We start from the raw sequence: 288,358 nt of genomic DNA, 5'->3' as shown, positions 1-288,358 counted from the left end.
GCTGAATATTTGTGTTTAAACAAATATTGACTACTTTAAATTCGGGCACGGTTAAAATTATAGACCCTTCATGAACTCAAAATCATATTATGACCCTCGGCACGAGGGCCTTGGGTCCTAGCATGGTTGTGAGATCATTGTGGTCCTATAATTATAACCATGCCCCTGATAGCAGTCAGTATTCATTGTTATGAAACTTGCCTATTTAGTAATAATCAGAGTATAATGACAAGATGGCCTGGAGAATTACCAGATTATGTGTAAAAAATGCATAGAGAGAAAAATAGGGAGCACTATTAATTATCTAACTATTCAATATCTTACAATAACAACTGATAGATAAGCTTGCATTATATTTCACTATACCCGTTTTTGTCAGTATCATCTATAAATTCTATAAATAGTTTGACATTCAATGATAATTTCTTGACAGTGTCCATAATTTTTACAGCTGTGTTAATATTTATACTTCAAAAATAGTATAGAAATGATAGTAATGATGCACCATGTTGTGACAGAGTACAAAACGCTTCTTGACCTATATAATATTGGTGATTGTATACTTGTCTTCAATTTTAATTGGTCTGTTTGAATTTGAAAAACAAGTTTCTTAAATTACCCTTAAACCTTTTCTTGCATGTATGATCATATGCAATCTAAAACTCACCAAATATGATTGCAAAAGGATTAAATAATGTGATGTTCCATAACAGATCATATTTTCATAGAAATCTGGATCAAATATGTGATACGGAACTGAATTAGCCTGTATTATTTCATCTTTTCTGCACTGTTTGGTTTGCAATCCAGTCCTGCAAAAGTACAGCTTAATAAACATACATTTCCCAGTCACTATTTTAAATAAAATTGCCAACTTTCCAAAGAATGCCAAACTTAAGGTAACACAACAAATTGTCTTTTTGCCAGCTATTTATAATTACCTTTCACATTATCTAAGCCATAAGTTATCTGTGTTATGTCTGTAGCAACATGCTCAAGATACTCCAGGCTTTTTACGGTTTGACAGCCAGACAAAATGATGTTTTGTTTTACTATTGTACCATATTCACTGTAGGCTTACACACCATGTGAAATGCATTTTTTTAAACGTCAGATACAATAATTACAATATTGTCCATTTCACTTGATGTTGTATCTCTAAATTCTACATTTATATCCCAAAAGTGTCATGTTTTAGATCTCTTTCGTAACTGTTGCAATGGAACAATTCTGAAGTCTCCTGGTCACAAATATAACTAAAATCTGAAATATTTACAATGTTTTCTCACACTTAATATTTGGCTATTCCAGTTGAAATCCATACGCCCCATGGTAGACATAATCTAAATCTTCCAAACAGGTAGTGTGAATTTCAAATGGGGTATCTGAATGGGTGACTCCATTTGAAATCTGCATGTACTTTCTGTATGGGAGATTAAGATCGTATCTTCTAAAGCAGGTGTATGGATTTCAACTGGAATAGCCCATTTACATTATAGAAACACACTCCCACACACACACACCCTTAAGAAAATAATAATTTAGTCAGTTTTAAAAATACAAAATATGTGCAAAATATGTAATAATTTAGTATAAATACAAAGACTAATAATAATAACACACAGTTAAGTATGAAATTATGAACACAACACAACATACACTCCCAATGATATAATGTAAGGTTTTTGATGTACATTACGGAGTTATCTTCCCTTTTGTTTTCTTTCACAATTTATACATAAATGTATAGACAAATTCATCTGCAAGGTGCTACAAAACATATAATGATATGCTTAATACACTAAAATTCCTTTGTTTTTAACAATTTCATGAATAGCACACTCTCAACACCAAGATGTGGACTCTAACCAGTCAACCCACCAAGCCCGTCTCCTGAAACGGAAATACTTATTTCTGCACACCATCTTTCATGGACTTTCGATAATCAGTATCACTGGTATGTTTTTAAGTGATCCTCAAATGCTACCTCACCTGGGTATGTTTTAAACTAGCTTTATACTGAATATCACTGCTTGTCACACACTTTTCAAATGATTGCATTGCATTTTTTTACAAGTGGGCTTTTATCTATTTACATATTTTAAATAAGATTTGTTAGCAAAAATTTGGAAAATCAGGTTTTGCTTACAACAGTACAAAATCAAAAACTTTTTGTCAATATTAATTTTACACAATTAATTTTTTAATAAAAATAAATCAAAACCACATTGATTTTATAATGTCACAGACCATTGGAGGTTGTAATTTAACCATTCTATTTACACTTTTTGATTAAAATTATAATCAACCACCTGATATATTTTTTTATTGAAATTATTTATTAAAACCAGTTTACTCAAAAGATTAAACCAGTTTTATTGGAAAGTAGGTGAACTGTGCATGTGGTGCACAAGCAGCATAATCTTGGTTAAATTGACAACATTTTTTACAAGTAAGCTTAAAGGGAAGTTTACTATGGACAGTAATAATGGTTAGACACCACTTGCTTTTACAGCAATGTGTCCAATGTGAATGTTGAAAGTCTTTTTCATCATGTCTATTGCAGAATGAATACCATACTAGAGAGGTAGCCATAGCGTTCTGTTGAATCCAGTATGCTCTTCGTCATCAAAGTCAGACTCTGTCTGGAGACGGCATATGTTACATAGTCAGAAGATCTCATCTGACATCTTGAAGCTTCTCCTGGAGTGCTGACGCCATTGATCCATCAAGTCATGTGGACAGTAAGCAGCAGTCACATGGTTTTTGGTCCTCACAGTTGAATCATGAGTTCCTAGGTGTTGCACATATTTTGAATGGACTTGGATTGAGACTGATGCCATAGTGCTTCTCAATGCTGGGTTGTGGGTTTTCAGGAGCAGGTGTTAATTTGAAGGTGTAAAGAAGACTGGAGAAGAACAGAAACAGTTCCATTTTGGCAAGATTCTCACCAGGACATGCTCTCCGACCTGTTGGCACAACAAAAGAAAGTAGATATATTGTAAGTAATGATCTTTTTAGAAAGAATTTGATCACAAAAGTAAGTTATTACAAAACATCGCATATCTTTCACTCTACAATATCTCACACGTCAAAACAGAATGATTGAACCTGCTGTAATCTTCATTATTTTCCTAATTTCTGTCTTCCTTAAGGGATCTAGGATGAGCGTTTATGGCGTTTCGACAGTATTTTTTGTGGGACATGATAGCACCTCAGACGTATCGAATTGCATTCTGAATACAAAGCATGTCTTTCTGATATCAAATAATTTTCCTTTTTTGAAATTCACGATATAATACAAATTATTAAAATTTGATATATAACAGTCCTCAAAATAAATCTAATGATATATTCTTAAAGTGTATGTAGCTGGGAGGAAAAAGTCCGACGATCAATTGAAAATGTTGACCTTTTATATTGATGATATGGATTTTTTACCCAAAAAGACCAATTTTTTTTGGTGTTTTGGGGAAAAAAATCCATATCTTCAATACGAAAGGTCAAAATTTTCAATTGATGGTCTGCTTTTCATCCCACCTACATACACTTTAAGTATAAATCATCAGATTTATAAAGTTTACTTCAAGTACTGTTAAATATCAAAAATATCAATTTTAATGATTTGCCATAAAATGTGTATTACATTGCGAATTTCAAAAATCAAAATTATTTGATATCAGAAGGACATTCTTCGTATTCAGAATGCAATTCGATATGTCTGATGTGCTCTAATGTCCCATAAATACTGTCCATACGCTCATACCCCTTCCTTAATGTACTAATTAAAGTTATATTTCATCCTAAAACGTTTGCTGTAAACTTTTTGCAGTTTAAATAATTTGCATTTGATGACAAACAGTGTTGACTTTAATTAAGTAATTGTAAGCGCATAATTGGTGAATATCTCAGTATGTCTTTTCAGTAAGATTTACATAAATGGTAAAATTATGCTTTATTTCATGTAGCTTAATATGAGTTATCATTGGTGACCAAGATATTAAACAATTGGGCCAGCTTATTTTAACAATTAAAACCTACCTGCAGAGAATGTCATTAGTGCTGGAGGGTGAATAGTCTTTCCATTGTCATTAAGAAATCTTTCTGGTCTGAAAACATCTGGCTCTTTCCACTGTGTAGGGTCTACATGTACAGAATACAAATTCACATAAATAGGTGTGTCTTTGGGAATTTCATAACCATCAAGTTCTGTGTCTTTTGTGGTCTTGTGTGGGAAAGTAAGGGCTGTAATGTTTGCCATTCGCTGGATTTCCATCAGTGTGGCTTCCGTGTAAGGAAGTCTGGGCTTGTCCGTAATACTGGGTAAAGAGTCTTTGCCAACCACTGAGACCAGCTCTTGGTAGACTTTCTCTTGGATTTCTGGGTATACAATCATGTATAGAAGTCCCCATCTGATGGTTGAACTCATTGTCTCTGTACCAGCAAAGATCATGTCATTAAGGATATGATACAAGTATCTTTCTGTGAATGCTGATGTTTCACCATCCCCTTGTGACTTTCTTCTTTCAATTTCACACAGGTATGCATCAATGAAGTCTCTCTGAACGGCGGGATCGCAGGTTTCTTTATGCTGATCAATCATACTGTTGAGGAACTTCTTCATGATCTTGTCAATCTGGAACACCTCACGAATTTCCGGAATGGGCATTTTCATGAGAATGGGAAAGATATTGACAGCGGCTGCATTGGTACCAATCTCTGAGAATCTGTAGATCATGTCCACAAGAAGTTGGAATTGAGGATCTTTGTAGTCAAAACGACGACCGAAGTTGATGCTGCAGACAATATTAGATACACCGATCTCGATGATGTGATCAGGCTTGAAGGGCTCGGGACCTTTCTCATGGAATGCAGCCAAGAAGTGATCAATCTCCTCCATGATCTTTCCTTCAAAGCTCTGCTTCCCCAGACCAAAGTTGCGGAGGGTAGTGAGGGTGAAACGTCTTTGTTCACGCCAAACAGGGCCATAATCTGCAGTCACAATACCTGTAGCAAATGATAGTAAAAATTAAATATCATTAGTTAATTATTTCATGACATTAAAATTAAATATAATTGTTTTATTTGAATAAAAATATGATGAAGAGATGATGAAAAATGTGTATTTATTTTTGAAGTAATTTAACCCAGGTTTATTTGTTTCATATCTTTACCAAATTCATAACAGGAATGACTTGCAGAAAACTATCAAGACAAGGTATGTATTTTTCATCACAATGCCTCATTGTCTTTATCTAACAATGGACTGCACTATATTTATGTTAAAATGGATACATACTTTTGATACACAGTGTTATTGTTTTTCCATAGCCTGAGTTACTAAAATCTACTTTGTTAGCAAAACTGTACAAAGCAATAGTTTGTTTTATGAGTTACACCTGAGAAAATTCATTCTGAATCTGTCTAATGGTATGATTTTGAATTTAAATCACATGTAATTGGAAGCCCATAAGCCAAGTCAGCCCAATCAGAGCAAAGAACACCCATGAACAAAACAACTGTTGCAGTGTTGTCAAGCACAGCTTCCGTGCAGTAACTATTCATTAGAATTAACAACAGCAGACTTCAAAGGCTATCTATGGATGGCACTTCTTTTAATCCAGATTGATCCAGGCCTAAATTGGACTATTTTAAACCAATTTCAGCACACAATATAACATGTATGCACAGCACAAACACATTTTGTATGTTGCATTCTTATTGGTTGTTAATCTGGATGCAACATTAGTAGTAAGGGTGTATTGTGAAAATTGGAGATCATAACATAATACATGAATCCAGATCGATGTGGATCTTTGAAGTGTGATATAGATTTTATGCCCGAGCTCATCAGACTTTCCGAAGTGTGCTCAAGTTCAAAGAGATTATGTTCTTGGCTAATAAAGTTTATTATTATGTTACATGTAATGGCTACTAACGATATATCACAAGGTTTTCCTCTTTTATAATTCTTTTGAAGGCATTATCTTTGAGCAACTATTACACTCATCAAAACAAGAATTTCTTTCGAAAAAGACATGACACACTTATTAGATTTCTGTACTGTCAGTCATGCATGTGTGCTTATTGCTTACAGGTTCAGAATTAGTTTTAAGATGTAGAGATATTTGTCATTTGTCAAGAAACAAACCATGACCAAGATATGTCCAAATCCATTTACAAAACCATAGTGCAACCTTTATAAGCACATTTGAGTTGTAAATCATCATAGAAAATATAGGTCACCTTAAAATGGATTGATGAATAACCTAATTTTTATCAGGTGCAAAGTTACTGGGTTTCATAATGCATTTCAAAATGAATGTAATTTTCAAGCATTGAATTGATGCATCATTTATACAGTATGTCTACTATTTGTTGATACATCTTGTTAACAATCATACTTGACATTTGATGATATTTACCACTGTACTGAAACAGTAGATGCATTATGTTACATAATGATTTGCTGCTTGTACTTATGCTATGCTATGTAGGTGTATGTTACTCTTAAGGTCAATTCCATTGGCATAGGAAGGATGTAATCACAGAACCATGATGCTTTAAACAATGAAATACAATGGCAGGTAAACTTTATAACAACAGATAGGTAGAAAACAATAAGATTTTTTCCTCAACAATAAAACCCGTGTGTGGTATTTCATATTTGACAATAAAATAACATTATTTGACATTTGTGCATCGACCTTGACTGATCGTAAGCCGTTTGGTGTAACGTTGATAGCATTTGTCATGTGGCAAGTGTCCCAGCAGGATTTTACGCCAGTCAGTTTGGATTTAAACATCTTCCCACAATGCATTTCAAAAATACTGTACAATATACAAGAAGTATTAGTTGAGAAGCTGCTGTATCACCAGTGTCTATATTGCAATCATGACCCATTCAGTCATTTATAGATATTTAAAGCATTTGCTGGGCTCATGGGCTGTGCAGTAAGTCACATTCATGGGAAGCATTACCCCTTTCTTCCAATGGGGAATATATCAGCAAATTAAATGAAATTTTCAATTGAAATCAGGTTGTAAAACTCTGCATTCAGGAAAAAGTCCAGAATTTTAACATCATAATAGTAAAATACAATAATTGGATTCTTGCAGAATAACTGTTTGCATTGATATCAGGTAATATATAATTTTCAATTAAAAACCGTTTTGAATTTTTTAAGCATAAAATTCTACCAAGCTTTTGTGGGCAAGCACCTAACAATTTGACCTTTGACCAAATACATGCACTACTGCATCAAAGCATCAAAGATATCACAAAATGTTGGCTATTAAGCTAAAGTTTACAAAGTGCACTGTGACTTTTAGTATGGGCACCACATTGTATTGTGGGTAAACATTGATTCCACCTCCAATTTGGATTGGTCCGCCGCGTTATCAATTGCTCTTCTCAATTTCGATGGCACTAAAGAGAGTATGTTCACAGCTCCTTTTGACCTACTGTCAGTGCTTGTTAAATCGTGATGAAATGCGAATGACATGACAAGTGTCGGCCTAAAACAGGTGCATATATATGTAGCTTTTTAGTGAACTTTGGTGAGGGTATGAGAATATCCACCCTTGGCAACACGCTCCAATTATCCAGATTGAAGGTAGTACGTGGCGGCGGGACTTTAATACTTTTTCCTCAAAATACATAAATATTTTTTTGCCCATTTTAAAGGAAATAGAACGCATCAATACCAATACCTTACTTTTGTGCAGCAAGTTGTGTAGACTTAATACTCTGAACTTAGCAAAAATTGGTTTGCAAACTTAAAGTGGCGAAATTGTAGAGGTGGCTGAGGTATGAAGTTGCATCAACATTTGGGGGGAACATTTATATATCCGGTACTTTGTTAAAGCACCTTTCGGTTCAATTTCCTTTGAGGATTCGTCACTTGATATCGTTGGCACCTGATTTTTCTCTTTCTCAGTATCTAAATGTTTGACTTCATGAGGTAATATTTAACTTCTTGAAACCTTTTGAAAGGTAATTGCAGCAATACTTAAGCAATTACTACAATAGAACTCGTGATAAAGATTGGTTTATGCGCATTTGAATGGTTTCAAGTTTTGTCCAAATCTACTTGAATGTTACATTGGGAGTACCGTGATATATAGCGAAAAAAGAAACCATTATTCTCTATTTTTTTGACAAATCAATCTACTCAAAACAATGGTTGAGTGAAGGACTTTAGTCAAACATTAAATCTGTAACACAACTTCTGTTATTTATTTAGTGGCTGCAATGCTTTTCAATAAAGCTTGATTATAAAAGTTAGCATTGTTGAGCAATTCGTCTATTGTGTTCAATAAACACTTTTCATTTTATCGTAAGTTACATCATTTTTGAGGCCTATTTAATATAGGAAATAAAAAAGTTCATCGACCGATGATTTTGTTATCGCTATACGTTTCGATCTTTGGATGTCTGTAGTGAAACGTTTTCAAATACTAGAAGTAGATTGTGCCGTACGATTATGATTATGATTTTTATACAAAATATATATGCTAATGTGTCAGAATTTAAACTGCAATATGTTTGACAATTCCTAAGATGACTTGTGAATATCTTGGGTATGCAAGACTCGACTCGTACTGAATATAAACTGCACAACTTTTGGTTGCTTTTGCAAGCTTTGTTGTATCATTGAACATTGCTATACTGAAGACCATTTTGGTTCATGCAGTGATAAAATATAACACTGCTACAGGTTGCAAATAATTGCAAGAAACATTCCAGCATTGTTTATTATTTATCTACACATATTTCATTATGAGCTATTACAGTATATATTTTATGAGCTTAAATGGCTTGTCAGTCGTTAAGGTACTGAGTGCCATATAGACTTTGTACATGTACTATAAAAGGATAGCTATAATTGATGTAATTGTAAGCTAATAGATATTGTGATGTGCAAGCTTGAAAAGAAAACGTCTGACCAGAGCAAAATATTTGATCCAATGAAATTAGCCACATATCTGTTAATTTTTTGATCACTTTCAAAATTGCTAGTACTTATTTTATTAGGGGTGAAGTTTCGTTTTTTGTGAACCCCAATCAAAGAATCTTGAGATATAGATAAATTTTCCTGTTTCTGAAAAAAAAAATTCAATAAAAACCAACTAAGTGTATATCACTTTTTGCCTTCATTTAAATTTTCAAAATCATATGTGCCATCCAACCCACTAGTCAATCTGCCTTCACTGATCACGCTATACTGACATAATGTGAACAGAAGTGAAACACGACGCTGAAGAAAGCCAACGTGAAACCCAATAGCTATGAATGCAAACACAAAGAATCACTTAGTCCCCTATCGCAAAACCATGAACTTGAATCCGTAGGTATTTACTTGAATCGCGCGTCCAATTTGTTCGCATTCAGCGACCTTCAATCGAACACTGACCTTAATCCTGACCAGAATTTGTCGCGCGGACCAGACGACGACGAAGCATCGATTTTTAACGCTTTTCGACTATGAATTTCCGAATTTTATTCCTCAAACAAAATTAATATAAGTGTTTAACTACTGTTTAACAATTAAATTTTTTGAAGTCGCCTTAATTACTAGATCAATAATTAGAAATATAATGATGATGGAATCTGAAAAATATTGTACTTTTAATTCATCTCCAGACATGCTTTAAATGAAAGATGTAAAAAGTTAAATCGTCGCAAGATGTAAATTGAGCAAGGTGCGTTAATTGCCAGGTTGTATATCGCGGATGAAGCCGCGGCGCCGTTGTCAAATTAATTCATTTCCACTATCATGAGTGTACTACTACAACTGCTTTAGTTATAACCAGGTTTCGTTTTATGTTGTTATAAATGACGCGGTCAAGATCACGCTTTATATTCAATAAGAGAAGTTGAACTTGAAACTTTATTGGATATTAAGTGAATTAAATAGATGACGTTGGTATGTAAAATTTCCTGTCTGGTTTGAGACGATTGAAATATTGCAATTGAAACACGGAAAGGTTGAAATGGTATAGACACTGCACATGCTTTACCGCACATTTGCACTGGAGGGTTTGAAAAATAAAGTTTAAAACTCAAAAGCATGTATGTTTCGTTCTATGAACATCAGTCATCAGCAGTAGATAGCAAATGACGTTGCTATAGCAAACGGCGTGGAATGCTTACTTAATTGGCCGTATCGTTGCGTGAAAATGCAGTGGGCTTATCCTCTTTTGCCGCCTAATGTACAAATCATGCACTATATAAAGTGAGCGCGGAAAAGTGATTAAAATCTATTAAACTATCCCTGTATATAAGAGCAGAATTAAATGTAAAATCATGACTACAAACAAAGTTACTGGTATTAACTTTTAGCATTGACGTATGCTTGTATGAACGCACCCGGTACTTTTTTTTCCGGTTGTGATAAATGTTCGCCACATGTACTTTTTATATCAAGAAAAAGTTCAGAAAAAATGTGATAAGTATCGGCCATATTCAACCAGTCATTGGTCATAATAATTACATGTTCAACAAAGAAGTAGGATTGTGTTCTCTTACAAGCTCGCGGTGCTGAAACTGGCTTGCCCCTAGAGCTTAAACAATGCCATTTAGTGCATACCAAACCTTCTGTAAATGTCGAATGCTCAAAGACAAGCTTTAGAACCACAAAATGCATTTGGTATATATAAGGATTAATTATAGCCTAAGAATATAACATTTTACCGATATCGAAATGCCTTTTATTGTGTTATATTTTCAATTGGGCTGCCTTAAGCGCTCAAAGCGCCCAAGTTCATAGAGCCAAAGTCAGTTGAGGCATTCGGTAAAAGCCTGCAGCCATACAATACTTTAAAACGTGCCTTTTTTTCTTTACGAAGTGATAACAGGGTTCCTAGAGGCATATAAACTACCCAGTGTTTCCGCAAAATAATGATATTGATATTATGTGTGCTAAATTTTCCGTTATCAAAATCTATTCTCTATCGTTTAAAACTTCGTAAAGAAAGAGGTTAAAAGGGTTACCCTTTACCTAGGTGAGCTGTACCGTGGATTAAGTGCGTTTATTAAGCTGTAATGATTTCGTGGATTAAACAACCGGTTTATGGTTTAATATAGCGGGGTACCCCGTTTTACTATAGTAAGGAGTAAGTACTCGAGACCTATATTTTTAGGAAAGGTTGAAGGACATGGCACTTTGTGTTCGAGTCATGGTCAAGTTGCATGGGAACTAATTGATTTAAGTCGCAATTTGGCTTTTCATGAAGTCAAGTAATTTCAAAAGTTAAGACACTGCTAGAAAAACGGCTATACGATGTGGACGTCGGGATAGAATTGGCTAAATTATAAAACGATTAAAAGCACATAGTACATTAGTACCAGGCCAGACGTGAGTTATTATAATATATTCCTCTGCAGCGCAAGTGCCGGTACAGTGCAGTATTACGAAAGAAACACTAGTAAGTATAGTTGATAAAGGGCCAAACTACTTCTTGGTGTTTGTTTTATATCGCGTATTGGATTGGGGCAGAGCTGGGATTGGGGAAGACCTTCCATGTTGACTCATAATGATGATGTCATCTGCGTAATGGGTGATGTCACATTTCTGGACCAAACCAAACCATAATATTAATAAGTTAAAATAAAAATACAATGTGGGGATTGGGAACATGGAAGGAAGCTCTGGAAATTCTGCAAGACTTGTACATGCATGTGCGACATGCTATTCTATGGCCAAATCATATTGATTGAATATGTAAAAAGTTAAATACAGGCTATATTCAAACATGTCAAATGTAGCCTATATAGTACAACAATGTTAAATTTAAAATGCTCTGAAACAATATAATTGTCTTGAATAAACAAAATCATGCGAATATTAATTACATGTGTATGTTACCGACATGATAAACTTACATATGAATGATAGTGTTTTTCAAGACCTCCTTTTCGATGTATACAAATTACTTCCGACGATTAATAAGCATTATGGTAGGGTTGTTTAGAATAAAGGAACTTATTGTAGAAATTTAATTATTGAAGCTAGTATAACTTGTGGCTTAAATTTAAGCAGAATGAAACCATTTGTTTTACTCAAGTTACAAAGTCTCAACGTTTTACATTATGTATTGTTTACTATACAATGATTTACAATTGGGTATTAACTTACAGCCTTTTTTGCAAAGTTGAGAAAAGACAAAAAACTCATCTGAAATCTAATGTGGATTAAGTCACTGAGGCAAATGAAGTTAAATTTAATCAGACCTGACCGAATCGAATTGTTTCTTTTTTGTTTAATCAATGGTCAAATTGTAGCCGTTGGCTGCAAAAAATATGCAAAATACTGCAAGTAATACTGTGTGATATTTTGAAATACCTTTTGTGTTTTAGTCAATAAGTTATACCAGTCTCAAGGCTGGCTGGGTGGTCGGAATCTACATCGATTTCAAAAAAATTCAAATCGATTTGGGAAATGTTTTTCATGATGCATCGTATCGGTGGTGGGTTGTTTTTTGTTTTGTCGTCCTTAATTTTACTGTATTTAATTATATCTCATGAGAAGAAAAAAGTCAATTTATTACAAGAGGTGCAAAAAAAACAAAAAAAACTGAACAATTCTGTTTGCAGCAAGCAACTTGCTATCATTGATTATAGTAACACGTGTTATAGTATCAGTGTGTACAAGTCAAATTATGTTTATATTTATCATCTTCTCTGCTTTATCTAGTCTATTCCAAAGTTCAAATTCATTGTTATCATATAGTGAGTTTATATAAATAATATACCATAATAATTATATAATATGATACGCTGTTGCATCAGAATTGTTGTTTGTGTGATCATTTAAATGTTCCAAACTTGTTTGTTTTGCTGTATGAGATCATATAGGCCATGTTTGAAGGTCTGACGAGATAAAGGTGATCACTAACAACAACAAAGTCATGTGCAATTATTAAGCAATTTCATTCTTTAAATGTGTGAACTATAGTGGCAATACTCTTTATGTACTGTATGTATATTTTGATAAATGTAAATGAAGAAATATTTACATATTGGGTATTCAGCACGTTTTCATTCTTTAAATGTGTGAACTATAGTGGCACTATACTCCTAAAGTTAACTATACATTTTGATAAGTGTAAATAAAGAAATATTTACATATTGGGTATTCAACACGTTTTCTGGTGTGAAATTCCAATTTACTCATACATATTTTATGCACATCTGACTTTTGACTTGTATACAAACATTTATAATATATTGTCAACAGTAAAGGAACTGTTCTTTTAATCGTCATCTTAATATGTATGTCAATTTATTGTTGCTTAAAATGCAAGTGGTTCGAAAGCAATATTGAATTGTTTTAAAAACATCTTCGAGGCAGGTCTTTCGAGGGTTTCTTTCCTTTTTGATGTTGATTTATAGTCTGTGCCATACTTGATTCATATTGGCAGAAATTATGTTACACTTACACTAAAGTTACGCAGGTTACACAATTAGCAACTTGCCGAAAATTTTCTCAGATTGCATGATAGGACTTGTCTTAAAAATCGATCAAAATAACGACTTTAGTAACATCAAAATATCAATTATCAATTACTACAGGAAGCCATCAAATCTGAAAGAAAAATATCACCTATAGCGCCAAACGTTCTTGACAGTCGGATTGTAGTTGCATTTACCATCATTGACAGAAGTGAAGAAGTTATGGATTATCATTGTTCCTGAACGGAAATACAGTTTAATGCAACATATCGATTATCGTTAGGTCTTGTCACACCACTTCTACCGTCCTTCATCAAATTGGTAATTTTAGCAAGTTACGTGATGGCTAGCTCTGGAGCGATTTGATGTAAAACAGTTTAAGTGTTTTAGTCACATCATTTTTTTCACATTTGCTTTGAACCAAAATGACATGCACGACTTCGTTATCATTATTTTGGAACAAACTTTTGTAATCGAAAGAAAACTCGGATGCCTTTGGATGATTTTTCTCTGACGTCAATCTGGGTTACGATAAAGCCAGCCATGTGCATGCAAAACTTTTAGGCCGTCTGCTTATAATAAATCTTTTGAAAAATTCCTTTTGAGACCTAACAAACTATTGCCAGCAGAAGTTCAACCTGGTGTACTTTCTCGCCTAGATCTACATCAAGACCAAAACGGAAAACCTCCCAGCAATCGCCTTCAAGATAAGCTCCCAGACGCCTTCAAGTCACGCTTCACAGATTTAAACGTCGACGCGGTGCAATGAAATGGTGGAAAATTAAATAACCTTACAGCTAAAACAACTCTTAATACCTTTAATATCTACAATTTGTATGATTCAATTGAGTGCAAATATTTTATTGTGGTGAAACGGTTTGTTGATACAGGCCAGGCAGAGTGTATGCAAGAGGAGGGAACGGGCAGCAGACTGAAACAGTTCTAGTAATTTTGCGGGGAATAAGAACTCCAAACCGAGTTCAAAAGAATCTTGACGTTGATTTCCGATCAGAGAAAGCGTTTATTACGTTTATCAAACCAGAGATCATGAATTGGTTTGTTAAGACGTGTGTATATCGGATCGTGTCCATGTCCATATTTCTGCTTCATTTAATTTTTCGCTCTGTCACTATACCATAAACTAAATACTTCATGGCAACTTGTTCCTGTATGATTTGGGGTATTGATAGGCAATAAGTCAGACCAGAACTTTGTTTTCCCGTAGTGAAAAGACATGTTAATAAACTGTTTATTGATTTTGACACGTTTTTAATTGCTCTTGTCAATTAACACCCATTAAATATCAATTAGTGGTGAAAGCATATGCTACACATGATATACAGTCGCCAAACTATGAATGGAGTACACAAGACATATATTTATATACTCTATCGCCGTATTTAACATGTATATACCAAATTCTTCCATATTTCGAAAATGTAACAAAGTACTGCTGGAGAAAATATGTAAGAATTGGGCTCTTGCTTGTCGAATACGGTAATTAATAGACGTAATATGTCTAATACACTCAATTAACAGTTTAGTGAATACTTTCTTTCTTTCTTTATAACGTTAATGAGACAAAGTCTTACCTTGGCCCTCTGTGAGTTCTTGAGTCAGCACAAGATGCGGTCTTCCTGCAAATGCTTCAGCCTTCTTCACCAAAGCTTCTCGTACTGTTTTGAATCCGTTCAACACCACCACTCTTTGCCCACCAAGATTGATGCTGAATACATTGCCATAGGTTTTGGCCATCTCCATAAGAGTTAAATGAGGTTGCTTCCCTAAACTGAAGATGCTACCTACCACGGTAAACCCCATGGACCAGGAGGTAAATTCTTGGGTCGGTTTCGGTACCATTGCACTACCAGTGCTACCACTAAGAACGAGATGAAAAACATCAGACTAGTTTGAATAATCAAGAGCATCTTGACAGTTTGAATGTAGACGCCGCAGAAGAAATTGAATTGTCAGAAAGCTGAAGAAAAGTTTTGCAGTTGCAGATCAGTTCGACTGAAAATTCACAATATTGATAGATAAAAAGTCCCAACGATGTAGAAGCTATAATAGACTAGAGTAAGAATCCGTAACGTTATTTTAGATAAAACATGCTGTAGTAGTATAGTAAAGACAAATTGAAGTTTGCTTTCGGCTTTGCTTTAAGCGCACACGTGTATGGTTGGATTTACAACTGAAGCTATCAACAACAGACTTGGCGTATTTATAAAGAAATCTTATCACTGAATTCAGCAGAGGCAGTGATTCGACTTCTTGAAGCTCCGCCCCGTTAGAATTGGATGGCGCAGTTTATGAATGTGGATAGTACAATGTACATGCTGTGGGCGGTCTTTTTAACATTCGATTCAGGTGAGACGATTGTCAGGGTACATGTAAGGCCGAGTAATGATGTAGAACATTTTGGCACTGAAGAAGACACTACAGCTGCCTGTTTGGAATATAATAATGTTATCTAACCAATGAAAAGAATGTTTCTACAAAAATTTAAGTAAAAAAAGTTTTCCTGCAAAAAAAACTCTCTAAAAAAAAAAAGTGTTCCTGCAACAGGCTTTGTATAGGTATAAATTTAGTCGGCTGCTTCATCATGTTCATTAATAACAGCAATGTTTGGTTCTGCGCATCTCCGGGTGCATTCACGTGGAAAAGACGTTTTCAATTCGACATTTCTGATTGAATTTGATTTTATATCTATAATTCGACACGGTTACAAGATGTTTGCAAATAACGACGACCTGGTTATACATCGAATATTCTACGTATACTTGGAGTCTATTTCTGTCTTTTTTATTATTATTATTATTCTTTACCCAAAATGCTGATATAGTATTATTAAATACCGACTATGGGAAGGGTTTCTGTCCATTTTAAACTGAAATAACAAGGTAAAATGAAAGAAACCCTACTGGCTATTTTAACTGTTTAACATGGAGTTCTGTGGATGACAATTATAAGTTTATGTCCAAATTGCTCTGTTGACCTACAGACACAACAAATTTGGCTGATTCCATTTAGGTATAAGTTGGGACATGTGTAAACATTACAGGTATCAGTGCCAAAAATCAGGTTTGGAAAATAAATCATTATAAGATCATACATTATGGCTTTAACCGTGTTAACGTTGGTTTGTTTTGTACATGAGGGTTGCCCATGAGTTGATGCATACGATATATCGATCTAAGCAAAGGTGGTATCAGTTGTAAGCATTATTGTATTAACCACCGTCGGCCCGCAAATTAAGTTTGCCCTATCAGCGAATCTGGAGTTCCTTTCTGATGCCACTTAGAACGCAACCTTAAAAACGGTTCTTTGCTACCCTGTATATAGAACCGTCAAGAGAAATGAGTTCTTGAAAATTTGAAAGAATCCCAAAATCTAAAACTTTTAAAAATATTTGACTGTTTTGTTTTGTTTTGTTTTGTTTGAACTGCATTTTAATATTGGACTAATTAAAAAGTGGAATGAATAAAATTATAATTTTTCAATTACAGAAAATAATTATGCTTTAAACAAATAAATTGTAGTTTAGTTTAAAAGTTTTTGATATTCCCGAAGAAACCGGAAGATGCATCTCAGAAGGCGTGGCCAAAGCGACTACACCACGCGCCCCAGTCGTTCAAACCCCGCCTTCAAATTTATTTCTAGAAAATCTATTTATGAATGAGAGAAGATATTTTTGGCGGTATTTCCACTACTTTTAGCTTTGCTGATCTCCTCTCTTAAACGTAAATAATGATCCTTACTGCTAATAGAAAGCCAAGCTCAAGTTGCCCGAAATCCATTTATTTTGGTTAGAGATAAATAAATGGTTCGCCAGGATCGTCAGCTGTTCGGTTATTGTCAATACATAGTGGTGTGTGTTGAACTTGGGGTGTGCCGGATGACAGATGAGATGGTGCCCATCATGTACTTTTTGCTTGGGGTACATGTGCAAAGTTGGTCCTCATGGAAGTTCAAGTTGAAGTTCAATAATAAGCACTCATCCGTCTGATCTGCCGAAAAACTTGGAATTTAAATGAATAATATAAAATATACAGGCCTATGTACTTTACATAGACTGATAGTTATCATTATTAAATTAATTGTATATAGATATGTTAAATTTTAATTCTTTCGTTCATTTTTTATTTCTTTAGCTTTTTATTTATGCTATTTATTTACTCATGCAAGAATAGCATAAACTCGTAATTCATAAGGAACCCAATATCCTTTCCTCGGTTTAAAAATGACTGATATTGACCATCAGGCATAATTGTTGGCCGTTGCGAAGATATTGTGTCTAATTGCATGTTGTTTTTTCTCTTTCTATAAAATAAGATAGAAAGGCCATGTATTTTGTAATTATGGTGTTAAAATAAAATTTGTTGGCAGTAGCACCGTGGCTGTCAGAAGATTTAAAAAAAGATATTGTGGATAATGGTATGGATCTTTTTAACGGTATTGACATTTTCTTGATATTTCTGTGCCATGCAGTATTGATGTTTCGGACAAATCTCCACGCATTCGAATTACAAAAATTGTGTAACTAATTTTAACACAGTTTAATACATGATATTCAAATATTTAATATGACTAATTACTCTGTACAACAGGTGCTCTGTACCTTCCCATAGCCCCCAGCCTACCACAAAATTTTCTTAATACCGGTAATGATCATTATTTCAGATTAAAACACCTCAAAGCGCAAAGCGCGTGTCAGTGAGACTCGAACCGGTTTACCTGTATTTTGAATCATTTGTAGGTATTTCAAAATGTTTATTAAACTTCAAAGAAAAACAAAAGTGGTTTGCCTACGGAGCTCTTTTCATTTCAGATGAAAATGGCATTTTGACATTTTAAAATAAAGTCTCAACCAATGTTGATTGTCTACAATGGGCATCTTAAGGTAACAAAGCCTGTAGCAAAATTGGTAGCGCTATTCAAATTTCCACGCGCCTATTCAGAAAAGAAATATTTTTCTCTTTTGTCAGCTGCTCCCGCGGTATGAATGAAGGGAAGGAAAAGTGCAAGTATTAATACCATTATAATTATAATGCGAGTAACCGTGCATGTTTTAAAACGTTTAATTTCAAACTTCACAAGTCATTTGAAATAATTTTCACCAGGTTCGCCATCGCAATAATAAAGGAGACAAGAAGAAAAAGTGGTCCTGGGAATCGAACCCGGGACCTCCGGTTTATTTTATGACCTGAGCTGTGCCTTCCCATCAAGACCCAAGTGTGTCTCCACACAGAGCGACCCTTTAACCATGCACTTGGCCACATGTATAAGTGCATGGTCACTTAATCTTCTCTCCCGTAAAAATCATTTTCGAAATCATGGTCGAAAGTCATTTTCAGAATCTATAAAGTCATTTTCAAATCCAAACTTAATCATGTTTTATGTAAAGACGGTTTTGTAAAGTAAAATTCATGAACAATGTCGCAAAGATAGTTGGAAATTGGAATCATCACACAGTGGGACGCTGTGTGTAAAGATCTTTAGCACATTGGTGTTTTGATCATGCAACATTTAGGCGATTGCATGTCGGATTCATTTATTCTCCCAAAGTTTCAACATGTAACCATAAAGTTTGTGAAAACCATAAACATGATAAAGGAGCATTTATTCTTAATTGTATAAATTGTGCGCAATAAAGATAAAAGATAATAAAGTGTATATGTGTCTGAACAATGTAGCCATGGTAACTGAAAATAGGCTGAACAAACTTTGCTCAAACAAAATCAAGGTGTGATAGAAGCAACTTGGCTAGAAGCAATCACTAAATATATATGAACCAAACATAACATCATCCTCTATTTGCATACTAGTCAATATTCAAGAACCCACATTCTCATTTGATCTCAAGTTGACGAGCATGAGTTTTTTGCACCTAAGCCGTTAAAAGGTCATTCTATTGATGTGAAAGAATATTGAGCTTAAAGAACTGTGTCGTGATGGAGGAGATCCGAGTAAATCGTGTTAAGAAAACCCGGTAGAGGTTAGGGATCCGGGTTAGCTATAGCTCTATACCTTAATACTCTCCAATACCCCTAGTGATGAAGGATGGGCCAAAACGTCATCCAGGCACCCAAACGTCATAATTTCCGGGTACCTTGCAAGTTTTTCCCAACCACTGTTCACAGTTCCAACGAATATTGGCAGAGAATGGATTATGTTGGTATCTGAGAAAATTAAAAAAGTGAGTTTTCAGTTACTTTTATTTACGTATTAAAATCATCTTTATTTAGAATGTTGCGGATGCTATTTTGGGACGGGAGATTTAACTTTAAGCTTTTCTTTATACTTTTTCCGGCGATGTTTATCGCGAAAATTGATCAAACGGGATCATAGTTTAGTTGGTAAAACCCTGTTTATTAGTCATATTAAAAACACATTTGTATATTTAGGTGAAGGTATGTGGGACAGGTTCATATTGAGTAATTTGAACACATTCTAACGTATTATATTCTGTTGAAAAATTAAATAAGTTTGCTCCAAATTGTATAAGAGGAGTGGACACCGTGTACCATGGTTTTTTTTATTTATTATTATTTTTATTTATTTATTTATTTGCATTTTTTTTCTGTTGCTCCTTTCAGGTTATGAGTAGTATAATGAACACGGTTTCAAATATGAATTATAAATATGGTCACAGTCCATTTAATTTGCACAATAATGGGCGACTATATAATGTTGGATTTTGGACGGGTAACTTTCCCATTTGTTTTGGGGGGTGCATGGTTGTTGTTTTTATGGGGTTTTTTTTTTTTTTGCATTAACTGATAAAATATACAGTATGTTCCTATGCGTTTTAGAGCCGCTTTCATTTTGAGATTTTTATTCAAAATATGGGTTATTTTGGGATATTTCACTCACAATTTTGCATATTTTTGAAAAAAATGCTTGGAAGCATGGATCGTCTTTGAGACGTTACATTTTAATGATTTACGTGTCGGATGTAACAATTTGACTTCATATTTTCATTGGTTAATGTCATTGCGTTAAAGACACGATTACGCATATATAAGGCCATATTCCTTTTTGGATGTAATCATTACCATTTACGCTTAATTCGTGTCATTTACAAAGTACGAGCAAAAAGACACAGAGGCACATCAAATGTTTCATGGAATTATACAGATATATATAGCATTTCTGATGTACAGATAGTATAAGGTTGAGGGGGCATGGGAGCAGAAGGGAAGGTTCCTTTTCTGAAACCACCTGTCACCATGGTCAAGCTGGAGATGGTTTACAGTATCATATACATGATTGTGTCATTCGCAGATGTTGTAATTTAAAGACTTTCAGATCACTTACCAATGCTTACATAATTTTTGGATGTTATCCAGTGGCTTAGCCAGTGGAACCAAGGAGGGCAACTTCCCTCTGTGAGAAGCCTCCCTCAACCGCCGTTGGATGCTGGCCGCCAAGATATTTAAGACTTTTTTTGCCCTTTTTGTAAAACTGCCTCCCCCCTCCTCACCCTTTGTCCCATCCCCTCTGAAAAAGTCCTGGCTGCCAACCTCTTGCATGCTATGGCATTATCATATACTTGGTTTAAAAGAAAAACATTTGTAACAAGGAGACTCCTTCAGAACTTTTTTTTAAATCAAGGGAATATCTAACCAAATCAACAGGATATACGGTATGTCAATTTTGAGATATGGCCAAAAGTGAAGTTAAACTTCTCTGTATTTTAACAATTGTGCTTAGTGACATTTTAGGAGCTATGATAAGATTTGACAGAGTTTTCACTCAATTGGCGTCTGCCTAAATGGACAGGAATGTTCAATAAATGTGAAAAATTGAAATCATGTATAAATTTAAATAATATGCATATTGCTTGACCAAATCACTGAGAAAGTAAAGAGTGAAAAAATATAGGCCTATATATATGACCTATGCATTCCTGCATTTTTCAGTAACTTTGGGTATCAGTGACAGACAATCAGATATGGAACTACAAGTAATATCTATAGGTTTTAGGTCATATGCCTTAATAGGGGGCAAATTCGAAACTGGGATTTGTGACATATATTCCGTTTACAAAAGTGTTTTAACTGTAGAACCAAAACTTTTGTATAAAGCTTTACTGGTTTCTTTTTAAACCTCATTTTAAAGAAAAGTTGGCAGCACAATTCAACACGTTCACGTGCTAGCGGCCAATAACTTTTTTCGAGGAGCGTGCGTACGATTTGTCAATCGCGTGCCGCTTGCCCGTGCCTATCTATGCAGTTTCCGGTTTGTTGAAAAAAGAAATCACCGGAAGGTGAAACATATCTACTGCAGACGACAAGAGTAGATCTGCCTACTCGATTGCTTGTATTGAGTGGGCGGGTGGGAAAAATAACCCACCGGGCGGGTAGGCCTACAGACAAACTGTAGGTATCTTGTTGACACATAGTATTTTACGAATTCGTCAGTGATAATGTTTTGAATTAAAAACGGTGATTCATCAGTGAGTGGACCAAAATGAACTTGCTAAACGTTGTGATTTTGACCGGCACGGACATTTCGGACAGTGGGTACAGGTCATTTCCAAGAAATCGTTAGGAATGTTTATGGAGCTTTGGAAGTTTATTTTGGTATTACTCATTTCATGTGTTTGCATAACAATAATGACTATTAATTACGTGTGCAGGCGTCAAATAATTCATCAATTAATAACTTAAAGTTAATGAACATAATTTGCATGTGGGTCATTTTATTGTCATTGAGCAAATTATGATTTGACATACAAGTTAGACGTATAAATGCATTATATAATCAGATTGCAGTTAACTTTTTTGATATTGTTACCTTTTTAAAATCAAACGTATATTTTCAGGTGATATATAAATTTTAAAGGACAAATAAGGATTATGCCTTGAATGTTAGACCTTGAGGAATATACTCAATATAATTATGTAGAAAGTATTTGTGTGTATGTATAGGCTGTTATGCGTGTGTTGCGTTTAGGGTATAAATGTGTTATGACACATTCAAAATGGAAAATATAAAGAAAAATAATTATTTGCTTGCAAACATATTTGCAAAATATTTTGTCAACTCTGAAATAACATGTTAGAATGTTTTGCATTACCTTTTTTTAAACAATTTTTTTAAATGTTGTTAAAACGTTTTATACCCTTTATAACTTCTGTAAAACATTTTGTGTTTGTTGGGTACTTTTATATTTAAGCATTATTCACAGGCATTGCGATAAGTGGTAAAACTACACTGTTTATTGTTGAAGGCTTTCTGGCCCATTCCATGTCAACTCCAGGGATGTGCACCGCAGCACCTCTTCAATTTTTTTCTTTTTTTCTGTGTGGTGGTAGATATTGATGAGAAAGTAAAATCCTGAAAATTTGAGCTTCATACTCCATTTCGTTTTCCCGTGGCATCAATTTGAAATTTAGGGGTCAGCGTAAAAATGTGTCGCAACGCGAAAGACGACGTTTGGAGGTCCATAAATGTATAAAGGGAACCCTTTAAAACTTTGAAAAGTATGTATCCTGTGGTACTTTTTGGTGTAGAATTCAAATCTGCTATCAGAAAACTTGTAACTCTTTTACTTTAAAAGATATAGGGCCCTCAAAATGCAACTTCGTCCAACCAGGACCAACTTTGGGGGGGTCAGAACTCCAAAAGTAAAAATAATTTTAGCGTCAATTTTTTTGCCAGTCAGAGCCCTTTGGTAGGACATTACTCTTATCAATATTGAGCATATTAGAATACATTTAGCTGAGATATTACCCATGGAAAACCACTTTTTTTACATTTTTACACCCCTGAAAACCAATGTCAGACAATTTGCCCCACCATCAACTTCAGGTATGTTGAAGATATGTGACGTGTCATGTCAAAAGGAGACACTTTTGGGCAGGATCGTAAATGGAGAAATAGCCAAAAATCTGCCCGGTGGTGATATTTTCAAAATTTGGGTTTGTTGCGAATTTGTGATGTTATTAATGTTAAAAGTATTGTCTGATAGTTTCAGACCAGAATATAACTGGCATCTTGTATTTTTTGAGACACTTTTCAAGGTAATTCCTACTCTCAACATTGTCAATAATATTTTTAAAGGCCGATATCTCAATTTCCAATTTTATAATACCATAACTTACGAACTCAATATCGTCACTTAGGAATGTCCGATTTCATTGGGGAAAACGGTGTTGTGGAGCAAAATATCTCTATATTTAAGATATGTAAAAACCTCAAAATTGATAACCTGCCCAAAAGTGTCTCCTTTTGACATGACACGTCACATATGTTCTTGGACAACATTTCTGAGAGATATTGGCTTGGGGTCTTGATGGCTTCAACACATCAGTTAGGTTTGCCTACTCCATATAGAGTTGTACACATTTTTGATTTTGCATGTATAATGATTTAATGTACAACTCTATGGAGAAGGCAAACCTAACTAATGTGTTGAAGCCATCAAGACCCCAAGCCAATATCTCTCAGAAATGTTGTCCAAGAACATATCTTCAACATACCTGAAATTGATGGTGGGGAAAATTGTCTGACATTGGTTTTCAGGGGGGTCAAAATGTACAAAAAGTGGTTTTGCATGGGTAATATCTCAGCTAAATGTATTCTAATATGCTCAATATTGGATAAGACTAGAGTAATGTCCTACCAAAGGGCTCTGACTGGCAAAAATATGGACAATAAAATTATTTTTACTTTTGGAGTTCTGACCCCCCCAAGTTGGTCCTGGTTGGACGAAGTTGCATTTTGAGGGCCCTATATCTTTTAAAGTAAAGGGGTTACAAGTTTCCTGATACCAGATTTGATTTCTACACCAAAAAGTTCCCCAGGATACATACTTTTCAAAGTTTTAAAGGGTTCCCTTTATACATTTATGGACCTCCAAACATCGTCTTTCGCGTTGCGACACATTTTTACGCTGACCCCTAAATTTCAAATTGATGCCACGGGAAAACGAAATGGAGTATGAAGCTCAATTTTTCAGGATTTTACTTTCTCATCAATATCTACCACCACACAGAAAAAGAAAAAATTGAAGAGGTGCTGCGGTGCACATCCCTGGAGTTGACATGGAATGGGCCTTCTATGTATTGCTGGCGTGGGGTGTGATCAGAGTCTATGGTGTGATCGAGAGCCCTAGTGTGTGGGGAGCGGATGGGGGCAACGGGGCATGCATGGGGTGCTATACTTCGTTTTGGCAGTCCGCATGCAATTGTTAGGGTTATGTGCTTTTGCTCTTTAGTTTTATATTATAATCTGGAAAGTCAGGCAAATATGCAAATGAGAAGAAGAAATTTGGCAAAAATGTTTCCAGCAGTGATGCGATGATTGTCAAGAAAGGCTGGCTGACTTTAGGGAAGGAGCTATGATGAAGAAATGAGAGAAATGGAAGTGGAGATATAGATAGCTATAATGTGTGAGGGAGAAAGCGGCGTTTGGTAGAAAAAATCGGAATGGGAAAGAGAAAAAAACACCGATAATTGATGTTGACGAGTATCATCGCGATTCACGAGTATGTCTTCAAAACATCCCAGAGACATTATTTTTACAACTTGGAATTTGAACTGTTTACCAGTTTTAGCATGTTTGTACATAGTCTTCTTCTTCAACGAGCATGCAAAGATGAAAGTGACAAGTATATATATTGGATCAGACAAGAGAATACCAGTCCGGAGGGTCCATATCATGCATGATGTTTAAAAACTTCGCTAAAATTTTTGCACGCGTTTTTACGACCGGAACTTGGACTCCATTTGAGCTCGTGTTTTCTGGTCTGGTTGTTGCTGTATAAATATAGTAAGATCTCGGAACGGGTTTTCATGTTAGCAAGCACGTATATGCTGTCAAAAACGAGACTACGAAGTAAACTTCCTTCGGGCGTATAGTACACCATCGAGATAGACATTATTGTACCATTAGGATCGCGATGTTTCGCGCCATAACATATTTATCTTGAACTTTTTTTTTTTTTAAGGGGGTACTACACCCCTGGTCAATTTTGTGCCTATTTTTGCATTTTTCTCAAAATTATAGCACATTGGTGACAAGTAAGATATGTATATTATAGGGCAAGGACTACAACTACTGTACTGAAAATTCAGCAACTCAAAGCAAGTAGTTATTGATTTATTGATTAAATATTGGTTTTCCCTCATTTTTGAATGTAACTCCACAACTGTTGTCTGTGCTGAAATAAAATTTCCAGTGCAGTAGTTGTAGTCCTTGCCCTATAATATACATATCTTACTTGTCCCCAATGCGCTATAATTTTGAGAAAAAATGCAAAATAGGCAAACACAATTTGGCAGGGTGTAGTACCCCTCAAAGCCTATGCACTCTTTCATATTTTTGTGCACACCATTTTAAATATTGTTTCCCCTTTCTATAATTCTTATAAACGTTGACATTTGTTGTAAAACTTACATGTACAACAAAGCACTCCAGTCTTTTATTTGACACGTATGTAAACGTGTTTATTAAGGAGTATATATAATTGTAAGATATAAATGCATATTTCTGGAGGTCAATTTCTGGAAAGCAGTGTCCCCTTTTTCTGCCATCATCCCCATTGCAGTGCCCATCTCCATTGACATGTGCAAGTAGGACCAGAACGGACTGAAAAAGTATATATGAGGATCTCCTGAATATTGACAGAATAGGCTATACAATTAGCAAAGAGTTGTACCCGATTTGTTGTAAAACATTGAAAACACCGTAAGGTTACTATTAAAAACCAAGACAGATGGGCGGGTATGAGTCGAAAGTAACAGGTAAATCATTGTCTGCTTTGCTACCTACGATGAGAAAAGAAAAGATTGACGGAAGATGAAGTAGGCGTCATAAAGATTCAATCAAAATTGAGTTTCGCATGTCACTACAAAACCGACGCAAACCGCGCAATTTACCGGTGATTAAGACATGACAATAGGCAGGAATTTGGGTTAAACACGGGGACTATCACGAATAAAACACAGTACTGTGCGAGCTACGGGTGCTCATTAATAAACCATTTTTATAATTGAACCCGCAAATCCAATCAAATCATAATCTTTTGGTGAAAAAGCACGCCTCAGTGTCAATGGCGCTGGTTCTATAACCTTGGTATATAACAATACCTAAATTATTTGATACAGAGAAATCACGATTTAGAGTAAATTTAGGTTTATTTGAAGCCACTGCCCTCTTTGACCTAACTTTGTGACATAGTTTATTGCCAAAACAATATAAAGCACGGCCCTTATTTACGCTTTCGCTTTGCCCGTCGTCCAATGATAACGGTCCGATGGCTGTCTTGCTGTCTGTCTATCTATACATGTTTGACTGTCTGTTTCTCCGTGTGTCTGTCTTTTTCTTTTTGTGCATAATAATTATGTGTAAAGTGTAATTATTACACTTTCTTTATGAGCACCGGTTTTAATTAGCAGCCCTTAACGCTTGCTATCTACTGATGATAGCTCAACGAATAATTTGGTTATTTGAGTATAGTGGGTTTTTTTTCTTTCTAGTTTATGCGTTATCATTATTACAAGATTTCCTATCTAATTGTGAATGTATTGGGATTTTAATATGTTATTTTAATAATTTGAATTCAACGTATTAATGTTTCATGTGCATGCTATCTACTGAAGATAGCTCTATACGACTATGGCTATTGTTTAAGACAGTCAATGAGCAGATGAGATCGTACAACTCAAAGTGATTGTAATGATTTGTTTCGTGTTAAGATATAACAAATTCAAATACCTTGATGTCCTTTATTTGATTCAATCGCATTCAATTATATTGTGTTATGAATTTATTGAATGAATAATATTAATTCAATTGTCATTAAAATTCATTGACTACTTTACACGCCTGTAGAAACTTGCCATGAGGTAGAACTTTGTATGTCCTGCCGGGTCTTGTTTCTGCCTCAACACCACCATCAATAACGCCTAAGGCAACATACATACAGAAACCCAGCCCGTGTGATACGAAAAGAAAGAAATAGTAATCGTTTCTTTTCTTCAAACCGTTTTAGAGTTGCCGCTACGAAACGATATAAAGAGGTGATCAAACAGTGGTCATGAATTGGTTAAATTGCCCTGTAAAGCACCTTTAAGAACCCCGGGGGTACAAATATATGAGGAAAGGGTATTAAGAAAACAAAGTCAAGGCGTTTGTGTTTAGTGTTAATGATTTGCAAATTGAATTGTACACATTACTAACTTTTCCACTGAAGTACATGTTACAAACTTTTTACTGGTCTTTTTCTTTTCTTTTCTTTTCTCTTTTTGAATGATTTATTAAGTATAATGGGTACACATATAGACAAAACTTGGAACACCAATGTTTTTGCTTGCTAATAGTGTCTCTAACCACCTTCCTGAACAACATCAAAAAAGGAAGTAGTGGAAAATGTTAATTTGCATAAAACAAAAATGGCCGCTAATGCAGGGCTCAATTAGGCGAATATGGATTTTTTTAAAAACATCTGGTTGTATTCTTCTCATTATTAGGATTCAGAAAAAGTATAGTTTGACTTATCTCCGATGTACAGTTCTTGAGTTATAGGCATATAGGTCAAATTTTGGTCTCCACTATTGTCCACATGGGTAAAAAAAATCCAAATACTCCGATTTTGATCAAAGTGGTCTCAAATTGTTCTGCTCAGAAAAACATTTTAACCAAAAATTAGTTTGCGACATCTCAGGTGTTTCGTTACCTGGGTAACAGGACAAAAAATGCCCATTGAATCATGTTGACTTTGACATACTTTGTGATGTTACCCAGGTAACAAATCACATGAGATATGGCAAACTATTCTTTGTTTTAAATGTTGTCGGAATAATTTTAAAACGTTAAACGAAACAAGTTCTGGTTAGAAGGAATCCTTCTTTGTTTTCTAGGGTCTATGAGGGGACTCTCAGCAAACACAAAACGTTAAACAGAAAACATTTAAATGTTGGGTTATTTATATATAGGCCTAGTATAAAACGTTTTAATAGTAGTAATATTCAAAAAGCTACAAAGCATTGTAACAATCTTATTTACGTGTTGACAACGTAATTTTGCAAAGGTGTTTGCCTAAAATATTTTACAAAAACATTTTTACAACGTTTGTTGTTCTTCTTTTTAGAGCTTTTTCATATAAACGTTTTAATAACGCTTTCATGACCTTTAAATAACCCGACATTTGAATGTTATTAAAACGTTAAGAACATTTTTATTGTGTTTGCTACGTCGGAACTTATGATGAAAATGAGAGAGATGGAGACTTTTATATTATGTCATATAGTATATTTCGCTTGAAAAAAAGATTTGAATAGTGTAAACTCTCCATGGACTTACCTCAGTAAATTGTAGCCCCGACGACGCGACTCCGCTCACGGGAATTGTAACAGAAACTTAATATTACAACTAAATATCGCAACGCGAGAAGTTTAAGTGTTTAACATCGGGAAACTAAAAGAAAATACGAGAAAGCATGGACACAAGTCTGTATTGAAATTGAAAATAAAGGCGAATTATGTTCATGTTATTATAACGGTGAATTTATCAAGTCAAGACCGGGTTATTTCAACACGGGTTGTTTAAATGGACATTTATAGGGAAATCTATATTAGTTTATGTTTCCCGTGTACAAGATTAAGTTTCTATTAAAGAAATTGTCAAAAAACTGGACGTATCGATGGCCTTTGAAAACGAAAGCGCCGATGTAAATAGAGCAGAACCAATGTCCAAATCGTATGAATGGCTATGGGGCTATTTGAAGCAAAAGTGTAACTTCGGGCTCATAAGAATAGAGTATCCTAACAAAACCAGTGAAAATGTGCTTTAAAGATGCCCTCATCAACAGGTGAAGTTCCTCCCGTCTTGATTGTGATCCGTCTTAAAGCAATATTATAACATTATCATACAAAATAGATTAGCATTTCTTTGACATAAAATGTTAGTTTTTACTGTCAGATATATCCCCTTTTATTTTTGAGCCGAACAACTACGTCAAAGCAAAGAAAATTGAATTTACTACCAGCGCGTATGTCGCCAATACGTACCACTCCTTCGGTCATGTTATGGTACGACCCTTTGTTGTGTAGATCACCGTCCCGCACTGTGTGTTATGAACATCGTGTATGCGTTCGACTAATAATTCCATCGTAATAATAAGACGCCGGTTCCGGCGCTTTATTCAAAATATCTGATTTTGACAAAACTACAGCACCTAGAGTCTTGATTTTTGCAGGGTAATAATAAAGTACAATATAATTGTGTAAAAAATGAATTTAAAAAAATCAGTGAGGGCGTCCTCAACAGCAAATGTTATAATATGGCTTTAATGCGAAAGATAAGGTTAGTATTTCGAAGAGCTGCATTGCCAAAAAGCCATTTATAGTATAAATTAGCCCATGTAGGCCTATATACAACTTTATTCACTGTTATTATTGTGAAATGATAGATCACTTTTACAGATGGTCTATAAGTTTTTAGTTACTACAAATAATTATTATCTTGCGCAGATGTGAAAATTTAGAGCATGAGAAGAAGAGACAGAGACAAATCAACCAAAGCCAGACAGACAAAGACAGAAGACCAAAATGATGCCATATATACTGTTTTGCTATATAGCACAGTTTGTGAAAAAAGACCAATCCCGAATGGGGAAAACCATTGAACTTGCGGACATAACCCCGAATGTTCTATTATCTGACATTTCCGCTGTCGAAATATCTCCGATCTTCTTAATTAAACATGCACCCCTCGTCGTAACTTCTCACCCCTTCCACAATATGCATGGCATTCACCCAAGAATTAAACTTCAATACACACCACAACACGATGTTTAGATGTTTCAAGTTACGGTGCATGGTGGTTAGAACTTCGTAGCGGCAATCGATCCAGGAAGGGGGAAGGCCTGCTATGTACTTTTGACATAATACTGTTCTAAACATGAACGTTTATGAAAACGGTCAAAGCAACCACTAAGTGGGGTTTTGGTCACCTTTTGTGATATATTTAGAAAAAGAAAAGGCAACCCCAACTTTACTAGCTACAATCCCGGTCATAATTGTTCGAACACTTTAACATGGGTACCTCAAATATGCACCCCATCCCCCCTGATCAATGTTGTTGTTTGTTTTTTTGATCATGAACCCATAGAAACATCCAACATTGATTGGTGGGGCAGGGGGAGGGTTGTAGTAGTAGGAAATGGTTTAGACTTCACGTCAAAGAAAGCGAAATTTTAATATGTCAAGTATATCAGAAATACGGTCTCAAACAGTCCTACTTTGACACAAGTGTTCGAACGACTTATGTCCGGGATTGTATTGGCGATGTCCAAAAAAATCATCTAAAATTGGTTTTTGGCTCATATCTTTAAAACGGAAGCAGCTATTACAACCAAATTTGGCACGTTTTATCACAACAATATGTTCTCAGTTTTATAAAATGGGCAGTATTAAATATTGTAAATTAAGGGAACGGTCAAAGAAAATGTATACCGGACCATAAAAACCATGCAAATTCACATTCTAAGAAAATCTATGTGTAAATGCGCAAGGAGATGTTTTCAAATTCATATCCTTGTAGGTCCTGGTGATCATAAGGATGAATACTAGTAAACATGGTAAATGCATAGTCCACGATTTAGGGATAAATCACAGGAAAATATGAATCATCTTCATGAAACAGCACAACAAACGGAGTATAGGAGAATCTGCCTGAGATACTAAGAAGACACAATAAACTGCGCATAATAGTGACATTTTGCATTTTAGTTGAAAAAATAAAAAGAGTTTGACAACAGTTGCTCTGCAAAGTTATTTGAATGAAAATTTTCCTGAAATATTATTATAACAATTAATAAATAGGAAGAAAAAAATACTTGGATTGATTCGAACCCGCCCCCTTAACTGCATATCAAGAGCGCTCTAACCGATTGAGCTATTGAAGGCCAGTGGTTTTGGTTTGGTTTTGTTCATTGAGAAGTGTCATATTAATCATGTTATTTAAATTGACAAATTGCGCTAAAAAATTAATTTCTGAAATGATCATATCGGTAATCCATATTGTTGTGAAAATATTGTGTCGATTTGTACACCATAAACACATAAATTAACGATATACCACCATATTCATAGAATATTAGAAATCACTATGATCAAATCTTTAACAGTAGTGGATTATCGATGGTATACATTGATTTGCGTGTGGTATACCGTTGGCTTATCGTCATGTGCGCATCCTAAAATGCAAAGTCCATACAGTATATTTAAATTTCACGATTAGACGTAGTTTTGGAACGAGACTGAATGAAGGACTTGCTACATATACCGCTGAGTGCACCAAATCCGCGTAACTTCGGAGTAAGCTACTAGTTTAGTAAGTTGGCGAGTATCTCGCATTTTGAGACTTCCAAATCGGCGTAACTTACTAGACTAGTAGCTACTAGTAAGTTCTATTGTTAATATACTCGGCAACTTACTCTTCATCTTTTGCGGAGTAAGTTGGCGAGTATCTCAGATTTTCGTGACTTCCAAATGTGCGTAAGTTACTAGACTAGTAAAGTTACGCCGCAGCTTTTGTTATTTACTCGGCAACGTACTCTTCATCGTTGGAGGAGTAAGTTGGCGAGTAAGCAAATCGATTCAGAGATAGAGGAGAAAATCATTGATATTGATGAGATTTTGAAAGTAAATAATAAGATATTTCGCATTAGAGCGTATTCTGCGTGTGGAGCGTCTCGTATGCGGCAGCGCAAACCTTTCGTGTAGGCCTACGGACGGAACATTTATTCTGGAAGGCAGAACAAGACAAGGGGGTGATCATCGTTAATTAGTATAAACGCTAATCAATCAATCAATCAATCAATCAATCATTCAATCATTATTCAGTCCCTGTGACGTGTCACATATAGGCCTAGTGATTAGCGAATGCATGTTGGATTCCATTTGTATCTTCAGTAGATAGCCCAATGTAGGCCTACCACAATAGAGTCAAAGTCCCATTTATTTTATGGCTTACACATTTATGACAAGGAACCGTTCACAAACACTTGTTAAGGGGGCCTGATGCAAAAAAGTTCATTGCGAAAATTTTTCGGGGCCCCCATTTGAGATCTCACAAATTTCAGGCCCCTACCCCTTTTGACATGAAAATTATGGGTCAACCCCATAGAAAAGCATATAAACTCAATTTTCCTGGTTTATTTTTTTCAGGGACCTCCTTTAGGAGGGTCGAAATATTTAAGGACCCCTTTTTGCATCAGCCCCCTAACAAGTGTTTGTGAACGGTCCCCAATTATATTCTATTTACTACACTGAGTAATAATTCGAATTCGAATCTATATAAATATTTTAATATCCGGGGAAACATGTTTTCAAAACTCAGGACATCTTCTATCTCAAATATAGGCCTACATATAAATGATCTTATTTCAGGATCTCCCCAAGCTTCAAGAATTAGGAATAATTGCAAGTTTTGTGCTTCACACGGCTGGATGCAATCACAGAAATAAATTCTTTCCTCATGTAAATCTCTTATTTTAACCTGATAACGGCAGATCCATATGCTATATCCCAATCCGACTGGCCCTGGATGGGATTTATTTCAAAATATAGGCCCTATATTTCCTGACCCTTGAGGAATTATATGCTCCTCTATCCTCTTGTTTATTTCATTCCCGGTTCGCCTGGTTGCAGGGCTGGAAAATACTATCACAAAACGATATATACCCTCCCCCATCCTACCCCTGGGGCACACCATCTGGTTAATGTTTGAATAGAGTACATGTATGCCCACGGTTGTCAGTTATTTTTACCAAATATCATTTCAAAAAAACTTGTGCTTTTTGTGATGTTTTAGAAAAATACAAACCTTTATCATGTTTTTACTAAAATTGGGGAGCCATTATTATACAAGAAGCCCCAAAATGAGACCTATATTTTGCGGCTTATTATCTGTGACAGACGGTCATTTGAACTGAGCACCAAGGTGTTCTTTGCGGGGAGTTGGTTTGCTAACCCCCCCCCCCCCCAAAGAAAATTCCAACCCCCTAAAACCAACCTCACAAAGAAAATGTCAACACCCTAAAACCAACCCTAAATATTTCACCCCCTAACCCCCAGTGTAAAATTGAAAATGGCCCTGTAAACACACAATTTTACCCTTATGTGGGCAAAAAAAAAATTTGGCATAGAAAACAAAAAATATCACCTTAATTTGGGGCTAAAATGGTGTAGGCCTACATATTAGCAATTAGGCCTATCACAATAACACGTAGCCACCATTTTTGTGTCTTTTTCTCCTCCTACATAGACTCTGATACGCGACTGAACATGTAAACTACTTTGACCCCGAAAGGATTTTTTACAAAACTACACTGCTGAGTCCCCACCCCGGCGTGTTACCCCTTCTGTCATGGTGTGACAAAATAGATCATCATAATCATAAACCTATAGGCCTACTACTACATACGCTAAACACACTGATATGGTATTTTGTTTGTACCGGGGTATTTAGTGACATAACATTGCCTATTGTTGAATTGAATAACAATTGACCGCGTGGTTAAAAACGTGATATTAAAGGTGCTGATTGGGATTTATTGCTCCATTAACGAAGATACTAAAGAAGTAGTTACTCGCCAGATACGCTTCAGCGCAAGTCCCAAAAATACTAGTTTAGTAAGATACGCGGCAGTTGCGGAGTAGTTACTAAAGAAGTAAGCTACTAAACTAGTAAGTTACGCGGATTTGGTGCACTCAGCGGTAAGTGATTATGAAGGAATTCTTTATGATGCGTTAACTCGCATACGGATTTGTTGTATGTTTGAATGATAGATAAATAAATAATTAAATAAATAAATAAATAATTACGTATGCCCAGACCTACGTATGATAATTATGTATGTATGTCTTTATGATGATGATGATGATGATGATGATGATGATGATGATGATGATGATGATGTGATTTTTGGTCTGAATGACAACTTAAACATTGTCATTTTCGTCCCCTCTCATTTACACATTAAATTGCTTTGACACTGTTGAATAAAATAATCAAAAGTAAATGGATTTTTACATTTTTTTTCATTTTTAATGATGAGTCATCAACTAACTTTGTCTGAATAAGATGTATTAATATTTTGGATTTTGACATTTACATCAAATTTACATCAAATTTCTTGAAAATGCACGTTGATTGTTTTGTTTTTCACTTTAATAGTTGAATTGAGGATACATTCCCAAAACACATTGCTCGGGGTGTCGCCTCCGTGTGTGAATCTCTGGCTTTCTGTTTATATGGGTCGAAATGATTGTACTCTACTGATCACGAACCAAAAACGTACAGGTTGTGCAGTGGTTTGCTATCTACTGAAGATAAACCCTGCTATCTACTGAAGATAAATCTTGCCTCTGCGGTTATTCACTTCCAGTGGCTCAATCAGTGATCAATTTAGCACAAAGTTTGGCATTTAATATCGAATATTTTATTAAATTGTACACAATTTAAATATATTTGCAATGAAAATGATTTCTTTTTAACACTTAATATCAAAATGTGGTCTTTTCTCATAAAAAAGTACCTAATTTACATTGAAAAAACCTATAATATTCAATATTTATATTGGCCGATCCCTAAAATATAAAGATCCCCCATAGAAAATATTATTGTGTATATAAAGTTCTTACTTTCAGGAATAATATCTGAAAAAATCATTAAATTCTACTAAATCATTTTAAATTGGCAGGCAAAACACTCTTGAAAATAGGACAGTTTTCACATAGGTTTACATGGTGTGCGACACATTTTCATTGACCGTTCCCTTAATTTAATCAATATCATGCTCTTCAATTCAGAAAACATGACACATAACATTGTGATAATGTGTGCCAAATTTGGTTGTAATACCTACTTTGGTTTTAAAGATATGAGCCAAAAACCAAATTTAGATGTTATATTTTTGACATCGCAAATACAATCCCGGTCATAATTGTTCGAACACTTTAACATGGGTACCTCAAATATGCACCCCATCCCCTGATCAATGTTGTTGTTTGTTTTTTGATCATGAACCCTAGAAACATCCAACATTGATTGGTGGGGCAGGGGGGGGTTGTAGTAGTAGGAAATGGTTTAGACTTCACGTCAAAGAAAGCGAAATTTTAATATGTCAAGTATATCAGAAATACGGTCTCAAACAGTCCTACTTTGACACAAGTGTTCGAACGACTTATGTCCGGGATTGTATTGGCGATGTCCAAAAAAATCATCTAAAATTGGTTTTTGGCTCATATCTTTAAAACGGAAGCAGCTATTACAACCAAATTTGGCACGTTTTATCACAACAATATGTTCTCAGTTTTATAAAATGGGCAGTATTAAATATTGTAAATTAAGGGAACGGTCAAAGAAAATGTATACCGGACCATAAAAACCATGCAAATTCACATTCTAAGAAAATCTATGTGTAAATGCGCAAGGAGATGTTTTCAAATTCATATCCTTGTAGGTCCTGGTGATCATAAGGATGAATACTAGTAAACATGGTAAATGCATAGTCCACGATTTAGGGATAAATCACAGGAAAATATGAATCATCTTCATGAAACAGCACAACAAACGGAGTATAGGAGAATCTGCCTGAGATACTAAGAAGACACAATAAACTGCGCATAATAGTGACATTTTGCATTTTAGTTGAAAAAATAAAAAGAGTTTGACAACAGTTGCTCTGCAAAGTTATTTGAATGAAAATTTTCCTGAAATATTTATAACAATTAATAAATAGGAAGAAAAAATACTTGGATTGATTCGAACCCGCCCCTTAACTGCATATCAAGAGCGCTCTAACCGATTGAGCTATTGAAGGCCAGTGGTTTTGGTTTCGTTTTGTTCATTGAGAAGTGTCATATTAATCATGTTATTTAAATTGACAAATTGCGCTAAAAAATTAATTTCTGAAATGATCATATCGGTAATCCATATTGTTGTGAAAATATTGTGTCGATTTGTACACCATAAACACATAAATTAACGATATACCACCATATTCATAGAATATTAGAAATCACTATGATCAAATCTTTAACAGTAGTGGATTATCGATGGTATACATTGATTTGCGTGTGGTATACCGTTGGCTTATCGTCATGTGCGCATCCTAAAATGCAAAGTCCATACAGTATATTTAAATTTCACGATTAGACGTAGTTTTGGAACGAGACTGAATGAAGGACTTGCTACATATACCGCTGAGTGCACCAAATCCGCGTAACTTCGGAGTAAGCTACTAGTTTAGTAAGTTGGCGAGTATCTCGCATTTTGAGACTTCCAAATCGGCGTAACTTACTAGACTAGTAGCTACTAGTAAGTTCTATTGTTAATATACTCGGCAACTTACTCTTCATCTTTTGCGGAGTAAGTTGGCGAGTATCTCAGATTTTCGTGACTTCCAAATGTGCGTAAGTTACTAGACTAGTAAAGTTACGCCGCAGCTTTTGTTATTTACTCGGCAACGTACTCTTCATCGTTGGAGGAGTAAGTTGGCGAGTAAGCAAATCGATTCAGAGATAGAGGAGAAAATCATTGATATTGATGAGATTTTGAAAGTAAATAATAAGATATTTCGCATTAGAGCGTATTCTGCGTGTGGAGCGTCTCGTATGCGGCAGCGCAAACCTTTCGTGTAGGCCTACGGACGGAACATTTATTCTGGAAGGCAGAACAAGACAAGGGGGTGATCATCGTTAATTAGTATAAACGCTAATCAATCAATCAATCAATCAATCAATCATTCAATCATTATTCAGTCCCTGTGACGTGTCACATATAGGCCTAGTGATTAGCGAATGCATGTTGGATTCCATTTGTATCTTCAGTAGATAGCCCAATGTAGGCCTACCACAATAGAGTCAAAGTCCCATTTATTTTATGGCTTACATTTATGACAAGGAACCGTTCACAAACACTTGTTAAGGGGGCCTGATGCAAAAAAGTTCATTGCGAAAATTTTTCAGGGGCCCCATTTGAGATCTCACAAATTTCAGGCCCCTACCCCTTTTTGACATGAAAATTATGGGTCAACCCCATAGAAAAGCATATAAACTCAATTTTCCCTGGTTTATTTTTTCAGGGACCTCCTTTAGGAGGGTCGAAATATTTAAGGACCCCCTTTTTGCATCAGCCCCCCCTAACAAGTGTTTGTGAACGGTCCCCAATTATATTCTATTTACTACACTGAGTAATAATTCGAATTCGAATCTATATAAATATTTTAATATCCGGGGAAACATGTTTTCAAAACTCAGGACATCTTCTATCTCAAATATAGGCCTACATATAAATGATCTTATTTCAGGATCTCTCCCAAGCTTCAAGAATTAGGAATAATTGCAAGTTTTGTGCTTCACACGGCTGGATGCAATCACAGAAATAAATTCTTTCCTCATGTAAATCTCTTATTTTAACCTGATAACGGCAGATCCATATGCTATATCCCAATCCGACTGGCCCTGGATGGGATTTATTTCAAGTATAGGCCCTATATTTCCTGACCCTTGAGGAATTATATGCTCCTCTATCCTCTTGTTTATTTCATTCCCGGTTCGCCTGGTTGCAGGGCTGGAAAATACTATCACAAAACGATATATACCCTCCCCCATCCTACCCCTGGGGCACACCATCTGGTTAATGTTTGAATAGAGTACATGTATGCCCACGGTTGTCAGTTATTTTTACCAAATATCATTTCAAAAAAACTTGTGCTTTTTGTGATGTTTTAGAAAAATACAAACCTTTATCATGTTTTTACTAAAATTGGGGAGCCATTATTATACAAGAAGCCCCAAAATGAGACCTATATTTTGCGGCTTATTATCTATGACATACGGTCATTTGAACTGAGCACCAAGGTGTTCTTTGCGGGGAGTTGGTTTGCTAACCCCCCCAAAGAAAATTCCAACCCCCTAAAACCAACCTCACAAAGAAAATGTCAACACCCTAAAACCAACCCCTAAATATTTCACCCCTGACCCCCCAGTGTAAAATTGAAAATGGCCCTGTAAACACACAATTTTACCCTTATGTGGGCAAAAAAAAAATTTGGCATAGAAAACAAAAAATATCACCTTAATTTGGGGCTAAAATGGTGTAGGCCTACATATTAGCAATTAGGCCTATCACAATAACACGTAGCCACCATTTTTGTGTCTTTTTCCCCTCCTACATAGACTCTGATACGCGACTGAACATGTAAACTACTTTGACCCCGAAAGGATTTTTACAAAACTACACTGCTGAGTCCCCACCCCGGCGTGTTACCCCTTCTGTCATGGTGTGACAAAATAGATCATCATAATCATAAACCTATAGGCCTACTACTACATACGCTAAACACACTGATATGGTATTTTGTTTGTACCGGGGTATTTAGTGACATAACATTGCCTATTGTTGAATTGAATAACAATTGACCGCGTGGTTAAAAACGTGATATTAAAGGTGCTGATTGGGATTTATTGCTCCATTAACGAAGATACTAAAGAAGTAGTTACTCGCCAGATACGCTTCAGCGCAAGTCCCAAAAATACTAGTTTAGTAAGATACGCGGCAGTTGCGGAGTAGTTACTAAAGAAGTAAGCTACTAAACTAGTAAGTTACGCGGATTTGGTGCACTCAGCGGTAAGTGATTATGAAGGAATTCTTTATGATGCGTTAACTCGCATACGGATTTGTTGTATGTTTGAATGATAGATAAATAAATAATTAAATAAATAAATAAATAATTACGTATGCCCAGACCTACGTATGATAATTATGTATGTATGTCTTTATGATGATGATGATGATGATGATGATGATGATGATGATGATGATGATGATGATGTGATTTTTGGTCTGAATGACAACTTAAACATTGTCATTTTCGTCCCCTCTCATTTACACATTAAATTGCTTTGACACTGTTGAATAAAATAATCAAAAGTAAATGGATTTTTTACATTTTTTTTTCATTTTTAATGATGAGTCATCAACTAACTTTGTCTGAATAAGATGTATTAATATTTTGGATTTTGACATTTACATCAAATTTACATCAAATTTCTTGAAAATGCACGTTGATTGTTTTGTTTTTCACTTTAATAGTTGAATTGAGGATACATTCCCAAAACACATTGCTCGGGGTGTCGCCTCCGTGTGTGAATCTCTGGCTTTCTGTTTATATGGGTCGAAATGATTGTACTCTACTGATCACGAACCAAAAACGTACAGGTTGTGCAGTGGTTTGCTATCTACTGAAGATAAACCCTGCTATCTACTGAAGATAAATCTTGCCTCTGCGGTTATTCACTTCCAGTGGCTCAATCAGTGATCAATTTAGCACAAAGTTTGGCATTTAATATCGAATATTTTATTAAATTGTACACAATTTAAATATATTTGCAATGAAAATGATTTCTTTTTAACACTTAATATCAAAATGTGGTCTTTTCTCATAAAAAAGTACCTAATTTACATTGAAAAAACCTATAATATTCAATATTTATATTGGCCGATCCTAAAATATAAAGATCCCCATAGAAAATATTATTGTGTATATAAAGTTCTTACTTTCAGGAATAATATCTGAAAAAATCATTAAATTCTACTAAATCATTTTAAATTGGCAGGCAAAACACTCTTGAAAATAGGACAGTTTTCACATAGGTTTACATGGTGTGCGACACATTTTCATTGACCGTTCCCTTATTTAATCAATATCATGCTCTTCAATTCAGAAAACATGACACATAACATTGTGATAATGTGTGCCAAATTTGGTTGTAATACCTACTTTGGTTTTAACGATATGAGCCAAAAACCAAATTTAGATGTTATATTTTGACATCGCAAATACAATCCCGGTCATAATTGTTCGAACACTTTAACATGGGTACCTCAAATATGCACCCCATCCCCCCTGATCAATGTTGTTGTTTGTTTTTTGATCATGAACCCTAGAAACATCCAACATTGATTGGTGGGGCAGGGGGAGGGTTGTAGTAGTAGGAAATGGTTTAGACTTCACGTCAAAGAAAGCGAAATTTTAATATGTCAAGTATATCAGAAATACGGTCTCAAACAGTCCTACTTTGACACAAGTGTTCGAACGACTTATGTCCGGGATTGTATTGGCGATGTCCAAAAAATATCATCTAAAATTGGTTTTTGGCTCATATCTTTAAAACGGAAGCAGCTATTACAACCAAATTTGGCACGTTTTATCACAACAATATGTTCTCAGTTTTATAAAATGGGCAGTATTAAATATTGTAAATTAAGGGAACGGTCAAAGAAAATGTATACCGGACCATAAAAACCATGCAAATTCACATTCTAAGAAAATCTATGTGTAAATGCGCAAGGAGATGTTTTCAAATTCATATCCTTGTAGGTCCTGGTGATCATAAGGATGAATACTAGTAAACATGGTAAATGCATAGTCCACGATTTAGGGATAAATCACAGGAAAATATGAATCATCTTCATGAAACAGCACAACAAACGGAGTATAGGAGAATCTGCCTGAGATACTAAGAAGACACAATAAACTGCGCATAATAGTGACATTTTGCATTTTAGTTGAAAAAATAAAAAGGGTTTGACAACAGTTGCTCTGCAAAGTTATTTGAATGAAAATTTTCCTGAAATATTTATAACAATTAATAAATAGGAAGAAAAAAAAATACTTGGATTGATTCGAACCCGCCCCTTAACTGCATATCAAGAGCGCTCTAACCGATTGAGCTATTGAAGGCCAGTGGTTTTGGTTTGGTTTTGTTCATTGAGAAGTGTCATATTAATCATGTTATTTAAATTGACAAATTGCGCTAAAAAAATTAATTTCTGAAATGATCATATCGGTAATCCATATTGTTGTGAAAATATTGTGTCGATTTGTACACCATAAACACATAAATTAACGATATACCACCATATTCATAGAATATTAGAAATCACTATGATCAAATCTTTAACAGTAGTGGATTATCGATGGTATACATTGATTTGCGTGTGGTATACCGTTGGCTTATCGTCATGTGCGCATCCTAAAATGCAAAGTCCATACAGTATATTTAAATTTCACGATTAGACGTAGTTTTGGAACGAGACTGAATGAAGGACTTGCTACATATACCGCTGAGTGCACCAAATCCGCGTAACTTCGGAGTAAGCTACTAGTTTAGTAAGTTGGCGAGTATCTCGCATTTTGAGACTTCCAAATCGGCGTAACTTACTAGACTAGTAGCTACTAGTAAGTTCTATTGTTAATATACTCGGCAACTTACTCTTCATCTTTTGCGGAGTAAGTTGGCGAGTATCTCAGATTTTCGTGACTTCCAAATGTGCGTAAGTTACTAGACTAGTAAAGTTACGCCGCAGCTTTTGTTATTTACTCGGCAACGTACTCTTCATCGTTGGAGGAGTAAGTTGGCGAGTAAGCAAATCGATTCAGAGATAGAGGAGAAAATCATTGATATTGATGAGATTTTGAAAGTAAATAATAAGATATTTCGCATTAGAGCGTATTCTGCGTGTGGAGCGTCTCGTATGCGGCAGCGCAAACCTTTCGTGTAGGCCTACGGACGGAACATTTATTCTGGAAGGCAGAACAAGACAAGGGGTGATCATCGTTAATTAGTATAAACGCTAATCAATCAATCAATCAATCAATCAATCATTCAATCATTATTCAGTCCCTGTGACGTGTCACATATAGGCCTAGTGATTAGCGAATGCATGTTGGATTCCATTTGTATCTTCAGTAGATAGCCCAATGTAGGCCTACCACAATAGAGTCAAAGTCCCATTTATTTTATGGCTTACACATTTATGACAAGGAACCGTTCACAAACACTTGTTAAGGGGGCCTGATGCAAAAAAGTTCATTGCGAAAATTTTTCGGGGCCCCCATTTGAGATCTCACAAATTTCAGGCCCCTACCCCTTTTTGACATGAAAATTATGGGTCAACCCCATAGAAAAGCATATAAACTCAATTTTCCCTGGTTTATTTTTTCAGGGACCTCCTTTAGGAGGGTCGAAATATTTAAGGACCCCCTTTTTGCAACAGCCACCCCTAACAAGTGTTTGTGAACGGTCCCCAATTATATTCTATTTACTACACTGAGTAATAATTCGAATTCGAATCTATATAAATATTTTAATATCCGGGGAAACATGTTTTCAAAACTCAGGACATCTTCTATCTCAAATATAGGCCTACATATAAATGATCTTATTTCAGGATCTCCCCAAGCTTCAAGAATTAGGAATAATTGCAAGTTTTGTGCTTCACACGGCTGGATGCAATCACAGAAATAAATTCTTTCCTCATGTAAATCTCTTATTTTAACCTGATAACGGCAGATCCATATGCTATATCCCAATCCGACTGGCCCTGGATGGGATTTATTTCAAGTATAGGCCCTATATTTCCTGACCCTTGAGGAATTATATGCTCCTCTATCCTCTTGTTTATTTCATTCCCGGTTCGCCTGGTTGCAGGGCTGGAAAATACTATCACAAAACGATATATACCTCCCCATCCTACCCCTGGGGCACACCATCTGGTTAATGTTTGAATAGAGTACATGTATGCCCACGGTTGTCAGTTATTTTTACCAAATATCATTTCAAAAAAACTTGTGCTTTTTGTGATGTTTTAGAAAAATACAAACCTTTATCATGTTTTTACTAAAATTGGGGAGCCATTATTATACAAGAAGCCCCAAAATGAGACCTATATTTTGCGGCTTATTATCTATGACATACGGTCATTTGAACTGAGCACCAAGGTGTTCTTTGCGGGGAGTTGGTTTGCTAACCCCCCCCCCCCCCAAAGAAAATTCCAACCCCCTAAAACCAACCTCACAAAGAAAATGTCAACACCCTAAAACCAACCCCTAAATATTTCACCCCTGACCCCCAGTGTAAAATTGAAAATGGCCCTGTAAACACACAATTTTACCCTTATGTGGGCAAAAAAAATTTGGCATAGAAAACAAAAAATATCACCTTAATTTGGGGCTAAAATGGTGTAGGCCTACATATTAGCAATTAGGCCTATCACAATAACACGTAGCCACCATTTTTGTGTCTTTTTCCCCTCCTACATAGACTCTGATACGCGACTGAACATGTAAACTACTTTGACCCCGAAAGGATTTTTACAAAACTACACTGCTGAGTCCCCACCCCCGGCGTGTTACCCCTTCTGTCATGGTGTGACAAAATAGATCATCATAATCATAAACCTATAGGCCTACTACTACATACGCTAAACACACTGATATGGTATTTTGTTTGTACCGGGGTATTTAGTGACATAACATTGCCTATTGTTGAATTGAATAACAATTGACCGCGTGGTTAAAAACGTGATATTAAAGGTGCTGATTGGGATTTATTGCTCCATTAACGAAGATACTAAAGAAGTAGTTACTCGCCAGATACGCTTCAGCGCAAGTCCCAAAAATACTAGTTTAGTAAGATACGCGGCAGTTGCGGAGTAGTTACTAAAGAAGTAAGCTACTAAACTAGTAAGTTACGCGGATTTGGTGCACTCAGCGGTAAGTGATTATGAAGGAATTCTTTATGATGCGTTAACTCGCATACGGATTTGTTGTATGTTTGAATGATAGATAAATAAATAATTAAATAAATAAATAAATAATTACGTATGCCCAGACCTACGTATGATAATTATGTATGTATGTCTTTATGATGATGATGATGATGATGATGATGATGATGATGATGATGATGATGATGATGTGATTTTTGGTCTGAATGACAACTTAAACATTGTCATTTTCGTCCCCTCTCATTTACACATTAAATTGCTTTGACACTGTTGAATAAAATAATCAAAAGTAAATGGATTTTTTACATTTTTTTTTCATTTTTAATGATGAGTCATCAACTAACTTTGTCTGAATAAGATGTATTAATATTTTGGATTTTGACATTTACATCAAATTTACATCAAATTTCTTGAAAATGCACGTTGATTGTTTTGTTTTTCACTTTAATAGTTGAATTGAGGATACATTCCCAAAACACATTGCTCGGGGTGTCGCCTCCGTGTGTGAATCTCTGGCTTTCTGTTTATATGGGTCGAAATGATTGTACTCTACTGATCACGAACCAAAACGTACAGGTTGTGCAGTGGTTTGCTATCTACTGAAGATAAACCCTGCTATCTACTGAAGATAAATCTTGCCTCTGCGGTTATTCACTTCCAGTGGCTCAATCAGTGATCAATTTAGCACAAAGTTTGGCATTTAATATCGAATATTTTATTAAATTGTACACAATTTAAATATATTTGCAATGAAAATGATTTCTTTTTAACACTTAATATCAAAATGTGGTCTTTTCTCATAAAAAAGTACCTAATTTACATTGAAAAAACCTATAATATTCAATATTTATATTGGCCGATCCCTAAAATATAAAGATCCCCAATAGAAAATATTATTGTGTATATAAAGTTCTTACTTTCAGGAATAATATCTGAAAAAATCATTAAATTCTACTAAATCATTTTAAATTGGCAGGCAAAACACTCTTGAAAATAGGACAGTTTTCACATAGGTTTACATGGTGTGCGACACATTTTCATTGACCGTTCCCTTAATTTAATCAATATCATGCTCTTCAATTCAGAAAACATGACACATAACATTGTGATAATGTGTGCCAAATTTGGTTGTAATACCTACTTTGGTTTTAAAGATATGAGCCAAAAACCAAATTTAGATGTTATATTTTTGACATCGCAAATACAATCCCGGTCATAATTGTTCGAACACTTTAACATGGGTACCTCAAATATGCACCCCATCCCCCCCTGATCAATGTTGTTGTTTGTTTTTTGATCATGAACCCTAGAAACATCCAACATTGATTGGTGGGGCAGGGGGAGGGTTGTAGTAGTAGGAAATGGTTTAGACTTCACGTCAAAGAAAGCGAAATTTTAATATGTCAAGTATATCAGAAATACGGTCTCAAACAGTCCTACTTTGACACAAGTGTTCGAACGACTTATGTCCGGGATTGTATTGGCGATGTCCAAAAAATCATCTAAAATTGGTTTTTGGCTCATATCTTTAAAACGGAAGCAGCTATTACAACCAAATTTGGCACGTTTTATCACAACAATATGTTCTCAGTTTTATAAAATGGGCAGTATTAAATATTGTAAATTAAGGGAACGGTCAAAGAAAATGTATACCGGACCATAAAAACCATGCAAATTCACATTCTAAGAAAATCTATGTGTAAATGCGCAAGGAGATGTTTTCAAATTCATATCCTTGTAGGTCCTGGTGATCATAAGGATGAATACTAGTAAACATGGTAAATGCATAGTCCACGATTTAGGGATAAATCACAGGAAAATATGAATCATCTTCATGAAACAGCACAACAAACGGAGTATAGGAGAATCTGCCTGAGATACTAAGAAGACACAATAAACTGCGCATAATAGTGACATTTTGCATTTTAGTTGAAAAAATAAAAAGAGTTTGACAACAGTTGCTCTGCAAAGTTATTTGAATGAAAATTTTCCTGAAATATTTATAACAATTAATAAATAGGAAGAAAAAAAAATACTTGGATTGATTCGAACCCGCACCCTTAACTGCATATCAAGAGCGCTCTAACCGATTGAGCTATTGAAGGCCAGTGGTTTTGGTTTGGTTTTGTTCATTGAGAAGTGTCATATTAATCATGTTATTTAAATTGACAAATTGCGCTAAAAAATTAATTTCTGAAATGATCATATCGGTAATCCATATTGTTGTGAAAATATTGTGTCGATTTGTACACCATAAACACATAAATTAACGATATACCACCATATTCATAGAATATTAGAAATCACTATGATCAAATCTTTAACAGTAGTGGATTATCGATGGTATACATTGATTTGCGTGTGGTATACCGTTGGCTTATCGTCATGTGCGCATCCTAAAATGCAAAGTCCATACAGTATATTTAAATTTCACGATTAGACGTAGTTTTGGAACGAGACTGAATGAAGGACTTGCTACATATACCGCTGAGTGCACCAAATCCGCGTAACTTCGGAGTAAGCTACTAGTTTAGTAAGTTGGCGAGTATCTCGCATTTTGAGACTTCCAAATCGGCGTAACTTACTAGACTAGTAGCTACTAGTAAGTTCTATTGTTAATATACTCGGCAACTTACTCTTCATCTTTTGCGGAGTAAGTTGGCGAGTATCTCAGATTTTCGTGACTTCCAAATGTGCGTAAGTTACTAGACTAGTAAAGTTACGCCGCAGCTTTTGTTATTTACTCGGCAACGTACTCTTCATCGTTGGAGGAGTAAGTTGGCGAGTAAGCAAATCGATTCAGAGATAGAGGAGAAAATCATTGATATTGATGAGATTTTGAAAGTAAATAATAAGATATTTCGCATTAGAGCGTATTCTGCGTGTGGAGCGTCTCGTATGCGGCAGCGCAAACCTTTCGTGTAGGCCTACGGACGGAACATTTATTCTGGAAGGCAGAACAAGACAAGGGGTGATCATCGTTAATTAGTATAAACGCTAATCAATCAATCAATCAATCAATCAATCATTCAATCATTATTCAGTCCCTGTGACGTGTCACATATAGGCCTAGTGATTAGCGAATGCATGTTGGATTCCATTTGTATCTTCAGTAGATAGCCCAATGTAGGCCTACCACAATAGAGTCAAAGTCCCATTTATTTTATGGCTTACACATTTATGACAAGGAACCGTTCACAAACACTTGTTAAGGAGGCCTGATGCAAAAAAGTTCATTGCGAAAATTTTTCGGGGCCCCATTTGAGATCTCACAAATTTCAGGCCCCTACCCTTTTTGACATGAAAATTATGGGTCAACCCCATAGAAAAGCATATAAACTCAATTTTCCTGGTTTATTTTTTCAGGGACCTCCTTTAGGAGGGTCGAAATATTTAAGGACCCCTTTTGCATCAGCCCCCTAACAAGTGTTTGTGAACGGTCCCCAATTATATTCTATTTACTACACTGAGTAATAATTCGAATTCGAATCTATATAAATATTTTAATATCCGGGGAAACATGTTTTCAAAACTCAGGACATCTTCTATCTCAAATATAGGCCTACATATAAATGATCTTATTTCAGGATCTCCCCAAGCTTCAAGAATTAGGAATAATTGCAAGTTTTGTGCTTCACACGGCTGGATGCAATCACAGAAATAAATTCTTTCCTCATGTAAATCTCTTATTTTAACCTGATAACGGCAGATCCATATGCTATATCCCAATCCGACTGGCCCTGGATGGGATTTATTTCAAGTATAGGCCCTATATTTCCTGACCCTTGAGGAATTATATGCTCCTCTATCCTCTTGTTTATTTCATTCCCGGTTCGCCTGGTTGCAGGGCTGGAAAATACTATCACAAAACGATATATACCCTCCCCCATCCTACCCCTGGGGCACACCATCTGGTTAATGTTTGAATAGAGTACATGTATGCCCACGGTTGTCAGTTATTTTTACCAAATATCATTTCAAAAAACTTGTGCTTTTTGTGATGTTTTAGAAAAATACAAACCTTTATCATGTTTTTACTAAAATTGGGGAGCCATTATTATACAAGAAGCCCCAAAATGAGACCTATATTTTGCGGCTTATTATCTATGACATACGGTCATTTGAACTGAGCACCAAGGTGTTCTTTGCGGGGAGTTGGTTTGCTAACCCCCCCAAAGAAAATTCCAACCCCCTAAAACCAACCTCACAAAGAAAATGTCAACACCCTAAAACCAACCCCCTAAATATTTCACCCCCTGACCCCCCAGTGTAAAATTGAAAATGGCCCTGTAAACACACAATTTTACCCTTATGTGGGCAAAAAAAAAATTTGGCATAGAAAACAAAAAATATCACCTTAATTTGGGGCTAAAATGGTGTAGGCCTACATATTAGCAATTAGGCCTATCACAATAACACGTAGCCACCATTTTTGTGTCTTTTTCCCCTCCTACATAGACTCTGATACGCGACTGAACATGTAAACTACTTTGACCCCGAAAGGATTTTTACAAAAACTACACTGCTGAGTCCCCACCCCCGGCGTGTTACCCCTTCTGTCATGGTGTGACAAAATAGATCATCATAATCATAAACCTATAGGCCTACTACTACATACGCTAAACACACTGATATGGTATTTTGTTTGTACCGGGGTATTTAGTGACATAACATTGCCTATTGTTGAATTGAATAACAATTGACCGCGTGGTTAAAAACGTGATATTAAAGGTGCTGATTGGGATTTATTGCTCCATTAACGAAGATACTAAAGAAGTAGTTACTCGCCAGATACGCTTCAGCGCAAGTCCCAAAAATACTAGTTTAGTAAGATACGCGGCAGTTGCGGAGTAGTTACTAAAGAAGTAAGCTACTAAACTAGTAAGTTACGCGGATTTGGTGCACTCAGCGGTAAGTGATTATGAAGGAATTCTTTATGATGCGTTAACTCGCATACGGATTTGTTGTATGTTTGAATGATAGATAAATAAATAATTAAATAAATAAATAAATAATTACGTATGCCCAGACCTACGTATGATAATTATGTATGTATGTCTTTATGATGATGATGATGATGATGATGATGATGATGATGATGATGATGATGATGATGTGATTTTTGGTCTGAATGACAACTTAAACATTGTCATTTTCGTCCCCTCTCATTTACACATTAAATTGCTTTGACACTGTTGAATAAAATAATCAAAAGTAAATGGATTTTTTACATTTTTTTCATTTTTAATGATGAGTCATCAACTAACTTTGTCTGAATAAGATGTATTAATATTTTGGATTTTGACATTTACATCAAATTTACATCAAATTTCTTGAAAATGCACGTTGATTGTTTTGTTTTTCACTTTAATAGTTGAATTGAGGATACATTCCCAAAACACATTGCTCGGGGTGTCGCCTCCGTGTGTGAATCTCTGGCTTTCTGTTTATATGGGTCGAAATGATTGTACTCTACTGATCACGAACCAAAAACGTACAGGTTGTGCAGTGGTTTGCTATCTACTGAAGATAAACCCTGCTATCTACTGAAGATAAATCTTGCCTCTGCGGTTATTCACTTCCAGTGGCTCAATCAGTGATCAATTTAGCACAAAGTTTGGCATTTAATATCGAATATTTTATTAAATTGTACACAATTTAAATATATTTGCAATGAAAATGATTTCTTTTTAACACTTAATATCAAAATGTGGTCTTTTCTCATAAAAAAGTACCTAATTTACATTGAAAAAACCTATAATATTCAATATTTATATTGGCCGATCCCTAAAATATAAAGATCCCCCCTAGAAAATATTATTGTGTATATAAAGTTCTTACTTTCAGGAATAATATCTGAAAAAATCATTAAATTCTACTAAATCATTTTAAATTGGCAGGCAAAACACTCTTGAAAATAGGACAGTTTTCACATAGGTTTACATGGTGTGCGACACATTTTCATTGACCGTTCCCTTAATTTAATCAATATCATGCTCTTCAATTCAGAAAACATGACACATAACATTGTGATAATGTGTGCCAAATTTGGTTGTAATACCTACTTTGGTTTTAAAGATATGAGCCAAAAACCAAATTTAGATGTTATATTTTTGACATCGCAAATACAATCCCGGTCATAATTGTTCGAACACTTTAACATGGGTACCTCAAATATGCACCCCATCCCCCCTGATCAATGTTGTTGTTTGTTTTTTTGATCATGAACCCCTAGAAACATCCAACATTGATTGGTGGGGCAGGGGAGGTTGTAGTAGTAGGAAATGGTTTAGACTTCACGTCAAAGAAAGCGAAATTTTAATATGTCAAGTATATCAGAAATACGGTCTCAAACAGTCCTACTTTGACACAAGTGTTCGAACGACTTATGTCCGGGATTGTAGGAAAGACCATTGAACTTCCGGGCATAAACCCCTATACTATTATACGTGATCTCATTCTGACATTTTGAGGTGGCGAAATATTGCCGATTCTTTTTTAAACACGCAGTATTCCAACACCAAAATATTAAGCAGAATCTCTCTCCTTCCCTATTCCTCCACCTTCACCATGTTCACATATGCAGAGGTCTGTAATTTATTCCGGACTTCAATAGTGGCGGACCGGACACAAAGATCTGCTGTGAAAAAGCGAAATGCGACGCGGTGAACTTTCGGCACGCACAATTCTTGTATGACCGGCCATCCGCGTCATAGTAAACAATTATTTGCTACGCAGAAATTTCGCCGGGGCAAAATAATTTTTTTTAAATTTTATTAGGCTCCCTTTACAATTATTGATTTCGCTATTCTTGTCAAGTAAGATAAAGAATTTCGGTGCGCCGAAGTTCAAAATATTGCCGTGGCATATAGACTTTGAGCCAGCACTGATGCTGATTGGGCAATAGTATGCTGTGGCGAAATGTTGTTACGAAATTAATTTCACAACTGTGAAGATCTCCATCAACTTTACTATTGTGGAGAGAGTGACAATTTAAAGTGTACCTGAGCCACGGGCCAAGGGTGGGGTGCAAAATTTCCAAATCGTCCCGCTCATCCGCTACTAAAATGAAGTTATCGGGACAATTGAGCGCGAAGATGCAATTCAACGTTTGGTCAATTTTGTCCCGGTATTTTGGAATCTTACCTAACATACTTAAAGGGGCAACTTGCCTATCCCTCGGTAAGCTTCGGTAGGTACGTCTCTGAACGCACTCACAAGCCCAAAGGTAAGTGCTCAAATGCATGACCGCCCAAATGCACGACCATGTCATTTTGTTTATCAAAATAAGATGTTGTGTCGAAATAGATATGCCCTATTTGATGGAGTAAATGACACGTGACGTGTTATGAACCAAAACTCATAAGATCAACAGGAAAAGATTAAGTGCTGGAATAGAATTAAATAATTAAAGAAAAAGAAGCAAAATAGGATATTGTTGTGGTGTATATATAGTGCATCGACATTTCGTACACCATCATGACCATCGGAAACGTTGAAACTGACTAAAAGTTCATATTCTACCTGCCCTTGTTTCCGGGTCGTCTATCTCAAAATAAAATCGTACCTATATTTAAGCTCATAATATGCTGATTTAGGCGAAGATTTGATGGTTTCTGTGGAAACATTCAGTAACTTACTGGTCGGAATTACAAGGAATCTTACCTAAAGGGTGATATTTCTTTTTGGACGGTAGCATGGCTTATTGGCGCCAAAATGTTGTCCCAAGCCTGGGGGTCTTGATTAGATGATAGTAGTGGGGATGGTCAATTTCTAGATAAAACCATCAAAAACTCTTGTCACACCACGTAGTAATGACATTTAAGATTATAAAGACTACGCCCTAAGAAACTTATCTCGGTTGCAATTGTTCGGCTAATAGTTAAGAGCTGTTAAGGTTTGTGTGCTGACAGAAAGTCTGCAAAGAATTTGCAGCATTCCAGCTAACTTTTCACAAAATTTGCTCTGTTTTAAATTTGTTCTTTATAGGGTTTGTATATAGCACAACATTCTGAGTTCAGGTGAGAAGTGGTTAAAGACGTAACCCTCATGTCGAACCATAACAGTTCAAAACATACACGGGTGGGAGAGCAAACTCGTAAGTAAAACCCCCGTTGTCGTTGATGTTGGCTTGCTGCCATACTATCAAAAGCCTGGGGGTTACGGGAGGGGGCAGTCATGAATGGCGACCGTATGACAACCACACTGAACTGCAAATAGAGTTGTTGGTTTACGCGAAACAACGTAAAGGAAGTCTTCACCGCATAGATGCCCTAAGGAAGAGAAAAGACCCAGTTTTTTGTCGTGTATGCTTGCCATGCGAGGCTGTCAGACAACAGTGCAATTTAAGGTTAAACTCCAATAAGTCATATACGTGTCATCTTAACCGAGTTCATGATACCTTGAAATGTTTAGGATTTGTACTACATTTGATTTCATTGAGAAATTCCATGCTTCTAAAATAAAGGGAAGAGACTTTTATGAAGGCTTTCATTAATTGTTTTCTGCAACTCTCAACAAAGTGTCTGTTTTTGCTTTGTGTTCTTTTGTTTGACGTTTTGAACCAAGATGCTAAAAGAATATTGACTCTGATGAAAATTGCGAAATAGTCGGATTTGATTTTTTTTACAAAATATTGTCACGCGAATACGTTGAGGTATTTCGTGATTTTAGCATACTCCTTTATATGGTTCGATATACCGTAAAAACTCGATAGTTAGCATAATGTGCTTACTATCCAGCGTTTTTGAAAACATGAAATGGTACCAAAGTCCGGCGCATTACCAACTGAGCTAATAGGGTTGAGACACAAATTTGTAGGTTTACTTGTTCGTGTATAACTATGTGTATCGATGATTTGCTCAAAAACCTTTACACTTTTGTGGATGGGCACTTGTTTGTACTAGTATGTTTTAAAAGCGCTCGATAGTAAACACATATGCTATTATCGAGTTTCTACGTTATATTTATAAAAACAACTTAATCCCACCAGCATTTCAGTTGATTCGGATATGGAATTTGCGAGTTACGCATATTTTGCATGTTACCCGGAAAATACAAATTGGGCGATCTTTGTCAAACGCCCGATCTGCAAGAAAGTTAATGGATACGAACATTATAGTCTTAGGTTTCTTGTGGTATAAAATGTCAATTTTTTTGAGCAAGGCTGTGGATCATGAAATGGCCCTTTTATTGCATAAACTTATCTTAAAATTGAGAAAACACAAACAAAAGTGGTTAAATAAAAAAGAATGGTCTCTTTATTCCATTAATCGGGTCAGTATTGAATGTTTTGCCGTTGCTTCGTTTTATGTGCTTTTTGCCGTTGAGATTATTACACATGCCTACATAATCATAGCTTCAATTTTGCGAGGTGTCAGAAAGCCGCAGATAGAGAAGAACGAGGATATTCGAAAATAAACCTTGATATTGAAGCAGAATATCGCACGGATAACCGAACATCGCATCCAATAACCGAAAATTGCATCCGATAGCCGACAATCGCAACGGAGAACCGAAAACGCAACGTCTGTCGCAACGGAAAACGCACGAAAAAAAAACCCGTCGCGACTAAACATTCCTTCATCAGGCCCACAATATGGGCCTTTAAGTTTGGGTAATATTATGAATAATAACAATGGATGGAACAGTAGGCAGACTTGCCAAAAATATATCAATTTGGTTGAAATATTGTGCAATAATATCGTATTAGTGGATGATATGCAAAATACGCCCAACTCCACATCGGAATGTCGTTTTTGTCGTGCTCCTCGTCAACAATAGGACGTTATAATAATTTTTATGTTATTTGGTTACTCCAAACTTGAATAGTGGACTCAAATGAAGCAGAAAAGATGGCAAAAAAACGTTTCCTCTTTAAATCACTTTAAAGAGGTTTATTCGTTTGAAATGTTCTGTCCGTTCCTTTTCAACACTCTCGACAATCATGATAAAAGACTGATTGAAATTCAAATTCACACCGCACTTTGTTTTTGAACTTTGGCTCAAAATGTGGCCAGAAGGGATGCTACAGTGATAATAACTAAATCAGGAAGGCTTTTAATAATCATTTTATTGCATAAAAAAATTAGCCATAGATTTATTAGTGCAATTACATACGACCATTCAGTGCGATTTACAGAAAGTCACTAACCACTTTGGTCCAAGACATACACAACGGCGTTTTGCGCCATCCTGAACAGAGTACAGACTTATTTGTTACAACTTCTTTTCGTTAAACAGTGACTTTTTCTTTCTCATCGTCTCGAATAAGAATGAATGAATCATTCAAAGTCATGATGTTGTGAGTAATGCAAGAAGCTGAAAGACATTCTCTGTGCCATCCAGTAAAGAGGGCGCTCAACCAAATTATTGGTGCTTACCCCATCGGTTTTTCTAGTCCCTTCCCGTTTGAGCGTAGATCACTTGTATTCTACTTATTATCCCGCGTGTACAATAATGTGGTGTTAATGGATTTCCATTATTATAAAATTTATATTCATTTAAGGGATCTAGAATGAGCGTTTATGGCGTTTCGACAGTATTTTTTGTGGGACATGAGAGCACCTCAGACGTATCGAATTGCATTCTGAATACGAAGCATGTCTTTCTGATATATAACAGTCCTCGAAATAAATTTTATAAATCTTATGATATATTCTTAAAGTGTATGTAGCTGGGAGGAAAAGCCGACGATCAATTGAAAATTTTGACCTTTTATATTGAAGATATGGATTTTTTTTCCAAAAGACTTATTTTTGTTGTTGGTGTTTTGGGGAAAAAATCCATATCTTCAATACGAAAGGTCAAAATTTTCAATTGATCGTCGTCTTTTCATCCCACCTACATACACTTTTTAAGTATAAATCATCAGATTTATAAAGTTTACTTCAAGTACTGTTAAATATCAAAAATATCAATTTTTAATGATTTGCCATAAAATGTGTATTACATTGCGAATTTAAAAAAATCAAAATTATTTGATATCAGAAGGACATTCTTCGTATTCAGAATGCAATTCGATATGTCTGATGTGCTCTAATGTCCCACAATAAATACGTCCAAACGTTCATACCCCTTCCCTTATGGGATCGGATAGCAAATTTTGCACAGTATTTTTTGTGGTACATGAGAGCAAATCAGACACGTCAAATTGCATTCTGAATTTGAGGAATGTCCTGATATGAAATAATTTTGATTTATTTTTTTTTAATTCGCAATATATTAAAAATTGTATGCCAAATTATTAAAATTGATTATTATTGATTGTTTATATTTTACTTATTTATACATACACATTTCCACCAAAAGACGTACAAATATTTGGTCTTTGTGGGAAAAAATGTATATCTTCAATACGAAAGGACAACATTTTCAAAATGATGGACGGCTTTTTCTCCCAGCTACATGCACTTTCAGTACATAACCGTTAGACTTATACAGTTCAATTCGAGGACTGCTAAATATAAAAAATATCAATTTTGAACAATTTGCTATCAAATTTGTATCGTGAATTTCAAAATTGTCAAAATTATCATTTAATATCAGAAGGACATTCCTCTTATTCAGTATGCAAATTTGATGTGTCTGATTTGCTCTCAGGTCCCACAAAAATACGGTGCAGTCGTTGATATCCGATCCCTTAACATACTATAACGAGTGTGTTTTGGGTTTTTATCATTCACGATCAGCCCTTCATTCACAAATCGAGATTATCCAGGACAACATAATACGTTGACAAAAATGTTTTTCTAAAAACAAACATATGCAGAACTTCTTTAAAATATAGTCTTTGCTAAGTTTGTCATGATAAAAAAATGTACGGTAACGCGGTCCCATCCCCTCGAGCATTGTTGAACCTGTCATTTTGCTCATATCTAGTATGTTGATTGCGTGACGGTTTAAAGCGACATCAAAAGCGAAGCAAAATATGGCTATTGAAACTTGGTAACTCATTTTGTACCATCTTTGTATTTCTATATACGCAGAGATAAAGCTATATAGGGCCGGAGTGAGAGAAAGAGAGCATACAATTCCCTTTAATGTTTCATGTTAATGCAAATTTCCCTCTTGACGCAAAGCGAGTCAATCAATTTTATCGTCTTTTTTTATCAGCATATCTATAAGTATTTACAGCTGAATTTGGGGAGAAATGAAATACACACCTAAGAACTGGAAAACGTACATTAGAAGCAAAATTGCAAATCACTTTAAACATACATCCAAGAACTGGAAAACGTACGTTACAAACAAAATTGCAAATAATTTTAAATGCACAACGAAGAACTGAAAAAACGCTAACTGAAAAAACGTTAAACGCAAAATTGCAAATCATTTTAAACACACATCCAAGAACTGGAAAACGTACATTAGAAACAAAATTGCAAATCATTTTAAACATACGTCCAAGAACTGGAAAACGTACGTTACGCGCACAATTGCACATCATTTTAAACATACATCCAAGAACTGGAAAACGTACGTTACAAGCAAAATTGCAAATCATTTTAACATACATCCAAAAACTGTAAAACGTACGTTACACGCAAAATTGCAACTCATTTTAAACATACATCCAAGAACTGGAAAACGTACGTTGCAAGCAAAATTGCAAATCATTTTAAACATACATCCAAGAACTGGAAAACGTACGTTACAAGCAAAATTGCAAATCATTTTAAGCATACATCCAAGAACTGGAAAATGTACATTACAAGCAAAATTGCAAATCATTTTAAACATACATCCAAGAACTGGAAAACATACGTTACAAGCAAAATTGCAAATCATTTTAAACACACATCCAAGAACTGGAAAACGTACGTTACAAGCAAAATTGCAGATCATTTTAAGCATACATCCAAGAACTGGAAAATGTACATTACAAGCAAAATTGCAAATCATTTTAAACATACATCCAAGAACTGGAAAACGTACGTTACAAGCAAAATTATTGCAAATCATTTTAAACACACATCCAAGAACTGGAAAACGTACGCTGCAAGCAAATTTGCAAATCACTTTAAACATACATCCAAGAACTGGAAAACGTACGTTACAAGCAAACTTGCAAATCATTTTAAACATACATCCAAGAACTGGAAAACGTACGTTACAAGCAAAATTGCAAATCACTTTAAACATACATCCAAGAACTGGGAAACGTACGTTACAAGCAAAATTGCAAATCATTTTAAGCATACATCCAAGAACTGGAAAATGTACGTTACTAGCAAAATTGCAAATCACTTTAAACATACATCCAAGAACTGGAAAATGTACATTACAAGCAAAATTGCAAATCATTTTAAACATACATCCAAGAACTGGGAAACGTATAACGTTACAAGCAAATTTGCAAATCACTTTCAACATACATCCAAGAACTGGAAAATGTACGTTACAAGCAAAATTGCAAATCATTTTAAGCATACATCCAAGAACTGGAAAATGTACATTACAAGCAAAATTGCAAATCACTTTAAACATACATCCAAGAACTGGGAAACATACCTTACAAGCAAAATTGCAAGTCATTTTGAATACACATCCAAGAACTGGAAAACGTACGTTACAAGCAAAATTGCAAATCATTTTAAACACACATCCAAGAACTGGAAAACGTACGTTACAAGCAAATTTGCAAATCACTTTAAACATACATCCAAGAACTGGGAAACATACGTTACAAGCAAAATTGCAAATCATTTTAAACATACATCCAAGAACTGGGAAACGTACGTTACAAGCAAATCACTTTAAACATACATCCAAGAACTGGAAAATGTACGTTACAAGCAAAATTGCAAATCATTTTAAGCATACATCCAAGAACTGGAAAACGTACGTTACAAGCAAAATTGCAAATCATTTTAAACATACATCCAAGAACTGGAAAATGTACATTACAAGCAAAATTGCAAATCACTTTAAACATACATCCAAGAACTGGGAAACATACCTTACAAGCAAAATTGCAAATCATTTTAAATACACATCCAAGAACTGGAAAACGTACGTTACAAGCAAAATTGCAAATCATTTTAAACACACATCCAAGAACTGGAAAACGTACGTTACAAGCAATTTGCAAATCACTTTAAACATACATCCAAGAACTGGAAAACGTACGTTACAAGCAAAATTGCGAATCATTTTAAACATACATCCAAGAACTGGAAAACGTACGTTACAAGCAAAATTGCAAATCACTTTAAACATACATCCAAGAACTGGAAAACGTACGTTACAAGCAAAATTGCAAATCATTTTAAACATACATCCAAGAACTGGAAAACGTACGTTACAAGCAAAATTGCAAATCATTTTAAACATACATCCAAGAACTGGGAAACGTACCTTACAAGCAAAATTGCAAATCATTTTAAACATGCATCCAAGAACTGGAAAACGTACCTTACAAGCAAAATTGCAAATAATTTTAAACACACATCCAAGAACTGGAAAATGTACGTTACACGCAAAATTGCAAATCATTTTAAACATACATCCAAAAACTGGAAAACGTACGTTACACGCAAAATTGAAAATCATTTTAAACATACATCCACGAACTGGAAAACGTACCTTACAAGCAAAATTGCAAATCACTTTAAACATGCATCCAAGAACTGGGAAACATACCTTACAAGCAAAATTGCAAATCATTTTAAATGCACATCCAAGAACTGGAAAAGGTACGTTACAAGTAAAGTTACAAATCATTTTAAACATACATCTAAGAATTCGAAAAAGTTGCTTTAGAAGCAAAATTGAAAATCATTTTAAACACACATCCAAGAACTGGAAAATGTACGTTATAAGCAAAATTGCAAATCACTTTAAACATACATCCAAGAACTGGAAAACGTACGTTAAAAGCAAAATTGCAAATCATTTTAAACATACATCCAAGAACTGGAAAACGTACGTTACAAGCAAAATTGCAAATCATTTTAAACACACATCCAAAAACTGGGAAACTTACGTTACTAGCAAAATTGCAAATCATTTTAAACACACATCCAAGAACTGGGAACCTTACATTACTAGCAAAATTGCCAATCTTTTTAAATACACACCCAAGAACTGGAAAACGTACGTTGCAAGCAAAATTGCAAATCATTTTAAAAACATATCCAAGACCTGGAAAACTTACGCTACTAGCAAAATTGCACATAATTTTAAATATTCATCCAAGAACTGGGAAACTTACATTACAACCACAGTTGTACATTACACACACAATTACACGAACTGATAAAACGTACATATTGAGAACGTTCTGCGGAACTTACAGTATCAAAGCTGTGCATATGCTTTTACACACGTCTCTAAGAACTGGAAAACTTACTATTACTAGCACATTATAGTAAATATACTTGAAACACACATGTAAGAACTGCAAAACTGAAGTTACGAGCAAAATTACGCATAATGTTAAATACACATCCACGAGCTGGAAAAAGTACAAACATTGTGCAAATACTATTACCCGCGCCTCCATGAACTGGAAAACGTACGTTACTAGCTTCACACGCGCCTCAAGAACTGGAAAACGTACGTTACTAGCAAAATAAATTGAACATTTTAAACAGACATCCAACAACTGAAAATCTACTAACAAAATTGTAAATATTGTTATCAACACGCCACCGAGAGCTGGAAAACATACGTTACCAGCAAAATTGTATATACTTTTAACCATGCCCGAAGAACTGGAAAACAACAACAAGTCAATTGAAAACATACATCCAAGAACTGGGAAACATATGTTACTAGCAAAATTGCAAATCATTTTAAACATACATCCAAGAACTAGAAAACGTACGTTACAAGCAAAATTACAAATCATTTTAAACATACATCCAAGAACTGGGAAACTTACGTTACTAGCAAAATTGCAAATAATTGTAATCGTACATCCAAGAACTGGAAAACGTACGTTACTAGCAACATTGCAAATCATTTTAAATACACACCCAAGAACTGGAAAACGTGCATTAGAAGCAAAATTGCAAATCATTTTAAACAAACATCCAAGAACGGGGAAACGTACGTTACAAGCAAAATTGCAAATCATTTTAAACATACATCCAAGAACTGGAAAACGTACCTTACAAGCAAAATTGCAGCTCATTTTAAACATACATCCAAGAACAAGCAAAATTGCAAATCATTTTAAACACACATCCAAGAACGGGGAAACGTACGTTACAAGCAAAATTGCAAATCATTTTAACATACATCCAAGAACTGGATAACGTACGTTACAAGCAAAATTACAACTCATTTTAAACATACATCCAAGAACTGGAAAACTTACGTTACAAGCAAAATGACAAATCATTTTAAACATACATCCAAGAACTGGGAAAACGTACGTTACAAGCAAAATTGCAAATAATTTTAAACACACATCCAAGAACTGGAAAACGTACGTTACAAGCAAAATTGCAAATCATTTTAAACACACATCCAAGAACTGGAAAATGTACGTTACAAGCAAAATTGCAAATCATTTTAAGCATACATCCAAAAACGTACATTACAAGCAAAATTGTAAATCATTTTAAACATACATCCAAGAACTGGAAAATGTATGTTACAAGCAAAATTGCAAATCATTTTAAGCATACATCCAAAAACGTACATTCAAGCAAAATTGTAAATCATTTTAAACATACACCCAAGAACTGGAAAACGTGCATTAGAAACAAAATTGCAAATCATTTTAAACATACATCCAAGAACTGGAAAACGTACATTAGAAACAAAATTGCAAATCATTTTAAACATACATCAAAGAACTGGATAACGTACATTACAAACAAAATTGCAAATCATTTTAAACATACACCGAAGAACTGGGAAACGTACATTACAAACAAAATTGCAAATCACTTTAAACATACATCCAAGAACTGGAAAACGTACGTTACAAGCAAAACTGCAAATCATTTTAAACATACATCCAAGAACTGGAAAATGTACATTACAAGCAAAATTGCAAGTCATTTTAAACATACATCCAAGAACTGGAAAATGTACATTACAAGCAAAATTGCAAGTCATTTTAAACATACATCCAAGAACTGGGAAACGTACGTTACAAGCAAAATTGCCAATCGTTATAAATACACATCCAAGAACTGGAAAACCTACCGTACAAGCAAAATTGCAAATCACTTTAAACATACATCCAAGAACTGGGAAACGTACGTTACAAGCAAAATTGCAAATCATTTTAAACACACATCCAAGAATTGGAAAACGTACATTCTGCAAAACGTGTGCTTTTATCAAAGTTGTACATACCAAATTTGTTAATAATGTGCTTACACTTTTAAACACAGAAAGTTCTGCGGAACTCACATACTTAGTATTATGCTTATTGCAAGTCATTTTAAACGTACATCCAAGAACTGGAAAACGTACATTACAAACAAAATTGCAAATCATTTTAAACACACATCCAAAAACAAGCAAAATTGCAAATCATTTTAAACATACATCTAAGAACTGGAAAACGTACATTACAAACAAAATTGCAAGTCATTTTAAACATACATCCAAGAACTGGAAAACGTACATTACAAACAAAATTGCAAATCATTTTAAACATACATCCAAGAACTGGAAAACGTACATTAGAAACAAAATTGCAAATCACTTTAAACATACATCCAAGAACTGGAAAACGTACGTTACAAGCAAAATTGCAAATCATTTTAAACATACATCCAAGAACTGGAAAATGTACATTACAAGCAAAATTGCAAGTCATTTTAAACATACATCCAAGAACTGGGAAACGTACGTTACAAGCAAAATTGCCAATCGTTATAAATACACATCCAAGAACTGGAAAACCTACCTTACAAGCAAAATTGCAAATCACTTTAAACATACATCCAAGAACTGGGAAACGTACGTTACAAGCAAAATTGCAAATCATTTTAAACACACATCCAAGAATTGGAAAACGTACATTCTGCAAAACGTGTGCTTTTATCAAAGTTGTACATACCAAATTTGTTAATTGTGCTTACACTTTTAAACACACCCCGTTCTGCGGAACTCACATACTTAGTATTATGCTTTTACACACGTCTCTAAGAACATGAAGAACATATACTCGTACTATTACACGCGCCTCCACGAACTGGAAAACTTACTGAAAACAAATTGCACATCATTTTAAAGAGGCATCCAAGAACTGAAAAACTTACGCTACTAACAAAATTGTAAATATTCTTATCAACACGCCACCAAGAGCTGGAAAACATACGATACCAGCAAAATTTATACTTTTAGACATGCCTGAAGAACTGGAAAACTTAGATTAATAGGCCAAAGTTGTACCTGAATCGGGAAACCTACCGGCGTTGTTGTACCTAAATCGGAGAAACCCTATCTAGTGTTGTGGAAGAAGCAATTGAATTGTGTGATTGTTTGTCATTTCTGCAATTAAAACCAATTTCATGTTCTTTCTTGACCACTGCTTCATCACATGCATTATTTAGGCCTATGTCGCCTTTGCTTGCCTTCCTCTCACTCACTCCTCGTCCCTCTCTCTCTCTTTCTGTCTCTCTCCTTCCCTTCTCTCTCTGTTCCTCTACCTCTCTCCCTCTCTCTCTCCCCCTCTCTCTTGTTCTCAATTCCCACGTGTGAGATGTTTCCAAACGATGCCAGTCAGCCAAGCTCGCACTCAAGCTACGACGGACTAGCGTACTTGAGTAATAGATTCAGTCAGTCTACGAGGCTCGACATTCCCCTGGGGCTCCATGTATGGATTTATTAAATCTCACACACGCCGCAACATAACCACATACTTGACTTATGTGAATATATACTACTTGCGGAATACCACATGGAATCGTGAGGGAAACACAAACGATTGAAAAGTAGAAATTGGTAGTATTTGAGGTGATGCAGATCGGCTCATTTTAACTTTTACAAAAATACTGCAGAAACTGCTTTTCCACTAGTTTTCTGGCATAAATATTAAAAACGCCAATTTTCGTTCGTCATTATCATCATCATCATCGCCGTCGTCTTGGTTGTCAGTGTCAACATCCTTACCGTCATCATCCTCACCGTCATCGTCATTGACATCTTTGTCATTATCACCATTGTCATCGCTATCACCGTCGTCATCATTGGCATCCTCGTCATCATCATCATTGTCATCGTCATCACCGTCGTCATTATCTTCATCCTCATCGTCTTCTTCAAGGGTGTAAATAAAAGAGCTTGAACCAGGGGCCACTTTGGCAAAAAAGTGGCCCCTGGTTCACCACGATTTGGAGTGAACAGGGGCACTCGGATGAACCAGGGGCCACTTACCAAGGGTGAAAATAAGGAGTGGTCAGCGGCTACTTTTACATAAAAATGGCATCTGTTTCAACACATTGAACTAGGAACCAGGGGCCATTTCCAAACACCAAGAGGTCCAATAAAAATAATAGAAGTAAAGATATGCTGGATGAGTTGAGTAAGCACTAGTTGCTTTGAATTTGATATTTTTTGGTTCACTATCCAGGGGACTAGTTGCGGGGCAGAGTTTCTGGGGGCCAAATGGCTGCCGTCTCCCACTTATTTTCATTCCTGATCATCATCATCACCATCCTAAGTCAGATCAAATAAAGCCCTCAGTTTTCGGAATAACAGCTTAAACTGTGCAGTTTTCTCAATGCAAGGTGAGCCGGGAAATGGAAAACCTGCATTATGACCGCAAATCGTCAGATCCTCGCGGGTTAAGAAGCAACCGCAGTGACTTCTCTTTTGTGTCCTAGTGATAGAACATTGTTTGATTCTATAATTTATCAGCATCAAATATCAGAACATAGCCAGGACCTGTACCTAGTATTTGTGATACAGCAGGTAGCTGTATTGCGGCATCGTGACAGAACTTAAATTTCGATCAATCTTAAAAGTCCTTTTTATGAGTAAAGCAACCGTGACATGAATTTGGGAAACAAATTAGAAAACAAAAAGGTAGAAAATGGTCCATCACATCATTTTGTGTTATATTACTGTTCTTATTAAGTTGCTCGTGCAAGCAACAAGGATCAATATTATCATAAAAGACTTTTTTGTTTTTGTAAGAGAAAGTTCTGGAAAAGCGCTTTTAAGTATAAGTAAGTCCAAACAATATTTCCGACAAGTTTATTGATTTAACATTAGTCCTCAAAACACACGCAATCCATGTCTTGAGATCGTCTGTGATTCATGATGTATTCTATAATAGTCAGTTTTATCAATCGAATAGTAAGTCTGACTGTTTTGGTGCATATGTCTATCCAGGCGACAAAGCGGCGAACAAATCCCTGGATTTACTTGTACAACCCGCTTCTTCTTGCAGCCTAACGTGATTTTCATCATAAGTCACGCGGAAGCTCGAGTCAAATATCGAAATATAAATGTGCTATTATAACACGCACGTAGAAAGTAATAAACCGAGTTGAAATCTAAGAAACTATAGGACCTATTTAAGTCTTTGTTGTGGCTACGAGCTTCCCGCTCTGTCTCGTCGCTTTTCCTCTTTTATCGACGCACTGTCTCTTTTTTCACTGTATTGCTCTTACAAGTCGTGAAGATTCACGACTACAGGTCTACGTAGTGTACCAAATTGGTGTTTTGATTTGGCCAACAAACAACAGGAACATATATCGTCTATATTGGCTCATTGGATGGCCTTACATGATTCTTTTTTTACTTGTCGCGGTTATCTGGCGCGACGTCAGATAGTTGTATTGATATTGAACACTTAAGAGAAGGACATGGGACTTACATGTTGCCCAATAGCAATAAATGGACTAGAGCAAGGGAATCAGACCAGACATTGAGTAGTCCATTTAAACGTCTCCAGGTGATCACTCACTATTTTCACTCCCTCTTTTTTTTAAGGCTAATAACATTTTGCATGTCTTTTTCTCACTTAGGTAAGTTTGCGGTTTACAATATGTCTAAAGTTACTTTGTGGCTTCAACTATGTACATCAACTATGAACTTCATAGTTAAGGCGATGATGCAATTTCTGAAAGCTCTCAACTTTAATAGGATGAACAGATTATTAGTAAGTTTATTCTGAGAGCTGGTATACAATTAAATAGCACTCTGTTTCAGTCAGGACATCGGTATATCTATCCTGTTTGATGAATTATATATAATGCATGGTTTGATGAGACAGGTGCTCTGTTCAAATCTTGGTAAATCTAAATTTGTATTGATTTTAGGATAATTAGTTCCATTGCATTCATGTCCACAAACTCCCTTGTCAGTAAAGGGTTGTAGAATATTCGTTCAACAAGTATTCGTTATTCAATATATTTTCATTTATTTTAATTGTAACGATTATTTGTTGACGAAAAATCAATTGCATTTGACTTCGAATATCGGGTGGACATTAATACATCACAAAATTTACTTCAAAAACATTCGTTGGAAGAAAGTAGCTTGAAAAGCCTATAACGAATATTTTATTTTTTTAGTTAAACATTCGGCCAAAGCCAGGCAAAGCCCAATAGTGCTCAGAGAATATACTAAATTAAATGGATGCCAACCGAATATGACGCGGGACGGGACAGGGATATGGAAAGAGAGAGAGAGGTCCAAGGAAGAGGAAACCCGGAGAAAGACCTGCTGGGACGAGAAAGGATAATGTGACAACGAGGGGAATTGAACCCGGGTCGCAGTGGTGAGAAGCGAGTGAGAACTGAGAAGACCACTACACTAACCCGACGTCGAATAAAAAATATTGACGGCCTTTGCAATTAAAGGTATGATGCAACTTATGTGGTCCTGTGTCACAACCTGGGGTACCTTTGTGTTACATATAGTAAAAAAATGAAATGTTTAAAACATTTTACCTACACGTCTCATTTGAAGTGGTTCATCCTCCTGTGCATTTTGACACCTTTTTTTTTAATGGAAATCGGTTAAAAAATGAGAGAGTGCGGGCAAAAACAATCACAAAGTATAGGTGGGATTTAACCCCACCTCTTTTTCCACATTTACAATCATTCGGAGCAAGTATTAGTCTTTTAAATCATTAAATGACCTCCTGTATTTATTTACTTGGTTTAGATGTCTGGGAGTTCATTTAGACATTTTTTTTCTAGATTCAAATTTTTAATGGGGGTTTTAGATCAAATTTACGATACGAATCCCTCCGCCTAATCCTCCTCCTCCTAATCCTCAACCACCCTTGGCACATTTCATGCCAAACGTCATAAGAAAATAATTACAAATTATTTTAAAACAGGTTAAAAACATGAGTAATATAGAATAAATTAGCCTCAATTTAAGACCTAATTGAATCATCTAAGTGAAGGAATACTCAAGCGACACTGTTTTGAAGTCCAAGCTGCACATCAAAATGTATAACAAAACCACCTTTTTGGGTACCCCAGTATATGACACAGGATCATATATATATGTACCATGCTAGAAGATAAAAATGAATTGAAACAGATTTTTAATAGCGAATATTTGTTGCACTGAATACTATAATAATATTAATAAATCAGGCGTAATCGAACCGTTAAATGCAAAAAGTTTTACATATGACCATGTGTGGTTAAGGATGTGTTTTCAATTCCAGTCCTGACACCACAACTTATTTTCAACTTGGCACAGCATTTTTGGGTTAACTCAGTGGGTTAGCGTGGGTCATCACATTGGGTGGGGGGGGGGCATCGACCATGATGAGGGGGGGGGGCACCGGGTCTGATTGGGGTGGGGCACAGGCCGTTTTTGGCAATTTTCCTATGGGTTTTTTTTTTTTAAATTTTAGATCGATTGGTGGGGGGGCACGTGTCCCTATGACGCTACGCCACTGGGGCCGCCCGTTAACTTGGATGTTTTGATGACAGAGAAGATCTTAGGGACGCACTATTTGATTCTCGGGGGAGGGGCATTGGAGTTTGGGTCAGGTGGATTTCTTTAAAAAAAATAATGTATTGGTCTACCTTTATACAGAATTGGGTGGGGATGAATTTGTTATTTTTCGTCTCACGAGTGGGCGAAGTGTTTTTGTTTTTTTTAACTACCTCCCATATCAAATGGTGCACCCTTTAGGACACAAAAATCACCGATGAACTTGGCAGAAACGCACACTTTACATTGCACAAACCATGAACTCTAGTGTTGAACCACTAAGTACGATAATTTGAGTAAATAAATGAAACGAAATACGATAGTGTAGATATAAGTGTGTGACTACAAATACATATTGTTTGTTTTATGGCTACGTTTCCTGTAAAGGTTTGCCAACAAAAGTGGTGTGTTTGACTTGAAATCATATTAAACACGATAAAAATAATGAAAGATATAGGAAAGAAAGTAGGTTTGTTGATATGGGCGGGATTTTCCCATCCGGCGGAAATTAGATACTACCATACCCTCAAATAATTATATACATTCCAAAGTAACGAGCCCCATGGATGAACTTCGCTAAATATTCTAAAGTTCAAGGTCGTTGGTATTATTTGGCCTACTTTAGAGAGGATTCTTGCCTTTGCTGCTGTTGCGTTTTCCATACGATGGTGGTACAACAACAGCTGAAATGTGTGGGGTGGACAGTCGGCCTGAATTGTCAAAAAGTGGCTGAAAAGAACAAAAAATTGATCATTTTGTCGAAGGTGGAGAGTACTGGGGACACGTCCCCTCCCCCGCATTGACGTCCTGCAACAACAACGTCAACAACAACATATGTAAATTGAACCTCCCCCCCCAAAAGGGAATCTTTCATCTTGTATACCTACTTTTGTGTAGTCATGCCTTCAAATTCGGGGCTAGCCAGAGAAATGTTTTGACCACCGTTTCGCCGATTTTGCTCCAACTGCTTTCAATCCCGAAAAACCTTCCTTCTTTAACAAAAATATCTTTTAAGATATTAAGGTTTTTTATTTAAAAAACGGAGCCGATTTTGTTATCATTATTTTTCGTTCTTCTTCCGATGTTTTTGGTTCGTTTTGTTTTTTGTCTAGCCTCTTTGAACAAACATAACCCTGTTGGATTTAAAAATGACACAGTTTTAACATGAAATTTAGTGCACAGTTTGATTTACAACAATCATACTGTGGCTCCAATGAGCCAATTGGAGGGCCGCGCCGTTGATCAGATTGTTCTTCAATTCACTCGCTCGCCATCAAACCATAATACGAATTGTACAATCACAATTTTCGTGATTGCTGATTAAAGGGATATTTCGACATCCTTGGGAGTGGTCTTTCTTTTCCTTGCTCTTTTCCCCACTCGTGTGTCTTCCTTTTCTCTCATGCTTAAGCTTTCATGGCTTGGCTTAACCATTTTGATTGATGAGCCTGGTCCCATCAGGACCCTAGTGTGTGTACGCCCGGACCGACCGGTCAAACAAACAGAGGAGAATAATCTTAATTATTTATACCCGGGCATATTAAAATATTAATTATAAATATTGCAGATTTATTTGTTAATTGCTCGACGGATCTCAGTTTCCACATAGGCATGCACACATATTAAAATGAAAGATAAACCTATATAGCTAGTATGTGGTTCTTGAAATACATCTTTTCAAAGATCATATGAACATGATGAAGCTATGAGCAATCACGGGCATGCTTATGATAGTACGAAAGAATCGCTGCCGCATTCCGTTTATATTGTCTGTGACCATGTCTGCAATAAAGAGGGGCGCATGGCAAAAACATGAATATCGTCTGCAATCAGCAGACGACAAAAAAGTGCAGTCACCATTTCCGTCTTTTCCTTCTCCTCTTCACGTTACCGTTGTATAATAGCCCTGTAGTAAAAATATTGTCATTGAATACTAACGGCGGGCGACGATATTGCTCTGCTTGCTCCGAGACGATTAGCGGGCGCCTTGGTCGAAAGTGAAACACCACAGCGCCTCTACGGCAATAATGAGACCACGAAAACCATTTCATAAAACCGCACTGTCAATTGTATGGCTTGTATGACTTCTGTATTGAATCTGTTGAAGAAAGGAGAAGTGTCAGTATCTTGATGTTCTTCTGATATCATGGTAAATTTCAAACTTCTCTGTTACTTTATTGTGGTTTGGTAACTAAGGTCAACTAATAATTGGAACATATTTATTCCAATTACAGATATATTAACAAGTGAATCGAAAACACGGTTGATTTCATGTGGTGTAAAATTGAATTAAACCAGTGTATGACATGGTTGTTCACTAAAAACACCTGTAATTTCCACGAAATGTAATTGTAATGCTACCTTTTGATTGATAAAATGAGAGCGAGAGAGAGAGAGAGGTCCCGATTTTTGACCATGTCCCCACTATTACGGTGGACATTTTATTTTGTTCTATACGCCTTTTTGACAATTTTATTGTCGTATTGGTTAGAGTTACTTTCATTTTGATGAAAATAACAATTCGTTCCGCAGATAGCAAAAAACGGGCAATAGTAATTCGGATATTTTACTTGATAGGTGCTATATCTACTTTATTTAAAAGAAGCATTATCTGCTGAAGATAGCAGTGCAGTTAAGTCATTGTATTTTCGTGTTATCCACTGAAGATAGCACTTTGGTCATTATATTGTTGAATTTTATCTACTAAAGATAGCAGTTCAGTCATTATATTTTAGAAGAGTTTACTACTGACGACAGCAGTTTAGCCATTGTATTTTAGAAATGTTATCTACTGAAGATAGCATTTTGGTCATTACATTTTAGAAGTGCTGTCTACCGAAGATAGCAGTTTAGTCATTGTATTTTAGAAATGTTATCTACTGAAGATAGCATATTGGTCATTACATTTTAGAAGTGCTGTCTACCGAAGATAGCAGTTTAGTCATTGTATTTTAGAAGTGTTATCTACTATAGATAGCAGTTTGTTCATTGTATTTTAGAAGAGTTTTCTACTGACGATAGTAGTTTAGCCATTGTATATATTTTAGAAATGTTATCTACTGAAGATAGCATTTTGGTCATTGCGTTTTAGAAGTGTTTTCTACTGAAGAAAGCAGTTTGGTTATCGCATTTAAGAAGTGCTGTCTACTGAAGATAGCAGTTTGCGTTTTAGAAGTGTTTTCTACTGAAGTAATGTAATGTAATGTACTCAAGAAAGCAGTTTGGTTATAATGTAATGTACTGAAGAAAGCAGCTTGGTTATCGCATTTTAGAAGTGCTGTCTACGGAAGATAGCAGTTTAGTCATTGTATTTTAGAAATGTTATCTACCGAAGATAGCATTTTGGTCATTGTATTTTAAAAGTGTCATCTACTGAAGATAGCAGTTTGGTCATTGTATTTTAGAAGAGTTTTCTACTGACGATAGTAGTTTAGCCATTGTATTTTAGAAATGTTATCTACTGAAGATAGCAATTGGTCATTGCGTTTTAGGAGTGCTGTCTACTGAAGAAAGCAGTTTGGTTATTGCATTTTAGAAGTGTTATCTACTGAAGATAGCAGTTTAGTAATTGTATTTTAGAAATGTCATCTACTGAAGATAGCATTTTGGTCATTGCATTTTAGAAGTGCTGTCTACCGAAGATAGCAGTTTCTTCATTGTATTTTAGAAGAGTTTTCAACTGACGATAGTAGTTTAGCCATTGTATTTTAGAGGTGTTATCTACTGTAGATAGCAGTTCAGTCATTGTATTTTAGAAATGTCATCTACTGAAGATAGCATTTTGGTCATTGCATTTTAGAAGTGCTGTCTACCGAAGATAGCAGTTTAGTCCTTGTATTTTAGAAGTGTTTTCAACTGACGGTAGTAGTTTAGCCATTGTATTTTAGAAGTGTTATCTACTCAGTGGCGTAGATTTCTTTTTGACATGGGTGGGGATGGAGTTGGAAAAAAGTTCTTGAAGTATAATCAATCTAGCACCTTTTTGCGACAGAATAAGTTTATGGTACAAATGCGCGCGAAGCGTGCGAAAAATTGTGCTATTTTGAAACTAAACTGATGAAATATGGGGTAAAAGTTGAATAAATGCGCGCGAAGCGCGAGAAAAGTTGCACTTTTGGGGCTAAAATGGGCAAATATGAGGTGAATTTGGTCAGAAACCCATTATCAGGCGTCAACATGGGGGGGGGTGATTGTATGGATAGCAGTTCGGTCATTGTATTTTAGCAGTGTTTTCTACTGAAGATAGCATTTTGGTCATTGCATTTTAGAAGTGCTGTCTACCGAAGATAGCAGTTTATTCATTGTATTTTAGAAATGTTATCTACCGAAGATAGCATTTTGGTCATTGCATTTTAGAAGTGCTGTCTACCGAAGATAGCAGTTTAGTCATTGTATTTTAGAAATGTTATCTACCGAAGATAGCATTTTGGTCATTGCATTTTAGAAGTGCTGTCTACCGAAGATAGCAGTTTAGTCATTGTATTTTAAAAGTGTCATCTACTGTAGATAGCAGTTTGGTCATTGTATTTAAGAAGAGTTTTCTACTGACAATAGTAGTTTAGCTATTGTATTTTAGAAATGTTATCTACTGAAGATAGCAGTTTAGCCATTGTATTAGTTATCTACTGAAGATAGCATTTTGGTCATTGCATTTTAGAAGTGCTATCTACCGAAGGTAGCAGTTTAGTCATTGTATTTTAGAAGAGTTTTCTGCTGACGATAGTAGTTCAGCCGTTGTATTTTAGAAATGTTATTTACTGAAGAAAGCATTTTGGTCATTGCGTTTTATGAGTGTTTTCTACTGAAGATAGCAGTTTGGTTATTGCATTTTAGAAGTTTCATGATGCAGTCATGTCTACAGTAGAATTCATCTCGACCTTTGCAGGACTTAACCCCATTAAAAGCTATTAAACCAAGATAACACTCATTGAAACAGCTCAACTGATTAAATCGGATCTTCTCTGGTTGTGCACAAGTGACTGTTTTCATGTGCGATATCGCAATAAAGCTGGTATTCATAGCTTCAGTTGGGTAACCGATTATAAAGGAAACGAAAGGAAACAATGTTATGTGTGGCTTTGTTCACGAAATCAGACAATGTCGTGCTTTTTGTAAACCAGCATTCTTGAAAATGAGCAACATAATGATTTTTGACTTAACACGGTTTAGAAATAATTTCTTCATATTTTTGGTGTTATCTGTCGTTTACATGTCCTTCCTAAAACACAAAAGTACGACCCTCTCCAAACACCTAAATTAGCTAAAAATTTAGGACATGTTACAAAACTTTATTTTCTAGAACCTATTTAGAATAATTTAAATGTAGCTTTTACCGGTTTTTTTGTGGCATCCTTCAGAAGTGAGCGGTCCGATACCAATATTTTCGGTCAAATCTCCATTCAAATAACACGGGGAGTTGGCTAGCTATGCCTTGCCCTCACTCATATTTTACAAAAGTACGACCATTTCTGAACATCTAACCTAGCTGTAATTTTAGGTCATGTTAGAGAAATATATTTGCTAGAAGTTTTGGAGAATAAATAAAATATTGGCTGGTTATTTTCACACAGTGATGTTAACTAGGCAAGTGTCCATTCTCCCAACATACATCATTTGTAGGGGTCACGCGTCAATGGTGAGAGCACTGTGTATTGTGTATAGGAAAACGGACAGTAACTGCAGTATGTTATTTAATGAAGATAGCAGCCCAGCAAACACAAAACCGTTTTAAAAACGTTTTAAATAAGTTATATGTGGGGGGTTGGGGGGGTGAGAGCGGTGTAATAACATGAGAGGGTCGGGTTATATAAAGGTCATGGAAACGTTTTAAAACGTTTTGTATGAAAACACACTACAACAATATTTTTAAAATGTTTTCAAAATGTTATTGTAAACCATTTTTGCAAACATTTTTGCCAAATATTTTGTCAACACTTAAATAACATCATGTTAAAATATTTGCACCCAGCAAACACAGACACGTTCTTAAAATATTTTTTCAAAACGTTTTAATTACATTTAAATGTCGGGTTATATAAAGGTCATGGAAACGTTTTAAAACGTTTTGTATGAAAACACACTACAACAATATTTTTAAAATGTTATTGTAAACCATTTTTGCAAACATTTTTGCCAAATATTTTGTCAACACTTAAATAACATCATGTTAAAATATTTGCACCCAGCAAACACAGACACGTTCTTAAAATGTTTTTTCAAAACGTTTTAATTACATTTAAATGTCGGGTTATATAAGTGTCATGAAAACGTTTTAAAACGTTTTCTATGAAAACACACTGGAAAAATATTTTTAAAATGTGTTCAAAATGTTTTTGTAAACTATTTTTGCAAACATTTTTGGCCAAATATTTTGTCAACACTTTTATTTAAAAATAACATTATGTTAAAATATTTGCACCCAACAAACACATAAATATTCTTAAAATGTTTTTTACAAAACGTTTTAATAACATTTAAATGTCGGGTTATATAAAGGTCATGAAAACGTTTTTTAAAACGTTATTGCAAATATTTTGGGTAAACATTTTTCGCCAAATATTTTTTCAACCACAAAATAACATTCTGCACAGAATGTTTTGTATCAAGTTTTCAAAAATGTTTTTGGAATGTTATTAAAACGTTTTTATACCCTTTATATAACCCGACATTTAAACGTTTTCTGTAAAACGTTTTGTGTGTGCTGGGCAGTAGATTATCAGAAAATGTGTTTTAATGTTATGAAAACGTTTTATACCCTTGATATACCCTTTATATAACCAGGCATTTAAACGTTTTCTGACAACCTTTTTATAACCTTCTGAATGGTGTCGAGAACGTTTTGTGTTTGCTGGGAGTTCAGTCATTGTATTTTAGAAGAGTTTTATACTGACGATAGCAGTTTAGCCATTGTATTTTAGAAATTTTATCTACTGAAGATAGCAGTTTAGTCATTGTATTTTAGAAGTGTTATGTACTGAAGATAGCATTATGTTTTGGTCACTGCATTTTAGAAGCGTAATCTACTGAAGATAACAGTTTGGGCATTGCATTGTAGAAGTGTTATCTGGTGAAGATACCGTAAAACCTCGTCTACAAGCATATAAAGTGTTTTTGATGAAAGCTTAATTAATACGAAACAAGCGTATACATATTCCAATACAATAGATTGGTCTTACAATAAATACTTGTTTGTATATGCTTGGATCCGTAATTTATTTAACTCCATAATGGCGCCTGGAATAATTTAGCTTTTATCAGAGGCACTCTATATGCTTGTAGACGAGGTTTTACGGTAGCAGTTTAGTCATTGTATTTTAGAAATGTTATCTACTGAAGTTAGCATTTTGGTCATTTCTTTTTAGAAGCGTTATCTACTGAAGATGATAATTTGGTCACTGCATTTTAGAAATGTTAGAAGATAGCAGGTTGGTTATTACATTTTATCTGCTGTAGATAGCATTTTGGTCATTGCATTTTAGAAGTGTTGTCTACTGAAGATATAAATTAGTCATTGTATTTTAGAAATGTCATCTACTGAAGATAGCAGTTTGGTCAATGCATTTTAGAAGTGTTTTCAACTGCATTTTGGTCATTGCGTTTTAGAAGTGTTGTCTACTGAAGATGGCAGTTTAGTCATCTACTGAAGATAGTAGTTCAGTCATTGTATTTTAGAAATGTTATCTACTGACGATAGCATTTGGGTCATTGCATTTGCGAAGTCGTCTCCTGCAGATAGCAGTTTAGTCATTGCATTTTAAAATTAGATCTACTGACGACAGTAGTTTAGCCATTGTAGTTTCGAAACGTTATCTACTGAAGACAGCACTTTGGTCATTGTACTTTAGAAGTTTATCTACTGAATATAGCAATTCAGTCATTGTATTTTAAAAGAGTTTACCACTGACGATAGCAGTTTAGCCATTGTATTTTAGAATAGCAGTTTGGTCATTGCATTTTAGAAGAGTTTTCAACTGACGATAGTAGTTTAGCTATTGTAGATATAGCAGTTCATTCATTGTATTTTAGAAGAGTTTACCACTGACGATAGCAGTTTAGCCATTGTATTTTAGAAATGTTATCTACTGAAGATAGCAGTTTAGTCATTGCATTTTACAAATGTTATCTACTGAAGATAGCAGTTTGGTCATTGCATTTTAGAAGTGTTATCTACTGAATGTATTTTAGAAGCGTTATTTATTGTTCATTGTATTTTAGAAGAGCCATTTCTACTGAAGACAGTAGTTTCGTCATTATAGTTTAAAATTTTAACTGACAATAGCAGTTTAGCCATTGTATTTTAGAAATGTTATCTGAAGATAGCAGTTTAGCCATTGTATTTTAGAAATGTTATCTACTGCGTGTATTTTAGAAGCATTATTTACTGAAGATAGTAGTTTCGTTATAGTATATTAAGAAGTGTTATTTGTCGAAGAATTTTTCATTGTATTTTAGAAGTGTTATCTACTAAAGATAGCAGTTTCGTCATTGCATTATAGAAGTGTTATCTACTACATGCTGCATGTATTTTAGAAGCGTTATTTACTGAAGATGGCAGTTTGTTCATTGTATTTTAGAAGAGCCTTTTCTACTGAAGATGGGAGTTTCGTTATTGTATTTGAAGAAGTGTTATTTGTTGAAGATAGCAGTTTAGTCATTGCATTTTACAAGTGTTATCTACTGAAGATAGCAGTTTGGTTATTGCATTTTAGAAGTCTTACCAACTTGAACATTACATTTAATGAAATACTTCATCTTTGAACAGCTTTAACATACAAAAAAAAATACTAACTGGTCATGATTCCCAGGTAATCTGGATTCTGGAAACTTTAGCGTATTACAATGTTCGAAACCAAAATCTGAGTGGCATTTTACAGGCATAAGAATGGCTTTTTTAAACTGCCTGAAAAGCACGTAAATTCAGCCTTAAAAGGCCCAAAACAGGCTGAAAAGAAATATAAATGCTTAATTTGGACAACAAACTACCTGAATTCAGGTAAAAGCCTGAAAATTCTCATGCCTGATTTTACAAGACCTTTGCAAAGTTTCGTTTATCATGTTTACTGTAGAAGTACTTTGTTTGTTAAAAACTGGCGTAAAACTTGAATGTCTTCACAGAGTTATGAATGAAATTGAAAGGTTATATTCATGTAAATGCAATAAGTGATATAGGTGTAGTCATCGTAAGTCTGTCTCAGTTCCGTGCTTTGGTATGACTGTTAAATGCGTGACTGTTATTATGTTGTGATTCAGTATGTCCGGTCGCCCATACGCCGCGTCGAACTGCCTCCCGCCAGATACGTTATCCTTACCGCCTATAGGGGTTTATCATGTTATCACAAACATTACGTGGTCCATTTGGACGCCAATTTTAATCCGACCAATCACAGTTACCAATGCAAGTAAAGCCGCACCCACAAATTATATTTTAATGATCTTACAGCTGCCGTTGACTAAATGTCGTAGAGACTTTCGGACGGATGTTTCAACGATTGAGTGGGCCGTTTCTACCTGTTTTCCTACTGGTGCCAGATTGACGCTGTAGTGACGCAATCGCATAAAAATGAGATATAGTTTATTCCGTTATGTTGTTTTCTTTATTTCTAATGAAAAATCTATGATATCGACATGACTAGCTTTACTGCACATTGATGTTTGGCAATGTTTTCAAGGTGCGTGACTGGCAAGTTGATTCATTTCATACAAGTTTTCTTTTTGGTATATGGACAAAGATTCTGAAATATGTGAATAAGACAAAACACAGATATGATGAACATCACCAATTTGTTAAAACTTGTAGTGCCGTTGATATTAAATTAAAGTATAGAACATTGGATCCCTGCAGATTGTTGTTGCTTGAACTTTCGGTATGTTTCATTATGCTCATCTTTGTTATATCTATCTGTACAAAATGGGAGAGCGAGGTCGAGGTAAGGGTATACTTGATTGGTGCTTGAGGTCCCGGGTTCAATTCCTGGCGGTGGATTTGCTGGGATATTGACTTGAGGGGAAAATTAATTGCCAATTAATTTATATCTGTATATAAAATTCAGACTTCCGCTCCCCCCATGGTTCATTAGAATTGGGTAATGAATCATGATCCGTCCTTCGGAGGGGACGTTAAGCCGTCGGTCCCGTGTACAGAGAGCCATACCTGTACACGTATCTCACAGTCAGTTTCGAAAAGGGTGGCGTTAACCCCTGACTGTCCCTAACCCGTCCCGGTGTTCAAATGGACCCCGACGAAAATAAGCTTCTTAAGAGAAACTTTCTTAGGTTATCCACTGTTGTAAACCCTGAAGAATATAATTAGTGGTAATTGGCAATTGCAACACATGATAACGACCTTTTCCCGGGTGCGATCGGGTACCTATTTGTTCAATTCCCCGCGTTGTCACACGTGAGTTTGGTTGCTGATCCATGCTCTTCCTCGCAGATTTTTCTCCGGTTTTCCTACTGCATGCTTCTAAAATCAGACCTCTTTCCAGATCCCGTCATATTCGCTTGGCATCCCTTTAATTAAGTAACATTTGAGCACTTTGGGCTATGCTTCGGCCGAAAGTTATAAAAAATGAGTTGTGTAAAATCTCCTCTAAACGTATTAATTCAACAAAGCTGAAATGATTTTACATTTCGAGGGTTGACAAACAGCAGGCCTTAACTCACTTTTGGCCATGTTGAGATTTTGGTACCAAAATACTCTGTAATACCCACAGATTCTTAAAATCATAAGCATTAACTCAATTCAACTTCCTATTGCATCTATAGCACAATAATACTTGGTCACATCTCAATGCAAAATATTATTTTACTCATTTTTCTCCAAAAGGCACTTTTTGAGTTAAGGCCTTCTGTTTGTCAACCCTCGATTTGTCAGAATATTTTTACAATGTTGGGACTCGTGAGTTTAAATGTTTGTGGTCACAAGTTGTTAACCATAGCGGCTCGATATAGCATTGACGATACACCATGACGAGGCCGGTACATAATGACTTCAATTTCTAATGTTGTCATCGGATCAAAAAATATATTCATCGTGTATCTCAATGTTGAAAGTATCTCCAAAATACAAAAATGCTGAATGTTAAAAAAAAAGTCCGTTTCTGCACCGGGAGAAGCTACATGTAAGTTAGGATATCATGGGCCTATACGTTGTGCTATGAAACCAAAAGACAAACATATTTTGTATGGAAATGAACTTACTGATAGTCGGAGACGAAATACCTAAATGTTTCAAGTTTTTTTTCCAATAGCACAACGTAATCCTATGTAGGCCAACATATGTGGCTTCTCCCGGTGCGTAAACGGGCCTTTTCTTTTTTTTAACATTCAGCATTTTTTATCTTATTTTGGAGACCTTTTTTTTTTGTTTCAGATGATAATCATATTTGTTCACCATTTGTACGGATAAACCACGTAAAATTATAAACACGATCATCGGATATTTTCTCTTTGAAAAAAGCTATCTTCTGAAGAAAGTAATTAATTCGCCACTGAACAACCACAGAGCAAAATTACGGATTCTTAAAATGTACGTAAACATATCCAAATCGTACAAACTCATGATCGTATAACTAAACAATATAATAATGAACATAGCGGCGTAAACCAAAATAATCTTGTGCATATTGAACTTGACGGCAAAAAATGTCTTGATATTCATCACTGGAATGCGCAATCTGTTGGCAAAAAGACCACAACTGTTCACGATTACATTTTAGACAAAGATGTGGATGTATTAATGATAACGGAAACCTGGCTCGGAGAAGAAGACCCTGTAATAATAAATGAGTTCACGCCATCTGGCTATACATGTTTGAGTCATCCAAGACCTGGTGACAGGCACGGTGGTATTGCCATAATCAGTAAGACCAGTTTGAAGCTGTCTTTGTCACCTGTTGGAGTCGACACCATTAACTTTGAACATGTTTCTGTAACTGATAACTCAAAAGCCATTAGGTTAATTGGCATTTACCGACCCCCACCCTCAAAGACGAACGGTTTTACTCATCTTCGATTTAATGAAGAGTTTGATGATTTTCTAAGTGTAGTATCTACTCTTCCCGGTAAACCACTTATAATGGGTGATTTGAATGTTCACGTTAACAAACCATCTAAACCTGATGTTTCAAGGTACCTCACATCCCTTACAGAGCATGATTTGAAGCAATATGTTGATAAACCAACGCATATCAGTGGTAACATACTTGATCATGTTATTTGTCGTCCGGAGGATAATCTTCTTTCGTCTTGCACTGTTTTGCCATTTAGGTATGGATCCGACCATCATATGATCCAATGTACAATTAACAGGTTAAAACCGCCTCCTGAAAGAAGAGTATTTACCTCCAGGTCATATAAAGACTTGGACTTGATATCTTTTACTTCTGATCTTGGCAACGCAACGCAGTGTATTCTCTCTATGGATGATCCGAACGCTCAAGCTGAATTATACAACCGTTCAATTCGCGAGGTTCTTGATAAACATTGTCCTGAAAAAACGCGGTCGCAGAAACTGATTAGTAATCCAAAATGGTATACTGATGATGTAAGAAATGCACGTCGCGAACGAAGAGCCCTTGAACGCACGTGGAGGAAGACTAGATCAAATGAAGATCGCGATAAATTTGTTGCACAGAATTTGTTGCCAATCATCACGTCCATTATCAACAATTCTTTCAGAGTTGGTTCATTCCCTCTTTTTCTTCGTCAAGCAGTTATCACACCTTTGATTAAAAAATCCACTCTCAATCCTGATTTATTTAAAAATTACCGCCCTGTCTCCAACCTCCCTACTCTAGGTAAAATCATAGAGTATCCGGCTGTTTCTAGATTCAATAATCATCTCCAGGACAACAATCTCACTGAAACATATCAGTCAGCATACAAAGCTTCCCATAGTACAGAAACTGCTCTCCTTAGGGTGAAAAACGACATGTTGAATGAACTTGACAAAGGTAAAGCAATAATGTTGGTCCTTTTGGACCTTTCCTCTGCATTCGATACAATAGATCATGATATTCTTGTTGATCGAATGCAGAGGGAGTTTGGCATAACAGGCTCTGCCAAGAATTGGTTTAATAGTTACCTTAGGGATCGTAGTAACAGGGTTTGTGTTCTTGGAGACTATTCTGAAAATCATCCGTTAAAGTATGGTGTTCCACAAGGGTCAGTCGCAGGTCCACCGATTTTCACAGCGTATGCGCAACCGGTCGCTAATATTATCAGGCGTTTTCAGGTGGCTTATCACATTTATGCTGATGATACGCAGCTCTATATTAGTTTCAATCCTAAATCTGAGGAAGATACAGCTGCTGCACGTTGTAGGCTTACCAATTGCATTGCAGAAATACGATCGTGGATGCTTGCAAACAAGCTAAAGTTAAACGATTCGAAGACAGAGCTTTTCTTGATTGCATCTGCTAGGCATGCAAATGCTGTATCTCACCTTGATTTGAAAATCGGTGGATCTGTGATTGCTCCATCTGCTTCCATTAAAAATCTTGGCATTGTTTTTGATAATAGCCTTGCAATGAAAAATCATGTTAGCTCTTTGTGCAGAAGTGTAAAATTTCATTTGAGAAATTTAAATAGGATTCGTCGTTATATTGATCGTTCTACTTGTGCACATGCAGTGAGATCTTTGATTCTTTCTCGGCTGGACTATGGCAACTCTTTGCTAGGGGGTTTGTCCGTTTCTGATGTTCAGCGTCTGCAAAAGCTACAAAATCGTGCGGCACGTCTTATCTATCAGGTCAGCAAACGCACCAGCGCGACCCCACTCATTCGTGAGTTGCATTGGTTGCCAGTCCAGCAGAGAATTGAATTCAAGATCTTAGTGCATGTGTACAATTGTGTTTATGGTTCTGCACCTACTTATTTACAAGATGTCTTAACTAAATACAACTCAGGCCGTCAAGGGCTCAGATCTAACCAAGATCAAACTCGTCTTGCCATACCCCGTACTAAACGTTCCTTTGGGGACAAGTCATTTTCCGTTTTAGGGCCCAGACTATGGAACAACTTGCCTGTGCACGTACGCGCCGCTCAGAATGTGCAATGTTTTAAAAAGTTTTTAAAAACGTTTCTTTTCCCAAAGGTTTAAGCCGTAGTTATTTGTTTTAATTTTGGCTACTTTTATGTATGTTGGTTTTGAATGATGTTTCATATAAATACAATGGTTTTAATATTATAATAATTTATTCTTTTGAATTTCCATGCAGATATGTTTATGTATATTTTTGTTGTTGAAGTTGGTAATATTGCCATTTTTATATAAGGCTTTTGATATGTATTTTTGTTGCTTGTAGTTGTACTTTGTATGTATTTTTATTATGTAAAGCGCATTGGACATTGTGGAAATGCGCTCAATAAATCCTTGTAATAATAATAATAATAATAATAATTCCCTTGCTTGCTTAGCTTATGTTAAGTAAACTTGTTCCGTCCTTTAACATTTCATCAGAAGAATTGTCATCTGGATACGATCCTTCTACTTTATTTAACAAACGTCAGGTAAACGCCTAATTATTCACTCCATGTTTATTTATTACTAAATCTATGATTCACACATTCACTGGTTCGACTTCGTACTCACATCCGATTGAATTGTCACACACTGTCAATTGGTGGCGTTTTTTCAGTTCTGGCACCTCGAACCAAAGACCAACTGCATGGCTAAAAGTTGCTATAAGTTTTAACCATTGGCATTGCTGTCAACATGGTCAATTGCAATTAAACGTTTAATATTATACCACCAGCAGCAAAAAATTAGAACAATTGTCAACTTTTCGTCAAATCTGTCCCCGTATCATTTTGTCCCGGATAGTAAATTTAGAGCATTTGGTCCCGGTATTTTGAGCCAGTGGGAAACTTGCCCCTTAGGTCGGTAGCTCTCTGGGTCCGGGCTCTGGGCTGGTGATGGAGGGGGGGGGGGTTCTAGATTTCCATCTCGTTGTTGATGTTGTTATCAATAGAACTTTAACACAATACACTTTTAAGTGTATTGTGATTTTAAGTGTATAGTAATTAAAATTACTATGTTTACATAATTTCGTAATGGAGATAACATGGTGCTATGACAAATATTACATCATCTTCTCTGGAAATAGGCATAAAAATATATCATTTGACAATTCAGTTCTGACATATATTTTTTGTTAACAAATGTACTATATTGTATGCATTTTATGATGTTCATTTTATTGGGCATGTCCATCCCTTTAATTTAGGAACAAGACAGTAAACCGATCCGACCGACTAACCCTGATATTTCTGGCCATATATACTTATATGCTTTACACCAGACCCTCTAGTTTAACAAAATATTAATTATAATATAGGCCTAACGGATTTTGTATAAAAAGTTTTCTTCTGCGTACTGAGTTTATTAAAAGATTCCGTCTTTGAAAAAATAAAGAGAAAATGATGTTTGTAAGTAAAGTGATACAAATGCCTATTTTGGAACGTACTTAAATTTCAGAGGGAAGTACAGTGGTGTCAATCAATCGGGGACAAAGTCGTACCTCATTAAATTAAAGTGGTATAATTTTAATACATTACCTTCTTAGGATTGTCTGAAGTTGAGCCACTCCCACTAGAGGACCGGATTGGAGGCTCGTCCATGAAAGAATCAATACAAGACGAGATGGGTTACTGCACTGTGTACCGTAACTAGGCTAGCGATTGTTATGTAAAGAAGCCCAATACCACTTCTGTGTGCAAGACATCATTGATTTCAATCACATTTTATTTCGATTTATTTACGTAAGCCATGCGTAAGTCAATCATTAGGAATTTTAGATCAGCGATCAGGTTATCGACATAGTGACCAAGATACATGTATCAGGCATATAGATCCAAGGATAATGTTTATAATGCGAAGGTTTGACTAATTAAATACTGTAACCATGTATGGTTTTGGTGTTTTATTTTTGTATAACAGACCTGGATTAATATTTACTACTGTGGAGTGTTAATATGAAGGTAGGCAACGTAAAAATCATATAACTATAAGTATATTTCATAATCAAAGAAAATAAATGTTTGGTCAAAATCGCGGAAGAGATAAACACAAGCTTTAGGCCTAATCATGTATGTGTGTGTGACATATTTTTTTGGTTTGAATAGTAGTACCAGTATTGTAGTAAAGAAGGAACACATGATATTAGTTGTTGCTGTCTGAGACGAATATACCTAGTCTCAGGTTGCTGTGACGTCTTTATTTTGATATGTAGATTATTATTGTCTACTATCATATGCAGGCCTAAAATCAAAATAGAAAAAAGACAAAAGACAGCTGCTACTCCAAATAAAATTAGGCCTACATGTATATGCTGGTCCAAGGCCTAAAGCAAAGCTGATAGAACAATGATGTACAGATTCAGGCGTACGGTAATATATTATGTGATATTAGAGAGGGGCAGATGACCTAATATTTGAACCAAACCATAAACAAGATTGACCCTACAAAGAAAAACCTTATCCCAAATTTCGAAAAAAAAGTTAAAAACAAAAGAAACATCAGCAACACATGTTTTTGGATTACAAATATGCCTTTTTTTCTCCATTCCTTTGACTCATCTGGAAAAGCTCAATACATGTTACATAAATTAATAAATATAATTAATCAAAAGAAAAAAAAAGTAATCAGAGAAATTTACTTGAAAATGAGTGTTTTCCAACCCCTAAAACATCTATTTCACTTATTTTACATGCAAATTGTCATGCAGCATCTCTGGAATTAACCACCCTATCCTATCATGACCTGCATTATTAATAAACCTTATTAATGCTCATATTTGGATCTATAGCCGGGATATCTTTTATTGATTAATTATACTTGTATTTTTCTAATATTGACAAAATGTATTAATTTGCAAACCACTGATGTGAAACACACCAAGATAGAAAATTACACTCCATTGTATGTCTTATTTGTATATTTGTATGATACACTGGTAATTTGTTTTGTAAGCATTCAGATATGATTCTGATTTAAGCTTTTTCCAAAAAACATAAATGGCTGTGTTATATCCACCTCCATCTTAGATTGGAACATGGGGCCTTTGGATTATTAGGAAATGATCAAGCTCAGATTTATCTGTAAGTGGCACAATTATAACATTGCCAGTAAGTTTGTGATTGTAGGGAAGCTTATCATTAGCATATTTCACAGAACATCCTCGACTTGATTTAATTTCATGTTCTATCATTTGAGCCAGTGCTCTAATGACCATGATGTTAAATCGGTTTTCAGTTAAATTTTACAACAATACTTTTTTCTTATTGCTACAGGGAATTAACAGAAATTCTACAGTAAAGTAACAAGTTTAAACCATGGTTTAGATATGTGTACTACAATGAACCTACAATGATGTGGATAACAATAGTGTATGAATAGCTATCACTATGGGCAACATGGATGAAGAAGAGGAAAGAACAAAATCTCAAATTGCTGCGTCAGATCCAAACAATGAAACTGAAGAACAACCATCTCATAATGAGGATGACATTAAACATGAACATAAGAAGCACAAGAAAAAGAAGAAAAAACATAAACACAAGGATAAAGATCGAGATGAACATGATCTTGAATCAGCATCTAATACTGGACCTTCTGAAATAAACCATGCAAATGAAAATTTAGAGCAAACAATGAACGAAGAAGAAAGTACATCAAATGGAACTTTGCCAAACCATAATTTGCCAAATCATAGTTCCTCCCTTGACGATGTCAAAGAAAAATCTGATGATGATGTTATTAGCTCAGGAGAAGATTCCAAGATATTGGAACAAGATAAGAAGAAACTATTGAAAAGAAGACAAAGTTATAAGGAAGAAAAACACGCCCTAAAGAAGAAGTTGGAGGATACAAGAAATAAGTTTGAAGAGGAGGTATGTACAGGAGTTTTCTTCTTTTTTTAATTATGTAAATAATCTCCTTTTACCAAATTTTGTTTTCTCCATCTCATGATTGAAATATTTCACCCTAAAATGTAACTTTATGATGATAGCAATATTTCTACTTCGAGTATTCAAGTTAAATTTGATTGGGGCCAAGTGTCGGTCATAATTAGGCAAAATAAAAAAGACATCTAAAAGCTTTGACCAGTAAAAAATTTAAAATCCAATGTAGGATGCATTTTTTTCTTTCCCAACTCAAACAGTCACATAAGCTTGAGATGCTTAAAATGTTAATCTCACAATTCTATCGACAAATGATTTTAAAACATTTTTTACCAACATTTTTGTATAAAAAAATGGGAGGAAAAAATGGCAATTTCTCCAAGACAAAAATGTGCACCACCGTACAAAATGCACATAATTTCAATGCAAATCTGGTAACAACAACATGATAAAACAGGTTATATTAATGAAACATGCCAAATCCAACTTGTTTGTCAATAAACAACATTTTCTACCTTTTTCAGATTAACAAATATGAGAAAGATCTTGATGCCAAACGTCAAGAATATTTATCTCGTATGAGCGAGTTAAAACTGGATGAGCAATATGCCAGCTTGACTCAACAGATGGAAGATGTGTCTGGGCTTGAACAAGCTGTTGATCGAAGATTACAGCAGTGTACTGAACAACAACAAGAGGTATGGTACAATGGGCAAGATGTTATAGACTCTCTTGCAAGAGGTCCTGGGTTTGATCCCCAGTGGAGGCAAAATTCACAGACCATTATCCGCTTTCTCTACTTCTGCCTTGGAATTATGGGGCAGTGGCATAACCAGTAGGCCCCCCCGCTAATCATGGCAGTTGATATATCTAAGACCGTCGGTACACAAAGGAGCTTGGTGGAAAAAAAATGGGGTCAACAGTAGCCAATTTTGTGTGCACTGCTTATGCAGGGTGAAGAAACAAAGTACATGTAAGCCAAGGCAAATACTTCAAATCTTGAATGTGACCCTTCCCACTTTTTAGTAAATTCTTGAGCGCACTGGGGTTTTTACTGGGGGAGGCAAGAATTCTGCCTGGAGGAATTTTTCCCCAAGCCAAAATGGTGTATATTTTATTCAGTTATATGTGTATCTTTATATTGCAGGTTGAGGATCTTGAAAGATTTCTGGACAGAAGACAGCAGCTATGTAACAGTAGAGAAGCAGATTTGAGAAGGCTTGATGAGGTTAGTATATAAATGTTAACAGAATTGTTAGTACTGTTAGTATAACATAAGTACAGAGCTAACACAATGTTCACAGTGGTATTGCAAAAAAAGTAACACATGCTTCTCATGTTGCTACATTATTATCAGTGATGCCTGCAATAATGTGATAACATTTGAAACTGCTGCGCATTATTATTCAGTGATCCCTGTGATAGCATGACAACATTTGAATTTTGTTGGAGTATATGCCTAAATGTAAAAACCTCACAAAAAATAACTCGGCCTTTGTGGATACGCTTTTCAGAACTATTAATCGTATTCACAATATTTGAACATAGAAAGAAATACATGTAACCTTTTCTTATTATACCACACTTAGGAGCTTGACACTCTTCATCAAGAATTAGAGTTGGACAGAGATAGATTAGCAAGGGCAGGATTTGATACCAGCAACATTGGTAATAGAAAAGATAGGTAAGATATGTTACATTACAGGTAAATGTATACAATGTACCAACACTATAGCATTTTTGGTACTTGGCATACTTGTTGGGGAACCAAGCTTGTTCCAAAAAACGCAAGACCAGCTACATTCCCTTGAGTCGCTAAAAGGGTTATCAAAATTTAAAAAGCCTCCCAAGGTCAGTCAGTGAGTCTAAGGCCTCGTATCCATAGGCTGTTCCTTGTTCCATGTTTACTTTTTTCCCATGCGACCTGCCACACAGACAACGAACCTTTGTTTTGCTTAGTGGCCGCTACGGTTCGTTGTCTGTGTGGCAGGTCACATGGGAAAAAAGTAAACACGAACAAGGGCACATGCCACAAGGAACAGCCTATGGATCGAGGCCTTAGACAGAGCTTTCGCAACTTTCTGAAAGGTAAAACAGAAATTGAGGGAAATAATTAGGGAAATAGAGAAAAATGTTATTCCTGCTTAAGACTGGTAAGGTATAAAACTATTGGTAAATTTTGTTTCACATGTCCAATAATTTACTCACCTCTTAGATATTTCATCATAGATCTGTGCATACTGATGAAGTCTTCTGATTGGAAGATGAAACATTGAAAATGTGAGTAAATTATTTGACTTGTAAAACATAATTTACCAATAAAAGAATTTGCCATTAAAGAGTGTAAAAAACAAAATTTGACTGACTTGTGCAAAAATTAAAGCACATAATTGTAAAGGTTTTATCTCTGTCCAATACCTACATACATATTTTTAACATTACTTGATATTTGTCCGCTTTTCTTCTTTAATAAAATATTAGATGGCTGCCATGTTTACTATTTGGACCATTTCAGTACATGTATCTTTGTTCCATAATTACTCAAATCTGAATTCTAATAAATTTAAAGTTGTTCTGTCCTGTCTGTATCTTTTAGTTTGATTTATAATACATTAAAATTGTGCATCACAAACTAACTTTTCTCTAAAGATACAATCTGTAACCTCCTCTGATTACAGGAAACCCTCTCTGAATACTTCATCAACATCTCAGTGGAAAGGCGATGATGATGATGACTATATAGTCAAAGCTAATTTAAGGAAATGTCAGGCCAATTTGAAAAAGACAGAAGAGACACTGACTACTACAAATGAACAACTTGCAACTCTTAAAGAACAGGTGAGTATAATGAATAATAATGCAAATAGTGGGTAAAATAAGCTATTCCAGTCGAAATCCATACACCCCTATCGAAAACATGACCTTAATTTCACACACAAGGGGTGAATATCTTCAAATAAATAAATAAATTTTGGTATTTATATAGACTCATTCAGGTAACTCACATTTGAAATTCATACTCCCTGTGTGGGAGATTAAAGTCATGTCTTCCACAGGGACTCAGGGAGGGTATGGATTTCAACTGTTATAGCCAATTTTGTGATCCAATTTTCCATCTAGTGCATGCAGTCAGATGATCAACACATCGAGGTAGCAATTTCGTTCACCCATCTGCTTGTATACAACAGTACTTTGAGCGAATCCTCGATCATGATTTGATGTTGCATAAAATGAAAGTTGCTCTGATGTCGCCGACTAAGCAAAGAGCATTATAGCTTCTCTTTTGCTGTGTAAAAGAATTTAAACAACATCAGATTCCGTAAGGTTGGATGAGAATGAGTCTCACGCGATATGCATAAAACATTGCAACCTCAAAGTTTAAATTACAAACTCTCATGTCAGTGACTTTGGAATTGCCTTCATTCAAGCATACTTTGCCAAGTACAATGTATCAAGATAGGAATTACATGTATACAGCTTCGGAAAAAACAGTCACATCCCTCAATGAAGTCTTGACAATGGGCTAATTTTGTGTATGCTTACAAAACATGAAGGATAGACCCTGATTTTACTCATTCTGTTAATAAGCACTTTGTCTATACCCTTATGTATTGAATGTACTTATATTATTTGTGACACTTCATTCACTTTCAGGTCCAAACTTTACAGACTGAAAAGAAGAAAAACTTGGACAAAATCAAACATCTAGAAACCCAATTATCTGTGGCTCTCAGTCAACTATCTCAAAAAACAATGCAATCAAAAGTCTCTTCAGCAGACAGGTACAAATCAAGTCGAACACATGTTAACCAAGACAGACTCAGCTCAGCCAATCTCAGCATCAACCAACAAGCTCAGCTTAGGCGATCACAACGAGGAAGTATAGCGCCCTCTACTAGCAGTAGTAAATATGCATTGATGTCAGTACCCAATAGTCCTAATTCAACGATGGGGAAGAGTGATGGAAGCAGCCACAGTCCCCTGTCTTCTGAAGGATCTCCATCAACCAGCACAGCATTCCTACATGATGGAAACGGGTCAAGATTCGATGGTGGTACTAGGTCAAGAACTGAAAGTACTACTTCTAGCCAAAGAAATGTCAGTGCTACTTGCTGTGTCATGTGACAGGGCAAGTTGGTGGGGTATTTTCCTATTGATTGATCGGTCCTCATATTGATTGCATGATATGATCATATAATTTTATACCAATCAAGTAACAATGACGCTGCTATATATCATATTTGTAAGAAAATATAATTATATAATGAAAAAAGGGGAGCAAAGAAAATTTGGCTGAAGTGGGATTCAAACCCAACCTCTCTAGTTTGCAAGACCAGTGCTCTACCATATGTGACCATCCAGCACAACTGAGCCCTGAAGTCGCCAATCATCATTTTTGAGATATTCATCCAAAATATTCTGCTTGAAATTAGCTTTAAAATGATGTATATCATGTTTATAGTACTTGACATTTAAGTAGTGAAAAATCAATAAAACAGTCAATAAATCCTTTGTTTCCTATTGTTTATTGTTAAGTTCAATGGAGCATATCTCAATAGTGGCACTGGCGACATTCGGGCTCAGTTGTGGAGGATGGTCACATATAAGCTATTCAGCCCTATGATGGATGGTGACCCCAATTACCAATACCTTCGCTCAGACGCTGGTCAGAGCCATAAAACCTTGCTGTTGTGTGGCCGGGGTATGTCCACATTACAGTACAACCCGGGAAGCGAAAGTAGAGGGAATCAATGAAGATGCAGCTTTTAAATACCGGTACTTTTAGTAAACAATATATACAGAGAAACTCTGATCAGATAATAATATTAAATGAAGAGGGGGAGCAAAGAAATTTTAGCTGTGGCGGGATTCGAACCAGCGACCTGTCTTTGCAAGACCAGTGCTCTACCATCCAAGCTATCCTCTGTATTTTGTTTACTAAAAATATATCTAAATTAATATCAATGATTTATATGTATAATTTTGCAAAATATGACCAGATTGATTTGTTTTAAAATTTAAAATATAAATTCACTATCACAGATACTTTTTAATTAGTGAATAAATTCTGAATTTTGGAAAAGCAGACATACTTTAAGAAACAAATCTGAAAAATGTAAAACATATTATCACAACCAACTTATCAATATATTTTAAGAGAATATGCAAGTTGTGATTAAAAAGCCTGACCTTGTTACTCAAAAATGTTTTTGGCACATGGGCGTTTAGTATTCTGCCATCATACATGTTCAAGTCTTTTGTTGATGATATTGTTCAATTTTCTCCTTGAATTGAATTTGTGAAACTTTTGGTTTGAAAAGCTCAGTTTTTATTTAATTTGAAGGATGTCAACAATTTAATATATTTTGATGGCCAAATGACTAATATATCTGTTAAATAGATGGAGACAATTGCAATACAATCTGTGCATATTAATCTATAGTTTTTATTTTATCTATAGTTTTTATTTAACAAATTTTTTCATAATATATAAATATACTAGTGCTATAAACAGTTCATGTTTTCTAATTTCTCATGTTTCTCCAAATTCATACCATTCATGCATCCAGCCATATTGCAATCCAATTTGCACTCAAAAATTAATCTGTTGTAACCAAACTCATGTTGGAGTGTATTGCAAATGCAATATACACTTTTCTTAAAAGTGCTCATTCTGTTGTACATGCTTACACAATGGGCTAACCAGTTGAAATTATGGAAAACATGACAAGGGGGAGTAAAGTTTGAATGTAGTCACCCATTCAGGTAGCCCCATTTCAAATTCAAACTCCCTTGTCTTCCACAGGGGTGTGTGAATTTCAACTGGGATAGCCCAGTGTGGAGTGCCATTTGGTCACACAAATTATCAGAATATGAAAACTGCTGTAAGGCAACAAAAAAAAAAACCTTGTTCTACGGGACCGATCGACCCATTTTGCAGATTTTTTCTAAAATCAGCAATTTTTCATCCAGAGAACAGGGTTTTCCCCATCACCTAAAGGTCAATATATTTTGCAGCACAAAATGTTCACAACTTTCAGACACAAGCATTTGTGACAGTAGCTTGAGGCTTGCATGCATCCTACATGAGGTTTTTCCTGCCAAATGACAATTTTAAATACATTTACTGCATAATAATTACTATTTGCATGAATCTTTAAATTTGGTAAAGATAATTTCATTTTATCAAAACTATGTTACATTCCCATTTTATGCTATAATAAAAAAAATCTGCATAGCCAGATATCTCGATCATCTTTTTAGAATGTAGGCTTACAAGTGCATAAGCCCATCACAAGTACTGAATTAGGCAATGTCTTTGGTATAGTAGGCATGCATGTACTACCAGTTTTTCCCACCAAACATTGAGACAATAACATGGAAAAAAAGAACTATTGGGATGTGTCTGGCTGTACAAATCATTTCTATAATACAAATTTCAACTATTTATTATCAGACCACTAAGGGAACAAACCAAAAGTTTGATGACATCCTATAAACAAAAAGACAATTCAGGGGGAGGTCAAAAGTCTGATTATGTTTGTAAAAACATAGTTAAAATATTGGTCAACAATGCTCTTTTGGGCTAGAATTTTCAACATTTCACACTTACAGGTAGGGTGTCAGCCTATAAACGAAAGCAGTTTGGTTTATAACAAACAAAAGCACTTTGGTTTATAGGATGTTTTCAAACTTGTGGTTTGTTCCCTAAGGCAATGTTAAAGAAGCCCATGTTTGTTTTGTATACAGCCCTTCTGATATGTTATGTACCAGTTCAGTGAGCAGATGCAGGGGTGTCCAACTATTTTTTGAACATGACCCCATGTCTTGAAAGTTGAACCACTTCTGCCCTCGCATAAAATTTGTGTTACATGTGCGTATGTTGATGGTCGCAGTATCGAATGAAGCATGTAAAGCCATAATGTGAGATTTGTATACAGAATAGATTCCTATTTAAATGTTATTTTTCAGTGATAGCTACTGATCACATTGTCCCCTTTTTATTTCAAGCCAAACAAATAAGGCAAAACAATGCAAAAGACCTACAAGATGGTTTCCGACATCGTTCGTTTTTCTCCTGTCTTTCGGGGTTTCTCCCGTCTTTTCATAAATGTGTTTTTTAACTTTGGAATGCGGATTGTCAAGCAAAATGTGGAACAGTTGGCAGGTCTGGTTCTGCATCTTTCATGTAAATTCATGATCTTGTTCCACAACACAGTACAGTTCAATAACAGATAAGCTTAACACAGCGTTCACAATTTCTCTTATTTTCAACATTACATATTTTAATTTCAGGGCTCGTTAAGTATTCAAACTATCAAAAAAGGCAATGTTTCCTTTTTAGATTTATATGCAAAATAATATTGAGGTACAATATACAAGAGATGTGTACATTTTGTACATAAACGAATCAATAATAATAACATTATTTTTCAGAAGAGAAAATAAACTAGAAAATATATGAATACATTGTACAATGTTTGTTTTTGTCTGTTACAGTATAATGCATAGTCTGCAAATGTAATATAAATATATAAATTTACACAAATATTAACAAAAATGACAAAAAATACAGATCAGTAAGGATTTGAACTGGACTATTATCTTTTTTAGGCCATTATCTAATTTTAGGCCATCACCTGAGTTTATGTCACATAGGGAAGAGCAGGTCATATGAAATTCACACATCTTCAGCTCAAGTCTTGTTTATCATACCCAAGATATTTTGGAAGACTTATTATATAAATGGCGTCTTTCTTCAAGCTGTTACTGTTGATTTATCCAGTTGTTTCAGAGTTGTACTGCCTAGGCTCCTTGGGCACATACTGCAACAAATCACCCAGCTTGTACATCTTCAAATATGACTGTCAAATACAACAAAACATGAGACAAACTAATTAACTTATTGCATCTTAATAAACTTTTGAATAATCATTCATGAGGCAAATTGACCAATAGTGGCTGATATTTGATAAGTGCTTTACATGCATTGATATTTGTCAATGCACAGGCGCACCACCATTTCTGCCAAAATCGGAGCAAGTTGGTATTTTTACACCTGTACAATAAAAAAATGTGTCATTTTACCTGAAAAAGATTTTTGTAGAATAACTCCATAAAGACAGGTTGTTGATAGCACAACTCTAATACATTTGTTTAAACCTTGTGATCAGATCAGTAATTTGGTATATATTTCAACAAGATTGGTGCATTTAAAAATTTTTTTAATACCTGTATGGCCTTTTGTAACTTCTAGCGGTCACCAGGGTTCAAATCCAAAATGCCAAATCCAACTTTGGACCTTATACTTCATGTGTGGCCTCTGTAAACTTTTCTAAATTGCATGTGTTAGTGCCCCCTTTCAATGTACTTTTAGCATGAAAAATTAATGGTAGGGAATGCTAGCTGAATCACTTAATCACAGCAAAAACATCTTGACACCGAATTTCATAGATGTGATATTTATTCAATGGGTATTATTGCTACAACATAAAAGATGTCCAATTGGACTTCCAAAATAATCATTAAGGGGTGGGGTACGAACATTTGGACAGTATTTAATGTGGGACATATCAGACATATCGAATTGCATTTGTATTATATCGTGAATTTCAAAAAATGAAAATTATTTGATATCAGAAAGACATTCTTCATATTCAGAATGTAATTCGATATGTCTGATGTGCTCTCATGTCCATAAAAAATACTGTCGAAATGCTCATTCCAGATCCCTTAAGTCAAATATGTACCCATGTTTGCCTATAATTCAAAAAAGGAATTTCACTCCAAATTTTGCACCCATAGTTTCCTTAAATCTAGACAGATATGTGCTATTTATCTAGATAGATCGTGTACTTACCCTGAGTTTAGCCACCCCTGATGAATCTTGGCCCAAAGTTGTTGGTGTATCAGGGTGGTAACCACTGTACAAATTCACCATGTCAATTGCATCACCAACCCTGCACAGGGAAAAAAAGAAAATAAGTGTCATAGAACTGGCATGAGGTTTTTAATTGCCTTACTTTATGGTATGGTGCTCTTGGAATAATAGAAAAACAAAACAAAAAAGATTTGCATACTTGTTCTGGCTGTGTCTTCAGATTATTTTCACCAAATCAGCTTCATTGCGTTTGATCACACCATTTAACAAGTAGACCGCCTAACGTATCATACACGCTATTTTGTGCGGTTTGTATTGCAAGGAGATCACTGGCTTGTGCAACGTTATTTTGTGTGGTTTGCATAATTCATTGACCTACAATTTACTCATAGACTAATTTGCAGTCATTTATAATTTTCTCCAGCCAGGGTCAACAGGATTGTTACTGTTTTTTAATTTTTTTTATTCTATAATTAAAAAAAAAGGAAGTTTTTTTTATTTCAAACTCTAATGGTGACCCGCAGGTCAAATTGCTAGAATTGAACATTAAACACAACTAAACAGACACAATGCAATTTGCAGGCAGCAGCTTAATCAGCGCCAATATTGCAACATTGAAACAAACAACTATACAATTCAACCCAACCCCAATCCCCCAGTAGGCAATGAGGATAAAGTGCCTTGCCCAAGGACACAACACGTTGGCACGAGCGGGGCTCAAACTCGCAACCTATGGATTATGAGTCGGGCGCCTTATCCACTCGGCCACACGTGATAACGACACAATGCCATAATATAAAGGATACTAAATTGATTGAAAAAATGATACCCCCTTGCCCCCCCCTCAATTTAACATTGCATGTATGGCCTATAACGTTGTGTGAGAGCATGGTTTTTGGCATTCAGGGAGACCAAAATGTACAGAATATGGGGTCATTGGTTGAGAGAGTAGATCCGTTTGGATCTAAATTATAGGGGGGCATTGGGTGAGAATGACTTTTTAATGGGGTCTTTGTATGAGAGCCTAAAGAAGCCTCGAAAATTGAATTTCTAGTTCTAAATGACTTCAAATGGCTTTGTCATTTCAAAGTCTTTGGGTGATAGATCTAAAGGAAAAATATGGGGTCTTTGGTTTACACAGCATGTACTGGTAATGGGGTCTTTTGGTGACAGCAATGGTGAAAAAGGGGGTCTTAACAGCCCTACACATACGCGCCACCTCCACAGTGGGAGTGCCCTCCCCCCCCTCGGATTTCAGCATCTCACATCAAGGCTCCCATTGGGACCCTACACATACGTGTCACCTTCACAGTGGGAGTGCCCTCCCCCCCTCGGATTTCAGCATCTCACATCAAAGCTCCCATTGGGAGCCTCATTCCTTTTTTAAAGGAATTTTTATTGTATAATGATAACGACACAAAGGATACTAAATTGATTGAAAACATGATACCCCTTGCCCCCCCAATTTGACATTGCATGTATAACATTCTATGTGACCTTCTGAGTGTAGGTGTGATTACATTTGGCAAAATATCATTAAAACTCCCACTGCATGATGGGTAGGTGTATTATATATTACAATTTCCCCAACATATTTGCCTGGCCTAATTGATTGTATTTTATAGCTCTCATTTTATTTACTCACAGTATATTAGTCAAAGACATAACAAAAGGTGCTAATAACATGTACAAACAGAGTGAGTACTCAATTGAAAAATCAGGAACAATTATATACATTGTTTCTAAATCAATGGTATAGTTTTACAGTTTCTCTCTACTAAAAGAAACTTTAACCATTAAAACCAATTAACAAACATAACGTCAAAAGTAAAACATAATCCGATATAATTTTTCTGTTGAACAAACTTTAACAAAAACGTCACACAATGATACCAACTCTATTACATTTATTCCTGTTTATAAATAATAGCGACTACAAACACAATTATTGAGAAATAATTTTTCACAATCAAGGAAGGACGGACTGACTGACTGAAGGACGGATCTTCAGACGGAAGCGTTCTTATAATCTTTATTTCATGGCGTACGATAAAAAGCATAGGGATCCATACTAAAATTATGCCTCGCTCATTTGCTTTAAGGGGGGGTATGAACGTTTGGACAGTATTTATTGTGGACATTAGAGCACATCAGACATATCGAATTGCATTCTGAATACGAAGAATGTCCTTCTGATAACAAATAATTTTGATTTTTTTGAAATTCGCAATGTAATACACATTTGATGGCAATCAGTAAAAAATGATATTTTGGATATTTAACAGTACTCGAAGTAAACTTTATGAATCTGACGATTTATACTTAAAGTGGATGTAGGTGGGATGAAAAGCCGACGATCAATTGAAAATTGGACCTTTCACTGAAGATATGGATTTTTTCCCAAAACACCAAAAAAATTAGGTCTTTTGGGGAAAAAATCCATAACTTCAATATGAAAGGTCAAAATGTTCAATTGATCGTCGGCTTTTCCTCCCAGCTACATACACTTTAAGAATATGTCATTAGATTTATAAAATTTACTTCGAGGAATGTTATATATCAAAAATGTGAAAAATATCAAATTTTAATATTTTGTCATAAAATTTGTATTATATTGTGAATTTCAAAAAACGAAAATTATTTGATATCAGAAAGACATTCTTCGTATTCAGAATGCAATTCGATTGGTCTGATGTGTTCTCATGTCCCACAAAAAATACTGTCGAAACGCTCAAACCGCTCATTCCAGATCCCTTAAATTATGGGCTTTCACAAAAAAGCAATTTGCTCATTGTGCCTGATCCTATTATGTTTTCTTACCTGTTTGCCATGAGTGCTCTCTTTAGAAGTCCCTTGATGTTTTTGGTCTTGACAAAGTAGTCACTCATGCTGGCAAAGTGTTTGGTGTCTTCTAAGGTGCTGTATCGTTCAGTGCGTGCTAGATGCTCAAACACAGCTGCTTGGATCTAATGAGAAACACGGCAAAAAAAAATGTAAATCTACAAATCCTGTGAGGAAAGTTTTATATTGAATCTTAAATGCAAAAATAACTGCAATCAACATAAAATTGATAACATCCCTAAAATTGGCTAAAAATAAATTCAAAATTTGTTTGAGAGATATGAATTTAAGTCTCCATGAGTGCTCTCCATTTTAAAAACAAATAAAACTAAAATTGCAGGGTTCTTGGTGTGAGTGGTTATTGCAATCATTATATTCACAGAATCATTGATGGGACGCTTTAAAAAAAAAAAGGCAAGTAATAGAGTGTATTCAATAAACCCAAGCGGAACATGAGTTGCTAAGTAACCACAATCCGAACCATAAACACATGCATGATCAGACAACAATTGTTCAATTTCCCCATAGCTTCCCACGTTGTACACACGTCAGTCAAATTGGCGGTGTTGGTTTATTTGCCCTCCAAGTTATAGCATCGCTCATTTTGTGTTGAACATTGTATGTGGGCCTCACTGTAATAACATAAAGATCACTGTGATATCATTTCAAGAGGGCACTTTCCCAATTAAGCTAAACAGCCTATGTGGAGGAATTTTATGCATCAGCAATCACATCAATGACATAGTAATGAATACCTTCTATACTTCCACCAACTTTGAACCAATTATTTGATCCCTTAATGACCTTTGACCTTGAATGAGTGCCACTTGATTTTTAAAACATTCAAACTTCCACTCAGGTTTATGTCCACCAACTTTGAGCCCAATCAGAATGAATTTAAAATCTGACCCATAGATGACATTTGACGTCAAATGACCTCTGCTTGTGATGTTCCTCAAATGCTAGTTCTACTTTGCTTTTTACATACCTTATCTGCCTGCGGCATCTGCTTCCCACTTTGCTCCACTTTAGCAATTTCATCTAATATGGCAACATGACACTGAAGATCCAGCAATGCCTAAAAAGACAAATGGAAAGATCACACATTGAGCAAAAATACAATCAATCAATAGTGGAGATGAGGAACTTACTAAGTTCGCAAGCTCAGACATGCATGTTAATATTAACACAAGTGAACATTACCTGAATCTTGTCTTGTGCTGGTATATAGAGTAAGCAACCCAGAGCTTCAGCATACATCTCTACTTTACTGAACTGCTTACACAGTGATGCTAAATCCAGGGACATAGCCATTGGGCAACTGAAATGATAAGAAATATGGTATGTTTGATGGTGTTGAGTTACTATATATAATTATTACCGTTACAACTGAATCTTCTACATGGGTGCGCCGTCGGATATCACATTACCGGTGCAGCCGGTCCACGTGTGAAAACTACTGCTGTGAAGCGGGCCCGGGCTGGTCTAGGCTGGTTTTATAGCGCCACCATGGGTAAGGTGAGGGGACAGACCCCTCGGATTTATTACTGACACTCAGAGAAGAGTTATTTGACAATTCAATAAGTTATTCTTGTTTCTCTATCAGGTTTATTTTTTTACACACACTTGACACACATAAATATAATCATAATCATATGACACAATCAAACATATTAAAACAGAAGAGAGCGAGCAACGATATGATGGAATGAACGAAAGATCAGAGCAATCAGAACGAACTGAACTCAGAACAGTCGAAAACTCTGCAACATAAACAAACCAAAAATAAACCTAATTAGCATGACTATTTTTAAAGAAACGGAGTCCCACTAGCAATTTAGTTTAGACCAATAGAAATTGTGACAGGACCTAACAAATTGTTGGTACTGTACCAACTATATTTCCAATACTGAGCTATCATTAGCAATTCGGTTCAGTTCAATTCAGTACAACATAGGCTTTTCATCATAACATTACGGTACTTCATCTGACACGCACGGTAGGAACACCAACTGTAGGCCTACGAATATCTTTGTACACTTTGTCAGTTTTATTTTATCTTCTTACTCAGTTCTCTGCTGGTCAAATTGCACTATAACTTATCACCAATTTCACTTTGTCATCAACTCATCATTCACATGATCAGTTCACATGACTAACGAAGCATCAGGCTTCCTCTCTTTTCTGCACTATACCGTATATGGTACCACATGCATACACAATGTACTCTTCATCCATTTCCAGCCTTCTACTCAGTGCCATTTTCCACATTATCACTATCACTTGTTTCAACACATCAATAGCCACACAGGCTGCCTGTATCATCTCATTATATTCTCAGCAGAGAACATTAATTCACATATAGCGCCTATGACTCTCCTCACAAAGGTAAATTCTCATATCAATGTCAAAAGTTAGGCCCATCACAAACATGCGATCACACAGAGCAAATAAAATATGGAGCTATAAGCTATGGAGGAAGATCATGACCATTTTACCACCTGGTCAACTATCTTTTGTGCTCCGTGCATCATCAGACACATTACCAACAGAGGTGAACCTTCGTAGGTGGAAGATCCAAACTTCAGCTGTTTGCTGCCTCTGTAGTCAACCCAATCCAACAACTTTTCATGTTCTGAATGGCTGCCAGGAAGCACTTCAACAGGGTAGATTCACCTGGAGACATGACTGTGTCTTGTCATCAATTGTTCAATTCTTGAAAGACAATGTCCAAGATGGCAGCACAATATATGCTGACATCCCTGGCTTCAAGCAACTAGTAACCCTCCTTCCACGGTTCCTCCTGACATTTCGTTAACCTCGGCAAGACCGGACATTGTGGTCATCAATCGCAATAAGAATCGTGTGACTCTGGGAGAACTAACTGTTCCCCACAACTCTAAGCAAAGTATGTGCAATGCCAAGGACAGAAAAGCAAACAAGCCAAACTATCTGACTCTTATCCAAGAACTGGGTGAACAGTTTGATAATGTGCAATATGTGACCATTGAAGTTGGATCTCTTGGTCATACAATCCAAAGTGACTTCCATGCTAGTCTAAAGTATCTGTGTAATGCCAATGTCTCCAAGCAGTCTCTGAGAGTCATCATGCAAGATGTTTGCAAAACCGCCATCACCTGCTCGCAGATCAATGTTCAGTAGGCGCAAGTTGTCTGTCTGGTCTTCTCCACCTCTCCTTCTATTCCCATGGCAAGTTTACCTCTCGGGTTTACAACCCTCCATAATCATGTGTGCCTGATGGCTCCCAGAGACTAGTTGCTTCATCCAACTGACTTGATTCAAATGTGACTTTTCCAATGTTGTATACTTGTATTTATTTATGATGTGCAATCGACCATGATTTTATGCATTTGCTTTGTTATGCAGTTATAGGAGTGTGTGCATGTAAGTGTGTAGATTTGTGTTGTGAATGAGTGTAGTCAGGAGCAGGAGTGTGTAAGTGTTTAGTTGAGGTGTATGTGCAAGGGAGTAGATGAAGCATTAGTGGGTTGAGTATGTAAGTGTGGGTATAGGTGTGTTTGGGTAGATGCTGAAGAATGAGTTTTCACCATTGGTTTTGGGAATTTATTAACCTTTTGCTTTCTTAAATTTTAAAGTTACCTTGCCTTGCCCCCTGCTAGACAGGGTAAGCAAGTTGTCCTAGGTTTAATATCTCTGTTGTGTAATTAATATTTTTATTCTTGTGTATTTCATGTATTTTTGATGTTTCGCAAATGTTAATAAATGCGGTTTGATATAATGTTAAAATCATCAGAAAAATAGCTATAACTGTAAGTTTTTAAATTATATTAAACTGGTGGAAAAAAACCTGACATTTTTGGCATAGTTTTTTAGTTTGTTTAATCCTTGTTTAACTAGTTAATATCGTCTGCCTCCTTCAAATAGAAATACAAAAATTGACTAGGCCCATCACTAAGCACAGGTACAAGAGATTAATCACTATAATTTTGGGAATTTGAGGCAAACTACTTCTCTAACATGTCATTATTAAATACAATTTTCCATGCACTGCTTTCTTGGTACCTCTTGCTTCAGATATTTAGATACATATCATAAATCAAATCTATAAAATACAGCAAGAAATTAATGCTTTTTTATGTGTATGCACTACACATGTATTTTACCTTTGCAGAAAGATGGCTGACTGACGACAACGATCCTCTTGGTCCTCGGTTAATGGAGCACATACTGCTTGTAGAGAAAGAAAAAACAAGACATGTTTCTTTATTAAAATTATTTTATTATGATTGGTGAAACTACAAATCACAGTTAACATGGTGCTTCTTGTCAGTGTTCATGCATAACCACCACTCATCAAGCAGACCTTGCTTTCATTTCTATGTTCAATGCTTTTTCAATGTCTCTCCTTTACAGTAATTTGTACATTTGATTTCTCACTTTTTTTTTTATTACGTGACTTGCCCGCAATTTTTTACCACTATTTTTGAATTTTTGACCAAATTTCCAAGACTTTTCTAAAATCAAAATTCATTGACTTAAATTAGTGAATCAGTGGAACCCTGTAATCGGCTGCTTACATGCCTGACATTGCTTGGCTGTATTTTGTGTCTAATGAATGCATATCTCTGTATTTGTGAGTACTTACAGTGCCAACATTGACCATATTCTAACCTGAAAAGAACAGAACAAGAAAGGTTCCACATCCTTGCTTGGCATTGTATGTGTTGTTTTAAAGTATTGATCATGATAACATATAATACATGTGATATGAGATGACAAACAATGACCAACCTGCTGTGAATGGGGCCAATAAGACACTTCTCCAAGCTCTTGGTAGACATTGTATGTGCCATAGGTCTGGTAATGCAGACAGAGAAGACAGAACATGATGCAAGAAGTCTGTCATATTGAAGGAGATGAGTTGTAGGAGGATACTATTCCACAGCTGTGTATCATGAATCTTGTAGTCAATGCATAGGTCTGCTACCAATCGCACTGCCTGTAAGAGAGTAATAGCAGATTATGAGAAATAAGTCAAATACAGGTGAGGTCACAATATCACATACGTTTCAGTCTGTGAACATTTTTGTAACATTTTCTTGGCTAAGTGCTGTCCGTGACACCAACTAAGTGAGGCACGTGTTTTTAGTGTTTGCACCAAGAGGGAGCTCCCCCATAACAATTGTCCATCCCATGAAGAAATTTGACCAAAAGTGCAGTATTATTTTTCAGTGATGTTAAAACTTTAGGGCAAAAAAATGAAACTAAATGGCCGACTGACCCTCTCCATTTACAGCCAACACAACTATTTGCTTTGTGTCTTATTTATCTTTCATTCTAAAGATACCCTACATTGTTACTTGACACACTATACTGGCCGAAGCTGTGCATTCATTTGCATAAAAGCGTGTTTGTGTTATTTAGGTGATCCAATGGTTTCTGTGTGACATTGATTGTCATACAAATGGTCAAGGATTGGGCAATCCAGTCACTACCTTTAATTTGTTTAAGTTTGAAATACCTTCTGATTTCTGCTGTGATTTCTCCACAACCCTCTGACAAGACCTTCCTTATCAACCTTGATGAAAGCATCCAAATCCATGCTGATGTTGAGATGTGACAACTTGCAGAGATAAAGTAAGTTCTTCATATATTCCCTGCAAAGATTAGCAAAGGAAAAAATGCATAAGATGAAAATGATGCAACTTTCCTGATATCATTATTCATCTTCAGTATAAGAATTTTATATCTGAAGTTTCAGCTAGCTGTAGTAAATTATACTCCCTGAACATTATCAGCTGCTTAGGTTATTGGTGAAATTCTATTTTTACAAACCACAGCCAGCCATGGGAGTTTTGTTTTAAAAAAAAACTGGACTGAAGAATACAGATGCTGTGATATATCCAGAAGCTACTTTGTGCATTTGTCTTGTTATTTTATGTCAAAAGATTTGTTTTGACTTTGTAATCACTAATCAGAGTAGGGTGCTATACATTTGTTGTAACTCATATCAATCTGGTTTGATATTGAACATAACGTACTCAGTTACATGAATTCAGGTTGGTACTTTGTTGACATGGACATCAACAAGAAAACAAATCATTTTCAGCATTTATAGATTGAACAAAGCATAAGCCCCACCAAAAAAGATTGTTGGCTTGTCCTTGTCTAACCGACCATCACAAATGTTCTGACCGAAAATTCCTTTATTCACTATCTAGGCACAAACCCGTCAGTGTTACCCACTAGGCTTTGTCCAATCCATTACAATACGTATGCAGGGAAATATGGAACATGAAATAGAGAGAGTCAAGTCCAAATTTGAAATATTTGCAAAGGCATGTTATTCGCAGCCAATTCCCCATTATTGGAGCCTATGCCATTACTATCCATAAGAGTCAAGGACACAGCTTGAAGAATGCAGTCATAGATGCTGGAAGCAGTATATTCATGTGTGGACAAACGTATGTCGTGTTCAAAGACTGAGTGGCCTTCATCTCCTAAACTTCAACCCGTACTTTGTCACTGCTCAACCACAGGCAATATTAGAATACAACAGACTGCAAGTCAAATTAAGACTGGACCTCGTCACTATAAATACGTCGAAGAAGAGTAAACCAAAGAAAGTCAATGATTGCGTTTGGTGGATCAACAACGTCAGAGAGGGAGCCGTGCAGGAGGCCTAACAGCAGATAGAATCTGAGAATAGGAACTTTGTCATCAAAGGATTCAAAGGATTTAGAAACACAGACAGTGTTTCCTGCTACAGGAATGCAGTTATGCAATGTCTTATTCAATATCAAGCTTTGATGAAACAACTGAAGACTAGCGCAATAGTGTCTATACAGGAATTGGCAAGAAACTATATATGATGCAAGTAGCACCACAACTTGGTCTTCATTTCCCGTGAGAGCACTTTTACTTATTTGCAACAACAAGATGCTGCAGAATTTTTAACTTCACTTACAGCCGTAGTATCCAGCATTGCTGATTTCACACGGTTCCAAGACAGGAATGACAAGCTTTGCAGACGCTGCAGCACATTTTAATCTTTTAATTTTAAAACATCAAATTCTGAAGAAGGGTATATCTTACCACTACATGCACCAGTACACACTACACTGACCACCATCGATGCCATCCTTGCAAGCAGACAAGCATGGAGCCCAATTGAAGGGTCCAGCTACAGCGTGTGCGACGCATCACTAATTTTTGAATGACACATCACCGTTCCGCAAGTTCCATCTTTTACAAAGTTTACTATGGAATGTATCACCGCAGGGAGTTATAACCAAAAACACAGCGCTTAAGATTACTGGAATTCCAAAACAATGTCTTACTGTCAACACACACCGATACAGACCAACGGCAGTAGTTCATATCATATCATTGATGAAAAATCTTGGAATTATTCCATTGAAAAAAATTGCCCACCACAAAGAAGAAAAAAAAAAAAAGCAATTTTCTGTGCTTCAAAATTCATGCAGTTCATGTTCGCTACCTTTGGGGCTATTAATATAATGCAACTGCAGCATCACATTTCTTCAATTTGTAATCTCAATGTATTTGAACTGTGTACTTGAGAAAGGAGTTTGTACAAACAAAAGTGTTGCTGACAAGAATTGAAGTGTCAGACCGTGCCTCTGGTCTCTGCAACTTGTAAACCTGAATGAGAATGCATGGATGTTGGCATGCTGGTCACTTTTGGAGAAAAAAAGAAGAAAAAAAAAACCCCAACATTTATCAACCAACCAGCCCATCTTAGAAATTAGAGCAAATACTGTACATTGTCAACCTGAAATATAAAATCACATTGTGTTTCTTTTTTCCATCCTTTCTCTCCTTGTTCAGCGCTTTGATAAATTTTAAAGGCGCTTTATAAATACCTTTATGTATGTATGTATGTATGTATGTTTTTATGTATGTTTGAATTTGTTTCTATAGCTCACCTGTAATGGGTTTGAGCACTCTAAATTCCAAAGTTAGTCACTTGTAAAGTATACTTGTTATGTATGTATGTATGTATGTATGTATGTATGTATGTGATATCTACCGTGAAAAGATCATCTCGGGTGCCCTGATCACGAATGACGATGATGAAATTGAATTCGCAAACATCTTTCAGGACATTCAAGCAAGAAAACCAGACCTATTTCTCATTGATCACAAAAACATGAAGTGTTTCATCTTGGAAGTAACTTGTCCTTTCGATGCTTTCATTGAGGAAAGTTACAACACAAAGTTCCAAAAGTATACTCCTCTTTGTAACTTGCTCACATTGTGCGGATTTGATTGCAAAATCCTTGTCTTCGTGATTGGGTCACTCGGCCATATTCATCACCGTTTCCGAAGTGGGTTGAAGAAACTTGGCTTCCCCAAACGTGTTGCCAAGGCTGTTGCCAAGTATGCTTCTGTCAGTTCCATGATTGGAACCAACATCATTTGGAGACTGCGATACAGGCTCACCAAAATCAATTAATTCTTCCTGTTCAATTTCATGTTGTTTGTAATTTATTCATGTAATGATTTATAATGCCGCTTTGGTGGCCCAAATGTATTTGTTCATTATTGAATAAAAAATTTGTATATATATGTATGTATTGATAACAAAAAAAATCATCCCTACCTGATCTGGCCGACAGGTTTATCTGCTAACTTCTCTATTTTTTCAGCATCATGTAAAGTGAAGAGGCAGCGCAGAGCTCTCACACGGCATGCATTGGTGATCCCGGTTGAACCAGACTACAAGAAAAGAAACCATGACCAATTCAGAATGTTTCAACAATTGTTTCTATCATTAGCAACATTACAGAATTAAGAAATTCAACAATAATATCATTAGCTGCAACAACTTCCCCCCCAAAAAAAAACCCCAACAACATTGTTTCTTCAATGTGCATAGTTATTTTGAAACTTGATATTGATAAAAACAAATATATTTGAATATTTATTTTCTCAGTAGGAAAAAGAGCTTTCAATTTCTTACCTTAAAAGCAAAATTCATGAGGAATTTTGCATTTATCTCCACATCACCAGCTTGTAATACATAGATGACCCTTGGAAGAAAAAAAAAAGATGACAATCAGTCTGTGATTGAGGCAGTAGTTTAGTCACCAAATATTATATTTTCTTAAAAGAGTTTAAAGTAGGTCTGAGCTTTGCTTTCATATATTGTAAATCATGAGATAACAATGACATTAGCATATAATTATATGGACTTGGATATCTCTAAGCTGCAAAATTCTTTGCATATTGCCTCAGCGTTGATCATAAGCAACGTATGGTATTTGTATATTTTTTCCGGACAAATAAAATAAAATAAAATAAATAGAACATTAAATACTTTTTGGTTTTAAAATGACTTTAAAATCAATCATTTCCATAATTTCTAGACCACATTTGCAGCTACCTTTTCATACTTGCTTCTTCTTCTGTGTGGCTGCTCTCATCAACTGATACCAATGAAATGTTCATGTTCAGAGTCTGCAAAATAAACATACACATCAATGAAGAACAAAAACAAATGGATATCACACATCGCAAGCCTGGTCACAAAAGGACCATGACATATAGAATTACTAGTTCAACAAAACAAGCCTACAAACATCAACAGTAAACCCAGCACCTACCACGTCGTATTCTGTCTATTTGCTGGCTGATAAATGTGGCAACCACATCTCCACAAGTCTCATCCAAATTTTGTCAATCAATCAATCAATTAATCATAATAAAACCCAGTACCTACCACATCATCGTCTGCCTGTTTGCTGGCTGATGGATGAGGCAACAACATCTCCACAAGTCGCATCCAGATTTTACCAACATCCAAGTTGTTCACTTCAGAAATTTCAGCAGCTGCAGCATGGATATCTGATTGGAGACAAAATGCAATTATTTGATGTTTGAATGATACAACAGTTAATGCAAGGTTCTGTGGCAAATTGCTGGCAAAGTGGCGAAAACTGGACAAAACTAAAAGAAACTCATATATCACTCAAATATTTAAAACAAAGAAAGCTCCTAAACAGTAGACAACTTTTCATGAATCATTCAACATATTTTGTTTGATTCATCAAGTCCTTAAAATTAAAAAATGGAGATCAATGTCTTTAATTTGTTGCTTATAATTAGAAGTTCTTGCCTTATTGCCTGAAGAAAATTACTTTTTCTCTTACTTGTTTAGAGACGAAAAAAAAAGTAAAATTGGAAAAATCTGCAACATTCACAACTAAAAGAATGAATAGGTTGGGTTATAGGTTGGGTTATATAGGCCAAATTCATTGCATACTCTCTTACTTTGTAATTTAATTGTGATTATACGAAATAATGTCACTTTCAACCAAGGGTGAAAATAAGAAATGGTGAACCAGGGGCTCCTTTTTACACAAAATGGCCCCTGGTTCACTTCATTCAACATGGAACCAGGGGCCACTTCTAATCAACAAGGGGCTAATATTTGTTCTGGATAAGTTCATCATGCATTAATGGCTATGGAATATAATATTTGGGTGTAGTGACCAGGGGCCAGTTTCTGAAGAAAAGTTTCCCCTGGTCAGTTTAAATTTAGATGGGACCAGGGGCCATTTCAGGGTTTCTGGGGACTAAACGGCTCCCGTCTCCCACTTATTTTCACCCTTGCTTTCAACATGATTTGCATTTCACATACATGTAAAGATCTGCACCATTCTCATCAAATTATAAGAGTGTGACAATTTACACACATCATTGTGACATTACCTGGTAAATCTTGTTGCTTTCCCAGCTTTCTCTGCTGCACACTAGGATGCTCATAGAGTGTAAAGATGAGTTTGGCGGGAGTCTCTACCATCGCTAGTAACTTCTGAGAGGCAAGTTGATGCTTATATAGTATCTGTTCTGTTGCTACAGCTCTGTAAACTGTTGAGAGTTTCTGGTGTAAGAGCTGTGCCTTCCGTCTCTCAGGGCCCTAATATGGGGAGAATAATTCAAGAAAATAAACCATGTAATTGCTTTGTTAACCACTGCTCCTATATCTGAGACATCAATTACAATTATCCCATGATTTTTTTAGGGGGGGGGGGGGGGGTTACTGTGCAAAAGAATACCGACACTAATTGTGAAAATTCCAGAAAAGGTTTTTTTTTCTTCAAATTTTTGACATCCTTAAACAGTCTCTTCACACTTCTAAACTGTTTAAAAAACATAAATGAAGAGGTATACAGTAGAGAAATATCCCATTTCACACCTATTTGTACTATTTATTAAGCTGATTAAAGGCATACAAGTCATTGTTTTGGCTATGACCAGGGACAGGCGATTTGCGCGGAACTTTTTTTCCGCGCAATTCCGCGCAATTGGCTACTTTTTTTTCCTATGGGCAGGGATACATGATTTGCACTGAAAAAAGAGTTCCGCGCAATTTGCTATTTTTTTCCGCGCAAATCGCCTGTCCCTGGCTATGACCTCAATTTACTTAAAATGAAATCTAGTTTGTTTTATGAAAAGCTGAACATATAGCCTCTCAAGGTGCTGGCACACTAAATCATTAAATGTTATGCTGGTTTCATACTACCCTGCCGCTTGCCGCTGAGCGGCGTGGCGCACACGTATTGCAGACAAACGGACACACTCAAGGCTTGTCATTGGTTGAAACGCCCTGCCGCTTGCAGCGGCAGGAAAGTATGCTGGAGGCTTTAGGCTATATTTTCCCCCAAAAGACCTTAAATTTGTATGTGCAAAAGTTTCTACACATCCCTTGAAATCAAGACTTACATCTCCTGGGCATCTATCTACTGCATGTTTGGCTAACATCACACAAACGTTAAGAGCCACCACTTTCTCAGGACCTGCATGTAGTCAAAGCAAACAAACTATCAAAAAATTTTTTAAAAAACAAAAAAAACAGGCAAAGAACACAAAAATGTGATGCGATCAAGCAAAATCAGTCGGAACTCGGAAATATTACATTTTCAGTTTCTTATTAGATATTAAAAGTCATTTACAAAGCTGCATTTTGCAGAAAACCCCGTTGAAATTGGAGAATCAGTTCCAAAGATATGAGAAATTAAAGAGTTTCCAAAACAAGAGAAAACAAAAGGAAATACTTCCTTTGTTTAGTTATATCTCAAAATCGATATTCCCGAGTTCCGACTGATTTTGCTTGATCCCATCACAAATATGGAAATTAATTTAATAACATTATGGTATAACTAATAACATTATGGTATAGCAAATATAATGCTATTTTAAATAAATCATTGTAAGGTTTCCAAATGTTTTAGGTTAATATGTGACATATGACATTGATATAATAGGCAAAAATGAGGTGCCAAGTATCATAAGAAACATAAGAAATTCAACATAAAATAAGGAGCAAAGTACAATAAGAAATATAAAAAATTGGACAGATAAAAATTTTTTGACACCAAGTATGCCAGGCACCCGCAAATTTAAAGATCAGTAAGCTTAGGTCTGAATGGATCAGATAGTGTAACACACGGAGTAGATTAGCTCTTACCAAGCGGCAAGCCCTTGGCAACCATTCTGGCTGTTGCTATGGCAATATCAATACTTCCAATACGTAGCAGCAGTTTCTGCACTTTTTCCAGCACCTTGATGTTAATCACACCTGTCTTGGAAGCATCTGCAGATGGCTGGTTACCCTTCTTATATCGGTTCACCACATTTGTGATGGTAACAACATATACATGGTCCATTGGAAGCTAATATAAATGAATACAAGAAATACAGCATGCTTAGTATTAGAGTACTGTCACTGTCGATATTTTTTTTATATGATAATCAGGGCAGAAGCATCAGTTGAAGCAAAATAACTTTGATAGGGATTTAACAGGCCTCGGAAACCTAGGCCATGTATCATCTGTCTAGTGCTTCCTGACATGGCCTGGTTGGTGCTCCTCTTTTTAAAAGCATTTTTCAGTATATAATGGCCTTAGTACCCTTTCCTCAGATCCTTGATAATGATTGCAATTGAAAAAGTGCACTTAACTATAGGCTCATGCCTGAGACTCCTTTCAATTAATACCATTTCGTATATAGACCTACTGCATTCATATCCTGGATGATGTTACAACCTGTAAAAATCGTAACACCTAGAAAAGCCACTAGTCTTTAAAATAAATAAACTGCCTATGAAAAATATCACATCTACTCAGTTCTGTATTGTCCTTAGAGCTCCAAAGTCAGGGTCGGTCTGTCAGTTTACTTTTTTTTTTTTTTTTGGCCACATACAATATCAAGAAATACAGGTTCACCACAAAATATCATGGTAAACAATGATTTGATTTCTCAGCCTTGTTTTAATATATCAGAGTTGTGCAGTACAAATTATAACCAGGCACAATTTTTTTTTTGTATTTTATACCAAATGTGAAAATTTTCAGATTTTAGGATTGGTCGAAAAGGGCCATACAAATCTCTTTTTCAGGCCTAAACTTGCAGATTGGGCCAACGTGTAATTTGTTTCTACATTATGTACAAGCAGCGCACACAAAATTGTTGACCCCAATTTTTTTCCCACCATGACCCGATGTACACTGACGGCCTAAGATGTACCAACAGTGAATGATAAGTGTCTACTTACTCTGAGATAGTTAGCAACTGGTAGCAATTCCTCAATAGTGTCTTCACTCAATTCTGGGGCTGCAACAGAATATAAACAGCATGGCGGTTAAATTACTACAATTTTTGTATTAATGACTGAAGTGGTAATTTGTGAATCAAGCAAAATCATCAAAAGTCAGAAATTCTGGTGTGCAAATATGGGGTAAAATGTGTTGGTATTTCTCATGTAATTCTTTTATTTTTATGATGATTCAACTTTGAATAACTTTCTTTAAAATGGGGAAATGTGCAGATTTGGAATTACTTTTGGGCTTTTTTTACCACCTATACATAAAAGAACTTCCACCTCTTTATTCTCGCTACAGCTGTGCTGAGCATGAAAAAGCCCAAGAGTTTGACTTTTAAAGTATATTTTTGACAAGCATTGGATTTGTCAAATGCACTCAAAGCATTAATATAATTCAAATACAAAATATTGGATTGCTAGGGACAAAACCAAAATATTGATAAAGAACTTGAGAATAATTCATTTACAAAGCTAACCCCTGATTTTAAAATAGCTATGAAAATTTGATCAGAAGTTTTAACCCCTCCCTTCCTTTCTCCCTAAAAAACTTGATTCATTCATTTCATTTGATTTTTCCCTAGTAATGTCACACATCATGCGACTGGCACCTTTTGCCATTTACCACCATTTTTTTTTTTTTTTGATGATTGTAATGGATCCTTTTTTATGTCATCTATGCATTAAGGGATCTGGAATTAGCGTTTTGAGCGTTTCGACAGTATTTTTTGTGGGACATGAGAGCACATCAGACATATCGAATTGCATATTTCTGAATACAAAGAATGTCTTTCTGATATCAAATAATTTTCATTTTTTGAAATTCATGATATAATACAAATTTTATGACAAATTATTAAAATTTGATATTTTTCACATTTTTTATATATAACAGTCCTCGAAGTAAATGTTATAAATCTAATGATATATTCTTAAAGTGTATGTAGCTGGGAGGAAAAGCCGACGATCAATTGAAAATTTTGACCTTTCATATTGAAGATATGGATTTTTTCCCAAAAAGACCTAATTTTTTTTTGTGTTTTGGGAAAAAAATCCATATCTTCAATCTGAAGGTCAAAATTCTCAATTGATCGTCGGCTTTTCATCCCACCTACATACACTTTAAGTATAAATCATGAGATTTATAAAGTTTACTTCGAGTACTGTTAAATATCAAAAATATCAATTTTTAATCATTTGCCATAAAATGTGTATTACATTGCGAATTTCACAAAATCAAAATTATTTGATATCAGAAGGACATTCTTCGTATTCAGACTGCAATTCGATATGTTTGATGAGCTCCAATGTCCCACAATAAATACTGTCCAAACGTTCATACCCCACCCCTTAAGGGTGACCAATTCTTTTTGAGCTTTGCTCCTTTTGGTTTACCCGCCATGTAATTATTAATTTCTCTTTCGTTGTACTTGTACAAAAACATGGTGAAATAAATGAAACTGAAAACTGAAACTGAAAAATTTAACCTCCTACTTGAAGCTCTGCAAAACCTGGTTTCAAGCAACATGTGCTGATAGGGCATTCCAAATCCCTGCAGAGTATGGGAGAAATGATCTTCTCTGGAAAACCAATCTGGACTTGGTAATCACAAAAGGTTGTACAATCTAATAGAGCAGAGCGTCCAAGGTGAGGGTCAACTGTACGAAGCACTGAGAGTAGCTGATCAGGTTGCTACTTCCTAACCCAACTACCATAGAATTTGAGCAACTATATTACTGACGGCTGTACAAATATTGATTAATATAAGACCACTCTATTGTTTTGGTGGAGGGTGTCTGCCTTTCTTTTTCGTCAAAAAAAACCCTGTTCATTCAGAGGCATATATGCTTTTAGATGGAATTTTACGGTATTTCACTTAGATCAATTCAATAATGGTGATGGTCAGATCCTCACATAATTTATCAGCAAATGCTACAATAAGCTTCAACAATAATAAATTAAAACCTCAATCAAAAAGCATAAAGCTGTGACTTACAGAGTATTTTCCATTGGCCTCCTTCAAGCAAGGGATGATAGGGTAGCTGTGTCTTTGCAAAGGGTGACAAGTTTTCTCGCATTCCTCTTAACTGAAATAAAATGTGAAATCACTTCATAATTAGATTCCAAACAAGTCATGTTACAGAAAACACATAAAGTAGTCTCTTTCTAGACTCCTGTCTCTTTTTTCATGTGCAATGGACCAGAAACATCTTCAAAATGCATTTAACCCTATTCTATGACCCCCATCAATTTCGTGCCATATGGCACAAATGGGTTATATGCATGTAAAAAAATATAAAATACATAAAACAGCGTAATTATGTTATAACAGCATACACAAATAAGGTAATTTCTAACAATTTTGATCATTTATCACTTTTCTATCCACAAAAAACCTTTTTCCTAATATAACTACCATTTACACATCATGAAGTGGTTTAAAATGTTGGGAACTTGCATATTTGAACCATTTTAGGCCAAATTTTTAAATTTTAAATACGTTAATTTTCTATTGGCCAAAAGTTGTATTTGCATATGTAAGTGAATGGCAGGAAATTCTATTGAGATTGGAGGAGTGGGAGTGGCAGGTAGCAGGCATTGACCATTTGCACATCATTGAGTTCAGTCACTGGCTACACTGTTAGAAATTATTTTTGATATTGTGTTCTTCAAGAACTTTGTGATTTTTTGGATATATTGGAACTGATTATGTCTAACACAGAGGGACAAGCTGGAGCAGTTGCAGACCAAGTCCAACAAGAAGGTGAAGTACCCATTCAAGTTACAACTCTAGAAAGTATTTCTGATATAGTTAAATCAGCGGTGGGTGGCGTCAAAGAATATATTGACGACGCATTAACTTCAACCAAAAGTCAAGTTCTAGAATTAGCTAAAGAGTCTGCCAGAACTCAGTTCAAATTCAGAGGCTGCAAACTTCAGTTCAAATTCAACGTCAAGGTGAAAGAAAGAATAGACAGGGCATTAGCAAAAATAGAGAAGGGTGATAATTCCTTAGCAAAAGCACAGCTAAACGGCTAGTCTGGAAGATATCAAAAGCAGAAACAAACACATAAAATTGGCAGATAAGAACGAGAGTTGGAAGGTGGTAGACGTATACAAGGCAGAGGAATTATCGGACAATTCCGATTGCGTCAGCCAAACAAAGAGCCAAGCCGAAAAAGGCCAATTCAGAAGGAATGCCCCACATCCTTAGAGCTGTCGCCAGGAGTCCTAATCCAGATAACTATTTTTGTGTCTATTTTCAATCAAATAGATTCCCATATTCAGGCAGTGGCAACACCTTTAGTCCCAGGAGAGGAGTTCCAAAACCTACTGACCAATGCTTCAGGTGTGGAGAAAAGGGGAACTGGCAGTATGATTATCAAGCAATCAAAAATTTTAAGCCAGATTTCAAACAAGGGCAGTAAAGCTGATAAATGTGCAGATAGGCACATATTTTAATATTTTTGGTGGATGGTAGTTAATTGTTTAATGTTTCGTGTGTTTGTGAAATAAAGAGTCAGACGAGTGTCATGTAATGATGTGTAATTGTGAATAATAAAATGCCCAATCGGTTTTGTCATGGTTGAACGTGTGAGTGACGATCGTTAAATAGCAATTTTGTGTTGCTTGTGTAGGTGGGGAACCGTGTAAGCAGGTTTGAGCTATTTTTTGTTATTCATACGTTGTATGACTAGATCATTGTGGTCTATGAGTTGAATGACTAGTAATTATGTAACTGATCTATATCACCCTGAGTCGGAGTTTTTGCTCAAATTTGGTTGGTATACAAGATAGATAGGAAAATAAAGAGGGAGTGAGTGGTAAGGAGGGCGTAACTTTGGATAAGCAAGTATACCATCCGGTCATGTATGTGCTGGCATTCACTGGAACATGAGCATCATCCCCTACGGACCTCAAGGTCGGTGTGTTATTTCTGATGTTGTGTGCGCAAAAGAAGCGATGAGTTAGATAGAAAATCATTTATTTTCGGCTGAGCATGCGCAAAAGAGAAAATAATACCACTTTTGTGGTGGTAATAGAATAGGGTTAAGCCTTATGTCTCCATTGGTGAGTACCATATAGGACCAAAGTTATGTATTTTGTATTTTCCTTGCATACAAAAATTTGATAACACTCCAAAATTCCCCAAAACAAAAAATGCAGAAAACTTGCATGGTTAATCTGATTATCTATGCATTGCGTACACACCATCCCCACTTTCATAGTCTTGTACACCGGACATGGGTGTTTGTAAACACCAGCAAACAAGGACACCCCCACACATGAGAAATATCTGCGTACCACTCCTTATGATTATACATCTCTATAACTGTGGACACACAGGAACCATGGACATTCACAGTTCCTAAACGGTGCTTCAAAAACAGCCTAAGAATACATTATAGCCGCTTGCCGGTGGAGGATAGTAAAAATGTGACTACTTCCATGGTAAGGCTAAAACAAAATCAATGTGTGCATTCACAGTTGGATAGTAAAACCTTAATTGGGGGTTGCTGTCCTTGGTTGCGAGTGCTTAATCATTGGGGGTGTGGGTGCAGGTGTGTGCTAGCATTAATATCTCACCTGTTTTTCCTCAGTTGTGCAATGGAAGTCTAATTCATACTGTGATGGTTCTACCTTCCTGGTGTAGATATTCAAACAGTACAGCAATTTCAAACCCTGGTTATGTGCAAAACAAAACAAAAACAGAGAAACTGTTACGGCTTTTATGGCGTAAGTTATGAACTTTAACAATGCTAATTTTGATATGTTGTTTATTGGGGTTCTTTTACTCTCTATTTTGCCCGTATCTCAATTTCTCAATCACTGCCTTTGGCCTGGTTGGATCAGAGTGTATCACATATTTCACCATAATCCTGACCCACCCACCCTCTCCTCACCAATCCATTTTGCATCATGGTTTTTGGCACATCTACTGGCACAAACACATTATGTTTCTTTGCCTTTTTGCAGCCTTATAATGCATTCTTTGAATTTTCTCCTTAAAACCATTTGCATTAAATTATGAAATTATTTTTTAAGATTATACAACAACAAAAAATAGCACTGCCTTACCACATCCACATTATGTAGGTTTTCCAATGATGCTTTAGTTTCCAACATCTTTCTCATGATGAATATCAGTCTCTCATAGTCATAGCTGTTCACCTGGAAATGAGAGCAAACAAGTATTACAATAGAATCAGAGTCTGGACTCCCAAATAGCACACCATATTGGATTGTCATTCATGGAGATAAAAAAATATGTTAAGGTCTGTGCATATAGCCTTTAGTCATCATCATTAGTTGGCTGCGGAGTAGACAACTACAAGTTTCTTACCACTTCTGCAGTCCTGGGCGAGACATGTTGTTTGGTCTGATTAAAACATGCATTCACAAGCAGGAGCTGTACATATTAACGATGTATTTTGCCGGCCTGTCTCTTTTTCCCATGATGTGGCACATAAAAAGCGTGTAATTTAGCGGGTTCATGATGAGCTTTTAGTGTGTGTTGTAACGCATAATGAACAGAACACGACCATGTACACACATTATCTCAAAGTTCTCCAGCGCATGGTGGAATAATCTGGAATTTTCTCCTTCCATGAGTGATATGCAAACATGTATAAGTCCACATCCAGAGTCTTACCACTATGAGCAAAATAAAATCAGATAATGGCAAAATGTTTCTTAGTTATTAAAATCCACATCTAAAGAATTTGAATCAGGCCAAAAAAAAAAAAAAAAATTGTTGTGTTGCCCTCAAGTGGAAAAATGGGAAATTTGGGTAGGACGGTCGGATTATTTTTTTTTTTCTTTTTTTTTTTTTTTTTTTTTTAAACCTTCAGTTTTAAAAATCCCTCAAATATTAAATAATGCTTGTTCAATTAGGGGACATTTGTCAATTTAGACTTCTGGATACCTGTTAGACAACAATTAAAGACTAGTCTTACAATAAAATATTAATTTTATGTGAAAAACATTGAGTTTTTGAACAAATCTGTAAAAATCATCATTCAAAAAAAAAAAAAAAAAAAATTGCGACCCTGATTTTTCAGGATTTAGGGTAGGAAGGTTGAGGGCAACACAACAATAATTTTTTTTGGCCTCATACAAGGACAGTTAACACTCTTACCATGGCTATCATTTGATTCAGCTTCCGCACCATCATATCCTTGTCACTTATTGATGACAGTACACTCTCTATGGCAGTTTCATTGAGTTCAACCGGGTCACCTGGCATTACCATATTGTCAGGTATCAATAGCATCTCCAGATGTAGTAGTAGGGCCTCATTGACATCAAATTCATCCCTGTACCCAAATGCTCTGTGAATAGAAGAGATGGAAATCCAATGTTATGGATAAATGGGCTATTCCATTTAAAATCCACACTACCCCTGTGGAAGATTTTGGAAATACCTTCCGCAGAGGGAGTATGAGTTTCAAATAGAATAGCAGATCTGCCAACCTACCGAAGTCAGAATGAGGGACATTGAGACCAAAACATTGTACATGTACACAAACCAGGTACTGACAAATCATTAAGACTTGAGGTGTGCAATACTTTCAGAACTCAGAGAAGGATTTGCAGGTCTGAATTTATCACAATAGACTAAAATGAATGATATAGCAAATTTTAAAGTGACATTTTCATCATTTTCTGCTGTTCTTTTATTTAAATATGCCATCACTGAAATTTTCAGAAAACAGGACTGTCCCTCATTTTCACTTTGGTAAACCCCAAATGAGGGACAGTTCCTCAAAATGAGGGACAGTTGGCAGGTCTGGAATGGACAGTTGAGTAACTTCCATATGAAATACTCACTCCAGTTGTGGAAGAAATAGGTAAAGCCATAATACAGGGGGAGTATGGGTTTCAAAATGATTAACCCTGACTAATTACATTTGAAAAACATACTCCCCCTGTGGAAGATATTTCCAAAATCTTCCACAGGGGTAGTATGGATTTTAAATGGAATAGCCCAGTAAGACATATCCAATGGCAGGTATAATAAGTTCAACGCCATCATGTTACTCTGCTGTCAATAGAAACGAAATGTCCACATTTAAAACAAGAGGGCATCATTGACCTCAAGGAACTAAGCTGCTTTGTGAACGGAAGGGGTGGTAGTGTAATTCTCCAGCCAGCCTTACCTGCAGTATTCTTTGATCAAGGTGACATTCATGGCAGGATGTCGGACTAGATGAGGTATAATTTGTCTCTTACTGTGTGCACCTGGTGTCGAGAACACATCCTTCAGATTGCTAATCTGTGGAAACAATTCCAAACAATTGTTGGTAAACTTAAGAGGAAAATCTCAAACATATGCTTGTACAAAGTGGTTTTCATTTTTAATTTAAGGTTGGTAACATAGGTATTTCACTAATTTGGACATGCTGAATCACAAAAAGGAGGTTGCCAAATGTTATTTTGAGTCTATGACCCTCAAAATTGAGTTTAGACAATCTTTTGCCCCATTTGGCACTGACTTAGACAATCTGTTGCCCCATTTGGCACTGACTATAATAAATTTACCTTGAGTTTAGACAATCTTTTGCCCCATCTGGCACTGACTATAATAAATGTACCTTGAGTTTAGACAATCTCTTGCCCCATCTGGCACTGACAATAATAAATGTACCTTGAGTTTAGACAATCTTTTGCCCTATTTGGCACTGACTATAATAAATTTACCTTGAGTTTAGACAATCTTTTGCCCCATCTGGCACTGACTATAATAAATTTACCTTGAGTTTAGACAATCTCTTGCCCCATCTGGTACTGACTATAATAAATTTACCTTGAGTTTAGACAATCTCTTGCCCCATCTGGCACTGACTATAATAAATTTATTTGCTATTCTGTTTCTCTTTCAAGTGTATTATTGCTTTATAATGTTTTTTAAATGTGTTTACTATAATTAATTTGTATTGGTTGTATTATGCCTAATAGAATATGTACTTTTGTAGTTCTTGCATAATGTATTTGTAAGTTTAGTTTCTCTGTTCAGCGCATTGAGGCCTGGCATAATGCGCTATATAAATTTCTTTACTTATTTTTTATTTATTTTATTTAAATGTACCTCAAGTTTAGATAATCTCTTGCCCCATCTGGCACTGACAATAATAAATTTACCTTGAGTTTAGACAATCTCTTGCCCCATCTGGCACTGACTGTAATAAATTTACCTTGAGTTTAGACAATCTCTTGCCCCATCTGGCACTGACAATAATAAATTTACCTTGAGTTTAGACAATCTTTTGCCCCATCTGGCACTGACAATAATAAATTTACCTTGAGTTTAGACAATCTCTTGCCCCATTTGGCACTGACTGTAATAAATTTACCTTGAGTTTAGACAATCTCTTGCCCCATCTGGCACTGACAATAATAAATTTACCTTGAGTTTAGACAATCTTTTGCCCCATCTGGCACTGACTATAATAAATTTACCTTGAGTTTAGACAATCTCTTGCCCCATCTGGCACTGACTATAATAAATTTACCTTGAGTTTAGACAATCTTTTGCCCCACTTGGCACTGACAATAATAAATTTACCTTGAGTTTAGACAATCTTTCGCCCCATCTGGCACTGACAATAATAAATTTACCTTGAGTTTAGACAATCTCTTGCCCCATCTGGCACTGACTATAATAAATTTACCTTGAGTTTAGACAATCTTTTGCCCCATCTGGCACTGACATTAATAAATTTACCTTGAGTTTAGACAATCTTTTGCCCCATTTGGCACTGACTATAATAAATGTACCTTGAGTTTAGACAATCTCTTGCCCCATCTGGCACTGACTATAATAAATTTACCTTGAGTTTAGACAATCTCTTGCCCCATCTGGCACTGACTATAATAAATTTACCTTGAGTTTAGACAATCTTTTGCCCCATTTGGCACTGACAATAATAAATTTACCTTGAGTTTAGATAATCTTTTGCCCTATTTGGCACTGACAATAATAAATTTACCTTGAGTTTAGACAATCTTTTGTCCCATTTGGTACTGACTATAATAAATTTATCTTGAGTTTAGACAATCTTTTGCCCCATCTGGCACTGACTATAATAAATGTACCTTGAGTTTAGACAATCTCTTGCCCCATTTGGCACTGACTATAATAAATTTATCTTGAGTTTAGACAATCTGTTGCCCCATCTGGCACTGACTATAATAAATTTACCTTGAGTTTAGACAATCTTTTGCCCCATCTGGCACTGACTATAATAAATGTACCTTGAGTTTAGACAATCTCTTGCCCCATCTGGCACTGACTATAATAAATTTACCTTGAGTTTAGACAATCTCTTGCCCCATCTGGCACTGACAATAATAAATGTATCTTGAGTTTAGACAATCTTTTGCCCCATTTGGCACTGACTATAATAAATTTACCTTGAGTTTAGACAATCTCTTGCCCCATCTGGCACTGACAATAATAAATGTACCTTGAGTTTAGACAATCTCTTGCCCCATTTGGCACTGACTATAATAAATTTACCTTGAGTTTAGACAATCTGTTGCCCCATTTGGCACTGACTATAAAAAATTTACCTTGAGTTTAGACAATCTTTTGTCCCATTTGGCACTGACAATAATAAATGTATCTTGAGTTTAGACAATCTTTTGCCCCATTTGGCACTGACTATAATAAATTTACCTTGAGTTTAGACAATCTCTTGCCCCATCTGGCACTGACAATAATAAATGTACCTTGAGTTTAGACAATCTCTTGCCCCATCTGGCACTGACAATAATAAATTTACCTTGAGTTTAGACAATCTCTTGCCCCATTTGGCACTGACTATAATAAATTTACCTTGAGTTTAGACAATCTGTTGCCCCATTTGGCACCTACTATAATAAATTTACCTTGAGTTTAGACAATCTTTTGCCCCATTTGGCACTGACAATAATACATTTACCTTGAGTTTAGACAATCTCTTGCCCCATCTGGCACTGAAAATAATAAACTTCCCTTGAGTTTAGACAATCGCTTGCCCCATTTGGCACTGACTATAATAAATTTACCTTGAGTTTAGACAATCTTTTGCCCCACTTGGCACTGACTACAATAAATTTACCTTGAGTTTAGACAATCTTTTGCCCCATTTGGCACTGACTATAAGTTCTTGACAGATAACCAACAATTGTTTTTCATCATTAAGACTTGCAAATGCTTCTCCTATTGTTGCCACAGCCTACAAACAAAAACAACATCAAATTAAAAAGGTAAGTTTTTTTCCTTATAACTTCAGGGATTTTGGTGGTTTCAAATTGACCTTTTTGAGAGACCAAATTTAAAGCTTGATTAAAATTCATACCAAAGTTTTATTCAGATTTGCTTTGACAGGTTAACCATCGCGTATACGTGCACGACGTCAAGCATGTGCATTGGACCTTGTGCAAATAATACGCGCTGGACAGCTAGCAGTACGCTTAATTTGTAAAAGGAAATCTGAATAAAACTTTATTTAATATCTTTTGTTAATTATTATTACAGAGAACTTAAAAAGCACAATCCTATAGCCCAACACCCTGTACAGAGGAACAACAAAGTTATAAAATACAGTCATGAAAATACACAACAGTACAATAACTTAGATATGATAACTGAAATATAACATGATAAAATACATACTTTTACATTAAAAAATTTGGTTATAAAAACAGATATGCACAGCAATCTGATGAACATTAAAAAAAATAAAAACAACCCATCTGGGAAAATTCATCATAAAAATACATTATATAGGCCTACACATTACTAATTTAAAGGCATTTAATTTATACATAAGACCCAAGAAAAAAATACATGTGGGCAATAACATGTATAAAATGTGTTCATAAAGACTTCGGTGGGGGTGGTTGGAAAAGTTTGAACCTCGGACATCAAAATTTTTTGATCCCCCTAAAAAAGGGTGGATTTTTTTTGATCCCCCTTTTTATGGTCTAAATTTTTTTGATCCCCCTTCATGTCCTAAAAAAGAAACCAAAAATATACATCATTAACAGTGGCATATATTTCTTTTTGACATTGGGGTTGGAGAAAATTTCTTGAAGTCCAGTGAATCCAGCACCTTTTGCCGACTAAATAATTTTATGGTACAAATGCGCGCGAAGCGCGCAATAAAATTTGCCATTTTGAAGCTAAACTGGTGAAATATAGTACAAAACTGGAATTAATTTGCGCGAAGCACAAAAAATTGGCACTTTTTAGTTTGAAATGACCAAATATGGGGTTAATTTTGGTTAGAAACCCATATACAGCAACATTGGGAGGATGATTGTATGGATCATCCCCTATCAAAATATTGGGGTTTATCCCCCCATCTCCCGGGATCTACCCCTATGGTCATTAACTCATTGGAGTCATAGTATTATACCCAAATTGTAAAGTGGGCACATTTTGTTGATTTGTAGCTTGAGATTACAAAATTGAATACTTAATATTGATGCGCGCAAAGCGCGCAAAAATTTTGTAATGTACATGCCTTCTCGTACATTTTACCCGAATTTTACCCTCAAATTTTTTGATCCCCCCTTATTAAGGACTGAATTTTTTTTGATCCCCCTTTTTGGACCCAAATTTTTTTGATCCCCCAATATTTTCCACCCCCCACCAAAGTATTTATGAACACTCCCTAAGCATAATAAATAAGGCATTCAGACCTATTTATTCTCTTGGAAAATGATAGGTTTTTTTGAAAAAGATTGCATATTAGGAGCATCATGCACATTGGTAGGCAAAGTGTTCCATAACTTAGGTCTAAGAACAGATTTGTCCCCATAAGATCTTTTTGTTTTTTAAATTTCAAGTCAGGAGCCATCTTGTATGAACCTATACCCACCACCATGGTTACAACTGTACTTGCAAATTAGATCTTGCAAACATTTTGGTGATGAACCATGAAATGAGCATTCATAGAATAACCTGAAAAAGCATGTGAAATTGAGCAAGAACATCCCAAAACAGCCAGAAAATAAATAAAAATACATCAATTTTGGTAATTCTGGTTTAAACCTGAAAAAAAATCATGTCCGCTGTAAACATGCACCAAGACAATGTACACATGCATAGAACTTACCAGAAGTTTCCTGTAGTTTTGCCCAGCGCCGGTAGTTAAAGATTGTAGCATACTTAAAGCTGTTTCCTTGGCCAAAACACAGGTGTAGCCCAAGCCTAGCACTTCATCGACATGGCGAGATCCACAGATCTGATAAGAGGAGTGTTGTATTTTTTTGAGGAGAAAAGAGAAATTATGCAGTTTTGCATAAAATAAAGTTGATATCTAATTCAAGTTTTCTTACTTTGTTCAATGGACATTTAAGTTAACCCTCTCCACAAAGGTGTCAACAGCAAAAGACAAGTTCCAAATTTTCATTAAAATTCAAAAATTTCATAATTGTACATTTCCATGCTCATATTTGGAATCAGCATGAAAAATACAAACAAGTGGTTCAGTGGTTCTCTTCAATATTTTGAAAAAAAAGTCTTGACACTTTTTATGTTAAGGCCAGCATGCAGGGTATTAAGTTCTCTTACTTTTGTCAACATCTGTGTTAATACTAATTAAATTAATTGTTTACAATCTTAAGCAGTGTAATGCTGTTGGTTGACCGATTGAAGATTCTCGGTCATTGACTGTGTCCATTTTGTCTTTTCAGGTGTTTCTAGTTGTAAAGAGTCATAAACTGCAAAAATTTCTCGGCCTATAAAAATAATTATGTAAAGCTGAATTTATACTCAATCGCTTTTGCAGAAAAGCGATTCTCACGCATGCAGTGTTTACTTACATTTGCAGAGCGTCAAGCCGATCAATCGATTCAAATCGCTAAGGCAAAAATAACGTCGCTTTTGCAAGTTGAGGAAATCTCAACTTCCCAGCGATATCGCTTGACACGTGAATGTGTCAACCAATCATATACAACCAACTGGATCTATTATTTTGCTAATTAATTTACCTTTCTCGATTATTAACTTTTGGTGATGAATTAATTAAAAGCAATAATTATTGACAGCAACTGATGTTCTAAAAATGTATTTTGTGGCATTTAGAATATTTTAATTGTCGTCTGCAATCGCTATCGCCGTGATAAGTATAAATTCAAAAGCGACGAGCCATGCATCGCAAAATTCGGCGATTGCCCATCGCTTATCAAAAGCATTTAATCGCAATCGCTTGGCGATCGAGTATAAATTCAGCTTAATGCACAATTGTGCTCTGTGATCACTTAATTTTAAAATCATTGATTCTGGATGTCATAAATTTCTTATTGAATTTAAGTAGCTGCCCTAAATCTTTTTGAAACCATGTACTTTGATTTTTGAAGACAGATATCATGATAAAGCTTTCAACTGCTTACCTTCAAGAGTATTGTTGATGTATACATTCTGAGCCTTTCCACAGCCAATTTCCCTATGTCTATGGCAAGCTTATGCTCCCTACCAGCTTGGTTCTGATAAGAAAATAAAGACATTTTAATAAACAGAAGTGCTGGAGTATATTGATGCCTACATGTGCAAATTAGCTTATTGATATACATAATCTATAAATAATCAATAATAAAGTCCAAGAGAAATAGTTGGTGTCAAACCACATAATATTAATTTATTTGCGTAGCAAAAATAAAACACGAATTTTCGGTCATAGACCTTTGTCAAGTGTGAAGACCTTTTGCGTGCCGGAAAACAAAGGAAGATATGAGCACAGAAACGCGCTATAAATATATCTGTAATAACGAAACACAAACTACAGACTACAGAGCACCAGAGGTTTTTATCTTGTCTTATCATCATACCAAGTTCATTCAGATACAATCCATTGCTCCACTTAGGGGGTAGAATAAAATGGTTTGTTCCCACATACCAACCCAACAGGACAGACTGATCATATAGTCTCCCCAATCAATGCAGTGTTGTTGTGGAAATATACCAAACATTAAATTGGGATGAATTGTAACTTTAACCCTGTCAAATTCAACACACAAGATGCCTTCAATTCCATGGCATAGGGAAGGGCAACATTAATTAATTAACAAAGCCCCATGGTCACAAAGTGATCATCCAAAATGTTGCTGTGTGTACAAGGTTTTTTGGCTCTATGTATAGCGCTAATCCAATAATCCTATAGGTATATTGACAGAGAGTGGTGACATGAGGCTACCCATGCCATAACTTACAACCAGCAACCCTGCCCTGGCTCAAAGCACCTCCGACTCCCCAATACCCTCTCTTTTGCCCCTTGCCACACCCATGATGCATGCCCACCAACCACCACCCTCTTCAGCATGCTCACTAATTAATCATTCCTGCAAATCTCTGATTACACCTTACCTTGTCACAAAGTTCCATGCTGCTGGTGTTGGACACAAAATGTTGCAGACATGATCCCAACGAACTTAACAACACTTTTAAGGCAATCTCATATTGGTTATTTTCTTGTAGATGTTGAATAAGACACATGGCAGATGAGCTTACTATCTCCATATGGGAAGGAGTAGAGTCTGGAATAGGTGCTCCATCTTCTTTCTTTACCTCATCTTGGTCTAAAATGACAATATTTCAAGTAACAAGTCTTTAATTAGAGATGACAGTTAGTTATAAGGAGCTAGTATGCTACTGCTGAATCTAGAAATTTCTCCCTTGAGGCATTCAACTTTTATTTTGTATATCAGAGGTGTGAGTGACCGCATATGCTGAAAAGGCTGAAAACCAGCTGGCATAGTTGAACTCTTACACCCTTGGTACATATGTGCTGTTCAGGTTTTCCAAAGTAGGCTTTTAACCAATTTTCTCTCTAAACAATAGGATGTGGGAACTAAAAAGTGGGCTTGTAAACTGCTTGAGAAGATTATTGTGGGCAAATCTAGAGGGCATGATCAATTGAATAAGAAAATTCAAATTATTGAAGGGAATTGCAAAATAAAATATGTGGCATAAGAACTGAAATAAAGTGGAAATTGGAGTTGCATGTCAGTGCAGGGTAGTCAAGCTAACAGATACCCTGTAGACAGACAGACAGACTGACAGATTCATGGGATCTAAAAACAAACAAACAAACATTCACCTGTATTATCCACAAATTTTCTTCCTCCAATGCGATTATGCTGCAGTGGTAACACATTTTCATCTTGAGCTGGTGGTAGGCATGCCATTGTAAACTGATGCACCATTGGCATGGCAATGGACGATTCCATTACCAATGTATCCTCTTTGAAGAAATCATTGAATGGCCAATCTTGGTAGGGATCTTTGGATGTAGATGATGAATTGGTTGTCTGTAGGTAGTAATGGTATACCGTAAACGTTCGCCTAATGGCGCTATGGAGTTCATGGAAATGAGAGAGCGCCATCCCAGTAAAAGCCGACTATTATCACTGATCATTAAGGGTGCGTGTAGTTAAAGGGTGAAACCTATCGACACATACAATTATGAACAATCATGATAATGCGGTAATCATTCACCTGATACGTTGTGGCCCAGTGAGCAGAGCATTAGACTATAGTGCGAGGATAAAGAGAACTTGTGGAGAAGATTGATGGTTCGAATCTCATGCAGTAATTTCTGACAGATTATGATGTCTATCAATGTTTTTTTTTCTGATTTGAGGAAATTTTATTCTCTATTTTCTTGATTTTATCTTTAACATTGTTTATATAATTTTATTATTTTATCTTGTATGTGTCTTTTTTCATGATTCTTTGTTTTTATCGTTTCATTTTAGAGTAACTCAATCCATTCAATCAAATGTTGTAATGAACCTATTTGATTGTATAGGCATTTGTTATGTGTGTGAGACAAATTGTCGCGTCGACAAGTCTTTCAATTCGCAGCAGTGTCCTTGCCTATGCATCAGTGGTCATAAGAGGTATATCATTTTATTCGAAAGGGGGGGGTCCCAAATATACGGGTCATAAAGTCTTGGAAAGAATAATAGGAGGGGTCATAAAATGTTTTATGACCAAAATGTAGGGAGTCACAAGATGACCACAGAAAGTGTGTTATTTTATTCAAAAAGACTGATTTCAATACAATGTTGGGGTTTGGGATCATAACATTTTTGTTGCCGAAATAGGGGGTGCGCAATTTTATTGACGGAGACTTTAGGTAAATTCGGGACCCCCCTTCCGAAAAAAATGATAGCCCTCTAAGAGGATTCAAAAGATAACCTCTGCCCCAATAATCCCTAGCTATATTTGTTTGAAACTGTTCCACGGAGGATGTATCATAATAGGCTCAGTCTTCAAATGATATAAATAAATTTTGAATGAGTAAACGAACAAACTGAATAGAGGCTGTGCATATGACGTATCATCCCGTAAATATGGCGGACTACTCAAACGCATTCAACAAAAGCATGATTGCATCTACCGCGACAGTTCGTCTCACACACATAACAAAATGCACTACGATCAAATAGGTTGATGACAACATTTGATTGAATGGACTGCATTGCGCCATGATTCAGCATCGAAGTGGTTACGTAATTCTCTTGGTTAACCGGATCACGCTACTTTGGTATGCCTTCGAGTGCCATATACTTTATGTGGTGATCATTTCGATCGTGGTTCATTACTCTAGCGCGTGATCCCGTTGACATAGTAACATTACGTAACTTCGATACTGAATTACGGGAAGAAACCGTTCAAATCCTTTGTTTGGAGCCAATCGATAAACGCAAAAAGGCCTCTATATAGCTATCATTGAATACTGGCTAGGATTCCACAACACAATGAGAACATGTTATAAAGAAGCGCTTTGGAAGGCACACAATACCCCAATGGCTTTCCATATTATGTGCACTCAACAACTATTTAGTATCGAAGCCGGTATCGAAGGTTACGTAATGTTACTATGTCAACGGGATCACGCGCTTAAGTAATGAACCACGATCGAAACAAATCAGTACACAAAAAAGGCATACCAAAATAGCGTGATCGTAATGATAGCCATACAAACAGAGCTTGGTTCCGATACCATCACGGAGTTACGTAACTACTTCGTGGTCTGATAGTTATATGATCAATGGTCTGATCTACATGGGTTCGATCCTTTTAAAAAAAAAAAATAGCTGATCATTTATAATGCATAAATGAATAAAGTAATGTAGTGTATTTGAAACATTGAGGCCGTTCTTTTTTTCAAAGGTCATTTAAAATTAAATTAAATTAAAAAAAATATCACAATATTCGTTCGTAAAATGGGGACAAAATCCAAAAACATTTCTTGACCCTTCATCACATAAAAGTGGGGGCAGAAATCAAGATTCGAACCAGTACCATTCACCATTCAAGGCGCACCCTCTACCGACTGAGCTAACCGGTCAGACAATAGAAGGGTGTAATTTTGAACTGAAGAATATTAAAAAATATGAAGAAATTACAATGTTATAAAAAGATTTACCAAAATGAGTTAGGTATAACGTATGAATCGATTTACAAATTAAGTCCAATGGCACTTTGAGAAAGCTGCTCTAGCAACTAACCTAGTGACCTAAAGTATTGGGTCATGTCACGATATTTTTTTCTGAGGCATTATGTCCAGGTTGCTCAATTTAACATACACGTATCCTTAATGCTGTTGAGATTTTACAATGATGGCGCTCTCACATTTCTAAGAATCCAAAAGCGCCATTAGGCGAACGTTTACGGTATATGCATTTATCAACAGTTATGAGTTCAACCAATGTAAGCAGTGCTTCACTTACAGCATGCATAAAGAAACAAATATGTAATGAGATAAAAAGTGTTTTTTTCTAGGGACATTTTCTTTGCAATGTGCTACTTCTGTGTTTCTTAAGAATAAAAACAAAACTAAAACACCCACACACACCCAGATAATTTTTTTAATTGAAAACCCCAGTTTTATTTTAAAGCGTTAAATGCTTAAGAGACACATGTTTTGAAATAATTTCTCAAAGTTTGGACACTATTGGAAAAATAATAAAATAATTTGTGTTCACCATAGAACTTTCCCACCACATACATGTGGCATATACAGCGTAGGATGCAGATGCGAACACATGTTATTGCACAAACGTGATTGGTCAGTTCTGAAAATGTTGCAGTTGCACCGTACCAAGAGTTCCATGTTGAACACGAAATTAGCTATTTTCCTATAACAAAATCATCAAGGTAAAAAATAAAAAAAAGAAAAAGAAAAGATAATTTTTAAAAGTATTCAAAGATAATCGACTTTTCCCCACTAAATGGATATATGTAATAATTTTGTCAACGTAGCCCAACTAACTGCCAGCAACTCAGAATGCTGGATGGTTTGGGGCAATAAACCAATCTTGACCAGCCTCACTAAGAGCTGTCTACTTTTTCTATTAACTGTTGCTGTAAACCTTTACTGAGATTTCAGTGCAAAAAAAAAGAAGGAAAATCCATAATAACTTGGCAGCTATCCTTATTCTTCTTCTTCTTCTTGAAGAGGTTCATTAGGTTTGTAGAAACTCATAATATACATTTCATCTTGTCAAAACCAAAAGTTATTTTAGAACTGACCTGACAGTTTTGACCATCTTGGGTGATGGCCATCTTCAGAGTGATGTTTTTCTCTCCACCTTCTGTTTACCAACAGAGGGCTCACCAGCGCCCAGAAGTGGGTCGTATACGTGACTAAGGTAATGGGCCCCCTCTCACTCTGAAGATGGCCATCGCCCAAGATGGCCGAAACTGACAGGTCAGTAAATAACTTTTGGTTTTGACAAGATGAAATGTATATTATACCCTTATTCTTACAAAGATCTGCTCCACAATGGCAAACTGAATACAGCTGTCAATAATATATACCATCTACTTATTACCTGCACAGTAAAACCATAGTCTCCACTCTCACACTGGTTATCAACCTGTGATGCCATACGTAGATGCTTACAGAGTTCTAAGCAGTCACACAAGCAATCATTATCACAGTAGGTTGCAGCTTTCTGAGCTAAGCTTAACATGTCCGTCATCATGCTGTTATCAGTACCCTGTGTGGCAGCCAGTACTTTGGGGTTCTCCTCTGACCATAGTTTGCATAGTATGTGTATGATGGTGTACAACGTCTTGGCCACGTTAGTGTCCATTATCTCACTAGACAAATCCCTGGTGGGGAGAATCAACAGTTACCATCAAATTTGTGTCAAAAGTTATTTTCAAATGGACAAGATGATTAATATTGTTTATCAAGTATCTGGTCAAATTTAGAAAAAAAGTTATCTGTGAGAATTGGTGTTTTGGTTATCAAATCATAAATAAGGGCCTATTCCAGGACTATTTGATGAGCTGAATTTAACTTCTTTGTGTCATATTTGGGGAAATTTTGAGGCTTTTTGGAGATTACAAACATTGATTCCATTTGCCAGGTCAATTTTAACTATCACCATTCAATTTTTAAAATCTATGGCTACCTTGACCTTGGTCTGGTCTACCAGTGTTGCTTTATAGCTGTGAAAATTGCATTTGAATAGCTACCATTTTACACAGTTAAGCACAGGGGAATATTTAAGTGGTATGGACCCATAATATAAACTTCACCATTAGAAGGATAAAAGTTTGTAGTTTTTTATGTACAGTTATTGCACTTACTTTGCCATTCTCAAAGCCGTTTGTACCTCTCCTGTTTTTGCAGCCGTGATGGCTAGCTGACCAAGTATTTCATTGGAACTAAACTTCAACAGTTCCCCAAGTCTGGAATGAAAAGAACAAGTACGTAATGTCAGTAAAGTATCATGGTGATTGTGGAATATAGTCACAATAGTATTAAAAGCAACCACCTGCACCTCTCATTGGGACAAGTAATGGCTATTTACTTGTTAGATGTATTAATTTTTTAAAGCGCAATGCTTTATAGTGTGCTATATAGACAGGCATAAATCCACAAGAATCAGCACAATTAATAGGTTCTCGCTTACCACTGTGGCCCAAGGCCCAAATACCATTTACCAACAAAAAGAGATTTGCTGCTAAGAAGCGCACACCCTATACACCATCATATCATATCATATCATATCAATAAACCATCATATCCAGAATAAGCTCCCAGAGTTCTCGTCCGGGTAACAGAGACAATAAGAAATAAGTTCCTTGCCCAGGGGAATTTCAAGCTCAATTATTCCACAAGAACAAACATGGACTGTGTCGGGGATCAAACTCACATCACCAAACGCCAATTAAGGCCTTACTGATCAAGATAAATTGACTGCAAATGAGGAACAAGGTGCTAGTGGTATGGAATTAACAAGTTCAGGAACGTGGTCTTCAATTGACCTAAATTGTATTTGTGTGCTTTATAGCAATGTTAAAGAAGATCAACACACCCAACACATATTCCCAATTGGAAAATTCAAGCATTTGCCAGAGAGTTATGAATCCCCACTTACAGGCTGAACTGGTCAGCATTACCAGAGATTGAAGTTTCTTTAACATTTTAAATCTGAACAAATTCTCACAACACTTTCCCAATTAGCTCAAATCAAAACCTGTTTAACTTTATGTTCCTTACTAAATGACAAAATGTACTCACCGAATCATTAGGCTGAAATTCTTCTTTGAATCACTTTCTCTGGAGTTGCGTTCACTTCCCAGAGATGTCTTCTCCTATGGATGAGGTTACAAAAATAAAGTCATAGAATTTTAATGTCTTTATGTTACACGTGCTTTAGTTTAGAGGTTACCAAAGTGATTGATCACCTCAAAGTTCTTCTAAACTTTACAGCACCATTGGCAAACCCCATATCAAAATTGTGTCCAAACCCCACCTTTAAATTGATTGGTCTTGTAACATTTAAAACTCACTTGTTGGAAACCACATATCATATATTAAGTATAAAGTTTACTATTATGCTACTTTAAGGCAAGTCGGAACATTCAGGTCATATGTTTCTAGTTTTTCTTAATAACACAGTTTATTTCTGCAGAGTAATATACTGATCTATAGAAAATCGAGGCAAGGAATCCACTGTTCACATTTATATTTCCATATGTATTGCAGTTATTGCAGTTTTGAGTTAGGACAAATAATAGGTAAAAACAGAAGTTTTTGCTATTTCCACCCTCTCAGTGAAAATCATGCACATGGGAGGAAAATAAAATGAGCCTTTCCCTATAAGTGTGGTTTTATTTTGTCAATATTATAGCACAGACACCATTAGCTTAGGCACCTCTCCCGACTCGCCTTAACAGACAGCAAGCAGTGGTGACTTTTCCTGCAACTTACCCCAGATTTGAATTGTTGATTTGTATAGAACTTGACAAAGTACTGGATGAGCAGCGACTTGCGCACAGTCTCATCTCGGAAACGTAGCACGCTAAGAAATTCACCATATTCAATCTGAAAGAAGAAGAAAAATGAAATATTTGATATCATATCTGATCAATGTTGTTTGTTAACCGTTTATTTTTTCAAATAATAAAAAAAAAAATATGTTGAGGGTAATGTCATAATGGTAAAAAATCAATTCATTATAAAATTTAAATACTTTCCAGTTGTGTGCTCAATTATAGATGCACAAAAACCTATGCATATATATGTGTGTCAATATAAGCCTGAAGGTTATTAGATATTTAAATGAATGGCCCAAATGCTACAAGAGTTGAGATTATGTGAAAGCTCTGCAGAGATGATATCTGGTATTATCAATAATCATAAATCCTCAACTACCTGAAAAAGTCATGAAAATTAAATTTTTCCTACACTTTTGCATAATAATTGCCAACAAAACGTTTCCTGAAAAAGGCATCTCTGACTCTGGCAAATCTTTTACCTCTGCAACATATGAGAACAAAAGCTACACTGCCGCCTAGAAGTTGTATCGCACTCACTGACCCACTACCCTGGGAGAATACACCGGGTACCCATTAAGCACTGTACTACAGCATGTGTGCAGTATGTGTGTAACCTTTCGTGGGCACAGAGAATTTTCTGGGGCATTCAACTTTTATTTAATAAATTTATCCTAATATTATTATTAGTTTCCTCTATTTTAATTAAATATTTGAAAACATGGGATATTATTTATGAACAATGTTACCTTTGTAATTTATTGGGTAGTCTTAAAAAAATGACTGTTGGGTTTGTTTGTTTTATTAGCCTGTAGTGCTCAACAGGCAATGTGGTAGCCCTTTGCAGTGATCACTATAGGGCAGCGTTTTGTCATTGTGTCTGATAAATTGTGAATAACTTCTAGACTTGAGCTGGGGTGTCCCACTTCTTGGTTTATTTGCCATGGTACCCTCCTCTTGTTGCTTCTTAATAAAATTAATGTGAACAGCCAAAATTCTGATATATCAAATCTCCTAGCAATTTCTCAGTTAGAAATTGGTGATCAGATTGAGAAAATACCAAAATTTGGCCTTTCTGAAAGTCAGAAAATTATTTACTGTGGCACACCGTCATCATCCCTATATCTTCGTGTTAAAAATTGCCGTGGTAGTACGATGAATCCTTACGTTTTTCAACAACTACGCATGGTGATTTTGTTCGAGATAGGCCGTATGCGACTCAGGCTATGCATACAATTTGAGATTTTGAGAGTCGGCCACACTGTTTCTATTCTATGTTTTACCTTTTTCGCATGATCAGTATATGGCTGGCGTAACCGCCATTAACGTGGAGCTGCTACGCCAGTAGCTTACTTTTTCGCTTCATGGAGCTAAATTGACCAATCATGTTAGATCTTTTCATTACACGGAGCCAGTTGATGCATCATCGTTCCAGAGAGAGAAAACTCTTGCCAAAATTAATGTTTACTATGTGGATTTTAAATGAATCGAATGTAAATAAACCACAAACAGTTGTACAGGATCAATACCATTGTTTGATTAGTGTATAGTCAATGTTACCTTGCATGCATGTGCCATGTGTGTGGCGTGTTTGTTTGTTTGTTTGTCTACTGTGTCAGGCCAGGATCACTGACACCCACGGTACTGATACTGTCATACTATGACGGTGATCATATTGTTGAATGTTGTTGACTTTAAAATAATCATGATGCAGTCATGTCTACAGTAGAATTCACCACGACCTTTGAAGGACTTAAACCCCATTAAAAGCTATTAAACCAAGATAACACTCAATGAAAACAGCTCAACTATGTTACATCAGATCTTCTCTGGTTAAATACACACTGCACTTGTGTCTGTTTTACCTGTGCAATGAACAATGAGCTGGTATAATAGTTTCAGTTGGGTGAATGATTATAAAGCGAACGCAAGGTAACTGTCTGGGCTTTTGTTTACGAAATGAGTTAACCATTGTTAACCAGCGTTCTTGAAAATGAGAAGCATAATGGTTTGCAGACTTAACACGGTTTAGAAATAATTTGTTCATATTTTTTGGTGTTATCTGTCGTTTACATATCCTTCCTAAAACACAAAAGTACCAATATTTCCAAACACCTAAATTAGCTAAAAATTTAGGAAATGTTACAAAACTATATTTTCTCGAATTTCAGAGAATACTTTAAATATTGGCTGGTTATTTTTTACACAGTGACGTCATATAGGCAATGGCATAATACTTCTAACATACACTAGATCACGCGTCAATGGTGAGCACACTGAGTATTGTGTATAGGAAAACGGGCAGTACCGTAACTACAGTAGGCCTATGTATGGCCTACTACTAGTATATAAAGTAAATCCGAACTGGTTTGCTTAAGGTCGAATCCCGCAAGCCACTGCGCGCAGATGTACAAATCAGCTCCCGGCGATACACTGCAGATCGCAGAATTGTGTGCATGGTTTACCACCACTCTGCCTAGCTATATAGTTGTGTACAATACTGTATGAGTTTCTTGTGAGTGCATGTCCATCTTAATAATAAGTCGGTTCGTACTTTTCATAAATTACTTTTTGAATCATAACTATCGTGACCGAGGATATCTTGCAATTACGTGAAGCTCGTCTGGCAAATTCTTAATGACTAAATTCGCTTCACGTAATGAGTAAGTCGTACTTGATTGGTCAGTTTTACCTCCGAGTAATGAAAAACTCTAACATGATTGGTCAATTTGGCTCCACGGAGCAAAAAGTCAGCTACGCGTAGCAGCTCCACGTTGTGGCGGTTGCGGCCTACCATATCAGTATCCCATATGATATTTCTATTGTAAGAAAATTTTATTTGTTGTCACGTAAATCACAGGTTTCGTTTAAATTAACTACCTGGAAATTAAATTAACTAATTAGTGAGGACCGGTATTTTGCTGTGGATATGTTTAACTGCAATTTGCGGGTAAAAAATTTGAAATCCTGAGTAAAAATTTTGATCATATTCAACTCTTTGAGAAAAAATTTATATAAAAGAATGCATGTAAAATCCAGCTGCAATACAATGTACATTATTGACACACTATCACTCTCTTTATCTACGGCAATAATAGAATATCGATTTCAATCGAATTGAATACGATGCTCAGTTTTGAGTTTGTAGTTGACTACTAAGCGACCTAAGCGATCGATTGCTAGCCAATCAGATAGAACTCCTTTTCTTGCGTTCGGTGAAATACCAGTCGCCCGTCGCTCACCAACGGAGTATTAAATTTATATTTATCGTATAGGAAGTCGACACTGTGTGTGGTGGTTTACCCTGATCAAAACTAATGGGATGATGATTGCCCTACTTTTCCCCTAACCTAGGTGAACACGCACTCCCTTCAAGTTGTCTACCCTGGGCCAGTGAGCTGCTGCATGCTGCCCAGGGTTGCTGCGTGTAGAATTTGGCTGGTTCGCAGTGTTACTGCAACAACTTCTATGGCAAATTACACTTCTGAAAAATCACCTAGTATCAGCCAAATTGTGTTTATAAATATTCAATGACCTCATTTTCTAAGTATTTTGAGGTCCTAGGAACATGTTGAAATCAACTGCGCATGTGATTTATCAATCAGTATCTACTGAGTTGGCAGTTTAAAATCCCATGTCACAGAGCCCCATTGAGTGAAGTTGCCGATAATAAGGTCATGAATAAGTAATGAGCAAATCTGAATGGGATTTTTGTGTGTAGATTTCAACTCCTTGGAAAAAAAGTTTATTTTGGAAGGGTTATGCACTAGAGGGTCATAGAAAGTTGAATTTATTAATGTAAAAGGGTCAAGGAACTGTTACAGACAAAATTTGATACAAGTTGTATAGCATTTATTACAGTGTTGAGCATCTGTTAGGATTGTGTGTAGTGCGATTACACTTCTAGGCGGCAATGTACATACATACCTGTAATGCCAATATACATTTAAGATCCAACTGCAATTGTTCCCATTCTATCCTTTCTGCTGAATCATCAGTTTTAGATAGTAGAAAGTGCAGCATGGTCACTGCTCCTTGAGTGATCAGTTGAGTCTCTTCAATACACTGCAGAATAAAACATGAAATAAACCAACAGAACGAGTTATGCTCATGCAAGCAAATCCAATTGATAAGATGGTACAGTGAGCCCTACGCTATATATATGATCCAACCTCAGGGTGATGAGCTTTATAGTGCACTGTCAGACATACATGGCCAACACTTTCCAGAAAGTCGCTGATCACAACGTATGGTGGCCCAAATCATTACATAACCATTCCAAGGATGAGTAGATTACCATTAGCACAAGTTTGTATCGACCTATATAAACCATCGCATCCAGGATCAGCTCCCCAAGTTTTGTACAGATAGAGCAGGGTTAGCAGCAAGTAGACACTGCAGGGGGATCCAGCCTGAGTCAAGGCCTTACCGATTAATCTAACTGGACTGAACAAATTTATAAAAACACTTTATGAATAGACTGCAGATCCTTATAATATAAAAACCACCCCTCATACCTCTTGGTTCATGTTACATATAGATGACTGGAGCATGACTTCTGCCCACTTGATAGTCTTTCTGCAGTATAATCTGGCTTCTGGAACTGGTAATGTCTGTAACAAATTCACTGCTTCTTCAAGCTGCAATGCAAAGCGTAATACAATGTTTATACTTGCTTAAGGTTTTATTGTCGTCACAAGATTCGACTTGACTATTGCACCTGTTTTCAAGGCGTGCGTACGCCGCGTTGTGTTCGGCGTTGCGTTGCAGACATCGCAGAGAACGATGCGTGTTGTGCGTGTCAATGCTATTTTTGCGCACCGGCGATAACTAGGGCCAAAAAATAAAGAAAACAATGTTTGCTGAGCGCAAAAAAAGTGGCCGCTTCTAATATATTAAATACAACATCTGCAAACCAAATCTTGCCAGCGTGCTTCCAGTAATAACGGACCTGGACCCCCTCCTCAAAGTAGGCCTACGACAGTAGGGTCCAATAGATGGTATGAAGTTATAGGCCTACCAAAGAAACACAGAATCAGGGTGTTTTTTTTAACATTAGGCCTAAACGAGTGTTGGTTAAATTGGTTAATTCGTTTTTGGCCTAAATGTTGGGCAAGCAGTACGGCATATTATAGGCCTATTAAAGGTTATACGTTTGTAGAACGTTTCATAATGAAACACACTACAACAAAATTAAAAACATGTTGTGAAAATTTTATTGTAGACATATATGGTAACATTGTTCCAACTTAGAATATGTTTTGCACCAAGTGTTCAATGTTTTTGATTGTTATTTTAAAAATGTTGTAAATAAAAATTTATAATCCAACATTTAAACGTTTAAAGCCCTTTGTGTTATTGGGTCAAGACCTACTACGCGCACTGAATTCATAATGCATGCGATATAGACAACACCATCAAAACTATTTGGTTTCAAAAAAATGTGTCATACATTTACAAAAATAATATCATAATTGGCCAAAGGTTTTTCTACAGCTATAGGCAACCCAGCGTTTAACTTTGCTTTAATTGAACTGCAACCATTGATGATATGAATCTACCTCGAGATAATTCCGTAGGCTTATAGTTTTTGTGACCAAAAAGTTTTCCTCTCGGTAAACGGCATTAAGCATGCTAAGTAGGCCTATGCCTATAATAATTGTAGGCCTATTATAGTCAAACACTTCCGCCCATGGTATCAAACGCTTCGCTTTAACATGTTTAAAAAATCCTCTTTTTGGTCATTCGAGTCAGGTGAACATAAAGCTGAAAATAACTCACTTTGTGTAACTTGATAACTCTTTGGCCCAATATCGTTGCAGAACGGGAGTCTTTCTTACACCCGTTTGTGACCAAAATACACCAAATTTGAATTAGGCTAAGAATTTTTTTAATTCTTAGCCTAATTCTTAAAAGGCTTCATTAAGTCTGTTATAGTCGACATTGTTATAATTGTTCCTAATTATGGTAACTTTTTTTTACAGTGAAAACTTTCCTGCGTAAACAGACAATTTCTTTTTTGTGGCCATATGCGTAAATGAACACTGATCCGGCATCAGATCGCGCTTCAAACCAGCGTGTTGGTACGCACCAAAATATCCACGTACGCAATTAACTGCGTATGGTGTCGCAGAAAAAATGCATTTTTGACCTATTTTGGTAAATTTACGCGAAAACAAGGTCCGGTACCCCCAATTTTTTTTGCGCGATTTTACAGAGCTTTTTCTTTTTCATAACATATATAAAATTAAAAAAAATTTGTCTCGACAATTTTTTTATACAACGCAAAAGGTGGTATATTTTGGGCAAATTGCTGATTTTGCCATTGAAGTGTACAGAGATTTTTGGAAATGTACACCTCTTTTAAAACAGCTGTAGCTCAAAAGTGAGGTCTAGCACCCCCTGTTTTTTTTCCTGATTTATTATCTACACATATTAATGTACAAAATATGTCAATTTTAAAAAATTTCGTCGATAGGTTTAGTTACGACGGTAAAACCTTAAACGAAAGATCATGATGCATGTTATCTGGAAGTGATTTTCACAAACTTCATCATCATTCAAATTCTAAAGACATTTGTCCAGAGTTGAATATTGAAGGGTACCAAGTTCATCCAAATTAATTTTCTTCTATTTTCACCCTTACCCAATACCCAATTCCTTGCTAAAAGTGCACTAAACTGGGACACTCTGTACAAAAAAAAGTGCACACAGGGGTACTATTTAGGTTATAAAAACAAATATACATATTAGCATGAAAGTTCATCTGTATTGGTAATCCATATATAGAAAGATTTAAACTCTTGATCTCAATACAAAATATTTACCTTGATCTCAATGCAAAGAATCGTACATTGGAGAGACTGAACGTTCTCTCAAGACCAGATTTCTTGAACACAGACGTCCTAGCACAACTTCGTCTGAGGTTTCCAAACATATCCACATAGAGTCACCGGGCCATCACGTCGACCTGGACAAAGTCCAAATCTTGGATAGGGAACCTCACTAGTTTGAGAGAGGAGTCAAGGAGGCCATCCACATCAGGGCCAACCAACCATCTCTGAACAAAGACGGAGGGCGCTACAAGCTACCAAAGGTCTATGACCCGGACATTACGTCACACTTCAAGAGTGCACGACTGGGTCATTCCGCTGACGAAGGCTGTAGTAGCAACAGCTGAAAATTACGGAGGTAAATATTTTGTATTGAGATCAAGAGTTTAAATCTTTCTATAAATATACATATTCTTTATGTAAACCAATACTCCATTTGATACTACCTTGAATGATTGAATAGAAAGCATGTCCTTGGAAGTAAAGGTCACACTATAATAAAAATCAGAAATACAGAAACTAGTCTCGTTTGATGATCCCATCAATCAAACTCCCCACATCACATGATTGGTTAGTAGCAAATAACAGGGAGGTTGATTCATCTGGTGCCTTTATCAGAGAAAAGGAATCTCAGAAAATGGTGAACAATATCGCTACATACCAGGCAAAAAGCAACTTTGCTAGGCATGATGACATAGTGTCTTCAGGAAAGAAAGGTTCCTATCATTAAGACCCAACTTTTGATACAATTTGTTTGAGACTAACCATAAGGCATGCTGTTTCAATCATTACTACAACTCACAAATGAAACGATTCAGAGTTTGATGGACAGGTGACGTCAGACACAAAATACTATTTTTAATTCGACTTTTATTCTATACGCAATGTTCTACAGCTCACTAATCATAAAGTCACAATGCAAGATCCTCTTCAAAAATGCAGTCAAAGATGAATATGATCATCACTATGGCAACCAAAGGAATGTCACCTTTATTTTTGCAGATATCCCATTTGTTACCACTACAACATACCCTGTTTTTCTTGATGAGAAACTGAATGTGGAACAAATAGGCCTCTTCTGGGGACATGTGGTTGTATGCTGTAACAACACTCAGAGCATCCTCAAGTGAACATGGTTTATCCTGCTGTATGATGTATCTGATGACAATCTGAAATACATAAGGAGAAATTTACTCAGCAACTTTGGATGTACAGGATGACACCCGTATGTAATAAATGACATGCATAGCATCGTAGAGTAAACATGGTTATCCTGCTGAATGTATCTGATCCATAGAGGAAGGAGATAAACAGAGAAAGTACCACCAGTCAAAGTCCCTGTGTATTGTATGCTACCAGTTCTCGCATATTCATGAGGGCCGATTGTTCGATCGTGCCGTGTCAAACAATCACGCCAGCGCTGCGTGCCTTCGCGTATACACGGTAATTGCATAGCAGTCTCGCATGTCGCATTTCATGGAACAATCGGCCCTCATTATCGGATGAGGCGGATACTTTGACTGGTGGTACGCGCTCTGTAGTCCTCTGTGATCTGATCACAATCTGAATGACATAAGAGAAATATACAGAGCAACTCTTAAATGTACAGCATGACACCGTAACCCTAGTGAATGCTAAATATCCTATCCAAAAACCAAGTTCTAATCCTAAAAACCTGCACTCTTATATCATCACCCTACTATAATAATTGCCTAAGTCATTTATTGTAATTTTGAGAATAAAATACAAAACATGGTTCAAGCATGCATCAGTTACGTAATCACTTATTATTTCGGATTATTCCTTTAATTTGCCTCATTATCATAGTTCTTGTGCAAAGATTTGCGAATAAACGTGTTTAAATGCATGCTTGAACCATATTTTGTACTTTGTTCTCAAAATGACAAAAAATGACTTGGGCAATTATCGTAGTAGAGTGAAGATATGTAATATTGAGAGGGAAATGAGTGTACATCTGTTGTTTTCAGGGTACTGTTACAAATCTAAACATTTAATCGGGAAAACAGGTATTTCCCCAAGGGGTGCAAATTACAAATAGAAATTAAGAGGGCCGATTGTATTAATGTGTTGCAAACTACATGGCATAATCAACCTACCTTGGCTGTAGTCTTGTCAAGAACATTGTGTTGTGTCAACTCATACTTCGTTAACATCTTCTTCAACTGAAGCAGTTCACATCGCTCTTTCAGATCAGCAACTCTGTACAAATCAACACATGTAAATATTTAGGGCTCCTGTAGTACTGGACATATGCTACAAAATATTGTTACATTAGTGTATTATTTGCCTTGGTAAAAGCAAAATGATTGGGATTGCGCCAAAATGGCAAACCAATTTATGGAGATAAATCAACTAAATATTTATTTAGCCAGCGAGGTACTATTTCAGTAAACACTTTTCAAAAACATTGAAATCAAGAAACAATAATGTTTCCTAATCACGGCTGATACAAAGAATTTTTCTTTCCAAACATTAGAAATCTGTTGGAAATCATATTTTTGGCATGAAAATGTTTGTCAGAGCTTGAAATGTGGAACTTCATGACAGTATGACACAGATTTTATGGACCACATTGATAACTTACTTTGGATGTTTAAGAGCCAATCCAATCTGAATAGCATTCTCTAAAGCTGGAGACCATGGCCAGTTAGCAGACGATATTACAGTAAAGATTCCCATGATATGGTACTATAAGGTAAAGAAACAAAAACAAAAAATAACAAATTAACTCACAGCTGACAATTATGACCAAAAGATTCTTACAAAGCTTTGAAGATTCCAAAACATTTTCGCTTCTATTTATAGAAATGAGATTGAACATGATTGAATATTTTTCTGTGAATAATAACAGCTTCAAAATGTGTCACTTTGTAATTGTATTAGTGACAGTGCTTGTTTGATAACTTTCTTGTGTTGATGGTGGTACAATTACTTCTGACTTCATTGGCCTGAAATATTTAATATTATAGCAATAAATGGCTCTTGTATTACTAAGTTGTTCTGTTTGATGACCACTATAACCTCACACAAAGACTCATGAATAATATACTTTGCTACAGAACAATGACACAAACAAACCTCCATGTCCTTCATGCAGTTGATGACTGCTAAAGCCTTAGCCTCCCACGAAGACTCATATGAATACACACTCTGCTTGCCTGTGTGCTCGAGAAGATCCTAAAACAATAAAAGGAGGGGTTGGGATTTTGTTCAAAGACACATATAAACATAAGAGCTGATTCATTATAATATATCAAACAAAATTATAATCTTGATTTACAATGTATAAGAGGATATAGTTAAGTCAAGTTTTGGTCCAAGTGTTCATGGATTCAAACCACAGCAGAACTATGTTGTTTTCTTTGACATTATGTGTTATTTTATTTGCCTTACCCCACCAAAGGGATTAAAAACAAATCTGTCCACTGTTATGAACTTTGTTGAAGAGAACAGATTCTGGTGTATCTCAGTGCATATAATTAAATTCTTGTGATGCATTTTGTTTGTTGATGCCCTCTAGATACGTACATACAAACTTCAAGTCAGGAAAGCACCAAATTGGGTGGTGTTTTTTTTTAAAGAAACCCCCTAAATAAACAGTTCTGTATGAAAATCGACAAAGTAAAGAAACAAATGCATAAACAAAGAAACTGACCCCAAGGCTGGACAAAATTATTAATGTGTTTCCAGTCACTCAACCGACTCCTTCTCAACCTTGCCGAGCTGAAATACAAGGGTTCATTCCAGGACCTATATTACCAGAAACACACAAACATTTTGTTCATCCTAATACTATCTACATCCAATATTTACCTCAATATATTGTAGCAACAGCTTATCCTCACTCAGGCTGTGTTCTTTCATATACGGTCTGACTACATTCTTAATAGCAGATGGTATCAACTCCGGTGCTACCACACGATCTAACATCCGGAATACAATACTGCTAATAGTCTCTCTATCATACTCTGCCAACGACATTCGGCATTTATACTTTGTGCATAGATGTTGTAGGTCTCGCAGCTTCTGGACAAGCTGCCACAGTTCACTGGCACCTGCAGTACAGGTTGTCTTGGAAGCCAGCTGAAAAATAAATACAATTTTTAAAAGGCCTTTTCAAATATTTGGTTTTAGTTTTGGTTTCAGCCATGTAGATACCTGTTGTCATAGCTACAACCCTGGACAAAAGGGTTGGAATGAAATTAGTACGGTATTTGCAAATGAGCCCCCGTTCAATCCTGACATTTTGTTCATGTGCGCTCAGTAGTACCCAACATTGATTGGTGGGGCAGGGGGGGTATTGGGGGTGAGGGTAATGTTTAGTCTTGACACTAAAGAAAGCGCCATTTCATCACTCTTAAAATAACGAAAATATGGCCATTACAATGTGCACATTCTATTTATTATTCCAACCTATTTTGTCTAGCATTGTAGGTTTCGGGAGAAGTTGTCACTGATAGCTTTGACGATATGCTGTTACAAACCGCCAACTTAGTCAGATGGTTAGAATTCAGATGATCAAGGTAGACAAAATAAGTCTTGAAATTCTGCGGTAAAATATTCACGAGCCAAAGACACCAAGCTACAGTGTACAGCTAGATTTGTAAGTGTGGTGTATATATGAAAAAAAACCATTATTATGAAAAAAGGATTATTTTTCAATGAATTTCTAACAAATCTCTGGTAGGTGGGGACTTTCTTTTGTGAGATGTTCCTTACAGGTTGATTTCTTACCTCAGTAGTATATTCCTCTGGTGAGAGCCTGGCATCATGATTGGTGGTAAAGAACAGCTCAGCAAATTTCAATGAGTTCTGAGGCCAGTCAGCCTAAAGTAATAAATGGATAAAAATTACATTAAAATCACACAAAGAAATCATTGGTTATGTAGCTCAAGTCCAGTGACTTGAAAATGAAATGGCCACCACAACTTTTGAGCACCTTCAGAGTTTGAGCATAAAAAACAATTTTTTGTGGACAAATTTTGCATAAACTCACAGAAAATAATTCAATTTTAGACCAATTTTGTCTCAAAATGCGCTCTAAAATTGATTTAGGAGTCATATTTGGGTGGTTTTTTGTTGATTTGTGTGAAATTTTAAGTGTTGATTCCCAAAATAGGCTAAACATTTTTGGCAACCCTGGAAGCAAGCCTATCACACCAAATTACCAGGTTACAAGGAGGATTTTAAGTACATATTGTCTTGAAGGTGAAGGGAAAGAATGAAACAAGGTAGATTGACAGAAATAAATGTACCTTTTCTGAGATTTCCATGTTCTTTGCTTTTTCTGTCATCCATTCTGCCAGTGGTTTCTGAAAAATAAACATGCATCAAATTTCTACTCATTGACTAACTTAACATGGAGCTACTTTCCTGCTTATATTTTGATGATACCCATCACCCCAATGTTTTCAAGCTAACCTGCATAGAAAACTATGGTGAGTAAAATGAAGAGTGCTGGTCTATTCCAAATAGCTTAAATTATTTATTTTTCATCGTAAAAGATTTTGTCAACAGTTTGTACCCTTTTGTGTCTGAATTATCAGAGCTGTCCAAGGTCCATGCAAATCTCTCAAATAACATGCATGTTACAGTTCACAATTAAAAACTTATAAAAGATGAATTTATACTAGATTGCTTTTGCAGAAAAGCAAATCACAAGCATGCTCTATAAATTGCTGTTTACTTCTATTTTAAGAACATCTAGCCGAGTCCAATGCTTTTGCAAAAGCAATGTTGCTTTTAGAAACTGAAAAATTTCAACTCCTGTGAGATGTTGCATGATGTCACAATACTGACCAATAATTGCCTAGTAATGCCTACAAAAGGATATATTACTTTGCTAATCGATTTACTTTTCTCGATCATCAACTTTTGGAAGTGAATTAATTCAAAACAATAACTATCAACATTCAACAGCCATGGATGTCCTAAAAGTGAAATTCAATTTTGTAATGAAATTGATTGTCTGCAATCGCTGCAATTAGCATGATTACTATAACATTATACCAAACTTCTGCATGATGAGGGCTAACTTCGGTGACATATACTTAACAAAATAGCTGAATGACTAATGGCTTTGGGTCTTTGTAATCATCAAGAACAAAACATGAACACAATTTTACCACTGAGGATTACTAATGCCCCTTACCTTTCCTTGTGGAAATCTGTGATTTACAAAAGGTATGATGTCCTGTTGTAACAGCATCATTATATTCACAGAAGCCATGTTCTCTGGGATAGCATCAACCAGCTGACGCAGGATGTCTTCATCTATGGCCGACTCAAACTCGGGCTGTAACATGAGATAATTAAAAGGATTATAATATTTGTCTAATTGCACCATCAAACGATCCACAATTACAGGCTAATTTATAAAACAAAGCAAATAACTTCAATCATTCATTCATTTATTAAAGGTTGATAAACAATTGTATAGCAATATAAAGAAAACTGAAATACAGCAATTTTACAATGATACACATATGAAGAGCTTTGTTGCAAAAATCCTTACATCCACTTGAGCAATTTTGAGAAAACATAAAAAAAGTACTGATACGCTCGTATATGGGGGTTCGCAACAAAAGCAGTTTTTGGCAGGATGCTTGGGTAAGATGAGCATCCTGCCAAAAACTGCTTTTGTTGAAACCCCCTTATATCAGTGATTTTTTGATGTATTCTCAAAATTGTTCTATAGGACGTAAGGGGTTTTGCAACAAAGCTCTTCATATATAAAAAAAAAGATTAAAATACATAGTATCAAAATCATTAAGAGAGCATCTTGCATGCTCTGTGAGTGTAAATTGCTATCCTCAATGTCGACTGCTAGCATAGTAGCATATGTATGTTTTCATGGTTTTCAAATTTGTCAACATCACTTGCTCAATACTAAAAATACGGAATTCCATCTTCATTTTGATTTCAGAATTTGCCTTCATCTGATTACTTTCACTTGTCATATTGGACTATTCCATTTAAAATCTATACATCCCCTATGGAAACATGAGCTTAATCTTCTACACAGGGATGTGAAATTCAAATAGTACCTAAATGGGTGACTCTATTTGAAATCTACACTCCCTGTGTGAGAGATTAAGGCCTTCAACTGGAATATCGCACATATAAGTTCCAAAAATGCCAAAAATCTGAATTTTGTTCTGGTAATTTATCTCTTTCACTTGTCCCTCAACCATAGACCAAGGATTTGAAATAATCGGGGAGATTTAGAGGCCCAAAACTATTATCAATATCATAAAAGTGGCATAAATCTTGGTTTTTCTAAATAAAATTCTCCTTACATGTACCTTATGTCTTTTCCAAATGATGTCAGCTTCAACAAGTTGCCCCCTCAACAGCCATTTGAGCAACTCTTCCAGCATATCTGCTCTTAGGAACACATCCCACTGACTAGCACTATATGCATTGTTGCTGTACACCATCTGGAAGGTTTCCAGCCTGTGTATTGCATGCTGCACCTTTGTTTCCACTTTAGCTAATGTGTTGGGTGGAGTGGACACTTGGGCACTTGCTTGTTTCTGCAGCTGTAATGAAATAAAACAGCAAATTATTACTTTCAGTTACCATTATCATTTCGGTTTCAATTGCAAACTAGCTTTTCATTTCAAAATATTATAAAAGAATAAAAGTGTTATTGTACCCTAGGATCTACCAAGTTTGCCAATCTTTTCTAAAGACATTTGGACTCAATTTCATGCATAGTAGGATGCACAAAAACTTATCTTTCCAAAATGGACAAATTCATTCGTCAACTAGGAATTGAAACGGAAGACGTCCCCATTTAATAATTAGATGTACTTATCACTGAGCTATCAAGGCCTGATTGCATTGATATGAAGAACTAGATCTACATGCCTTGGTTCAATTTCCCAAATTTCTCCCACTTCTCTAGCAACATAGAGAATGCTGCTCAGGGCCTCATGTTGAAGAACTTATTGAATAGATTGTGATGCCCATTTTCAATTTAGAATTCTATATCATATACGAACCTAGGAAAACCCTGTCCGGGATATTATGAGGTTTATAGTAAGTTTGTAGTAAGTTCTTTGTCATCGATATCATTAGTTTTTATGCTAATTAAAAAGAAGCCTTCTTTGAAAACTGCATCCTCTTGAAATGACCAGAATATAGTTATACAAATGCAAGTGAGAATGAATTTATAAAATGATACACCTGATTCAAAGACTTCAACAACTTTGACAAGTTGCTTTGAATTCATTTATATATAATTGAGCTAAACATTTGTTCATATCCATGAGACAGCTTTAACCCATACTACCAGACTTAATCTTTGTTTTAAACATTTTTTCAAACATTAGACAGCTATTATATAATAACCATACCAGACTTACTCGTTGTTTTGCATACTGGAGTAGATCATACATAGTTTCAAATGTAGGCAATGTGGCCTGCAGACAACTTTCTATTACAAAGGAGATATCTGTAATCTTATTAAGGCAGGTTTTCAGCTCCTCACATATGCTGGGCCCATCTTCAGCTGGGTAGTTGGTCCATGGTGATACTTTCTCTAATATACAGCTAGTCTTCACCTGGTAAACCAGCTAGATGAGACAAATAAATACAAATCCGATATCAATGAAACTGCTAATCACAAGCTTTCAGCTCCTCAAATAATCATACTAAGTTATTATTTTCTTTAGGATGGTAGCCAGTCCACAATGAAACTTTCTCTCTTAAGTATCACATTCTATTCTAAACTTCTTACGTATTACAAAAGCTTCAAAATGTTCCCAGCACATCATTTACACACCACAGTATAGGCAAAGCTTTATTGCGTCGGGCACACAAAGAACTTTAAACCAAGGACATAAGGTATATTGCTGATAGCAATCATCAGGCAAACATGATGCATGCTGGGAATGAAAAGGGCTCAAAAGCTGTTGAATTCATCACCGGTGATGGCCAATTTGAGCACTTTTGCCTATCAATCGCTATTAGCAATATACCTTATTGATCCATCTCATGATTAGGAATCAAATAATCACTGGTAATTATCATATATGTACAACCCTTACCTCAACATCTAACTGGAATTGGTGTGCAAACTTCTCAGCTTCATCAAATTTCTTCTTGTGAAGCAGACGGTTAAACCGAGTTTCTGGTAGAGCTTCCGTCAGACAGCGCACTCTGAGGGTTGAGATAGTGTCACTCAAGAATTCCTCAAAGGACCCTTCTAGTAGAAAGATTGGCTCCTGTATGAAGGAAATAAATACTGTTTGTTTGATTTGTTTTTAATTTTTAAAGCGATTACAGATTTCTCTGGCAGTATAAATGTTTACAAGTCCTGTCTAAGACCTCTCATACTTGCTGATTGATGCCACTTAATTATACCATAAAGAGTGCCAGGTCATACATATGATGCAACTTAATCAGCCAATGAGATACTTCTATTTCATGACCTCATTCAAGGTGAAACTTCCTCATTTACAGACACAGGTGTTAGAAAATAAAAAACATGAAAATGCATCTACACAGTCAATAGCATTTGGCTACTGCCTGTGTTAGGACCTCATGTCAAAACTATAATTAGAGCCAGTATATTAGTTTGATGTATTAATGACATTCATTCAGTCAATACAAACCTACCTGACTTGGAAGTACTTCGGCCAATGTGCAATACTTGGACACCGCTAGTGAGTATGTACATTGCATCCCTGGTAGAGTATAGACTTTGAGGTAGTAATCAGGGCCTGGTGTCAAGACTACTAACTGTAACTCTGGCTGAGTACCACTTCATTATATGAAACAAATAACAAGAGAAAAATAATCAAGTTAGGGGCCATCCATAATTTTCGCCATTTTAAGTTACACACAAAGCTGCATAAGAAAGGTTAGAGATGATTTCTTCTTTAGGGCAAAGATTTGAGACAATGACACTGATGTTGACAGTGATAATGAAGATGATGGTGATGATATTGATAAAGATGATTAACATGACCATGATGATAAAGAAGACGACTATGACAGTGAAGATGACAACATAATGAGGAGGAGGAGGAGGATGAGGATGAGGATGAGGATGAGGATGAGGATGAGGAGGAGGAGGAGGAGGAGGAGGAGGAGGAGGAGTTAGAAGGAAGTGTTGAAGAGATTTTGCACAAATATAGCAGATACCAAAGCAGTTCATTAACATGTTTATGCTGTGTAATTACACAAATGAAGAGTTCTACAGGGTGTCTCAATAAAAATAGGCCCTATGGAAAGTGGAGCATAACTTAAAATATCGGCAGTAAAATAAAACATTTCTTAAAGATTCAAAAACCATGAAGTGTCTGCTTAACAATGGTGCAAAAATGATCCAAAATCGTTCACGCGTCACTGAGATAATTAAGTTTGTACAAATAGACACATTTTTGGACCATTCCAATGGGGTAATACACATTATTAACAGTAATGCGCAGTTTATTATAAAAGAAATAAAAGGAAACGCCAGGTAATGCTGAGTAGGAGTTCAAAATCAATCAATCAATCAACTTCCCAAAGAATGTTATTCACACGTTTCTCTTTGGGTTAAGGGCTCGGATAGCAACGCTTGCACAGTAATTTTTGTGGGACCTGGAAGCACATTGATCAGACATATCGAATTGCATTCTGAATACGAGGAATGTCCTTTATCATATTTTTTTAATTCGCGATATGGCACACATTTTATGTAAATTATTGAAATTTGATGTATTGAATTTTTGATATTTAACCATCCTCGAAGTAAACTTCATAAATTTAATGATATGTACTTAGTGTATGTGGCTAGGATGAAAGGCCGACCAGCAATTGAGAATTTTAACCTTTCATATTAACGATATCGAGTTTTTTCCCCAAAAGACCCATTTTTGTCTTGTGTTTTGGGGAACAAATCTTTATCTTTATATGAATGGTCAAATTTTTCATATGATAGCGGCTTTTTGTCCCAGTTGCATACACTTTAAGTACGTACATATCATTAAATTGATCAAATTTACCTCGAAGACTGCTTTAATTTTTATTCTATTACCTCCACGACCCATTATTCAAAATCGCGCACTGTGATTTGTTGAAACGCGTCACGTGAGAGCCCATTATTCTGCATTAATGGGTCAAAACGCCGTAACACATTCTACGCACAGCATTACGCTTGGTTACGCGTGCAATATTTCCGAGATACGCGCTGTCACTTACGCGTACGCGCTCCACCTTGAAGTAAACAACTTAAAATATTTGTGCCAAAAAAATGATATTTTCTCTTTAAATCGCACTATTTTCTGGTAATAGAATATAAATAAATGGTGCACCATTATCCTTTACACGCAAATAATGTGTCCTCGGCAGTAAAAACGTTTGAATAATGAGTTCGGCTGTGCCTCACCCATTATTTACATTTTTACTGCCTCGGACACATTATTTGGGTGTAAAGGATAAAGCATTACCCTTTATTTTTTTAATCATTTGCCATAAAATTGCATTATATCGCGAATTTAAAAAACTATTCTATTACCCCCACGACCCATTATTCAAAATCGCGCACTGTGATTTGTTGAAACGCGCCACGTGACAGACCATTAATTAGCGATAAAGTGTCAAGGGCAACAAACTTTATGTTCTTATATCATCACAGCGCACAACAAAGCGCACATCACACCTGCTTATGTAGGGGAGAATGGAATGCCAGGGGTGTGTTATTGTATGTGCATACCTGCTTATAGGGGAGAATGGAATGTTAGGTTGTGTTATTGGAATGTGCATACGCTTTGGCTACGTGTAGGCGCTACACCTTGAGGTAAACAACTTGAAATATTCAGGGCAAAAAATGTGATATTTTCACTTTAAATCGCACTATTTAGTGGTAATAGAATAGAAATAAAGGGTGCAGCATTATCCTTTACATAAATAATGTGTCCTCGGCAGTAAATCGTTTAAATAATGGGTCCGCGCCTCACCCATTATTTACGCTTTTACTGCCTCGACACATTATTTTCGTAAAGGATCATGCATTTCCCTTTATTTCTTAATTTGATATCAGAAGGGCATTCCTCGTTTTCGAAATGCAATTTGATATGTCTGATGTGGTCTCATGTCCCACAAAAATGCTTTTTGTCCCAGTTGCATACACTTTAAGTATGTACATATCATTAAATTGATAAAATTTACTTCGAAGATTGCTTTAATTTTTAATCATTTGCCATAAAATGGCATTATATCGCAAATTAAAAAAACTATTTGATATCAGGTCGCTGTTCATACATTTGTCAACCAACAGTAGGGCTGGAATTTCAGTAGTGGCTGATTTGATTTAAAAGAAATCGGTTCACTCAAAATGAAATGTCCAAGTAATAGTATTAATGTTGAATTGAACAAAAATTGATCAACAACATCAATAACAGAAAAGAAGCATAGTTGCTGATCAGGAAAGTTATCTCCTACCAAGCAACACTGGGAGTTAAGGTTTGACACTATTTCAAACTATTGCGATTTGGTAGTTCACATCATATTGCGAATGGTAGTGAGCTTTGGCAACAAGTGCATTGATATTACAGATATACTTTTATAGGTCCTGTGGTTCTCGAGTTATGTTGTAAAGAGGGATGAAACAACATCACTTTTGTAAACCGTAGATAGCTCATTAACAACAATAAATCAAGCAAGTTTTCAAAGTAAGAAGTTTTGCAAAACATCAAGGTGTTTTTTTTCAATAATATATTGATTTAGAGAATGAAAATCGATCTTTATGGCTGTTTCGAGAAATAATACTTAGTCAACCCTTAACTTCATTAATTTCTTCAATTCTAAACTACAATGCAGTACATTATTGTTTGTATTATTATTGTATTGTCCCATTGGAAATGTCCAAAATTGAGTCTATTTGTAGTTTCCCAATTATCTCAGTGACGAGTGAACAGATTTTGATAATTTATGCACCAATCTATAGAAGACACTTCATGGATTTTGAATCTGCAAGAAAGTTTCAATTTTACTGCTGATATTTTCAGTTATGTCCCCCGATCCACAGGGCCTATTTTTATTGAGACACCCTGTATGAACAGTTCTGTGCAAATTTTTCTCAATTTTAAATATTGGCAGATGTAATTGGTTAAATATAAAGAAATTAATATTAAAAAGGTGCTACTTTTGATCAAATTTTCAAAAATTTACCTTGGAATTAAGGGTGTCAATTTAAAACCAGTATTATAGGCCACATGTTGGCGGGGGAAATCTCAAAAAAAAAAAGCTTGAAAATGGCATTTATCATGTTTTGCATCTAATCTCTCAAAGTCTAGTCTAAACATATTCTTTAGATATTAACAATACAATACCTGTTCTTGTTGCCTGTATTGACTGAATTATAATTCATGAGAATGAACTCCTGTATTTTGATATCGGGCCAATATCCTAGCAGAATGAATGTCCTGGGATCAAACACACTCAGCATATACTGCAATGAGAAATGAGACGCATTATGTCAACAATTGAAATAGCAAGCTATACCCTTTAAACTATCAGTGTTAACATTGAAATTAAAATTGAAATTACCCCCCCCCAAGTCCAATGGTGCATCCTTTAGGCATAGGCACTGTATGCCCTTGCCATTTGTGACCTACTGTTTACAATATCAACACCAACTGGGGTTCTGATTGGCTAATTGAAGCACATTATCAACACATCGGCAAATCATTTGCCAATTAATCTGCGTTGCAATAGTTCTTATGTGATATTCAGGAAGAGCAGTCATAAATACTTTTACGCATGGTGAACTTCCACTTTTTTACATCTTTCATATCTTCTACTTGCAAATTAGTTTTTTCAAACTATAATTACCTCTTCATCCAGCAAGAACAGCCATTTTCCATTGGTGCTAACCCCACATTGTACAACTCCCAAACCTGAAACACAATGCACAAACATTGTTTTAACTTAATGATAGCATAGAACATTTGTAAGCTGTTTATCATGTCACTTACCATATTCATGATTATATCATCGGGTGTGGATACATAAAAAAGAGAGAGAGCGGAGAGGGAGAGGGAGCGAGAAGGGAGAAAAAAGAAGAGAAAAGGGAAAAGAAGAGTGGGATAGAATGTGTTAAACAGTTACAGACAAGGAGGGGTAACACAATGATTGAGTGAATTGATCTTGAGGTTAGCGACACAAAGGGTTACATTTGAGAAACCCAGAAACGAGGCAATTTGTTTGCACAATTTTTCATCTATGAGCCCCTGAATTACAAATACTAAAAAGGTTGTGATGAAGGTTGCGACTGAGTTACCCAGAAAAAGGTCAATTATGACCCTCTTGTTTGCAATGCTTTTGCAAAATTTTCCATCTCTGGCTCCCCCAGAATTACCGCTGCTATACATTTGATTGCTTTCAGCTTTTCTTTTTCATGAAAACTCCACACCATGCTGAAAGAATTACAAAAATATTTTTAAAGAAAATAGCTTGGAACAAACCCTTGGAATAAACTTCCAAGGCAGGTAGAGAAAGCTAAACACCAACAATGTGAAAGTGTGAAATTATAATAAAAGCTCTGTCAACTCAAGTAAATTAAATTTATAGCTGAAGGTCATAGAATTTGAACACATTGAACCCCGTGGCAAGTTAATAATGGAAAAGGTACAATGTACTATTACAATTTACTGTATAGCGATCTCAATTCTGTGCTGCCAAGACACTGTTGGGACGATCACATCTTTGAAGCTTGCAGGACAGAGTAGTCAGCAGGTATTGCAATTGCGGTAAACATGTACACGCAAGTCATTCTTGAACATAGCTGAGCATGAGCAAATACTTGATAACTACTGTAGTTCTATTAAACATGAACTTTAAACAATGTGTGCGGAAGAATAAATGAGACTACATACCATCAAATAGGTCGTCACTCAATGTCCTGACTAGTGTAGTGCCATGTTTTCCACATTTCCAGATAGTGGCAACTGATGCTCCTTTGCCCTGAATTGTAAAAAGGGTAAAGCCTTATTGTAACATTTGCGGTTGTGGGGCATGGGCAGGTACAAGTTATCTGCCATTCCAACATCAAAACAAAATAGAACAGGTTTTTCTGTTTTTGTCATATATTTGTCTGATATGTGTGAATACTACATGTATCGGACTGTTATATTATTTATGAAACCCGAGAGCAGAGGTGCCCACCTTTAAGACCATGGTGACCCCAAACTATGACCTCACGTGTGTAGTAACGTTATTCAACCTCACACATGCTACATTAGACCACAATCGGTTAGTATCCCTGGATGTGATTGGTTTAAATTCTTGTGACAGTCATGACAACCAATCATTGTCTCTGATATAAAAATAATTTCACCCGTATATACCCCTGAATGTGATTGGTTTTTAAGTTCTTGTGACAGAGGGACGACAACCAATCGACTCCACAATATATATTACACACCCAACCTGAATGGGTGACTCCATTTGAAGTCTACACCCCCCTGTGTGGGAGATTAAGGTCATGTCTTCAATAGTGGGTGTATAGAGGCCGTCAGCCTTTCGCCATCTTGTGGGTACAAATGATCTGTGTGTTCATGCGTCGGACACTACGCGCAGGGCGCAGCTTGCCACGCAGCTGTTATCGCGCATCAACGCTGTGATTTTGCTGTTCACGCAAGGAGATCGAACTACCGTCACAGAGTGTACCCACAAGATGGCGGCATATGACGTCACGCTGACGGCCTCTATTGATTTCAAATGGAATAGCTCATTAAACTCTGAATTATACAAAGTCTGTACTCCCTATTCTAACCTCTTTGGTTGACACTTACGCATGTGACAATATGTGTTGAACCCTCCCAGTGTGCCGTTGAGAAAGAATTGACACCATCCGTGTGCAAATCACTTGTGCCTGTTTGTTCCATGTGGATGTCTCTTTTTACCTGATAAAAATATCATTAAATACACAAGTATTAATAATAATAAATAATGACAACAATAGAGTGACCCCTCCATATACCCAGGGATTGTGGATTCCAAGTGGATGTCTCTTGCTACCTGATAAAAATATCATTAAATACACAAGTATTAATAATAATAAATAATAACAACAATAGAGTGACCCCTCCATATACCCAGGGATTCCTTGACCATCTCGAGAGTGAGACAGAGAGAAAATAAACTGCAATTAAGTAAACTGATTGAAAACATTCTAACCAATATTTTCAGTGCTTAGTCCAGTGACCAGCAGCCATACTGTGGTACACAATGTCACGGCTCATTCATTTTCTACATAGTACATACAATATAATCAGAATTATTTAATCCATTTGCATAAATCAAATGTCCCAGACAAAATAATAGTAATGCCACCACTAGTGGGCAAACACAGAAAAGTTTATGAGTGCCAGATTCATGTGTAGTTTGATGTATAAAACAGCTTGTAAAAAGAGCTAGGAACTGAAAAAAGTTTTATTTAAACTAGGTAACTTATTTTTGCAGATATTTTTCCGCCAAACCTTTGGAGATCTCACAGTGGAAGAATGTATTAAAGATCTCACAGTGGAAGAATGTATTAATGATTACTTTACCTGATTTGCCAAATTCAAATCTTTTGCTAGGATTGCTGAAATGAAAAAAAAAAAAGAAGGCACAAATGCAACATATTTAACAAATGCTGAAATCAGTCATTACAATTTTATGTGACACAAGCTCAAGATGACAGCAATTTTAATATCTTTATTCAGCTAATTTACCTTACAGAAACTTTTGAGGCAGAATTTCGGTCATAACCAAGATTTGCATTCAGGAATGAAAACTTTTAAAATCAAGTTACCTGAATGGGTGACTCCATTTGAAATATGGATTTCAACTGAAATAGCTCAAGTCTCAAAGAAAAATCCTTGCATTGTGAAATGAAATTCCAATCCTGACAGACAAGTACAAATAGCAGTGTTGAGAAAAAAAGTACAGACTACATTCCACATAAGGTGAGCACTAAATAAATACAGTGAAGTTATACCTTCATTCAGCTTTCCTAGGTTTATATTGGAGAAGCGAAAGAGAATTCCATCAGTTGCCAGGACGACCAGTTCACAGGTATCTGTGGGTAATTTAGGGCAGCAATGAAACAATGGTTGAATATAAAATTGATATAACAAGATGTTCTTCTTCTATACTGTATGCATAACTACCCAGGGATGAAATGGGCAACTGTTTTAATGTCCATTGATCACCACCCAAAGGTATGAGCATGTCTTGGGCATTGTATGGCAGCTAACATCTAACGACAGCGGAATAAATGTAAAACGCTTTGATACACATCAAAGGCACTGTATAAATCCCAACATTTATTTATTTGATTTTTTATCAACCAGACAAGCATGAATAAGTGTAAACATTGCTGAAATTAGTACCTGAGGTTAGGAGTCTTGTGCTCTGTTATAATTACCAACTATTATTTAAAACTGAACAGGGTTCATGATGTTTGTTATGTTATGCTAGTTATTTTACGCAAGCGTCAGTTTGAAGCTTGAAGCTACCCTCCTCAAGCCTTCAGAGTTTGACACAACATCGGCGTGGGGTGTCAAGTTACATCATGTGTCTCATTTTGCTTGCTGCTGGGAACAGATATCCTAATAGTCATAAAGGGGTGCCTACTTTAAAATGTCATCAAGTCAATATGGTTCAGGAATATCCACCCATTGTTAATGCCCAATACATACTTCAATTACTTCATAAAATACAATGCTTTATAATCCACACATGGTCTATAGAATAGAGCTGTACAATAACAATTGTACAGACATAATTGCAAGCTTATTATACTCGTAGTAACAATAGGATTATTGATTACTTTAACACAAGTTTTTAACTGGCAATGAGAAACATGTAGGGCCTTACCGGCCCGGCTTTGGCGTCAAATCTACACCGATGTAGCGTTGAAGGCTTGAGGTGGGTAGATTCAAGTCTCAAATCAACGCTTGCATTAGTCTCTGACTATTCCTTGGCACAAAAGAGAACTTTGAAGGAGTCTTAGCGGAGTGCATCTCCAAAGCTCTGTGTCTTCAGCTGTTCTACCTTTTATACACTATCGTAAAATCCATTAAAAACCTTCAATAAAAGTGTACTTAATGCTTACCTGATTTGGTGCCAGGCACAAAACTCATCTGTTGAAAACATTTGGTTGTGTAGTTGCTCTCTCTAGATATAAGGCTCTGTCAAAAATAAAATTCATGAAAATGTAATTATATTGTATGAACAGTATGATCACTTGCATGTATGATATTCAATGAAAGGTTCCTGCTCATATGTATAGAGAAATTATGATGTGTATTTTTAAAGCGTTTTATAGTAAATTGTAATTTGCTATTAATTACACAGTGCTGCTCGATGTGTACAATATTATGGTACTCAAAAACTACTCATGGTATTTGCATCAATACTAAGTCATGCACATTCGGGCTGGAAAAATTGAAACTTTCCTGCCAGAAGTGTGCTACAGGAATCCAGGTACCTAGCTGTTTAATAGAAGCAAAATTAATTAAAACGCATAACTTTATCCAGCTTTGGAAAATAAAAAAACTTCTGGGACTTTACCAGGATGTCAGTTGCTACAATTACACCCCCAGCTAAATTCCTACTACATCTGGCAGCCGCATTATATGCAGTTTGATACCAGTATAGAGGCCCTGCATGAAATTATCGATTGGCTCCAAACAAAGGATTTGAGCCGGTGTTCTTCACCGTAGTTATGGCGGAGTGCAGTCCATTCAATCAAATGTTGTCATCAACCTATTTGATCGTGGTGCAGGGTTATGTGTGTGAGACGAACTGTCACGGTAGATTGCAATCATGCTTTTGTTGAATGCATTTGAGTAGTCCGCCATATTTACGGGATGATACGTCACATGTAAGGCCTCTATACAGACCTGTGAAAACAAGGTTGTCTTCATCTGCACATCCACAAAATTAATCACTCCTCTTGTCTCTGCCACTACCGCCAATGTTGAATCATCGCTCCAAGCTACAGCATCCACTTCTGAATCAAAACTGAGAGTGCCGTTAAAATCTTGACAGGAGTCGGCAAACAAGGACACTTGCCTGTCAGCCGACACACAGAAACCATCAGATCCACACGCTGCATGGATTACTGGGTTGCTAATCACCTGTGTCCAGAGGAAAAACAAGGAAAGGGTGAATTAAGAAATAAAAGGTAATGATGTCATACACCCAAATAATGTCTGGGCACTTTGGGGCAGTTACATTGTAAATAATTTGTGTAGCTGAACCCATTACTCCAACGTTTCTACTGCCGAGGACACATCATTTAGGTGTAAAGGATAGGGCAGCAACCTTTATTTCCATTCTATTGCAGCAAAAGTCTGTGCATTTTGATACCACACTTTATTCGCTTGAGTTGCTCCAAGGAGGTGAATACAAGTATCATTTTGAAATTTTTACCATAGTTTGTCGCCGAGGTATAAGTATGTTAGTGTCATAGACCAGATGAGGAAATTCTCTTTTGGTCTAGGCTCTAGTGTCCTTTTATTAAATCAAATTAGGATTTATGCCACTAGACATACCAGTTCAAAATGAACACTTTTTAATCCAACAAATAAATGCTTAGCTGTATTTTTATTGCAATTTGATTTTGTTAAGAAATTTCCTTTCAGTATAATGATATTAGAGTGCAGTTTAGCAGACCTGTACATACATACATACATACAAATAAGATTTATATTGCGCTTTATCATGAAATACCAAAGCGCATTACAAGAGATTCTACGCTACAACAAACCCACGCTACAAAAACATGCAAATGGAACACAAACAAAAACAATATTAAGGGATCTAGAATGAGCGCTTATTGCGTTCCGACAGCATTCCCTGAGGGACACGAGAGCACCTCAGACCCACCGAACCGCACTCTGAACACGAAGCATGTCCCTCTGATACCAAACAATTTCCACCTTTTGAAAATCACAACACAACACAAACCCCATGACAAATCATAAAAATTTAATATTTTTCAAATTTTTGACACATAACAGCCCTCGAAGCACACCATACAAATCTAATGATATACTCCCAAAGTGCATGCAAAAACATGCAAAAACTGATATTATTTAGTAATCAAGGAAAACAAACGGAAAAGAATTAAATACCTCTCCTCTTGGTGAGATGGTAGATAGCGTATCAACCTGGAAGAGCGCTGTCCCAGACTCTTGCCGTGGTCCAAAATTAGCAGTTTCCTCCCCGCCAAAATCTAACTCTACATCATCCCATGACATGGTGAATCTGAAAGGAAAGAAAGAATATTCATGACAGCTGTTGCTGTGAATCATGAGTACGGTACCCGGTAACAACAATTTTCCAAAACATAATGTACCAGTACAATTTTATCTGGCATCCTTAAAAAATGGATAAAGAAATGGAAGAGAGAACGGGAGGGAGAAGGGGAAGAGAGAGAGAGAGGGGGAGAGAGGTGGAAGAGGGCGTGGGTATAAGATGCATTGCGAGGGGAATATATGCCCGAAATAAAATCGAGGTCAACGGAGGTCAAAGGTCATTACGGAGGGGTCAAATTTCAAACTCTATCGTGCAGCTGGTACCCTAGCTACAGGGCCATTACAGCTACAGATGCACTAGTGTTTTTAAATGTTTTCATGACCTTTATTTAACCCGCCATTTAATGTTATTAAAACGTTTTTACCAAAACCAAAACCCAAAAATATAGGCCTAATCAGTTTAAAACGTTTTAAAAACGTTTTGTGTTTGCCGGGATGGCCTTTCAGACTTTCACATTAAAATGTAGATTACTTGGTAGCTTTAGGGGCCGTCCATAATTTTCGCCATTTTAAGTTATGCACAAAGCGTGCATAGGAGGGGGGGAGGGGGTAAAAAATTTGGGCATGTGTGCATAAGAAAAATGGCGATTTGTTTGAGCAATGAAAAAATATGATGAAAGTGTAAAATAATAGTATTTTCCCAACATTTTATTTATAGCTTAATAACCTAAGAACATTTTAATGAAATTCTTTAACAAATTCTATAATATATAAATAGTGATTTTATCTTTACCGGTAATGTTTTATTTTGAGTCTATTATGCACAGGGGTCCTATAGGCTTATACCTATTGCTGAATATAAAACTTTATTATGGCACTCTATACAGCATCTTAGTGTTTGATTTTCAACAGAAAATTCCTAAAAGTTGAAATAGTAGGCCCTACTCATGGTAAATTTTTCGCCATTTTATTTGTGCATAACTCGAGGGGGGGAGGGGGGTAAAAAGTTATGCACGCTTTGTGCGTAAGTGAAAATGGCAAAAATTATGGACGGCCCCTTATATTATAAATGGTCAATGATTTAACATTTATTATTGTTATTATTATCATTATTTATAAACATTGTGATGATTTTTTATTATTTTTTATATAAATTTTTATTTCATTTGAAATTGTAATATTTTATATTTATTTAACTTTTATTCCATGCAGATTTATTCCATGCAGATTTATGCGCACACGTTTACCGTTTAACTTGGTCAATTTTGCAGTGATCCTCTGGGGATAATTGCCTATCGATTGGATTGATCATGGATATAAACGTATTGGTGATGTGACTGATGTCATATAAGCTTAACTTTGGTGGACAATAGAATAACCATTGATTGACAAGGTTACCCTTAGTTCACCACGGCGATGTGATGTGGGAATTGCATAGGACTGCACAGAGATTAAATTTGGCACAACGATTTCTTCGTACCCACGCCTAAGTGTGTATATGAATGCACATAAAACACATATAACATTAACCACATACACAGCACCTGTTGGAACTCCCGGTCGGAGCCGGGAGTTTCAATTATTGGAACTGGTCGTAACGTAAGTAAGCATATGTGCATCATCGCTTTAGGCGTTTTTATGTTTTGGGAGACTGTGAGGGATCCCAAACAATGGGTGATGGAGCGCTGCAATATTCCTTCAGCACTCTGCAGTATGGTCTTAGCCTTATACGGTGGACAGATAGTATCAGTTTGTGAATGAGGACAACGTATAAGTTCCTAGGTTACCCTAGCCTGTGTTATGCACTTTCAGTTTCGCATGCGTTTGAATGGGAATTATTTTGCCTAGTCGCCACAAGTTTAGGGAGCACATTTCTTCAATATTTTGACAAGTTGACATAAAAAGTTCTATTCTATATTGTTTGGCAATAATGTCTTTTGCCAATAGTATGTCCAAAGTTGTAATTTTGTGTTTTTGATCGCAAAGATCGGATAATTTTATTCCCGATTCCAATTCTGCACCCTTCGCAAGGGTGTAGAATTCGGCAGAACTTTGACGATAATTTTGCCTTTTTGGACACTAAAATGCATTGGATCCTTAATTTTGTTTCAACCGAGTCTTAAATTAGCAAGCACAATAAGGTGGGTATTAATTTTATATATCTTTGATGAAATTTTGAAGAAATTTTTCGAATATCTGACCTGCGCAAACCGTTAAGTGTGTATTTTCCATAGACAGACAAAATGGCATGAGCCAGTCCTCAGGTACGGTATGTATCGTAGGACTGGCAAGCAAGTCTAGGTTACCCTGGCGTCTAGCCCTAGAACTCTGGCCATAGTATCTGTTTTTTACTTCCACTAGGGCCAGAGGCACTTACATTGAAAAATTTGTTGGGCATGCTTGAACGATCCAGTACAAAAAATGAAAGCATTTCAATGCTTGATCGAACCAATACAAATGTGTGTCAGGACACTAATTAACATGATATATAACCCACTTGAGAACACACAATCGCCGGTCACTGATTTCTAAAGATGCATTTATACTCAATCGCTTTTGCAGAAACCTGAATCGCACACATGATCAGTGTACTAAATCGCAGTCGTATTTGCCTGCAGTGCTGAGCATGCGCAAGATTCGCTGTTTTTCAAAAGCGACACATAGGCCTATATTGACACCCTCTGTCAGTCAACGTTCTCTAAAATTGCACACATAACTTGTGCAGTTAACGACAATGATTCAGTCTGATGATGAGTAACCCTAGTGCCGTACTAGTATGTTGCCTTTCGTATTCGCCGAGGAGGACAATTTCGACCTCCTCATTTGTTTACAAACAGAGAGGTACACAAAAGGCCTGTCAAAACTGTTCCGCTAGTTCAAATACTCAAGTATCAAAAGGATGGTCCACAATAGAGTGATTCACGTAACATGAATAGGGGATTAAAAAACTGTGAAGTACATGTAGGACCATGTGCTTCTTTTGTCGAATTTGGCAGATGTCAAGATTTTGAATGGAAACAGTTCAGACCCAGAACACGATCATGTCAGAAATTAATATTTTGTTCTGGGTATGATTATTCGGACTAGAGTAACCCATGGGTATAAACACAGCTTTACAGTAAGGCCAAAAAAAAAAATTGTTTGTTTGTCCATAGAGGCTTATGAAACAGTTGGGTCGGTAGGTCGGATTTTTTTTTTTTTACAGATATTGCACTTGAAACTGACAATTTGAAGAGTGGTAAATAAGTCAAAACACACAGCACTTTACTGGTTTAACTCTTGAGATGGTTCTGCATGTTATACTCTTCATTTTCTTTGCATTTTCTTTCTTTAAATTGATACTAACCACTGTTTTATACGGTGTCCCATCGATGAAAAAAAAAAAATCAAAATCAAAAAAAAAAAAATTAAAAAAAAGACACGGTCGGGACTCGGGACCAGGGTACACGGTCGGTCGGAAGTGGACAAACAAACAATTTTTTTTTTGCCTAATCATGTATTTACACAATGACTAATTTACATAGGCACAAAAGACCGTGTTCATGTACCGTTACTCAGCCAAACATGGCAGTTGGCAGAGTAGGTCCTGGTCCCCGGATGTTCGGTACATGTTCCTATCTCCTCAACGTTATACCTTTCCAACAAGGAAAGAGATACGAAAAAGCGAATGCATGTCTACTGGCGTCCCTAGCCGCTTGTCCCAAGCTAGTCTCCGACCAAGTCAAGATGAACTTGACTGAGTACCGCTTGGGCTAGCTCGAGATACTCGAGATAGGTAAAATACAGGTTTACATTTACTATCTTGCATTAGGCCAAGGAAAGCCGATTTTGAGTTTCCCGTCACCCGCCCTCACTTCATTTTCTGACCCTCACTTGAATTCATTAAATTATTGTGAATTGTGATTTTCCAAAAAATACTGATAAAAACTGCAGAGATGCCAATGCGTTGCGAAAAAAAAATCTGAAAGTTGCAAACGTAGGGAGCGGTTTAACAAGTCTTGTCCCCATGGGCGGGGTCCAGGGGCAAAGTCCCGGTGGGGGAGGGTTTGTACACATTTTACACTGCAGGAGACACCATTTCTGAGGGTAAAATTACATTCAAATGGATTAAAAAATAAGGTTATTTTGAAAAAAACAAGCTTGATAACAAGCCTTGAAGACTATCTATTATACATGTAATTTTAAAATCTCAAAATTATACCATAAAATATACAAATTAGGTACCTAGGCCCAGGCAATTTTAGCAGAATTAGCACCCCAAAAGGCCATTTTTAACATAAAAAACTGTTTTAGACTTTTTTGAAAAAATGCTTCCTTCATCCCAAAAAAGTGGTTTTAAATGTTCAGTTTCCTATACTTTTGTACATGAGAGACATTCTCCAAAGTATTTTTTTGGCCTAATAACATGGCCTACATGGCTGAAATGGATATATATATATATAATGCATAATATAAAAGGATGATTCATCAAATTTTGACCACCCCCAATTTTTTTTTGTTAAATTTTCAAAAATATTTTTGGCCAAAAAAGCAAGTTATATGCCCTAAATTACTTGTTATTGAATGTTGGAAACCATAGAAATACTCCTGCTTAAAAAAAATTGCCAATTATATGTTTACAAAGTTGGATAAAGTTGTACATTTTAGTTACACGAAGAAACGATAAAAACGTATAAAAGACGATAAAGTTGTTCTCTAAAACCGCGTTTTCTCAGCAATCAAATATCGCAGTGAGTCAAATGTTGGTGCATGGATGTATCTTAACCAGTGTTCTTAATTTACCGGTAAATTATAAATGGCGGTTAATTAACCGGTTAATTAACGTTAATTAACCGGTAAGATTGGTTAATTATGGTTGGAAAATATATAAATCTGAGCTCGGAATTCAATATATGCCATCATACTGACGAACATTATGCAAGTATTTAACATGCATGACATGAGCAGATGAAGTGTTCTTTAAAACATTAAAATAAAAAAATTATTTTCATATAAACTTATGTCAATTCAACCCTGTTATAATAACCTGGTATAATCTGTAACTCTGCTGTGGATTTTGGATACTTGTACAACGGGTGGTGGGGAGGGGGGCATTCTGCTTGGTTGAAGGTATACGGGGATGTGCCACGGTTTTGGGATACCTTTTCAGCAATTTTGGAATATCTATGGGTAAGGACAGAGAAAATGTGCTATGCGCAAAAAGCGCCAAAATTTGCACATTTTGGGTCATCAATTTGTTTACGCTCTTTAGCAATGTCATATTTCATTGAATTTACAACTGTATGAAAAAACACTGAAAACAGACGAAAATAGTAACTTTTTGCACAAAATTTTTCAAAGAACCCCCCCCATAGATTTGTACATATGCTCATAGACATAGACCATATTATGATATTTGATGTTCTACATGACACTCTAGGACTAGAGAACAAGAAGAAGAAAAACTATTTTAATATTTCCAGTGAACATTGAAGTGATATTAAAATGTTAAAACTTAATACGTCAGAATAATTCAAAATTCATAATTAACCTATTTTACCACCGGTTAAATATGATGCGGTTAATTAACCGGTAAGATTGAGGTTAATTAACCGACTAAGAACACTGATCTTAACATTATTTTTGTGTGTTTATACAAATTTTTAGAATCCGTTTGAAAATCCTTCGTTTAAATCATTTTTACGCACCATGTTCACAAGATCAAAAACATGTTCCATGCAGTTTTTTCAAATATTCGCTCCGTATAAAACCACGCCGAGTGATTGTTTTCTCCTTTTTGTATTGTACTACAAATCGACCAAAGAAGTAATGTTGCCATGGGGAGGAACCAAATACAGTACCGATTAAATTTTATTAGCCCGTTTTTGGGAACAATTTTCGAGAATCTTGTACCACAAAACACTGTTATGTTACATTATCGATATCTGGATTGTGGAACGTTAATTTTGATTTCTAACTGCCTACATTATTTCTCAAAAGTATGTCGATTCCTTTACCATTTGAATTTCACTCCAAATTTAAGCAACTTTTGCAAAAATCGAGGTTTTTCGCCATCGATACCTCCGACATTTACAGCGGTGATGAGATTGTTTATCATAAGAGCCTGGTATGCACTATTCGATAATAGTCAGTTTGAGATCAATCGATTTCACAGGTCACTCAGTAGCTCAATCGGCTAGCGCCGTCGGACTCACGCTCGACTATACAATACTATAGTTTTGAGCTGGAAAACTTTGGTACGTGTTCGAGTCCCTACGTGGTCCATTCCATCTATTTTATTAGGCATACTAGGCCTATTATAGCCTATAGAAGCATTGATTTATTTCACGACAGATATCATCCAGGATAATTTTAAAAATTGAAAATTTAGAAAATCCAAAGGAAAATTGCAGAAAACGCCCACAATCACCCCCCCCCATCAGCCCATATGGTCCTATCATGGTCACCCCTTCAACATATAGGATGACTCACGAGCCGTGGTTTGTCCGTGGCCCTAGTTCAGATTGATACACTATTGTACGCTGTGAGTTCATTCTTTTCTGCATGGCTGTTTCCATTATTAACTTACGCCCCTCTGGAATCAAGCCTTGAAAATCAATTGTATTTAACCTTAATTACTTTTACTTCTACTGAACAGCTAGCAATGTATACTAATTCAATGTGTTCCTGATTGTTCAATAGAAGCAAAAGTAATCAAAATGTACAACTTTATCCAACTTTGTAAAATAAGATTGGCAATTTTTTTTAAGTAGCAGTATTTCTATGGTTATCATTGGGAATCTCATTTGGGCTAAACATCCATCTTCAAGTGAGTGAGCGGCATACATGCATGTTGGTCATATAATGAAAGGCAGAAAAATAATGAATAATGAAAAAGTTACCTCACTTGTTTTCAAAAATTATGTGACGGGAAACTCAAAATTGACTGTTAGGGGCCTTATCTTGCTGTATTTCAGCTAGAGCGCCAGACAACAAGCTTCTGGGTTTTTTTGGAGAACAATACTGTTACGTAAGACGAAGAAGAAACCCGCCCCGAAACCCGCCCCGGAGCCCGCCCTACTCATTATTTCATTGTACTTATAGAGGCCCTGCATGAAATTATCAACTGGCTCCAAACAAAGGATTTGAACCGGTGTCCTTCACCGTAGTTATGGCGGAGTGCAGTCCATTCAATCGAATGTTGTCATCAACTTGTCCTATTTGATCGTAGTGCAGGGTTATGTGTGTGAGACAAACTGTCATGGTAGATTGCAATCATGCTTTTGTTGAATGCATTTGAGTATAGTCCGCCATATTTATGTGATGATACGTCACATGCAAGGCCTCTATTGCAATTTGCCTTGACACATTACGTAATCAACACAAAGCTTTTGTGAGGACTAGTGAGTGGATAAGAAATTGACAGCGGAGGATACGAACGACACACCGATTTTTAGTTGTCAATCATTCATGAATTGCCGCAACATTTTAGTATTTTACTGCATGGCATTCCACAAGCACCATGACAAATTATGCCGTATTTTTCCAAAGTCAGATCATCTCATATGAAGTAAGCTGAATGCGATCTGTACTTTTGTAACATTCCGATCGCTTTTGATCACCTATTAATCGATTTAATTTGCTTGAAAACATGTTTGCTGATAGTCATTGCATGTTTGCTGATAGTCATTGCATGGTTTGCAATGACTATCAGCAAACCACTAGTGCATCTGGTCTGATAAGAGATCTTGGCTGGGACATGTTAAGCACACGGAGGAAGATCGCTAGGGTCAACGTACTACATAAAGCCATAGGGGGTCACCTGGCCCTACCAGTGTCGGACTACCTGCGCCCGCCAGCCGCTACACAAGAAGATCTACTACCAACACTTTTATACCATACCACGCCAGAACCAATTGTTTCAAGAACTCTTTTGTGCCTCGCACCGTCGTGGATTGGAACTCACTTCCACCTGATTTCCATTCAATTGAAGGGTAACAGGACGGTTCGCACCCTTTAAATTTCGGACCCGTGCACTTTCGCCCCCTTGTTAAACCACGGGTAATGTGCTGCTGTTGATTGATGATGCACGATCGATCGCTTCAACTCCCGGCGGTACAGTGGAGTGTTGTATGTGTATAGTATTGGTTGACTGTTTGATTGTCTGTGTTTGCAGTACCGGTACTGAGCCCAGCGTGTACAAAAGCAAATAGTATTATTAGTATGTTTACCCGGGATGTTGATGGACTCTCCGGTTCGATTGAATTTAATAGGCCTATATTATTACAATATATTAAATGTGCTTCGACTGAAGATTGGTATTCATTATGTTTTTGATTTGTAATTTTATTTTACTTAGGCCTATTTTATTTTATTTCATTTCTATTCTATTTTATTTTATTTTATTTTAGGCTTATAGTTTGAATTCGTCCATAAAATTTTGAAGTGTCAATTTGTAAACTTAAATTTCGTCTTTGGTCAAATAAATTCATATTTTGATCAAACATATTCATACAATGTTCATTTAATTTCGTCCAACTGTATTTAAATTTCGTCCAATGTAGGGGTTATCAACTTAATGTGTAAATATATTTCGTCTTTGATCAAATCTTTTCATATTCGGGTCATTTAATTTCGTCTTTAACATAAAGCATGTAGAAGTAGGCCTGCATATTTTCTTTTTCTTTATGTGTCTTTCTCTCTTTAATTCTTTCTGTTTATCTTTCCATTTTTATATATTTCATATTTCTTTAATTTGTTTTCTTTCTTTCGTTATTTTTTTTTTTTTTTTTTTTTTTTTTAGTTTTTAGTTTTTTGTTTCTTTCTAATTTTTATATCATTATATATAGGTTTTCTCAGTTAATTTAACACATTTTTCGTCGTGTTTAATATCCTGTTAAGTTTGAATTTGTCCTTAAAATTTGGAAGTGTCTATTTCACTATTTGTAAACTTAAATTTCGTCTTTGGTCAAATAAATTCATATTTTGATCAAAACGATTCATACAATGTTCATTTGATTTCGTCCTAGAGCGCATTGAAATCGTCTCACCTGCTTCATGGACAGTACTTGCACAAATATAATTCGTCTTTGTTAATTAATTTTCATGCTTTGATCAAAGCAATTCGTCTTCCATAATGCATTGTAGGCCTTCATTAATTACATCTTAGATTTCAACCACTAGTATTGTGTTCTTCATTAATTAGTATTATTTCTATTCAGAAAATAATGAATTTCAATTAAATTCAGATTCACTTTCTTATTATATAAAATCATTTTGATGCAATTTTTATTCAATTCTTCTCGAATTTAAATCATTTTGATTCAAATCCATATCTTCAATACGAAAGGTCAAAATTTTCAATTGATCGTCGGCTTTTCATCCCACCTACATAAATCATCAGATTTATAAAGTTTACTTCAAGTACTGTTAAATATCAAAAATATATCAATTTTTAATGATTTGCCATAAAATGAGTAATAAATTGCGAATTTCAAAAATCAAAATTATTTGATATCAGAATGACATTCTTCGTATTCAGAATGCAATTCGATATGTCTGATGTGCTCTAATGTCCCACAATAAATACTGTCCAAACGCTCATACCCCAGCCCTTAATTGATTTAATATAATATTGCTTGTTCACTTCAAATAGCCGAAACTTGGCAATGCAACATCCGATTTTAATGGGGTAAAAATATTTTAAAGCTAAAACTCTGCTGAATTTAATAAGTAGCAAAACTCAAATTACACATATATGCTCATTTTAGTCATTTTCTTAGCTAACAGCCCCCTTCACCACGGCGGTATCTTAATGCGGTATCTTAATCCGCTAAATACTTTATGCCGACAGGATGTTTGAACCTCAAGATGTCAATAATGTAATAGCATCTATTTTTAGACTTTCTTTCTTTTTTTTATAGTGCCCTTTTTTTCTTTTTTTTTTATCAAGAAAGCTGCTTTGTCTTTTAAAACATGTCTTGTTTTTTGGATGTTGCTGCACATAATAATTAATTTCTATCAATTAGATTTGTGCAGTTCATCTTAATTTCTTTGTATTTATTTTTTTCTTTTTCTTTTTTTTTTCTTTCTTTCTTTCTTTCTTCTTTTCTTTTTTTCTTTCTTTCTTCTTTCTTTCTAACACTTACACATTAAAGTATTTATTTTGGAACTTAGCTGCAAATATTATGAATTGCAACTAAACACAGAAACGCTATATTCAATTTATTATTATAACTATTATTGTTATTATTACTGTTATTATTATTATCATCATTGTTATTATTAGGGGCTGTGTAATAATTATGAGCCCTGGGGAGGTAAAATTGGGGGAAGACATTTTGACGAGCGAAAAGGGGAGGCAAGCAATTTTGGCCAGCCGAAAGGGGGGCAAGTGATTTTTGGCACACATTCATGTGGCGCCTTTTAAATAAAATGCTCTAAACAGTACGGAAACGCTTTAATATGCAAATTATCCTGCTCGCCGCTCGCAACATATATATCTAGACCATTTAAGGTTTGAAAATTGGGATCCCAAAAATTTGGCATGTGTAGGGGGGGTCAAAGATTTTTTGGCGGGCCGAGGGAGGGGGGCAAGCAATTTTGACAGGCCGGGGGGGCAAGCGGTTTTTATGGCCGTTCGAAATTAATCCTCGGGGAATAATTATTGCACAGCTAATATCATTGTTATTATTATTATTATTATCATATTATTATTATCATCATATCATCATATTATATTTTTAAATTAACTTTGTTTATATTATTATTATTATTATTATTAGGCCTATTATTAGTATTATCATATTATTATTATCATCATATTATATATGTTACCCCCCCCATTGGATTTTGAGTCATACTTTCATTGTTTTTAATTTTATCTATTGCTTGTTGACACTTGTATCCTTTTGGATCCATCCTTTGGTCGTCATTGGAACCAATTTCCCCTGTTTTTAGACATATTATAATTAATAATTAAATATAAATTTATTATTACTACTATTTATTATTATTACTATTTTTATCATTGAATTCTAATTATTTCATTATTTTGGGTAAGCCTGCTGCTAAAATATTTGGCCTATATATTCTGAGAAAAAAAATCGTTCCTCTATTTTGTTTTAATTAAAGGAGGATTTCGTGATCCTAGCATCCTCTTTTTATGACATTTTTCAGTAGGCCTACATATCCACGAAAAAAGCCTATTCCCAAAATTTCAGTTGATTCCGATTTTGCGTTTGCGAGTTATGCATGATTATGTGTATTATACTGCTCCATAGACAATGCGTTGTAATTTCGTTCTGGTGCACCAGAACAAAATTCAAATTTCACGATATCTTTGCAAAACGAATTAATCTGCAAGAAATATTTTGTACATAAACATTATGTAGCCAGAGGTTTCAGTGATATAAAAATCTCAACTTTTTGGAGAAAAGTGGGGGATGAGGCTGTGGATCACGAAATGCCCCTTTAAAATATCATTTCTTTCCTTCCTTTCCGGGTTTATCATGACTTAATAAGTGCATGCCCGACGGCCCAGTATGATAAACATACTACGCCGCATCGCCGGGAGTTCAAGCAATCGATCGTGCATCAATCAACAGCATGACAGCAGCACAATACCCAGCGGTATAAAAAGGGGCGAAGTAACGCACGGGTGCGAAATAGAAAGGGGCGAAAGTGCACGGGTCCGAAATTGAAAGGGTGCGAACCGTCCAGCATTCAATTGAAGAACCCAACCAATTCAAATCAAGCACTTCAGAATACTACAAGAACCAAGACACAAATAATGATATCAGAGACTAACTAGCAGCACAGCATTGCGCACTCACACCCTCTTCGTGTGATTCCTTGTGGAATGTTGGAGAGTAACCAGAAAGAAGAAGAAGAAGAGTTCATGTTGTGTACATGTAAACTTTTAGCATGGTCATGGACACAAATGAAATTACGATGCAATACAATGCAATTTGAATCGCGCAGCAGTTCTATTAGTCCGAGGTGCTCTGACGATAACACTCCGATCGCCAGGCAATCTACGTTTATGTAGTAGGCCAGTGCAGGGACAACGGAACCGCTACGTGAACGAGCTACAGTTCTATTAGTCCGAGGTGCTCTGACGATAACACTCCGATCGCCAGGCAATTAGTAGGTATCCTAGGTGAATTCAAATTTGCCATCAAACTGCATCATTTTATATATCAAATTAAAGCCCTTGAGTAGGGTGTCCAGGTCAAAATTTTAAATTGTTAATTGTGTATTTTTTTAAATTTTATCCTAAAGAGTAAGTTGAAAGACACTCATTAAAAAAAAAATTATCAAAATCGGACCGTCCGTCCCCAGATACAGCCGTTTTAAGGCGTCAAAAAGCGCAATTTTCGCTCGTTTTGGTAAAAAGTGCAAAAGAGGGCGCTTTTGTAGACAATATGTAAACAAAATTACTGGTTCTTTGACACTGCAATGTTTGTTGTTGGAAGTATTCATCCCTTGTCTAACTATATTCCAAGTTTTATTCAAATAGCTATAGCCATTCTTGAGTTATCGCACTTTGAAAAACATCGTTTTGCCTCATATTTGATATTACCCATAATGCATTGCTTTCATGGCTCCACCTGTGAATCAAGCCTGTACAATCTCTATGGGGGAATAACAAAAATTGTGCTAAATTGAAATACATTTTCTAAAGTACTGTTGTGAAGTTATTTGAAATGCAATTCTTATGTAACTTGGCATGTTGGTAGTACACATGATGTGGATCAAGTTTTATGCTCAATAATTTGATGTTTTGTTAGTTTTAAGGCTTAATTTGCATAAATTAGCATATCTTACAGCGATGGTACAAATGAAGCTCAAGATTTGCTATAATAAATTTGGTAATGTTTGCAATGTGATCTGTTTACACTTGACAGCAACTGTATAATATTGTTGAGAAGTGAATTAAGTATGATATGTTGTTCAAATGAACTTTTTAAAATTAAAATAACATACTTAAAATGGGATGTTCCATTTAATTAAAGGGGTAATTTTAATTGTTCTTCAATTTCGACCCTTTGTCTCTTGAGGGAACACATGTATACATGAATGCTCATTTTTTCTATTGTAATGTTGCTAATAAAATATACCTGTACTTGAAAGAACACAATTCTAGTCTTTGTCATTTTTATAATGTATAAATATTTTTGTTGAAGATAATAGAGTAGGCCTGCTCAATGCATGGAACAAGTATAGTGAATCAATCCATGTTGAGGGATTTTGTAACTTCAATTTAGGTTCACATGTATTTAAATGTAGGCTTTATGAATTGTTTTGATTTATATGTAATGTACATTTGTTTCCTATTTGTAAAAATAGGATGGTTGAAAAATAAAATAAAATCATTTAATACAAGCCTCATTCAATTGCAAACTGAGTGGAATATTCCATTTTGTTTATGGGTATTTCAAAGTATAGACCGAGGAGCAATTTAACCCTTGCAAAATGTGAACCAAAATTAGAGCTAAGATTAATATGAAAGAACATCAACAAACAATTCTTTAATTGACTTGATTGAGCATATTCAAAACAAAAAACAAAACAAAACAAACAAACAAAAACCTCAAAGATAAAGTCCCATATCCCCCTTAAACTCTCCTGTTTCTTTACCAGTAACTTGAGACCTGTTATATCAAAATACGAAAATATTTAAAAAAACATTTGTGAACAATCAAAGTTAAAAGTCTTAAACTTTTTAAAAGAGATTTATTTGCATGTCTTCCTTTCACATCTCATGCCCCAAACCCCTTGCCATCCCTCTTTCCCGGTCCCCGTCCCCCCTCTCACCACCCAATGTTGGTGTGTATTTTTTTTAATTAAAAATGTTTTTTTTTAAAACGGGCTTAAATTCGAAAAAAGAAACAACCAAAATGTTGTATATAAAATAAACATACTAAATAAATAAGTATTATTTAAAAAAAATGAAAAACTAATCTAAATTTAGGGCTTTGAAAAGTGCCCCTCCAATATCATACACATCACCCTGAGACATCACCCCTATTCCAATCAATGGAATAGCCCAGCTACACCTCGTGCGCGACTGTATCACTGCATACTTGGCCTGTTGGGTGATACCATATTGACCAGCAATCGTAGTAGACAATCAATGAGGGACAACATATTAATGGTTTGCGTGGTTGCATTTAAACAAATCATTATGTTAGAAATAGAAATAACATTCTATTCACCATCTGCAAGCCTATGATCTTTTTAAACAAAAACCTGTACCACATAACTGCCTGGTTTTTATTGTTTATAAAACTCGGGATAAAACATCTCTAAAATGTACCAGAAGATGAACAGTCATTTTTTTCATTACAATCACCAACACAGAACCAGCCCCAACCGGCTTCGAGCGAACCACGTGTTAGTTGAATACGGCAACACATGCAGACTCGACAGCCCGCCGTCATACAGAACAGGCACATGCCGTGGTTTTGCACGTACGCTAGTCATGTGCACTAACAGCGGGGACGATATTGCGTGAGCTAGCTGGCAACACGGCAGCTGATTTTCACCTTGTTTCTCATTGAAACCAACGGGCGGGTATGGTATGACAATGTATAGGAAAGAAAATACACGTGGGCGATTTACAGAGATTTTTTTTAATGGATCTTGTAGCCGACAGAACAAGCTTTATTTTGATATCACATACAGTATATTGGGCCACGGGAACCATATTTCCGTAAGTGATACATTTTTTTTTTAAATATTAAAATACTTTCCCTTTATCAAAAAATCTAGGGATTTCAGTATATAGGGCATTGAAGTCTGTACTTAATGTACAATTAATAAAAATAATCATTTATAGGCCGCGTGTAGTTTCTATTTTGAGATATAAATCACCATTTTGACGAAAAATATTGGAGCCATCACAAAAAAAACGACCAACATGGCCGCTCGGAGTCGGAAAAAACCTCAACTTTGGAAAATCGTAGATGCAAAAATACTCATCGGATTTCAATATTTTTTAAATTTCTATTTGATTTCATCCCTTTTTAGTTGTATTACGGTTGTATAGCTCTATCTTAAATATTAAACAAATGGGAGCAATTCTAAAACGTTTGCTTTTTGCGTTCAACAAGCCGTGTGCTTGTGTGTGAATGGAAAACAACGGTACGCCGTGCGCTGCACAGTGGACACCCTACCTTGAGTAAACAAAGCCAAAACTGAAAACCTTTTTTTCATAGCACTTTCCGTAGCAAAGTTACATCTTGTCAAAGCCTGACTTTCATCAAAAAGATTCATCTAGCAAAATTCCCCAAAACGGCATTTCGGGGTGTTTCTAGATCTTAGTCTCATGGCGATAGCAGCTTTTTTAATGGAACTGCTATCAAAATCCTCTGAAATTCCATGTGCGGGTGACTTATCACCATAAAAATTATATATTTGGGTCAAGTGAAGTATAGAAAACATATTTATGTAGGTTTCTTTCTTCGGGCACAAGTTTTAAATTTCTATGTAAAAATGCATTGACATTGTCGGCGAATTTGGCTGACCAGCAAATGTGTTAACTAAGGTTTGCCTGGGTTACCTACAATTAGGCCAGTGGTAGTCCGAATAATCAGACCCAGAACAAAATATTAATTTCTGACATGATCTTGTACTGGGTCTGAACTGTTTCCATATGAAATCTTGATGGCAAATTGGACAATAGAAGCACATGGTTCTACGTGACAGCTTTTTAATCCCTATTCAGGTTACGTGAATCACGCTATTGTGGACCATCCTTCTGATACTTGAGTGTTTGGACACGCGGAACGGTTTTTTGTCTACCTCTCTGTTTGTAAACAAACCAGGAGGTCGAAATCGTCCTCCTCGCCGAATACGAAAGTCAGCGTAATAGTACGGCACTAGGCCAGGCACTAGGCCAGTGGGACAACGAAAACGCTACGTGAACGAGCTACAGTTCTATAGAAATAACGTGGCCCGGTTTTATGCAGAATTAGACCACGTCGAAGCGCGCTTTGGATTGATTGGATGTTGATCAGTGATATACCTTTTGGTCTGTTTTACATATGAGTAAACTACATTGTTATCATTGATTGTGGAGATTTCTCGCTCAATCAATGTTTACGTGACACTGCCGAATTCAACAGACATGACAAAATTTTTGCCGATATGAAATTAAGTATTATAACTACACTGGCTCATTCCCTGGTTTAATTCGGTAAAATTAATAAGATGCTTGTGTATTCAATACAAATATAAAATCTACATACCATCTACAAGATAAATCTTGATCAAATCTGAAACTCGGATACAAAATCGGATAACCCGCGCTTCCGTCAAAATAAAAAGTCTACCAAATTAGTAAAGTAAGTTTTTGTACGGTAGTAAGGTATGCGCATCAACGGAACACAGCGAAGATTTTAAAGAAGGGCGTAAAACATAGGCTATATTGGCAGTAGACGGCAGACGGTGTCCGACTCGCTAACACGATTTCGATTTTTCCTTCGAAGCTACATGTAGTAGAGCCGATTGTTACTTCTTTTTGAAAAAGGGTGCAATTTGTAATAAAGGTTTTCAAATGCGGGTTGCGGGGTAGGGGAGAGCGGGGAGTGTTCGCCCTAGGGGCAGGTTCGCCCACCCCTTCTTTCTCAGCACTAGGCCTACGGCTATCGGGGGATTTGGTGATGGCAAAATTAGGTGACATAGGTCATTATAAACTTCTCGTATTAGCTACGCGACATATAGGGACGTAATTTTTTGTTGCATTAATAATGTTGTATTATCATTGATACATAAATACAGATGGTTTTAATGGAAATCTGTGTTGGGAACATATGGGATTTCTCAAAGATTTAATGCAATTATAAACTCCTTATTAGATTTGTATTTTGCATACCATGAAGAAAATACAAAATGTGCACAAGGGGCACGTTCGCCCTTTTGAGGATGGGGCATGTTCGCCCTATATCTTCCCCGGGCGGACTTACCCCAAACAGGAGGGCGGACCTGCCCCATCAGCGTATATGCAAAATATTGATAATTATACCATTAAACAAGGTAAAACTACTGAAAAGCATGTTTTTTTAAAGTTATGTGGTATCAGTATTACTCATACCACCGTTTATGGGGCGTTTATGTCCTAATCCGTAATCTCCCCGAAGTTGTAAACATGATACGTTTAAGCTCACTTTGGCCCCCTACATTTTACCATGACCCGACCCCTGCAACAAATTTAGTGACTCCCCAGAAGAGAATGAACGCCCTGTATACTCTTGCTAAATGTTTGCATTGAATATGTTATTGTTATGCAATCATAAGTGTTTAAATCTTTTTTTGTGATTAGGGTGAACTTACCCCACCATATGGGCGAACCTGCCCCAATATGGGGCAAGTTCGCCACTTTAAAACTTTTTGTTTGCTCTATCCTGTTGCTATTGTAAGGCCTATAGTTCTGGGATTGTGGCTGTATATAGCTAAGACATAGGGCTTTCACATGGGCTAATAAGGTAATCCCTAACCTTAAAATTGACATCGCTAGGCTTGTCAGAAAAAAATAGGGCGAACACTCCCCGCTCTCCCCTACCAGGCAAGCATGCATCAGTGTAGCCATATCTGGAACCCGATCTGGAATGAGCATTTTGAGCATTTCGGCAGTATTTTTGTGGGACATGAGCACATCAGATGACAACCGGTAGGCCTACTCCCGGGCCGGTACTCGAATTGCATTCTGATACGAAGAATGTCTTTCTGATATCAAATAATTTTCATTTTTTGAAATTCACGATATAATACAAATTTTATGACAAATTATTAAAATTTGACATTTTTCACATTTTTGATATACTAGTAGGCCCTATAACAGTCCTCGAAGTACCGGTAAATTTTATGATATATTCTTAAAGTCTATGTAGCTGGGAGGAAAAGGCGACGATCAATTGAAAATTTTGAACTTTCATATTGAAGATATGGATTTTTTTCCCAAAAAGACCTAATTTTTTTTTTTTTTTTTTTGGGGGAAAAATCCATATCTTCAATACGAAAGGTCAAAATTTCCAATTGATCGTCGCCTTTTCATCCCACCTACATACAGGGGGAAGTGGGGCAAATTGGTCCACCTATAGTGTCCCATTTTGCCCCACCAGATTTTTACTCGGCTATAATACAGGTGGTGGCCGCATTGCATTCTCTAAATTCAGTAAATTTTCATCGTCAACCGTGTAATTGAATGGGATTATTTTGAAATTTTAAAACGCTTAATTGAAATATCCCAAACACATAGGCCATGTTGATAAAAAGGATATATATACAAGCTAAAACCGTTGGGGTTCGATAATGAACCCCACAAAACTAACCGAGTATATGGAAAATGCCATACGGCCGGGCGGTTTCACAAGTTGCCGGCTCGATCATGTCATCCGCCGCCTGTTTTACTATGGGACTTTTTTGTCGAGTTAGCACACAGTAAATCAATGGCGTCCCATTTGCCCCCAATTTGGCATATTTCTAAAAGAAAGCTTTTCTTATAATTTTCGAAGAAAAAAGTAACAATTTTTGTCTAATATTTAATTGAAAGGGTGGCTTAGAAGTTATTTTTTAATTTGAGAAACACTAATCCGGGCCATATTGATTCAGATATTGAGCCACAAGTCGTGACCTCTGCTTAGACATGACAAAAAAATGGAATACTCATTTTGATGTGTTGAGCTATACAGCCCTCAGAAGTTCCTGTTTAATGAAGAATGGTACTTTTAAATGGTTGGAAATATATAGACATTATATCAAAGTTCTTTTGTTGCAAAAATGGGCAAAATGTGACTATTTTAAGGTATAAAAGCATTTCCGAAATCACTGTCCCAAATTACCCTGTGTCCCAATTTGCCCCAAGTTACCCCACTTTAAGTACATATCATCAGATTTATAAAGTTTACTTCTAGTATACTGTTAAATATCAAAAATATCAATTTTTAATCATTTGCCATAAAATGTGTATTGCGAATTTCAAAAACTCAAAATTATTTGATATCAGAAGGACATTCTTCATATTCAGAAATATGCAAGTCTGATGTGCTCTAATGTCCCACAATAAATACTGTCCAAACGCTCATACCCCATCCCTTAAGTTTTAAGAGGGAGTGAAAAACTTTAAGTCAAAGTTAAGGGTCTTTCTTGGCTTTTTGGTTAAAAATCGGAATGAGCAATTTTGGGGTCTTTTAGAGCTTTTTAGAGATGAAATTATCAAAATCAAGGGTCTTTCAGAGCTCATTATTTGGTCAAATACCATATAGCTGTGAAATCCAAAATGGTGGTGGTGTGGGGGGTCTTTCCGGGGAACATACCCGTATGGTCATTTGTGTTAAGTGCCCCCCTCCGGATCCCAACCAGATTCATCAGATTCATCGGAGTGCGGAAATTTAGACTTCAACCGCTTCCAGGGGTGACCCTCACAAGCACATGCATTACACCTGTAGGCTACACCCCGGACACCCCCTCAAACCACACCCAAACCCCCTCCCTTAAATACCGTAAAATGGGGTAACTTTGGTCGGTCAAATATATTCTTTTAAATGGTCATATTTTCGTACAGCAATATTGTTTTTAGTCATATTTGGTGTCAATTTGTTAAGAAATATGTTTGAAAGAAATAATAATCGCTCATGTCCAATTTCCTCGAAATTTCTGAAAAAATCAGGATTTTTGACCAAAAATGAGCATTTTTTTACATTTTTTTCAGAAAAAATTAAAATCGATATTTGTGAGCAAGGATGTGTGCTTGATTAATTTTGTCCAAATGACACAAAAAACAACAACTTGTCCATATACAGCGAAGATCAATTTTTTTGATTTTTTTTCTTCATATATAGAATGTATATAATAGGCCTACTCTGGCCAAAGTTGCCCCAAATGCGGGGCAACTTTGGTCAGGCTATTTTGAACCCATAGGGCACCCTTACAAAATTATTAAAAAATCTTTTTCAACTTCAATGTGTAGAAGGGAACCCTAATGTCATAAAAAATAGATAATTCGAAATACAATTAGTTTTGTTTGGAAGCAGTGGTTTAAAAACTCTGAAAAGTGCCCAAAGTTAATACCCCATTTTACGGTAACACTTGCCCCTCCCACTCCCGCCAAAAACACTGTCAAGAACACCGACCTCCCCTCATTTATCCCCTTACACAAAATAGATTTCTCTCCTTGGACCGGAGTAAGCCTATACTACTACGGTATGTAGTTTGGAAAATCTTTCATAATATGCACGATTTCTATGATAATCAGCTCTACTACAAGACGGATGTGTTACACATCGACAACCATTGTAAACTTATTGTCCATTTTCCTATACTAGCTACACAGTGTGTCTGTAATTGACGCGTGACCTCAGCACACGGCTCTGTGTTGAAGGTATAGGAAACTTTTTTTAGAATGTCGTCCTGGTGTTATTTTTAATTCAATGTCTTAGAAACTCAGATCATCATTTGCAGAAATTTGTTGTGATTACTAATATCTTTTCAAAAAATAAAATGGAGCATGTTTTCAACGTAGTTGTAGGGTTTATATGACATGTTGTGCAAATCTATCACTCAAGAATCTGTGTACTAATTGAATGGGGATTTCATGCCTTCCACGGCCTGAAACTTTCTCTGACTTTGCAACAGCGCCACAAGCGAACCATAAATTCGATTCCTTAGAAACTCACATGTCAATCATCGTCATTTTTTTCTCTATAATGAATCCAAAAAGCAATTCTATTGGTCAATGTCTTCAACGTAGTCGCCCTGTTTGTATGAGTGACAGTTTTTCCTCAGTTAGTGGCCCTCCCAGCCAAACTCAACCAAGTAAGCAGACCAATGCATGACCAGTTATTGATTTATTGACGTCATAATTGGCCAGTGCCTTTGTGATAGGCAAACAGTTATCGATTGGCCTAGATCAGTGTTGAGCAAAGAGTTTTAAACCAGGATTAGGGTGATAAAACAGGTATTGAAAGCGACTGCTATCTGTGCAGTACCGCGTGCGGTACTGCACACTTCCGCTCACAGTCCCGCATGCGGAACTGCACCTTCCGTCACGCACTTCCGCATGCGGGACTGCACATCCCGACGTGCATTCCCGCATGCGGTGATGCAGGTCGGGATGTGCAGTACCGCATGCGGTGATGCAGAGTCGGGATGTGCAGTCCCGCATGGGGAACTGCAATATTTTTTGGGGATGTGCAATATTTTGGTGTTTATCCGCATGGGGATGTGCAATATTTTTGGTGCATTTCCGTTAGGGGATGTGCAATATTTTTGGTGTTTATCCGCATGGGGATGTGCAATATTTTTGGTGCATTTCCGTTAGGGTAGGCCTATGTGCAATATTTTTGGATTTTTTTCCGCATGGGGAACTGCAATATTTTTGGTGCATTTCCGTTAGGGGATGTGCAATATTTTTGGTGCATTTCCGTTAGGGTATGTGCAATATTTTTGGGGTTTTTTTCCGCATGGGGAACTGCAATATTTTTGGTGCATTTCCGTTAGGGGATGTGCAATATTTTTGGTGTTTATCCGCATGGGGATGTGCAATATTTTTGGATTTTTTCCGCATGGGGAACTGCAATATTTTTGGTGCATTTCCGTTAGGGGATGTGCAATATTTTTGGTGCATTTCCGTTAGGGTATGTGCAATATTTTTGGGTTTTTTTCCGCATGGGGAACTGCAATATTTTTGGTGTATTTTCCGCATGGGGAACTGCAATATTTTTGGTGTCTTTCCGCATGGGGTACTGCAACATTTTTGGTGTAGTTCCGCATAATGAACGGTTTTTGTTCGAATGTCCGCGTGCGGAAATGCAATTATATTTCGTGCAGCCCTGCATGATGGGTGAACATGTTTTTTCGCATGTCCTCATGAGAGAATCCGGGGAGGGAATGCAAGACGAGTTGTATGCCCTACAGTTCCGCGTGTGCGGCGGCGAAAAGGTTTTTGTTGTTGTAGTTGTTGTTGTTTGTTTTTGGTTTTATTTGTTTTGTTTTTTATTTGTAGGCCCTGCGGCGTAGAAAATATTATCACATGCATATATAAATTTCTTTAATATTACTATCGTTTTACTTTGACTATTAGCCTATTGTGAGTTTTGCTTCATTTGCTGTAATTAAAAGAAAGTGTTATAAACTTTAAAGTCTATAGTATTTTATTATATTAAAAATTTTATCGCACGTCGCTTAATGATAAGTGGCTATTGTGATGAATCTATTTAGTGACCATTGTAATAAACTTGACATTGTGTGCATTTTATTCATGTTAGAAGCTGCCCAACCTTGTCAATCAAATACTTCATCTATTGTGTCCAATACTTAATCCGATAAGTGATCGATGTATATCGATAAAAATAGGATCAAGATCATGGAATTTTAGACAATCAATGATCGTCGCATGTATCCGCATGTAGATATGAATCCACCAAAAAAACGTTGACAACGTAAAGAAAGCAGCAAGTTTAAAAAGCCCCCACCTCGGCTCACTTTTTGAAACTTGGTCCCATTTGTAAAAGATACTGATTTAATTTTTGTCATAATTATCAACTTAAATTATTTCCAGAAGTGTTATGTATCTTTAATGTGCCGATGCGATATTAAGTTGTTAGCATATTATTCTGGAACGATCAGAAAGGTTATTGTGTTGTTCTTGGCCAATATCCTATATATGTTTTGTTTTAAAATAATTATTAAGTCCATGACCAATGATTGAATTAAACGAATGACAAGTAGGCATGTTAATGGCAATGATGCTATTGTTTAAACGTTAAAAACACCGATTTGCTGTTGATATTCAAAATGGGACCAAGTTTCAAAAAGTGAGCCGAGGTGGGGGCTTTTAAACTTGCTGCTTTCTTTACGTTGTCAACGTTTTTTGGTGGATTTTCTTTCTTTTATGAATGTAGCCAAGCAGCTCTAAGCTTGGAAAGTCATCGGGTTACGAAGTACTCCATAAACGAATAAAACGAAAAATAGATGTTTGAAATTATGTTATCCTTGATTTATGACAGTAAATAATTTAATAAAACTTTATCAGCCGTTTATTTTAAAACTTGCTGGTCACAGCTACCGCGTGACTGTAATGTTAATATACATATACATTTTAATATACTTTAATTATTCAAGGCAACTAAGAAATGTAAATATGAACAACACATACCCAATGTTGACGATGCCAGCGAGACACAGAGTCAGTCCGATTTCAAATTGAAACTATGTAGCAAGGCTTGTACTACGGAAGCGTCTAAGTGCCACGACTTAGCAAGATAATTATGTTTTAATGATTGTGATTTTTGTAACCCTGCGGGGCAATCTAGTTGGATATCCAAATTTCGCGGTTGATAGTTCTTTGTAGCCCTGCGGGGCAATCTAGTTGGATTTCCTTATTAAGCGGCGGTTGTTGGCGGTCTTTCGCGGTTTGTAGTTTTAATTTCCCTCACCCAATGACCCCATATTTTTTACATTTTGCTCTCACCGAATGCCAAAAATCATGCTCTCACCCAATGACCCCATATTTTTTACATTTTGCTCTCACCGGATGCCCCTTAGTGCGAAAGTGTCAGCCCTACACCTATATCCATTTCATATTGAAGTGCCCCCACCCCCAGGGACATACCTGTGTGCCCAATACTGACTTGGTCATGCTGTGATAAACATTAAAAGTTGTTTTCTGATCTTGCCGCTGCTATTGATGCGCATGCATCGTTTGAGATCAGTGTGAATTGATGATTGATCCACTTGAGGAATGTCCGCTGGGTTCTTATAATAGAACAATATCAAGTAGATTTATAATAGTCACTAATCATCATAATAGGCGTGTGAAAATGATTTTAATATAAAATTGCGTACATATTTTAGGCCTGACTCTGCCGACCTTTGGAGAAGACTTTATTTTTTTAATTACAACAATGAAACAATATGCAGAAATTTGGAACAAGACTTTCTTCTTTAAAAATTTCAATAAATAAAACATGTACAACATACTGTAGGCCTACGTATCCGGAACTGTGCATCTCGTCTTGCATTCCCTCATCATGCGGACATGCGAAAAAACATGTACCGTACATCCCGCATGCGGACCTGCACCAAATATACGGTATTACATTACCGCACGCGGACATTCACATTAAATGCATGCGGAACTACACCAAATATTTGACAGTTCCGCACGCGGGCATGCGAAAATACCGCATTCGGAACTGCACCAAATATTTTGCAGTTCCGCATGCGGACATGCAACAAAATAGGTATGACAAAAATTTAGTAGGCCTACATTCGTGGTGAAAAATACGTCAGGCTCTTAGGTGTTTTTACTTTTTTTAGTAATTAGTTTTAGACAATCAATGATCGTCGCATGTAATTAATGTAGCATTTTTGTATTTAAAAGAGAGTCTTGGAAAGTCGTGTCCGAAAGGTCGGCATAGTATAGAAACCTAGCTAATAGTTATTGTATAAAATTAATTTTATTAAAATCAATTTCACACGCCTCTTTAATGATGACTATTATATATTCAACTTGACATTGTGACCACTTTCTATTAAAGTTCCAACGGAGAATTTCTCGAGTGGATCGATTATCAATCAATTTACGGAGGATAGTAATTTAATATAATTTAAATATTGCACATCCCCATGCGGAAAAACACCAAAAATATTGCAAATCCCCTAGCGGAAATGCACGAAAAATATTGCAGTTCCCCACGCGGAAATACACCAAAAATATTGCACATCCCCTAACGGAAATGCACCAAAAATGTTGCAGTTCCCCACGCGGAAATACACCAAAAATATTGCACATCCCCTAGCGGAAAATACACCAAAAATATTGCACATCCCCATGCGGAAAAACACCAAAAATATTGCACATCCCCTGGCGGAAATACACCAAAAATATTGCACATCCCCATGCGGAAAAACACCAAAAATATTGCACCTCCCCTGGCGGAAATACACCAAAAATATTGCACATCCCCATGCGGAAAAACACCAAAAATATTGCACATCCCCTAGCGGAAATGGACCAAAAATATTGCAGTTCCCCACGCGGAAATACACCGAAAATATTGCACATCCCCATGCGGAAAAAACACCAAAAATATTGCACATCCCCTAGCGGAAATGCACCAAAAATGTTACAGTCCCGCATGCGGTACTGCACATCCCGACCTGCATTCCCGCATGCGGGAATGCAGGTCGGGATGTGCAGTTCCGCATGCGGGACTGTAAACGGAAGTGTGCAGTACCGCACGCGGTACTGCACAATTCCGCGTCCCAAAAAAATAGTTCGATAAAAGGTCGAATTTTATTTTACACAGGGATAAGTTTATGATGCGCTGTGTACTACATGTATGCTGTGATGCACCAAGGACATCCAGGACATCATTGATCATTCTTGAGAACCTGTTAGAATTTGACGCCGTCGACGGTACTGGTATAGGCCTACATAGAATTATATTATTTCGGTGTATACTTGAAACTTTTGGCTGCGAAGAGATCATGTAGAAACTTCTCGGGAGAAACATAGTGTCCCACGAACAGAACACGATCCTAGTCTAGAGCTCTAGAGCTTGATGATATGCATGTAGGCCTATGTAGAATGGTCTCCAATGTAAACAATTAGTACTGTGACTGTGAGCGTGGTGAGTGAGCAGTGGGCCGTTTATGTTCCGGTAAGTGTAGTAAATTACAATGCATTGTAAATTTCATTTTACTACAGTCTGAATGACATTACACGAGGCCATTTTAGCAATTTCATTTTCAGGGACAGTTCACAAACACTTGTAACAGGGGATCGGGGGGCTGATGCAAATAGGGGCCTCGAACAGACACCCATACAGGCGTCAACATGGAGGGTGGGGGGATGATTGTATGAACCATCCCCCTTGGCAAAATATTGGGTGGGGGCTTTATCTCTCCATAGCCCCCAGGATCTACGCCTAGGCCTATGGCTTTTGACAACATGCAAACATGAACCTATAGGCCTACATGAAGAGCGCCATCCACAAAAGGTAACAGGTTTTGAGCAAATCATCGGTAGGCCTATTTATATGAAGTTAAAGGAGTATTTCGTGATCCTAGCATCCTCTATTTATGTCATTTTTCATTAGATATCCACGAAAAAAAACCTATTCCCAAAATTTCAGTTGATTCCGATTTTGCGTTCGCGAGTTATGCATGATGTGTATTAGGCCTACACTGCTCCATAACAATACATTGTAATTTCGTTCTGGTGCACCAGAACGAAATTCAAATTTCACGATATCTTTGCTAAATGAATTAATCTGCAAGAAATATTTTGTACATAAACATTAGGCTATGTAGCCAGAGGTTTCCAGTGATATAAAAATCTCAACTTTTTTTGAGAAAAGTGGGGGGATGAGGCTGTGGATCACAAAATGCCCTTTTAAGTAAACCTACAAATTTGTGTGTCAACCCCATTAGATCCTGGGCATTAGGGGCTGTGCAATAATTATGAGCCCTGGGGAGGGTAAATTGGGGGGGAATTTTAAGCGAGCCGAAAGGGGGGGGACAAGCAATTTTTGGCACGCATTCACAGGGCGCCTTTTTTGATAAAACGCTCTAAAAAGGCTTAGGCAAACGGTACGGAAACACTTAAATATGCAAAAATTTAGCATGTTCAAGGGGGCAAAGAATTTTTGGTGGGCCGAGAGGGGGGCGAGCGATTTTTGGCGGGCTGAGAGAGATTTTACCCCCTGGGGGCTCATAATTATTGCACAGCCCCTTAGCTCAGCTGGTAAAAGGTCTGACGTAAGTCCAACTTAAGGGGGCTATCATTCTCTTCGGAAGGGCCCAAATATAGGGGGTATACATTTTTGGAAAGAAAAATATGGGGGTCATAAAATTTTTGATGACCAAAATGTAGGAAATCACAAGATGACAACAGATAGTGTATTATTTTAATTCAAAAAGACTGATTTCAATACAATTTTATCCTGTTTTGGGGGTAAGGTCTATCAGTGGTGGGGGGGTCATAAAATTTGTGTTGCCGTAATAGGGGGTCATAATTTTATTGATGCCGCCTTTTTGTAAATTTGGGACCCCCTACCGAAGAAAATGATAGCCCCCTAAGAGCAGAGAGAGCTTAAGTTTGAGACTAGTCCATTTTTTACTTTGTTTTATTTTAGGTTTGAGGTTTTGTTGATTTGGTGAGTTATTTGTTTGTTTCTTTATTTTTCAGTTACTTGATTTTAATTTTTTTAAATATTTTGCTTTGTTTTTTGATTTTTTTTCTTTCTTGTTTGATTTATATTGAGGTTATTGTTATAGGGGCTGTGCAATACTTATGAGCCCTGGGGAGGATAAAATTGGGGCAAGACATTTTTGGCCAAAGGGGAGGGGAGGGGCAAGCAATTTTTGGCAAGTCGAGGGGGGGGGGGGAAGAAATTTTTGACACACATTCATGGGGCGCCTTTTAAATAAAACACTCTAAAATAGTTTAGGAAAACAGTACAGTACGAAAACACTTAAATATGCAAATTTTCCTGTTCGCTATGCTCGCAATATATATCTAGTCCATTTTATGTTTGCAATTGGCATATGTATATGTGCAAAGGAGAGGGAGATTTTTTGGCAGGCTGAGAGGGGGCAAGGGATTCTTGGCACACCGAGAGGGGGGGGCAAGCAATTTTTGGCAGGCTTTTGGAAATTTTACCAAAGGGGGGCTCATAATTATTGCACAGCCCCTTTTCAGAGAACTTACAATGGGTTATTTATTCCACACTGTAGTCGGGTAGGCCCTCGATGTTAATGAGGTGGCTCTGTTTGCCATCACATTATAAGCAGAAATTCCACATTTATTAAATGGCCTGATACAGCCTATACTTGCTTAATTTCTACTATACTATAGCAAATCTAGACTGTTGTTAAATTGTTGTTAAGTGATGATGATGGAGATGATTTGATTATAATTAGTTTCCTGTCCCCGGAAAGCACACCCCTTCCCATAGGCTCCCCTCTCATATTGCCTCCTCTTTTCCTATTCCCTCTCCACATCTCTCCAGTATCCTCTCTTCTCCCCTCCCCTCTCCCCCTACACTCCTCTGCCTTACCCACTACTCCGCTCCAATGATCCAATCTTCCCTAACCTACATGTAGACTATAAAAAGTTAATAGAGAACGTAGGCCCGTAACTTGGTACGTGGAGGGGGTGCAAAAAGTTGACTTTCATATCTGGAAATGCCAAGAAGGAATGACTGCCGAAGTGGTGTGAAAGAGAAAAAAGTAAATATAATACACTTGGGGTGACACTCATCAAAAGACCTGGGTCAATATTCATATTTTGGGTCCTTTTCATATCTTGAAATGCCAAGTATGACCCCCACCCCAAGTGGTATCAATTAATGAAATGAGAAAAAAGTAAAGAATTTACGAATAATTTCCCCACCGGGGATGATTTTGAAGGCTTTAAGCCCCAAATCCCACCCAGCTAGCCCGGTTTGACCAGTGGTGTAGCCAAGGGGAGGGGAGGGGGTAAAGGGGCAGCTCCCCCTGTGAGAAGTCTTGCCCCCCCCTGTTGTCTTGCTCACCCTCTGAAAAAGTGCTGGCTACACCACTGGGTTTGACACCCAGTATTCACTACCCATATCTTCGGATGACCTATGGACAACCATCCCTATTTTTATTATAATTATTTTTATGAAAACTTCTAATCAATAAGGTCACTAGCCCATCTTGTATCCTCCTAATTAAACCCAATTAAAGTCTAGTCAGGATATTTAGACTAGCTGCTTTAATTAAAAAGAGCCACCATATTGGCCAAGAGGCTGGTTGCTAGGAAACAGTGAAATCAAAACCAAAATCCAATCTTGGGCTCGACGTTGTCAACCATGTTCTTGCCAGGCAGATTATATACCACAGGCCTATTTACATAGTGTACATCAACAAACTATATGAGGTGACATGAAACTTGATGATCGGATATGGACAATAGTCTGACAATAATGATTCTTCTACAGCTACACAGAAAATTTTACAAGCCAAAAAGTGGGAAAGACAGTGACTGCGATATATCAAGGAATACCTTGTACAAGGGATAGCACACATGGCTGCCATGTTAAACATGTGTGCAGATAAAGTTAGGTATACGATGGTAATCATTAAGACAAATAATAGAAGTACAATCATGGGCTATCAGGACAATACTATTATTGCTGATCATGGTTTGTCATATGTCAATATTTAAGGAAACACATGAGGTAAGTACATGTAGGCAAGGTTTAGATGAAGTGTTTATGGCCAAAACTCATGTTTTCAAATATATTTCAATGGATTGAAATTGATAAGGCAAAATAAAAAAAATAAACATGTTTCACGTCCCCTCCGCTTCCTTTTTGAGGTTTCCTCAAATATATTTTTATTTTTTGAAATTCAGTTATAACTTTTCAAAAAATATGTCTAGGAAGTTGGAATGCTTTCTATAGCCTTGTTAAGATACAAGAAACATTTTAGGAAGGTTTTGTGATCATTGGAAGGGGTGTAACTTTCAGAACAACAAATAAAAAAGGGCCTCCTTCTTTTTCCAGGCATTATTGTATACGCTAAAACAGCTCTAAGTATGGGTATTTACACCAATTTTGCGATAAAAAATAGAAAATAAAAAGCCCCCTCCTCCTCCTTTTTTTCGGAAACCCGGACGTGAAACATGTTTTATTTTTTACTTGGCCTAATACTGTTGTCTCTAGGATATAGGCCTATGTGGTATGGTAAAGAGATTTATTTGGAAAGAAAAAAAAGTGCAGTGTAGATCTTATACTCATAGTTGGCCTACAAGGGTGTAGATCTTACTCATAGTTGGCCAACAAGGACCATGTTGTGATCTTCAGACAGGTTGTTGGGCATTATGCACTGTAATTTTTTATTAACTTTTGTTTTATGTTATTTTGTGCAAGAAAATTCTTTGCAGCCTGCATTGGACATTGTGGAGGATGTGGCATGTGGGCCCCTAGTGTTGATAATCTGTTTTCGTATGTAATTGTGCTCTATAATTCCTTGATGATAAGATTGTGGCAATCCTTGCCCTTATCTTTACATTTGTAGGTGTGAGGTATTCCTTGTGAGACTAAATGCTATCATGTTGCCTTGATTTTTTGGTGAATTTGGTTATACAAAGAAGCTTGTGAAGGGAACAAACAAGCAACTGTTCAAAACTTGGATATATGCAGAGTAAATATGTAAACAATGGTATAAAAAAAGATCCATCATGAATCATGTTTGTTTGTAAAATGGTTGTTCCGTGCAGATCACACAGGCCAGGCTAAAAAGCCAATATATTAGCATGCTGTCCTGCAGTATATATGTCCTGTCTTGAAGTCTTCCTCATTGGGGTTGTTACCATTGATCTTTAACATATACATTATGTTTCAAATAGAACCATGTTAACCAAATATTGTAATTATATTTTTCTTTTCCTGTTACAGAAAATGATGAATACCATAACATCATGGCATTAAGAACATCTAAAGACATATCAGGAAGAAGTATGCATATGAAAATGTCAGGCATACCATAGAATGCAATGTCTTGAATCAAGAAGTCATATTGTGAAAACTGTGCTTGTAAATGGCAGAACCAGACAAAAATGAAAGTGTGTCAGATGAACCAGAAGGAGAAGATCCTACCACTGCAGCATACAGAAATCTTATACTACAAATGGATCAGATGGAAAATGGAGAAAATAATGAAGAACATGGCACAAAAGATGTAAAACCTGTTGCAGAGGACCGTGCCCCTTTATTGCTTAGTACCCTGCAAGAAGAAGATGAGTTACAGGGATCTGATGGTCCAAGGGGTACAACACCTCCACAAGTAGGGGGAAGATTGTCCACTCCTCCTCCACAAGGATTGAGATTATCGACCCCTCCACCCGGAGGGAGACTGACAACCCCACCACCTAACGGTATCCCCTCAAGTGATATTACTGCAAATCTGCTCAAATTGGACTTTGTGAAAAGTAGGACTAGTCTAGAAGATGGACGTGCAAGTCCAATACAGGGTAGAACTAGTCCACTGACAGGTGGTGGTAGGACTAGTCCGGTGTCAAGTGGCAGGAGCAGCCCAATGTTGCATAGAGGACGGGTTTCCCCATCACCCCTTGCTGTCACTGATGAAGGCAATGCCAAGGATTGTTATGAAAAGTTGCAGAAAGAAAGAAAAGTTAGTGTTCATAGTATCCAAGTTCTACCTGCTCCTAAACTTGGTAGTGAAGATGAAGTCAAGCAGACACAGAATGGCACTCTTCACCATAAGGGACCTACTAAAGAAACAGGAAATGGTGTTGAAGCAAAAGCCGTGCATAAGATGGAAAAGAGGAAAGAGAGTCTGATATTTATCAGAGCTTTTGAAGATCGAGCCTCCCAGGAAAATTTTGCTTTGTATGGATTGCTGACTCCTGCTTTGTGTGTGGTACCCAATGTAGATGGGGTGAGTATTCAGCTCAAGAGGCATGCGTGATAGGATCAAGCAATGGACTATTTGAAATCCATACACCCCTATGGAAGACATGATCTTAATCTCCCACATGTAGGGGTGTAGATTTCAAATGGAGTCTCCCATTTGAGTGATGCTAGTCTATTTATTGTTAGGATATCTTAGATTATCATAGAGATATATCAAAGTCACTTACATTTCCTTTACATTGTGAAAAGATGTAGGGCTGGATGACGTATCACTCATTTTGTATTACATCTAATATACTTCTGGGTTATTGCAACATAGCTGTTGAGATTATGAAAACAACATTTAGATGATAACAATTTTGTTTGATATGCTTTCAGTCTTACATTGGATATTTTAAACGAGGCTATTTCTATATTATATTTTAATGCATTTTTTTTTTCATGAACTTGGCTCTTAGTTTTTACTTCATTATTTGACTTGTCATAAAACATGATCTTGAAGAACTATTGCATAGGAAGATAACTTGTTGCTATGGACAACCAAGGAGCGTGTTCTGTCTGATCTTCAGTTCTGTCAATATTTGATCAATCTCCTGCAGGATCTTTATCTCAAAATCTACCTATTAATCTGTCATATAGAAACCCATTTAGATTTGGAAGAAAAAAACCACAGAGACATGTTCAAAACTTGTAGAGCTATTTGTGTGTATACATGTAGGATTGAATGTCAACATACATGTACCTCAAATGTATTATGCTTTACACCTCTAGAGATGGTATTATGTTGTATGTTATTTTCTTAAAAATGATTTAGAGCCTGCCCATTTCCACTTTTTCAGCATATGTACATGTACGTATTGTACATAAGTCTAGTGTCACAAATGTATTGTTCAAGGTTTACAGGAAATAACATTATCTATCATGAATAAATATTTGTTTTGAATTGTGAACCAATGTTATGTAACAACCTTTGAGCAGGTGCATGGTCTTGATTCTGGAAAAGATACCAATTCTGTTGTTTTCCCCTTTTGTGTGCAGTCAATTGTTAAACTGTTGAGTCTGCTTCCTAAAATAAGTTTACAAGACCCATTCTTTGCATGTCCTCATATAATGTGTACCACCATGCAGCAGAAAATATATTTCTTGTTTGTAGAAGAGTCATAGGACTATCTTCATAACCCAAAGACCTTAAATAACATAGCCCCTTCAGTAAGGCAACCAGACCAGACAGCTGCCTTCTGTAAGAAGTTTTTTCCCCTGCTTGTGTGTGGAATGCTGGCCACCTTGGTATTTTAAATGTTATGCCTTTGGTACTTTTTAGCCCATTCTGACCATTGAAAGTTGCCTTACTCCCATCACCCCCTTTGCCACCCCATCCCCCAAAAGTCCTGGCTACACAACAACTGTTGAAACTAGGGAATTCAGAAACCTTCCATTCATGGAATCCTGGGCATGATTTTACACAAATTATATGTGTATAATTTGTAGGAAAACATCATTATTTCACAATGATATCAATTTTCTCACTCTACTTTCTTCTTTTATTGTCTTAGTGTGACACATTAACTCAAACCTTCACTGGTTTACAAGGACAAGACAGGGAACTCAAGCTAGCTGCTGCTCATATTGATGATGCCATCAATGGCAGGGGAAAATATGGTAAAGCAAGGGCTTTCTTCACATCAAAGAGAGGACAATTGTAAGTTGGAGACCTATACTAAATATACTTAGTTTCAATTACATAGCTGACCCTCTCTCTCCCTCCTCCCTCTCTTTCCTTCCATCCCTCTCTCCTTCCATCCTTCCTCCCTCCCTCCTGCCCTACCTACCTCCATCTCTCTCTAATTCCCTCCCTTACTCCTTCCCTACCTCCCTCCCTCCCGCCCTCTCTACCTTTCTCCTTCCCCATCCCTCACTACCTCCCTCTCTCAGTCCTTTCAGTCCTCTCTCAATCCTCTCTCAGTCCTCCTGCCCTACCTACCTCCATATCTCTCTAATTCCTTCCCTTCCCCTACCCTACCTCCCTGTCCAATCATTTACATGCTAACAACATTAAAGAGAAGCCCTTTGTCTTTGTTATACATTGTTGGGTTTTAATTGCCATTCCTCTTATAAAACTATTCATTGTGTACATAATGATATTTTGATATTAATGTCAGAATCTATAATAATCTATAATAAATTACTGAGTTTGGCGAATTGGTAAGGCTAAAACTTCTCGTTTTACATTATTTGAAAAGCGGATTTTTGCGTTCGCGTAGAGTAAAGTTGTCCGCACCCCAATAAAACGTCCAATTTTGTTTTTGTTTACGTTAAGGGTGTCAAATTATGTTAATTAGTTTCAAAGGCAGGGCAAAGGCAGTGGCAGCGCACCTGCATGCCAACACAATACACTAATGTTGACATAGCCTGAATTAGGCCTTCTATCCTGTCATCGGTGCGAGGATATTATGCCTGTAGTCTCAACTATTACATGACACAGTAGAAGCAACTATTACATGACACAGTAGAAACTCAATTAACATCTATTGTTTATTCAACTAATTGATTAACACTAGCATGTATTCTGTGTTTTTATGGAGAACCAAAAAGTAAAACTTTTGAAGGACAAATTAATCAGGGTTGCCAAACCACACCATGAATAGGCCTACTCTGCTTTGTGGTAGTGCTATGTTTAATGTTATCAGCATAATGTATGATCAGGTATGATCATAACTTTATATGAAATAGAGTGTAAGGAAATGTGAATAAAATTGTTTCAGCTGTACAGTGGTGTAGCCAGGACTTTTTCAGAGAGAGAGAGATAGAGAGAGAGAGAGGCGAGGCAAATTTCATGGGGGGGGGAGTTGTCACAAATGGGCTAAAGAGTACGACAAATTGATCCAAAATGGGCTAACAAATAAAAAGTACAACAGATGCATAGAAATATAAAATATCAGATCAGCCAGCAGGCCACAGGGGGCCAAGAGGGATGTGAATAAAATTGTGTTCCTCTGCTCAGTGATGTAGCCAGGACTTTTGCAGGAGGCGGGGGCAGCAAGGTACATTTCAAGGTGGGGGACAAACTTGGATGAAAATGATAAAAAATGAGCTAAAAGGTACAACAAATTTGTTCAAAATGGGCTAAAAAGTACTGTAGAAACAAATGCATAAAAATCTTAAATATCAGAGCGACCAGCATCCCACAGGGGCAAGACATGATCTAATTGCCATTTCAAGCCATTGATTTATATGGAAAAGATACTAAATATTATACTTCTAAGTTCTAAATGATCATCTCCTCTCATACCATTAATCACATTAAATAAAACATTTACATGTACACAAAATGTACAAAATTTTGACCGCGAAAGACGGGTGACCGCTAGTATAACCTAATAGTTTGAAAGTCATTTGAAATACCCCCTGTGCTCTTCTATTAAAAGTTTGTTTTAAAGGACATAAGTCTGAGATGAATGAATAATACAGTGATGTAGAATCAATGATGTCATCATTGTACAATAAAATCCATAGATCTTTGATTTTTTGTCAAAGCATATATTGCAATTCAGATGTACACACGTATACCATATTGATTAATGTTGCCTTTGTCTCACTTTTGGCAAATGGTATAAATTGTGTTAGTCTTTTTGACTGGTGAGTACCCCTGAACAATTAAACATAATAGCATAATAAATATTGGATTTGTTATATCCTGGTATTGAATATAGTTTTTGGTTATTTTAAAGTTATATTTTTTTGCAGAATTAGGATAGGGTTAGGACCTATATTTTGGGTTTGGATTGAAAATTATATTTTGGGATTTGGAAGGAAAATTTGTTGTAGGAGATTTCCCATAAGTAAAAGGGTAAAAGAATAAAAGGTATAGGATATTTTTAATTCAATTATATAAAACATTATCAAAGAAAGACCATGTTTTGGCTCCAATGAATACCCGGGGGAGGGGGGCACTTGTATTTCAAGTTATATATCACCCACGTACAAGGACTTTTAAAAAGTACCCAAAGCAAGTAAAATGGACCCAAAGCGAGTACTATGCAGTTGTTTTCCTACCCTAAGCAAGTATTTTACTGTTATGAGTCACAATGAACACACCTATAAATTGCTGGTAGATCAGTCAAGATGCTTGAAGGAAAAGCATGTTTGAGGAGTTTTTTAGTACAATTTGACCCAGACTTTTACCCTCTTTTCAATGGCATCTTGGTGGCAAATTTAGTACCCTTTTTGAGGAACATCTGTGCGATTAAAGAACATTTTCCCAATTTTTGCTGTTTTTGATACCCTAAACCGAATACACTTGTATGTCGCCCAGCCGTGAAAAAGACCCTTTTTACTTTCTTTTTTGTTTGCAGGTGATATACGACTTGGAAATACAAGTGGCCCCTCTCCTTGGTGAATTACATGTAACAAGCATGATTAAAAAATGAAAAAGAATAAAGAAGGGTGCTCAGTGGCATGATATAATGTTTTAAAAGGGGTGTTTTTTGGTGGCAGGTGGAATGGGATGTACTGCTGAGATTAGAAGGGTAGCACTTTGGTCGATTCCAATTGAAATCCATACATTCCTAATCTCTACACAATTCAAATTGGGTTACTTGAATGGGTGACTATTTAAAATATATTAATCTAAACCTTCTGTGTGCAAGATTAAGGTTATCAGGCTCTCAAGTTTAGCTATTTACTCTTGAAATTGAAGTTGAGAAAAGCAAAGGGTACTTTTCCAAAATTTTATCTTTATATAAAATTGACAAAAGTGCCCAGTTTTCAATGTTTTGCATTAAAATTTGGGTTTTTCCCCTTATCTTTTTGTGTGCAAGTTTAGCCGGGGGGCACTCAAATATGACAGTGTATGCATGCGTGACCAAATTTTTTCAAACACCCCTAAACGAGTTTTACCCTACCAGCAAATTTAGCCCTTAATAAGGTAATTTAGTGGAGAATTTACCCCCTAATGAGTTTTTGGCTGGTGAAAATGCAACAAATGTACCCTTTTTGGACTCATAATTTACCAAAAATTTGAAAAGGTACCCTAAACAAGTTGTCCAGTTTCAGAAAACTACCCTTATTCTTGAAAATCACTGTTTTTAGACCCTAAACGCGTCCACGCGTAACTTACCTTGCCTTAAAAAACACCCCCCTTTTACTTGTTTTTTTTGGTCACGCATGCGTACAGACCATTTTTGTGAGTGATCCCCCCGGGAAGTTTAGATCCAGTTTTAATAAATCATATAAAAGTCCAGACATTTATTGTATATTTCTGGATCTCTTTGTCAAATGAAACATTGCAGCTTTTGGAATTCCAGCTGCACATCCCAACCCAAACCAAAGGTTGTGTTGTTTATCAATGAGATTCAATATGTTGGGGGAAATCCATTGGCAATTATAACTTGATCACATTCGTCAAAAATCTAATGATTAACATGTTCTTTTATTATCCATTTCAGTTGTTTCAAGGTGCAAAATAATCGGTGGTTTAACTACTTGGTGCTAATAGCAACAGTCATTCATATGCTACTCATATTTTTTGAACCTCCACCAACTGGGTAGGTACCTGCTCCTGAGAGAAAATTACATTGCTATAATAATTGCTGACATATTAGCATTTATTATCACTTTCTTGATGTCATAAATGCTCAAGTGTTAAAATTTTGGTTGTTATTTTGTTAAAATGTACTTCCAAGGTGTTATTTGTGTAAATCTTTATGTAGATAATATAAATTCATTTTTTATGGAAATGTTACAATAATATTGCTTTAATGTAACTTATTACAAGCTTGCAAATGATGCCACCTCAGACAAATTTTGATAGTCATGTGTATTGTCTGTTTAATTCCCCCAACTTTTATTGTTTTGTGTTACAGCTCTACACGTTGGTTCATATTTGCACTGACACCAATATGCCTTCTGATATACACAGCTGATGTTGCAGTGTACATTGGCTTTCTGTCATGGAAAGTGTTTTGGACATTAGACGAAAACAAATTTATCAGGTAAACAACTTTCTTATCAATTTTTTTATGGAGATCAAAAGTACAACAAAGTGGAAATATCAATGACATCAGGTGTATAAGGTGTTCTGTTCCTCTTTTTTGTTCATGAGGAAACAGTTATTTGCCCAGAAATGTTTTGCTCATTGGTTGATCATTATTGGTATGTCAAATCAGAGAAGATGAGAATAATCCTCATGGATGTTATTTATGAATTGACCTATATAAAAATATATATATATATAAGTATTTCTTGCAATTTAAGGGTCAACAAATGCCATGATCTTGCTTTACCAATCTTCCCCAATCTTACTTTCATGTTTCTTTATTTTTATAAGGACACACATTTTTTCAAGGTGTTCAAAGCGCAAAATGTCTGTAGCTTTCTAGAAGCACATAAAGTAAATCTTATTGTCTTTTATTTTCTTCTCAATACAGGGCAGAGTTTATATTATTATGTATGTATACGTTAGACTTCCTGATGCTGGTCATACAGGAAATATTAAATATGGTAAGTTGAATGGATTGTATATATATACCATCAAAATGTACACTATCAATGCTATACATGTAGTATAGCCAAGTTAGTATCCATAGTATTTTATTCTTGGTGAGTCAGTGATGTTACTGCAATGAGGTGCTTTTTCATTGTGTGTATCTGTGTGAGGTCTTTCAATTGGTGTGCCAGTGCTTTGAGCATTCACGCACTTAATGAAATGCACACTGACTCGCCAAAAGTAAAAATATTACAGTGCATACATTGTATATCTTGCTGTTACAACAAATGCAGTTTTGCCACAGTATTTTTTCCGCTGTGTTAAATATGTTGCAGCAACTAAACATCAAAGAGAAGAATGGAGCCCGGAACAAAACTAATTATCAGAGAATCAAAAATACAGCTTTTGAGTTGATGGAAAAAAATCACCCAAAAATGTTGTACAGACTAGACCAGCCATTAGAAAGTTATCAGTCTAAAGAAGAATATACATGCATGTTAAACTGCCCATTAAAAGATTTTTTTTACTAACAATTGTATGCTGAGTATGAGTTGTTAAACATGGGGGATACATGTCATTTATAAGAATTTGCCACACCATTGGTTTATCAAGCAAGATGACCATTCCCCTTTAATAGGAACAAGACATTTGTTGGAAAGAACCTAAACAATGAAACATTTAACTATGACTTACTTTCTTTTTGTCTCATTTTCCAGCGTCTTTTTCAAGTGTTTCGTGTCCTGCGGGCAGCCATTATCATATGCAAACTCAAAAATGTTGGTCATATTTTTGATGTTGTCATGTCTATTGTAATCAAACTAGGAAAAGTAAGTACACATACTTTTTTCTGTTTTCATTAACTGAATTTATTTTGGTATTTATTTTATTATTCAAAAAGTTAACTCTAATCATATCAGGAGTTTGCAGAAAATATATATTTGCAGGCAAAATCAGGACAAGAAGGCTTAAAAAATGTTCATGGTGTATGAGCCAATTTTATCTGAATGATAATGGGGATGAGACATGGTTTCATATACTATACAGGATTTTGTATTTTCTTAGACTGAACTTTATATTCATAAAATGTTATGATTTTGACTTTCCCAAAATAGGGCCAATATATCAGAATGTAACTATTTCCCTTTTCAGAGCATGATAGTACATAAATACATCTGACTGGCATTAATTAGTGTTATAAGGTAATTCTGCTGTCAGTTTCACACAACATCAGCTGAGGAGAAAATTATATATATTCATTACAAATTTTGATTACATTCAATATATCTCAGCAAATTTCTGAAGAGGGCAAGTGAAACCTCATATTTTGGGTGTGTATTATTAACTAATACATTAATTGTATTTTCTATATCTTTTCAGGTATTTCTAATTGTTATTTTATTTATTATGATGTTCTCTGCTGTTGGGGTTCATTTATTAGAGGATGACTATCATCAGATTGCCAGTAATAGTAATTGTACAGACACCGCTGATACTACATATGTTGGGTAAGTCAAAGATCTAATCAGACTAATTTTAAGAACAAGTTTTTTGTTTATCATATTTGCTTCTGTACATGAATATATGTTTTTCATTCAATGCCATCTCCCACTTTCTCAATTAGTTATTGTTTCTACAACTTATGTGATAGATGTAGAGATCACAAGTTTTAGCTTGTGTTCTGGTTAGGCTAAAAAAGTATATGACAGCCATTTTAGCACATAGTCCTCTGCACTCTGCCTTTTTACAGACTTTTCTATTTGGTTCTTTAAAAAATGACCGTGTAGCAGCAAAAAAAAAAGAAAAGAAGAAAGAAACATAATTTGTTTGAGAGAAAAAACTTTGGCCTTATAATCTTAAGTTTGTTTAAAAGTATTGTAATATTCTGAATAAATGCTGACATAGTTACCATTTTATTGGAGTAATTTTGTTGTTTTCTTTGTTTCCCTCAGTGCTTTTGATCATCTTGGGATTGCATCATTGAGGTTGTTTGTTCTGCTGACAACAGAGAACTATCCAGTAAGTAATAATTTTAGAATTCCATGTCAGGCTAACACTCGATAGCCATATTTAATGGTGTTAACCCCTGGCAGTCCCAATATCTCTTGGTATATTGTATCAGTCTAACTCTACATGAACTTTGCCATGGATTGCAGCCATGAAGGAAGTGATCTGATTTTGATGTCTACTATGAACAGTAGTGCTGCTTGTGTAATCTCTGGGAATGAATGTAATGTATTATGGTAAAAAGAACATAGTGTCTGCAGCCTCATCTTCATGCATCTTTAATAAAAGTTGAGTTGGATCTGGACCTTACTAGAAATAAGTAGAGCCACAAATCTCTCAGAAAATTGGTGCCCTACCCTCCAGATCTGGTGACTGAACTCTACAATGTATATGATATCCTCGGGCAAGATCATGTATCGAAACTGTAATGTCATCCAATTTGCTATACTTTGGTTCACCTCACGTTGGGTAGTGACATAAATGCTTTTTCACAGTTGTGCCAACAACCACACTTGCATGCTTGTGTGTACGCTCTGCACGATTAACATTACATTTGCAATTCGATATTGAGACCAGAAGACACCTACATCACTACTGAACTTGAGGTGAAATCAGTAAAACTCTTTAGATCCCAAATTAAAACAAACCTTATGGAAATGTACACTTAATACCTCTTAGTTTGGATTTACTTATTTTAATTTTTCTCCTTTTTAAAACAAAAAATTAACTGATCTCTTAGCATTTATACTATATTCACAAAATGTCAGCTTTCTTGTGCGATATATGTGAGCATATGTTATGAAATCCTAATTTGTCTTACACTTATATTCTGCATGTTCTTTATTCATCATTTTTTTCCTGCTTAGTTCGTTCTACATGAATGTATGAAAGAGGGTGGGGGGGGGGGTGTTTGTATGTATGTAATTGTATTTTATTAGACAAATTAAGAAACTTAGGTTAAGGTTAAGGGTGTGTTTGTTCAGGCCTTTTTGGCCTTCTGAGCATCTCCTCATTTAAATGTGTTGTTTTCCTGTTAGTTTATTGTTGTATTTTGAATGAAATAAAGATTGATTGATTGATTGATTGATTGATTGAACAAAGATTAGCAATGTTTTTCAATATTTTCCTTCAGGACTTGATGACCCAAGCCTTCTCTGTAGACAAGTTATCAGCATTCTACTTTATCATCTACATTCTGATTGGTGTATTTTTCCTGACTGCCATTCTCCTCGCTATTGTTGTTGATAGTTACTGGTATGTACACTGCAAATCTAAAATAAAAACTCGTTTTGTATATACTTAATTTGTTGGTGCAATCTTACTTTGAACAGTTATTTTGCTGTTAATGCTGAGAACATTCACCAAAGCAGATTTTTTCAAGGTTTTTAAAGGCATATTTATTAGGGCAGGGCTGGGGATTCCACCATCTACTGAAAATGTGGATTATCTTCTCTGTATTTGGTGATACAGCAGTAGTATTCTATCCATTTTGACAAGGTTGCAGGTTTGAAAATGCCCCTTTCAGAAGTTATGTCCAGTATTAACTCAATGGCTGTAACCTGCTGTTGATGTAATCAACTCATTTTAGAGTATGTTGCGCAATATAATGAAGCTGCATTTTGTTCTAACATTTTACAGGGAGTTTGCTAAGAAGCATGTGAAGAAAGAGCGGGCCAGGGAACGTGCAGAGCTTGCAAAAGCATGGAATCTGTTAGATCCTCTAGGCCATGGAAGTTTAGAAATTGATGATGAAAAGCTAATAAAATTATTCAAAATACTCAGGCCTCAGGTAAGTTCTAATGTTTTACTTACAGAAAGCATTAATTTACAAACATCTTAACCATGCAGAAATATGCAATCTAATAGCTGTGTTCATTGTGACTGCAACGACCATACATTCTTTCCTTCTTCTCCTCCTTGAGGAGCATTAATTCTTTCCCTAAAGAAGAATATATCAGAGCTGAATTCCATGATACTCACAAGAGAATCAAATAGTCAGTATCCTGATATGGACTTCTCCTGGAAAAGATAAAAGTCTACTCTAGTCTTGGAACTTTACCTCATACCTGTATCTATCTGCACATCCAAGATGTGAGAAAAAGTTCATTTGTCAAATTTTGTATGGATATAATTGTATTTTTGTCTACTTCTCATTTTGTACTCTAACAATTAGAACACAGATGATATGAACATGCAGTTAATCCAGTATCTTGATGATAATGGTGATGGCCATGTTGACTCCCTAGAGTGGACAATAAGACTCAATGATGCACTGGGATTTGAGTTTGAAATGGAAGATAATTATATCAGTGTAAGTTTCTATATGCTGTAATTTCTTTTTAATGTTAGGTCTGTGATTTGATTTTAACCATTAAATTTTGATGTACAGCCCAATATGATGCTCTTTGGACAAGCAGCCGTGTACATGGAAAACAGTAGCATAGCCAGGAGGGCAGAGTGCCCCCTGGAAAAAATGAAAGAGAAAAGTGCTCCTCTAACAAAAAATGAAGAGAAAATTATTGTCCCAATAAAGCCGTTTTGGAAGCTTGAAGACTTTAAAACAGTCTCAAAAAACCCCAAAAAACAACCCAATATATGTATATATCCCACTGATAATACTGGGTCATAATGATGCAATTTTTTTGTCTTTTCCCCTAAAATGTTCATTTTGTCTGCACTTTTGCAGGTTTGTTCAATTTTAGCTTTGAAATCAATTTTTGTTTGTTTGTGTTTTAAATTTACAGGGAGATCATCGTAAATGGGTGAGCTCTATCAAGAAAGCTGCACAGAAAGTGGCCTTTTCGAACATATTTAATCTTTTTATCCTGATTTTACTATTCATTCATTGGTAAGTCTAGAGCTGTGTATGTTATTTGAGTCACTGATAAATGAGTACATGTATAATAGTCATTTTGAATACTGTATACCAGCCTTTCAAAATGTGTGTGTCTCCATTTGCCAATTTCATTAAAAGACAATGTGTTTTTTATTTCCACTTGAGAGAGGGAGTATCCGAAACTGTTTGTCCCGAACCATTCTGATGCTGCTAGATATACCCACAATAAACTCCTGATTCAAGAAAAATATAGCATTGATATTTGGTGATTAAACAATATTATCCTGTTTTGCCAAATAAAACGGGCTAATCCTAATCCTTGATTTGGAACTTACGTACAATAAAAGTTTGGAAAGAAGGCACAGAAACCCGAGTCAAGTTTTATTTGTCTCAGAACACAACCTATATGAAATTGGTCATTATACTCCTCTCTAGATATGGCTCTGTTTCCTGTTAGATTGATAATAATTTTTTTTAATATTTCAGCATCCTGTTCTGTCTTCATTGGTATAATATGAGATTGGATGCAGAGTTGGCCATACAGGTGTTCAAGACTGTCATAGTTACTATCTTCATGGTAAGTACATTGTAGCAACTATGTCAGCATCTTTGTTCAGCAGCAGGACAACCTTATTCAGTATAGAGAGATTGGTGATACAGATCTTGTAGGTTACATTTAATGAATTACAATGTATATGAACACCGGCTTATAACCACCATGTTGTCATGCAGAGTTGTGCATGCGTTTGTCCATACTAGAATGATAAAGAGCGTCAATACGTGCATATAGATGCTCAGCAGGTATGATATACGAGATTATATACCTCATATATAGATTACTATCATCTGATTGGTTAAAAGTGCAGTCATTGAATTAGCTATGCCCTCCTTTTTAAGAATTACGTAAAAACTGAACTATTCCCGGGCAATAGTCTTTAAAAAGACTATTCCCGGGCATAGTCATTTTCACATCATCGGTGTGCGTCCCGACCAAACTCTATGCGCGCGATGGCGTGTTCGCATTACGCACGTAGCGCCAACACGCTGCCTGCCAGTTGCGGTGATGCGATCGGTTCATAACGAAAAACTTTCTTTGTAAATTTTACCATGGCCTATGAACAATAAAATAGGCCTTTTAACCAATCAGATGACAAAAATCTATATTAATGAGGTATATAAAACAAATATTGACTGCTTTATTCGGGTCATGGTTAACATTATAGGTCTGCGATGCGCCTCGGGTCATAGCATGGTTTTGAGATCACCTTAGGCCTATAATATTAACCATAGCAGTCAATATTTGTATACTATATCATATGTCAGTAAATTGGGCTGCTTATCCAATGAAAACACAGCAAACTACTTGCTGGTATGGTAAGTGTATTTCGCTGCTTGTAAAGTTAATCATTCAGAGTGAACATGCCCACATACAAGGACAGTTTGTTGGCATGGTTTGTGGAACAATCGTGAAAAAGCATTGACATTACTACCAAACTTGAGGTGAAGTATGGACAGATCAGTTATCATGTTTTAACTTGGTTCACAATCAAATATCCTAAGTTGATGTATTCAAACAATGTAGCAATGGCTTTTATAATATCCACAGAGAATGAATGAAAGTCTTGAAATGTACACTTTGTATAGAAGGGTGATTTTCTTTTCTTTAAATTGCTCTCTCTCTCCCTCTTTTTCTCTCCATTCCTCCCTCTATCCTCTCTTCCCCATCCCCCTCCTGCTATCTACCTCACCACTCCCTTTTAAAATATGTATTTTATGCAGTATGGTATTTTGTCAAAATTTGTTCCTCCCTTCACACAAGTAGATGAATCATCTATGCAGAATTTTATAATGACCCACATCAAATTTTAGTAAAACTTAAATTAAAGAATGTTCTTTTTGGTTCCAGCTTGAGGTGCTGTTTCGGATTGTGAGTGACTGGAGAGTGAGCCTACTTCAAGTCATTGAAGTTTTTGATCTGGCTCTCATAGTTGTGGCTTTTGTGTTTAACATTGTGTGGTATTTCTATATGGATAATCATTTACGTAATTGGTTCTCTGTTGTATCTGGGTTGGCGGTGGCCTTCAGAGTTGGACTCAACTCAAATGAAGTAAGTGTAATGATACAATGTATATAATTAAGATATTGCATTATTCCTAATAAAAGCCCTGTCCTAATAGCACCACCACCCACTATATATTTTATGTAGAAATGCAGCTTAATGCCTCAAGTTCCATTGGAAATCCAAGGAAATGCTAAAGGCAACACACCTTTGCTGTGCTAAATCATGTTAAAACTTTTAAGCAGTTAAAACACTGATGTTTATTCACTATGTAATTGTATGTAATATGCTTAATATTTTGAAAACTGCATAGCCTTGGGCATTTTGTAAGGAACAATGTATAATATATGCTTATGATATGTCATCACCCATCTCAAAGACTTCTCAAAGACCCCATGTCAATATTATGTCACATGTTTGGATGAGCATGGCCAAATGGTTAGCGTACTTGCCTTTGGTGCATGAAGTCATGGGTTCAATTCCCAGTGGTGGAGATTTGCTGGGATATTGACTTGAAAAAAGTCTCAAATTAATTGACAACATCTGTAGATTAAATTCAGACTTCTACTCTCCTCATGGTACATTTAGAATTGGGTATGAATGAACCATGAAGTATTCAGTCGCCTAGGAGGGGATAATAAGCCATTTTCCCGTGTACTGAGATATACCCATATAAAACAGCAGAACTGTGATATGAAAATGGTGCTGTACAAAATGATAATGTGTATGTCTTGCCTTAGTCTTGTAGCGTTTTGAAGTCTCAACCAACTGCATGGTTGGGTTTCCCTTGGCCTACCTGGTATGGATAAAAATTACTCAGCTCATGTAATCCAACCAGCTGTTCTGAGTAGTTTCAAGCCATAAGATGATATGATTGTGACTATCTAAACATGTTTTCTGAAAATGTTTCTTTCCACAGACCAAGAGAGTTGTTGTTTTGTTCTCAACCAAAATCTTTCCTGTCATGTTTGACCTCATCATCCTTGTTTTCATTATTGTGTAAGTATTGCCAAATTGAGCACCTTAAATTTGGATGCCATGTAGATGCCTTTTGAGGCTTGAAGATGTCTAATAGGTTCCAGGGGATGCTTGAAAGGGATGCCATGGGGTGCTTCGGGATGGTCAGAGATGTCACCATTTATTAACCTCTCCTTAATTCCTGTGCATCCTTTGTGGGGTACCTGTACAGAGAATCATGTGACCTTCTGTAGACATCACCATATAGGTATCTTCAATATTTTGTCACAAGACAGCGTAATACTATTTATTGGTATTCTAATTATTTTATCTGATTGTCAAATTAGCAGTGAAGATATTTGCAAAGATGGGAAGTAAAGTTATTTCATCTAATGAAGGAAAATTTGTAACAAAGTCAAATGATTATATTTAGCTGCAAAATAGGCTTCGATTCTGAAAGTGAAAGGATGGACTTCCCATTGTGATAGCTGGCCCTTTTAAAATTTCCTGGTGACTAAATGCTAATGGAATGAGGACAGTGTACGACTGTGTCAAAGAAAACATTTTAAAACGTCTGATTATGTTTGTACAGGTATTTCTATGCTGTTCTTGGCTTTGAGCTTTTCTATAACAAAACACCAGCAACCAATCACAGCTCCCCTTATTGTGGATGTGGTCTTGGGTTTGATACTTTCTGGTAAGTAGCCTCTTATTCATTATTTGTGACTAATAATAGTTTTTCAGTTTTATGACTGAAAAACTGTAAGATTTGTTTAAAATAAATTGCAATTGCAATTTTCATTCTTGGCATATTTGTCATAATGGAGGTTAATTATATTTACCAAGTTCAGCTGATTCCTGTGCCAACTTTCTAAAGAAATTTTGAATGGATGCAGGTAATTTATATGACATTTTATGGATTTGTTTCATGATTCTACCTCTTTCAATTCTTAGTATTATACATTTGTTGTATATGAAAATATATTTAACAAAATTTGGTCTTTCTTAAAACAGGTGTTCCATGCTTGCTGTCTTTCAAATTGTTACCACCAGTAATTGGCATGATCTTATGAACTCTGTAAGTAAATAATTATATGATTGTGATATAATAATTTGATTCAAAATTCAACTCCAATGAAACATTGATAGTCCTTCCTGAAATGAAAACCCATATCAAGTCAGGTTGATATTATATGTATTTGATATTGCTATTAGCAACCAATTTGGGGGAAGATAAACAATTATTCTACAATCATGTACATTGGTTAATTTGGGTTCAGTTAGATTTGGATCAAATGCGCCAATTGCTCTGCAGTATGTATTTGTTTAAACAATCACTTCGTATGGAGACACATTTGGGTCCTGATGGGACTAGTCTCAAACAAAATGCTCAAGCCAGACTAAAAAGCCTCTTTGAGCATGCTGGCCTATATGGAAAGAGTAGTGAGAAACAGATTTGAAGATAAAGAATAAGGAAAAAAAGGCCACTCCCAGCAAATCATGTGAACAATCAATTGAATATATGAATACAACACCCACCCAAGTCCATACTTTGTCCAAATTGAGTTGAGCATGGGAAATTGTTGTTATACATAGGCCTGTCATATGTATGAAAGAACAACTCAAATTCATCCTCTGTGTCTATTGAGCATGTGAAAAATAGCATGTATGAAAGAATCAACCAAAGTCCATGATTTGAGTCTTGTAACACATTGATTGAAATCCAGTATGTATAAAAGTCCACTTGTAACACATAGAGTGACTTTTGAATTTTGAAAAAAATGGGTTTAATCAATGAAAGTGTATGGTTTATATTACATGGCAGTACATGTATGCTTATCAACATAATTTATACATACATGTGTGCTTTATTTTGTATTATCATACTAGTGGTAATCTCATTCCAACATTGTTGTCTTTGTATATGATTAAAAAAACCACCCAAGTCCAGCATTTAAAATGAGCCCCCACAAAGTCCCTGAAATGCTAATCGTCATACCTAATACAGTTTAACCCACTCATTTGCACATAAAACTTACCATATTGACCAGGCAAATCTAACTGAAGGAATTAAAATGATACACAGGTTTTTTTCTCAAAATCACTTCCCATGGACTTGGGTGGGTTTTGAATTCATGTATTCAATTGTACTGTCAGCCTTTGGGTCAAGATAAAGGAAATTTATGCTTAATCCAATTTCAACTGCTACAGAGGCTATAATCATACATACAAGATCATTAAATGAGCAATAATTCTTTTTACCTACAGGCTATGGTATCTACCAATGACTGGGCATGCTTGTATTTTGTCACCTGCTATGTGGCCATTAATCTTGTAGTTATGAAGTAAGTATATGAGCCAAGTTTGAGAAAGTTTATCCCTGCATGTGGCAATAGAAAACTGCACACAAAATGTTTTATTCCTCAGAAATAACCATTTCAATATTGATAGAAGTGTTAGAAAATTGCAGTAGTTGACAATGCATTTTAACAGTGTAAAAAAAATCAAATTTAAAAGGGTCAACATCCAACTAACTTTGCATGGTTTCATCATATATTATATTTTGATGCAGCTATGGATTGGAATAATCTAGTTCAAGAATAGCTTGTATATATACTAATGAACATGTAGAAAAAGGGTGTTGTTCTAAAAAATTGACATGCATTCACAAATACATTCAATAGGATGGAATTGTTATGACATCGGTATGTGCTAGATTAATGTAAAGTTTGACTAGCAGTAATCTGAAGCTATAACATGTTTGCATACGATAAGCTTGTTCATTTCATTGTTTTGATTGTTAAATTTGCATAGCTTATTTGTAGCCATAGCCATTGAAGCTTTCAACAAACTGGGTACTGAGAAAGAAACAGAAGCAGCTCAAATTACAGAAGATCTATCAAGAACAAGAAGGGTAAGTCATAAATGATGCGGCAATAATTAATGTCTGATATTTCCACAAGTAAACATCAGACACAGCAGATAACTGCTGAAAATTGTACATCACCTAAGGCCTGCCAAATGCTTTGCATAACCACCCATGCACCAGGATTACTGCTGACTTGTGTAACAATTCAACTTATGCATGTGCTTGACACAATATGTGCTCATGACTGTTCGATTATGTAGAAAAATAAGTTGTGAAAATAAAAGTTACCACTGGAAAACAAATATATCATCATTTGGTAGATGTGGTGAACTCTAATTTCTGCAATTGAGCTGGAAATTCTCATAATGTAGATTCAATGAGATTAAGGTTTTGTAATTATAAATCGTCCAGTAAATGCAAACAGTGGATGTTACCTAATCATGCAAATGTACAAATTGGATTTTAAAATGAAGAGTTCAGATGTAAATTGTGATATATGCCTTCCAAACGTTTTGAGATAAGGCCACCTACATGTGGATTTAAATTGAAACCATATTTTAGAACTTCCAAGGTAAATATTTGAAACTATGGTCAAAAGTAGCATATATGTGACACGATCAAGGGAAATGAGTCGGATGTCGCTAATATTGATTTTGAGATATTGGCAAAGCAAGTATTAAATTCTTTTGTTTTATATTGTTTTCAGTGATTGATAAATTGATGTAACTTCGCAAAGAAAAGATGTATCAACATGGGGTTTTCAGTTTCTGAAAGCTCCCTAGATGTTCTCTTTAGAAACATGTAAAACTCATTTTTGACCAACGTCGACATGTGACTCATTCCCCTTGATCATGTCACATATTTTCTTTTTGTTTTCTTCTTGATATTTGACCAGTTATGTTTGCAAATATCTCAAATTGAGAAAAATAGATATATCAGTTTTTTGGCATCTGAAATCTTCAAATATGGAGTCAAAAATTGTTTTACTATATAAAAGCACTTGAAAATGATATAACTGCAATTAATATTTGTGATATTTTCCCATCCTTTCTGTTTATATATAGGAGAGCATGGTTGATTCTGCCAAAACTTTTCTCAATAATTTATTTGAGAGCTCAAGAGTAAGTATACTTTGTTACTGTTTTAATTAAAGATGTATTTTTTCCATGATATTCAAGATTGGGCTTGTTGCTAACAACTGAGATATATATCAATGCAAACAAACACCAAATTTAAATTGACCAGACTATAAGCTAGGGAGGTGGAGGATACCTCAGTGTAATCTTTGATATTCAACCATTTTGGAACTAAGTGGCAGTGGCTGGTTCTCAAAGTGCTGACATTGGAACAACAGGGTACTAAATATTGATTTTGAACACCAAAAGATAGTATTCAAAATCTGTATATGTGCAATTTACTTGCCAAATAAGTCATCTTAGTGTGGCATATTACACATACATGGATGAAAACACAGAAATAAAGGGATACACTTGTTATGAGCATATTTTCTTTAGAATGTTACTGAGCCAGGTAGCAAAAAGATCTATACAAAAGAAGTCTGAACAAATGAGGTAGAACAATAGTTACATTAAGGTCAAAATATGTTAAGGTCCAATTAAAAGAAGTTTAATGGTTGTGATATATGTTATGAAATATAAGGGTATAATAACTAAAGTTTCAAATCTTTTAATATCAAATTTACACCCATGTATGAAAGATTCTTTAATAGCATAAATGGAATAAAAATAGAGATAGCATTATTATTAATAATATTTTGGTAATTTTTTTTTCTCATAGCAGAAGGAGCCACCAATAAACACAGCAAAACAAGGTCAAGGTCCACCTAGTCCACGCATGAGGAAAATGAGCAGAGCAATGGTAAATATGCACTACAAAATCGATTCAAATGGTTACAAGTTGACTAAATCAAGAAGTATTTATTAGTTACATGGGCATTAGGATAATAATAATATAACAGAAAGGCATTAGTTTGGTTTTTGAAATTTTACAAAATAGTTTCAATCAGAGATACAGAGTGCTATATGCCCACAAAGTTAGCACAAAGTTGCCATGAGGCAATCCAGATACAACAGAATAAACAGTGGAACAGGATTAAAAACCTGTTTTTTATGAGCAATGCAAAGGAGCTTGAATTAAATGTCATATTCGTTTAAAGCTGAGAATTGGAAGTTGACAATCTTATCTCAAAGGTATAATTTCAGTATTTTGGCTCGAGCCAATATTTTTCAAAAGCCTTCTCAAAAGAGATCCATTTGAAAATGAATAACACTAACACATATCCGAAGGTGAACTGTTTCCACCTACATGTGTAACAAGCAAAGATGGTGAAATAACATACTATATTTGCATTTTAAGCCCTGACTGAGTAAGAAAAGAAGACTACTTAAGGTTGACACCTCAACATGTCATTTTATTTTTTGTGTATTTATAGTCAATAGCTGGTCTGACTCCCATGCCACCATTACCAAATATCAGTAACATCAACAGTGTCAGCCTTGTAGATATGGAGGAGGAGGAAGAAGAAGAAGAAAATGAAGAAGATTACTCAGGGCTGACACCTCAAGAGAGAAAGAAGAAACAACGCAAGAAGAAGATGCAGGATAAGAAGAAAAAGAAGATTCCCAAAACTAAGATAGTGGTAGTGACTGCTTACAGAGGAACCAAAGACCAGGAATTGGATCTCAATGTAGGTGATGAGGTGACCGTACTACAAAAGGTAAGTTCAAGCTGGAATACAAATTGGTGCTTAGACTAAAAAAAAAGTTATATTTCAAAGCCCCTGTGCGGGTCGTTTTTCTTAGCACATCCGTTTCAGCTGAAACAACAAATTCATTTTATTTTATTTTTTATTTTATTTTTTTTTTTGCCGTAAAATCATGAAATTCTGAAAAATATTTTGAAGAAAATTTACTTAATTCGATACTCACAAATGTCTGTAAAATTAATTCAAAATTCTGAATTTGTTTTTTAGACTCCCCTGGACTTTGAGACATAAATTGTTTTAGCCTTATTTGAATATCAGGTGTTTACCTGAGTTTTGGTAAGAACGAGAGATGAAACACAACCAAAGGAGCATGTCAGTTGGCTACAATTGAGCCAATTAGGCCCTGCTTGCGTGTGGTTTGTTGAAGTCACTTGTAGCCATTATATGTGTACTCTCTGCCTCCTATATGCCCGAAAACCAATCAAAGTATGTGTATTATTTACAAGCCACACCCAATGAATAAGAATGTCTCTTAACATGTATATGTATGATCACATGACACCTTTTGATCCAAACCAGTTACATTACCTGTTACATTAATTATTGTAGCAATTTGAAATGGAAATGATACAGATACATTGTACGTACATTTGTTATGTTCTTTCTAGTACTTACGTTAGACAGATCTTGTTTATCAAGCAAAATAATCACCTGTCTTTATGTGATTTAATATCATATTGTTGATTCAATATCATATTGTTGACTCATAATCTCAGATATCTGTTATATAGTAGGCAGTGGCGTACCGTGGCCGCTCCTACCCCGGGGGGCTGAAGAAAATTCAATTTTGCCGCCCCTTCCTCAACAGCCCGAAAAGGTTGACCCAATATTTTTTTCGGTGGTTTGAAAACGTGCAGAGCAAAAAGGATTATAGGTGCTAGCATCCTAAAAGCAACACATTTTGATGTATAGTACTATTTTTTTATACTTTTTCAAAAATTGTCCGCTTTTTTCTTTACTAATTCTTTTTGCCCCCTTTCTTCTTCCGCCGTCCATTCGTTTTGGCCGCCCCCCTGCTTTTACCCCAGGGGGCTTGTGCACCCAAAGCCCCCCCCCAATACGCGCATGGTAGGTGTAGAGTTGGTTCATGATTTTCACACAAAGTGATCAGGATGTTTCAGGATCAATTAATAATATACATATCATTTAAATAACTATTACCAAAAATCTCTCATTGGTATAGTGTTGAGGGAATTTGGATTTCCATGAACTGACCCAGGGATGGACTTTTCCTATAATATAGTTTGAAAATAATGTAATGTTTTAACATTTAAAAATTTATTGTGAGAGTACAAAATTGCTTAACATTATGAGTGAGCTAAATTTATTTATTTGTTTGTGTCATTTCGATTTCTGTGTTTGTTATTTATTTATTTTCTGTAGAAAGTCAAAGTTGTAAAACGGGTAAGCTTATGTGCACATTTTTTTGGCTATCATAAAAAAGTGACTTGTATTAAGTTTGAGTAACACAAGATTGGGTGTTTTAATAAACATATTAATCACAATTTGTCCTGTTTTGTTTTTGTGTAGCATTATTGTATTATTATTAATCAAAATATGTCCCATGATGTAAATATTTGAGATTGAACATGCACTACACCATAAGATAACAGCACACATATAATAATTTATGCCACTGCCAGTGCCCACTGATATATACCAGAATCCTTTTGCTTCAACAAGTATGTAACTGTTAGTGCAGCTCCTCACAGCGCTTAGATTGTTATACTCCCCTAACTGCTCCCCATTACACCTGGGTGGGGTGATGTAGGTGAGCTACAGTGCCTTGCCCATGTACACAACATGTTGGCGCTGAAGAAATTTGAAGCCACAACCACAAGTTCCCCGCCATTATGAGTTGAAGCCTTTACTGCTTGTCACCATGCCCCTCTATGTTTTTTTATTTATCCTGATAAAACTGTTGTTAAACAATATGTCCATGAATCATAAGGAGTAATTGAACTATTGGCAATTTACTATTTCTGACAAAATGGAAATAAAAGGTTGCTGGGTGTTCCACTCATTTTTTTTTACTGAACATGTTGAATATGTAATGAACAAAAGTAATGTTCCTCCACATCAAGTCAAAATCAGTGGAGACTTTGAGGGAACATGTTTGATATATCATTTGAACCTAGTCCTAAACCAAACCCTTGCCCTAATATGTAACCCAACCTTAACCATAACTCTAATCATATATAACATGCACCTCTACCCCTTACCCTAACCCTAATATTTATAAGTGTTCACAGGGTACACTACAGCTTTGCCTATAGTGTATGATTAATCAGTTTTGAATTCAATCTTCTACTGGAACCTACTTTTACATCTTGCTACATTGCTTCTACATCAGACTTCATCAGGCAACTGAACCACACGGTTTGTCATGTGATACTTGACCATTCACTACCATTCACTTGAATATTCACTATTTAGTTTTAGTAAATGCACACTTTTGCACAATGATTTCATTGACTCTTGTGCTGTGAAAATCTGCACAGGTTTGAATACTGTGGGTAATATTTGTAGCTAACCAGAAACAATTGACTGTTCGTATCATGTATTCTCTAACATTAACAAAAACATTGTGTATAACAAGGTTTTGCAACACTTTAATTTAATTACTCATCTTAAATAATTCAAATCTTCATGTTTATTCACTCACTGCAGCAAGATGACTGGTGGGAGGGAACCATTCGAGGCAAGCGTGGTTGGTTCCCAGGTTCTCATGTTAGAGAGGTTAAGAAGAATGTGCTATCACCTCAAACACAGAGAAAAGATGTTGAACAAAATGGAACTGATAGACCAAAATCACCAGGTCCTAAACCAGCGTGGAGTAGCGAGAAGAAAAATGTGTCTTTTGCATCTGCTGAACCACAGGTGAGTTGGCATGTAGAGGTGCCGGGGTAACCATGCAAGATCCAGAGATTCTGAGAGTGACCATATACAAGACCAGAAACAGGTAAAACGATACCATATATCATTTCTGATCATGTGTATGGTTATGTTTACCAAATCAGATACCAATAAGAATTGCATGGGTACCTTTTTGGAGACTATGATTCAAAGATAATTTGAAAACTGCAGGTATATTGAATGGAAAATAGCAGAGTTTGTTTTTGATAAACTTAAATCTTGCCATGGATTATTTTGAACATCTATTTTACTAACCATGCAGCAAAATTACCCCCAAGCAAGTTTTCGAGCAAGGTTTTCCCAAAAATTTAACCCCTGAATAAGTTTTTGTCTAAATGAATTTGACCCCCAAAAATAGTTTTGACAATTTTGACCCTTAAACAATTTCTTGGCTACATTGTATGCTAATCAGGTCTGTCATTACATATGGACCTTTAACTGTAAAAAAAAAAGAACTAAAAGTAGGAATTCAATACTAACATCAACCCTCATAAAAATCATTGGGTTTTTTTACCCACGTGAATGTGTTATGCATCCAACTCTAAAAAAACATATCCCTTTTCACAGGTTTTTTTGGTCATGCATGTGTACACCATATACTTGAGTGGGGCCCCGGCAGCAACCAAAAATCATGTATGAATTGTTGAGTTAATACAACAAAATTTATACCTTTTTAATTTAAACCTATAAATATTGTGTGTATTTGACTAGCCTCCTGCCATCGATCCCCATGCACATCATCTGACTATGCAAGAAGTTGCTAGTGCCAGCAAACACAAACCAAAACTGAAGCTGAAGAACACTGGGAGCTGGAGAAAAGAAATCCTAGGTGATATTACAGTCATTAACCCAGAAGAGGTAAGCTTAGTTTCCTATGGGGAGAGGGGGTTAACTTCTTAGTGGAAAGGTAGGTAGGAGTTGTGTGGCAGAATCGGGGTACATTTTCATTCTTTTTGGTATAACTTTACAAAATATGGCTTAGAGATGATGTTTTTTCAAAAAAACTTTCTCCAAAAATGTAGAAAAGTGCAGATTTTTTCATTGTTTTTTAGAAAAATTAGTAAATATTTTCTAGAATTTGGTAAATTTACTGTAACTTTGAACCTAATAAGTAATATCTTATTTTGTGCTATATATTTTGTTATATGTTTGGATATCAAAATATGACATGAAAATATGTCAGTCCTAAGTTAAAGGACTGGTGTTTAAACTAGTATGTTACACTATTAGTCAAGTTCCATTGAGACATTGTGAGAAATGAATGGCTTGTGTTATGCTGCCTGAAAACTCAAATACAGAAGTGGAACTGTCTATTTGGTGTTTTGAGTGAGAAGTAAATCACAAAAAGACTAGAATATCAAAAAATATTTATACAATTGCCAGCAGTAAAAAATTATACAATACAATGAGAAATTATAAACAGACCATTATGCTATGATCTTAATTCGCAACACATTTACAATGTTATATTTTCATATTCCAGTCTATGACATATTCAATCTGTATGTTACCGGTAATCAATTCTTTGTTTGTTTTTATTTTTCAGCTGAAAGAGTTGAGCAAGATATTGAAGTCACGCACTCCACATGGAAGCCTCAACAGCTCTATAGGTGCTGTGAGTATCAGTTTCTATCTATTCTTACAAGACGAGGATACCTAGGGATAAAATTTGATCACCAACTTTCTTGTGTTATGACAATGTAGTTGATGCATGGCAGCAAGGCTAATAGGCTATACAATGGAAATGTTTCCATTGTTTTTGGTGCCGTTACTGCCCTGCAGGGTGTATATTTGTGCAGTATAAATCTATATATTGTATTAGGCAATCTATATCATAGAAAAAAGGCTTTTCAGTTGAAATAAGTCCAATGAACAGTGGACATTATAGTGTTTTGTTCCAATAATTTTGGCAGTTTTGGTGAAATAGTTTGTGCAATGCCTGTTTTCTGATCAGTTATTATTCTGTGTCTGTATTCTAAATGATTTGTGGCATTTGATTATTATCCACAGAGTGGAACAATGAAAAGAAGACCAACCACCTTGTAAGTATTAATTGATAGTATTTCAGGTTTAGGTGCTAAATATGTGTTATTACTTTGGTATAATTCTATAGTTCTGACTTGTCAAAATTCATTTAGATGATTGAATGCAAGAAGGTCGCAAGTGCACTATAAAAACAAAGAACGTGCAGCTTTCTAGCAATCAACTGTCAATTTAGTTTCCCTACTATACTTCCAATATATATAGCATGTAAATAACATTTAAGTCATAGATTTACACCGTAAACTGATTCAAAATATGCATTAAAGTTATATGTGAATTTGTATTTATAGAACAGAAAAGATAATAGAAGAAGAAGAGGAACCTGAGGCACCAGCACCAGTTGTACAGCCTAAACCAGTACTAGTCACACCAAAGGTTAGTACTTGCTGCATAGGAGAAAAGGAATTATCCATTTTGCTTATGGGGTGTATATGGGGTGTTTGTGTGTGTGGGGGGAAGGGTGGGGTGTGTTGTTCTTACTATATTTGAGGACTTTTTCTTGAGACCAAACTGGTTTTTCAAGGAGCCGCAAGTATATGCTGTTGGAAGAAACTTATAGTTTAAGAAAACATACCTGGATTCAGTCTGTACAATTGCAGACTCACACTATAACATATTTGTACTTGCTGGATAATGAAATTCCAGTAAGGGGTCATGTTGCTTTTGCACAAGAGTTCCAGGTCTGTAAATGTGTTAAAATTCTCCATTAGACTGATCATAATCAGATAAATATCTTTTGATACATGTGTTTATATTGTCCTTGTTTAGATAGTACTGGCACTAAGTCCTTGAAAGGCAGTGAGAGTTTTTGTCTTTTGATGCAATTAAGCAATGTTTCAACAAATCTTTTCAATCTTTAACAGATCAATTTAGAGAGAGTTCCAACCATGGACCTACCTGAGGAGGATGTGGAGGAAGATAGCAATGGGACAATAGGTAAGGAATTATGGGACAATCAGCCCAATAGTGTAATGCATATTGGGCTATTCCAGTTGAAATCCAAACACCTTTATGGAAGATATGACCGTAATCTCCCACACAGGGATTGCAAATTTCAAATGGGGCTCACTGCGGATCTAAATGGGTGACTTCATTTGAAATCTGCCACCCTCTGTGTGGGATATTAAGGCCATGTCATCCATTGTATTGGGTGTTCAAAATGTTGCACTGGATATTATCAAATGAAGATTACCAATTACAAAATACCAAATGAAAACACTAATTTTTCACATGATATTATTCTTGCCTATTTATTTATTGCACCATTTTCAATGTTTCATTAATCAATAATATGGTAATAAAGAGTAAAACTTTGTAGAAGTTAATTTTGCAAGTGAGATATAGAGTGTATATGACATTTTATTATGTGATCTCTATATCAATTATTAGGTCGGTCCTTCATGTAATTATTTCGTGTAATCTAATCCTAACCCTAATCCTAAGCCTAATCCTAATCCTAACTCTAATCCTAACCCTAATCCTAACCCTGAACTAACCCTAACCTTAACCTTAACCCTAATTTTGTGTAAAATTACATGAAGGAATAACCAATTATGATGTTGTTAGTCACCTGCAGAGATATACTTGGAATGTTGCATCTGAAACATGCTATGATTGACTGTCTTGCTGATTGGTCTAATACATTATTGAATCTTGGTTACCATACGCACAGTATTGTTTGAGAAATGTATTACGCCCAGGGTTGTAGCTAGGATATTTTTAGTGCTGGGTGGCATATGATGAAAATCTTGCATTTTTGACAATTTGCCATCAAAATTTACCAAATTCTTGACTAATGCCGTAAATTTGTGCAATTTTGGGGTGGTGAGTGGTGGGCTCCAGAGCTAAAATTGCAGCCTAGTGATGGGCTCCACAACTGAGCGGTGGGCTCTGCCACCCACCACCGCCCTCTGTAGCTACATCCCTGATTATTCCCTTCAATGGTGATGTCAGATGCAACATTGAAAGAGTTGATCTATGTTAGCAACTATATGTAAAATTTGCTTCTATTGATTTACTCAGTAAAATTAGCTTAAAATGGCATTTTTACTGATTTTCCTTTATTCACAATTCAGTTTAATACATCATACATATCTATTTTTCTGTCTTAGCTTGTCCATTTATAGAGGTAGAACTTAATGATCCAAACTCATCTGGTAAGAATAGACTTGCATGCTGCATGATTCACTGTTCTGTGCATGTCTGTTGTATTTGCATATTATACTTTGCACGTTTTCAAACCATAACATAAAATAACGGTTGGGTGGTTCATGGTGTCACAGCAGGGACAGACTTATGTTTCAGTTTTTTTGAAATGGCAAATCTACTGGCCCTGCAATAAACTTACTGGTCCAGCTTTTTCAATATGTTTTACTGCAAAAAGTGCAAAATTAAGAAGCATGTTGCAATGCGACAGACTACCAGTACCAATTACCAAACTTAACACATGTTACTTGTGTGTTAATATTTAATTATGCATGTCCATCACTGATTATATTTTGCCTCATAAATCAAATCAGGCTCAAAAATCTAGAGGCCCGCAGGGTTAGCATTGTTGGAAGTTTACTGGCCCAACGCAAAATCCACTTGCGCGGGGCCACCGGGCCATCGCTTAAATCTGTCCCTGTGGCACAAAGGAACTGGCTTCAACTAATGATGATGATTATAAGGTTGTAGATAAGGTAGCACCAGTGTATTATGTCATAGGCAAAGTATACCCACTGCCCTACCCATTTTGCCTTAGCTCAACGCATCGTTGCCTATACGGACAAATGGTGGTAAGATAAGACTCATCGGGGAGGGGGGTAGTGGTATACCGTCCACTGCCAGTTATGCTCCTCCTTTACACAGCAATAAGAATATTGGTCTCACTTATAGAGCTGCAAATCGTTTCTTTTCGGTAGCAAAGGGAATATTTAACCAATTTTGTAGTGATTGATGTGTGGCACAATGTGTAACTGATGAAAATGCACTGCACAGTAGTAGGTCATGGCAAATATTTGTGAACAAAAAGAGAAATAAAACCTACATGTATGTTGTACGATAATGTGTGGGATTCTTCACCATTCAAGACTTCAAATGCACATATTCTCATAGAAAGTTAACTATATTATAGCACATATTTAACAATCACTAGGCTATGTTTAGAAATATTTGGACAGATGTTCTTACCATCTTGCATATAGACGGACACTTTGAGAAATTGGAAACAAGAGGATCGTTTGAAAGCATCTTTGATTATTCGCTTTAAAAAACTTATTGCTCAAAAATACCTCTTCGCCACCCAGATGACAATATTACAAATCTGAATGATTGAACTGACATTCACATCTCGAAGTTTGCAAACTTTTATAAACTTTATGCTCACTCTTTGTGTAATATTGGGTTTGTTGTATTTTCATCTGGGCAGTCTGAAGAACTACATTCACATCTCAATATTTGCAAACTTGAATTTTTGTAACTACCAATTCTCTGTTCGTTGACAAGACTGCCCCTGTTTGGCACGGGGCAGATCCAGTGGTTGTGGCATTGTATTTCAATTAGCTGCAGGCTCTGTCCATTTTTGGTGGGTGGGATATGCTTGGGGGCAGAGGTGATGTCACAATTATGTGGTGATGATGGAGGCTATCACATGGCTGCATATTTGAAGCATGTCCTTTATGACACTTGTTTTTTGTACAGCTGCTCTGTACATTTTACAGTACTTGTTTTGGCCCTGTTTCTTCTGATAATTGAAATCTTTGGATGTATGTGCTTTTGTGTATTTTTTAATGCTGCACTGAATTTTGTGGCGTGTTTTACATAAAGTATTCTATTTAGTTGTTATGCATCAAATCATGTTTATATAACACTTCTTTTTCCCTATAATCTATACCACCTATGGAATAAAAGGATCTGATACTGGTAAGAGTTTGACTGATTGGTACCTTTAGCTCTGTGTATCCCATCTTTCTTGTCCTTCTCTAGTCTTGCTTTAATGTAGTAAAATAAGCCTGGTGTGGAGTGCAATGTCATTTATGTTGAAAAAAAAGCTGGTGATGTTTTCCAATGTATCGAGAGCTGCTCTCTCTCTGTTGTGTTACTTTTCATACCTGGTCTTTTTTTTTTAATTATCAGGTTTGGTCATTTTTGTTATACTTTGTGTGTGCCCCCCCGGTGCCCGCCCCATTAAATACTGTGCAACATTTGCTGTGATTACTTTACAGTAACATTGTTTTGGATTCATCCCTGGTGGACATTTTCTGTTGTTTTGGATTCATCCCTGGTGGACATTTTCTTTTGCTTTAATGTTTGATATGAATTGGTTTTGGTATACTGGGAACCTGTCCATTACTGTATTGTTCATCTTGTAATAGGATAAGCAAGACTAATAATAATCCAAGTTGAAATCCATACACCCCTATGGAAGACATGAGGTGCATATTTCATATGGAGTCACCCATTCAGATAACCCTATTTGAAATTCACACTCCATGTGTGGAAGATTAAAGTCATGTCTTCTATAGGGGTGTATGGATTTCAAGGTAAAATATAATATCTTTCCAAATTCCACACAAAATGATTTGTCACAAATTATTAATGTCACCTTCTGATAGTCTTTCAGTTACTCTTTTGATAGCCAAATCCAACATATTTGATATCATTGCTTTTTTATGATTACATTGTAGTACAATAGTAGAAATTTCATTTGAATATACACAGCTGCCAACAGCGTGATGATAGTCCGCATACACTATGCAATGAACGTCCGCGTGTGGGTAACACGGCAGTGAATCAAACAATGCCAACTCACTTGTGATTGGTTAGAATTTTCATTAAGTATCCAAGGTTGTGCATCCGCATTGTATTTTGAAATACAATCGTGGTTGGATTGCATACAGGTGTTGGCAGCTGTGTTCATTCATATGAAATATTTACTATAGTAAAATATGGACTAGTTCAATATAACAGTTGCAGTTCTAATTGATTCGAAACTTTTTTTTTTTTGCCCCAAATTGATTCTTTATGATGAATTTTTTGTCATACAATATTGTTTATTTCTTATATAACCTAAGTGAATTATTAATGTCAGACCTATGATGCCCATCATGGATCTGGCAGTAAGGTCTTTGTCATCCTGTGCATGTGCTCCACAATTCAAATTTGGTAATGATGACTGCGGATAATTGTTACTATTTTTTGTTCTCACTTCTCTTTTTAATGATTTTGTTTGTTACTTTACAGATACGCTGACTGTTGAAAAACCAGAGCTGCCATCAGAGCTAAAAAAGAAGAAGAACAAAGAGAACAGCACAGATGGTGAGATGCCCTCATGGATGAAAAAGTTTGTGGAAACCAACAAGATTAACGTCAGTAGTGATGTGAAAGTAGATGAGACCAGGATTCCTGACTTGAAGATAACATCAGATGAAGACACGTAAGAAAAATAATGATAATGATAAAAAATGTTGATGATGCTGAATTCATGGGAAAGAAACAACTTATTCTTTGTTTGGTGAAACATGTCCTAAACCAATAAATTCATGGAAACTACTTGCATGCTAATTTGGGTTACCAGACTAAATGCACTAATTGGAGAGTGGTTTCAGAATGGGCTATTCCAGTTGAAATCCATACACCCCATGGAAGACATGACCTTGATCTTCCACAGAAGGAGTGTAGATTTCAAATGGGATAACCTGAATGGGGAACTCCATTTGAAATTCACACCCTTGTGTGTGAGATGTCTCCCATAGTAGGCCTATGGATTTCAGTTAGAATAGCCAATGCTGTCTTTCATACCAACACCCGTATCGCATAACTCTAAATATTTTTGCTTTGTGTTTTTATGGTTACAGGCAAACATTTCAAGATGGTAAACAGGGCAAAGAAAAAGAGGAGCAAGTTACAGAATTATGACGCAGAGCTGTGGTGAATAATTTATTCTCAAAGATATTTTGAATTTATCCTATGGTGTAATATTTTGTAATTCCAACTGAGATATATTTTAAGTACAAATTAATATTATAGGGTATGATTGTAAGGTATTTAATACAAACAAGATATTATTCTGATAAACAGAGATTTTAAACAGTTCTCTCAACAAAAATTGTGACTTACTTGATATTATTCTGTAGAACAAATTATGTTGGGGGCTACAATTGTAAATTCTTTAGATTTTAAACAGTTCTCTCAACAAAAATTGTGACTTACTTGATATTATTCTATAGAACAAATTATGTTGGGGGCTACAATTGTAAAGTCTTTGATTAATGCAGCCATGTTGAGTATTTTTGTACCATATTCTAAAGTACTAGCAGTATGAATAACGCCTTTCCGTCCAAAAACTGATTAAAGGGTGTTTTTAACTTGTGTGTGATTGCAGTGAAGGTACTAAACAAATAGTATTATGAACAATATTCCATCCATTTATTCTAAAGAGGAATAAAATTATATAGTTAATTTGAATATTTTTATATAATTCTTTTATATGAACTAAAACAGTTATTGCTTAGTAATGAAGCATTATTAGTAATTATCAAATGTGTGCTGCTTTTAAGTGTGTTATGTGAATAATAAACTTTTTGTACAGTGTATGTTTGTATAGATCATAAACATACCTATTCATCTTTTGTATATTTTTGTTCTGAGACTATAATACCTAGGTATTATAGTCTCAGTTTTTGTTAATACGAGGGGGTATCAAAAGGTTTTTGAAATCACCCAGAAGTGAAAGAGCTACATTTGTATATCGATGACATTTCGTCAGTGTAATCACTGGTCCTTATGTACACTATGGTGCAAAAATGGTCTCATAAGTATGTTTACTTTCTTTACACATGGCGGTAGATGCCAATAACCTGCTGCCCCAGTTACTGTGCATAAACTGCAAAATGGAGAAAATTGAGGCAATCAGTGTGGTCACAGTGCCCAGAAAATCTATGATGAAATGAAAGCTGTCTATGGTGGTGATTGTCATATGGCACTTTTGCTATTTAGAAAAGATAGATTATTTCATCTTAGATTTTCAGGGCACTGCAACCCTTAAACGGAACTTAATCTTGCTTTGTGCCTTAATATTCTCCATCTTGCCATCTTATATATGCTGTTACATAGGCAGGTACTGACATCTAGCGCCACAGTAAAGAAAGTAAAGATACTTATGAGACCATTCTTGCACCATAGTGTACATAAGGACCAGTGATTACTTAGACAAAATTTCATTGATATAGCTCTTTCATTTCTGGGTGATTTCAAAGACTTTTTGATACCCCCTCGTATACGTGAAAATGGAATGTACGAGGCATGTAGTAATGTGATGCCAGTGATTCGTATAGGCAAAATGGCAGTATTTGCAATTTGTGTTTAGTTAAATGGGCAATTGTTGCTGATAAAATTGTATCTACAATCAACTAGAGGTGCAAAGTTCTGGTGTTGATAATGTAGCTACTAAAACTTTGCTTTTCTGGCAAAAGTGTCTAAAAGAAAATTAAGAAGACTCATTGTAAATGCAGGTTTTTTTTTACAGAAGTCTTTTGTGCATGATGTTGATTGTTTCACAAAATTTATTTCTTCCCAATGTTTTCATATATGTGATGCGGTCAAGCAAAATCAGTTGGAACTCGGAAATATTGATTTTGAGATATAGCCAAACTAAGTAGATATTTCCTTTTGTTACCTGTTGTTTTGGAAACTCTTTAATTGCTCATATCTTTGGAACTGGTCGTTCAATTTCAATGGGGTTTTCTGTAAAATTCAGCTTTGTAAATGCTTTTTACTATCCAAAAAAACCCCTGAAAATGTAATATTTCTGAGTTCCGACTGATTTTGCTTGATCGCATCACATATGACAAACTTTTTTTGCATGTTGTTAAATTTGCAATGTAACCTCTATTCGCTAAAGTAAACCCTCCTGAAAATTAACACTTTTACAGTATATCACTGGAAAAGTAAGTAGGCTACATATTCTTCCAACTCCAGAAAAAATGATGCTAATTTTCCTACATTTATGTGAAAAGATGATTATTAATGGTCTTATAGACGAATCCAAATCCACGCATTCCTACACCTGACTAGCAGCCTTTAGTTGGGTAGCCATCGGCTACAATGCACCCAAAATGTGAAATGATTCGGCCTTGGCGGAAATTTTACACTGCATTCCATCACCCGTTTTACACCTTCCGCGAAAACACAGGTAGACAAAAGAATGATTAAAATTTACAACACAATAGGCCCTACAGTTCCCTTCGACAAAACACACAGCTTCTACATGGTCTATTCGCTGTTGAAGTGACATAATAATCGGATTAACTACACGCGGTATCAAACGCTACAAATGGATGTACTTGCGAACAAAAGGACTATGTATGAATCTAGGTGTTAGGCGGCTTTTATTTAAATTTAAAAAAAATAAATGTAGATATTTATATAGCGCTTTATGCCGTAAACAGCCTGAAAGCGCTTTACATTTATTCCGCCGTTATCAGAATATGTCGGAACCACGTTTGCTGCCTACAAATGGCGCAGGGTTCATCAGTACAACGACTGTGACTACCCCTAACAGCTTCCCATTGCACCTGGGTGGGGTGAGGCAAGCGTGACAAAGCGCCTTGCCCAAGGGCGCAACACGGTGGCGGGACGGGGACTCGAACCCACGCACGTCAAGCAAGCTCTCAGATTATGAGTCCAAGGCCGTAACCACTGAGCCACCGTGCCCTCTATTTGCACAATTGAGCGCTCAAAACACCAGGTTGGTGCTAGCGGCTACCCAAAGATGGCCGACCAAATCCTGACCATGACTTGGCTCGTTGGATTCGTCTATAGTAAACCAGGCCTACACAAAAAAGTACTCCCAATTATAATTGAAGACCGAATTAAAGAGACTGGTTTGTGTCTGACAGGACAAAGGCGCAGTGTGATTGGTTGCTGACCTGCGCAGTAAGGCATTTTTGGTCTGGTTGACAGGACGTCATATGCAAACTAGTCTTCAATTATAATCTATTCAGCCATAAAATCATTAATGCCATTATTATTTCCCCAAGGAAAACAAATTGGGCAAGGGCCTCATTTATGAATCATATATGAGGCCTCTATCATTGAGAGATAATTCCAAATATGTAAGTGATGTTACGGTTGGGATATAATCATTTGCTTATTGGGACTATCATATGTGATGTGATCAAGCAAAATCAGTCGGAATTTGGAAATATTGATCTTGAGATATAGCCAAACATAGGAAGTATTTCCTTTTGTTTCCTACTGTTTTGAAAACTCTTCAACTGCTCAGATCTTTTGAACTGGTTGTCCAAATTCAATGGGGTTTTCTGCAAAATGTAGCTTTAAAAATGCTGTTTACAATCCTATAAGAAACTGAAAATTGAATGTGTCTGACTTCAGACTGATTTTGTTTGATCACACCACATGAGACTGCATCAAAAAATTGACTTTACTGTTCTTAATTTTTGAACATAATTGTACACATATATAGCTTCAAAACAACATTGTGTAGTGATTGGTTCAATTTTTTGAGTCATGCATAGGTAACAACATTACATGCTTGCAGGATGCTCTTGTTGCTTTTTATATGTACATGTTGTGTCCCAGAATTAATATAGAAACAGTGATTTAATTACAGCATTAGGCTATTCCAGTTGGAATCCATACACCCTATATGGAAGACATGACCTTAATCTTCCACACAGGGATGTAGATTTCAAATGGGGTTACCTGAATGGGTGACTCCACACCCATTAGAAATCTACACCCTCTGTGTGGAGATTTAGGCCATGTATACCATAGGGGGCCTATGGATAGCAACGGGAATAACCCAATTACTCTTATCACTTCAACTTAGTGAAATCTTGGTAAAAGTTGAGGTAACCTTTCACCAGAATATGTGAACTAATATCTGAATTTTCTTGTAGAAAAACTTGCAATGCTTTTCTCACTCCTTAGCATCCTGATTAAATGCCACTTTATGAAATCCAATTAGGAAATTGTTAAGTTTTGATGAAACACATGTCTCATCAACAGTACCTTGATCCAAATTCATGTGAAAGTTTATTTGTAGCTTTCCACATAATGCAGTTTATATATTATGTAACTTTCTACCCCTTTCTACATAATCATGAATTTGTATACAATTTTTCAAATTTGTATAAAATGTTGGGAGGCATCTGAAATTTCAGGTGAAGTTAGTGGCAATAAAAAAAGAATTACCAAAATGTATATTAAATGATCTTGTCTAATCTGTATTGTTGTTGCTGAATGTTTCTTTAGATTTTGAATTTCATATTTGACCTTATTTGTGCACTGCCCTATAGGTGCTTAATTGACCTAAGGGGATGCTTAAAGGATGTCTCCGGCAATCACAACATGCCTTATATGTTAGAAAATTAATTATCAAGCACGAATCACATGGTTTTATTTAAAACAAACTCATATTGACCATAAAAACAAATTAAAACGGCCCTCACTCAACATGTGATATTCAAAATAACCGGGCGCCGAGATTGCAGAGTGCAGTGACGTCGTGAGTAACACAATTGAGCACAAATAACCATGACGTCATTGCACTCGACAATCTCGGCACCCGCGAATTTTGAATATCGCGTTTTGAGAGCCAGCTGTTTTTATTCATTTTTATGGTCAATATGAGTTTGTTTTAAATAAAACCATGTGATTCGTGCTTGATAATTTTTTTTTTAACATATAAGGCATAATGTTGTGATTGCCAGAGTCATCCTTTAATAATTACATATTTTGAAAGTCTAACTACACATTTTCATACTAAACAATGTCACTCAAGCAAATCGAAAAATGTATCCTCAACACAAGTATATCACTTTGTGCAGATTTTGCTGTGATTCACATAACATTTTCATCCATTTTCATTTAATAAGACCTAATTACAAGTGCCCTGTTTGGGTTAATCAAGGAGGAACTTGTAGAACAGCCTCTTGCACAGACATATGTTTGTTTTTCTAAGATTGGAGATTTTTTCACCTAACTTCATTTCAAAAGTGCTCAGAAAAGTGTTTGTTTGCCAGTGCTGAAATGGGCAGAGGCCATGGTCTATGCCAGTTGAAATCCATACACCCCTATGGAAGACATATTAATCTTCCACATGGGGAATATAGATTTCTAATAAGAGTCGACCATTCAGGTAACCCCTAGCCTTTCAACAAGGCTCTGCCTGGAGCACCGTAGTGGGAGCGCCACCTATATTATTCTGCCTTCGCTGCTCGCTGCCGCTCGCCTCCCTAGGATCGCGAGGTCTTTGACAAAGACTAGGTAACCCCAATTTAAATTCACACTCCTTGTAACGTCATATCTATCATTGGAGGAGGGAATGGGGAGGAAATTTAATCTAAAAGAGACTGACAAAATAAATGAATCTTGTGATTGATCAATTACTGTTTTATTTCTCACTTTCTTCAAGCATACAACAAGTGATACCTCCGATTGGTTTCATTTGTCCAGTTCTGTTAATTATCCACAAAAGCACACTATTTATATACCAAACCTTAATTTTGATATGAGAAAAACAATAGCCATAGACATGTGAAGAATTTTGTTAGCTTAATTGAAAGTGGTTTTTAACAAACTTGCTTGTAGTCCACACCATCATGTTACTCATTTGCCAATTTTAGTATTACCAAAATAGCCATGTTGGCAAGACGAGATGCGGGTGACCGGTGTATTTTTTGAGATACACTTAATATTGTTCTACCTTAACTAGGCATTACCACACCTCCCATTTATGCCATTCTCCTGTCTTGGTCTCTTATATTATCTCTCTCAATGTCCAAAAGAACTCAATATGTGACCAGTCCAATACATCTTTCTACCACAGCATTTAACACTTCCACATATTTGTCTTTATGTCTTAGTTTCCAAGCCATATTTATATCCATACACTCCGAACTTTAGACAGTACAATTCTCTTCTTTATGTCATTATTTAGGCTTGTGGAAAGCACAACTTTCTTTTTATTGAAAGCCAACTTTGCCATGTCAATCTATCGGACTCCTCACATCCTCTGTAAACAGACTTCCACATCTCCATGAAAAACTATTAAATTTTGCATGAAATGTTGCCTAATCATCTATGACTCAATACGAGTAACATGTGGTGTGGAGGACTGGGAACATTTCTGAAAAAGCCCTCTATTTGTGAAGAAAGGATTTAAAATCGAATGACTGAATCGGAGTTGATGAAATGCAAACAGTTGCTTTTTGTTAAGTTAGCTCAATTATCGTTAAGGCGTTCAACTATGGTGCGAGAGGTTGCGGGTTCGAACCCTGGCGGTGCCTAATATGCTCTCGTGGAAAAATTGAGTTAGTTTGAAATTCCCCTGGACAAGGAACTTACTGCTAATTGTCTCATTGTAACCTGTACGAAACTCGGGGAGCTGATCCTGGTTGCGATGGTTATTTGTGGAATGTTTATGGTGTGCGCTCTTGTAGCAGCAAAGTCCCTGATTTTTTGTTAAATGGTTTATGGAATGATGTGGGGCCGTAGTGGTCAGCGACAACCTGTAAAGTGTGCTGGGCTTGTGTATCAATGTCTAGGTGTTGTGCCTGTGCATAGCGCACTATAAATCACTGCGCCTTTTTTTTTTTGTTAGTGTGTATGAAATTACCCTCACATAGGTAAACAGTAACACTGGGTGAATACAAATGGCAATACTTAATATTAATACAAATATGTTTTGATGGTCAGCCCAGTGTAGTATGGTCACGCTTGCCAAAACACTGACATTTACTGAAGTTTCAGCTTTTCAAATTGCTCCAGTGTTTAGTCACTCATTTGATCATTTTCATTCCTTAATTTGCAAGCAAGGTTATCAAATTGTAGCTAACAAAATTCTCACCTCTATATCCATTTCTTTTGTTTCTTTTCAAAATAAGAACCACAATAAGAAATGCATTCAATTTGAGTTGTTTCTCTTAAATCCACCTTAAATATGTTTGTTACTTGGCACATTTCATTCTTTCAATAAACTACTTTCAAACCAAAGACCCTATTATAGGGTCTATGTTCAAACACAGCACGTAACATAGGGTGACTCCACACAGGACCAAGATCTGCATTAATGTGCACTCAGATCCGCATCAATAATAGCATCTGTCTACATGGTACTCAGATCCGCATCTGGGAAATGATCATATCATCATCATCATAAACGCTTCTCGTCAGCAGTTTGACATAGCGCCATCAATAAAGTTTCTCCAAGTTGGTCTCTTTCTCTCTCGAAAGTTCATTCACTTTCTTTATGGTTAAGTCTTCTTTGATTTCTTTCAGCAGCTCTTTTTGAATTGCTGATATCCACATAGTTTTTGGTTTTCCTCTTGGTCATTTTACGTGTCGTTCGTATTCTTGAAGAGCTTGCTTTGCTGAGGTATCATCAGGTAATCTCAGGAAGTGTCCTAACCAAAGGAGCCACCTCTTCTTGATTTTATTACTCCACTTTGTTTCCTTGGAAGTTCTTGATTTGTTATTTTCTTTGGCCATTTGACGTCTAATAGCCTTCTCAGGAGAGATCTTTGGAAATGGAAAGTGTCAATTTCTTGGTGAGTCGTATAGTGAGCACAATTAGTAATGATCATATAGTGAGCACAATTCTTGTAAGTACTTGTGAGACGCTCATGGCACAATGTTATGTGCGTGTAGTGCATCATAGTGGGAAGCCGTCTGCATGCTCAAGAGAAGTTCACTTTGATGCGCATCCCAGGAGTGCGCACTGATTCGGATATCACGTCCCATGTGGAGTCACCCAGAGTAGTTTGTCTAGTGTCACATCATTAACAAAATCTTGAATAGCTTGGCATTGTTTCTCGGCAACATCTGTTTTTGGTACGCATGGTGTCAAATCAAAATTAAGATTGACAGCTGAATAAACCTTGAATGGTTAGCTTCTCTCACATTACAACATCCTTATTCATCACTTTATAATGCAGATATGTGACAATTATTGATCAAAATCACATGCTATTTTAATGATCTTCAAAAATAAAATATATATACTTTACATGAAATCAAACCAACATAAAATATAGATAAAATATACTTGAATTTTATGTTACATCACATACATGTATATGTATATAGTAATCCTATCAAATGTTCAAGTATGCATGTAAATGCATACATATGTCAACTCTTTAGAAATTGAAAGTACACAATGTTGTGTATCAGTTCAAATGTGATGAATGACTTTACAATACCTATCTTGTTGTCCATATTTAATTTTAAATAAACTGCACAGGTGACTCTGCATGCCTTCATGCTTGAACTAATTTGCATGCAAGGTCAACTTTTAAATAACATTACCCAAATGTAAGTAATAACCATGCATTTATATTAGCTTTAACATCTGACAATACAACATTAACAATCATGAGTAAATATATGACCTCTTCTGAATAGAAATTCATGTTCTGTAAGAGGCTACCATTTCAGTATATGAAGAGCTTGGTTCCAAACCATGTTAAGTCCACAAACACATGTTTCTGATTTACCTGTGCGATATTGCAATGGATTGTGATGCTATAGGTATAGTAATTTCAGTTGGATGCATCATTACAAAGCCAACAGTGGATGGATGCACAGTAACAATACTGTGTGAGGCCTTTGGTTCCCAAATGAGAACAATAGTCTGCATATTGTTAAGTAGCATTGCTGTGGTAAATAATGGCTTGTTGATGGTACAACTCATTGTTGCTAATGTCAAACTTGTCAAAGAAATTATGATTGTATCACACAAGTGAATGAGAAACATGTGGTTGTGGACTTAACATGGTTTGAAACCAAGCTCTCCATAAATGCACCAATCTACTTGAATGCTTAGCCAGCTCTTTTCAGAGCCACTGTTTTACCATAGCATGAAGTCGTAATGCAATCCTTAAGAGTTCTGAGTTACTCCCATCCCAGTATAAATGTTACAAAGAAGCAAAATCAGTCATCTTATATAGCAAATCAAACTTGAATTTTTTCTTTTAACATTCTATACTCATCATGACATCAGAAAAGCTATATGGATGTATGTTTCTTGCTGAAAATAGTACAATACGACGACTTTGATGGATACTTCTGTCTCGCAGTGACTCATTTTGCTGGATCCACAACACAAACTTATGATCTCAACACAAAATTAAGACGTACATCAAATTTTCGGTCACAACTTTGACCTTCATCTGGAGACTGGCCAACCAACCATCTCTCAACCGCGACGGGGGCCGATACAAGTTACCCAGAGTGTACGACCGGGTTTTGGGGTCAAGTGTCCAAAAGGTCACTGATCCCAAACTTGGGTTGCCAGTCTCCAGATGAAGGTCAAAGTTGTGACCGAAAATTTGAGGTACGTCTTAATTTTGTGTTGAGATCATAAGTATAAATTTCCAATTACAAACCTTATGATTGATTTACCATACATAATTCCCATTCAATCAATCATAAGTCTTTGTAAATGGTGTCCCCATATTATGATATTGAATATTAAGATCATTATTTTTATAACACAAACTGGCCATAAAAACCAAGAGATTACCATAACATGTAATAAATAGCAACATGCATACAAATATTAAGCTGCATGATTTACATTATGATATTTAATATGAACTGTTTTAAGCTTGAACATTTAAAACCAGTAACTTCCGAAATTTTAGTTACACATCATTGCATATATTGCAAAAGTTAACAACACAACCATAACTTTTTTTTCAATCCTGCTAATAATTGCTTTTATCATCCAACTGAATAGCTCAGACGTTTGAACACTGGATTTGATCTCTTTTTCAACATCAGTAGATAACCACATGGTTACATTACTTGTGCATAATCTTTTCATGAGAGCTGCAGTATATGACATTAGCACATAGCTCACTCACTTTTGTCATGTCTATCTTCTCTCTTAATTACACAGGAAATTCTCCCAATGAAGACAAACTGCATACATTGCTTCTCAAATTACCCATACACATGGAGACACACAAGGCATAATTTGTTTTGTGAACTTTACTTGATGCTCATCTTCAATAGCTATCACTGGGCTATTCCAGTTGACATCCCCTATGGAAAACATGACTTTAATCTTCCACATGGGGATGGGAATTTCAAGTAGCGTTACCTGAATGGGCAACTCCATTTGAAATCTACACCCCACAAGAAAAAAATATTACAAGAGGGAAATGGGGGGGGGGGGGTGTTAGTGAAAATTGCTGCAAAAGTTGACCTTTTTGTAATTTTGGGTTTTGGGATGGGGGGGCATTTAAGGTCATGTTTTCCATAGTGGGGTGTATGGATTTCAACTGGAATAGACGATTATGACAAGAGGATAATGGCAGTACGTAGTCTGATCTTTGTTTTTTCATTGCATCAGATTTTGCATTGTTGGTGTTTTGCTGCGATTGTTGGTTACCCCAGACCCTAAAAAAAGATTTGTCAATACTGGAGCATACAGGAAACTATGATCCCTACACTAAATACCAACAGGGGCCTTTGAAATTTGAGTAAGATCATTGACCTTCTTTTTCTAGGGTCTGTGATTTTTCCCAGCAATTAACAGCTCAAATGATTAGCTTTGTTTGGAGTTTGCTGTTCTTGAAGGTTTTGTCAGAATGGCATCTTTTTGTCGCAATAACCAAACTACGTACTTGCCTTAACACTATTTTTGGCAATACTGTTTTTGATATAAATAATACAAGCATTTATTTGTATATATATGCACATGACATACATTTGGAGATATTTTCAAGCATTTGCTTTAAAGATATGAAATTTGGTTTTCCAGTTAGATGTTATTAATGTTCTCCGCTTTAGTCAAAACTTAAAGTTACAATGAATTACTTTTATTAAATTGTCATATTATATTTCCATATATTGATAGATTGCCATTTTGGTGTTACACTGAAAATAATGTTCTTTCATTTTTACAAAGAAAATTCTTTCATTTTTTTCTGCTTAAAGAGCGATAAGCTGGGAATATGCCACACATTTGCCTTTCTCCACCCAAACTAAAAGAACAAAACAGACAATTAATTTATTCAATATCTATACAAAATGTTCTATGAAAACTTGCCAACACAGATTGGTTGTAACTGCTGTGAATGTCTTGGTCACCTTCTTGATAAACACTGTCCATTTGGCTTCCATGAGGGAGTTTGAGAAAGCTTTTTCTTGTTTGTGTCTCTAGAATATAAACATGCCGTTTTCGTCGATTTGGAAATTTCATGTAAGTTGTTATGGTGAACGAAGGCATGGAAAAACAAATTTTTCACTTTTCCCATAAGTGCCTCATTTTTGCAGAAATCTGCCATGCTAGTTGGATTCCTTGTGTCATTTCATTTCTGAAAATGTACATACTTTCATGTACTTTATCATCATTACTTTTAAAGATACAATACAAAACAATGTCTAAAATTTCCCATTGAGAGTGACCTTGCATGCCCCTTAAGCTCTGTTTACTTCTCTTACACTGTCATCATTACCATGACCTCAGTCATACTTCCATCATCATCGGCTGTCTTCTATCCACTGGTGGACTGAAGTGAAGCCACTGTATGTTAGTGCCATTTGGTTCTGTCTCTTGCATTGATGTACCAGTCTACTTAGTAATTTGCTACCATTATGGGTTTAGACAAATGTTACTTGCACACATCAAGATTACTTGTGAAAGATACAAGCTCTCGGATGTTGTCCAGTCTTCTATCTTTTAGTAAGGCCTGCACTATGTCAGGAACCTGTTGATCCATTCTCAGGGTTCTAAAGCATTCAGGCTTACTGTGGGCTTAAAAGCTTTCCTTCAATGACACGTCATGTCATATCATAATGCATCTTGAATCTTAACTTGGATAAGCATTTCACTCTGCACATTATACTGGCCAATTAGTTAACTTTTCAGGTGACAATGGGCTATTTCAGTTGAAATCCATACAGCCCCTGTAGAAGACACGACTTAATCTCACACACAGGGGTGTAAATTTCAAATAGAGTCACCCATTCAGGGGTGTATGGATTTCAACTGGAATAGCCCGATACCAACAATCTTGCATCACAGTATCAACTAAAATTCAACCCAGTCAAAAATGGTTTCTTAGACATGTCTCTTTTTGCTTTATATACAGTTATCCTAAACTCAGACCGAAATCAATTTCTCAGTATTTAAATTATAATATTTTTATCCCAAGGAAAAATAAAGAACTTATTTGACTAAATGAAACATGTTAGAATTAATCAGTTTTTGATGTTCTCTTTAAAGATGTTTTTTTATTTATTTATATTACATAACCCCTCAATCTGTCCTCTGTATAAGGCACTTAACTGTTGATAGCATAATCTTATAATAAAGTATCTTTTCTTAAACAAAATAAAGATTGTTTTATCAACATGGGAGTTTTAGGCACTCTTAAGCAAGAAGCAACTATTACGTCATCTCAAAATAGTCAATAACCTTTTCCTGGGATTTCTTCCTTTCCAGGATCTGTGTACTGAGTTTGGCAGCTTTCGAAGCAGCTCTGTACAAAAGAGAATACAAAAAATCACAATCAGTTTAACTTGTTTGGTTAGTCTGGGATGAAATGGGTTTTTTTTCCTTAATAATCACAATCAGTTTAAGTTGTTTGGTTAGTCTGGGATGAAATGGGTTTTTTTCCCTTAATAGGGTGTCCTCTGTGTTTCTTCCATCAAAACTGAGATTTTGGTATCAGAAGAAAGGTCTTATTTTCTCATTATGTAGTAAAATGTAATTCATGCCCAATCTATGTTTCATTTAGATGGTGTGAACAAAAACATAGTGAATTGTGATAACCACAACCAGAACTATCCTAAATGGTATCCTATGGGGCATTGTTATTCATGTCCTTGCTTCTCATATTAAATACGCTGAAGCAATACAACTCAAAATTTTGAATTGTGATGCGATCACGATAGACGAGTCGCTTGTCACAAATATTGATTTTGCGATTTAGCTTGTGACAGAATTCCACTCCTTTACATTTTGAACAACATGGCTATATCTCTAAAATCGTAAGACCAATTGTCATGGGATTTTCAGTACAATAAAGCTCTGACAAGGTTACATAACATGAAATTGAAAAATAAATTTTTATATTGTCTGAAAAAGGACTCATTTCAAGCAAACTGAGTGGATTTCAGGAATAGTGATTTTGAGATATAGCCAATTATATTAGCCAACTTCCTTTGTATTTTATTGTTCTTAGCAACAGTAAAATGGCCATATCTCTGGAACTGTACCTCTGATTATGATGGGGTTTTCAGCAAACTAACACTCTTGAGAATGGCTCATGTAATGAAATTAAAAAGTGAATTTTGATCAACATCAGACTCAATTTGCTTGATCGCATCACATATTGTTTTAATGGTAGCCTCTATGTAAAATAGAAAATTGAACATAAAAGAATCAGACCACAGAATCTTTCTTGAATTGAATTACAATGAATTTATAAGAAAGGGAAAAATCGAGACACAGGGATTTTAATCCCTCTGTCTTGATGAAAATATTCAATATCATGCAACATCATTATGAGCAAATTCTGTTTGAGGGAATTGCCATGGTAACAAACAAAATTAGTTTTAAGTAATAAGAAATTCTGTTTTAACCCTGGCCACAATATGTCAATATTTCAGTAAAGCTGCTCTTAATTAGTTTATGATTATGTAGAAATGGCTGGCTTTGGTAAATTGTACAGTTACAGTTCAATGCCTGTTTCACTACTATGTCTTTTAGACTCTCTGAAAGTAGTATTTGACAATGTTAGGGACAAGTTGCCTTACCGTAGATCTTCATATTTACTGTTGAGTGGAATGGGAGTTGGAGCTTTGGGGTGCAATTCCTGTTGTACTACTGCTGTGAGAGTTACTGAAGGCATGTGGGATTGGCCTCTGTTAAATGGTAAACAATAAAAAATATTGTTAGAAGGTAACAAGAGACAAAATTAATTCACATTTCAAGTTTTAGTCAAGTTCTTGATAAATGCCAATCACAACATGCATCTGCTGTTATGCTGGGTTGGACTAATATTTTTCAATTTAATATTTTTCAACTTTACAATGGAATACAAAAATCATTGCATGTTTAATTCACCAGCAGATGCGCCATGAGCTGTTCTGGCATGTGGTGTTGAACTTCGACATGACATTGTGAGTGCGCACTGGTTCAAATCCTAAGGTTCTGATTTCCCTCCTTTGTTATAGTGCCAGTTTACCTCATTTGTGATGCGATCAAGCAAAATCAGTCGGAACTCGCAAATATTGATTTTGAGATATAGCCAAACAAAGGAAACATTTCCTTTTGTTTCCTCTTGTTTTGGAAACCCTTTAATTGCTCACATCTTTAGAACTGGTTGATCAATTTCAATGGAGTTTTCTTCAAATTTCAGCTTTGTATATGCTTTTTACTATCCTATAAGAAACTGAAAATGTAATATTTCCGAGTTCCGACTGATTTTGCTTGATCGCATCACATTTTTCAATTAACAATCTTTACAATATACTTCACTCCTTTAAAATTCCAATCACTAAAACATCTTATGTGCAGCCATTTCAAAGGAAGCTGGTCTATGTGGCATCCTGATCCAAACTTCATGACCACATATTCATCATCAAAATGGAGCTCTGTAATATGTTGTCATACTTTATGGTTTTAACAGCTTGTAAACATACATGCATATTGCATATAGTCTCATTGAATGTGTACATTAAAGTTACTCAGTTGAATTCTTTACCTTCTTGCTGTGACAACTACATTTCTCTGTGGCTCCTGGTCGTAACTCTGTGATTCTAGCCCATAGAAATCAGATAATTCATGGATCACTCTTCTTTGATCACGATTCATTGGTGAAAAGGCATGGCTGCGGCTTGTATACTTAGACTAAATAAAAGAGGCAAAAACAAAAATGAAAGGGGTCAATATTCATATTAATATACAGGTTAGTGTAGTGATCTGCAGCCCGGGTTCAATTCCCCGCGGTAACACATGTGAGTTTGATTGCCGATCCATGCTCATCCTCACAGGTTTTCCTCTGGGTGATAGTTTTCCTCCTGCTTCTAAAATTGGACCTATTCCCATATTCGGTTGGCAACCCTTTAACTTAGTAGCCTTTAAGCACTATAGGGCTTTGCCTGGCTTCAGCCGAATGTTATAAATAAATAAATAAATTGGAGCAATTAAATGAGGAACTGCAATACATTCTTGCTCATAATAAGCCCATATCTAACTTAAACTCATATGTTTAACTGATGGTTTTAGGTACAATTTCACAACATATTGGAAGTCTTTGTATGGGAGACAAATTGTTGGTGCTTAGTTCCAGGACGCATACAAAAAGATCTCATTTTCCAAATCAGTGTTTTTCTCTCTCTCTCTCTATTTTATTTTGTGTGTCAATTTTCATCATGAATTCTTAACACATTCACTATGGATTTGTGAGGGCTTGCTTGTAAGTTTGTTTTATACAAATATATAACAAAGCAGTCAGAACAACAATCTTTCAACACACTTGTAGTCCTTAATACATTTGTCCTATATCAACAAAGTACTGCTTTCTTTTTGTCCTACTTTTCCCAATGATTTTATTCCATATTTCATCACTGAATTAAAAATTAAGATCTAATTCTCATCTCAATCCAAAGTGGGTTTAGTGAGTTAGGAAATGAATACTGTCATATAGACTTGCACTATTTATACTGATGCTGCTGCTCGTAACCTACAAACCCATTTCTACATGCGATGGAATCACAAGTTGCTGTTTCCTTCTAGTTTGCTGTATACACTTCACAATTCTAAATTTCATGTAATAACATATTGAGGCATTAAAAATCACATGTAAGGACTTTAATCTGACCTAAAACCAACTTCCATATGAAATCACAAGAAGTCCTTTCTTCCTTCTTAACAACAATCTCTTCCTTATTTGAAATGTCACATTTATGGAAACTTATTTTAATCTGCTCCAGAAAGAACTTCCAGTTGGAAGTATTAAGAAGTTTGTATTTCCTTGATTTAAAAGCAAATGTTAATAATTTGAAATTTGACAAAGTACATGTGTGTACTAATCTCAATTTCCAGAGAGCTTTTTAATTTTAATGCAACAAACTAACCCACATTTCACCATTAAATCATAAGCAGTAAACCTCTTCCTTAATCACTTCATACATTTCACTAGTTTGGATTTACAAGATTTAAAACATATATGGGTGTACTCAAGTCCCATTTGCAGCATGTGTAAACTTGTATAATCTAACCTAAAACCAACTTGCTGATGAAATCAAATCCTGCAAAAGTTGTTCATTTACGGGTAATTCCAAACATTTTTAGAAATAAAGGGTAATGCTGTATCTTTTACACCCAAATGATGTCAGAGGTAGTGAAAATATAAACAATTATTTCAACGGTTTACCTGCAGAGGACACATTATTCGGGTGTATAGGAAACTGCAACATCTTTCATTTTTATTCTATTACCGCAAAAATAGTGCGATTTAAAGAGAAAATGTGACTTTAAATTAATGGATCCTTATATGAGGCATTTGGACAATTCACAGTATGTAATTTTGAATAATGGACAGCGGTAATAGAATTAAAGATTAAAAGAAGCATTTAAAGAAGCATATGGCTATGATGGCTCATTATGTGACTGACAGAAGAAGAACCCACCGGAAACAGATCTTTAGCAAATGATATCCACAATATTCAAATTAATCTCTTCAAATATTTTCTTACACTTTTCTCTTGAAGTACCAAAAGAGACAAAAAATGTTTAGTAACAATTTAGCAGTTTCTCAGATTGTGATTTACATCTTTTTGGTCTCTCCACTGAGCAATTGGAAAATGTATGCATTCCGAATACATTTTACATTATAAACTTGTAACTGTAGAACACTTGACATATGTACCTTTATACTATTTTTAGGAATGTTATAATAGACTTTACCCAATGTGCATTATCTTTAGAATCAATTTAAGATGCAAGGATATTAATGTTTCCATATTCTTACCTGTACAGCTTTAACAACGGTGGCAAAGTCCTTCTCTACTGCTGAGACAAATGCTGGACTTTTTCTACAAAGAAGGGGAAAAGGGACAGTTCAATGATACTGAGATTTCATTACACACAAAAATTAGTCCATTTCTATCAGGATCATTATCATAAAAATCTGTTAGCAAAGAAATACAATTATTAAAGTAAAGTAATGTAACCTACAAATACAAACATTGAACAATTTGAGAGGCAATTTAGTAGGACTAGCTGAAAATAAAGTAATTTTCACTGATGGCTGTTTTTCTTGTTGTTGTTTTTTGGTCACCGTACACTAACACAGTATCCAGTGTATTGCAATTTTATACCATATTTCACTATTAAATTATAAGCTAAGGATCAACACTAAAAAGTCATGTATCTTTCGCAAAAAAGCTGATTAAGAGTTTGGGAACTTCTTCAGGGTTTGGGCATTTATGATTCTATTATTGACATATCTTGGTGAAATAAGCCCTGCAAATAATATAATTACTTGAACTACCTAAGAGTTGACATCACAATTAGGACAGCAACTATTGCCAATTCTTATAATATTAATCATGTCCTTACTTAGCTTGTTCTTTGAGGAATGGAATGTAGCTTGGTGCTGAATTTCCCAACAAATCAGGGTCATTTATGTTCAAGGCGTCTGCAAATCGTCTGCAAGGAGGGAAAGAAAAAAATGTATTGGAAAATTTCACACAAGAATAACATTTTGACCTCTTGATGAAAAGTTTCAAATTATTTGAAGTGTTAGGTGTACAAGGCATTGGCAATACAAGGCCTTTTTGTGTGTGTTTTTATTGATAATTTTATTTCATATTTACACAAAGCAGCCTTTGTGCTTGCATCTGAAAGTATTTATGTAATAGCAGCCGTTTTGTGGCCAAAAGTGGATTGAGTTTGACTGAAATTGCTGTACGCATGTTAAATCAGCTGTTTGGGGCAAAAGGTAGATTTATTTTGACTGAAAAAATGTGAGCCAAGCGAGGGAAAAAATTGCAATTTATTTACAGATTTTGGTGATTTTTGGTAAAAAAAATCGCCAGACCGATAGACCCTACTTGGAACGGTCTGTCCATCCGTAGAACAGGTTGTTTTTGTCATTTCCCAAGGTAAATTGGGGACTCTTTAATTCTGATACACTACAGACCAGAACTTTATAAATTACTTCCTCATAAATCACAGAACGTAATTAGTTCCCCGATATATTGGACCCATACATGTGTATATCCCTTAATTAGTTTTAGTGAAACTTAGTGAAACTTATTTACTTTCCAATTAAAAAATATCAGGTGACCTTAGAGTATCATATCATTGCTACATGTAGTTAAATGTTACAATTCATTTACCTATTCCGCTCAACACGAGCACACTCCACGGTACACTCCAAACTGCAACACAAGACAAAACAAAAACATTAGTTCCTCCACACATTTTTTCAATTCCACAAATTACCAGTTGTATAGCCCATTGAGGAAGGACATGACTCATTGAATATTTGGACCTACACAACATAGTCATAAAATTAACAGGTTCAGAGAGTAAAGTAACAAATTTGCCATTTTTTTGCTATGATAACAAACCCTGTGTCTGAAAGGTTGTATAGAATTACCTGTAGCTTTGGGGGTATTTGGTTACGGAATAAATTGGGTCGGGTGAGTGGCTAGTAAGAGCAGGGGAAATTACATACAGATTTTCCCCATTATAAGCATTCATGCAGAGTCAATTTGAAAATTGGATGTTGATTTCATTTTGCTGCCAACTGACATGGCTATATAAAATAGTTCAGTTATGTGGAGTAAAAAAGAGACAGACCATTACTTTTTTGAGTAAAAAATTTCAATTTATTTTAGCCAATTTAGACCATTTCTAGGGGGCAAATGTAATTCTATAGGGTATATCCAGAAACTACGCATGTCTTTCACACATTACTTGATTTCTCTACAACTGAAAAGAAGGACTTAACATAATAGTGGGAAGGTCTTTACACAGATTCTTTAAGCATAATTGTCAATAGCATGATTCATTTCACAATTCAAACTCTAATTCTTTATATCAAAATGCCTAACCAGTTCAACACAAAGTATCAGTTGGGTGGTGCACCGCACATTATGTAGGCAGTGATACTAATGCTGCATTTTAGCTGCCAAATATACTTAAACATAAATATATTTAAACATCACTTGACACCGCTCACAAAATTAAACCATGACTTGCCTAAAGAATTGTACTGCTTTTGCAAGTGTCTGGCAGGAGCAGTGTTGAAGGATTCTGATTTTGAAAGAATTTTTCAGTCTCTGAAGTTCCAAATTGTATGATCAATTATCAGTAACAAGTTACTGGTAGTTCACATATTCAAGAGTTCTTTCACCTAAATGGGTGAGCTCCTGGCTGGATTTGTGTGGAAAAGCCTATAAAATATTGGTTATGGTATTGTTTTTGGACTTATTATTGAAAATTCAGCCTTTGCACTGCACTTTTGTACAGAATAGTTTTGGTAACACTGTCAAACTGATGCAGCACTCACACACATAAAGAAACAGTTGGGTGGTGCACCTACAGCAATGTAGGTTGCAATAGACAATCCCAATTGAAACACGTAAGTGATACCATATGCTACATAAATGAATGAATGAATGACACAAGAGTTTTGGTTGAAATTAAATTTTGACATAATAGAACGAAGAAAATAAAGTAGTTCATCCTTTTGACCCAGGCACAAAATCCTCATTCCGTGCAGCAGATGAATCAATCCTTTTCTCTTCAGAGAAAATGTCAAATTTTATATTTTATACCTAAATTGAAAACAAACTACAACTGTTGCTTTAATGGAGTTAAAGAAAAGAAGTCAATGATAATTCATCAAACTGGAACTGGGGCCCGAGCTGGATTGCGATGCATTTCCTGACTTGGAATTTGCTATATTGGTTTAAAGGCCTAAGTACTAACCTGCATTTATTTGTAGACCTAATGGTCTAATTTTACGACATACTCTGACTCTCTACTTGGACCCCAGATTACAGCTTTGCTTGATTGCAAAGCAAAAAGGTATTATTCTAAGCCAACCAGTAAGTACTAGGTGTGTCCACAAAACAATACAGGTCCCCATGATTTCATTACATCATAATGATAACAAGAAAAATTCAATCATGCAATGCTTACAACACCTGTGTATCATGTTATGTGTGGAATGCAACACATACTAAACCTGTTACATAATGTTATATATGCAGAATGCTTGTGGGATTGACATAGTGCACTCAATTTTTCTTGACACTTTCATTTTTCATCCCTTGTCATCTTTCAAAGGCAAAGCTTGACAATGCATTTTTTAATATTTGTGATCATCCATCACAAATGGGCCCTAATGTCAGCAGAACTACAATCAAATGCAAACTTGGTGGGACACTTCCATGGTTCAATGACTCTCCCTGATCCCTTTATTCAATGTTGTATACAAAATGCCTCATTTTTGAAATGTGCTACAAGTTTGCTCCAATGATTCTCCCTGCTCCCCTTATTCAATGTTGTATACCAAATGCCTCATGTTTGAAATGTGCTAACACGTTTGCGCCAATGACTCACCCTGCTCCCCTTATTCAATGTTGTACACCAAATGCCTCATTTTTGAAATGCCCTACACGTTTGCTACCAATGACTCTCCCTGCACCCTTTATTCAATGTTACATACCAAATGCCTCATTTTTGAAATGTGCTACAAGTTTGCTCCAATGACTCTCCCTGCTCCCCTTATTCAATGTTGTATACCAAATAACTCATTTTTGAAATGCGCTACACATTTGCTCCAACATTGGTTTGTGGGGGCGAAAGGGGACTAGAAATAGTTTGGAACTTTGCACTTGATTGTAGTTTTGAGATAATGACCTGTTGAACCTTTAAAAAACAAGAGAAAACTACAGGATTTCTCAACCCATTTACTGACTTTTTACTATTTCCAATCAAGCAATAGGGACATGTAATATATCATTGTAAAGCCTTTTTTTGAGGACAATGTGCCTGTCCAATATCTCAAAAAGTGGAAATGATGACATTACAGCCTTGTTGGGATGGAAGGTCACATTTGTGTATCCATGTATGTACATGTACTGCATATTACACAGACTTTTTCCTATCAATTTCTTTGCACTTACATTCTCTGTCCTTTGTCATCTCTGAAAGCCATTAGTTTAGTCATGTCCATAGATGCCTGGCCAAATTTGAGTTGAGCTGCAATAGCCGAGGTCGTCATCCTACATAAAATAAAATCATAGCAAAAAAAAAATATGCGTGCTAGGCGGACTGCCAACAGGTTGCCAGACATACTATAATGACCAATGGATTTCTCTCATTAACCTGCATGTTACCAGTAATGAATTCAATATGTACATTTGGTTCTCATTATGTCTGGTGAATGCAAGAAAGATTGTACATGGAATGCAGCTGCCTTTTGCAAAATCATAACATAGCTTTTACCTGATACATACTTCCTTAATAATCCCACATAAAATCAGAAATTTCACAAAGATCGACTTCCAAATCTTGGACTACATATATGTGATAAGTTACTAAACATTGTGTTTGTTTTATTCTACTTTATCCTACATAATTGGAGCCCCCTCCTCTAATAAATGCCAGCTGCCAAATTTGTCAAGTGAATACTGCCTAAATGCACCTTTCCAATGCACCAATTTGAATAAAATGACTTTCTAAACCTTCCAGTTTAGGATTATGATGACTTTATACACTGTATTTTGGAAGTTTAAACATGTAAATTCCAATTTGGAACTCATTTCACAATTTTAATAAGTGCCCTCTGAAAATGACTGACTTAAGTGCCCAAGCACTAATTAGATCAAATTGGGTATTTTGTACAGAATATCTCTGCATACCACTTTAAAGTCACTAAACAATTGCTCTCAAATTTGCCTACCTAATGCACTCAAGTGAACTTAGTTCAACTTCACTTCAAAACAAGGTGACAGAGATAGTACAAAGGTGTTTCTTGAGACACAATTGGACAAAATGCAGACATATTTAATATGCACCTGGAATATATTAATCATAAATCCAACCTGTATTGTGTATTGTCATATCACACTTATATACATATCTAGTGTTCAGGTGCAACATGTGATATACCCTCATGGGCTGCCTGGTGTTAGATTTCAATCATTTTATTACAGTACTAATATCACTTTTGAATAGACATGAGCTATTAATACCAAATTCACCCTAACAAAAAAAATAGATTCTTAACCAAATTCTAAAGAGATACAGACCAATCACCGACAGGCACCATCCATGATCACTTGTTGATAAGGGCCAATCATTCCACAAAACATCCACAGTGAAGACATGCAACACTTTACACGAAGGCCCGTAAAGGCACGTAAAGACACACTTGTTAGAAACACACAATCGAAAGATCGGCCCTCATATCATGAATATGCAAGAATTCTCAGCATATAAAGCAGCACTTGACTGATTGTGAATGGTTTGTATATTTTAATGCACACAGCTGAGCGTAGCCCTTAGGCTAAAGTTTTGTTCGGCTTAATATAAGGTGGCAATTATTCGGCTTTTGTTACTGCGCGCGTCAATAAAGTCCCAACTCATGCTCGCATAAATTCACATAAGCGTGTGCCAGTCAGGCATTATGCAATGCACAACTAGCGTAAGCATTGCACCCAACTGTGTGTATGCCATTCTATATCAATACAGTGTTATGAGTCTTATTTTTTCCGTATTATATAAACCGAACAAACTTTAGTTGTGTGAATTTACACAAGCATGTTGGGACTTTATTGATGCATACAGGTGTCTCACTATATAAAATATCATTATTAACACACAAAATACACACGGCAGCCTTTGTATACATATATCAAACTCTTGATGTGATTATGGTGAGGATAGCCAGAGATATTTGGTAGACAAGGTTTGGCACTGTAACTTCATTACTGTGTCTATATCTGACTCTTCTCTCAATATGACTAGAATGATAATAGAGGAAGTTGGTAGCGACTGCAATTTCCTGCCAGATTTCTGCATTGTGTTATGACTTGCATTCCATTTAAAGTTAGGTGATCCAATTGATAGCCTCATTCCCCTCCTTTTCCCAAGCAAACTGAGATTTTGGCATCATTCTCAGAATCCCTGGGATATGATCTGCGGGGATGATATCAATAAAATTACACCAAGTAAAACATGCAATTTCCCCTGGCAAGTTTTAATAATGGACATACTGGTTAGTAATGATTTGTAGATATTTAAGCAATTGAAGCTTAGGTGATGGGCCTCTATGTACAGTAGAAAATAAAAATAGGACCACCCATCTTTAAATGATATTCCTATGACTTAGTTGGTCAATTTTAACCATCTTTATTTCTTTACTTTCATATTTGATACAGATAAAATATGATATTTTACATAATTCTTTATTTATCACAAGGCAAAATGGATGCAACTTTATGTCACCATGTGAAAACAAACCATTTACCAGGCATGAAACAGAATTTCAATAAATAAAAAGGAAAAGTACTGATATGAGGAAACTGATTAAACATTACCTTTATACAGAAAAGACAAAGTTGAAAAAGAGGTAATTAAACATGTATGATCACATGCAACTGCGGAGACAATGGGAAAATCCTCATAGTTCCCTGAAGCCAACAAAAAATCTGCCATCCAACATAAATGTGCAGTATCAACTTGTTCATTACCAACAAATACTGTCTTTTACTTACAGGTTAACAACAGTGCATCAGTTGTTCAGTGGGCATTGTGAAATATCTAAATATTTTGATTTTGGAACTGTGGAATATCCTGAGGGGCATATTCTCAGATCCAAAGCAAAATCTTTAAAATTTTCACAATCGCTGACATGTAACTGAAGCAAAGTTGTTAACCGATTTCATAACTGTCACTTTTTAACTCCTCACTGCATATTTACTTGGAAAGGAAGGCAGAAGTGACTGCAAGTTACACACTTTGTGCAGACCTATGAGTTGTACTTACTTTTGGAAGGCTTCTGTGAGTTGAGAGTCATCTACTCCTTGAAGGCACTGAGAGGTTTCAGATAGAAAGCCACAACCACATTTGATTGTCACCTGCAAGTTAAACAAAAATTTCAAAAAATTATAGAGATTTGACTTACAATAAGGTTGGCAAATCAGAACCCCAGGTATACCATTGTGTTGTGCATTTACTCAAGGTTCTTTACCACTACTGTCTCTCTTCAATACATTAACCAACACTTGATAAAGCGCCTTAACTTGGAGATTCAAAGCGCAATGAATTAAAACAAAGTAAACATAATAACAATTATGAAACAAGTATGTTTTTGAGAGGAGACTTAAAGCTCTCAACAGTGGAAGTATTGCATATGTGAATTGGGAGTGTGTTCCATAACCTGGGTCCTGCCACTGAGAAGATTCTGGCTCCAGCACATTTACATGTCATAGGAACCTGACAATTACATGTAAGACTGTATAGGTGTGTAAATATATTGGGGGACGGTAAAAATAAGCTGTGTGGGAGAAGTAGCACCCCGCACAGTCAGTTATACTGAGGAATCGGGCCCCAACATCAAAGAAACATGACTATGAGACAGGCACTTCGGTCTGTGAGCATTGCTCTGATACTTTTTCTTTACCTTTTTACTTCATAAATCACTGTATCGCGCTGACACCTGTCCTTAAATAGTATGACCCACATTATCGGTTAAACCACACAGCCTATGCATATGTTTCACTTCTAAAGCAAGTGGATTGAGAAATATAGAATAAAATTCAAATTTTTCTGACAAGCAATTACAAGATTCAAACCATGCGGTATGGCCACTGCCTACACAAATGTATGACCTCAGCATGACAACATGTAATTGAACCTGTCTGGTAGGTAAGCTTACACACCCAATATGTGACATGGTCTGATTTAACCCAGCCAAAGGAGGCAATTGGGAAATTGAAATACAGGTAAAAACAGTGATCAAGAAAAAAACACCCTTGTCCCCTTTGATTCAATCAGATTGTGTGTAAGGTAAAAGCTATTCATGATTGCTGTGCAAAAAAGATATTGCAGTGCTGTTTATTTTCAAGTTTTTGAAAAACTAAGCAGAAATAATCTTTTGTCATGTAGGTTTAGGGTGAACATATTCTAATCCTCTTTTTAATTACCACAGTACAATTTAATTACATAAAAAACATCAAGAAAATAGATGATGTCCCATCCAAATTTGTGACCACACTAAAGAAAACATCTACTGACAAATGCCTTGGTCACATCCCAAATTTATCAAAATATGAATCCAGTGAAAACAAGTTGTAATTTAGGCCATATATGTTGCTTGCTGTAACAGGTCACACAAAAAAGAGGATCAAATGATTCTCCTTTTTGTCTTCTGTCCTAAATTACTAGTAATTAACACAGTTTCTATGAGGGAATGGCCAAATTATAATTATTTATACAATTATGAGCCTTGAGAAGAATTTTGAAACAAAAACAACTACATGTCTGTTAAGTCAGTATTCTTTTTGTAGAATAAAAAATCCTTTTGGGGACTACACTTTTTATGACCATTTGGGAAATGGCAAACAATGTATTTTTTCTGCCTTACCTTAGCTTTGCAGCGTTGTTTAGGACATGGTGTGTCTGGATGACATGGAGCATTGCAAGGATGGCCACAATCAGGTCTTGGCTTGGGACATGGCTGACTACACTCACTACCACAAAAACCCTGTTATGGATGTAAACAACTTTGTTAGTCATGGTACACTTGACTTGATCAAGAAAATGGCTATGAAAAGAGGAAATGAAACAAAAAGGTAGAAATGACAAATAAAGAAAGAAAAAACAAGTATGCACGAACGCATGCATGAAATAAAAAAAAAAATTATGCAAGCAGTAAGGAAGAAAAACAAGCAAGAAAGCAAACAAGCGATCAAAAATTAAAGCAAGAAAAAGCAAGGAAGAAAACACACAAAAAAAGCAGGAAAGCAAGCAGGAAGCAAGCAATCATACAAGCAAGAAAAAAGAAAGAAAGAAGAACGCACAACCAAAAGAAAGAAAGAAAAAGAAGAATGCACAAACAAACAAAAGAGAGAAAGAAAGAAAAAAAAAGAAAGAACGCATGTAAAGGATGAGAAAGAAAAGAAGGATAGACTGACGATAGAAAGAAAAGAAATAATGAAGGAAAAATATATAAGATGAAACAACAGTAAATTAAGATTAAAAACACATGAAATAAGATGAAAAAGACTTGAGAAAAATGGAAGCAAACAAAATAAACAATTTATAAGTAATTTATAATTGAGTAATCATAGACAAGCCCATTGACTCACAACGTGATGGAAACATATAGTGTGATAAAACACAGGATTAATTGAGCTTATCAATCACATTTTTATAATCTTACAAACAAAAACAACAAAAAATATTGCTGACACTAATCAGCCCACTTTTCACAACCCTTCAACACCTAACCTCCATATCAATAACAACATTCTATTGCAGTGAGGTTTAACCACAATTTTGTCATTGACATTTTGACCTATATATTCAAAGGAAGTTGTCTTAAGCTGAAATAAATCCTTTACGATAGAAAGCTATTTACCCAGGGAGAAATTACACCAATGTTGAAGCAAACAAGTTTGACATGGGAGCTTATGTAGCTCATACCAAGCTGTCTTGCCCTATATATGACATACTAATTCTATCATCCCATCCTTAATCAGGCATTCTCAAATAATGTGTGCATGTCATAAAGAGGACTATTGAACAAATCTCACGCAAGCAAATCAAAGACAGTGTTGCCAACATTTTCAGCCCATTTTGCAGGCACTGCACTTGAGAGTGGAAACAAATCAACAAATATCCACACAAATTTGTGAAACTTTTCAGAGGTTAATTTTGACTCAATTTTTGAAATAAAATTGGATCAATTGAGCCCATATTTATTGGTCCAGCTATGAGTTTTAAAAATATTGGGCGATACAAAGTCGAGCCCAATATTTTTAAACTCATAGAGAGACCAATAAATATTGGGCGTAAAGCATCCAGTTTTATCATTATTATATTTTGGATCCAATATTTTCACACACTTGTATTCATCAAAACATAATAATGTCTAAAACTGTATGCTTTTCTGTGATCTAATCCAAGAATCAGTTAATAAAACTATTTGATTTAATTTTAAACCAAACTTTGTTAAAAAAGAGCAAAAATTAACAGTTTTCTGCCCAAAGTTTGAAAGTCTCCCTAAAGTCGTGAAATCAAGGTGGCCATTTTTGAGTGGCGGGACCATAGTCCAATATCACTAACTTGAGTCAAACACACACTTGAAATAGCTTTTGCTGCTTTTCTTTGTTCATATTATAAGAGATCTGAGGTATTTGGACAGCCACATGTGGCAAGATTAAGCAAAAGTAACATGTGTTGTTTTGATTGACTTTTGAGATATGTCCAATAGAAAGTTCAGATAATAAGAACCTAAATTAACAAGAACCTGTGATGAGTGACATTTCCTGGTTAACTGTGGACTGTTTGATTCTACTAGCAGAGAGTAATTGGCTGAAATGGGATTTTAATAAACTGTCATTTGTGTGTGCTGGTGGCAATGCATGGAACCGAGGATGGTCCATGGTTGGTGGATATTTTCGCTGTTATGCAGGGTGTATCATACACCTGTATTCATCTGTTGACTTGAGATCTTCAGTGAAGACTGTATAGCCCTATAGAAGCTTCCCTTAAACTAAAACTTCATTGCATCAAAATCGATGCCCTGGAAGGGACCCAAAATCAATGCCCTGATTTGCAAGATGCAAATGTTCAGGTGCACCCCACACACCTACCTGTCTGTGCTGGCAATCACAGACCTTGTGTATTGCTATCAAGAGAGGATGTCTAAAACGATGTTTAATTGACATACTAAGAACCAAAATGGTGGATTTTTTGTTTGTGTACATGTAGGGTGTGTGTGATACAATATGCCTACCGACCGCTGTCGGGTATTTTGAATGTACAATAAAAATGATAAAGGATGTGTCCTTGTTTGCAGGTAAACACCGACACACACACCCCCACCCATCTTATCCTAAGACATGTCTTCTGGCAGGCATGTTGTCTACATGGCAATGGTCTTCCACACAGATTCCACATTTCCACAAGACACCTATCAACTCACAAACACCCCCCTCCACACACCCCTACATCTTACCATATGACATGTCTTCTGGCAGGTATGTTGTCTACATGGTATTGGTCTTCCACATGGATTTCCACAAGACACATCATCAATGTAGCATGGAAGATTATGACGCAACTGTAAACGAAGGAAAAACATTAAAAGTAAACACATTTGGGTCTAATTATCACAAGTTTTCTAAAATACTTTACAAAGCATCTTACAAGATCTAACATAAAATTTTCTTCAAAATACAACAAACCTTCACTTACTGAACAAGATGGCCTTTGTTTGTGGCATAATCTTTTTAGCGAAGGTACATGTAGGCATATCTATCAACAAATGTCAAGTGAACAAATTCTAGGACTTTCTAAAAAGTCAGATTTTAAGAGTCCTTGACCAATATTTTGATTATGTGGCACCAGCTAGTTATGCATCAGTGCATATAAGCCTGGGGTCTATAAGGAATACAACTAGCTTTCTACAAAGTTCTACAATATTCGAAAAACCTTATATAAAATCCAAGTATTTTAAGATGCCTTTGACCAATATCTTGATTCTATGGCTCCAACATGTTATGCATCAGAGCATACAACCCTGGGGTCTGTAAGGAATACAACTAGGTTTCTACAAAGTTCATACAAAATATTTTAAGATTCCCTTGACCAATATTTTGATCCTGTGGCACCAGCATGTTATGTATCAGAGCATGGAAGCCTTGGGTGTGTAATGAATACAAGCAGGTCTAACAGCTGTGACCCAATTCATGTTGTCAATGTGATTTGCTTCCTTGCTTGCTGTGGTGACATAGTTTGATCACAAAATGATATTACGGAAGACTTGCAACATTGGGCTATTACAGTTGAAATCCTTTACCCCTATGGGAGACATGACCTTAATCTCTGACACAGGGAGTGTAGATTTCAAATGGGGGTTACCTGAATGTGTGACTCCATTTGAAATTTACACCCCCTGTGTGAGAAATTAATAAGGGCATGTCTTCCATAAAGGGTGTATAGATATCAACTGGAATACCCCATTTTGTACAGTAAACTTTCAAGTTGATAAAAATATCTAGCAATGTGTATATTCCTATTCAATGTCTCATTCTTATGAACAAGAGGTTTCAGGAAGATTCAGATCCATTGATGCTGATTAAGGAAATGACATATCAAAACAAAAACAAGCAGAACCACATCACTGTACATTACAATACATAATACATAAACCTTTCCAGCAATTGTAACTGGGGCATATTATGAGAACTTATCATGTCATCTGCTACATCTTTGAATCATTATCATGCAGCCACCCACTTGACACTTTCTGTAGAAACCCTAATCCCAATTCAGGTTTTATAGACACTATATCACCTGACACTCATTTCTTGAGGTATCTTTAGTTACTATTGATACCCCATGAAATGCTATTTTAAGCTCTTGATTCAATACTCATCTGTATAAGAAATAATGTCTTCCTTTGGCTTTAATAGGTACCTGACAATAAGTCAGTCAATTTTATGTGCCATTCAGTCCTTAAATGACACTGGCTCCCCAGTTATCTCTCCTTTTATCAAGATTTACAGACTTAAATAGTGTTGTGTTAGTGTAAAGAAAGTCAAATCTGGATATTTTTTCATATTGTTCTCTGTTTGATCACCATATTTTGTCCCTCAAGTTTAGCAACTGACAATATGATACAACTATATAATAAATTCAAGTTAAACCACATCCTTAACCTACCTCGTGACCTCCCATGCACTTCTTGGATGTAAGCTCAGCACACGGTGGGCAGTCTTCCTCACTATGACATGTATGGCGGACTGTATGCTCACACTTGTGTCGCCTAACACACTGCTGAGTACACTCTGGTGGTTTGGTGCCACACGGGATGGGTGGCATAAGGACAGAAGCACCACAGTGGCAAAATAATTCTTCAAAACCTACAATGACAAAAATAATTAAATAAAGATGATAACACCATATTAAGCACACATCTTCAATGTGGTGTCCTTCCAGTGTATCACACATTTAAGGTTTGTAATTCAGGAGTCCTTGACCTTTTATATAACATGACCCATTTCTTGAAATTCAGACCTCTTGTATCCCAGTGTCAAAATTGTATCACATACATTTCCTATCTTATTCCTGGGTAGTTTTGAGCTCTGCAACCCCATATATTGGGGTTAACCTCTTGTTAGGACATAACATGTGCATTAATGCAGAACTGATTGACATGTTTAAATTTGACATTTGTAAAATAATAAATAAAGTTTCAATGATTTTTTTATCTGAGAGATATTAATCATCTCATCTAGGGGTTAGATACTCATAAAAAACGTTATCATTAACACACATATAGAAAACATTACACATATACATAACTGGAAATGGGCAATTACTTAGATCAATAACAGACATCTTCATATATACATGTATTATACGTGCAGATTTACAAATTAGCTGATTTTTTTAAGCATTTTGCTTGCCCACTGATGTTCCAAAATGAACTCCATAAGTGTATATGTGACACAATCTGGTCCATGGAGGCCAAAGGAGGCATTTTTGAAAATGAAGTTACTATCATTATTACCTTAAGGCTATCATATACTGAAAACAAGAAATGTCTAGCATTCTTGGTTCAAAAGTTATGAAGTTTTTTGATGTCTATTTTCTTATGTATTTTTTTAATTTGTTTGAGTACATATTTTTGCATTCATCTCAATTTCAAATTTGCTGCCTTTGGCCTCCATGGACCAGATCGTGTCACATATAGAGTAGGCCCACATCCCCCACTCCACACCCAATCCCCTCGATTTCCCCCATCCCACACCCAATCCACTCAATTCCAAAAGTATGTTTACACTACCAAATAAGGAGGAAAGAACTTACTTGCTTCCAAGCATCTGATACAGTTACCAGGATGACAAAGTGCCTCACACACATGCACCCCACAGTTGAGTTTACGACCACAAACCTGAGTACACAGATGACTTGAGTCCTTGAATAAATGAATGAAAGGAAACAGAAATATTAACATTCAACCCATATCTGGGTTTGATGCTATATGAAGGGAGTTCACTTGGTGTTTCAATCAAATGTTATCCAAATATTCACTTTATTGGCAAAATCCTGAATATATCATCAATTTCCTTATTATCAATTTAAATCAACATTATTGAGCCACCACTAATTTTCAACAAGAACTTTTACCACAGTTCCCTTTGGCAATGTGGATGTCTCAAACCTTCAATTGAGCAATGTGGGTGTCTGAATGTTTAGGGGGAAAATCAAATTATTGTTTAATGTATTAAATAACAGAATAATTAGGTTATCAAATGCTTTTCAGTTGGTTTCATTCAGGTGTTAAATCAAAAGTTACAGCAAATACAAAACAGCAGGGTCAGTCCATGTCAAATCAACCAGGGGTCCCCAGGTGACCCTCTCAGATTTTGATGAAATTCCATCAGAATAATCTTTTGTGGCCACAATGAACCCATACAAAAAATTGGCCTCATAGGCCATGTCGTTTTTGAGAAATGGCCCTTTGAAGTTTGGCCCAGACCCCCCCTTTTTGGCACTCGAACATGAATTGAAATTTACAGCCCTGAAACATACTTATGAGACCTACCTAGAAACAAAAATTCAGCTTTGGTACTCAACTCCATCATAGTTAGATGGCTCTTGAAAATAGAGAGAAAAACCTGTTATTTCTTGTCTAAGGGTGTTGAATTCGGCAACCATGGTAACAAAATATGCCAAAGTTTACTAAGTATATGTGCATATTTTTGGGTCGTACATTACAGACCACTCTAGATGTGTTTATTAGCCTCTAAAACACACCCAGAACATATTTCATATGACACTTCAGGTAACTTGTAAAAAACCTTAGTCAAATTTTGCTGATTTTGTTGTCATGGTTGCTCAATTCAACACCCTTAGACAAGAAATTCTAGGTTTTCCACCCTATTTTCAAGCTGCCATCTAACTATGATGGAGTTGAGTACCAAAGCTGAATTTTTGTTTCTTGGTAGGTCTCATAAGTATGTTGCATGGCAGTAAATTTCAATTCATGTTTCAACTGTCAACATGGTCAACCATTGGTTAGAAAGAGGGGGGTCTCCAGCAAATTTTCACCGAACCCAACTTCGGATACCGCTCATTCCTCCATTAATGATTTGATTTGCTCAAACTTGCTTGTGGGCTCAGATATGTACCTATAGACAATGTATCTATGACATTTGAGTCATATGACCACATATTTATGGCACCAGGGGGCCCCCGAAATGATAAAATCACACTTGCGATTGAATAAATGACCAACTTTGGGTGCTCAAAGTTTAAAAGGAAAGCAGATATCTGAAATTTAGAGCCAGATTCTGAAAATATGACATAAGGTTAGCTAGAATCCAAGATTGCAGCTTTATATCTGTTTAGAACAAGAAGTTATGAGCCACCAAAGTTGGTAAAAATCACCAATGACACTCACAAGTGCCAAAAAGGGGGGGGTCCGGGCCAAACTTCAAAGGGCCATTTCTCGAAAACGACATGGCCTATGAAGCCAAATTTTTGTATGGGTTCATTGTGGCCACAAAAGATTATTCTGATGGAATTTCATCAAAATCTGAGAGGGTCACCTGGGAACTTTTCAGAAAATTGGTTGATTTGACATGGACTCACCCAGCACTTAATGCTCTGGGTGCTAGCAGATAAGCTTCATCATAAAAAGTCCAAGTTTTAAGATATTTTCTCAAATTATCAACAGCTATAAGAACCACTGAACCAATATTAGGCTTGTTTGTACTCATTTGAATGCATTTTTTAAGGCTGATTCCACATATGGCCATGAAAATTTACATTTCTGACGTTTTTTATTTTTTTAAACAAAATTTGAAACTTGTCGTCTGCAAAATACCCTTAGACCATTTTTGCATTGTTGGAAATCTGTACAACATCAAATTCATCCTAGTACGTCACACTTACCACACAACATTTTTGTTGACATTTATGTTTACCACAAGACTTCCTCTTGGTACATTTTCTATCACATGTATGCTCAGCCGCCTCTTTTGTGAGCTCTGCACATGGTATGTCTATGTAGCGATGTCCACATCGGCATCGTACCATGGAGGTACCTGGACACGGCCCACAATCACCCTCGTGGCATGTCTGTTGACAAGTGTGTACATTATCTGGAAACAGAGTGAAAAAGTAGACATTATCACTGAGATGGTGCTGACTTGTTATTTGATTTGTGAATGCATTTGACTTAAGGCAAGTTTGTAAATTTGGGCATTTAACAGTTCACTTTATAATGATCGAAACTTTACTTCAGAAAATTTTACCATTTTTGAATAATGGCTTGCTTGGCTTGAATAGAATTCTGCTTTAGTAACCTTGACACCAAATGTTTATGTTCTCAGTTAAAGTAATGACTTATGACAAAGTAGAGGGCATGATATTATCTACATGTACATGGATATCAAATTGACCAATATAATATTTTGATTGTTTTAATATAATTATGAGACATCTTAGTTTCAATTCACCTTGAATTTGTGGGTGGGGGTGTGTGTGTAATGTGTATGTATGTAGAGGGATTAATGCACTAACTACATTGCCTGTTTGTAGCACACTTCTATAGTGTATTGACTGTGATTTTGATGTTTAAGATAACACACTAACTTTGCACACCCCGGCATGTAGACCCTCACACACACCCCCACACAGACAGACAACATAATACTCACCTCCACCACACAGAAGTGGTTTGCCACATATATTCTGGCAGGTTGGGACAGGGTCTGTACATTTGGTACGCTCCATTAATCCATCTTCCAATTCGAGAAGCTTGTCTAGTAGGGTCTGACCACATGGACAGTGCTTTACTGTCTCTGGGGTCAAAGGGCAAGGGTCACAATCACCTGCATGACATGGGGCTTTGCACTTGTGGTTTCCACATTGTAAGTCTCTGTAATAGAAACACATATAAATGAACAGAATGTTGAATTAAATTACCCTAGTATCAACCTGTAAGAAATGCAAACAGCTGATATTGTTTCCTCAAATATGTTTGATGCTAATACCGAATACTGACAATAAGACATACTTTAGGGCTACATATTAGCCTATGATAGCATCTGAATTGAAAACGTACAAGCTTTATCATAAACTCTTGCATGATATCACTTAACACAAAGCATTTATAACGTGCCATAATTCTAGGTAACTTATTCTCAGGCACAGTACAGATAAATTAAATTAACCTTACACCTGTTGATATCACACATGTCAATGTACCAATAAGAATATGGGAGAAATTAACATAAAAAGGCACCTTTTTTGCAAAAGGTTAACATTTTCTACACACACACCCAACACACAGCCATATAGAGCTCATTTTATAGTCCCCTTTCTAAACTGTTTGGACAATAAAAAGGTATAAAAAATACACCAAACAAAGTTAAACATTAAGCACATTTTGAAGAGTAAAGCTTTAGTACATGCAGTGAGTTACAACAATGGGCTACATATATTCCATACACCCCTACGGATGACATTACTTTAATCTCTCACACAGGGGTGTGAATTTCAAATGGAGTCGCTTATTCAGGTAACCCCATTTGAAATTCACACCCCATGTGTGGGAGATACATGTAAGGTCATGTCTTCTATAGTGGGTGTATAACTGAAATAGCCTAACGTCCAGAGGAAGAGAAATCCATAAATGTGGGTCATCTCAGTTTTTCATTAACATTCCATTCACCCTGTATGTTACGCATGATTGCATTGTTTCTCTTTAACTTTTCTTTCAGGAATTCAGTTCTGATTCTCTGGCCAAAGCCAACAAACAATGAAAGAAAAAACATAACAGCAAACAACCCCTTTCTATAACTTGCCTTCCACATTCCTGTCCACATGAGAACTGTTCTGGACCTTCCTCCTCATCGGGAGATGAGCCACAAACTATATCTCTCTTTTCATTGCCGCAATAACAGCCTGCAGAAGAAAATGCGTTTTCACATTTCACATTGAAACAGATTAAAACAACAAGTAGATTAGAAAATTACATTGTGTGTACTGAAATGAGTCCCCGCCAAAGGGTAATAATGATGGACCCTGTGGCTCGCACAGACTTGCACAGCTTTTAAGGGGCTTTTGTGGTTACTGAAAAAAATTTACATATTTGTAAAATGACCTCAAGTGACCCACAGATGACCTCTGACCTTACATCTGTTAACCCATGTTCCACTGAAATCCATTAAAGCATGTGGGAGAAATCAACAAAAGCTGCCAAGAGGTAACATTTTTTTGCCAAGGGACATCTTCTTCTTCTTCCTTATAATAGGGATAACCATCAAAATTTCATGTTGACCCTATTGCTACAAAAGATTGTTTTCTGAGTAGAACTAATCAACAGAAGTATTTTGGTGGTTAAATGGTCAAAATCGGTCAAAAACTTTTCGAATTATGAATTATCAAAGTTTCCCATTCTGACCGGTCATTGGAACGAAATAAAATGACAAGGTCCAAAAATAGCAGTTGGGAGCAAAATTGGCATAAGCATATATTTACCTTTATATATTTCTTTATTTTAACATATTTGCAAACATGAAACAAGCATATTGTGAAAGTATCAAAGGGGTTTCTTATGAAATGGCACTTAACTAGTCACTGGCATAACTTATTTTTTCAAACCAAGGCATTGAAATCATGCATTTAGAGGACATTTGCCAAAAATCATCCAAGATAGCCGATATGGCACAAAATCAAAATTGCACTAAGTAGGTGAACTTTTTTTTCACAACCAAGAATTTCAATGTTATTGGGTTTAATATGACCAATTAGTAGGTGTATGTAAACAAAATCTTAAGTTTTGAAGGTCATTGACTCATTCACAACAATAGAGATTATCCTCATCATGCTCATGTGTATTCCTGTAGTATTCCTCATTCAAACCAAAGTAGCACTCAATACATTATGAGTATCTTTGTTCAAACCAATTCAATGCTTGACCTCGGAGTTACCTGCATGACTATCGCGGGCTATTTTGAAACAGTTATGGTTGCACATTCAGGTACTTCTTTTGAAAGTCCTAAACAAGGTATAGCCAGCAGCAAGTTGTAGATATTATAGGCCTAAATATAAGAAAACGTTTAGGGTTAAGATCAGGTGAACAATACATCGAATGAGCACGAAACTTCACATTTATGTTCAGAAAGGTGTCTTCTTAACATGATTTGAAAGGAATATAAAAATTCCAAAGGGAAGCTGGTGATTTAATTTGTAACTCGAGATCTACTTGTTCAATTTTTAACCTTTTTACAGAGGGTATGATAGAGGTATTACTGGCAACTCTGCCAAATTACAGCTCAGTAGGCCACGTTTTTCACCTGATCTTACTGATTTGAATATTTTGTGCCATTCTTGAGCAGTGCTAAACTCAGCCACTGGCAATTAAGCGCACTGTGGCGATGGACCAATTTTGACTCGCACTTACAGAAAAACAAAATAAGTTATGTTGCTGTAATTTGCAAGATAGTTACAAAATATAATTGGCAGTAACTTCCCCAAATTTTACAGAAAAATATTGAAAAATAAAAGAATGAGATCAATTTAGAAATGTATGTGCAAGCAGTGCACAGTTGAGCTCCCTGCATGTCTATGGGAGTGTTCTAATCAAGTTGATGGTTCATTGGTCATCCCTACTTATAAGTGCCTCCCTCATATGTATGAGTATTATCGCACTGCGTACAGAAAAGCTGTACTTATTTTTTTACTCTGAAACCTAGAGTAGATGAGTGTATTTTTGAAGTACAGTCAACAATACCGGAATGATCCCCTGCTCTTTTCGAATAGCCTGTGACGTTCTTTAATGTGCACACTACATTAATGTGAGAAAATATGCATGTACATCGGACCGACAGCTTAAAGTGCCCTCCGAAGCACTAAGCAAGTAGAGTGAAGTGCCTTGCTCAAGGACACAAAGAGCCAGCCGAGCTCAGGCGGACCTGGGATTCGAACCCTTGACCCTTGGATTCACAGTCCAACGCCCTAACCGCTAGGCCACGCTCCCCTCTTCATACATACATCAAAGCTCATGGTTCCAAACTTTGCATTGTTGGCAGGGACAGTGGAGACAAAAATCTGCCTTCACCAATTGAATACCTGAGTGGAAGAAGGGCCCAACTCCATCGAAACTGTTTTTGAGATATTAAGAAAAAACTGAATATTTTGAAAAGTTTTATAGACAGAATGTTTTCATCTTCAGGGGACCTTCAATACATAAACATACAATATTACATACATTTCGAAATTATATATGATGATTCCATGGCAACGGTACAGGTCTTAATACAAGCTGCAGTTGGGCCCTTCTTCCACTAATACCAGTTCCGTAAGCAGATGTGTTATAAATAGCTACAGAAATCCATTAATTGCTCAAGTAGACGCATGTAATATGTTAGCAAGAAAGTTAATTGTAGTGAAAAGCAGATTTCATGGATGAACAAAATTCCTCTTTAACCCAATATTTCTGGAAGAAGGGCCCAACTCCGTGGAGTTGGGCCTTTCTTCCATGAAAACCATGATTAAGTGTACATGGAAGACTATTTAGAGCGTGGATTTTTGCGCATCTTTCACACACATGGAAGAACAGTCTGCTGGCAATAAAATGATGGGTCTAACTCATTTTTGTAAAAAATTGGAGTTGGGCCCTTCTTCCACTCAGGTATTCAATTTCTTATTTATTTTTTTTTCATTTGCAATTTCATGAGTGGATATTAAACTATATGTGACTCCTCGCCACAACTGAGCCCGGATGTCGCCAGTGCCACTATTGAGATATGCTCCATCAAACTTAACAATAAACAATAGGAAAGAAAGGATTTATTGACTGTTTTATTGATTTTTCACTACTTAAATGTCAAGTACTATAGACATGATATACATCATTTTAAAGCTAATTTCAAGCAGAATATTTTGGTTGAATATCTCAAAAATGATGATTGGCGACATCCGGGCTCAGTTGTGGCGAGGAGTCACATATGTGTATCTAACTCCACAAAAATAAACAATATATGAAATTTGTAAAGTTAGATTAAGTTATAAATCTTTGCAACTGGACACAGGTCAATAACATAGAGCCAATTCACATCACTAGGCCTGATGAAGCGTCTGAGATATGATGTGATACTGTAGTCAACAAAAACAGTAAGTCCAGATGCAAAGATTTACAACTTAATCTAACTTTATTCAACTACCTGGATGATTGAGAATATTCATAGATATATGAAATTTGTAGGCATAACGTTCAAGTGAAGGATAAGTATTTTGTTCATATGAAAAATTGACATAAAGGACATGTATATTTGTTATATTCTGGAATTTAGAATTTCAAATGCAGTGAATCACTGACAGTGCCTTCAGCCTTTCAAAAAGATTTAAGGTGATAAAAAAGATTTTGTACTTTGGAGTATGATATAATATATTTATTAAATGATTCTTATTACCTTGTACAATTGTAACATGACAGTCATCGCACTTCCCAGCATGACAGATTCTTTCACACGTATGTGTGGCACAATTAAGCAGCTTATTGCAGGCCTTCTGACACTCTAGCACTGGCACAGCACCACAGCGAACAGTCTGTTTGGTCTTGCCACAAATGCATGACCTCTGCACATTAGTTGGACACTGAGGGCATGGTCCAGGATGGCACAGGATATTGCATAGATGAGTGCAGTTTGTGTTGGGTCGTTTGCGATGACACACTTCTCCGCAGCTGTGTGGTGTGTCCCCAGGTTCCCAAGGTGGATCACGATGTTTTCCACAGAAACATTTGTACACGTAGGGAATGTGAATGGTGACAAAACGGCAGGCTGGGCATTTCCATCCATCAGAATCTGAAAGGACATCACAGATGACAAATTATAACAGAAAGAAGGAACAAACACACTCACTTCATCCAATGTTTACTCACCACCACAGTTGGTTTTCACACTTTCACCATCTAACTGCGGACACATTTGGTTTAATAACAGCAAACCCTGAATGTTATAATAAGGGTAAAGTAGCATCTAATGTATTTTGCCATATTGTCAGCCTGCTACGCTAATTGCCTAAGTCATTTTTACATGTTTCTCATTTGCAATTTTGATTTTCTGAGTAATAAACCCATAATCAAATTTCCAGCCGCATTCTTTATTAACTTGTGGAATACATCAAAAGAGATGAATTCCACAAGTTAATGAAAAATGTGGCTGGAAATTTGATTAATTATGGGTTTTTACTCAGAAAATCAAATTGCAAATGAGAAACATGTAAAATGACTTAGGCAATTAGCATAGCAGGCTGACACTATTCACTCTAAAAGGAGCCTCTCAATAATAAGCAAAATTAGCAAAAGTATCTCATAATAAAATATTAGAAGTACAAAAAAAAAAAATACATAAGATAGCCTTTGGATAATTGCGTTTGCATCTGGAATCTTTTAACTCTTTGTAGGTTCTACTGTCTTTCTTACAGTCCCTCTGATTGAAATGATAAAATTATGTGAGTATCCAATCAAAACAGCTTTTAGAGCTCTTAACAATTTATAGATTAATCCCTTTCAGTCCTACTGACTGTTATTACTGTACCATATGTCTGATTGGCTCAATACATAATAAAACCCTCTTTGTAACCAATCAAAACAGTTATCAGAAGCAGGCCTGTAATTGGCTGGTAGTGTCCATGGGGTATAATGTCTTACCTTCAGCTGCAGCAGCTGGAGATTTAGCCCACTCCTTGATGCACTTGAGATGGAACACTGTATAGCAACTAGAACAACTCCAGACACGAGCCTCACACTTCACCACATCACAACACACCAAGCATTCATAGGTGCCTTCCGTCAGCTGCTCAATCAAGTTACCCGTCTGTGTTTCGTTGCTACCAGAAAACTGCTTTGCTGATTTTGCCTTTGCAGCAGAAGTCTTGCCAGTCTGCTTACTTTTGGACCTATCTTGTCCTTTTCTAACAAATCCTGGTTGAGGCCGATCATCACTACTTTGTCTTGATTGATATTGATCGCCACCATGGAAGGTCATTCCACTGACCACATCTTGGTTGCCATAGGGATTAGACTGACCTTCTTGCGGTTGGATTCTTTCTGTCATTCCACCTTGTCGGTTCTGGTATTGTCCTCTTCCTGGGCGGCTCCTGATAGGTGCAAATCCCCTTCCATTGTTTCCAAACTTTTCCCCATACATACTGGGTTCTACAGGTCCTGTACCATGCCATAGATTATGGTAATACTCATTCCATCTGGCTCCTCTTCCAATTGACACTTCTGCACCTCCAACTCCATCAAAATTGCCTTCCCCTCCGTAAGCACCATACGGATCTGGGTACACGCCAAAGGCATACACTCCAACAGGTGCATTTACATATGCAGCTTCATCACCACACCCCATCTCACCAGTATACAATGCACCGCCTTGGTAAACATCTTTACTCATTGTAACTTGATCTTGATCAATTCCCATTGTTGGAGATTTTCGTAATCCTGGCACAAACGGTTTGGCATCAGCGCTTATAACATGCGTTTTTTTCTTGCCCGATTTATTTTCCTTAGAATCTAATCTAACGCTTGTTTGGTCAGAAGCGTTTTGAGAAGCAGTGCTGTTAGCTTTCCCTTTGGTAAATGTTTCTCGTTTTATAATTTTCTTTGGTTTTGAAGCCTTTTCTACCTGATCACCCGATATCTCATTTTTACTGCCAAGCTTTCTGTCATTTGTTTTACTTTTAGAGTCAGTGCTAAATCTGGATCCTCCTCTTCCCTGGTATTGATTATCTTTTGCATTTCCATCTGCATTGTGCTCATACGAATCTCGACTTCTGCCTCTGTCGTTTCTAACATTTCCCCTTCCACCTCTGAACCCAGATCTGTTATCCAGTCTTCTCTCTCTACCTTCCTCATAAGATAAAGAATCACTTTTCTTGGACAAGCTACTTTGATCAGAACTTTTGTCTTCTTCGACTTCCCAGTCTTCCTCTTGTACATCACCTGATATCTCATTTTTACTCCTGGAAATTCTTTCATCTGTTTGATTTCTAGAGTCATAGTTAAATCTAGATCCTTTTCTTCCTTGTGCTTTATTATCTTTCCTATTTCCATCTGATTTGTGATCATAGGAATCTCTACCCCTGCCTCTGTCACTTCTTCCTCGAAAATATCCTCTTTCACCTCTGAACCCAGATCTGTTATCTGGTCTTCTCTGCCTACCCTCATCAGTTTCCTTTGACAAGCTACTTTGATCAGAACTTTTGTTTTCCTCACTTCCCCAGTCTTCCTCTTGTGCATCAACTGATGTCTCACTTTTACTCCCAGAAATTCTTTCATCTGTTTTCTTTCTAGAGTCATAGTTAAATCTAGATCCTTTTCTTCCTTGATACTGATTATCTTGACCTCTGCCTCTGTCACTTCTTCCTCTAAAATTGCCCCTTCCACCTCTGAACCCAGATCTGTTATCCGGTCTTCTCTGCCTATCTTCCTCGTAAAATGAGGAATTTTTGGATAATCTACTTTGATTAGATCTCTTGTCTTCTTCACCTTCCCACTCATCATCTTTTATCTTATTTTCACTCCTTCCTTTCTCTTGTCCACTTTTAAACCCAGATCTTCTATTATCTGCTCCACTCTGTCTTCTAACCTCAGAAGATGACTCATTTTTCTTAGATATTTGGCTTTTTATGTCGTCTTCATTTATACTACCCCTTGGTGAATATATTTCTCTATCTGGGTATTTATGTCTTCTATGACCGGAATCTTGATTTGCTTCTTTTGATGCATCCCTCCAGTTTCTATCCTGATTGGATCTTGAGTCTCTATTAAATCTTGAAGGCTTATCCGGTCTCTCGTCTTGTCTTTGACCATCAAGTCTGTCCTGGTCACTGGCGTTGTCCCCACCTCCTCTCCAATCATGTTCAGATTGATATCTTCTACCTTGTCCTCTCTGATTATTATATCTGTATCCTGACCCCCTTCCTCTCCCAGTTCCTCGCTTCCTTTCTGACTGTACGTTGTCTCTTCTCTCTCTGTTCTCTGCTCCTAGTTCTGTACTGCTTGTCTTGTTCTGACTTTCTTCACTCATCCTGATGATTGCCGGTAACTCTTTCTTTTCACCTACATATTCAAAATAAAACAGTAATAAGGAATCATTAAAACTACTATTCAAAATATGTCATAAACAATATAGTTTTCGATGTATCATTCCTAATAAAGAACCTTTCACAGATATGATTGTACTTAATGACCCTCATGCAGAACCATTACACGAAAGTCATTCAAGAACATTTTAATGCACAACTTCCAAAGAAGGAACAACCGATGTAATTACATAAATAGCTGAAAGGGTGTTGCCACAATCGCAGTGTTCACGTTCTTCACTCTTGGCGCCCAAAAGAGCGTTCAGCAGGGCGGAAGTTGTGCCAAAGTTCAATGCACAATGTTAAATGACGTCATTCACCATGTTGACCTCACACATACCAGATGATGCTTGGTTCATGTGGTTCAATTATTACTTACATTTCTTTCACTTGATTCCGATTTCAATTAAATGTGCAAGAATTTGCTCCACACAAGCTAAGAAGTGTAAGGTAAAGGAATGCAAGGTATTATCGTTAACACAAGAAACATTGTTTAAACATCATTGAAAACAGGTATGTACTTCAGTAGGAATTTGGGAGTCTTGAGTGTAATACTGCCCAACACTCCAGTATGGAGACAAACGGTCTGGTTGTGTTATCTGCGCTGCAGTTTAATAATTCTTGCTAGTCTTGGTTGCTTAGATACTTGGTTACTGCAGTTTTGAAGGTTTCTGGTTTTGTAATGCTGATCAAGTGTGGTGGAAGAGAGTTCCAATCACGTATTGTTTTTGGTACAAATGAGTTTTTATAGCAATCTTTATTTGTTGACATTGTTGAGTACATGTAGGCTTCAGGATGATGATGCCCCGACTGGAGCTGCACGGGCTGTAGAAGGGTTCCGTTGAGCAGGGACAGATCACTGAGTCTTGCTTGTTGAAAAACACAATGTCTTCTAGCTTTCCTCCTGGTGCTGAGTGGTTCTAGTCCAAGGTCTTTGACCATCTGGGTCATTATTATGCCGTATTTTTCCAAAAGATCATCTCATATGAAGTAAGCTGTACTTTTGTAACATTCTGATCGCTTTTGATCACCTATTATCGGCAAATTTGCTTGAAAACATGTGAGTTCATGTTGTGTAAACATAATTAGCATGGACACAAATGAAATTACGATGCAACCAATGGCAATGCAATTCGAATGCTGTGTGAGTGAGCAGATCTATAGAAATAACGTGGCCCGGTTTTATGCAGAATTAGACCACGTCTGGGTCTCACACATATTTTGTTTGTCTTCCTTACATCTTCTCCGCTATAGCTAAAATAAATTTACGGAAACAGGACACCTCGCCCACACGCAACTTCGCCTACACGGCATCTCGCCTACGTGCCATCTCGCCCCCTATGCAATGCAATGCATTGCAATGGCGGTTGTGGATGTATCATGACGATCGATGTGACCTGAATGGTCGTGTGTTCCTGTGTTGGTAGCAGACTATACGATCAAGCATTCGTTCCAATGAATGCATGGGAATATTCAACAAATTTGTGTGTGTGTGTGTTTTTTATAAATTGAGGCCCCTACCGTCCCGTCCCGGTGTAGATTATGTTCGGTTTTTAACACACCGTGCTGATGTGATTATAACAATTTTTTTTAATATTTTAATATGTGTATGCATTTTTTCAACATGCATTTTTAATAATTTGATAACTTCGTGTTTAAGTGTGTTATAATGAATTTTATGAAGATAATTATAAAGAAAAATATGGCAGTCTTAATTTTTTAATAACATTGATTGTTAAAACTTTCAGCCTACTTTTAATAACTTGATAACGTGATAAAGTGTTTAAAATAAATTTTGGCCATTTTCAGCGAGCAGGGCCTGTGCTATGCGTTTCGCCCCTTTTTACACCGCGGGTCTTTGCTGCCGACGATTGCTTGCCAAGGCCCCTGCGTGACTGCCAGCCAAACCACGGAATGGCCCGGAATGGAATATACTGGATACGCTATGCGTGCTGCGGTGACAGTGCCATTTTTACCCATGTCATACCCGGCGATTTCGCGAAGTCTTTACTTGCCAGCGTGTTGGAGGACGGGTAGTGTGCGCAACAAAAAATTGTAATTGCGGGCCGTGTTAAAACATGTTTTGTGCTTGTAAGTCCGTACCATGCACACGAAGACGAAGGAAAGCCATTGAATTATGATACAAAATCATAAGGGTAATTAAGTTGATTCCAAGTTTCCCATCATCGTCATCACTTTTTTACATTATATTAGCTTATATTTTCACGAACAATAATTAATTTAATATGTCCGAAATGTAGGCCTTATAAATGTATTTTTATGTTAAATCCTTATGTATTTTACTTTAACAGATATGTTTTCATGAACAAAAGAATCAATTAGGCCCTATTATATGTGTTATTTTATTTTACAAATTATGTTTACTTCATATAAGTTCATACTTTTTAGTGTTAATTTCTGTTAAATTAATTATGGCCAGTATGGCCTAATAATTTATATAATATGGCCAAAAAAGCGCTTGCGAGTTTTGTGTATTTTTATTTAATTAACCGTATCATTCATTTTACCGGCTCAAACTCACTTAAAATAAAGTTAGAGATGTTCAAAACTTTTAAAACTTGCAGTCCTATAAAATATATTAAATCAGAGAAGATCTTCTTTGACATAGCCTAATGAAACAATTAAGAGAAAAATAAATTTTTCAAAGACAAATGCGCACAACTAGCAAAACAAACGCCAGCAGCATGCAGCTTTGAGATATTTTGTGGGAGGCTGTGCAGTGACTTATGCCCCATTTTGCACCGCGTGTTAACGGCGGATATTCATTAGCTACCACTTACACGAAAACGCCGGGTGTGATTATGTTCAATCAATGGTACCATGATCCAAGCACGCAAAAATGCCAGAATACACCGATGTACCTTCCTTGACAAGGCCGGGCCCCACGCGGGCATGGCATACACACAGCATACACACTGATGTACGATCGATTGCTTGACAAGTCCCGGGTCAAGTATGCTCTCAGTTTGATTAAGACCCGAGAATTATACGGGCCACATCGTCATCATCTCTACATCTTCGTGTTAAAAATTGCTGTGATAGTACAGCGAATCCTCTCGTTTTTTAACAGCTACGCATCGCGATTTTGTTCGAGATAGGACGAGCGACTCAAGCTAAGCATACCATGACTATCATATGAGATACCACAGCGTTTCTATATTCTACACATTATTACGATTTGTGTATGCTCTAGTACCCCATATGATGTTTCTATTACAAGAAAAAAATTTGTTTTCAGGTAAAAGTAAAACCAGAGTTTTTTGTTTCCAGTACACTCACTCGAAAATCAGTACACTAATTAGCGGGGCCTTGCAGCTTGCTGTGGATATCTTTTACTGCATTTTTAATGTAAAAATTTGAAATCCAATGTAAAAATTGAGATATATTTAATTTTGAGAATGACATTTCAGTTTCAGTTTCAGTTTTATTTACCAATTAAATCATATTTCAAAACAAACGGTATTACAAAAGAGGAAGCAAGACCAAAGAAAAGCATACGCAAAAAAAAAAAAGAAAGAAAGAAAGAAAACCATAAAAATGGAAAAACAAAAATAGGACAAAAAAGCCCAACCCCCAACCCCAAATATGTCAGAAAACAATACCAAATAAACAAAATCAAAAGGAAACAGTATAAAATACAGACAGACATGATAATATTAATTGAGTACAGACAAAATAAAACAAACAAAAACGCATAATATACAAAAAACAATACGATCGTACCAAATTAGTATGTAGGAGGCTACAAAACATTACAAAATAAAGAAAAGGATAACCAAACCAAAACGAGCCAAAATATAACTAGAAACGTAACAAAAAACAAGCAAAAAGCCATAGACCTATCCCAAACAAAGAAATTATTCACCAAACAAAGAAAAGCATAAACAATAAAACAATACACTAATTAAAGGAAAAAACTAAATTGAAAATATATAACCCAAAACCCACTCAGACAAAGCTCTAATAAATCCAAACGAAGAAAAACAAATAAACATTAAACAACAAAACAAATTACAGTATAGCAAGAACCAAGAACAACAACAAAGCCAAACACTAAAAAAACATTACGAAATATGAAAGAAGAATATTACAAATTACCCAATAAAGAAAACATGCAAAAGTCCAAAAGACTATTGAAAAAACGGTACCGCAGGAAACGTAGGCCTATTAAATTTTGATGCACTATACTTTCCTTTATTTCGAAAACGCAATACTGAGCTACTATTCTAATTGCCGATATAGCTAAATTAGGTGAGGGGGAAATACAACTATTATACTTCTCAACTTCAAATCAAAACCACAGCACCATCATCAAATCATCACCTATCGACACCGGCTATTCTCAAGACTACAACAGGACGTGGTCACTATATTCTCGTCCATTCAATTGAATACACACACATCCTGTGCGCATCGATCGTATACATCCACAATGCCATTGCGTTGCATTGCCGCAATAGCTAATTATAGTCAAATGCAGCAAACCTTTGACGAGCGCGACTACCGTGATGTTGCAAATTCGGGCGCTAACAACGCCAGCGTACGGCGCACAGTTCATTCATAAATTTCCACTGGCAACAACATATCGCCTTAGCAGCCAATCAGAGACAAGTGCGTGAAACTCAGTAAATATGCGATGTATCCTACAATACGCGCTCGTCAAAGGTTTACTGCATTTTAGTATAGGGGCGAGATGGCACGTAGGCGAAATGGCGTGTAGGCGAAGTGCATTGTGGGCGAAGTGTCCTGTATTCAAATTTACCCTGGCAAGTAATCCAAACAAAATTTTCCACCACTGTGTTTGATTAAGTGCACGTACTTCCGAATTCAACAACCTTGCGAAGCAGCTATTTTGCGTTGTTACTTGTTACACAGCTCTGCACGATAATTGTAAAGCTTTCACGCCCCTTATTACACTTATCTATTTACGCTTATTGCAAAATATTACTTTATTTCAATCAATTACTCACAATAATTCTGTTTATATTGCATTTGGTTGCGACATCTGTCAGTGAACCGTCAGCAGTCACACAGTACAGGTCACATATACAACCCGGAAGTAGAAAACTAAGATCGCTGGATCACTGGGTCAAAAAGTTTTCAAAGTTTTTGCGGCAATTTTTGCGTTTTGTGTTTCTCTGGTGTTTCTATGAAAGCGAAAGTGAAATTTATAAAATGAAAATAACATATTGGTGATGATAGGGGGCTAAATATTCTGTATCGCCAGAAATTTCATTTAGCTGATAAGATTGCTTGATTGATTGCTTGCTTGCTTGCTTGCTTGCTTGATTGATTGATTTATTCATTCAACAAATCATTCATTCAACAATTCATTCATTCAACAATTCATTCATTCATTCATGTAAAAATTTTCTTTCTTTCTTTCTTTCGTTCTTTCTCTCGCTCCTCTCTCGGTTGTTTTTTGTCTGTTTGGTTTTGTTTGACTGCTATGTGCACAGTGATTTTCATCACTTCAAGTGTACGTACTTTTGTACTGTTTTCCTGACACTTTTGTGTGCTCTGGAATTGGCCATTTTTGGCCATCGAACTTTGCCTGTTTTTGTGCCTATGGTTGTTTGGTTTAGCGTGTCTGTTTATATTGCACTCGTTCTAGTGCACCTTTGCTTCCCATTGGTCCTTGTCGTTTTTGCAGGTTTAGCACTTCTGTGGGCTTTGGAACTGGTAATTTTTTGCTATCGAACTTTGTCTACTGTACTTCTTATGCCTACATTTGCTGTTTTTGTCCCCCTGCATACTCTCTAGTCTGCATTTTACTTGTTTCTCCACATCAAGTGGGTGTATACCTTGCTTTTTTCTTTCCATTATATGTTTTGGTTCTTTAAATTTTCAAGAACCATTTTCTCTTAATACAGGACAACCAAGAACCCTGGAATTTAGTTTGAATTTTCAATCATTAAGACTGATTTCTCAATCTTAATTTGGACTTTTCCTTCACCCCAATCTTTCCATTTAAGAGAGAACCCCGGATGAAAATCACATGCTGTTTCAAAGTATGCAACAATCCCTCATTTCAAATTATAAGTTTTGGTTTCTCTTTTGTTCAGAAACCAAAAATCCAGGGCAGGGGCGTAGCCAGCTTTCTTGGTCGGGAGGGGGGGGGCAAAATAAAATTTTGGGGGCACAGACGAAAAAAATTGCAGTTGCATCATACAATACATAGAGACTGTATATGTCTTCGAGCTTCCCGAAAAGGGCCTTATTGGGATGATGTGCGCGCGTAGCGCGAAAAAAATGGTATTTTACACTATTTTCGCCCATTATCCGGCTAAAAAAGGGCTTTATTGTTACAATGTGCGCGCGTAGCGCGGAAAAATTTTGTATTTTATACTATTTTGGCCCTAAATTTTGCTAGAAAAGGGGCTCCTTGCCCTTTTTCTTTTCCTTTGCCCTCCTGATTTTCTCTTTCATTTTTTGTCAGAGGGGTCAGGGGGGCTCTGCCCCCCTGCCCCCCTGCTGGCTACGCTACTGATCCAGGGATTAAAAAGTGGAGTAGATCTGGTCTGAAATCATAATACTATTTTGCAGGGAGGACACAGTACATGGTATATAACAAGAAGTATTATAATGGACTATGCTAACATAATTGTTATCGGATATCTATCACCGCGGGCAGTAGTTGATGCTCATCAAATGATTTAGTCTTACTTCTGTCGTAGGTGGCATACATATCATGTCACCGTATAATTACACCCGAGGCCTAGAAATCATGCGCGTATATTAAGGGGGTGGCTTTGTTTGTTTGTATGAAACATAAACGATGCATGATGATGGAGATGATAATTTTTACAATTATAAATTAGTTTATTGTCCCCGGTAAGCACAACCCATACCCCTTACAGTCTCCCCTCTCCCCCATTTATCCACCTGTATACTTCCTCTTCCCTGTCCCAAGTGTCTCCTTCTCCCCCTCCTCGCCTCCCCCTATATCCGAACACTATTCCACTCCACCCTCAAGCTCTTCCCTCTTCTCTTTCCAAATCCAATGCTCTCCCCCATCTGTTTCTCTTTCTCCCTCCCCTTACCTCCCCACACCACACGCGCATACTCGTCCCCCTCTCTCCTCTCACTTTTATTCGAGTAAAAGTTACTTAAATAAAAGTATAACTAGTTTATAATTGGAAGTCATAATTATAGCCTTCTATCAATCTTCCTACATGCGACAAGGACATGAATCGATATTGTTTATATCACTTGAGTCGCCCCTCTTGTAATGTCGAATGCAAATATTTCGATGGTCCAAATTTGTTCACTGAGAAATAAGCTATTGGAAATCGAGCTCATGCTTTCAAATATAGATTGACTTGTTCGACTTATTTGCTTGTGAATATTGCACTGCAAAATTTAAACATTCCTTTGTATATTTAGATGAGGTAACTTCAAACCAAGTGATTATCTTTTTCACACGTTTATATAACAAACTGAAATGAAAACCGAATCGCCTTACTACAAATTTAAAATCTTTAACAAATGGTAAAAACAAAGATATTGATAATCATGTAAGTCAAGAGTTTAGGCAGGATAATAGGACACCACGCACACCGACATCGCCTGGCTAATAATTATTTGGTGCAGCAGAGACATTAAAATGAATACACGGGATCGATACACGTGAATTGCTATGCACGATTTTGATATCAGACGAAAATCTTCGGATACTGGGTTAGAAAATGATGAATATCTCCCGTAAATGAATTTTTCTCAAGAAACCAGATGAGGTCTCATACACTTGAAAATACGTGTTGAACAGATATGATAGTCGTAAGTCGTTAGCGTGCGCTTTGAAACTTGGCCGTGCGCTTTGAACTCAAAATTTGACCAAAACTCTAATTTTATATTGCGTTGGTGATGTATTGGTATGGACTACAGCGTGCAGCAGGCTATAGCGGCACTCACTCAAGTGGAGAGTAGTAACCATTGACCGCAATGTCGTATTTAAGCTTACTCACACAGCGAGAAATCAATTACCCCGTCTATTGTCAGTAGCCTTAGTCAGGTCACTTCGCTAATTATACATCTCATAAGGTCCGAATAAAATGGCCATGGTTGGCTGTGGATTCAACCTACCATGGCGATTTATACCATGAAGATATCGGGGCGATGTCACTGTGCCACGTGACTAAAACTGAAACCAAAACTAAAACTCAATATTTGAAATGAGGGAATGTTCAATATAACGACAAGTTGCACCGTATAGATTGGATTAATTTGTCAAGAAAAAGACGATTGATATAAAAAAACACATTTTAAGCCCGTAACAGCATGTATTGAACCGCCAAAGGAGTAGCCATATTTTGTGATTCTAGCATGCTCTTTTTATGGTATGTTTGAATATAGATATCCACGAATTTATTCCCAAAATTTCAGTTGATCCTGACTTTGCGTTTGCTATTTGTGCATGATTGTGTATATTTCTTTATTATTGTTTCATATGCCGACGAAGTTCCCCTTTAACAGAACTGTTAACAGAACATAAATACATAGGTTTAAAAATCTCAACTTTTTTGAGAAAAGTGGGGAGGGGGACGAGGCTATGGATTACGAAGGTATCTGTCTTGGATGACAGAGCCACTACTCTTTTATATTATACTCTATCCAGAGGAAGGCCCTGCCTGCAAATCATAGTTGTGAGCGAAGAGGAAGCAAGCACAATGCTGAGCATAACATCTTCATCAAAGACGTCAAATGGCCGTAGCAACGGTCCTCTAAAGATACACACCAGCTTGTGCCCACCAGATCTGAAAGCACTGCTACCAAAGCCATTTGTAGTCAGAAGAGCTACCCGCTCCAGCTTGTCCATGCCTTACCACGCTCTCACAGTACCAATTTCTAGAACCATATCTACTGGCAGGATCTTCATCCACACTGCAGTCCACGTTTAGAATAGCTTACCAGATGGAGTAGTCGGAGACATATATCTGACAACGACGCACCATCCTTCAAGTGCGCATCATCCTTCAAGTGCAGAGTGGTAAGCATCTTGTTAGTGTATGATGCTTTACAGTACCCCTTCACTCTTGTTGTCCCTAAGCTCCGGTGAACCACTGATTGGCCCATGTGGTTGTCTTTCATAGTGCCTATATAAGTTCTTGACCTGTGTCACTCCTCATGGGCTATTGTTCCCTCTAGCATTTCAATTTTTTTTAAATGCTCCTTTTATAAACGGACACAAGTCAGATATAGACTTAGAACTATATAATAGGTAAAGAAAGTATATAACACTTTTCTTAAGTTATCATTTTTCCACAACTCTTCAAAAGGAGGACATCTCAGAAAAAAACTGATAGGAAATGTCAGTTGTGCGATTCCGAACTCCTTGAGTATACTTACCAAGAGACAAAGATGGTAATGACTGACATGCAATAACAAACGGCCTTTTGAGACAATAACTCAAACTCTACACATTTAAATTTGAAACTGAGCCAGGTGATTCGTGAAAGATGCAGATTCAAAAGTTGCACTAAATAGCTACTCCCGAGCTACTCAAGTCAGCGTACCATTACATTTTCTACATTATCGTGCTGCAATAATCGTTTTTGTTACAAATTGTTACAGAAAGATTCCCCGATAAAACAACAGCGTAAACATTACAGACCTTCCCCTAAGTCTCGGACTTTCTGGATGATCAGTGCGATATTCATTCACTTAAGTCAATGAAGCTGGGGTCAGTGACATATGGACCAAGTGAACTTTCATATAAAGTCTCATCATATGCAAAGTATTAACACAGGCCAAGGTGGCCAATTTAAGGGTTTACTTCAAACGCCTTGGTGACACCTCTAAGACGTCTGACTAATATCTGTCATTATCAGGAGATTGGGGATAATCCACCTTCAACTGTTCATGTCGATGCAACCAGCAGACTGTGTAAGATGGCCCGGCCGGCTTCAGATGAGACGTGACAATGAACCCAGTGGTCAAAGTGGTCTATGATGTCTGAAATGGTCACTGCTATAGCCTCGGGTAATATGACAATAAAGCTTAACCATAAAAACAAACAACCCTTAGGTCAGACCAACTGTTTGAGTTGAGAGAAATTTGTTGCACTTTTTTGGACATCTTACTTTAGGAAAGGTATAAGAAAAGAGGCAAAGTCCAAGCCAGGCTTTCATATAAACTAAGTAATGCCATAGTAAACAATGTGCATTTTTTTCTATGGTTCCTCGTGGTCTGATTACCATTGTGTCACAAAGACAAAGACCAGTGAGACGAAGAGAGCTTTGTTCCCCCTTTGTGCAAGTCATGTGTTGCTGAATCGCAGCATTAAAAAAGTAAAAGTTAAAGGATCATAATAGGCGTTTGGTGTCCTTACCTACAATCATGGCCAAGTGTCCATCATTTGAAAATACAATTTCATTAACTTAGAACGTGCACATAGTACTAATGCATATGAGAACAAGTAAAACCTTCTATAATAATAGAAAAACAAACAAACAAACTATACTTTCTCTTCCAAACGCTTTACCATGTAAAATCATCATTATTATCATTACCAGTCACGTGAGGATATGATCAAAAGAGGAGGAGGCCCTAGGTTCTATTAGGGGTTGATTAGCACAAAACCTGATTTAGAACGCTTGGGCTGATGTAAATATATTGCCAATTATGTTAAACTCTGAAACATTTTTACCAAAAAAGTTATGCCTTACAAGAGAGAACAGAACAAAATGAAGAATCCTTTGAAAAACTGTGTTTTTGCCTTTGCCCCAGATTATTTGGTGCTTGGGTTCTATAAAACTATAGCCACTCCTCCTGTATTGACTTATTACGTTAAAAATAAGTAAGTAGTTTAAAAACGATGTTACCAATATAGGTGTTCCCGTGTCATGCAATTCAAAATATAACATGACAATTCAAATACTTGTGTCTCATCCAATTAAGGAATACTAGCTATCACAGGAAACATTAATGTTACAAAGGAACTTAAATGACATTCCTGGCTGTCTCTTCGTTGACATTCGCGATGACAGTTTAGTTTATTTATAACGTGTTAAATTAGTTACACAAGTTCATGTCCTAAAAGCTGAGATGTTAATAAAGAGATAAAAATATATATAAATAAATATCACATTCAAAATTGTGTAGAAAGTTTCAAGGTGAAAATGAATTAATGATTGTCAAATCTTAATTGAAAGCACAGTTAATGTGATAGTAATATCTACAAATAATCACGGCGATGACATCATATGATGTAAATTGATTAAGGAACGGTATGGAGTAATTACGACACAAACTACAGTGTCTTTTGTTTAAGATTTATGTATGAAAACTGTGATTATAAAAACGTCTTTTCTTTCATTTGCAAAACCAATGAGCAACAATAGATTGCAGAGCTCTGGATAGATTGGAAGTCCATTTTCGACGGTCATAGATTTTAAAAACTAGGATGATCGATATACTCACGGTATCTTTTCTTACATAGGGGAGAAATATTGCATTTCAGTTGACAAAAAGCCACCCAATGTCTCTCATCTTTGGTGTGCGTGCATAACAGATATGATAAATACTACTGAATATTACCGACACCAAAATAAAGACAATATTTTGAAATTTGCTTATTTAGGCCGTGCTTCTTTTGTTGGCATAAACCCCTGTTTGGCAGTCATGTTCTTATTTGAGACAAGGTATCACTGGATTATATTCAGTAGTGTGAAATTGTCAGTTGATATCAAACAAAACCAGTAGCACATTGGCAATACATTCATCACCAAAATGTACGAAAAGTTAAAATGAAATTGATTCCTTCATGACCTTGAAAAAAATTATCGAAGTACCCAGCAATCACAAAACGTTTTAGATGGTTACATAAAGGATATAAAACGTTTTAGAAAGCATTTTGGATAATTTTAAGGCTAAACATACATAATATTTTAGAGGGAAGTACCATTGTTCCGTGACACACTTGTACAACCATTATTAAATTATCCCGTTCAAATAAATCTTATCAAAGGGGACAGAATCAAATGTCAGGACATGTCCTACAACAGAACTTGTCTCATTGAATTTAACAACTTTTACAATAATCTCTTGAAATATACTAGATGGGATTAGCATAAGGTCACCAATATTATGCGATAATATGATAATTCTTCCGTAAGATCCGAACGCTTAATTGGCAATTACCTTGTGAAGTCCGGTAAAATTCTAGCAATGAACGACAGGTCGAGTAGTCGAGTTCAGAGTTGGCCTTTTCCTTTCATACACAGTGTCCTTATAAAATGTTTTAATACAAGCAAAATTTCAGTTGTTAAAATAATTATGGAAAGTCAGGATTGTTTTAGATATTGCTTAGTAACATTTTAGTTTCGCTTGCAATGGACGTTTATTGGGCTGCACTGCATAATTTATTTTATTTCAATCGTTCCGAGAATGACTTATTGAAACCATATTACATTATCCCCATTATCCACATTAATGCAGCTTAGTATCAGAAGTTTTATTCTGATTTCATAGAACATACTTTAATTGTTAATCGTAGCTATGGTAATTTTTGAATACATGAACATAACAATCTTCTCAGACTTAAAATATAACTTCTACAATGAATGCAAAAAGAAGATGGTATCAGTTTACTTCCTCTCCACAAACGAACGAGATGTCAGTGTTTTATAGAGAAATTTTAAAATCTTAAATAGAAGCAGGTTCAAAATTAGTTTCGAGTTCTCATCTGGATTTTAACAGTCACTATCGTAAACTCTGCAACTGCCAATTTCCTATTCAAAACGTGTTCAACATCGGGAATGCTGAAGCGAAGAATATAGATACGCATAGTTATTGGTGCATTTCTCGTAAAATCAGACCTGAGCTCAGGCCTGAGCTCGTAAAAACAAACTGCACTACACAAATGACAATAGAAATATTTGCCAGAATTTGCTATAAGGGGATTTTGTTTTCACGATATACTGACTGTTAGCATTAGAAGGAGAGAGTATTATTCCCATAGTCAGAACCTTCGTCCTCCTGATGGTGCCAATAAGTATAGCAGGCAAATTATAACGCTGTCTACCAAGTAGACTTCAAGTCTATGCATGGAGAAGGACCTTCTCAGAAGGTCCATTTGCTTTCTTGGACATGTCGGGCACAAGTTCGCCATCCCTGACACGCCCTTGATTGTGAAAGTCTGGTGACGCCACTACATGCAACACCAGCCTGATTCTTGAATAGAAATAATAAGTACTAAAGGTATCAAAATGCGTATCATTTCCGCCACGATCCGATGTTATTGCGGACGAGGAGTGTTATGGGATTATTTTGTTGTTGCCATTTAAATTTTGTGTGCTCTCAATTGTCTCCTTTCAATGTCAGAAAATTAAGTCATATTTTGTTTGTAAAAATAAGCTGCGGTAACAACTTGAATTCTTATAGCAGAGCAAGAATACGATGACAAGTTTGATGTCCTTTTAGAAATCACATGGATTTAGCATAATGTGCCTCTGCAAGGTCGTAGATTACCCATACAGCCAGTAAATAACCCAAGTTTTTGAATTCCTAAATTTGTAGGGCTGCATTGATAAATAAATCTTAAAGACACACAAAAGACACAGCTTTGTTAATGTTACCATTACATTTGCTGTGATATACCTGTAGACGTGGTAATGGGACCACTAGACGTGATAATGGCACCATACCCTTTGCTGTGATATACCTCTAGATATGATAATGGTACCATAACTTTTGCTGTGATATACTTCTAGAAGCGGCAATGGTACCATAACCTTTGCTGTGATATAACTCAAGAAGCGATAATGGTAACACTTCCTTTCTGTGATATGCCTCTAGAAGGGATAATGGTGACATTGGTTTTTCTGTGATATACCTGTAGACGTGGTAATGGGACCACTAGACCAGACGTGATAATGGCACTATAACCTTTGCTGTGATATACCTCTAAACGCTATTCCACCCCGCCAGCAACGGCCAATAGGCGGTAGCCAGCAAATCTCCAAGTCGGTGAGCCCTGTTATATTTTTTCCTTGGGACGTATTTTTGGCCCGCTGATTTTGTCATCAAATAGCAAGATAACGGGACGGTAATTGTCCCAAATATATCTCACATAGATGCATAAAGGGGACGATATTTGATATTGTATGTAAGTTTGAAGACAATCCATATCCTAAACCAAGCGCATAGCTCTGTAGCCATGGCGTACCTATACATCCTAATCCGAAACCACCGCTGCCCACCACAACCCCAAAAACCATTGCTCATCTGGATATGATAATGGTACCATAACTTTTGCTGTGCTATACTTCTAGAAGCGGCAATGGTACCATAACCTTTCCTGTGATATACATCAAGAAGCAATAATGGTAACACTTCCTTTCTGTGATATGCCTCTAAAAGGGATAATGGTGACATTGGCTTTTCTGTGATATACCTCTAGAAGTGGCAAAGATACCATTGCCGTTGCAGTGGTATACCTCTAGACGTGACAATGGTACCATAACATTTGCTGTGATATACATCTAGACGTAATAATTGTAACATAGCCTTTGTTGTGATATACCTCATGAAGTGATAATAGTATCATAACCTTTGTTGTTATATACCCCTAGATGTGATATTGCTAACATTGCCTTTACTCTGGTAACATAATATAATGGTACCATAGCCATTTCTGTGATATGCCTGATGAAGTGATTATAGTACCATAACTTTTGCTGTGATATACCTCATGAAGTGATAATGGTACCATAACCTTGTGGCTGTGATATACCTGTAGACGTGGTAATGGGATTACTAGATGTGATAATGGTACCATAACATTTGCTGTGATATACCTTTAGAAGTGATAATGGTAATATTACCTTTACTGTGGTAATATAATATGGTACCATAACCTTTAGAAGCTAGAAGTGATAATGGTGAAAAGAGCATAGCTTAGGAGAATGAAATGGTAGACCTTTCTTGTCTACTCAGTTTGTAGGTAATCAATAGTAGCTACGAAAAAAGAAAAAAAAAAAATCAGAGGATTATTTAAGTACTTCGCATCATGCACTGTGATCACATTGAATTCTGTGCAAAAGATGTTGTTTTAAAATTGTGTGTGTGTCATTATTACTTGGTCGATTTCAGAACAAAAGTGATGGTGTATAAAGGATAATTCACAACTTCTGTAGACACCATAAAATATGAATTCGACCAGCATACTGACAGTGTTTTTACTGTAAATATTCAAATATTCAAATTCAAATTTAAATTAGAGCATGGCAGTGGTGTCATGTTGCTCACCCTGCTCTGCTTGTTGTACATTTAACCCAGTGGGGTGTTGGGTAGTACTTAAATAATCCTCAAAGCCTCCTCTGGAAAACAATCGAATGATCAACGCAAATTGTATAGAGAGTGCGTCTGGATATGGAGTTTCAGCTAAAAAGTTGACTGCAGAAAATAACCCTTGTCCATACATCCATAAGAAGAGCTGTTGGTTTTAACAAATAATATAATTAACAAATAATATAAAAATATTCAACAGACAATAACGTTAGAATTATTCCTAAATAATGCAATGTCACAGTTAACCTTGTAAACTAAACAATCCTTATTAAGGACGGATTACTGTTCTTAATCCTATAGTTCCCACTTTGAATGTTGGTTGTAGTTGTCAATCAAGAGGCACAGATTAAATTAATATAAAAATACTTTTACTATAAACTTAAATCCAGACTTAGACCATGTAGACCAGGCAGGTGTGGTTTTCTATACCTGTGATGAAACCAGCAGCTGTTTCCTTTCCTGTCCTTGTTTTCTTCTTTTTGCTGGAATCAGGAAGTTTGTAAAAGCAAATTATTTACAGGGGAAATTTGCCTCACAAAACACCATGGAACTCTGCATATTTGAATATAAAAATAAATACGAGGGTAAACCACTATTCTATGACTAAGGGGCTTATTAAACAAATCTAAATTTAAAAAAAGTTTTGGCTCAGACACTTCACGAAAAAGTTGTGGCTCAGACGCGTAAAGGTTGTGGCTCAGACACTTCACGTTTAGTTTAACTCACGTAAAAGGTGTGGCTCAGACACTTAACGTAAAATATCAGATACTTCATGTAACAGTTGTAGCTCAGACACTTTACGTTAAAGTTTTGGCTCAGACACTTTACGTAAAATATGTGGCTAAGACACTTCACAAAAACGTTGTGGCCCAGACACTTCACGAGAAAGTTGTGGCTCATACACTTCACGTAAGATTTATTGCTCAGATACACTACGTAAAAGTTGTGGTTCAGACACTTCACGTAAAGGTTGTGGCTCCGACACTTCACGTAAATGTTGTGGTTCAAACACTTCGCATAAAAGTTGTGGTTCAGACACTTCACGTAAAAGTTGTGGCTCAGACACGTCACGTAAAAGTTGTAGCTCAGACACTTCACGTAAAAGTTGCTTTTTTTGCATTTTTTTGCATTTTGTGAAGAAATTAGAAGAAAAGGCAAAATGAAGGGGCAAATCTTTTCGTTTTATTGGTGGCATCGGTATCAATGTAGCTTACATGCTTTTAAAGGTAGAAGCCAAAAGGTGGTACATTACTGATGTTTTAAATTCACTTCATTTTGGAAAGCTTACTATCAACGAATATGTGTTGCTAACACATTTAGGAAATAATGTTGATATGTAAAATGGGAATAAGTGGTTCCTGATTTCTTTTATGACTTCATGAACTTGGTGCTCCACACCTATCAAAAAATGAACTGGTTAAAATGCTTCTATTTTCAATGTTGAGCTATATTTTGTATTTTTAACTTGCGACATTATTTCACTGAAACTTAATTAAGCCATAGGTAACAGGTTACCACAACCACACTACAGCAATGTTGAAAAAAATTGTATTTCTTGTCACCTATACCACCATATTAGGTAGTTTTCCGTAAGCTTCAGTTTTGTGATTTTGTTAACTATTTTATATTTATTTGTCCAATCCATCCCAACTAGGCAATCTAAATTGTACTCACCATTTACATCCCAAGGTATTTTAGTATATCCACCTCACACTTTTCAATATATATCCAGTAAAAGACAAGATATCAAAATTGATGCTATTATGATATCACAGACTATCACATGTATTCAAAATGGATGCCTAAATTTGACCTGAACCAAGTGATCTATAACCTGACCTATGATGACCTGTAGCCTTTTTAAATCTCTTTTCCTAACAACACGTTGTAGAAGGTACATAGTATTAAATTGACAATGCATCCATTGTGTAAGAGTTTATTTAATTTATTCAGTGTTATTTAGCATGCACTGCTGAATAAATTTTCTATAGAGAGTATAACAAAGGATTTAATGTATTCTATTCATGTACTCTACTTGAACATGTTGAATAGAATAAATTATGGTTTGTTATGAAACACATCTGAGTTACTAGGATACAGTAAACAAAAAATATATAGGGCTAAAATGATTGACTAAAATGGTTTAAAAGCAGGACATGAGGTGATGAACATACTTATGTACTTTATAAATTTGCAACAAAAAAAGAAGAGGGGTACTGATGAAAATCATGGTATTATACCCCCTTTAAATCAATCATAAGCACTGATTTAATTCACACCTTGATATAAAGACACCTTTTTGTAATGATAAATTGCGTAACTAAAACAGTAAAAATGTCATCTAGTCCCGGCATCTAGTTAATTAATAGGGCTACTTAATGATACACATTAACACCAAATCAATTCTAATTGCCACGAAGTGGCTGTCGATATGATACTTGCGAAAGTACCTAAGGTAATCCTATAATAAATTTGATCTTAAATATCGCATATAACGGTGGTTTGAGTGGAAAAATCGAGATAATGAATTTAATATGCAATTAACTTAATTAATAAAAAACGGTAATAATTAATTACCTGTGATCGTCACATTCACACTTGTAATTTCCATGTATATTTTTGAAACCACAACAAGTTAACAAGTCTAATGCCAAGGTGTGATAAACTTTTAATAGTCTTACATAAAAAGGTTTTGTGTAACTAATTAGGGGCTGTGTTTTCAATCTAGACATTGAAAAGATCTAAAATGGTTTTAGCCTGGAACTTAATGTACTCTTTCCTTGTGCAATGTTGTACTTCACCTAAAAATCTTTGTTGCCAAGATCTTGTAGAATGACTATGTTTAAAAATAGGAATCAGATTTCTTAAAATATACACGATATCCAACACCAAATTCAGGAAACCAATCTAAACAACAAAAAATAGTTAGATATTTGAAAATTGGCAAAAGTTAGGTAAGTAAAGCCATTTACAATGTACTCAATCCTTAAGAAAATTCCCGTTATGGTTTTATCAAGTCTAACGTGGGGTAACTGACTATGTTGTTTCAAGAAGTCTACACTGAATACAGATCAAATTAGTAATAATAATATTTTTAAATGTACTCACCATGCTCACTATACAATCTGCAAACAATGTTTAAACATTTAGAAATGGACACCATTAAATTACTATAATTCATCGAAGCTGGCAGTGTTGATCTGTTACAATCTTCTGCGGTTCCAATATAAAAGGACCACATTTTGAGGTATGTTGGGGTATAAGTGGAGCACTTGGCATTGTGTTGGCAGATTGTTTTTTCTGCGTGAGGCAATAGTTTGGTAGATGTCCTACTTACCATGCTTACCAGCTCTTGTCCTAGTTACCTTCAACGCTTCCACTATATATTCTGCAAAGTCATGAACCGTTTGGATCTTCCACACTTGCCAAACATCACAGGTTAAACATCTAAAGTAAATCCTATAAGATTACATTCACTCTAAACAGAAATGACGTTTCCTAGTTCATGTTTATTCTGCGTTATAATACCGGATTGGATTAGTAAATGACTATGGTATCTATTAAAGGTTTATAAAACATGGTCAATATTCGACACATGATTTGCACTTAATTCCTGGATTTAAGGTAACCTGTCAGTGTACTCGCCTTCTTTTTTTCTGCATTATAATACAGGATTTATTTAGTAAATTACTTTGATGTATATATAAGATTGGATAAAACATGGTCAATACTACATGATTTGTACTTAAATCTTGGATTTAATTTTACACATGTTACCTGTCAATATCCCCGGCTAAAGGTTCTGGGTAATCGGACAGTAGAAAAGGGATAAACATAAGCAGTATTTGTTATAACGTCCTCGTTGTCCTTGTATCGACTTAACTCGGACACAAATTTTTTCCTCGTCTAAAATGTTGAGGGATCCCCACATAGGAGAGACTTCCTCATCATGCATGCTTTATGTGACCTATTCTTCATCTACTACCTTTTCTTAAAATGTTCTTTTTCCCCAGGAGGGTTCTCTTGATGTACGTTCTGGATATATCATTGGTGCAAGAGGTTTTTACACCTATTTGAAATAACCTTTATGACTTACTGAGTTCTCTGTTGCCAATGGTTTTAAGTGCTCTTACGAAAAATCGTACATATAATTATTCAATTCAATATGTTGGATCGTAAAATCAGAGGTTTTTGTAAAAAACAAAACCGGCAACTGCATTTAAGGAAAGAACAAGTTGCTGTCGGTTGAGATGGAGTCTCTCTCAGGGGGAGTTTTCATCATGATTTTGGGAGGAGTTTTTTTATCACACTTGATTTCAATCCCTTTTTCAACTTCTCCATACTTTTGTTGCTATAATTAATGAGACGGTACCAGGTGTGTTTGCACCTGTTTTTTCATGCATTTTTGAATGTAATTGATTAATACTTCATAATACTCATTAGCCGAAAATTAATTTGAATTACCACGTACAGTGGTCATAAACCGGTATTGATCTGATCATAACTAGTAAAATTAGAATTACTTTAAGGGCTGGGGTATGAACGTTTGGACAGTATTTATTTTGGGACATTAGAGCACATCAGACATATCGAATTGCATTCTGAATACGAAGAATGTCATTCTGATATCAAATAATTTTGTTTTTTGAAATTCGCAATTTAATACACATTTTATGGCAAATCATTAAAAATTGATATTTTGATATTTAACAGTACTCGAAGTAAACTTTATAAATCTGATGATTTATACTTAACGTGTATGTAGGTGGGATGAAATGCCGACGATCAATTGAAAATTTTGACCTTTCGTATTGAAGATATGGATTTTTCCCCAAAACACCAAACAAAATTAGGTCTTTTGGGAAAAAATCTATATCTTCAATATGAAAGGTCAAAATTTTCAATTGACCGTCGGCTTTTCCTCCCTGCTACATACACTTTAAAATATATCATTAGATTTATATAATTTACTTCGAGGGCTGTTATATATCAAAAATTTGAAAAATATCAAATTTTTATAATTTGTCATAAAATTTGTATTGTGATTTTCAAAAATGAAAATTATTTGATATCAGAAAGACATGCTTCGTATTCAGAATGCAATTCGATAGGTCTGAGGTGCTCTCATATCACACAAAAAATACTGTCGAAACGCAATAAACGCTCATTCATTTTAGATCCCTTAAATTAAAGTAATCCTTAATAAACTTGATTTGCAATAATATCGTTAACTATTTTCACTGAGGTTTGAGTGCATAGATCAACTTAATTAAGATTAATAATTAAATGTTTAATTAATTACCCTGATCGTCACATTACCCTTGTAATGAACACGTATATCATTAACAACAAAGTAATCTAAAAACGGTCTAACCCCAAGGTCGGATAGACCTTTTATTATTCTTACATAATTGTTTTTGTGTAAATATTATTATGTGTGTGTTTGTTTGTTTAAACGGTTGCTCCGTCCGGAGATACACTTGGGTCCTGGTGGGACCAGGCTCAAACAAAATGCTAAAGTCAGGCTAAAATCATATATAAGTTACTAGGGATGCCGCGTCGACAACTCTGAATATAGAGTCAATTGACTCCACAGGTAGAGTCAATTGACTCTGTAGTGAAAGTCAGGTCAGACTCCTTTTGAGAGTCAGTGCCAAGTAACTACCGTGTCGTGCACGATTCCACAGGTAGAGTCAACTGACTCTCTTGTGACAGTCAGGCGTCTCCTTTTGAGGGTCAACGCGACTTTACTCCACTTTTGAGAGTCACTTGACTCCATTCTGGTCATCAGTGTAAGGTAACCTGTCAGTCAGTGTACTCGGGCTTCCAACGGTACGAGGTATATATATATCTACCAAAAAAACGTTGACAACGTAAAGAAAGCAGCAAGTTTAAAAAGCCCCGACCTCGGCTCACTTTTTGAAACTTGGTCCCATTTTGAATATCAACAGCAAATCGGTGTTTTTTCGCATCATTGCCATTAACATGCCTACTTGTTATTCGTTTAATTCAATCATTGATCATGAACTTAATAATTATTATAAAACAAAACATATATAGGATATTGGCCAAGAACAACATAATAACCTTTCTGATCGTTCCAGAATGCTAACAACTTTTAAGTAATATATCGCATCGGCACATTAAAGATTCATAACACTTCTGGAAATGTTTTAAGTTGATAATTATGACAAAGTTTAAATCAGTATATTTTACAAATGGGACCAAGTTTCAAAAAGTGAGCCGAGGTGGGGCTTTTAAACTTGCTGCTTTTACGTTGTCAACGTTTTTTGGTAGATTTCGTTTCTTTTTATGAATGAAGCCGAGTAGCTCCAAGCTTGAAAAGTCATCCGGTTACGAAATACTCCATAAGACGAATAAAGCGAAAATAGAAGTTTGAATAATATTATCCTTGATTTATGACAATAAAAAATACGAGTATATGTAGCTATAACTAAAATGTACGTGGTTCTTTGTAGCACTGGGGCAATCTAGTTGGATATCCACATTTCGCCGTTTGTGGTTCTTTGTAGCCCTGCAGGCAATCTAGTTGGATATCTCTATTGAGCGGCGGTTGTTGGCGGTCTTTCGCGGTTCGTGGTATTCCTTTATTCTTCAAGCCCTGTCCTCTATCGGGGCTAATTTATTGTTTAAGCTTGTTGGAAATCGATATTTCGCGGTGTGTGGTTCTTTGTAGCCCTGCGGGGGCAATATAGTTGGATATCTCTATTGAGGTGGTTGTTGGAGGTCTTTCGCGGTTCGTTGTTATAATTTTCCTTATCCTTCAAGCCTTGCCCTCTATTGAGGGCTAATTTATAGTTAAAACCTGTTGGACATCCATATTTCGCGGTGTGTGGTTCTTTATAGCCCTGCGGGGCAATATAGTTGGATATTTCTATTGAGCGGCAGTTGTTGGCAGCTTTTCGCGGTTTGTGGTTTTAATTTGTAGGATATCCATATTTCAAGATTTGTGGTTCCTGAGTCCTGCGTGGCAATCTAGCTAGATATCCAAATTTCGCGGTTTGTGGTTCTTTGTAGCCCTGCGGGGCAATCTAGTTGGATATCCCTATTGAGCGGCGGTTGTCGGTGGTCTTTTGAGATTTTCCTTTAATTTCGGGCCGCCCTCTCCTCTACATCCCGAGGATGCTTTTCAATAATTTAAATTATACGGTGTCAACAATTACTATTACTTGGTATGATAACTTATCTTACCATGTTGACTTATATTGTTTGTTAAGGCAACTTTCGCGGTTCGTGGTTATAATTTCCCTAATCCTTCAAGCTTTGCCCTCTATCGAGGGCTAATTTATAGTTAAAACTTGTTGTACATCCATATTTCGCGGTTTATGGTTCTTTATAGCCCTGCGGGTAATCTAGTTGGATATCCAAATTTCGCGGTTTGTGGTTCTTTGTAGCCCTGCGGGCAATATAGTTGAATATTTCTATTAAGCGGCAGTTGTTGGCGGTTTCTCGCGGTTTGTGGTTTTAATTTGCAGGATATCCATATTTCAAGATTTGTGGTTCCTGAGTCCTGCGGGGCAATCTAGCTGGATATCGAAATTCCGCGGTTTGTGGTTCTTTGTAGCCCTGCGGGGCAATCTAGTTGGATATCCCTATTGAGCGGCGGTTGTCGGCGGTCTTTTGAGATTTAATTTTACCTTTAATTTCGGGCCGCCCCTCCTCTACATCCCGAGGATGCTTTTCAATAATTTAAATTATACGGTGTCAAAATTACTATTCCTTGGTATGATAATTTATCTTACCATGTTGACTTATATTGTTTGTTAAGTCAACTGGACGTGACAAAATATCCTGCTATGTAGACATTAATTTGTTGCTAAATTGACTTGGCATAATAATTTATTTCGGGAAGAAGACATCCATTTTTGGTATGTCTACTTAGCATGATAATTTATCTTGCCATATTGACTTGTTTGTTCAGTTGTCTTGGCGAGATATTTTATATCGTCATGTTGACATAATGCTGATAATAAGTCGACATGGCAAGATAATTATCTTGTCAAGTTGTGTCACATAGACGTTTCCGTACTATATATGCTTGATAAATGTTATTTGGATTTTTTTTTTTTTTTGCTGGCCTTCCATACTAGCGGAACAATTTTCCACACCTACAGAGTGTTTGTAATCAACCTACCGGGACGGTATGACAATTGTCATGTTCTACGATAGCTGAAGATGACAGAGAGTCAGGTCTCTTAATCGATTCAACAACCATTCATATACGACCGTATACATATCACAATCATCATTGTCCTCTTATCATGCGAATTTGCCCGTGGTAGGACAAAATATATTTAAATGAGAATAACAATGAGTAACGTCGTATTGCATACCCTATAATACCTGATCTGGTTTCTTGTGTTATTCAGATTTCTTTTGATCCTTGATGGTGTTGTATCACATTATGCTGTGTTTTTAAATAGGCCCTTAACACAAAAAACAATTTCCATGAAAATCACACAACTTGCTTTAATAAAAAAAATAATATCACAATAGCACTGGATGTTTAAAATTATGTTATCCTTGATTAATGACAATAAATTGTTTAATAAAACATTGAAGAAAAAAAATTAGTTGGTCACCGGGTTTCGAACTCGGATAGCGTATCTGGAGTCAAGCGCACTAACCATTAGGCCACGGACCTCTGCTGTAAAATACTGTGTCGAAATACAGCATTTATTATATAAATGGATGCGTCGTCCGATAAGAACAAAAGAATTGTGAAAAACTAGATTTTTTTGGCGAATGGGGCTCAGAATTTGTATGTAGGGTATCCAGGAATCTGCTAGGGTATATTTGGAAGTGAATCTGAAAAAGTAGTGTGAAGGTGATAACCAGGTAGACCTGTAGCAGTGTCCAAAATTCTGGATCAGTATGATTTGCAACTAATTTTCGCTATGAAATACCGCGTGAAATGGAAGCAAAAATATTTGTTTATTACGAACAATGATTGACTGTAGGATTGGTGGCCCTTTTGGAATTAATGAGTTGTCACGATATTACACCTGGGACTGTAAATAACATTTAGCATGGTTTTAGATACATTTTGTACCCAGCGAAAAATAACATCGAACAATAGAAGTCAAGTGTTTTAATGTTACGTGTAAATATAGTCTCGCGGGAGCATCTGTTATTAGTCTTCTTTATCAGTCTTTTTTTTAAAAACTTGCTGGTCACGGCTACCGCGTGACTCTAATCTACCAAAAAAACGTTGACAACGTAAAGAAAGCAGCAAGTTTAAAAAGCCCCCACCTCGGCTCACTTTTTGAAACTTGGTCCCATTTTGAATATCAACAGCAAATCGGTGTTTTTTAGCATCATTGCCATTAACATGCCTACTTGTTATTCGTTTAATTCAATCATTGATCATGAACTTAATAATTATTATAAAACAAAACATATATAGGATATTGGCCAAGAACAACATAATAACCTTTCTGATCGTTCCAGAATGCTAACAACTTTTAAGTAATATATCGCATCGGCACATTAAAGATTCATAACACTTCTGGAAATGTTTTAAGTTGATAATTATGACAAAGTTTAAATCAGTATATTTTACAAATGGGACCAAGTTTCAAAAAGTGAGCCGAGGTGGGGCTTTTTAAACTTGCTGCTTTCTTTACGTTGTCAACGTTTTTTGGTAGATTTCGTTTCTTTTTATGAATGAAGCCGAGTAGCTCCAAGCTTGAAAAGTCATCCGGTTACGAAATACTCCATAAGACGAAT

The 288,358-nt window shown here is 36.1% G+C and overlaps 5 protein-coding genes and 1 pseudogene across 6 annotated transcripts; 3 read left to right on the top strand and 3 right to left on the bottom strand.

Moving 5' to 3' along the window:
- LOC140152937 (cytochrome P450 2U1-like) overlaps window positions 1-15,659 on the bottom strand; it is a 17,769-nt pseudogene extending 2,110 nt beyond the window's left edge.
- A 63,009-nt stretch (window positions 15,660-78,668) lies between these two features.
- Window positions 78,669-82,604, top strand: LOC140152119 (uncharacterized). The gene is made up of 2 exons (XM_072174415.1): window positions 78,669-80,247; window positions 82,498-82,604. The coding sequence occupies exons 1-2, from the start codon at window positions 78,669-78,671 to the stop codon at window positions 82,602-82,604; spliced, it is 1,686 nt and encodes a 561-aa protein (XP_072030516.1).
- Window positions 82,559-89,775, top strand: LOC140152936 (uncharacterized). The gene is made up of 7 exons (XM_072175489.1): window positions 82,559-82,912; window positions 84,224-84,823; window positions 85,360-85,533; window positions 85,983-86,063; window positions 86,425-86,519; window positions 87,514-87,673; window positions 88,490-89,775. The coding sequence occupies exons 2-7, from the start codon at window positions 84,338-84,340 to the stop codon at window positions 88,958-88,960; spliced, it is 1,467 nt and encodes a 488-aa protein (XP_072031590.1). The 5' UTR covers window positions 82,559-82,912; window positions 84,224-84,337; the 3' UTR covers window positions 88,961-89,775.
- Window positions 89,776-92,461: 2,686 nt separating this feature from the next.
- On the bottom strand, window positions 92,462-174,875 carry LOC140152935 (kinetochore-associated protein 1-like). Its single transcript, XM_072175487.1, has 54 exons — window positions 174,794-174,875; window positions 158,439-158,571; window positions 157,203-157,439; window positions 156,413-156,488; window positions 155,294-155,374; window positions 154,863-154,897; window positions 154,104-154,214; window positions 153,186-153,273; window positions 152,143-152,207; window positions 151,641-151,759; window positions 147,940-148,084; window positions 147,369-147,545; window positions 146,685-146,894; window positions 145,620-145,856; window positions 144,467-144,610; window positions 143,571-143,627; window positions 143,050-143,142; window positions 142,129-142,398; window positions 141,394-141,492; window positions 140,900-141,003; window positions 140,412-140,514; window positions 139,326-139,463; window positions 135,979-136,101; window positions 135,389-135,526; window positions 131,397-131,510; window positions 130,704-130,777; window positions 129,767-129,868; window positions 129,001-129,283; window positions 125,256-125,466; window positions 124,523-124,734; window positions 123,553-123,645; window positions 122,274-122,402; window positions 120,270-120,386; window positions 117,327-117,442; window positions 116,306-116,498; window positions 115,246-115,338; window positions 114,754-114,849; window positions 112,163-112,253; window positions 110,122-110,180; window positions 109,036-109,240; window positions 108,291-108,364; window positions 107,277-107,484; window positions 106,285-106,409; window positions 105,949-106,022; window positions 105,526-105,595; window positions 105,166-105,281; window positions 102,061-102,196; window positions 101,331-101,538; window positions 100,703-100,766; window positions 97,761-97,878; window positions 97,546-97,635; window positions 96,537-96,682; window positions 93,696-93,795; window positions 92,462-92,700 (listed from the first exon to the last, which is right to left on the bottom strand). The coding sequence occupies exons 2-54, from the start codon at window positions 158,562-158,564 to the stop codon at window positions 92,614-92,616; spliced, it is 6,780 nt and encodes a 2,259-aa protein (XP_072031588.1). The 5' UTR covers window positions 158,565-158,571; window positions 174,794-174,875; the 3' UTR covers window positions 92,462-92,613.
- A 9,054-nt stretch (window positions 174,876-183,929) lies between these two features.
- LOC140152934 (uncharacterized) lies at window positions 183,930-220,836 on the top strand. Its single transcript, XM_072175486.1, has 33 exons — window positions 183,930-184,207; window positions 188,975-189,977; window positions 191,506-191,651; window positions 195,397-195,495; window positions 195,814-195,942; window positions 196,378-196,450; window positions 197,153-197,263; window positions 197,814-197,941; window positions 198,386-198,452; window positions 199,573-199,694; window positions 200,079-200,229; window positions 200,614-200,751; window positions 201,185-201,288; window positions 201,763-201,853; window positions 203,183-203,383; window positions 204,255-204,334; window positions 204,885-204,989; window positions 205,307-205,370; window positions 206,561-206,637; window positions 207,107-207,206; window positions 208,226-208,282; window positions 208,959-209,039; window positions 209,614-209,898; window positions 211,330-211,350; window positions 212,617-212,826; window positions 213,574-213,720; window positions 214,409-214,477; window positions 214,873-214,904; window positions 215,196-215,280; window positions 215,769-215,841; window positions 217,017-217,061; window positions 220,129-220,321; window positions 220,743-220,836. Exons 2-33 carry the CDS (start codon window positions 189,117-189,119, stop codon window positions 220,801-220,803), a joined length of 4,206 nt encoding a protein of 1,401 aa, XP_072031587.1. The 5' UTR covers window positions 183,930-184,207; window positions 188,975-189,116; the 3' UTR covers window positions 220,804-220,836.
- A 10,321-nt stretch (window positions 220,837-231,157) lies between these two features.
- On the bottom strand, window positions 231,158-268,357 carry LOC140152933 (transcriptional repressor NF-X1-like). 2 transcript variants are annotated; one of them, XM_072175484.1, is made up of 18 exons: window positions 268,288-268,357; window positions 260,859-263,273; window positions 259,618-260,010; window positions 256,006-256,105; window positions 254,857-255,077; window positions 254,090-254,298; window positions 251,999-252,107; window positions 250,850-251,049; window positions 249,141-249,245; window positions 246,543-246,662; window positions 244,943-245,034; window positions 242,077-242,175; window positions 239,275-239,316; window positions 238,493-238,582; window positions 237,903-237,966; window positions 235,632-235,777; window positions 234,682-234,789; window positions 231,158-233,402 (listed from the first exon to the last, which is right to left on the bottom strand). In XM_072175484.1, the coding sequence occupies exons 1-18, from the start codon at window positions 268,307-268,309 to the stop codon at window positions 233,312-233,314; spliced, it is 4,626 nt and encodes a 1,541-aa protein (XP_072031585.1). In that variant the 5' UTR covers window positions 268,310-268,357; the 3' UTR covers window positions 231,158-233,311. The 2 variants fall into 2 exon arrangements, with proteins under 2 accessions (XP_072031585.1, XP_072031586.1); XM_072175485.1 differs by lacking the exon at window positions 268,288-268,357 and adding an exon at window positions 268,137-268,258.
- Window positions 268,358-288,358: the final 20,001 nt, after the last annotated feature.

The sequence above is a fragment of the Amphiura filiformis genome, chromosome 5, assembly GCF_039555335.1.
Source record: "Amphiura filiformis chromosome 5, Afil_fr2py, whole genome shotgun sequence".
Lineage (NCBI taxonomy): Eukaryota > Metazoa > Echinodermata > Ophiuroidea > Amphilepidida > Amphiuridae > Amphiura > Amphiura filiformis.
The sequence above is the reverse complement of the archived record's forward strand: the minus strand, read 5'-3'. Positions and strand labels throughout refer to the sequence as shown.

Excerpts from the sequence above, each read along its gene's own strand:
- LOC140152119 (XM_072174415.1), top strand. The coding sequence starts at position 78,669 with ATGATAACGGAAACCTGGCTCGGAGAAGAAGACCCTGTAATAATAAAT. Across the intron at positions 80,248-82,497 it reads GGAAGATACAGCTGCTGCAC|GATTGTCTGAAGTTGAGCCA; the intron begins GTTGTAGGCTTA and ends TTACCTTCTTAG.
- LOC140152936 (XM_072175489.1), top strand. The coding sequence starts at position 84,338 with ATGGGCAACATGGATGAAGAAGAGGAAAGAACAAAATCTCAAATTGCT. Across the intron at positions 85,534-85,982 it reads GTACTGAACAACAACAAGAG|GTTGAGGATCTTGAAAGATT; the intron begins GTATGGTACAAT and ends TTTATATTGCAG. Across the intron at positions 87,674-88,489 it reads TTGCAACTCTTAAAGAACAG|GTCCAAACTTTACAGACTGA; the intron begins GTGAGTATAATG and ends ATTCACTTTCAG.
- LOC140152935 (XM_072175487.1), bottom strand. The coding sequence starts at position 158,564 with ATGTCATGGGATGATGTAGAGTTAGATTTTGGCGGGGAGGAAACTGCT. Across the intron at positions 157,440-158,438 it reads CCATCTCACCAAGAGGAGAG|GTGATTAGCAACCCAGTAAT; the intron begins GTATTTAATTCT and ends CTCTGGACACAG. Across the intron at positions 92,701-93,695 it reads CAGGGGTGGCTAAACTCAGG|TCATATTTGAAGATGTACAA; the intron begins GTAAGTACACGA and ends TGTATTTGACAG.
- LOC140152934 (XM_072175486.1), top strand. The coding sequence starts at position 189,117 with ATGGCAGAACCAGACAAAAATGAAAGTGTGTCAGATGAACCAGAAGGA. Across the intron at positions 209,040-209,613 it reads GGAAAATGAGCAGAGCAATG|TCAATAGCTGGTCTGACTCC; the intron begins GTAAATATGCAC and ends GTGTATTTATAG. Across the intron at positions 214,905-215,195 it reads AAAAGAAGACCAACCACCTT|AACAGAAAAGATAATAGAAG; the intron begins GTAAGTATTAAT and ends TTGTATTTATAG.
- LOC140152933 (XM_072175484.1), bottom strand. The coding sequence starts at position 268,309 with ATGCAATATAAACAGAATTATT. Across the intron at positions 242,176-244,942 it reads CTCACAGAAGCCTTCCAAAA|GATGACGACCTCGGCTATTG; the intron begins GTAAGTACAACT and ends TATTTTATGTAG. Across the intron at positions 239,317-242,076 it reads GATGACAAAGGACAGAGAAT|TTTGGAGTGTACCGTGGAGT; the intron begins GTAAGTGCAAAG and ends CTTGTGTTGCAG.